General features: G+C 41.4%; 1 protein-coding gene across 1 annotated transcript; it reads left to right on the top strand.

The window, feature by feature from the left end:
- Window positions 1-1,621: 1,621 nt before the first annotated feature.
- On the top strand, window positions 1,622-147,079 carry sec24d (SEC24 homolog D, COPII coat complex component). Its single transcript, XM_080191398.1, has 22 exons — window positions 1,622-1,810; window positions 3,451-3,553; window positions 3,996-4,144; window positions 7,615-7,899; window positions 10,125-10,258; window positions 21,065-21,176; window positions 26,166-26,293; window positions 69,970-70,108; window positions 78,604-78,719; window positions 85,470-85,594; window positions 87,708-87,899; window positions 90,142-90,235; window positions 94,158-94,274; window positions 95,651-95,821; window positions 97,082-97,178; window positions 106,369-106,514; window positions 109,158-109,296; window positions 115,772-115,890; window positions 131,425-131,604; window positions 135,136-135,327; window positions 136,805-136,894; window positions 143,152-147,079. Exons 1-22 carry the CDS (start codon window positions 1,666-1,668, stop codon window positions 143,290-143,292), a joined length of 3,114 nt encoding a protein of 1,037 aa, XP_080047524.1. The 5' UTR covers window positions 1,622-1,665; the 3' UTR covers window positions 143,293-147,079.
- The last annotated feature ends 81,182 nt before the right edge of the window (window positions 147,080-228,261 follow it).

Genomic DNA, 228,261 nt, shown 5'->3' on the forward strand with positions numbered 1-228,261 from the left:
TTGCCTGTATCGTATCCTGCACCATCTGTCATCCATATCCCTGCAAGTTTATATGGGCTTTTGAGCATTCAGTTTCTTGATTACAATCTTTCTGACTGTCACTCTTCTGTATCTCTGTGACTTAACCACCACTGTCCCCATTTCCAACGCAAATCTCTACTGATTGACCTTTTTATTGAACAACCCCCTCCAAGATCTTGACTCTGTTCCTAATCTTTTTCATCTCACTACCTCTCTGTTTTTAGGGATTTCTTTGTTCGAGCATTTAGTCACGCCTCCTAATTCCTTGCAAGTAGAATGTTCTCATTCATTTCAAAGGGAATAGCACATAAAAGTAGTGATGTTTTGCTACAGTTGTACAGTTGGTGAGACCAAGATTGAAAGGTGATATTGTTGAAATGTAGAGGGGGACCTGACAGGGTGGATGCTGAAAGGATGCTTTCCCTATGTGAAAAAGACTAGAATGTGGGGGGACACAGTTTTGGGTCTTCCATTTAAGATAGAGCTAAAAAGAAATGTTTCCTGAAGGTCATGAATCTCTGGAAATCTTTTCCCCAAAAGGTGTTTGCAGCAAGGTCAATTAACATTTTTAAGGCAAAGGTAGATAAATCCTTGATTAACAAGGAAGTTGAAGGTGATTGGAGTGGTGGAATGTGGAGTTGAGGCCACAGTGAGACTAGCTACGATCTTATTGAATGGTGGAGCAAACTTGAAGAGCCAATTAGCTTGTTGCAGTGCACTTTGTAGATGGTATGTACTGAGGAGGCAAACACACAGTAGCATGGACCTTAACCCACAACATGGGAGTAATTAAATCTCTGCCTTAAGAATGCTAATTGACCTTGCTGCAAATGCCTTTTAAGGAAAAGAGCTCCAAAGATTCATGACCTTTAGAAAACATTTTTTTAGCCCCACCTTAAATGGAAGATACAAAATTGTGTCCCCCCACATCCTAGTTTTTTTCACATAGGGAAAGCATCTTTTCAGCATCCACCCTGTATCTAATACAAATGTTCTATGTTATGGTGTCCATTTATCTAATTATGCCATTGTGATGCACCATTGTGTATTTCACATGCTAAAAATTCTATATTGTTGTTACAGTTGCTAATCTAAGTTTGTTGCTGAGTATCATTAACTGCTTGTAAGCTGGTATCAATTCTGTCAAGCATGTAGAATACTTTGTGGAGCTGTACCTATGTCTTTTTACTTCTGGGCATTATTTTGGTTAGAAGAAAATCCATTACATTAGTTTAACATCTAGTTTAATGGGTTGACATTTTTGTCATCTAGATTTATAGAAGACATAGTGGAAATCTGTATTTTGTATCAATCATTTGGATTTGATTTTTTTTTGTATGTTGACGTGCATTTTACTAACCCAAACATGGCAAAGGAAGAATCAGGTTTAATTTTGTAGGCCACCACAATCCAGTTTGAAAACTGTCACCAAGCTGTTTATGTAAGGAAAGGTATTGAAGTGAATGGAGCCAGTTGTAATTTACATCATTCATAGGCCAAGGGCATTGTAATTCTGCATCTGTGAAAGCAAAAGTGATAGGACCTTTAATCTGTGAATATAATTTTGTACTTTTCTGCCTACCCTCCCAACTAAGTTTCTCAAGGATCTCGGTTATCTGAGGAATGAACATATTCTAATCAAAAATGAGTCAACAAGGATATGTTGCAAGCTATTCTCAAGCTAAACCTGGAATGGGAGGATATTCAGCTGGCTTTGGTTCAACAACTTCACAGCCTCATTATGCCCACTATGGTGGAGCAGGTCAACCGTATTCTGCAGCTCAAACAGGTAATGCATATGGAGAAATCTTGAAAATAAACTTTAAATGATTCCTTCCTCCACCACCACTCCTGACACCATAGCATCGAAGAGACAAGTTATAACAATGTAATTAATACACATGGTGTGAGGAAGATTTAAGTCTGAAAGGTTGGGTGGGGGAGGTGCAGGAGAGGGAAACCAGAATTTTGGAAGGGATCTAGATAAGCAGGAGTTCTGCACATGTTTTGTTGGTTTGAGAAAGTCGAATAGGAGGAATTCGGCAATCCTTCCACCTCCTCTGTTAGATAATTGAAAGAGGTAAGAAACTCCTACCAAAAATGCCACCAGTTTCATCTTTACCGTTTGCTTCAGCTTATCAAAAGGAAATTCAGAATCTGCAATTTTAGTTCATTAATATTAAAGGTTTTTGCTGTCTTTAGAACTTAGCTTTTGCCCTGACTATTTCCAGAATCTAATAAAGATCTCCATACATGTTATTGCCATTTAGTATTATGTCTCATGCGAAAGCTAAACTTGTTTTCCCCCGAGGAAGAAGACCTAAACAATGAGTCCTAGGGTAGTAGAATTAGCATTTTAGAATTTATTATTTATTTAGGGCTTTATCTAAAGTACATCATATTTGGCCATCTAGATTATGCACCAAGGCCTGGATTTTTGCATTGGGTTGACTCGGGAGCCAGGTAAAAATAGCAAGTAGGATCTGTTTCTAGGATTTCTGTCTTCGTTTCCTGCACCTTCAGTTTTAGCTAGTGTGGGAAAGTGATCTTGATCACTCCTTGCAGAGGTAGACATTGCACCTCAGCTCTCCACTTTTGTGTATTTGGGCCAGTTTTTTAGGTGACATGTAGTTCCTAGTTTCTCAGAGAAGTTATAAGCTGTAGTCTGGATTTGGGAATCTCCATTCCAATTTGGTGCCAAGTCATATCACATGCTCTTCAGACTGTCCCTTCCATGCCCAGCATGTATGGAACTGTTCAAGGAAATCACCCGTTCGTGAATCTTCTTTAGAACAAAATATGTTGTTTCCATAATTCTTTACAAGTATTATCCAAATAACATTAAAGAATCAATAACAGAAGCTTCAAACACTTCAAAATTCTTAGTCTTGTACAAATAAAGATTGAAACATTGACAAAAAAGATACAGCTTAAATATATCAGTCAAGCAAAGTCAACAGTTCTCTCCTGTTATTAAAACAGAAACTCCTGCTGAGATAATCTTTTTGAGTTTACATTCTCAAGCCAAATGTTCATATGAGAACACTTCATAAGAACTACTTCAGTAGAATGGGATGGGTCCCAATGCATTGAAATTATGTCAGAAAATCAATGTAATTTGACCAGAACTGTTAATTTTTTTTACGTCAAATGTTAGCACATACTCTGAAACTAAGTTACCTAATTCAACTTTTAGATCCTTCAATTCTTTGCAATTCAGTAATGAATTTGAAACGTCATGAGCAGATTGTACTGTAGAACTGGAAAAACATATGAACACAGAACCTTTCCAATTTTTCATATTTGTGGGGATATATTTTATATTGTAGACTTTTAACATGCATTTATTTCTGTACGTTGCAAGTGTTGTCAAAAGGGTTTAATTATCTAAATCTAAGCTTACGGTTAATATATTTATTTTCTTTTCAGGGCTTTTAAAACCACCTCATGGTCATCCACCACCTACCCCAAGCCAGTTTGGCCAAACTAACCTCCAGAATGGAGTATATAATCCTGGAAACCAGGTGCCAAGGTATTTGCCGCAAAACGCAATGCAATATATGCAAAATTCCATTTTACACTTGCAGACAGTTGTTGCTTTGGTTTTATAAAATGGAATAAATGCAGCATATGTTGTAAGAGGGTGACCTCAGCCTGCTGCATTACTTTTAAATTTGCACCACCGGCTTTCATGTGTACCAATGAACTGCATGTACACTTGGGTTTTCATCACTGATTAGACACATTTGTAGAAGCTTTATGACACAATCAATTACATTCAATTCCATCTCTCTGCCCCCACCTCCACCCACTCCCTCCTTGCCCTAAACTACATTATGTCTTGCAGAATACAGGACTTGTTGTTGCAGTGCATTCCAATTTATTGAAAATTGTACACATGTCAAAAAATAAAAGTTGGAGATGCCTTAGTAGTTATTATCTGATTATTTGTTTCTTTATTTGTTTACTTCCAGCTATGCAGCTCCTTCTCCATGCAGTGGTCAGGCATCTCCCCTTCAATCCCATGGTTCCAATTCACAGGCGAATTACCGGAATACTGCACCACCTTTATTTACACAGCAAGTCACCAGTCAGCTTGATGCGATGCAAATAGGTGACCATGGTAAGTGTTTTTAGTGAAGAAAGTTATTCCAGTTGAATAATTAGGCAAATAAGGGGAGGGGATGGGGGGGTGGTGGGTGCGGGGGGGAGAGAGAGAGGAAACTTCCTCATATGTTCCAAAAGGTTTCAGGTTCTAGTTGGTTTTTCTGTGGTTGTCCTTGTTGTGGCTCTCATCTTACAATTTCTTCATTCTTTTGAACCATGAGACCAAAAGGGCATTAGAGTGGAGCTTGAAGAAATTGACATTTTTAAACTGCATGTAACCTCACATCCATGTGAAATGTAAGATTTCCCGAGGGACATGAATGCTTTGATGAATTTAATTATGTCTTGCTGCTTTAAAAAAAATCAAAGGCAAACTCGTCTTAAGACTCCTGTGGTGATCCTGGGATGTTTGAGCTCTTAGTAAAACATGTTGAACATTTTGTTAACGCCATATCAACAGCTCAGAATCTATTTGATCACTCATCTTTGTTTTGGCTTTGAGCGTGAAACAGATAATTTACTCCTCTGGAATTCATGCAATTTAAACATATTTTACATTGAAATTCCCCTGCTAACATACAAATGAATAAAGTTGCTGAAAATAGAACTTCAGAGAAGCTGTGGGCAAAATGCTGCAGGTGCTGGAGATCTGAAATGAAAACAAACTTTCCTCCTTTGATAGAAGAATAATATTGGATTCAAGATTCCTCTTCCCACAGGTACTGGCAGAGCAGCTTATTTCAGAGAAATATGCAAGGAAATTCAACAAAATTGGTATTGAAACATGGGGCTGATGTTTTCTAATTTAAAACTTGCAAAATTATGGATTCATGGAAAATTGATTCAATATTTATTTCATTTATTTATTTTGTAAAAATGTTTGTGATTTTACCCAGAAAGATCTTGGTTATGAACATACGCTATGAGACATTAGTGTATGAGAGTTTAATGTATTGTTCTGAAATTACCTCCCCACAATTTGAAGTAGCAGGTTAACGCCACATTACATTGCTGGAGAAGAGAATTTCAGAGGAACATGTTAATTCTACAACATTTTAGGTCCCTCCAGTCTAATTACAAATAGTATTGTTGGACCCCTTTGAGTGATTGATCTCATTCCATCAGACAGGAAGTGGATCATCTATCTGCCTTGATAGAATTTGTGTAAAATCTGACCATCTTCCAGGGTTTGACTGCATTAGAATAATGTCGGTAAGCTGCCATCACTCATTGAATAGTGACAGGGAGGAAACTGGAAAAGGTTGATGTTGAGAGAGACTTGGATGTCCTTGCATGTGGACCACAATGTTGACATTCAGATACATCAAGCAATTAAAAATAGCAAAAGGTATACTAGCGTTTTGTTACAAAGGCTTGGAGTCTACGAGAGTAGTTCAGGTCGTAATGCAGTTGTATAGGAACTTTATGTGATCATACTTGGCGCACTGTGTACAGCTCAGATCTCTTTACGTGAAGGTGATTAGGCTTTAAAGACAAGTGGTCATTTACCTGTTCTCTTTTATTCAGGGAACTCCATTGCAAATTATTCAAATGACTTTAATGAATATCAGGAAGATTTTCCAGCATTCATCTACATTTAACTCCTATTTAATTATATTGAAGGATTAACTCTCATATAAAGTTAACCTCCATATCAGTCTGGCCTTCCACCTTGGTCTGCTCTCTCAAATCTTGAGAGTCCCATGGTGAAACAATGGAAAATCAAAGAACAGTACAGCACAGAAACAGGCTCTTTGGCCCTCCAAGCCTGTGCTGATCATGTTGTCCTTTCTAAACCAACCTCTTATATTCCTGTATTCCCTGTCTGCTCATGTGTCTATCCAGATAAGTCTTAAATGTTGCAAACATATCTACCTCAACCACCTCACTTGGCAGTACATCCCAGGCCCCCACCATCTTCCGTGTTAAAACAAAACTTCACCCACACATCTCTCCTGAACATTTTCCCCCTTATTTTAAACTTGTGCCTCCTTGTAATTGTCATTTCTGCCTTGGGAAAAAGCTTCAAATTGTTTACTCTATATCCTTCATAATTTTACAAACTTCTGTCAGATTGCCTCTCATTGTCTTTCCAGGGAGAACATCCCAGTTTATTCAATCTCCCCTCATTGCTAATACCCTCCATATCAGACAACATCCTGGTAAACCTTTTTCTGTAGTTACTCCAAAGCCTCCACATCCTTCTGGAAGTGTGGTAACCAGAATTGGAGGCAGTTTTCCAAATGTGGCCTAGCCAATGTTTTATATAACTGTAACATAATTTACCAACTTTTATACTCAATGCTGCATCCAATGAAGGCAAGCATACCTGTGCTTTCTTCATCACCTTTTCCACCTATGCTGCCACTTTTAAAGATCTATGGACCTGTACTCCCAGATCTCACTGTGTGTCTATGCTGCTGATAGTTCTGCCATTTATTTTATAGCTCCACCCGAATTGAATCTCCCAAAATGCATCAATTTGTCCAAATTAAATTCCACCTGCCATTTCTCTGCCCTATTTTCCAGCCTATCTATATCCTGAAATAGTCTCTGTCAGTCTTCATCACTATCCGCAACTCTGCGAATCTTAGTATCATCCGCAACTTGCTGATCAGACCAGCTACATTTTCTTCCAAGTTATTTATACATATTACAAACGGCAGAGGTCCCAGCACTGATTCCTGTGGAACATCACTAGTTACAGACCTCTATTCAGAAAAACGCCCTTCCACCGCTACCCTCTGTCTTCTATGGCCAAGCCAGTTCTGAATCCATGTAGCTAGTTGACCCCTGAGTGCATGAGATTTAATCTTTTGCACTTGTTTGCCATGGGGGACCTTGTCAAAGTCTTGTTAGGTCTACTGTCCTTGTAATTCTGACAGCTTGTTATGCTTCTCACTGGTCTTCCTGAACCAAGATTATTTTGAGGGATGACTGAATAAAAACTTTATTTTTACAATATTTGACAGATTTCATTTTCTTGAGGCTCTACTGTGTAATTGTTAATTGGCTTTTTAAGATCTGTAGATGTTGGCTGTGCCTCAATGCCTACTTTGCATGCTCATTATAAATGTGTTACACTTTTGTCACCTGAGCCTTGCAATATGCTGCACTTTTCCCTTAATTTGCTCTAGGTCTGATAGGAATGCCAGTACTACAGATGCCTTGGCAATTATCATTAAATATATATCACTTTCATTCATTTGCAAATTACTCATTTAAGACAGGTCATAGAGCAATCTCAATGATGATTTCGAAGATTATTATTTTGACTAATTAAATAAAAATGTTTTACTTTTATCAGTCTATGTTAAGGTCGGTGCAGTTTGTTAGCTGCTGTTTAGTTATGTCACTGAGCACATGCAGAATATTTATCATGTGGTGTTTAGCACACATCAGTTTTCTAATTTCATGTTTAGTCTTCTAGAAATGTTATACATTTTATAATGCTACAGGCTGCTTTCCTTTTTTTGTTGCAATTAGGTTCTTCTCAAGCACACCCACAAAACACTCCATCGCTATCTGGCCCACCACTCCGGCCTTCATTCCAAGGATCTCAACCACAACAACTTTTACCTCCTCTTTCATCTCCTACATGCCACAGTCTGCCTGTTGCACCTGCTGCCCCAGCAGCTGCAGTGCCCCCTGGAATGCCACCTCCTCCCCGTATGGGCATGCACGTTGGGCTTGCTGGACCTAATCAAGGCAACGTTGGCTATCAACAAGTTCAAAGCCAGCCTCCAACGACTGGGTATTTACCACAGCAGGGTAAGTATTTTCTTTTTGCATTACGTTAATTGTGGTCTGAAAGTTCTGCTGTCTTGAATTCAGCTGAAATGGTACAGCTGTCTTTTTAAGGATCATATGTAATGCAAATTAAAAGGCATTCAGATACTACTATAATCATGAGCAATCAAAATTAGACAAGATCAATTCTGAAAAGAATAAGTGCACATTTTAATCCAACAAATCTGGTGCTGTGGTTGGCTACTGTGACATGTGGAATGCAGACTGTATTATTAGAAAATTGCTAAATTATACTGAAAGAAAAACTTACATGTATGTCCCATTAAGTATCTCTCAGCGTTTCATGTCCAAATAATTACTTTTGAAAGCAGTCATTGCAGGCAAAAATGTACAGTTAGGTCCCACAAATAATTATTGAAATAATTGGGCAGTTATTCTGATTTTAATGGTGTTGGCCAATCTAGGAAAAAGGCTACTGCAGCAAGATTTGTTCTCACCTCGTGTAGGGCTAAACTATCCTGAGGATTTTAATATTTCTCACTGACAGTTGCTTGGTGGGTACAGAACTTTAATATTGCTGAAGAGAGAGACATTTTGCCAAAGCTTTTCATCTTGTACATACCTGGGCAAACACGCACATGCCAAATTTCAAACAACCCCATCAATCTGTACTATAGGAGAAAAGGGTGCTGATAAGTGGTTGATAAGTCAACTCTCTTATAGAAGTCAGCTTACTTTTAGGGCAAGAGCAGGGGTTGGAAAATTCAAGTCCTCACAAACCTTGGACTTTCCATGCAGCTGCAGATCAGGAGAGGGCTACTCAAATGCAATTCAGCACTGTAAGTTCTTTGGGCCAAGGACAAGCCCAGTACAGAGATGGAAAATGGCACAAAGGCCTAAGCCATGTGATCAGGTGGTGAGCTGACATTGCTGGTAATTGTTGGGAGCGGTCCCAAAGAAAAAGTCCCAGACAATGGACAAGAACCTGTCCTATTTTAGTTTAAAAAGCAGGTGAAAGGATGCGAATAGCTAGTGATTGAAGAGAGTTCAGGAGAAGCCCTGATGATTGCAGAGGGTTGGGAGAAGCCTTGGTGATTGCTTATGTGGTTCTGGAACTTGTTGGGTTCAAGGGAAAGTATTCTTACATAACATATATTTATAACATTTAGAGAGCTGATGTATTTCATTTTAAAACAAACACCCAGAGTTTCTACAGGGTTTTTTCCTGTCTGCTGCCATAACCCCTGTGGATAACCCAGAAACCATGGAGAAATCATGTCATATATTTTTATGTTGTTACTCTGAGGTTTCTGCAGATGCTCATCCAAAACTACAATAGCAGAAAAAAGCTCCCACAGGGATTCCAGGTAGTGTTTCCTAAAGTTCACTGCATTGATTCAGCTACTTAAGTTCAATTGCCAAATCAACTTGCACCTTTCCTTTTATGTATGTGAGGTTGAGATTAACATTAGGAAAAGCACTACAGAAATTCACCCCCATGGATTCACTAATGGAACTGGCCAATAGAGGAAGTTACAATTAGGTATACAAGTCAGTGATTTTAAATTTCTGTTGCATTGTTTTTTTTTAAAGGTTGATTATAACTGTGTGATATGTGTTTTGTAATTGACAAAGTGCAACCATTGATACTTGTGCCCAGGACGCCACAACAGTCAGTGTGTACAACTACTCTTTATTATCCAACTTGAAGGAACTTAAAAGTATTTGATGGACCAGGGAGGGATGGCTCCCCTTTTCTCAAGATATATCTATATGTGGACAACTTCCACACACACTAGAGACCCAAACTGGTTCTGCAGGCTATATTGCCAAACACAACTAGACTATTATGACTGTATTGAGAAAACACACTAATGGGTTCTTTCCTACCGGAGTGTCAGTTCCAGCTTATGTCGAGTCCAATCAGTAATCCTTTCACACCGATGTGCATTAGTATCAGTAATACCTAGAACACCAGTAGGCTAATTGCTGCTCTTAATTTAATTTCCAAGCAAGGTACATTCCATTATTAACCAAAATAAAACAATTGTGTACATATCTGTAGTTATTATAGAACAGAATATATTTAAACATTTTTTGAGTTAGAAGTGGAGTCTGTTTTTGCTAAACTGTCAACTATTATTGGATTGTTTAAAATAAATGCTACTGTTTTTCTGATCGATGCAAACAAAAATGATTTAATTCTATAAGCTGTTATTTCCAGTCTTTGTGATTCTTCTTTCCAGGAGGTATGTATGGAGGGCAGCAAAGAGGGCTTCAACCAAATTATCCTGGTGCTTATCCAGGGGCCCCTGCAACTGGTGCACAGCTTGCTGGACCTCAACAGAAGAAACTTGATCCTGACTCTATCCCTAGCCCAGTAAGTAAAGTACAGTGCACAATAGACTTGATAAATTATTGTTTTCTCTTTTTTAGTTGTTTGGACTGCATTTATAAGCCTGTATAATTTAATTCTTCTTTTTGTGCCATTCTTAACTAGTCCTGTGTTCTATTTGGACGTAGAGGAACATTCAAATAGGAAGAGTAACGTAGGGAAACATCTACTTTTATCACAGAAGAAAGTACTTATGTAGTTGTTTCTATTCCAATAATTCATTTCATTATGAAAAATATTAGGTATTCTCATTTCAAACTTCACATTTCCTCACTTTGGGGCTTTCCAGTTATTTAGCAGACATCAACTATCAATGTTTCAACAAATCATTTCATGCACAGTCCCACGATTTTATTTCATTCACAATCCTATGCCTTTGTTACCTTGAATACAAATTGGAAGTTACCAAATTGGGGAAGATTCATTGCTGGTTGTGTATTGAACTTTTTCAGCCTTGTTCACCTGCCTGTCTACATTCAGTGCCAGAAGGGTTAACATTTCAGGAATTTCCTATGGATTTGTATGATGATGTTTCCATAACTGTCGTCAGTCAGTGGCTCCCTGTAGAGGCTATGCTGAATATTTGCCATGTTTGGTAGGAATATATTGCTGGATCCCAACAAATTCACATCCAGTAGCAAAATCTCACATCTGTGATAACTGCCTCACTTTTAGATGTAATTCTTCCAAAGGATTTGCAGTCCAGTGCATAGAATAATTTTCTCTGCAGTGCATGTCTTATACTGTTCCTTAGAGAGTTAGCTAAGAAAGGGGAAAACCTGGCATTCAGATCAGACATGAATCACAGAATCTGAATTCTGTCCAACTTAAAAGCCTAAAACAAAACAGTAATGCTTTATTTTGTCAACTAATATTGATGGCCTTGGAACTGGATAGAGTTGAGAGTTACTTTTTATCAGTCCATTCTTTTCAGGCATATCGAGTGATTGATTGGGTCAGAGCCCTCAAGAGGAAGGACTCAAAATATAGGGTGTGTAAGGGGTGTGAATATGTGTATACCTTTTTATTGCAAGTGTGATATTCATAATTGAAGATAGTTGCCTTCATGTATCCATTGTCTCTTAATCCACTTATTAAATTGAATACCATGCAGATTTAATTTGTGGCAAGTTGTATGAGATGACACTATAGAACATAGAACATTACAGCGCAGTACAGGCCCTAAGGCCCTTGATGTTGCGCCGACCAGTGGAACCAATCTAATGACCCGTTAACCTAACCTATTCCCATGTTATCCATATGCCTATCCACTGACCATTTGAACGCCCTTAAAGTTGGTGAGTCCACAACTGCTGCAGGCAGGGCATTCCACGCCCTTACTACCCTCTGAGTAAAGAACCTACCTCTGACATCCGTCCTATAACTACCACCCCTTAATTTAAAGCTATGTCCCCTCGTGTTAGCCATCACCATCCGAGGAAAAAGGCTCTCACTGTCCACCCTATCTAACCCTCTGATCATCTGTATGCCTCAATTAGGTCACCTTGTAACCTTCTTCTCTCTAATGAAAATAACCTCTAGTCCCTCAGCCTTTCCTCATAAGACCTTCCCACCATACTAGGCAACATCCTGATAAACCTCCTCTGCACCCTTTCCAATGCCTCCACATTCTTCTTATAATGTGGCGACCAGAACTGTACGCAATACTCCAAGTGCGGCCACACCAGAGTTTTGTACAGTTGCAACGTGACCTCACGGCTCCGAAATTCAATCCCTCTACCAATAAAAGCTAACACACCGTACGCCTTCTTAACAACCTTATCAACCTGGGTGCCAACTTTCAGGGATCTATGCACACGTACACTGAGATCTCTCTGCTTGTCAACACTACTAAGAGTCCTTCCATTAGCCCTATATTCTGTACTCCTGTTACTCTTACCAAAGTGGATCACCTCACACTTTTCCGCATTAAACTCTATTTGCCACCTCTCGACCCAGCTCTGCAGCTTATCTATGTCCCTACGCAAACTGTAACATCCATCCTCACTGTCTACAACTCCACCGACTTTGGTGTCGTCAGCAAATTTACTAACCCATCCTTCTACACCCTCATCTAGGTCATTTATAAAAATGACAAACAGCAGTGGCCCCAAAACAGATCCCTGAGGTACACCGCTTGTAACTGAACTCCAGGTTGAATATTTCCCATCAATCACCACCCTCTGTCTTCTATCAGCTAGCCAATTCCTGATCCAAACTGCTAAATCACCTTCAATCCCATGCATCTGCGTTTTCTGCAGTAGCCTACCATGGGGAACCTTATCAAACGCTTTACTAAAATCCATATACACCATGTCAACTGTCTTACCCTTATCCGCCCCTTTGGTCACCTTTTCAAAAAAACTCGATAAGGTTTGTGAGGCACGACCTACCCTTCACAAAACCGTGTTCTTCTGAGGATCAAAGGAGTTTTGGAAGTAATTATTTTTATATCTTAATTATTGTACTATCAAATTTCTAGCATTTCCAAAAAGGCACTCTTGAATCTTCCTGTGCATCTGGCAAGATGAGGGACTGATATCAGAAACCGTCACATCAGGAGTAGCACAGCTTAGACTAAAACTCTGGGCAAGATCTTCCAGCTGTTCATGCTAGGAAGAGCTTCCAGTCCTGCTGACAGGATTTCCAGGCTGCATGGGGTGAATTCAATGGGAAATGCCAATAATAGCAGTGGGAACAGAAGATCCTGTCAATGGCCAATGTTGCGATGTCTCCCGCCACTGAGAAACACGCTGTGGGAAGGCCACAGAATCTGGCCCTCTTTCTACTTTGTATTAATTTCAAAATCAGGTACATCCCTAACCTGATTTTGACCTGGGGGGATGGAGAAGCCAGAGAATTTGGCAGGAGGGATTGTGAGATTTCTATCAGTGCATGCCATGCCAAGTTGGGAAACCCGCTGGAGGCCAGTGTGAAACGAACATGCTCCTGGGATGCAGGTGAAGGTCTGATCACCTGCACCTGATTCTTCACAGTGCCAGCAGGAAAACACGCCATTGTGAAACATATTTTGAACAATGTGGCATGCAGACATCAGGACTTGCCTGAACACTGCCCGAGGCTGCCTCTAGAGTTCAGAATGGAGATCAGTGGCAACTGTGGACTCTAACACGACAGCAGTGTGTGGCGGGGAGGGGTGGGAGTGCGGAAGGAAGGAGAGCATCTACTGGTGGATCTTTCAGATTCAGTATCCTGGAGGGGCTCCTTCTTCCAGCTTCGGAACATTTCAGAAAGTTCATCTTCTATCTTTAATATTGGATCAGTGATTTTAGGCACCTTTTCAATATGGCAGTGGATTGGATGGCATGCTATGCACCATGAGATCTTCCCTGCCATTGAATAAGGCACAAAACACCTGGTTGCCTAATTTGTGGGGTCAGGGTTGGAAAATTTGGCATGTTTTCCTGCCAACCTCCACAGCAGAGAAACATTCCAAATCTCACTCCGCTGTGAGATTTGTTGGAAAATTCTGTCCACTATTTTCACTGTGATCAGACTGAGGGAATAGTAATGAAACACTAAGTGCAAACCTGGCATTGCCTGTAGAGGGAGAAATAGGTCATCAACCTGAAAAGTAAACTCTTTCATCAGGACTACTCCCAACGTAGCCTTCTCTCCACTGGGAAGACCAAGGACCAATTGGATGGCTCCAAGCATGACTCCAAATTTCCTGGACTACTGAACAGGAAATCATATTGTAGAATCAGAGTCTGATATTCCTGGAGAGGGAAGAGAGAGAGCTGCAATGCTCACTATAGGGTGGATTTATGTGCAGGACCCAGTTCACCATTAAGGCAAAATACAGTTGATACACCCACCTTCTTCATGGACCAACCGAGTCAAGACTTATTGGAATTGCAGTTGAGTAACAAGATTTCACGAATTGCAAGCTGCTGAAATATCTGAGAAATCCTGCAATTTTCTGTTTTATTATGAATGAAAGGATGCTAAAGTTCTAAAACAATCATGTAAATGGACATTAAGATTATTTCTTTGGGGTTTCTGCTGATCTATCTAAGTCATGGGGTAGAATGGGAATACCACTCAAGGGTATCAGTGAAGGTATTAATGACCATGACTGAATGTTTGATCAAAGGGAAAGATTTTCACTGTATCTTACGAATGGTGCTGGGCACAGCATTCTGCATTATGAATGCATGCCATCCTGGATGTTGCCATAATTCTACTGTTATCCAACAATTAATTGAATGTAATGTAAGAAATAGGAACAGGAGTAGGCCATATGGCCCCTAGAGTCTGTTCTGCCATTAAATATAATCATGGCTATTCTTAACCTCTACTCTATTTATTTTTCCACTTGATCCCTGTGTCCTATAATTTACTTGGAGTCCAAAAACCTATCCATCATAGCTTTGAATATGTGCAGGGACTGAGCATTTTGAACCCTCTGAAAATTCACAACGATTTGAGTGAAGAAATTCCCCCTTACCTCAGTCTTAAATGATAAGGCCATTATCGTGAGGCAATGTCCCTCTGTTTAGAATATCTAGCCAGGGGAAACAACCTTGCAACATCTACCCTATTAAGCCCTCTCAGAATCTTAGGTTTCAATGTTTCAACTTGCATTCTTCCAAACTACACAAAGTGTAGACTTATTCCACTCGACCTCTCCTTATAGGACAATCTTGACAACTTGTCAAATGCCTTTTGGAAATACATATATGCTACGTATCAAAGCCATCCTGTAGTATAATCGCTACCCGATCAGATCACTGCTCGCTGTGTATCACGCAAACTCATGAATGGCCTAAGACTCTTTCAACCCTGAAAAATGCCCAATATGTCTCAGATTATACTGGAAGGGCAAGTAAGGTGATTCAAAAACTGGAGGTAACAGGTGAAACTAACTGTTTGCCTTTTGTGTTGTGTGATCCTCCATTAATAGGATGATGCAGTCAAACCAGAAAGAAACTCTCCCATCGGAATTGACTCCTGTTTGAACTGAATTTCACATTGGCCTCAGAACCCGTAACTTCCTTCGGACGTCTCAGTCCCACAAGTTGAATTGTATTGTTTGTTCTCCCCCACTTTGCCACCCAGGGTATTGTTCAGCCCACCCTGACAATGTTCACCTTCCCCTCTCCCCTGACAGTGTGCACCTCCCCACAACAATGGTCAGCCACCATCACGGCAATGTTCAACTCCTGTGCAGCACCCCCCTGAACCCTGGACTGTGCCTAACTCCTTCTCGCCTTCTGGATTCCCTGAGCGGGGATTTTCCAGTTCTTCCCTCTAATGTAATCTTCTGGCCCCACCAAAGGTGATCTCAAGGTGGGATGGGGGTGAGATTGAGCTTTGTGTCTTGTGAGAGGAAGTTGAACATTCTTGGGGATGCATGGGGTAAATGTAGTCAGGGTGCTGAGCATTGTCAGGGTTTGCGGATGTGAACGCTGTTGGGGACTGGAGGTTTAGCACTGTCAGTGAGGGAAGGTTTGCACTGGAGTTGATAGCTCTGTGTCAAACAATTCACACAATAGCATACCATCTCTGACACTGACCAGAAGATCTGGGCCAATATAAACAATTGTTTACAATCACTCTTGGAGTTTCTACTGATCTTCCATTAAAGTTACGTTGGGAGATTAGAGAAGCCTCAGTAGAAATTCCAGAGAAGAATGTTCTAGCACCAATTTGATGGGTGGTAATAGGTCACTTGAAAAGTATTTATCAATTGGTCCTGGTGTTTGCTCAGGAATATAATCATAAAATAGCCGAAAATTGTGGCAAGTTCAAAATTGAACTCTTTCACTGTATTTGTTACAAGCCGTATACTATTGGAAGTGCCTTGAATTACAATGAACACACTCAGTGACTGATCAGAAAGCTTAATTGGTGCAGACACAAAATTATTCACATGTTGCAAAATTTAGTCTACATATTTGATAACTGTCTTGAAATACTGTAAAATGTTAATCGGCTTTTTTTCCCCCTTTAAGTACAACCAATTCCCATTTGCATTCTTAACTAATAAAACATTTCAGAATGCAGTTTCTGTACTCTGTCAAGCAGCACCTCACAAGTTGAGCCTGCTGTAAGTCTTTTAACTCTTTGTGCTCCCCTGATATATCACAATATGATAAGATTCATTACTTTGGCCAGAGTACTTATATGGAATTTTCCCTCCATTATTAATGTACACTTGCATGATGGATAAAGCATAGCTGACTGTATATGGCAAAACTCAAGCAATTGCTTTAATATCATATATCATGAGTATGAAAGTTGAAGCTTTAATCCAAACTCTGCATTTGTTGCAGTTTTGAAAATGTTTTTAGAGATTGGCTTTAGGGCTGTAAACATACACAAATTTTATATTCTATCCTTCAGAACTTATTTCAGAAGTATCAATGTTTCAGAAACATTGGGACTTGTGTCTATAATAGGGTGAAATGGTTTGAGGGTAAAAACCTTGAGACTGCCCTCCCAGGTGCATTACTATTCAAAAAAAATCCTTGTTATTATCTGCCATATCTGACTGCCAGTTCTACCCAGTGAGCATCTATCAGGAGTGCGCTCTTACTGATTGTATCCATTAGAATACAGTTTAATTGATACTTGGGGCTGTGTTTATTTTTGGGATGATGCATGTGAAAATAGATTACATTTATGAATCAAAATAAATGCATGTCTCTCCTAATAAATGACAGCTCATTGCATGTTTGTCTGCTGGCCTTAACATAATTAATTTTCCAATCCACAGAGTATGTGTATCAAATGTTCAATGTGTTTATTTTAAGGGCGGGGTTGATATCTGTCTAAAATGGTACACAGGACTTGGTATTTTTTGGTGGACTTTGCTGATCACAAAATATCTCCTATTTCTGCCACAACTTTAGAGAGGTTGTTCCATGTTGCCCAGTGTCATGTAACTCCAAGAGGCCTTTGTAGGATATATTCAGATTGGCTGACAGAATAGAAAACATAACTCTGTTTCGTCACTGGGAATTTCATTGCGAATTTAATAGCAATTGGGCTGCTGTAAAGCTAATGGAAGATTGGCAGAAACCCTATTGACAAATCTCTTTGGGGCTCCTGTCAACCTTTCACTAATCAGGTGGGGAGAATGAGAGGGTGGAATGGAAGAATTTGATTCCCAATATATGGTTAACAGCTCAAATAATCAGAATACAATGCAATAAAAATGGTATTTGACTTATTCCCAATCCATGCTGGCCCTAGTTAAAAACAGATGGCAGCACAAAATTTACTTCCAAAACAGAGGTTAAAAATGCTGGAACGCCAGATAATGAAAACAAAATCTGACTTAACCAATTAGTGTAAATCAGTGTCATAAGAACATAAGAACATAAGAAATAGGAGCAGGAGTAGGCCATCTGGCCCTTCGAGCCTGCCCCGCCATTCAATAAGATCATGGCTGATCTGTCGTGGCTCAGTTCCACTTTCCCGCCCTCTCCCCATAACCCTTAATCCCCTCTCTTATCAAAAACCCATCAACCCGCTTCTTAAAAATATTTAGCGAGGCAGCCTCCACCACTTCAACGGGCAGAGAATTCCAGAGATTCACCACCCTTTGAGTGAAGAAGTTCCTCCTCAACTCCGTTCTGAACCGCCCCCCCTTTATCTTGAGGCTGTGCCCCCTAGTCCTACTATCTTTTTTGAGCGGGAAGAGTCTTTCCACCTCTATCCTATCCATCCCATTCATCATCTTATACGTCTTTATCATTTGATAGATACGAGTAGACCTCTTGTGAACCTGCTCACACTGAGTGTTCTGATACTTAGAATCAAAATGGTAAAATCGGGCCCAAAGTGCTGAAACTGGCAGTGTTTCAGATCCAACTTTTAGACCCATTCTCAGGCATCCCCATACGCACTCTGCCTGAAAAAATCAGCGCTGTAAAAGCCTGTGGGCTTATCATACCCGAAATACTGCAGCTTAAATCAGAGCCTCCAACTGTGCACATGCAGTAAAAAAAATAGAAAACGTTCCCCTGCCACATTGCTCCCGTTCTGGATAAAGCCTCCCCACCCCCCCTGACCCCGCCTCCACATACATTGCCCCACTCCCACTCTATGAAAACTGATTGCACGCAGAGTGGTGGCAGATTTCCCCCTCCTTCCCTTCCCTCTACCAGAGAGTCATCTGACCCACCTCCCTTCCCTCAACCAGAGAGCTATCTGACCTGCCTCTATTTCCACCACCACCACCACAATCATTCCGCGTCAGAGAGCCGCCGGACCAGGTCTGTTTCATGCTGAATCTGGACGGGCGAACAGGGTGGTAAAGGGAAAAATGCTGGTAAGTTTGGTTATGCAGCCCATTAATTAAATTTAAATGCACGTAAATGCATTTAAATTGACGTTGCACCCCTTTCAGGCACAGTCCAGACAGCGGCCGTTTTCAGCGATTTGTAAAGGGGCACTGAGTCGGGCGCAGATCGTGCTATTCACCTCATGCCTGACTTTACCAAATTTTCACGCCCGAGAATGGGCACAACTTGATGGTAAAATTGGGCCCTTAAGCTTTGTGTTTTTCTTCATTTGAGAGTGAATTTCCTTACAGCTTTTCATATCCTGTGACTGTGACTTCAGTTAAAGTATAGCAGAACCAACCAACCCCCCCCCCCCCCCCCCCCCGCCCCGCCCCGCCCCGGTCATGGGTATAAACCAGATTTTGCCATAGACCCTTCAAAGTTATGACAATAGGGTAACGAAAGCTCTAAGGAAATTCATCCACATTATGTCCTGAGATGTTGCTCATGTCTTTCTTCATTGATTACTCTTTCTCTTTCTGTCCCTTGATGTGCAGGTGAGAGAAACAAAGAGAGAGTATGGAAAGAGACTGGCATCTAACATAAAAGGGAATCCTATAAGCATTATAAGGAGTGAAAGTTTGGGTCATTGGCTAGATGGCTGGTTTGTGATGCAGAGTGACACCAACAGTTTGGGTTCAATTCCCGTACCAGCTGAGGTTATTCATGAAGGCTCATTTTCTCAACCTTGTTCCTAGCCTGAGGTATGGTGAACCTCAGGTTAAATCGCCACTAGTCAGCTGTCCCTTTTATGGTCATCTGGGACAATGGCGACTTTTAGTAAAAGGGTAGTAAAAGGAGACCAATTAGGGACCAAAAATGGAATTTACGCATGGAGGCTTGGGTCTTAGCTGAGATATTAAGTGAATAGTTCAATAGATATTAAATGAATAACCCTTACCAAGGATGAAGATTTTGCCCAGGTTATGGTGAAAGAGGCAGTAATTTTGACAAAATAAGGATTTAAAATTGATTAGGAGGTGGTTTTGGATAGGCTGTTTGTAGTTAAAGTTGATGAAGCATCAGGACTGGATGAGATACATCCAAGGATATGGAGAAAAATGAGAGTGGAAATTGTGCAGGAACTGGTCATAATTCTTGTGACTTTCCTACACTTAGGTGGTGCCAGACGACTGGAGAACTGCAAATGTTTCAAGTGTTCAAATAACAGTATAGAGATAAGCCGAACGACTACAGACCATCAGTTTAACTTTGGTGAAAGACTGATAGTGCATGGAATTCTCTTATGTCCTCACCAGTGGGATCATTGGGAGAGGGGTGGGTGGTGGATTTGATGAGAAGGCAAACCAAACCAAGCCAAAAATTGGTTTCACCCTGGCTTGAAATTGAAGTGGGATCGTCTCATGATGGATTGGGAATCCTGATTGAGGCTGGTGTTCAGCTAATTGGACGTAAATGAAGGGTGCACCAGAATCTTCCCTCCATATCTGATTTTCCACGATGCCAGCTGGAAACATACTGGTCTAGGAAGGATCTGGACCATGTGGCACACGCAATTTGGGTCTTAGCTGAAGAAGACCACGGGCTGCCTCCAGTGTTCAGCATGGAGACTGGAACATCACAGCACTGCCTGAGAGTGTGGTGAAGGCAGGTTTAATTGCAGCATTCAAAATTCAATTAGAATTTGCAGCACTATGAGAAGGCGAGAGAATGAACAATTCACTTTGTGTCATTCGGAGAGCAGGTGCAGACAAATTGGGTCAAATGGCTCCTTTCTACATTAACAATTCTGTTTTTCTGTTTCAAAACTTAAAATTTAGTTTCTTTTCTTCCTCTCCCTTTTTTTATGGAACTCTCTGCATCTCTTCGGTTGTATATGTCCTTTTTGGCTATTTTTTGAGGTCTGTCTTGCTTCACTGTCCCCTCTAATATTGCACTCTGTCCAATGATTTCTCATTTAGTTGTTGTCTTCTCAAAGTTTAGTCTTTCTTTCTCTTGCCATCTCTCTGTGATATCTCTTAGGCTTCTTTAACTGCCTGTTTTTTCCTTACATATCTCACTTCCTCTCTTCAGCTCTCCGTCTGTCCTTATCTATACTCTCTCTCTCTCTCTCTCTTCTACATAGCCTATTTTACTTCTCTCTCTCTGCATCTCCATTTCTTTTTGCCTTCAGTGCCTCCCCTGCTGTGCCCCTCTGTTGCCCAACTCTCTCTCTACCCTGATTTTTTTTCTGTGTGGCAGAGGAGTGATGTCTGTTTCAGTAATTTGAAGAGGAACATTTAAATTGTTACTTTAGAATATTGATAAAATCATGTTTTTTGCCAATTAATTGGAAAACACTGTATTGTCTTCCCCTCGATGTAAGATAATTCCCAGATAAGTTCATTGTAACTACATTATCAGGTTTTGAATTAGAAAAGGCGGCAAAACATTAGCATGCCTGATATGTGCTACATTAGGAGTATTGTTACTTTTATTTGAAAATGTACATTAGTGAGCATATTATTTCTTTTAGACCCAGGTCATAGAAGAAGATAAAATTCGAAGAGCAGGACAACTTTTTGTGACAAACACCAAAGGCCAAGTTCCTCCACTTGTTACCACCAACTGTGTGGTACAGGATCAAGGTAATGTAATTTGATTTATTATTGTTAAATTGGTGATAAAATATTGAATAAAAGAGGTATAACAAGTCATAACAGGGCATAACATAGTGGAGTGCTACAAAATCACCATTTTCCATTATTGGTACACTTTATAACTAACCCTTAACCACAGCTTGCTGTCATCTTACAGCCAAGTGCAACCTGATGAGAACAAATTTATCCTTATCTTAAGCTAAGTATTTGTGTTTCGATATAATGCAGAACAAGCTTTCTGGCTTGTAATCTTATTTTCTGGATTCATATTCTTGTAAATTTTGTAAATTTAGGAACTAGAATGTTTGAAACTCCCCTGAAAAGGACCTGTACTTTAAGGACCATCTGTTTGCCAAGAAGTCACATCATTCTAAGTGTGAATTCTAAGCTGAATCCTCATTAAATCCAAGAATACTGGAAAAAGTCTTTCAGACAGACAACAAAATTAAGATTTGAAGAAAGAAGTCATAGAACCCTACAGTGCAGAAAGAGGCCCTTCGGCCCATCGAGTCTGCACCAACCACAATCCTACCCAGGCCCTACCCCCCCCCCCCCCCCGTATCCCTACATATTTTACCCCCTAATCCCTCTAACCTAAGCATCTCAGACACTAAGGGGCAATTTTTAGCATGGCCAATCAACCTAACCCGCACATCTTTGGATTGTGGGAGGAAACCGGAGCACCCAGAGGAAACCCATGCAGACACGAGGAGAATGTGCAAACTCCATGCAGACAGTGACCCGAGCTGGGAACTGAACCCAGGTCCCTGGAGCTGTGAAGCAGTAGTGCTAACCACTGTGCTACTGTGCTGCCCTTGAACATTTTGATTTGAACATGGTTAAGATTTGAATAGTAAGAACATAAGAACATAAGAAATAGGAGCAGGAGTAGGCCATCTAGCCCTTTGAGCCTGCCCTGCTATTCAATAAAATCATGGCTGATCTGTCATGGCTCAGTTCCACATTCTCGCCCTCTCCCCATAACCCTTAATCCCCTAGCTTATCAAAAACCCATCAACCCGCATCTTAAAAATATTTAGCAAGGCAGCCTCCACCACTTCAACGGGCAGAGAATTCCAGAGATTCTCCACCCTTTGAGTGAAGAAGTTCCTCCTCAACTCCATTCTAAACCGCCCCCCCCTTTATCTTGAGGCTGCACCCCCTAGTCCTACTGTCCTTTCTGAGCGGGAAGAGTCTCTCCACCTCTGTCCTATCCATCCCATTCATCATCTTATACGTCTCAATGAGATCTCCCCTCATTCTTCTAAACTCTAACGAGTACAAGCCTAGTTTATTCAGCCTCTCCTCGTAGCTCAACTCCGGTATCAGCCTAGTAAACCGCCTCTGCACTCCCTCCAAGGCAAAATATCCTTGCGTAAGTGCGGCGACCAAAACTGCACACAGTATTCCAGCTGCGGCCTCACCAATGCCCTATACAGCTGCAGCAAGACCTCCCTACTTTTATATTCAATCCCCCTCGCTATGAAGGCCAGCATCCCATTAGCCTTCCTGACCACCTGCTGCACCTGCAGGCTGGGTTTTTGCGACTCATGCACAAGGACCCCAAGGTCCCTCTGCACCGTCGCCTGCTGCAGTTTTTCACCACGTAAGTAATAGTCCTTCCTACCATTATTCCTACCAAAGTGGACCACCTTGCACTTGCCAGTATTAAATTCCATTTGCCATTTCCTGGCCCATTCGCCCAGCCTATCTAGATCCTTCTGCAGACTCTCCACACCCTCTGCGCAATTTGCCGTTCCCCCAATTTTGGTGTCATCAGCAAATTTCGACACCATGCACTCGGTTCCCTCCTCCAGATCATCTATATAAATGGTAAATAGCTGAGGCCCCAGCACCGACCCCTGGGGCACTCCACTGGTCACCAACCGCCAATCCGAATAGCACCCATTAACCCCCACTCTCTGCCTCCTATTTGACAACCAATCCTCTATCCACGCTAACACCCTACCCCCAACTCCATGCCCCCTTACCTTCTGCAATAACCTCTTGTGAGGTACCTTGTCAAACGCCTTCTGAAAATCAAGAAAGACCACATCCACCGGCTCTCCTCTATCCACCGCCCTAGACACATCCTCATAGAACTCCAATAAATTTGTCAGACACGACTTCCCCTTAATGAAACCGTGCTGCGTCTGCTCTATCAAGCAATTCCCCTCAAGATGCCTCGCTATTTCCTCCTCGATGACGGATTCTAACATTTTACCTACAACAGACGCTAAACTAACCGGCCTATAATTCCCTGCCTTTTGCCTGCCACCCTTCTTAAACAACGGCGTAACATTAGCCGTTTTCCAATCTTCTGGCACTTCCCCAGAATCCAGCGACGTTTGGAAAATAACCACCAAGGCATCCACTATCACCTCCACCATTTCTTTCAGAACCCTCGGATGCATTCCATCCGGTCCTGGGGACTTGTCCACAATCAGTCCCTCCAGTCTGTCGAGCACCGCCTCTCTAGTAACAATAATGTCATTGAGACCCTCCAGTCCTACCACCTTTCCATCGCTAACACCCGGCAAATTATTCATGTCCTCCTCCGTGAAGACCGAAACAAAAAAGTTATTCAAGACATCAGCCATTTCCCCATCCCCTACCACTAAGTCCCCCCTCTCATCCTCTAAGGGTCCAACGTTCACCCTAGCCAGCCTCTTCCTTTTTAAATATTTATAAAAACTCTTGCTATCCTTTTTTATATTAAGCGCTAACCCAGCTTCATAGTTTCTCCTACCCTTCTTTAGCAACTTCTTTGTCAATCTTTGTTGACATTTAAACCTCTCCCAATCCTCTTCTCGCCCACTACACTTAGCTACTCTAAACGCCTCCGCTTTTAATTTAACACTTTCCTTCACCTCCTTCGTTATCCACGGCTTATTACCTCTCCTCCTACGGTCCTTTTTAACCATCGGAATAAATTTCTGCTGAGCACCAAGAAAGATCTCCTTAAAGATCCTCCACTGCTCCTCAGCAGACCTACTTTCCAACGCGCCCCCCCAGTCAACATACTGTTAAGCAGTGTTTGTACTAAAGTCAAAAGGATGCTCTAAAATGAAAATTCCATGGCTGGAATTTTCAGGAAAGTTGTATATGACTTAAAAAACCAGAAAACATTTTGCTATGCCATGTTATGAGTAATGTCAGTCAATAGTATACCACGATGTTGCAATATATGCCATTTTATTCATACGTTTTAGAAATATGGCCACACAATGCCCCTTTTCAGGTAGTAATCAGTCTACGGAGGCCCTAGCTTTGTGCGCTGGAAGTGCATGCACATTCCAGCCAGAAGTCCATTACCTGCCATTTTGGAACAAGTGGATTTACTGGCATTATGCATGCATATTGGAATTCTTCAAAGGGAAGAATTCTTCATTGAAAGAGAGCAGAAGCACCTACCAGAAGTGGATGAAGGAGAACAATAAAGGAGGCCATTTCCATCCAGTGTATTTAGGCAACACTCCTTGACCTTAAACTTCCTCAACAGTAAAGTTGCTAATGTTTCTTGCATCACAAAGCGGGCTGCCATCAGGATATGTTGCCAGCTGTAACCAGAACAGTCATCTCTCACCTGTCAGGGGCAGCACTGCTGATGGCTGTCAAGCTCATTATTTTCCTCAAATAGTTTTGACTCCTTTAAGCTGTACCAGGTGACATCAGCAACATCTCACAGCCCACAGTACAGCAAAGTATTAAGATAATAGTTGAATCCCTATGCACCAGAGGAGCAAGTATAGACTGAACAAAGCAGTATGAGAGAGCAGTGAGCTTTGCAGAAATGGGCAAATTCCCATAAGCCCAAGGTGTACACTGCATATATATTGAGTAACATGCATCCTATCACCAGCTTGGAATTTTTATCAATCAAATGGGATTCCACTCCCTCAACTTTCAGGTGCATTGCAATTCGTCATACAGGTCAGTGCCTGCAGCAACAAAATTGTTGATTTCATTTTGCACCAATCCTCTATGTTGCTTTAACACCATTCAGGTCCTGATATTACAGGCTGGCTGTTGACCCTGCAGAAATGTTTCTCTGTTGTCTGCAGCCAAAGTCAAATTCCTAGTATCTGCACCTCCACCGCCCATTTACAGGTGTGCTGTCAATGAGTAAGACAGTGGCAGTTGTTACATGCATGTGTGAATAAAGAAATGAAGTAGTACACCTACTGTGTGCTGCCTGAGTAAATTGAAACCAGCACATAGGTAGTGCGTACCCTCATTTAGTTGTCAGATTTTGGGCATTTTTAAGTCTAAAATTTTTAATTAAAAAAATTTGAACCAAAGAGCATGTACCATTTTGAAGTTATGCTCAATTACATTTCCATTGGTTTTGCTGCCCCGATATTAATAGTGATGTTGTCATATCACTATTAAAATGCAGGTCAGTAGAGTTTGTTTTTTTCTAAATTGGTGCACCTCAAGCAAGTAATCCCCACAGTTGTGTTCAGTCAGAGATACCCACACGAACACAATGTACCACATATCTTCCTGTTCATACAATAGTGGTTAAAAACAGCTGGATCAATTAAACACTGTCATGTCTTGTCCTTTTGACTGTATATTTGTTAGCTCATCTCTCTCGGGCGAAAAGATAATGTTTTTGATGACTATTCAACTTAATCACAACTATCTGCCACTTTGACTTGCTGAAGTGGACAGACATGATAAGACTTCTAATTAGCCCCTTTTGCGAACCTTGGGGGAAAAAAGGTAGCGTTTACCCTTTCACTGAGTTTGAATCGTGATGCCAGAAGTGCAACAGATCTGTCAAGTCCTGTCCAGCTACAGGATTGCATGTGACCCTGTATTGGTCCATAAAATTATCTACAATTTTGAACACTGTAGTAGCTTTTCAATGTTTTGGGAACAATCTACAACTGTCGATTTTGCTGAATAATGGTTTTTTAAGGTTTTGCCCAGGGATATAGTTAATGCTTAGCTTTTATTTATCTTTTCAAGGAAATGCAAGTCCTCGTTTTATACGTTGTACAACTTACTGCTTCCCAAGCACAGCAGACATGGCCAAACAGTCCCAGATCCCTTTAGCAGCTGTCATCAAGCCTTTTGCAACATTACCACCAAATGAGGTAAGATAAGAACTGGCTGAATGTCCTGAGAAGATGTCGTATTAAAGGGGACAAATCAGACTGTTTTGATGCAATGGTGCTGTTAAAGATTTCTCCAGTTAATTCATCTAGGTATTTAAATCAAAATTCATCATGGCTTGTTGGCTCTGGCATGTAAAATATTGGTTTGGCAATTATGAAGATTAGTAAATCTAGCCAACAAGATCATGAAAATGTAGCTAACTGGTTACTACAATCCCTATGGGAGAAGTCTAAATCAAAATAACCAAAGTTACCAAATAACCTCAAAATGAAGAAATTACCAATAGTACTTCTCTTTTTGTAGCTTTGATTTCACTATGAATCAGAATCAATGTAAAATTAGACATAAATTAACAAGCAAATGGTACTTCAAATAAAGTACATTTCATTTTAAATTATCAATACAACAAGGGTGTGCCGTACACAACCACAAGCACTCGCATCATTCCCCGCACATATGCAGCACTGTGTGCAGTTCCAAAGTTCTCTAACTCAGACTCAATTGGCAGTATCTCTCTCCTTTCCACTCTAACAATTCAGTCCTTGACTAACATTCACCAGCTGCTTTATTCCATCTGAGGTGCCTGGAGATGATTGTCATTCGAACAATACAGACCTGAAGAATATCCTTAAGCTAAGTTCACAACAGTCCCGAAAGCACAGGTTCCTGGCCAGAGACTCTTTTATTCACTCCTCTAATATACCCTGTTAGACAGTCTGCTTGGCTCTGGCAAAACTGTGGCTGTGGCAGTAAAAGCATTCAGTTCATAATCCCTGCTATGGCTCTGGCCCTGTCTTCAGCATTTTTGTAACTATTACATACACAGCTTCTTGTAAATGTGCCTTGTCTGTTCTTCCTCCTGCTGCAGCTCTACTTTGTCTGTATTTCCCCTTTGTGTCTGACCATACAACTTTCATATGTTGTCTTCCTTCCAGATATTGCTTCCAGGTGAAGGGTTATCTGATTGCATGGACCAGCGTTTTTTACTCGTGAAGAAATTTCCAATTAATGCAAACTCTTAAGTCATTTTCAAACATCCTTAAAACTTTCCAATGACATTTTAAAGAAATTACAAATGTTCTTTATTTTATAGCTTCTGGGTTAAATGTCAAACACGTGCTATGACTTCATGGTTCAAAGCAATTTTTGAAGGGCTCATAATCCACTTTGTTATTTATAAAGTTATTTATTTTTCACACAAAGCAATTTTCAACATATTACTTGTAAAAATGGAAAACTGGAGAAAAAGATTATCTGTACCAAACCTGTGATTCAAATCCCACTAACCTAATTTGAAGTAATAATCATGCCACAGTTTCTTGTCCTACTGCTGTGGACTGTATATTTAATTTCGAACTGGTATAAAATCTAGTCAAAGGACTAGTGTGAAACTATGTGCTGAGCTGCACAAAATACTAAGCAGATCACATCTGGATACTCTTATAAAATTAAACACAAAAGTAGAATCCAAGATTGTACTTGGATTTTTTTTGTGTAGAACTGGTTTACTGTGAATTTTAACACCCCAACATAAGTGAGTGAGGGTTGAAGCAGATGGTAAAACGTAATAAATCTAAAACTAAACCTCACCAACTCTTCCACTTAAAAGCTCAACAGAGGTTGCACAAAGGGCAAACAGCCAACCCATAATTTAAATATGATAACGAGTCCCTGATTTAAGTTGCTTTGCAGGTTTAACAGTGGCTGTCTAAGTTCTCCACGCTTTGGACAGTCTTACAGCTTTATGGAGAAGGCCTTAACAACATTGCATGTAGGTCAGGAGGTGCAGGAGTGCTCCCAGTCAGCCTTTTAAACACTCTACTTTTCAGACACTCTTCCCCAGAGTCGTGGATCCAGCAATCCAGCAACACCACCCACCCACCGCATCGCCACTGCACCCCCCGCCCACCCATACCTGCACCACCCGTCTCCCAAAAGTCCAGGATCGAACTTCCTGCTTCCTGCAGCCTGCTCCAGAGTCCTTCCTATCTGACTGCAAGCCAAGCCCATCAATCAGACTGACATGTTAGCAGGAAATATGTGGAGGACAGAAGACATACACTGTGGAATTAAAACACTCCGCAGCATTGCCAGGCAATGACTATCACCAGTAAGAGACACTCTAACCACCAACCCTTAACATTCAATGGTGTAACCATCACTTAATCCTTGGGGTTACCATTAACTGGAAACTCAACTGGATTCACCACATAAACACACTGGCTACAAGTGCAGGTCAGAGGTTAGGAATATTGCAGCGAGTAACTCACCTCCTGACTCCCCAGAGCCTATCCATCATCTACCAGGCAAAAGTCAGGAGTGTGATGGAATACTGCCAACTAGCCTGGATGGGTGCAGTTCCAACAACACTCGAGCAGCTTGACACTGTCCAGGACAAAGCAGCCCGCTTGATTGGCACCACATCGACAAACATTCAACCCCTCCACCACCGCCGCTCAGTAGCAGCAGTATGTACTCTCTACAAGATGCACTGCAGCAATTCACCAAAGATTCTTAGACAGTTCCTTCCAAACTCACGACCGTTTCTATCTAGGAGGACAAGGGCAGTAAATAAATGGGAACACTACCACCTGCAAGTTCCCCTCCAAATCACTCAGCATCCTGATTTGGAAATATATCGTTGTTCCTTTGCATTCACTGTGTCAAAATCCTGGACTTCTCTCCCTAACGGCATTATGGATAAACCCAGAGAACGTGGACTGCAGCAATTCAAGAAGGCAGTTCACCATCACCTTCTCAAGGGCAACTAGGGATGGGCATTAAGTGCTGGCCAGCCAGCAACACCCGTGTCCCACAAATGAATAAAAAAGTGGGAGAAACCAGGCTTTAGGACTATTCTTGAATGGATAAACCTGCATCAAATGATGGTTTGTTTCAGTTATGTGGCAGTAACTATGGACGTAACCTTGTGGAGACAATGGGGAAATCTTGCCTGCTGGCTAGAAAGCTGGCAAATGACCTTCGTTGGCTCCTCTGGAGAAGACCCACTAAATTATGAGCCAATCAAGCAGCTGAAAGACCACTGACCAGCCTTTCCCTGGGATCAAATCCTGGGGATATTGAGAACCGCTGAGTCTGAAACTCAGCAGGTTGTGCCTGCTGTAAGAGGAACAACCACTAGAGGATAACAGAGCAACTCAGGCTGCAGTTAAGTAATGACTGGAGGGCCTTTGCTGGGTGAAGGTTATGAGGTTGGATGTACAGAAGGGGTCAGTAGCAAAGGCATGGGTTGGCTCTCAGTGGGCTCCACCTTCCTAATGCCGCATCAATCAGGGACCGAGTGCACTTGAAGGAGGGATAACTACGCACCACCCACCCCCTCCCATTCTTACAACGGGCAGATACATTCACCCTGCTATTTAAGGGAGGCAGGTAGGAGAGTGGCAGGGAGGCAGTTTTAAATTCATGAAACCCAGTAGACTGGGTTTCCCCTTGGGTGCTATAAAAACTCACCCAGTAGCTCAAGGATATATTAGTGGAAGGGAGGGAGAAGAGGCAAGTTGGGAAGGAACTTCAGTGGGAGGGAGTACAGAGAGATTAGGGATTGGGGGAACATCGATTTGCGGGTTGGGGTTGTTACAGTCTGAGGTGATGAGGAAACAGCTGGACGTTGATGGGAGGGACTGGCGAAATTAGGAAGGAGAGAAGATTGCAGTGGAAATCCTGTGGTGGTAGATGAAATGGAGGATATTAGGAGAGGCTGGGAGGAGATTTAAGATCAGAAGAACTTAAGCATATCAGATTGTGGTGGGGTGGGGACTCTGAGCACTGCATAAGCTAACAAAGTTGCTTGGAGAGCTCAGGAGCACTTTACACAATCTTGTCATTTTTGAGGGATTAAAGTTACCCTTTTGGTACAATGAAAGTTATAGAAGCTGCAAAATGTTGAGGAGAAAACAGCAGCCTTTTCAGCATTGCTATTAGTTTCTTCTTTTGCTCCCTTCCCCCAGCATGGGGAAGTAATAACCCTCATAGATCACTGAGATTTGAAAATAGCCAGCTCGAAGAAGTATGAAGTGAGAGATGACCTACTTAAAGTTCATTCCCAACTCCAGTTATTTTTGTTGGAATCACCATTAACTGTAACTGCAAAAGCAAGCACAAAGGTATGTCCAAATAAACTTATCAAAACTCAGACTGTTAAAAAAAATTGTTGAACTATGATTTACTTCCAGGAAAGTATATTGTTAATCACTTCAGAGAAATCAATCATTAAATTTGTTGGACATGTTTATCATTCCCAATTCATTGTTCTAAACAAATTACCATTAAAAATTGAAGAATAGTGAGAGTTCATTTGAAAGGGTAAAATTTAACAACAAACTTGAAGTCTGTGGTGTATGTGCTTTAATGATACATATTTCAGTTAAGACGCTTTTCCTGTTGAAACATTTTGCTTTGATTTTAAATATTTTGTACAGAAATGTTTTAGAGATTTTTTTTCCAGTTTTTTCCTAAGAAATTTATTCAACGCATTGAGAAGTTATATGACCGTGCTTAGGTTCAGATTCAGAGTCAAAATATGTTTGCAACAAATATTCTAAGCTCCAAGAATCATAAACAATATTGTGTGTAGTACAGATAATGATTAATTAACTTGCATCTTTATCTATCTTTATCAACATCCTTCAACCTAAACATAAAAACATGACCAGAAATATGAAGGCAAAATTTAGTTCACCATAGGCACAAGTCCTGTTATGGTCGCTAAATCTTACGAGAGGGCCATAATGGGATTTACATCAGTGAGATTTCGGTTTGACATCTTCCCTGATTTCTATCAATTTAAATACATTTGAATATCATTAGAAGGTGTTACATCATTGCATCTGGCCCCATTAAATGCTGCCCTTTGCTGGCATGACATCAAATTGGTGGAAATGTAACTACACCAGGAGCACGGAGGTGAATATAGCCCCAGGTTGGCACTGCCGGGGCGGGTCCTCCAGATAGCCCCATTGGTGGGGTGAGGGGAAAGAGTAGGATGAGGTCACTCTGATGCTTATGTAGTGTGGGGGGGAGCTGCCCCGACCTTTGAGTGGCGAAGGGGAGGTTGCCCTCACCGTGTGAGGGTTGAGGCATTCACCAAGAGGCCACAGTATCAATTGGTGGGGGTTGGGGGTTGCTTTTTATCTTTACTTTGAGATTGGCTGCCCCGATTTCTGAATCACAGCTATGCTAGAATGTTTAACCCTGCCCCTTCAACTGGCTGTTTGATCTACCTCAGCACCAAAATTACAAAGTGGTGTTTGATCAGGTGAGAAAAGGTAACTTGAGGCCACTGAGTTTCACACAGCTTTTCTCACCTGATCCAACACTGCAACTTTGAGAAAATGCTGCCCAGAGTCTCTAAATATACTTAAATGCAGCAAAGCAACTAAGTTATTCAACTAAATAATTTGAGGAAATGCTTTTAAGGTTAATGATGAAAAATGTACCTTATTGTACCGGAATGTGCGCTGCAGTATTGCAGTACAGAGGCTAGCATTGCCACCTCGCAGCACCAGGGACTCTGGTTTGATTCCAGCCTTGGTGACTGTCCAGTAGAGTTGCACATTCTCCCTAGGTTTCCTCCCATGGACCAAAGATGTGCACATTGGGTTGATTGACCATACTAAATTGCCCCTTTAGTGTCCCAAGATGTGTAGCTTAGAGGGATTGGCAGGGTAAACGTGTGGTGTTACGTTAAATTACATATGTGCAATGTCAGAAATAGATATTAAAGTTAGAAAAAGAAGTTGCCATTTTGCAGATATCTAATGTACCAATCACTGATTCTTGATTCTATGATTTTTTGCAAGGTAAGGAGGAACTTCCTTTAACTTGCAGATGGTTTAATGTGCCTATGTGGGAGTTGCATAATAAATGATGCAGGGATTCTGATCGACATCTGGAGTTGTAGCAAATGCTAAAGTTCCTCATTTTCTTTAATATCAAAGGATTTTTCTTGTTTTCTCAAGAGACAGAGATTCACTCAGTTGTTTTGACGAGGAAATGTCGGTAAAATTACTACTCTGGCTCAGAAATGAGTTCCAATCATTCTCTTTGTATTAGATAACTCAGTAAGGTGATACTCTGTAAAGTCCTGCCTTTGATATTTCCTTTGGTGGTTTTCCATTACAATTTTCACCTCCCCCTCATGGAATACCAATAAGGCCACAGCTGTAATTGCTAAAACACTAGAGAGATGGTAAATTAACTGTAAATGCATGGATAACTAACTGAACCATAAGGTGTAATATTAAATCAGAAAGTCAACCACACAGTACCCATTCTTCAAATGTTAAATGGCCTCCTAAGTCTCCAAGGCAGCAATCGATCCTATCAAGTCAGTCACTGATTCAACTCTGCCTGGTGTTCTGGATAGCAGGTACTATTTATATGTAACTTGTTTTTCCTCAAATATTCAACGTTTTGTTGTTTTGACCATTCCTTTGAAGCCTTTTTTTTTAAACAAATGTAAGACGGTGATTTATTTGGGGACCAAAAATACAATTTTTGAAGGCATGTTGACAATATTCGATATTAAAATACAGGTGTTAAAATGGACTTTGCTGTAAAAAGTAGTTTCTCTATATCATTTTAACATTCTAAGTATGGGCCAATCGTTAAAAAAAAGTACAAAGTCAATTGTGCTGAAAAGTCCTTTAACTCTTGGAAAAACTGAATACTTTTTAGAGCTTATACTTGAAAGGTTTCACCTTATTGTCTTCAAGTTAACAGGGTTTTAAAAACAATTGTGTGATTACTGTTACTATCTGACCCAGATGACAGGAGGGTGTCTTTCTAGCTCCAGTGTGTTATGGTTAAACTGAATTTCCAAGGAGACAGAAACAGTGGATTTTATTTATATCTCCATAGCCTTTGTAGGTCTTCGTGGAGCCTTGTAATCCACTTGAAATGTTTCGACTGTCAACAAATTTCAAAACTTATGCGTTGCTTGAATCTTGCATACAATGTGTATTTTTACCCCTCATAAATGTCTTAAATATTCCTTATATGAAAGTGGTTATGTTTTTTAAAAAAAGCAGTTGCATTTTCTAGATGCAAAATATTTACTTAACCTTGGAAACCAAAGTAACTAATCATAAAATTTGTAATTCCTTTGCTTTCTTTTTTCCCATCTCTTCCAAAGTCACTGACAATTTCTGGAGTATGATACTCTGGTAACTTTCTATTTGACTTATAGTAGCTTTTTTTTCTCAGACCTAAACTAAGTGGTGGGCATTAGCAGGTGATTGGACTACAGCAGACTGATTCTGTTCTCCTTGGACATATATTTATGTAGCGTTCTTAGCAGTACCAGTTAGCGAACAGATGAGAGTACTTTTGCTGATTTTCTCCTTCCAAAGAAGTGCTCCATGTTGTAAGACACTACCTCATTGACCAGGTTAATATCCTATATGGTATGGTTGACTGGCCCTGAACAATGTATTGCCGATCATTTGTGGCTTGTGTTGGACATATGTTGTCTTCACTGTAGGTGAAGCACGTTAGCCACAAATGGAATCTCTGGATTCCCAATGGTTAACTGCTGTGTTCCTTTTCTTTCAGTAATGAGACTAATGATTTGTGATCATATCATTGACTACTTTCAGCCTCATAATATAGTCAGAGAATTTCACATGGTCAATAGAGCCTCCTTTTCTACAGCTGTAACCCTCATTTCTGTTTCAGATAAAGCTTGAGATACATAATAGATTGGTCGGCAACACACATTTTGCTGTTGATCTCTAGTCCTGTAGGTGAGGCATCAGTTGCAATTGTGCTCAGTAGTGAGTCAACATATCTGGTGAAAGCAGCATGTCTTTAATCTGTTGGAACATTTGCTCCTGGTGTACATCCCAACACCATACTTGGGCCTTCTTCAATAGGTGTCTCAAGTGCTATTTGCTAGGTTCAGCATACCGAGCAATCATTGAAGCTCAGAATGGATAAAGGGATCAGAAATTCCCTGACAGATCTTTTTTGTGGGTCTACCATTATGCTTTTTCTGTTCATGATGTGGCCTAAAAGTCAAATGGGTTTTTACATAATTCACACTTGCCGTTAAACGTCAGCCCTGCTTTCTGCAAGAGATTCAGAAGACTTAATTCTGCATCTCTTTCTAAAGTATCCAAACCTTTCACAATGAAAGCAGTGCTTGCAAGGAACTGTCCACACCTTTGAGGCATTTTGGCCACCACAGCACCAGCACCTTGAATGTTCATTGCATAAGTTTTTTTTTTTGGCCTGGAGTGCCTTTATTATGAATTTGTTTAATAAATGTACCAACATCGTGGTCTTCTGAACTATTGTTAGTTAGGCTGCATTCTGTCCAAAATCGTTTTTGGATTATGTCAGAAAGGATGTCATTGGTTACCCCAAGTACAATGCAGCCTTGTATTAACTTTGGCTTCAGATCACCATATTTACAACTTGCAGCCAGTCAATTCAGGTCATTGATGAAGCTAATGAGGGGTTCACTATGTTTATGGAGTCTTGGTTCTTTCTAATTGCTTGTTACTTAATTGGTTAAAATAAGTAGCAAACACTTCTATAAGACCTCATGAACATGCCTGATGTTTCATCAATGCCTTGTCTTTCTTTCATATTACCATTAATTGTTCTGGTAGAGTACAATAATACAAGCACACAGACATACAAATTAGGAGCATTCAGCCCCTTGACCCTACTTTGCCATTCAGTAAGACCATGACTGATTTCTTTATATTTCTGCCTACCTCCTATAACCTATCTACCTCTGCCTTAAAAATGTTAAAATACTCTGCCTCCAACTTCTTCCCACCCCAACGGCTTATTGTTTAATCCAGATACAATTCTGAATCTTAAGGATCTCTTCTCCAAAGTGCACAATTCAGTGTCTGATCTAGCTCTTCCAAGTGGCCAAATAAGTCTGGCAAGATGAATAAAGAATCCATAGCTGTTTAAAGCTTTTAGGAGGTTTGCATGAATTATTTAAACTCCTGTTGCAGTAATGGAGTTTTCAGGCATTTGCTGGTATCCGCTGCTGTCACTGACCCTCTTTGATTGTTGTTCCTAAACTTGGCTGCATTTTTAAATTAATCACTGGAACTAATTATTGAAGCTGTTTCACTGCTTTTCTTCTTTTGGGGAATCATTTTAAGCGGCTTATTTTCTTTTTTTCAATTACTGACATGTGGTCACTGTCACATGAGTTAATAATGACATAAAGACACCAATCATTCAAAGGGGATTGTGCAATCACATCAAGGGGTCATTTATTTAATCTGGGCATTTGGCCAACAAAATGTAGGAATAGTCAAATCCAGATGTGTCAAAAGCACGGATAATGGGTTCCAGCAGCAGATGACCAACAGCAAGGAGGTGATGTTATGGGCATTGAAGTAGGTTGCGTTGGTGATGATGTAGAAAAGTGATCAGAAAGCTCATTTTGGGATCAAATATGATGTCAAGGTTGTGAAAAGTCTAGTTCAGCCTCCGACAGATGCCAGGGAGAGGGGTGCAGTGGGGAATAGATTTTGAGGTGATGTCTGCAGATGAGGATTTCAGTCTTCCAGATATTTAGTTGGAGGTAGTTTCTCCTCATCCATCACTGAATATCAGACAAACTATGTGACAAATTAGGGAGAGTGGAGGATTTGAGAGTTAATAGTGAGGTTGAGCTGGGTGTTGTCAGTGTACTTAAGATACCTGATATTGTGTTTTCAAGTGATGCCACTGTGGGTCAGCATTTAGACGGGAAATAGGGGGTCTACAGCAGGAAACACACTTCGTCCTCACCACGGGACATAGTCCCAGATTGCATATTTCCACCTAGAGAGTGAAACCAACAATAATATTTGTTAAATATGCTCAGAGTTGATTTTTTTATTCTGTAATCAACAAGAGACACTCTGCATGTTTGTCTCTTGCAAAGCCTTCCAAATCCACATAAAGATCATTTAACTCTAACATTCAACATCAGTCATGTTTCCAGAACAAGAAAAATGTACCTCACAAAATCAGATTTGCAAATAAAAAATAATCTTCTTATATTTTTCATTTAAATTAGCAACTGTTTAATCAGCTAATAAGAAATACTTGCATTTGTATAGCATCTTTCATGATCACCAGACTTACAAAAGCACTTCACTGCCGATTAAATGCTCTTGAAGTGTTGTCACTGTTGTAACAGTGGAGAAGTGTCAGCCAGCTTGGGTACAGCAAACTCCTGCAAACAGCAATGTGATAATGAATGGATAATCTATTTTTCTGGTGTTGATTGAGAGTTAGATAATGGGCTGGACGCTGCTGATAACCTTCCTACTGGTTTTTTGGAATAGTGCCATGAGATCTTTTACATCCACCTGAGAGAGAGCAGTCAGGGCCTTGGTGTAACTTCTCATCCAATAGACAGCACATCCAACAGTGTAGCACTCCCTCCATACTGCATTTAATTTTGTGCTCAACTGATGAAAGTGGAGCCTGAATCAATAGTTCTCTGTTTAGAGGCAAATGAGCGACCAACTGAGCCACTATTGACACCAGTACATAATTGCCGTTGAATTGGTGCTGGCACGGTGGTGTTGAATTCATACATGGGTTCTCCCTATTGCCCACTGCACATCAGTCAAATTGTGGAAATACTGAGCGGAATATAATGTTGGGTTGTGAGACTTTGATGCTGGGATGAAATGAGGTCTGGAATTTTTACTTGAGATAGCAAGATCAGCTCAGCAATGTTCCCAGAGGACTGTGAAATCATTGTCCTTTTAAAGATGGTATGCGGGACTTAGATACTGTCAGTTCAATGAGGGGGCCAGCGGGGGGGGGGGGGGGGGGGGGAGGATTCGTATTGTTGTACAGTTGCCAGCACTGTTGCTTCACAGTTCCAGGGACCTAGGTTCAATTCCTGCTTTGGGTGACTGTGTGAAGTTTGCACATTCTCCCCATATCTGCATGGGTTCACTCTGGGTGCTCTGGTTTCCTCCCTCAGTCCAAAGCTGTGCAGGTTGAGTGGTTTGGCCATGCTACATTGCCGCTTAGTATCCAAGGATGTGCAGGCTATGTGGATTAGCTGTGGGGGTGCTTGGGTAAGATGCTCTTTGGAGAGATAGTGCAGACTTGATGGGCCAAATGACCTCCTTCTGCACAATGGGGATTCTGCTCTAATTCTTGAGTCTTGGCAGCCCCACCAGTAAATGTTGGTGCCCTCAGATCCACTAAATTATTAATAAATTAGTGGAACCAAGCTGGTAGTTTTTTTTAATTGCCCATCCCTAATTGTCCTGGAGAAGGCAGTGGTGAGTGGCTTGCTTGAAACATTGCAGTCTATATGGTGTACATGTACCCATAATGCTGTTAGGGAGGGTGTTCCAGCATTTGACCCAGTGACATTGAAGGAATGGACATATATTCCAAGTCAGAATGGTCAGTGTCTTGGAGGGGTACTTCCAGATGGTGGTATTCCCAAACACTTGCTGTCCTTGTCCTTTTAGGTAGTAGTGATCATGACTTTGGACAGTACTGTACAAGGGGCTTTGGTGAGTTCCAGCAGTGCATTTTGCAGGTCATCATTATCACTATTGGATGCCCAGCCCCAATTCATATGTTGACCTGCCTATGTGAAACTCTCCCAATGGTAGGAATGTGTTGGGGAGCCATCCCTATTCATCTGTTATTTTCCCGACTCCCTCCACTTCCCAACCTGCAACCCTGGGATTGGGAAAATTCAGCCCGTTTCTGTTTCTGTAGCTTTTCTGTCAAAATTATGGGAGGACCTCTGAGCAATTTCACTCCATTCAATTTCAAAGCTATGCTAATTTACTGTTGCATTTTCTTATGCTTTTTAAAATGCTAGTTCATAGAAATCATAGAAACCCTACAGTGCAGAAGGAAGCCATTCGGCCCATCGAGTCTACACTAACCACAATCCCACCCAGGCCCTATCCCCATATCCCTACCTATTTACCTGCTAATCCCTCTAACCTACGCATTTCAGAATTCTAAGGGGCAATTTTTTTCGCATGGCCAATCAACCTAATCGGCAAATCTTTACACTGTGGGAGGCAACAGGAGCACCTGGAGGAAACCCATGCAGACACAAGGAGAATGTGCAAACTCTACGCAGACAGTGACTCAAGCTGGGAATCGAACCCAGGTCCCTGGAGGTGTGAAGCAGCAGTGCTAACCACTGTGCTACCGTACCACCCATAGTTGTAGGCATATTTTCTCATAGTTTGGTTCCCTTATAGGGAAACTGTAAAATTTCTTGCATTCTATTTTTGTTTAAACAGCAATACATTTTTTTAATTGCTGGCTTTTTCAATTGTTAGCACAGTGCACTTTAAACTGAAAGGCAGCAATGGGGAAAATTTTGAAGTACAGATTGCTGCCAAAAGTATGACTTATGATCAATGACAAATGGAAAAAAAGGCTTAACTTTTAAGGACAGCTTTTTTATTATCCAGACTCCTTTAGGTAGGCAGTACTGACCTTTGCTGTAGCAAAGAACAAGTTGCCATGTGCTCATAAATTATTCGATGCTCTCACTCTGGGCTGGTGAGTGAAATTCTGCAGCATGTAAACAAGAGCCCAAAACTGGCACATTGCACATTTTTCCATGTTACTTGCCAAAAAAGCCCATACATATGCACACAGTACAAAAAGTTTCCTTGAGAGTTATCCCTTAGCGTGTAGTCAATTTTTATTTGTCTGTGGCAATTGGCAGGAAATGATAAATATCGAAAATGATTTTTCAATGATTTCATTTTGAATCTGTAGTGCTGTGGCCAAATGTTTTTTTAAAAATCAGCCGATGAAGTGTTAATGTCTTGGCATCTGTTTTCGAGAAGTTGAAACAGATGTCTTTCATTACTGTAAATTATCAAGCATCTCAGTAAAGGAGTAAGATGCAGTATTTTAACAGAAGAAGTAAACAGACAAATATAGCAGGAAGTCCGGAACTCCCACAGTTTCAGGCTGTTTATTGTATTTTTATTCAGTTCAAGGCTATAACTACTGCTTTATTAGGTACAAAAATGTTACAGCTGGCCTGACCATCTTTTTCAAACCACAACTATAAAAACATAAATGGAATATAATGAGTGGTGTGGGCTTATTTCAAATGTATATATACCTCCTTGTGAGTGGGGAGCAAGTATTCATCCATATAAGACCCAGTCAAGAAGGAGGATATATATCACAAAGATAAACACTCTGCAACTAGCAGAGTTGGAGGTTCAAAATATAATCCATTTATGGGAAAGTTAATGAATACAGGAAAATTGTAGAACTTATTTTGATATTAGAATGCCAGCAAATACACAGGATCTCAAATTTCTGGACCTGGGAAGGTTGTACCAAGGCTTATGTGGGATGAAGGCATGGGGAAGTAGAAAGGACTCCTCGCCACTTTCTCCTAGGAACTAAAATTGCAGTGATTAGAGGGATTGGCCACTTCTTGTGCATGTGGCTCCCTTCAAGCTGATGCCAGAGCTGATAGCGTTGGTCAGTTCTTTTATGGCAAGATGCCATTCGATTAATTCAGTCCATTGTAGGATGCATCCCCAGGGAGTGTGGCATATGGCATTCATGCCCACCTCCTTTATGAAAATAACCTAGTTTCTCAGATTTGGGGTAAAGTCAAAGCTGGGCCAGACTGGCAGCTGGGCTGATGGCAGTATGTGCTTTCTGTAATTTCATGGTCAAGATTGTATGCTCTTTTCACCCTCTTACAAAGAGTACCATATTGAATACCCTACATTAATTGGGTTGTTAAAAAATTCCTACATTTCTCACTATATTTGAGGTTACTTTAGTAAATCAAAAAATAAAATGTGCTGTGATAAATTGTCATATAATCCCAACTGTTCTCCTCCCATGTTCCTACGCTCTGAACCTTCAAGCACCAAGTTGGTAGAGGAAGCCAGAAAATGAGCAATTTTTGTGGAGTTTCCTCTTCAGGATCATGAATAGAAAACCTTTTTTGATTCTTGTTTATGATGTAACTCGAGGGAATTCTGCTTGAAGTTCTTGCTGCTGGCCAACAGTTTGTAAACTCAAAAGATGCATAAGACCAGGATTAAAAGATACTAGTAACAGTAAAGATGGTCATTTTTCCACTGTTATTTTGTCTTAGAAATGCTTATATTTCAGGCACAAAGCAAACATAAAATGATTGTAGACTCTTGCTGGTGGATTTTTAAAATTACCACCAGAGTGGTAATCTGGCAGATTGGATTACCCCATCATTTATGCAACCCAGTTCTTATTTTGGTTAGATCATGATTATAAAAGGGAGATGATTGGTTCCATCAGATCAGTGAAGGCAAAATTCTATACTTTGATGCTGGGGAGCTACTTAATTTGCAGGTTATTTCTTGGGAGCTACCTGAGGGATCTTGAGTGTTTGAATTTAGCACAAGTATGCACATTGAAATCCCATTCTAATGATGTGAGAATGATGGTCTGCCCTGTTTAATAACCCTGGATCTTTGCTGACTGGATGTCCAAAGTAAAGTGAAGCAACAGCAAGGCTTTGTGCATTGGGCGCAGCCCCACTGAGATCAATGCAGGGGCAAAAATTCGGCACCTGAAGATTGAAAGTGGGAAAGTAATCTTTTTAACTTTTGCACTCTGATGAAGACATTAAGACCATTGGCAATCAGTACTGCAACAGGCTTCTTAGCCTGTAGTTACATTCAACTTTCATCGTCTGATTCAAGAAGCAGAGTCCAACTCAATTTGGAGGTCATAACAGTTTACTAAAATCCCCTGAACCCAGCAATACAGCTAGTTAAAAGTAATTTGTAGTAGAGAATGTTTCGAGTTTGTTCTATCTAACTCATATCCAATTGGTCAGCAGGGGAACAGAATCGAGAATCCACGAATCAGCGTCTGACTTGTGTTTTGATGTTCGTCATTCTGTTACAATTTAGTAACTCTGAGAGAATCCGTCTCACGTTCTGTTCAAATGCATTAATTATCCACATTCAACAAATCTATAAATGCAATCAATTGTAGTGGGAAGTTTTCTTAAATGTGCTAATGCTTTAATCTTGCTATTGTTTCCATTTTGATGCTGTCCGAGGGAATACAAGTATTTTTCAGAGCACAGTCATACTTTAGACAAGCAATTCAAGTGATAACTTATCAAATGACAACATCTTACGTGCCAATAAATTTATCTACCATGTTGTTAGTGACTTGCATTGCAACTTCAAGTGATCTCAAGGCGTGTTTTTGTTGGCAGAAAGAATGCTTCAAGAAAATTGTGATTTGCAGAATTACAGAATTGTTATGGGGAAATGGAGGCCATTCAGCCCATCATGTCTGCACCAATTCTCCAAATGAGCATTATGACTTTGTACCATTCTCCTGCCTTTTCCCTGTGCCCCTTGCTTCAAGTAAAATAATCATCCAATGTCCTCTTGAATGCCTTGATTGAACCTGCTTCCACCACATTTCCAAGCAGTGCACTCCAGACCTGGACCGCCCACTGTGTGGAAATGTTTTTCTCATGTTGCACTTCTTTCTCCCTATCTGATCTGTCCAGCCCCCTCATGATTTTGAAAACCTCTGTTAAATTACCTGTTAGCTGTCTCCCCTCTAAGGAGAACAGGCCCAATTTAGAGTCATACACTGCAAAAAGAGGCTTTTTGGCCTATTGTGCCTGCCCCAGCCATCAAACATGCATCTATTCTAATGCCATTTTCCAGCACGTGGCCTATAGCCTTGTATGCTATGGTGTTTCAAGTGCTCATCTAAATGCTTTGTAAATGTGAGAGTTCCTACATTTGCCACCTTTTCAGGCAGTGAGTTCCAGATTTCCACCAACTTCTGGGTAAAAAAGATTTTTGAAGATTTTTGTCAGATCCGCTGTAAGTCTCCTGTCCATTACATAAGATCTATGTTCTCTGGTTATTGATCCTGAGAACCGTCCACACACCTGACGAAGGAACAGTGTTTCCGAAAGCTTGCTTGTTTACTATCAAATAAACTGGTTGGACTTTAACCTGGTATTGATCCCTCAACCATGAAGAAACATTTCTTCATATCAATGCCCTTCATAATTTTGTACACCTCAATCAGGTCCCCCCCCTCAGCTTTCTCTGCTCTGAGGAGAACAGCCCCAGCCTGTGCAGTCTCTCTTGATAGGTGAAACACTCCAGCTCAGGCAACATCCTGGTGAATCTGCTCTGCATGCTTTCTGGTGCAATCACATCCTTCCTGCAGTGTGGCAACCAGAACAGCACACAATATTCTAGCTGTGGCCTAACAGGCATTGTATACAGCACCACCATAATCTCCCTGCTCTTATGTTTTGTACTTCGGCTAATAACTGCAAGTATCCCATATGCATTTTTAACCACCTCATCTACCTATTCTGCTGCCTTCGGGGATCTTTGGTTATGCATCTCAAGGTTCCTTGGTCCTCTGTACTTCCTTGTGTCCTACTGTTCATTGTAAATTCCCTCACCTTGTTAGTCCTCCCAAAATGCATCATCACATGCTTTCCAGTGTTAAATTCGTTTTGCAAATGTTCTAACCATCTGACCAGCTCATCTGTATCATCCTGTAATCTAAGGCTTTCATCCTCGCTATTTACCAGACCGCCAATTTTCATGTTACCTGTCAATTTACTGATCATCCCCACATTCTCATCATTAGATCATTAATGTACACTACAAACAGCAAGGGATCCAGCACCAATCCCTCGAAAAATTCAATCAAATTTGTTAGACATAATTTCTCCTTGACAAAGTCATGCTGACTATCTTGATTAAATATCCTTTGCCTCTCTAAGTGGGGATTAATTCTGTCTCTTGGATTTATTTCCAATAATTCCCATGCCACTGATGTTAGACTCACTGGCCTGTTTCTTTCCCTACTTTCCTCCTTGAATAATGGGTGTTAGCTGTCCTCCACACCACTATCATCTTACCTATCTCCGGAGAGGATTTAAAAGTTAATGCTAGAGCCCCTGTAATCTCCTTCCTTGCCTCTTATAGCACCCTAGGATGCATCTCATCTGGATCTGGGGACCACAGGGGCACCTGGGTTAGCACTGCTACCTCACAGCACCATGGAGGCAGGTTCAATTCCAGCCTTGGGTGACTGTGTGGAGTTTGTACATTCTCCCTGTGTCTGCTCCAGTTTCCTCCCATACTCCAAAGATATGCGGGTTATGTTCATTGGCCATGCTAAATTGACTCTTAGTCAGATTATCAGGATAAGTATGTCAGGTTACAGGGACAGGACCTGGATGGGATTGGTGACATTGCAGGCTTGATGGGCTGAATGGCATCCTTCTATACGATAGGGATTCTATGATTTATCCACTTTAAGTCCATTAAACCCGCCAACACCTCCTCCTGCTCGATGCTAATCTGTTCAATTTAATTACATCTGTTCTCTATACCTACAACATCCTTCTTCACAGCGAACACAGATGCAAAATACTAATTTAATACCTCACCTATGTTTTTCCACTCCACACGCAAGGTGTTAAATTAATTTCTAATTGGCCCTACTCTTTTCCTGGTTACCATCTTGCCCATAATGTACTTACAAACCAGTTTGGGATTTTCTTTTGTTTTGCCTGACAGTATATTTTCATGTACCCTCTTTGCTCTCCTGATTTAGTTTTTAAGGACCCCCCTGCACTTTCTATACTCTTAAGGCATTCACTGTTTTCAGCCCACTGTGTTTGCGAGAAGCCTTTCTTTTTTGCCTTATCCACTCCTGTAAGTACCCTGACATCCGTGGTTCTCTGTATTTTTTGGTCCCATCTTTTACAGAAACATGATGTCTTTGTATTCTGTCTATTTCCTTTCTGAATGACTCTCACTGTTCTGATGTGGATTTTCCTGCAAGTATCTGCTCCTAGATGCTGTCTTATTCTATTAAATCAGCCTTCCCCTTTCAGAGTCTTTATTTCTGGTCCACCTTTGTCCTTTTCCAAAACTGCCTTAAATTTTACTAAATTATGCTCATTATCACCAAAATGCTCCCCCAGTAATACTTCTGCCTGCCTGTCTTCGTTTCCCAAAACTAGTTCAAGTAGTTCTTGTAGGACTTTCTATGTGCTGGTTCAAAAGCTTTCCTGGATGCATTTGAAGAATTCTGCCTCCTCTAAGTCTTTCACGCACTCCTGGATGAAGAACTGGTTGTTGAAAGTGAAGACATTGTGGTCCAGGATGAAGCGGATGAGTTGTAAAATTACATCTGGAAACTGGCAGTTGTTGGCATTGAGTACTGAGGCAGTTGCAGCAATGCCATTGTTGTGGGGGATGCTGGTGTAGAGTGCCGAGACATCCATTGTGACGAGGCGTGCTCCTGGTTCAACTGCTCCATGTGTGCTGAGTTTCTGTAGGAAGTCCGTAGTGTCGCAACAAAAGCTGGGGGTTCTTTGTACAATGGGTTTCAGGATGCCCTCGACGTAGCCGGAAAGGTTCTCGCACAGGGTGCTATTGCCCAATACAATGGGATGGCCGAGTGTGTTTTCCTCAATTATCTTCGGGAGGCAGTAGAGATCCTCAGCATGGGGAGTATGTGGGATGAGAGCATGGAGGATACTCTGAAGGTCCAGATCAAATGTCATGATCAGCCTGTTGAGTTGAGGGGTGTGTTCTTTGGTCGGAACTGCAGGTAACTGTCTGTAGTGTTCCTCGTTGTTCAGTTGTCAGTACATTTCTCTGCAGTAATCTGTTTTGTTCAGTATGACCCTCCTTTGCTGGTTTGATGACAATGTTGCGGTTGGTCTTGAGAGCGCAGATGGTATTGTGTTGTACTTGGGTGATGTTTGGGACTGTATTGTGAGTGTGGCTGATGAATCTGACATTGAAGCACCTCCTGATGGCTTGGGCATACATGTCAAGTCAAGGGCAGCGGCCTTCCAGAGGAGTCCAATTCGACTTCACCTTCAACAACCAGTTCTTTATCCAGACACAGAACAGCCATGGGGACCAAATTTGCACCTCAATATGCCAACATCTTCATGCACAAGTTCAAACAAGACCTCTTCACCTCACAGGACCTTCAACCGATGCTATACGCTAGATACATCGATGACATTTTCTTGCTTTGGACTCATGGTGAACAATCACTGAAACAGCTATATGATGACATAAACAAGTTCCATCTCACCATCAGACTCACCATGGACTACTCTCTGGAATCGGTTGCATTTTTGGACACACACATCTCCATCAAGGATGGTCAGCACTTCACGGTACCGCAAGCCCATGGATAACCTCACGATGCTCCATTTCTCCAGCTTCCACCCTAAACACATTAAAGGATCCATCCCCAACGGACAAGCCCTCCGTATACATAGGATCTGCTCAGATGAAGAAGATTGCCACAGACACCTACAGACGCTGAAAGATGCCCTCATAAAGTCTCACCGATCAACAGTTCTGATGCGCCTCAGTGAAAAACCGCACCGACCTCCTCAGAAAACAAACACGGGACATGGCAGACAGAGTATCCTTCGACATCCAGTACTTCCCTGAAACGGAGAAGCTGCAACATCTTCCGCAGAACTTTCAACATGTCATTGATGAAGACGAACATCTCGCCAAGGCCATCCCCACACCCCCACTTCTTGCCTTCAAACAACCACACAACCTCAAACAGACCATTGCCTGCAGCAAACTACCCAGCCTTCAGAAGAACAGTGGCCACGACACCACACAACCTGCCTCAGCAACCTCTAAGACATGCCAAATCATTGACATGGATGCAATCATCTCACTGAGAACACCATCCACCAGGTACATAGTACATACGCTTGCAACTTGGCCAACGTTGTCTACCTGATATGCTGCAGGAAAGGATGACCCGAGGCATGGTACATTGGGGAGATTGTGCAGATGCTACAACAACAGATGAATGAATGCCACTCGACAATCATCAGGCAAGAATGTTCTCTTCCTGTTGGAGAACACTTCAGCGGTCATGGGCATTCAGCCTCTGATCTTTGGGTAAGCATTCTCTAAGACAGCCTTCACGACATACGGCAGTGCCGAGTCGCTGAGCAGAAACTGGTAGCCAAGTTCCGCACACATGAGGACAGCCTCAACCGGGATCTTGGGTTCATGTCAAACTATCTGTAACCCCATGACTTGCCTGGGTTTGCAAAATCTCACTAACTGTCCTGGCTGGAGACAATACACATCTCTTTAACCTGTGTTTAATCTCTCTCCACTCATATTGTCTGTACCTCTTAAGACTTGATTACCTGTAAAGACTCGCATTCCAACCATTATTTTATAAATTGAGTTTGTGTCTTTAATGCCCTGTTTGTGAGCTGAAATCCCACTCACCTGATGAAGGAGCAGTGTTCCGAAAGCTAGTGGCTTGTGCTACCAAATAATGTTGGACTTTAACCTGGTGTTGTAAGACTTCTTACTGTGTTTACCCCAGTCCAATGCCAGCATCTCCTCATCGTGCTATCCTATTATTAACACAGGATACTATACACTTTATTGACTGCTCTCTCAACCTGTTGCCACTTTCAGTGCACATACGCACCCATGCCCCTCTGCTTCGGCATCCTCTTTAGAATTGTAACCCTTATTTTATATTGTCTTTCCATGCTCTTCCTACCAATATGCTTCACCTCACATTTCTTCACATTGAACTGTTTGCTCACTCCACCAACTTGTCCATATGGTTTTGAAGTCTCCTCAAGAATTTACAATGCTTCCACTGCAATTCTCCACTGCTGTGGCATCCCACCCGCCCCTTCCCCCTTCAAAACCCTGCAAGTAACCCTACAATTTCTATTCTTCCTTCAATATACTTGGATGCATCTCATCTGGTCCTGGTGCCTTGTTAACTTTTAAATACCAACAATTTAACCAATACTTCCTCCTTCTCAATTTTGAATCTTTCCAGTGACACTATGGTCTGAGTAGCATCTTGGTAAAGACAGATGCAACTTTACCTCAGCCATGCCCCTGTCTCCAAATGTAAACTCCTTTTTAGGTCCCTAATTATGCTACTTGTCATTTTACCACCCATTTATTATTTTTGTGCCTACAAAACACTTTGGATTTCTGTTTATGTTGGCTGCCAATCTTTTCTCATAATCCCTCATTACTTCTCTATTATGTTTTATTATCTTCCTTCTGACCCTTCAGTGTTCAGCTTAGTTCTCCATTGTATTTTCTATCTGACATAAGCACACTTTTTCTTCTTTAGTTTAATGTCTATCTCCTTGTTCATCCAGCAAGTCTGGATTTGTTTGCCCTACCATTTTTTTTGAGGGAATGTACCTTGACTGTGTCCAAACCTATTCTTTTTGGAAGGAAGTCTTCAGCTATAGTTTTTTCTGGACCAACTTTGTTCTTGCCCCATTGAGGTTGGTTTTCCCTATATAATTATTCTTGCTCTGGATTGCCTATCTTTTTTTTCGACAATTGTTTTAAACCTTATGATACAATGATCACGAGCTCCTAAATATTTCCTTAATGACAATTGATGTACTTGGCAAACCTCATTTTTAAGAATCAGGTCCAGCAATACACAGCTTCTTATAGGACTGGACACATATTGCTGTAGGAAATTTTCCTGAACACAGTCCAGCAATGTGTGCCTCTCTCCACCCTTTACACAACCGCTGTCTCTGTCTACACTCAGGTAATTGAAGTCCCTATTATGCCTACTCTATAATCATAGAATCCCTACGGTGCAGAAGGAGGACTGTCCAATGAAACATCCCATCCAAGCCAACCCCCTGCCCTATCCCCATAACTCCACATATTTCCCCACTTACTCCCCCCCCCTAACCTGCACACCTTGTCACTAAGGGAAAATTTAGCACGGTTAGTTCACCTATCTGCACTTCTTTAGACTGTTGGAGGAAACCGGAGCATCAGGAGTAAACCCATGCATACCCATGTCTGTGTGGAATTTGCACAGTCACCTAAGGCTGGAATCAAACCCGGGTCCCTGGTGTCGTGAGGCAGTGGTGCTAACCACACTGTGCCACCATGCTGTCCAAATGTTTACACCTCTCTGTAATTTCCCTGCAGATTTGATCCACGACATCTTTCTCACTAGTTGATGGCCTATAGACTACACTGAGCAATGTAATTGCACCCTTTTTGTTCCTTGGTTCCAACCAAATTGATTCTGTCCTTGAATCTTCTGGGACATCCTCTTTTTCTCTAGCACCGCAATGCTCTCACTAACCAATATCGCCATCCTTCCTCTTTTCCTTCTTTCCCTATCTTTTCTGAACATCTTTGTACCCAAGAATATTAAAGACTCTGTACTGCCCTTCCTTGGGAACCAAGGATGAATTTGAGATTTCTGTTATCACCAAAACATGATATTGCCACATGGCAATCTGCACCTGTAACTCCCCAATCTTATTTGATGTACTCTGTGCACTCACATACATGAAAGTAATCCTGACTTGGACTTCATTATATTTTCCCTTACTATGACTCTACTTGTTAACTTAGTATTCTTTATATGGGTGCTATCTGTCCCACTCAGCAATTTGTGCATCCTGATATTCCTCCCTCATATTCTTCCTTGGTTCCCAAATCCGTGTCAAGTTAGTTTAAAGCCACCTAACAGCACTAGCAAGAAACTTATGCCCAACTCTGTTTAGCTGCAACCCATTTGACTTGAACAGGTTGATGGCCTATAGACTACACTGAGCAATGTAATTGCACTTTTTCTGTTCCTTAGCTCCAACCAAATTGATTCTATCCTTGCTTCCTCTGGGCCTTCCCTCCAGAGTCAGTCCTGGTGTCCCAGGAATTTAAAGCTCTCCCGCCTGCATTATTTTTCCAGCCACGAGTTCCAGCCTTTTCCTCCTATTTCTGTATTTTGTGCATGTGGCACTGAGGGTAATCAGAGATTACTGCATTTGAGGCTGTGCTTGCTATTATTCTACCTAGCTTCCAAAATTCTGACTGCATGACCGCATCTCCCTTCTGAGTCATTGATAGTAATTTGGACCATGAGCTCTTGCTGCTTACAATCCACCAGAATCATGTCCTTGCAGCTGCTATGTGACATTCTTGACCCTGTCACTAGGAAGGCAACCTACCATTCTATAGCCATAGAAAGGTCAACTTAATTTTCCTTGGTCTGTTCTGACATCATTTATGCAAATGAATATTGAAATAAATGGGCAACTTGCATGCACCCCTCCAAGATCGACTATCCAAATTTTCTTTTACACAGTTTAGTTTCATGTAGAACAATCGCAACAATTAATGTTGTCATTTTTATTTAATTATAGTGTTTGTGTAGTGATTTTGTTATTGGACTAATAATCCAGAAATGTGGAGTAATAATAGAGCATGAGAACTCAAAACGCACTATGGCTCGTTGAGAATTTGATTCAGTTTAAAAGATATGTGGTCCCTTTAACACTGGTTAAAACTGGTTGACTCTGATGCTGAAGTGTCCCAGCAAACTACTCAATTGTATGAAACAATTGCACCGGAGTAATTTAAGTAGACAACTCACGTACCATCACCTCCCGAATGCTGCAATAAATGTCAGATGGGCAATAAATATCAGCCTTGGTTCTGCATTCGAGAATAAATAATTTTGCTCAGGCTATTTCTTGCTTTGCTGGGAAGTTCTTGGAGATGTTAACCTCAAGGAGTAGCATACTCCGTAAATTAAATGTGCCTATTCCAGTAGCCAAAGTGGAAAAAAAAACTATTGTAGGAATTAAGATTAAAACATGAGCAGTAACTAACATAACTGGTAATCAAATTGGCAAGTAAATAAAAAATGTTTTACGGGGTACGTAAATTGTAATGGCTCTGTTTAGTTAAGCAGTTTGCAGTTGATCAGTTAAAATATTGGATGTTTGTCAAATAATTACAAAGATGTTTTGAAGAATTTTAGTTTTAAATCAGTTAAATCCGATTAAAAATATTTGGGTTGATTTGATTTAAAAGCTTGTGAAATCCCTTGCAAAAATGAATCAATGTGATGAATTTAAAGTCATGCCTTCCAAAGATAATCCCAAACATAATTATTTTAACTAGCTGTATTGTCTTGGTGTCAGCTTGATAGTAAAGACTTAGTCTTTTTTAAGTAATTTGGGTTTGAACTGATGAAAGCATTTGTTTTCTGTCCAAGGGGTCAAAATACCACACAGCAATCAGGATGGTAATTTGATACCATCTGGGACTTGAGTCCCATGTGTGTCAGAGATGAAGGGTCACATTCAACTAGGATCAGTGAGACTTTAATTGAGTACAACGCCCCAAAGTAAGTAATGTTTCAGAAACAAATTGGCAGATTGGAGCAATTTTTTTGTGCTGTGGAACAGGAACTGGTGGACATTGGATTGAGGCTGACCAAGGTAATTTAATACCTGACCCCCTTATGAGATGAGATGAAGTTAATATTTCAATTTACCCTCTAGGTGGAGTGGATCACCTGCCTCATTTTTATTGCATTAAGTTTTTTCATGTCAGTAAGCAGTCAAAGTGAAGATTTTCCTTTCTATCCTTTTAAGAAATAATCACAATCGATACTTCACATTTCAAAGTGTGGATTTGCTCAAATAAATAAAGATAGTCATTTGATTTGTGGAATATGATTCCAATGTGCTGTTTCACGCAACTCATAAATAAAAACAATTTTATTTTTTTTAGCCCAGAGTTTGTTGATGTGCAATGAAATGTTTCTCAAACTCTCATATTCAGCACTTTCAAGCCAATGTCTGCTATCAGCCAAAATAAGTCCATGTATAAGGTGCAAATCATCAACTGAGGCTCTGTAATAGCACTCTTACTTTTCTGTCAGAAGGTTGTAGGTTCAGATCGCATTTCAGAGTCCTAAGCATATTTTCTAGGCCGGCATATCAAAGGACTGCTGCACTTTTGGAGATCTGAGATATTAAACTGAAGTCTCATCTACCTTCTTAGGTGAGCATTAAGAGCAAGGGTGTTCTTCATCTCCTTGACACTCACAGGGCTCAAAGTTTCAGATGGAATCAAGTTACCATTCTGATAGTGTGCTGCATTTTTTTTTAACCCTTCATATAGACATTTTCATCGCGTGGTGTTCTCAGTAGGCCAACATTTATCTTTCAACACAAGTCACATGTCTACCAGAATTTTACCACTTTGCCTGCTCGAGGCTCATAAGATCCCATCCAAGGCCAACAGAGAATGCCATTCTGCAAGCCTCGGGATGGGCATGCCGGTAAAATTCCAGCAGTGTAGTCAGTTAATGCATTGCGGTTTGTAGGACTTTACTATTTTCAAATTGGCTGCTATTGCACATTGCATATTCTCACATTGCAACAGTGGCTGTACTCCAAATGTCTGTGGCATATGTTTAGACAAAAGATGCTATATAATACAAGTCTGGGACTGAATTTTGGTTCCCAGGTTGGGACTCCAACATTGGGCACAAAATGGGTCTCAAGCCCTCATTGCGTCAGCCCATTAATTGGCCAGCCACCATGAAGTTATGTTCTGGGAGCAATCACAGTCAGAAGCGTGGCTTGTGCCCGCTCCAGGGCCACCAAGTACACGTGCCCGACAGATGAAAAATTCAGGCCTGTACATGAAAGTGATGCTTCAGTCTGGTGTTTTTGATGAAGAGGGATCCTCGCAGGGCGAATTAGTTGGGAAATCAGAGGGCCAAACCCTGGTTTTCTGTCCATTTAAATTGATAAGCAGAGACATAGAAGATGCCGGGTCCATAATTTTCTAACGAGCACACCCGACACAGAATGGCTGCTGCAGAAGGACTATTAACAGGTGAGGAAAGTACAAAATTGTTGTTCAATTGCATCTGGAATAGTATATGTAGTTTTGGACTCCTCGCTAGAGGAGAGATATAATAACCCTGGAGAATGTGTAAAGTAGCATAACCAGGCTAACTTCAAGTTTGAGATGCCTGAGCTAAAAGCTCTGGAGCAAATAGGAATGCATTATTTTAGCAGACCAACAGGCGTTTGTTTAAGATGTTGAGTGATAAAAAGAATAGACAAGATAAACATGGATTATTTCCAATGGTAGAAAAGTCAAAGACGCAAGAGGTCATGATCTCAGGATAAACTTTAGATATAACAAGAGGGGGATTAGTAGAACTTACACATACAAAGGTAACAGAACGTGGAATGCTTTTCCATGAGCGGAATGAATGTTAAAGCAATTATAGTTTTCAAATGGGTACGGAATGATACATGAGGATAAAGAGTTTGGGTATTTAGGGAAATTGGACAGTGTAAAATTACTTCACCAGTCAACATAGCTTCTTTGCCTCCTTTGTGATATTCAACATTAAAAATTTGCAGAAAATTACACAAATCTCTTTCAACTGAACTTCTGTGTGTGACCAGAAGGTCCCAAAATGCCATTTGTGTTGAATTTTACTCTTTTATAACTCTTTACACGAGTGTAATTGTGTCAACGTTTGCAGGAAGCAGACAATGTATCAGAATTTGAATGTGATTTCAATGCTTTTACAACATGAAAAAGTGAGGGGGTGGTAAAAGAATATCAATTTACTTCAGCAATTCTTGGTAAGAGATCAAAGTTCAAAAGCTACTCCAGCTTCAGTGAAGCTCTTTCCTCTTCCCTATAGTGATATGAGCTGGTTGACAGTTTTGCAAATTTATAATAGTGAAGATTGTGATTGTACTTTTATTGCAAGCATTCTTTTATTATCCCTTTGCTGATAAGATGACTATTCCAGGAAACTCTAATGAAATAGACAGGATTGCACAGGAGAGGACTCTGTAGCGCTTTGCACGGAGGGACATAATATTTGGATAACCAACTATTTAAATATATTTGCATGTGTTTCTTTAATATATCAAAGACATTTTCCTTAAATACCTCATAAATCTAAAATCTGGAATGTCAAATGGCACTCAGTCAAACGACTGAGCATCATGTTCCTAAAGTCCCTGTGTTTAACATTAATAAAGATTAAATTACGTAGAGAACGGCATGGACCTGCAGTAGTATTGAGATATTTCAAACTTAAAAGAAAAGTAACTGTTGCTTTAATGTTTTTTAACACCAGAGACATCTGCCGTCAGTCTAAATTTCAAATAATTTGTTTTTAAGATGCAGAGCTTCCTTTTGGCATTCATCCTCAAGTTGTTTTTAAAATTTATTCTTTTTCTGCAAGGTTTATTTCTACATTTCAGTGACATTTTTTAATGAAATCAAAGATTCAAGTCTGAAATTCAATTGCTGCATACTTAATATCCATACAAAATCAATTATCAATAAATTAAATGTTTTTTGTGATCAGCATGGAACAGTAAATATAAGGTTTTCTAACTATTTTTGGACTCAACAGTAACTAATAGAAAGAGGTTTGAAACTCACTTATGACTTGGCAGTGGTGCCATGGTGAGAATCTGGGATGCTGAGATGTTAGAATTAGTGTTTGGCTCAAAACTCTGAGAGGATTTATACACAGTTGGCTAGGTTTTGTTCCATTTGAATATGAATTAAGATGGATGTGGAGTTTCACTGATAGTTCATTATGGAATCTAAATAAGGATTCCATAATGAACTATCTGACAGAAGTTAACCTTGAAATATATAGGGAAAAGAAATATCAGAGAAACTAGAAATGGTTAATTTCCATTTAGATTGATTGTGTGAGTACCTGAAAATGTGCATTGTGTTAACCATAGCAAACAAGTTTCCTTTCAAATGAAAATAAATTGTCAGAAGCAATGCAGAGATGATTATTCAATACAGTTAGAAAAGTAAACATGCATGATTCACTCAGATAATGAATAATGGTACTGCATGTTTAGATCCACCAAAAAAAATGTATATCTCCTACAGAGCTTATTTCAAGACATTGTAGAATTGATGGACACCCTCACCTTTCAGGAGCATATACCTAAAATTTGTGTGTGTGTTCTTCACAGTTTGAAATTTATAAACTCTGACAAAGCAGAGACAGATACTGCAGAGCATAATGGAAGAACAAAGTTTGATATACCATAGCATAAAGTCCTTTTTAGGCTTGCATTTTGTCATTTTATGGGTGTTGTCGTATTCTTCATCAAATAGAATTTACTCCCTTTGACATGACTGCAGTCCTCCAATTAGATCTCGAGTATCCTTGATTTTAATTGGTCTACCATTTGATGGTTGAAATCTCGAATATCCTCTTTACACTTTCAAGAATTGCCTTAAAACCTGTGGCTTTGATGAAATATCTTCTGCTATGGTTTGTTGCCATTCCTTACTTCATAATGCTCCAATGAAATTCTTTAGTTATATTAAAGGCATTATAAATGAAACTTGCTGCAGTTGTTATGACAGAAGCAGAACACAGTGGGTGGAATTCTCCCATCTGGGACTAAGTCCTGTGACAGGAACAGAGGGTCAGGGTGTCGCTAGCTGGCCCTTGACATCAAGGCCACATTCAATCAAGTGTGGCGTCAAGGAGTCCAAGCAAAACTGGAATCAATAGCTATCGGGGGGCAAACTCTACACTGGTTGGAGTCATACCTGGTACATAGGAAGATGGTTGTAGTTGTGGATGGTCAGTCATCTCTGCTAGAGCAAATCTCTGCAGGAGTCCCTCAGGTTTGTGTCCTCGGCTCAACCATCTTCAGCCATCAATGACCTTCCCTCAGTTATAAGGTCAGAAGTGGGGATGTTCGCCAGTGTTCAGTGGTGATGAGCTGCAACCTTGCATTGCAGCAGTCCCAATGCTATGGGTTGACCCACAATGCCATTAGGAAGGGAATTCTAGAATTTTGATCCAGCGACTGTGAAGGAACGACAATGTATTTCCAAGTCAGGTTGGTGAATGGCTTGGAGGGTAACTTGCAGATGGTGGTTTTCCCATATATCTGCTGCCCTTATCCTTCTAGATGGGAGTGGTCTCGGGTTTGGAAGGTGCTGTCTAAGGACCTTTGGTGAATTTCTGCAGTGTATCTTGTAGATAGTACATGCTGCTGCTGCTGCTGAGCGTCAGTGGTGGAGGGAATGGATGTTCATGGTGTCAATTAAGCCAGGTTACTTTGGCCTGGATGGTGTCAAGCTTCTTGAGTTTTGTTGGAGCTGCACCCATCCAGGCAAGTGAGGAGTATTCCATCACACTGCTGACTTGTGCCTCCTGGATAGTGGATAGACTTTGGAGAGTCGGGAGGTGAGTCACTCGCCACAGTATTCCTAGCCTCTGACCTGCTCTTGTAGCCACCGTATTTGTGACGAGCCAGTTGAGTTTCTGTTTAATGGTAACCCCAAGGATGTTGACAGTGCAGGATTCAGTGATTGTCAAGGGGCATGGTTAGAGTGTCTCTGCCTGGCATTTGTGTGATGCGAATGTTACTTGCCACTTGTCAGCCCAAGCCTGGATATTGTCCAGATCTTGTTGCATTTGAACATGGACTGCTTCAGTATCTGAGGAGTTGTGAATGGTGCTGAACGTTGTGCAATCATTGGCGAACATCCTCACTTCTGACCTTATGACGGAGGGAGGGTCATTGATGGAGCAGCTGAAGATGGTCGAGCCTAGGACACAAATCTGAGGGACTCCTGCAGAGATTTCCTGGAGCAGAGATGACTGACCTCCACAACTACGACCATCTTCCTATGTACCAGGTATGACTCCAACCAGTGTAGAGTTTGCCCCCTGATACCTATTGATTCCAGTTTTGCTCGGGCTCCTTGATGCCACATTGGGCCACATGTGGCTTTGATGTCAAGGCTTATCACTCTCACCTCGCTTCTGGAATTTAGTCTTTCATCCATGTTTGAACCAAGACTGTAATGAGTGACCCCAGGGAAACCAACACTGGGCTTCACTGAGCAGGTTATTGCTGAGCTTGATAGCACTGTTGATTACCCCCTCCATCACTTTACTGATGATCAAAAGTAGACTGAGTGGTAATTGGCCGGGTTGGATTTGTTCTGCTTTTTGTGTACAGGTCATATCTGGGCATTTTTCCAACTTGTTGGGTAGACACCAGTGTTGTACCTACTGGAAGAGCTTGGCTAGAGGAGCAGCAAGTTTTGGACCACAAGTTTCAGTGCTATTGCCGAATATTATCAGGGCTCATTGCCTTTGCAGAATACAGTGCCTCCAACCATTTCTTGATCTCACTTGGAATGAATCAAACTAGCTGGATACTGACATCTGAAATGCTGGAGACCATTAAGATGGATCATCCACTCAACAATCTTCAGCCAGAAATGCTGCAAATGCTAGTGCCTTATCTTGTGCACTGATGTGCTGAGCTGCTCCTTGCTTGAGGATGGGAATATTTGTGGAACCTCCTTCTCCAGTGAGTTGTTTAATTGTCCACCACCATTCACAGGACTGCAGAGCTTAGATTTGATCTATTGATTATGGGATTGCTTAGCTATATCATTTGCTGTTTGGCATGCAAGTAGTCCTGTTTGGTGGCTTCACCAGATTGACATCTCAATTTTAGATATGCTTGGTGCTACACCTGGCATGCCCTCCTGCACTCTCCATTGAACCAGGGTTGATCCCCTGGCTTGATCGTGATGGTTGAGTGGGGGATATGCTGGGCCATGAAGCTGTGGATTCCGCTGGAGTACAGTTCCACTGCTGTTGATGGCCCAAGCACCTCATGGATGCTCAGTCTTGAGTTGCTAGATTTGTTCAAAGTCTGTCCCATTTAGCACAGTGATTGTGCTACACAACATGATAAAGGTTATTCTCAATGTGAAGGTGGGACTTAATCACCACAAGGACTGTGCAGTGGTCATTCTTACCAAGAATCTGCAGCCAGCAAATTGGTAAGGATGAAGTCAGGCATGTTTTCCCCTCTTGTTGGTTCCTTCACCACCTGCTGCAGACCCAGTTTAGCAGTTGTATCCTTCAGGACCTGACCAGCTTGATCAGTAGTGTGCTGCCGAGCTACTGTTGGTAGTGGACATTGAAATCACCTAGAGTACATTTTGCACCCTTGCCACCCGCAGTGCTTCCTCCAAGTGTTGTTCAACATGAAGGAGTACTGATTCATCAGTCAAAGGAGGATAGTATGTGATAACCAGTAAGAGGTTTCCTCACCCATGATTGACCTGAAGTTATGAGACTTTTTGGGGCCTGAAGTCGGTGTTAAGGACTCCCAGGGCAACTTCTGCCTGACTGTATGCAACTGCGCCATCTTTTCTGGGTCAGTTCTGTGGGTGGGACAGGACATATCCAGGAATGGTAATAGTGGTGTCTGGGGTGTTATCTGTAACGTATGATTCTGAAAGAACGACAATGTTCCTTGACTAGTCTGTGAGACAGTTCTCCCAATTCTGGCACTAGCTGTCAGATGTTAGTAAGGAGGACTTTGCAGCATCCACAGGGCTGCATGTCTTGCTGTTGTCTTTTCTGCTGCTTAGGTCAATGCCAGGTGGACTGTTTTGGTTTCATTTTTTTTAATGAGATTTTATAACAATTGATATAACTGAGTGGCTTGCTAGGCCATTTCAGAGGGCAGTTGAGAGTCAACCACATTGCTGTGGCTCTGGAGTCACATGCAGACCAGACCAGGTAAGGATGGCAGATTTCCTTCCCTAAAGGACAGCTTAGTCCCAACCTTTGAATGCCACATTGGTTCAGATGTGTCCTGGACCTACATTGTTTCCTGCTGGCATCACGGAGAACATGGGAAGAAAGTTCCGATCGTGCCTTCATTTGCATCTCTTTAGAGGGATGCGAATTGGTTTTATTCCTGCTTCCAGTGGAATTCCCAATCAACCACTGGAGGAGCACTGGATGATCATAGTGTAACTTTGCACTTGCGTGAACCCGATTTTTGGGTCTCCCTCTGAATTCTCCCCCGCTCCACTACTCATCCTGCTGGTGGGGGCTTTGGATGATTACACCATGTGATAAAGGCAATCTAAAACATAAACATGAAACGCTAAAAATACAAGCACGTCACAGGCAATATTTGTGGAGAAAAAACTGGCTGGATTTAATAGCGGCTGTAGGGATTTTTTCCCTGTGGCTGAAAGCAAGGAGTGATAGAAAGCCAGACACGGAAAAGTATACCCCGCACTGTCACTATTAAGGATGACCTCCTGCCTCGAGGAGCTGCACCACCACTAGTGGTGGCTTTTGTTTGGGCTGCCTCTGAAAGAGAATGGCAAATTGATGGCTATGCATCCTCAGAGCCAGACAAATGGGTTCTGGAGTGCTAGGACAGGTGAGGGCAGATGGCAGCATTGCTGTTGGAATGGCCATTACATAGTGGGCCTCTCTGAGTGCACAAAATAGAGAACATCTCTGAAGGTTGGGATTTCCTCGTGCATGGTCGTGGGAAGAAAACAGGCACACCAGCCCCTATCTTCTGCACCATCTTGCCTCTCCCCGGAGTTGCTGGTAAACTCCAGTTCAGTGCTTCAGGTTGATGAAATGACCTGAAGCATTGATTCTGTATCTCCACAGATGCTGCCTGATCTGTTGAGTTTTTCCAGCATTTTATATTTTGACTTTCTTTGGGGCCTGCATGCATTTAAGGAAGAGGCCGCAAATGGTACAAGATACCATTTTGTACCAAGTGGAGTGGAATAAAAATCAGCCAGAATCAAAAAACCCAGGGGTGGGATTTTCCAACCCCATTGTGGCAGGAGCCACTGTGGGACATTCAGTGGCCCTGCCAAAAGTCCATTGACTGTCAGTGGCAAAAGTTTTTATTTTACTAAATTAAAACAGCTTGACTTCACACTACTAATTACAAAGAACAACCCAGCATGGGAAACAGACCCTTCGGCCCAACGAGCCCGCGCCACCATTTCAACAAAGCATTTTCCTACACCTACCCTACCCCGTGTGTATTTGAATGGTACCCATAATGTAGCCAGATTCAGGGGAGAATAGTGTAGGGTCAATTTGGTACACCAATCAGCCTAAGAGCACATCTTTGGGGTGTGGGAGGAAACCGGAGCACCCGGAGGAAACCCACGCAACCACAGGGAGAATGCGCAAACTCCCACAGACACAGGCCCAAATCCATGTATCTGCACAGCTAGCAGTGATAGTCACTGAGCTGTTGTGGTGCCCGTCTGCTGGTCCAGGATTAAGCACACATAGCGACACGAAGTACTAGGCCACTCTCGAAACCTCCAAGAGCAGCCCACACACGACCCACCGTGTGCATGCCCCTCGTTTGACAACAAGGTGGACCAACACCTGTGGATTAAAAGAGACAAAAACTTTAACATGTAATACTACATTTCCAGTGTCATCCCAAGGCTCTGACCCTTTTTAATACCATCTACTATAACCCTCCATCCCTGTTTCGCTCATGTGTCTAAGTAAACCTTAAACAAGTCCAACGTGCCTGCCTCCACCACCTTACTTGGTAGCGCGTTCCATACCCTCACGACCCTCTGCGTGAAAAACCTTCCTCTAGTATCCAAATTATACTTCTCCCCCCTCACCCTTAGATCGTGACCTCTCGTAATAGTTGTCCCCGATCTAGGGAAAAACCTGCCACTGTTGACTCTATCTATTCCCTTCATTATTTTATACACCTCTATCAGATCCCCCCTTAATCTCCGTCTTTCTAAGGAGAAGAGCCCCAGTTTTTCCAACCTTTCCTCGTAACTCAGTCCTTCCATGCCAGGCAACATCCTGGTAATTATAAGCAGAGAGAGGGTTGTGGAATCACAATAATTATTAAAAGCTTGAATGATTGAAGATGGCTTTCAATTTGCTCATGCAACCCCTTGCTTCCTCCCCTCCGTTCACAATTATGCCTTCAACCATTTAATCCCGAGCTAGGCTTCAGAATTGCTTCCTCAAAGCTGTCCTACTTTGCCACTCCACTTTATGTCTACCTCTCTGGCCAAGCGGTTAGTCATCCATCCTAATATATTGGTCTTAGACCTGCAAGTTTATTCTTTCAAATCTGATGTTTCTTTGAAGTACCTTATGGCATTTTCTTATTTAAAGGCACCTGTTTTAATCTTTGCCCCTAGTTTTTGGTAATTGTAGGGATATGTGAGTTGCCCTGCCATTGCAAATGTTACAAATTGATCCAGTGTATACATATCATTTCCTTAGTGTGAGTGATAGTCTTATGACTGACAATGATCAATGTTAATGGAATTGATCTTACTCATGAATTCTGAGAGGATTTGAGTCCAAAATGTAACTTGCATGCATGATTAAATCCAATGCACAACTTAATCAAAGAATGACATAGACAATAAAAATGTACTTCTTTGCCCTCTTTTCTACTAGATCATGAGTTCTACTAGACATCTTTAATATCTCAAACCCTCTAACAGTTGGGCACTGTTGCCAGCACACAAACCATTCTGTGCCTGAAAATGGCCAAAACAAATGTCTAGGCTGTAGTATCTCAGCACAAGAGCTGTAAAAAGAAACAGAAATTTCTTGGCTGTAAAATGTATGTGCTTAAATATATTTCAAACATCTTTAATGTCTCCAAGGAATGTATTTTGAAGCTCTCTTTGCCCTTAAAAGGGCCCACTATTAATCGGTGTACTTGTTTGGTAGTAATGTGAAGAAAGGTGAATTTATGGATTGAATTAGAAAAAAAAGTTAATGATGGTAAGAATATAACCTGCTCAGTATTTCTAATCTCTGGTGTTCCTTTCAGAAGTAAACTTTTTTATTAATATACTTTAAAGATCAGATTTCTTTAGCCTGTTAATTGTAGGGGAAGTCTTACAAAAAATGGCAGTGTTGAGAGAAACATACCAGTTTTCTCTCCAGGTCTTATGGCACTTTGACAAAAAAAACCATGGGGGCTTGTTTCATGCAGGGGATGGGGGAGTTTGGCCTCAACACACCAGCAAACCCAGCTGCACAGAAATTGGGGTGCCACTTTTAAAGGGTACTCTGAGGAACAAACGCGCACACGTACACCACGGAGGTGTCAGTGACTCCCCTCCCCATCGCCGGCATCCCTTGCTCTTCCGTCCTCTCCAGCCATCAACATATTATAACTGAATGCCCCCATCTCCCAGAAGGAGACTGCCCCTTGGTTCAGGTTTGCCTGGCAGTGCCAAACCTGTGCCGATGGACAGTACCGGGGGGCATTACCAGGTCACTGTTTAGCCACGTTCCTCTCTCTCAGGGACTATGCTTACCTTTACATCCTCCGTGGAGACCGCCAGGATAGTTTCATGGCTAGGTGAATCTGTTGGAAACTGTTGCTTCAATATATGGCAGGGGGGTAAATATCTGATGAGGGAGTGGGTTAATGATATTAAAATGTCACTAGCGAGGGACAGGGAAGATCAGATCCTTAGCCTCCACCAACATTTGCACAGATAGTGAACGTTGGCTCAAGATCGCCCCCATTGGGTATAAGTAACAATATCTTGAAATTGCCTGAAAAATTTCAACTGTGATTTTTATTGAAGAAAAAAAAGTAAATTGACACATTGCTGAGATTAAGCAGAAAGGAACAAGTTGCAAGATCCTTTTATCGAGTTGTACTAGACATTAAAGCAGCGCTTGGAATGTTAGATCGATCATTTACCATAGCAATCCCATACTAGTTAAATAATGACCTTAATTTTAGGGTATCTATAGCAATAACCACAGCAACATAAAAAGGATAGCTTTTGAAATTTAGTTAGAGGGAATTTAAACCTTGTGAAACCATTATGTTTACCACCACTCAAATATGCATATTTGATTATCAGTTTATGGGTTCTGTGAAACATCCCATGTCTGGTTTCTCACAGCTCACAGACCTTTGGCAATTAATGCTGACCTTTCCAAACAAATCAGTTTTTTTTTATGTATTAGTAAATATGTTATTAAGTTATTTAGCATCCTGCAATAATTCAGCAAGCCCAAATGGAAAGGAACAGTATTTGTTGTTGAACATAAGAAATAGGAGCAGGAGTAGGCCATCTAGCCCTTCGAGCCTGCCGTACCATTCAATAAGATCATGGCTGATCTCAAGTGGATCAGTTCCACTTTCCCGCTTTCTCCCCATAACCCTTAATTCCCCTGTCTATCAGAAACCTATCTACCCGTGACTTAAATATATTTAGCGAGGTAGCCTCCACCACTTCAACAGGCAGAGAATTCTAGAGATTCGCCACCCTTTGAGTGAAGAAGTTCCTCTTCAACTCCGATCTAAACTGCCGCCCTCTTATCTTGAGGCGGTGTCCTCTAGTCCTGCTATCCTTTCTAAGCGGGAAGAATCTCTCTACCTCTACCCTGTCCATCCCCTTCATTACCTTATACGTCTCTATAAGATCCCCCTTCAGCCTTCTAAACTCCAACGAGTACTGACCCAGACTGTTTAGTCTCTCTTCATAGTCCAACCCCCTCATCTCCGGTATCGGCCGAGTGAACCTCCTCTGCACTCCCTCAAGGCCAGTATATCCTTCCGCAAGTGCGACAACCAAAACTGCACACAGTACTCTAGCTGTGGCCTCACCAGTACCCTGTACAGTTGCAGCAAGACCTCCTTGCTTTTATATTCTATCCCCCTCGCTATAAAGGCCAGCATTCCATTCGCCGCCTTGATCACCTGCTGCACCTGCAGATTGGGTTTTTGCGACTCGTGCACAAGGACCCCCAGGTCCCTCTGCACCGTAGCATGCTGCAGCTTTTTGCCTCTTAAATAATAATCCCTCCTACTATTATTTCTGCCAAAGTGGATAACCTCACACTTGCTAACATATTATACTCCATCTGCCAGGTCCTCGCCCACTTGCTCAGCCTATCCAGATTGCTTCCACACCCTCCACGCAATTTGCCTTTCCACTCATCTTCGTGTCATCAGCAAATTTCGTCACCCTACACTCAGCCCCCTCCTCCAGATTATCTATATAAATGGTAAATAGTTGAGGCCCCAGCACCTGTCCCTGTGGCACTCCACTGGTCATCAACCGCCAACCAGAATAACACCCATTGATACCAACTCTTTGCTTCCTATTAGACAGCCAATCCTCTATCCACGCTAACACCTTACCCCCAACTCTGTGCACCCTAACCTTCTGTAGCAACCTTTTGTGAGGCACCTTATCAAACGCCTTTTGGAAATCTAAAAACACCACATCCACCGGTTCCCCTCTGTCTACCGCACTAGTCACATCTTCATAGAAATCCAATAAATCTTCAAACATGACTTCCCCTTAACGAATCCGTGCTGCGTCTGCTCAATCAAACCATTCTTTCTAGATACGTCGCTATTTCTTCTTTGGTGACAGATCCTAACACAAAGTAAAGTCACTACTCCATGTATTAGTCCAAACGGCATAGTGATTCACAGGATCATAGAATACTACAGTGGAAAAGAGGCCCTTCGGCCCATCACATCTGCACTGATCCATGAAAGGCCCTGACCTACCCACCTAATCCCACTTGCCAGCACTTGGCCTGTACCCTTGAATGTTATGGCATGCCAAGTACTCTTCCAGGTACTTTTTAATGGATGTGAGACATCCTGCCTATGCCACCTCCCAGACAGTGCATTCTGGACCGTCATCACCCTCTGGGTAAAATTATTTTTCCTCAATTCCCCCCCAAACCTCCCACCCTTCACTTTTAACTTGTGTCCCCTCGAGTTCTGCAAGCCATTCCCAGTGTCCATTTTATAAACAGCTTAGGTAACGGGTTCCCCCTACAATGATGATGAGGGTGTTTTTGTTGTTTGGCCCGTGACCTTGTTTTTGTTGTTTGCATGGTCTGTTCGGGGCCATATACTGACTAGGCAAATATCTTTTCCTCATGGAACGTTGAAGGGCCACTGCAAGGCGTTCATCCTTAGTGGTGATCTCTGACTGCGACTCCATTTCTGTGGCTGAATCCTCGTAGACCTCTCTTAGACATTCTATGGGTGGAATTTCTTGTCGACAAGCCGGTGGGGGTGATCAACTTTTTTTTATAGTCTTATCCCCAGTCTTTACCATGTAGGACACTAGTCCTGTTTTTGAGAGTACAAGTCCTGGGATCCACAGGGAACCACCTCCGAAATTCCGTACATGGAGAGTGTCTGCCAGTTTGAAGGTCCTGTCTGGCTTGTGTCCATCGTGGCCCCATTTTTGGGCTTTTTGTTTTCCTTCAATTTTGCTGCTCAACCTCGGTAAAGTGAGGCTAAGCCTAGTCTGAAGGCATTTGCCCATCAGCTCTGCCAGGTCTACACTCATATCTCGTGTGGTGTTGTCCTATAAGTGAAGACAAAACGTACCAGCATCATTTCTAGGGAGCCATCGTTTGCTTTTTCATGTTGTTTTTGAATTCCTGGACTGCTCGCTCAGCTGGGTCATTTGATGACTGGTGATAGAATGCCATACAGATGTGCCTCACACCATTTGTGGTCACGAAAGCTTGAAACTCTCTCAGGTGAATAGGGTCCAGTTGTCCGTTACAAGATGTCAGGTATACCACGTGTGCAGAACAATTACCAAAGTTTTCTATGGTGCTGTAAGAGGTTATCAAGACCACCCGGTGCACGCGATTCATTTTGAATGGACATCAATCAGGATTAAGAATATAGAGCCCATAAATGGCCCTGTGAATTCTCCGTATACTTGCACCCAGGATCCCCAGCTATTCCCAGGGAACGCAACGAGGCTGCTGGTGGGACCTTCTGGTTTCCCTGGCAGGTTTTGCACCACTTAATCAGATTTTCAATGTCCTTGTCTATACCAAGCCACCAGATGTTGCTTTGTGGAAGCACTTTGATTTCAGAAATCCCTGGGTGACCATCATACAACTTGTAAGTATTGGTCACTGGCCTAGATGTGGGACAACCACCCGGACTCCCCTCAAGATGATACCATCCTCAGTGCTTAACTCTGGATATTGGGAAGTATAAGGTTTTATATCCTCTTTAGGTCGTCCTTGTGGTCCACTACTTGGAACAACATGATGTTTTGCTAATGTGGGGCATTTTTGGGTCCAAGTCTGAATTTGTTTGATGGATACTGGCAGAATGTCTATAAGGTTCAACATCATGATGTCTTCATTCATCTTTGTAGGTGAGGGTAGGCTGGTGGTTAGTGGTACAAAGCTCAAAGCATCTGTGCTGGCGATGTTCTAATAGGTGTACTCACAGGTGCCTAACAGCAGTGCCCAGCATTAGGCCTGAGCTGATACTGTTGGGTGGGGGAGGGAAGGGGCGCAGCGCTTTGCTTTCTGAAAAGAGGCCCAGCAGAGGTTTATGATTCATCATTATGGTGAAATGTCAACTGTAGACATATTGGTGGAATTTCAATGGCCAAACCTTCTTTCCCCATTAGGGCATACTTCCTTTTTGCATCTGCTAGGGTTGTTGAAGCATACACGATTGAGCACTGTTCCATCGCCACTGGAGAGAAACATATCAGTTTTCTCACCATTTTTTGGTAAGATTCCCCTCATAGAGTCATACAGTAAAGAAGAGACCCCTCGGCCCATTGAGTCTGCACTAACAAAACTACATTAAATCTACTTCTAATCCCACTTTCCAGCAGTTAGCCTATAGCCTTGAATGTTATAATATTACGAGTAGCCATCCATGTGTTTTTTAAGGTTGTGAGATTTCCCACCTTTACTACTCTCCCAGGTAGTGCATTCCAGATCCTCCCACGACCCTCTGGGTGAAAAAAGTTTTCATCAGATCCCCTCTAAATCTCCTGCCCCTCCCCTTAAAATTATAGCCCATTGTTATTGACCCTTCAACTATGGGGAACAGCCTTCCTATCCACCCTGTCCGTACCCTTCACTATCTATACACCTCAATCAGGTCTCTCCTCAGCGTTCTCTGCTCCAAGAAAAACAACCCTGAGCCTATCAGCAGTACCCAGCATTAGACATGAGCTGATGTTGTGTGTGGCATGGGGGTGGGGGTTTGGGCAGGGCCAGGGGGTGCTTTGCTTTCTGCGAAGAGGCCCAGTAGAGGTTTATGATCCATCATTATGGTGAAATGCCAACTATAGACATATTGGTGGAATTTCTTCATCACAAAGGCCAAACCTTCTTTCTCCATTTGGGCATACTTCCTTTTTGCTTTTCTTCATAGTTCAAATTCTTCATCCCAGGCCACATCCTATTAATCTCCTCTGTACCCTCTCCAGTGCAATCGCATACTTCCTGTAGTGACGCAACCAGTACTATACACAGGACTCCAGCTGTGACCTAACCAAAGTTTGTGTAGTTCTGTCATAATCTCCCTGCTTTTATAATCTGTGCCACAACTATTAAAGATAAGTGTCCCATAGGTCTTCCTCACTGTCCTATTAATCTGTCCTGCTGCCTTTAGGGATCTGTGGACAAGCACCCCATGTTCCTTCTGTTCTTCTGAGCTTCCTAGTCTGCCATTCATTGAGTACTTCTTTGTATTGTTTCTTCTTCTAAAATGCATCACTGCACTCTTCAAGGTTAAATTCCATCTGCTCCAGATCTGCCAACCTGTCTATATCTTCCTGCAATTTAACAAAAAACAAAGGACAAAATCAGCCCGGGAAACAGGCCCTTCGGCCCAACGAGCCCGCGCTGCCATCTCAACACCACCAGTCCCCCTCTCCACCCTAAGACCATCTTCCTTACTATTAACCACCCTACTAATCTTTGTGTCATCTGCAAACTTCCTTACCATTCCTCCCACATTCTCGTCCATATCATTCATATATACATATATATTTTGCGCATGGTGGTACAGTGGTTAGCACTGCTGCCTCAGTACCAGGGACCCAGGTTTGAGTCCAGCCTTGGGTGACTATCTGTGTGGAGTTTGCATGTTCTCACCATATCTCGGTGGGTTTCCTCGAGGTACTCTTGTTTCCTCCCACAATCCAAAGATATGCAGATTAGGTGGATTGGCTATGCTAAATTGCCCCTTCGTATTCAAAGCTGTGTAGGTTAGGGGGATTAGCATGTAATGTTGGGTCATAGAGATGGGGCGGGCCCAGGTATGATGTTGTGTATGAGAGTTGATGAAGGCTTGATGGGCCATATGCACTTTCTGCACTTTAGGGATTCTATTATTCTGTGAATAAGCACTGATCCCTGCGGTATGCCACTGGCCTCCAGTCATACAAGCAGCCTTCTACCTCCACCCTCCTACTACTAAGCCAGTTTGGATCCAACTTGCTACATTATCCTGAATTCCATGTACCTTTTACTTCTTTATTGGTCAGCCATGTGGGACCTTGTCAAAGGCTTTGTTGAAATCCATATAAACTACGTCAACTGCACTACCCTTATCTACACACTCAATCACTTCCTCGAAAACTTCAGTCAAACTTGTTAGGCATAAGGTCCCTCTGAGAAAGCCATGCAACTATCCCTGATCAAACATTGGCTCTCCAAGCGGAAATTAATTGTTGTCTTCAGAATTTTCTCCAAAAGTTTCCCTACTGCTGATGTGAAACTCACTGGTCTGTAATTCCCTGGTTTGTCTCTACCATTCTTCTTGAAAAGTGGAACCACATTAAGTGCCCTCCAATCCTCTGGCACCTCCCTTGTGGTCATAGAGGAATTTTTAAAAAATCAGTCAAAGCCCCTGTAACTTCCTCCCTTGTTGCCCACAGCAGCCTGAGATACAACCCATTCATACTTGGGGATTTGTCCACTTTTAAGCCTGCCAAAACCTCCATTATCTCCCCACTATGTCATATTGTTCAAGAACCTTACTGATCTGCTCCTCAAATTCTGTATCTGCATCATCCTCCTCCTGAGTGAAGACAGAAATGAAGCACTAGTTTAGCACCTTACCATATCCCCCAGCTCCACACACTAATTCCCCCCTTCCTCCCCTTTGCCTGGTTATTTCTGCACTGTGAATTCATGCACCATGCTTAATTGGAACAGCAAGCTTACCTTGGGGTAACTTGATTGTAAACTTGGAGAAGATGACAGATGAGTGATTTTCTCACACATTGCAGGGTTCTGACCCCTGTGTAAAGCCTGGATTCTGATGCCTGCAGGAAAAGTGCTGTCCATAGGAAATGGATTTTTTGATAGTCACTATCAGATTTTAGAAGAGATTTTGGGCCATCTCAAACGTAGACATAGCGAGGCCCACATTCCTCTGTGCAATGGAGGAAGGATAGAAACAGACCTGCGTAAGCAAGATTCTATTCCCCCACTGCCACCACCACATGTTTCTGATCACTTGAGTTCTGTGAGTCATCCAGTCCTCAGACTGACTATGACCCTGGTGGTCGATAACTATGCATGATATGTTCTTTTTGAAAAAACAGCAACAGAAGATCCACTGTCTGGATATCTTTGCCGTCTACATTCATTCTGTTTCAAATGCAGCCCCTTAATTGTAAAAAAAAAATGCATTTTAATGCACTCATTATAAACTATCTGTTGCAAACTAGAAATCAGCTAAGAAGATAAAATACTCTGTTGCGAAGGTGTTTTAGTTGTCAGTTTGGGACAATGTAATTATAACATTTTCAAGATTTTTGAAATCTGTTTTGACCTTGAAACATTTATCAGGACAGCTACATCTGCAGGCATTTCAGTCCACAGTGCTTGCAGTGGAGCCTTGCCAAGATTCAGCATAACTAACCCGTTTAGGAGAATCACTGGCAATTCTGTACATTGTCCCTCAGTTTAGTATTTCCTAAACCTGTATCTTCCAGTTAGACTGAAAGGTTAGTTGCAATGTGATGTCGTAATTGACAATCAGAAATCGACCATTTCCCATGGCACTAATATTCTCCAGTATATATTCACAAGATTGGTTTCTGGGATGAGAGGGTTGCCAAATGATGTGAGGCCAAGTAAATATACCATTTTGAGTTTGGAAGAACGTAAGGTTGATCTTATTGAAACATGCAAGATTCTGAAGGGTACAAGGTATACTTTGAGAAGTTGTTTCCCCTTACTGGGGAAGCCTAGAACATAAGGGCACAGTCTCAGGACAAAGGGTCAATTATTTGGGACTGAGATAAGGAGAAATTCCTTCTGAGGGTTGTGAATCCTTGGGATTTTCTACCCCAAAGGGTTGATGCATCATCATTGAGCCCATTTACACACATATGTATATGTGCTTTTGAGCAATCTGTAAAAGATGCTGACTTTGCTTGCTGTCCCTGTTTTATCCATGCCATTAAACAGACCAATCTCGGCAATGAGGACAGTGCAATTAGCCTGTGTCACCAAATGGAGGAGTAGAAATTCAGCTTGGAGTCCAGTGATGATTGTTATTCAGAAAGCTTTGCCACAGATACATATGTGCATACATTGTGTGAAGATAGGATTTGCTCAGCTATGGTGGCCCCTGCAGATGAATTGTCTAACATTTACTGCCTATCATTATGCATAAATGGCCAGATCTGGGTATTGGAGGGCCACCGAGGCTCCAAGAATGATACCTCAGCAAAGAGTTAATGGCATCAGAAAAAGAAAGCAAAAGATTGTTAAACAAATGAAATAAATAGCACAAATAGAGCAATAGTTTGTACATGCATTGAATTGTTTTATTATAAATCCCATCTGTTTTATATTGTAATACAAGTGAGTATTTTAAAGTGGGCATGCCTGTTTTTTAATGTGATGTGAGAACTGCTTATACTAATAGTTTGACAATAATTTGAAGAAAAGAAATCTGTTCATATAGGGGAATATTTCCTATGGACGCTGTTGTGAAATGGTAAAACATTTATAAAGAATAGTCTAATTATTACACCATAAAAAGATGTCAGAGGACATCTCTGTAATCATCTGTTTGATTTACACATTTCCAATTTATTAATGCTTTTTGTTTTAACAGGCACCACTTTGTGTTGTAAGCCATGGAGAGAGTGGACCTATTCGCTGCAACAGATGTAAAGCCTACATGTGTCCATTGATGCAGTTCATTGAAGGCGGGAGGCGGTACCAATGCGGATTCTGCAATTGTGTCAATGAAGGTTACTATTTCATTTTATTGTCTCTTGACATCAGAAACCTCAAGGTATTAATCAGTTCAGACAGCAGCACCTCAAATAAAACAAATATTTTGACTTCCTCTTAAATAAAAAGAAGGATAGTTTTGTGCAGCTCTCAAAAGGCTTTATCATGGAATGCATGGCCTAAACACTTGTTTAGGTCCATTTTTGGGTGCAGCGTATTTGGTGCACTGTGGATGATACCTGAAGTGCTTGGGCCTCACCAGAATATTTCTAGCAAGTCGCAAATGTCAATTCCGGCATCCCAGTTTGATCTGGACTCATTTGATTGGCTGCCTGATCAACAAAGATCCTCCGGTAAATTATAAAAAATGGGGATGAGAACAGGACTGGAGTAATTCAGAGTAGTGAGGGGACCTCAGAGTGTTTTGGAGCATGGAGGAGAACTTAAAATTTTGGTGTTAAATGCTGATTAACTTTACCCCGCCTTTAATTAACAGCACTTTGTCCTTAAATGGAACAGTTTTTTGGTTAGTAGTTAGTAATATATTGTAGTTATATGGTTTGACACTTCAAACTAAATTGAATATTGCTCTATTCAATTTTCCATGTGCAGAACCATAGGGGATCTGTTAATTTTCTAAAAGATTGAATTGGGTTTGTGTATCCCCCTGAGGGATAAAGCTAAAAGGTCTCCATGAAACTTATTTTCAGGTATATTTAGAAACTAGTTTTAAGTCATATTTTCTTGAAAATAAATTGTTTGTGTTAGTTTACACAAACCAATTGGGTACATGGAGCTGACTTTAAGTTGCCTTGTTTGATTTGATAGCTAAATTTCCCGTCATTTTCTCCACTAACGTTGCTGCATTCCCTCAAATGAAATCAAACCATATTTGTTCAAAGAAAGATCAGCAGCGTGCGCAAGCTGGGATTAAGTGGCTGGCTATTTTCCAAGTATGTTGCCAGAGCTGTTTAACTGGAACATTTTACTTAAGTTGGATTTTATTCAGTTGGATCATAATAACCTTTTCCCTTATAAAGTAAGCTTGTTAACACTGGCTCTTAAAATTTTTCTTCCTGCTGCCTCCCCACAAGTTCGAGGGCAAATACATTTGTTCCATCTGTGGTAATCAGTGAAACTACTGATGCTTTTAAAATCATTGGATATGAAGTACAAAGTCATTGGTGCCAAGATGCAGGAGATTATTATGGTTTATGCTGTGATATAACTTTAGTTGGTGACTGCTTTTTTTTTAACCAGATATGCAGTGATAGGATTAGTGTGACTACTTACCATAAAATCATAATCCATGTATGAGTGAGAATGTTTGGTTTGTGTTTAAGCTGCTGTTGTAAAAAACTCCTCTTGGTCAGTTATTTACAGCTGTTTGTGCAATTCTCAGGGGGATTCCTGGAATACCCCAGTGATATTTCAGGCCTAGTATATTTCCCAATTTCAGAGCTGGTAGAACTGGGGCACAACAAGCTTTGTATTTGCCAGTTTCCCAGGAACCCCCAACCTTGACAGAGCTGGTTGCTTTGTAAAAAGCTAATGGGAGCTTTGTGTAAGTGGATATTGGAAACTTGTGAGCAGCTGCAGCTCTTGAATGGTTGAAGCCATTTTTTTTAAAGAACTTTTGTGTCACTTAGACTCTGTCGACAGCACCTCTAAAACCCGTGACCTCTACCACCTAGAAGAAAAGGACAGCAGATGCGTGGGAACACTACCTGCAAATTCCCCTCCAAGCCACACACCATCCTGACTTGGAACTAGAGCGCCATTCCTTTACTGACACTAAGTCAAAATCCTGGAGCATCCCCCTAACAGCACCGTGGGTGTACTTTCACAATATGGACCGCAGTGGTTCAAGAAGGCAGCACACCACCACCTTCTCAAGAATAATTTGGAATTGGAAATAAATAAGCTGGGCTAGTCAGTATAGCCTACATCCCATATAAAAAAAAATCCCAGGTTGGAGAAGTTTTTGCTAATCTCTTGGAAAGATTATGATAAGACTATTAAACACCATGAAATTTCAACAGCACTGAATTTCAGGCTGACCGTAAGATTTTGATGGAGCAAGTCTAAATGGCTGAAGGATGTCACAGAATACTTTCCTATGATAATGCTTTTTTACAAGCCCAGGAAAGGAAGGCTGTGTCTTTTAGGTCTCAATGGCACGGTCCTGACAGGAGGATTTGGAACAAAGGATGAGCACAGTCTCCATCGTTTAGAGGACCTGGAAGTAAATATCTGGCAATTTAAGGCCAGCTGGCATCTCTCCCTATGTTAGGTAGATAAGCAGAGTGCAAAAGGTTTCTCTCAGCCAGTTACATTTGATAGGACTACACCCATGTAGCTCTACAGCTCTTCTATAGCTGCACATACGTACCATTCTGAGCAAGGAACATTTTCCGTATGCAGTTTAAAACTTGAATTATTGTCACTTGTGAAAGTGAGCCCACAGAGCAAATTTCCAACAGAACTAAGGTGCATAAGGGATATTAATTTAGTAACAGACAGATTGGACTGTAGACGTTTGAGTTTCATGGTGTGTATTCATTAAACTTGCAATTTAGTGCTATGGCCTCAATTTTATCACAGGGCAGGTTCAGTGTGTAGTGCAGCAAGGGGACCAGGCTAAGCTAAAACCTTCATGCTGAGACTTGGACAAATTTTAAATTGGACTCCCACCTGAATCTGGCAGGAATGCCTGTTCAGCTGCTAGGTTGCATCTTGTGGACTATGCAGAATAGGAAGCATAACTTATATTTTTACTTGGACAATGAAGCTTTACTGTAAACTTCCAAAAACTGCTGGTTAGTCAAAACCTTTGTGTGTGTGCAGCTCTGCCAAATTCAATCAGATCACTCCCCTACCAGATTACTTAGGCATCATTTTACATATAAATGTCCTCAAATCGTTCAGTAACATAATTTACGACCATAATATGTAGGAGCAGAAATTGGCCATTTGGCCCATCATGGTTAGCACTGCTGCCTCACAGCATCAGGGACCTGGGTTTAATTCCCAGTTTGGGTCACTGTCTGCATGGAGTTTGCATGTTCTCCCTGTTTCTGTGTGGGCTTCTTCTGAGTGCTCCGGTTTCCTCCCACAGTCCAAAGATGTGCAGGTTAGGTGGATTGGCCATGCTAAATTGCCCCTTAATGTGAGGGGGCTAACTAAGGTAAATACATGGGTTTATGTGGATAGGGCCTGGGTGGGATTGTGATTGGCGTAGACTCAATGGGCCAAATGGCCTCTTTCTGCACTATAGGATTCTATGATTCCAAGTCTGCTCCACTATTTAATTAGATCATTACTGATATGATAATCCTCAATTTCACTTACCTGCCTTATCCCCATAACCCTTGATTCCCTTACTTATTAAAAATCTGTTTATCTTAGCACTGAACATACTTAATGGCCTAGTCTTTACAGCCCTCTGCGGTAAAGAATTTCACAGATTTGCTACCCACTGAGAAAAGAAATTCCTCCTCATCTCTGTCTTAAATGGGTGATCCCTTATTCTGATATTATGCCACTTGTCCACAAAAGGAAACAACCTCTCTGCATCTATCCTCTCAAACCCTCTGAGAATCTTCCATGCCTCAATAAGATCACCTCTCATTCTTCTGAACTCCAGTGAATACAAGGCCAATCTATTCAATCTCTCCTCATAAGAAAATCCCTCCACACCTGAAATTAACCTAGTGAATCATCTCTGGACTGCCTTCAATGCTAGCCTATTTTTCCTTTAAGGGGACCAAAACTGTTCATCGTATTCCTTGTGTGGTCTAACTAGTGCCTTGTATAGTTTTAGCAAGATTTCCCTATTTTTATGTTCCATTCTCTTTGACATTCATTTTTGCCTTTCCTATTACCTTCCAAACTTGCATGCTAGCCTTTTGTGATTTATTCACAAGTTGCCCCAAATCTCTCTGTGCTGCAGCTTTCTGCAGACTTTCTCCATTTAAGTAATATTCAGCTCTTTTATTCTTTCCACCAAAGTGCATAACTCACATTTCCTACACCAAAGATATAATTTGGAATGAATTTTATGGCAGAAGCAGTCATTTGTCATTGGTAGTGCTCCATTGTTGTCCTTAACATCATTGTGAATTGTATTGATCGCTCAGGGTCATCAAAGTGCTCAAAAGCTTTAGTAAATTCGTGGAAGTGATCATTACAGGCCTGATTTTACCGTTTGGAGTCTAAGGGCCGGATTCGGGCGTAATACAGATCTGAGCCCGGAATCCTCTTTGCTTTGCGCCCATATGCTTTTTGCCGGCTTCAGTCCGATCCGCCCAGTGGGTGGGGCTTAGCGCTGCCAGAACTATTGGAGCTCTGAACTGTGCATGCATATTTTGAAAAAAAAGGCACCCAGTTCGGGAAAGAAGGAAAAAGCAGAAAGCGGAGAGAGTGGCTCTCTGACACAGATCATTCTCTGGGAGTGGTGGGGGGGAAAGAGTGGAGAGGCAAGTCAGATGTATCTCTTGGTGTGGGGGGGAGGGGGGCGCAAGAGGGCTGAACATTGTCTGGTGCTGGGAGGAGGCCCATTTGCTCACTGTTGGGGGGGTGGGGCGGTGGTGGTGGGTTGATGGATGTCTGGAGGGGGGGACGGGGGGTCCGCTGCCACTCTGTGGGCGATCCCTCCTCCCCACTGAAAGAATGAATCCCTCCTCCCAGAGTGGATGCGTGGCCATTCCGGGAGGAGGGGTCACCCACAGAGTGGCAACAGGACCCCCCCCCTCCGCCAAAACCAGAGATCCATCCGCCACCCCTTCGCCCCATCAGTGAGTGATCGGGCCTCCCCCTCCCCCCCACCCCCATCCCTACTACCAGACAACAATCAGCCCTCTTGCCATCTGCCCCCGCCCCCCCACAGAGACACATATGACCCACCTCCTCCTCCTGCCACCCCACAAGAGAATGCTCTGACCTGCCTCTCTCCACACACCCCCCCCCCCCCCCCCCCCCCCCCCGCGCCAAGGGGATGATCTGGGTCAGAGAACTGTAGTAAAAAGTCTGACAACATCAGGTTTCAGTCCAACCGATTTATTTGATAGTAAACTCACTATCAAATGAATCGGTTGGACTGAAACCTGGTGTTGTCAGACTTTTTACTGTGTTTACCCAGTCCAACACCGGCATATCCACATCAGAGAACTGTTGCAGGCTCTGAAGCCACTTCAGACGTTCCCCTGCAAAATAAAAATAGGCTTCAGATTTTTATTTTGTGGGTTGCTTACAGCGCGGATCTGGAACGGACCAGAAGAAGGTAAAGTGGGATTTGGTGAGAGAGCTGGGCGCGTGGTTCATTAAATCGTCGGGCCACCCAATTCGGGCACGGACCGGATCCGCGCCTGAATCGGGTGTCGGTAAAGTTGCGATTTGCTCGGATTCGGGTGCAGATCGTGTTAAAGGCCCGATGCCCAAATTTACTGCGATTTCACGCCGGAAAACGGGTGCAAATTGTTGGTAAAATCGGGCCCTACATTTCTGAAGTAATCATGGTGGAATTTGAATTCAATAAAAAAAACCTGGAATTAAGAATCTACTGATGCTCATGAAATCATTGTTGATTGTCAGGAAAATCCATCTGGCTCACTCATGTCCTTTAGTGAAGGAATCTGCCATCCTTACCCACTCTGGCCTCCATGTGACTCCAGAGCCACAGCAATGTAGTTGACTCTGAACTGCTGTCTTGGGGAGGGGTAGAGTGTTCCAGAACTTTTGGGGATATCAAACTGCTTCTAACAAAAAATTTAAAACATGGAACGTAACTATTTTATTTCTTTTCATTTTTCTAAATGAAATAGAATGGGGTGTCATAAGCTACATGTAGATGTATGCTCATTATATACAGGAATTGGAAAGTTGACTTTACATAACAAACTACAATTTTACCTCTTATCAGGCTAGATATCCAGCCCACCAAGATAATTTTAAAAAATAATGTTAAATCTGCATCCCCTCAATATGTATTATTTATGCCTATAAAGCTTAAATGCTTACATGTCTGTTAGACTCAGTGGAACCAGTGTCATTCTAAAAAAAGATGGATGTGAAATGTCTTTCCCATGTGAAATAGCCTTCCCATGTGAAGTAGCTTTCTGAAATGGCTTTCCCAGGTGTCCAATGGTGCTTTAGAGGTCTGATTGGTCAAGGTTTCTTAGCATTCTATTGGAAAGGAATTACATAAAATCACCAAATGCAGGGGAAAAAGGAGATACGTTTACATCTCCATTAATGGTTTGTGCTTTGACTCTGTGTTTAAACAATGCATGCATAACTTACTGCATCAGCTGGGAATTAGAACAATACATGGCACAATATTGTTGATGCCAACTGATGTTTGAAATTTAGAATTTACTGGCCTTGGCATGGAAGGTCGTGCCACAACAGAAGCAGCCAACCAGCTAAATGTCCATTGACTTCAGCGGGCTGGAAGATCCTGCTAGCAGGAGGGGCTGGAAAATCCCGCCCTTACTCAAGTTTTGTCGTCATTGCAAATTAGAATTTTTCCTCACAAATAAACTCTGTGATCACTTTTGATGTTAGTTGAATGTTTCTGAGCATTTTGAAGGCAGTTAAATAATGCTAAATGATATTGTTAAGCTTTGTATGATTTAATTTAATGTCAATTGATCACCAATGATATCAGTTAATTGCAATTTGATTACCTGGGATGCTAAATGATGACAAAATGATTTCTCTTGAATGTAAATGATTGGTATGGTGTGAACACCTTTGAATGCAATTGATGTTAAAACGTTCTGATAAGGATTGCTGTGACACTGTGGTGGGATGCACGGTTGCATCAATTATTTACATCATAAAAACACAAAATGCATCCAATAAGTTTTCATGTATCGTTGAAGTAGATTGAATATTTTGTTTTATTATTCCAACCATTCTTTTGCCATCTGGTAGCAACTATCTAGATTTCCCAACAGATTTCCTTCACGTGGCATTCAACTACCTCACTTTTCTGCAATTTCATCCTCATTGCATTTCTAATTCCTACTGATATCTGTCAGCTCCAATTATTTTCATATTTCTCTCGCAGCTTCAGCACTTTGTCTATATTTCTAATTGCTGCTGCATCTTTATTCATAGTTCTGCCTGTTTCTGATTCTCATTCGTGTTTTGCAACTTTTTTTAATCTTTGTGAACTGTAAAGATTCTCAACCCAGCCAGAAGCCATTCCACCCATTAAATCTTTTTTGTTCAGTCATGAAATGTGGGCATTTGTGGCTATGCCAATATTTATTGCCCAACCCTAGTTGCTCTTGAGAAGTGGTGGTGAGCTGCCTTCTTGAACTCTGCAGTCCCTGAGTTCTGGGTATGCCCACAGTGCTGTATTGGAGGGAATACCAGTGAAGGAATAGTAATATAGTCCCAAGTCAGGATGGTGAGTGACTTGGAGGGGAACATCCCTAGTGGTGGTGTTCCCAGGTATTTGCTACTCTTGTCATTCTAGTTGTTAGTGATTGTGAGTTTGGAAGGTTTTGCCTAAGGAACCTCAGTGAGTTCCTGCAGTGCAGCTTACAAATGATACAACCTGCTGCCATTGTTTGTCAGTGGTGGAGGGATTGAACATTTGGGGAAGGGATAGCAATCAAATGGGCTGCTTGAGTGTTGTTGGAACTGCACTCATCCAGGCAAATAGAGAACATTCCAGCAAATTGCTGACTCATGCCTTGTCAGTGGACAAACTTTGGGGAGTCAGGAGATGAGTTACTCACAGCAAGATTCCTAGCCTTTGACCTGCTCTGGTAGCCATAGTATTTAATTAAGTTTATTTATTAGTCACAAATAGGCATACATTAACATGCAAAGAAGTTATTGTGAAAAACCCTAGTTGCCTCACTTTGACACTGTTTGGGTTCACTGAGGGAGAATTTAGCATGGCCAATGTACCTGGCCAGCATGTCTTTCAGACTGTGGGAGGAAACCAGAGCACCCAGAGGAAACCCACACAGACATTGGGAGACCATGTAAACGCCACACAGACAATGACCCAAGCTGGGAATCAAACCTGGGTCCCTAGTACTGTGAGGTAACAGTGCTAACCACTGTGCCATCCACGGTCAGTCATACCATGCCTTTAGACTTCTTTTCTTCAGGAAACAATACACGCATTTGAAGAAGTAAAGTCTCAGTTGCTTCTGACTGGAGTAGTTTATCATTAAACCTGACCCATGATATATTTCCTGCAGTGCAAAGCAGGTGATGTGTCAGAAATAGAAGATCTGGATGGTTTGTGCCCACTCCTCCCACCCCCAGATGGAAAATTAGCCGATATGCCAGGAATATGCTAAGGAAATTTAGCATGTCCAGTACAACTCTCCCCAATTTTTACAAATGTACCATGGAAAGTATCCCTTCCAGATGTATCACAGTTATCACAGTGTGATCTGACAGCTAAGTGTTAACCTCTTACTCTTGATGTGTTTTTTTAAAGATATTTTTAATACTATTTCGGGTATCTTTTTTCTCTCTTTAGTGCCTCCGTTCTACTTTCAACATTTGGACCACATGGGTAGAAGGTTGGATCACTATGACAGGCCAGAGTTATCTCTTGGGTCCTATGAATTTATGGCTACTTTAGATTATTGCAAGGTAAGTATTTCTGGTATGTGAGCCGTCCTCCTACATTGATAATTCCTCTGCAGCATGACACTCACTTTCCCTCTATGTTCAAATAGTATTTTTCCCCCCTCCCTAGTAACTAATCAATAGCTTCCTCTGTGGTTTTCTTCCAGACAGAGGGCATTGTTTTTTTGCAATTAACATGAGTGAGTGCAGATCAACCATGATGTAACTGAATACGAGACAGGCCAAAGGATTCAATATCTTCTCTTTTCTGAATATCCCTGCGTATTTCTATTCCAGTGAATGTAGATTTTTCTGGTATGGTGCTTGAATATAAAATGTATTCAAATGTATTTTTTGAACCAGGATTAAAAGGTTTCTAGTAATTAATGAACAACTGTACATAATAATGTTATTAACCCAATGGTTGCAGTTTGATGTCCTCCTGCCACTTGTTAAACCTGATTACTTATTTTTAGTATCCTTCATTGGCCTGACTTGTTTGGTATTGCTTCTCTTACTAAATTGAGTATATACTGTTTTTAACCAGCAATCCCTCCCTGACTATCATATTGAGCAAAATGTTTTGGGGAGCACGCTAAGGTCTTAATTATGCATTTATTTTAGCTTGATGTTTTGCTTGCATGTTTTTGAAGAAACAATGGAAGCTCAATTTCCTTAGCTTCTCATCCCCCTACCCTGCCAAATCCAACAGCAATATCTGCCAGCTCATTCTGTGTTACAAGATATTTAATGGTAGAACAGTGATTTATTGAAGTAATGTAGGCAATAAAGACAAATTTATTGTAATTGCAAGCATGCTATTACTAAATTATCAATGACCTATTTTTTCTGTTAAATTCAATATTTTGGGGGGCTAAATTGGATAGTTCCTGGAAATGAATGCAGTGATCATGATGTGTAGTCACCCTGATGTAACACAGGCAACTCAGCATCTTAGTGCTGCCTGCTCATGGCCTTGATTTCTATGTGCAGTCAGCACTGGCCACGCTGTTGATTGGCTGCATGCATTAGCAGAGGGCTGAATATTGTTACTGTGCAGTACAATTTCAAGTTAACCTGCACAACTTAAAGCTAGCCTGCACATCCCAAAAGAGTGGAACATTGTGGCTGGAGTAGGTCTAGAAGTCCTTTGTGAGTTGAAGATGGCCTGCAAAAGTGGGAAGAATGGTTGAGCATGGGGAAGAGCAGGCACCCAGATTTTCTGATGCTACAATGGGGATCTTGGAGGCAATAGAGAGAGAAAGAGGTGTCCTGTATCCTCGGAGTAGGGAAAAGACCCCAAGATAGATCAGCTGAAATTTTACGATGCCCCAGTGAGAGGCAGTAATATGTATAAGGTTTCGCACCATGTCCACTGTCTTGCCGCAGCTGCCGGGCCCTGCAGTAATTTCACTGGCACGGGAAGTATCAGTTGGGCTCCCTGCCCTTTGATCAACTGAGACCAGTAAATGGCCAAAGTGCCACTCAAGTCAATGTTGGTATTTTAGCTGTGAAGGGAGACTGCCACTGCGAAGTGTCCAATCTACCAAATGAAACCTGACAGACTGGTGACTGGTGTGACCATAAGATGTAGTAGCAAAAGTAGGTCATTCAGCCCACCAGATCTGCTCTGCAATTCAGTCAGATCATGGATGATCTGATACAATAATGCTTAACTCCACTTTCCTGCCTTATTCCCATAACACTTAGTTCCCTTACCTTTTTGGGAACTCTGTGCCAAATGGAGGACCCCCCCCTCCTCCCCACCACAAGATGCTGGCCCCTTGCTGGAGCTTGGCTCTGGCAAGATTTACAACAGTTACTGAGGCAGTGCTGCACTGTCAGAGATGCCATTTTTTACGTACAATATTAAATCAAGGTCCCATCAGGCTGCTCAGATGGATGTAAAACATTCCATGGCACCACTTAGAAGAGCCCGAGAGGTATCCCTGGTGTCCTAGCCAATATTTATCCCTCAATTGACTCCATAAAAACAGATCATTATCATGTTGCTGTTGTGTGCAAGTTTGCTGCCATGCTTCCTACAATACAACAATGATCAGGCCAGCATTTGTTGCTCATTCCCCATTGTCTTTGAGAGAGTAATAGTAAGCCACCTTTGTGAATCACTGCTCTCCATTTAGTGAAGGTACGTATGTTAGGAAGGGAGTTCCAAAAAACGGTGATATAGTTCCAAGTCAGGATGGTGTGTGGCTTGAAGAGGAATTTGCAGCTGGTGGTGGTTCCACATATTGGCTTTCCTTATTTTCCTAGGTGGTATAGTTTGTGGTTTTGTAAAGCGCTGATGAAGGAGCTGAGGCAGTTTGCTGCAGAAAACCTTGTATATGGTACACACTGCTGCCACTGTGGATCTGTATGTGAAGAGAATGAATGTTTAAGCTGGTGGGTGGGGTGTCCATCAAGCTGGATGCTTCGTCCTGGATTCTGTTGGGATTCTTGTATGGTGTTGAAATTAAACATATTCAGGCAATCTTAACTGAGTTAGATCACATCTGACTGCCATAATGAGGCAGAGCCAGTTCCAAGGAACTATATGAGGTGACCGACATCCTCATTGCCAATATCTTTAGTGCTCTCCATCATAGTTAATTTGTCACATGTCATTTTCCATCCAATTAAACTCATGTTGAGATACGTATGTCTTTCATGGTGTTAGATGTGTTTTCATCTCATCTAGATGTTTTGAAACTCTTCACAAATAGGAAAACTCACTCAAACAAATGTAGATTTTTTTTCCAGGGAGTAAGCAGTTGATTTATAAAAGTTGTATCTTTTTCAGCACATTTTCTGGCTGCTTTTGACAGATGATGCCCCCCCCCCCCCCCACTCCCTTAAAAAAACCATCTCTTGGAGTATGGGAGGACCACAAAACAGTGATTGAGAATCTTTGTCATAAAAGACAGCACAGAGGTCAGATCAGCATGTGTTGGGACTCTGGGCACAAGTGTGCTGCATTCATGGCAGGGGGCAGGCTAATACAAGTGTCAGCTTGCTGAAGCGTGAAGTTGCACGTAAGTCTGCCAGGAAAATAGCATTCAATGTCATGGAGCATGGAAGGGTTTGGCACCAACTTGGCACAGAGCTTTGCACAGAACTTGGAACCTATCCTTGCCAACATAGAACTGGTGGCCAACTCAATCAGCCCACCATGATGGCACATGTATCAGCTTTCTTTGCAGCATTAGCAGTTTCCCCAAAGGTTTGATTGTCTTAATGGACTTCAGGCTGAATCTCCGCATACTGAACTAGCTGCTATGAAAGCTCAGACTGCTCTCAGGCAACCTGGCTGCACATGACTGCAAATTCTAGTGTTCAAAGGACTTATAGGATGTCGTGCAGTGCCGCAGTCTGTTCTCTGATAGATGAGTAAGATTGCTGAGCCACTGCCACTCTGGGAGAGTGGCAGTGGCTCCATTGAGAAAAAGCCTGCAATGGCATGTCAAGATGAATGCATTCATCTTCCCAACTCCACGCCACCTGTTCCCTTGCTATTGTCTGTCAGCCAGTCCAGGCTGCTGAGATAGCACAGCCTGCAGCACCCTGAAGCTGGATCTTCAGTACTGCCTCAATACTGCACTGGAGCGTTTGCCTTGATTTTTGTTTTCAAGCCCCGGAGGGGACTTAAACCAGAACTTTGTGCCTCAGAGGTGGGAGTGCTACAAACTGAACCACAGCTGAAATTATCTTTCTTTGATTAGAATGTGTTAATGGCTTCCATTATGTAACAATGGGTGGCAAAGTGTAATGTTCCAAATATCTCCAGATCTAGCCTGAAAGATGTCAGATGTATAAAAGCTCATTGCCAGAGTCACCTTCACCGCAGTGCAATTCTTCATCTGCTCTCATGTAAGAACATGTTAAGGAAGAACACTTAAATGCAATGTTAACAATTACTCTTTGACCATCAGGATAAAAAATGTTTCCAATTCTGCCAAGTGCATGTTTTCATATATGTATCATTTATTAATTAGAATATGTGATCTTTTTCAGATGTTATGTCAATTGATTTCCAAAATTAATTCTGTTACTGGTAAAGAATTTTGGCCTGGCTGCATTGTTATAATAACAAACTGGTAAAATCTTAGCTTTTTAATAAACATCCAGAACGAAACAAGTATCTCTAAACTTCAAACAAACTCTTCTGCCTAAATAAATTCAATATTTCTTCAAGCAGGTAAACATTAAGATATGACAATATTCAAAATAAAACAGTTAGCATTTAAAATGATTTGCAAACATTAATACTTTTTAAAATAATTGACAAGTATTTTAATTAAATAGACCCTGAAAATCTGCAGAGGTTCTCCTGGTCTCTCATCTTGGGAGCAATTCTCCCAACCCGAGGCGTTAATTTTTTAGCGCGTTGGGCCAGGAGAATTGCACGTGCACCGATTCACGCATACATTCCCCACACGCACACACCTCTGAGCGCCGATTACATGGCATGGTTGGGACCACGCTGGAAACCAGCAGGAGCAACAGGTGTTTATTTTAATCTTATTTTAATGCAATTTAAATTTAATTATCGGACCAGGACTGAATTCTCCAGGTCCTATAGCATCTCCCATCACACCAGTACAATTTCACTCTGGGGTTTAGAGTAGCCCCCCATTTTTGGGGAAGTTGTGGGAGACCCTGATGGAGTGAAAGGGGCAATCGGGGCCCCCCAGGGAATCAGGCATCGGGGGAATGGTATCCCCGGGCATGGGCTCCCTGGTAGTGCCAGCCTGTGCTCACTGGGCAGTGCCAAGGGGTGGGGTTGAGTGGGGCCTAAGGACAATCAGTGGGAATGGATGGTCCTGCTACCAGTCTGCCATCGGGATTGTTTGGGGCTGGAGGGAGGCTAGTGATCAGGGCAGTCTGCTGGGGTGGGAGGGGCTTGTCTCCCATGGAGGGGTCTGCCAGGGTCGGGGGGATGAGTGGAGGGTATTGTCACTGCTGTGGGGGAGTGGGGGTTGAAAATCGGGCAGTCTTGGTCAGAGGGGTATCAGGGTTGGTTCCGGAATGATCGTGTAGTTGCGATCAGGCCATGCAGGGGTTTGGGGGGACAGAACTGAGGTGGTCCCGGGCTGGCCAACAAAATGCAGGCTGATGGATTGGGGCCACTGCGCATATGCAGAGTTCTGGAACTGTCAGACTTTGGCATGAATAGGCCCTAGCCCCCTGAGCTTTTAATGATATTCATGATTGTGATCGCTGCATTGCACAGTGTGGGAGATTCAAGTGTGAACTCCCACTGAAAAACAATCGTGATTTACTCCAGTTTTCCCACAAATTCAGCACTTAAAACCTTTTTGGGAGAATTGTCCCCCATTAACTCCAACGAGAGGCTGACGGATTCCCCAGAAAAGTAGTACTAAAATCTCTCTTCAGCTATTTAATCTGTTTCCTTTGGGGTTCTGCAAATATCCTGGTTAAGTTATGGTAGAAAACTGGACAAACATTTGTGGAATTCCGGGATCATAAACTGTTTTAACGGTGCATGAAACATATTTAGTCATAAGACACCTAGATAATTTGGGATAAAATTTCACTTTAAGTACTCCCAGGGCAGAGATTTGTGCACCAGAGGTATCAAGACAATAATTTTGCCGCTTTATAGCCCATGAGTGGTACAGTGCAGTAAGTTTTGTTTAATATCAGTTTTACCAGACTGCCAACATAAAGCTATCTCTGAGATTAACTGAAGATCTACGTTTTTTTAGGTGTTTGATTAATTGATTATTATAGGACCTTCAGTCATCTGAGTATTTGGTTCTGTCTTTATCTCTTTGTTTTGGGATAGGTAATTTATTTATTTAAGTGACATTATAAACTACTTCCAAAATTACATCTTAAGTAAATTAGTACAGGTCAGCTAAAGTATATACCACTTATTACAGCAATTAAAGGCTGACCCATTGAAAGATCTAATTCAGGTGGAACTGGTGTGAAAGAGCCAGACATGTAAATAATAGAGTGCAACATGAGATTTATTACCGAAGAGGTTCGCATTTATAGGTCATAAGCTGGTAACTAACACAAGACCTTAAAGAAAGGAAGCCCTTGAACAAATAGTGTTTCATCACCTACCCTGGATGCGCCAACCTGTTTCAGATGAAATTTGAAGCTAAATCATTGTTGCTATGTAGATAAGCACAACAGCCAATTTGTACCCAGCAATGCAACATGAAAAATACAAGCAAGACAAATGACCAGTTGAACTGTTTTCTCAGCGTTTGATTGAAGAGAAGCAGTATTCCTTAATTGTCATTGATGGTAGGAATATTCAACATCCTTTTGCCATTAACTTCAGTGGAGATCTAGAGATCCCTCTGGAATTTGGAAGTCCGATGGGTGGGATTTTGTGGCAGGGAGGCAGCTTGTCATTGACCGCTAGCAGGATCTTCTGGTCCTGCAGATGTTTACGGCATTTTGTATGGCTCGCCAGCTCCCTTGCTGGGGATCACACCATGTGGGGGTTGCCTTTGGCAGGACTGGAAGGTCTTGCAGGCAAGAAGAGCCAGAAAACCCCACCCCAAGGGTGAGATTTTCCTGCTACGCTCGCCCCAAGACAGGAAAATCCTGCCCGAGGTCAACGGATCTTTGCATGGTCCTGTCCCACCAGCTATGATTCCAGTGGCAGGTGGGATGGAAAAACTCCATCTCAAATGTTTATCGGCAACCTGCACATTATCACCTAAGGATCAGCTAATTTAAAAAAAAACATGTTTCTTTTTTTCTCCTTGTTCACAAATCTATTCTCCTTTACAGAACAGCAAGCCTCCTAATCCACCAGCTTTCATCTTCATGATTGATGTGTCATATTGCAATATCAAAATTGGATGTGTCAAATTAATATGTGAGGAGCTTAAGACCCTGCTCGATAATTTACCAAGGTAAGAATGTAAACATATTGGAAAACCATGATACACTCAAAAGACAACATATGTTGATCAATTATTGTATTTAACTATGCCAGCTAGCTATGTGAATGTTAACTATCACTTTTATGATGAGTTTTCAATAACTACTGTTGTGTCAATGAAAGTTTTTCAGCTCATGTTAGAAAAAAGCTTAATACACAGAAACACACAGAAATCCCACAGTACAGAAAGAGGTCCTTCAGCCCATCGAGTCTGCACTGACCACAATCCCACCCAGGCCCTACCCCCAAACTGTACATATTTTACCCACTAATCCTCTCTGACCTATGCATCTACAGTCAATTTAGCATGGCCAATCAACCTAACCTGCACACCTTCAGACTGTGGGAGGAAGCTGGAGCACCCGGAGGAAACCTACGCAGACACAAGGAGAATGTGCAAACTCCAGTTTGCACAAATATAGCAGTTCAGCCAAAGCTGGGATGATAATTGCTATAATGGTATTCTGAATTAGCTATGCATTGTTATTACATAGAATTACAAAGTAATTACAGCATAGAAACAGACCATTCAACCCAGGTAGTCTCTGCTGGTGTTTATGCTCTAACTGAGTTCTTTTTGCATCTAACCCTGCCAGCAAAATCTTTTGTTGCTTTCTTCCTCACCCAACTTCCCCTTAAATTCATACGTCTCTTGCGGGGCATCTTATTAAAAGCCTTCTGAGAATCCCTAAACATAGCATCGACTGCAATCAATCATAGATGAAATATTTGTCCATTTATGATGCTATATTTGTTGTGGTGCCTGAACCCTATAACAGCTTGTCTTTAACAAATCCTTATTGGCTCTCTTTCATTAACCCATGCCTTTCTATATGCTGGCTCATTTTACCTTGAACTATAAGTATAAGAGTTTGCCCACAACTGACATTAGAATAATTGGTCCCTAATTAACAAGATTATCCACCTCTTCCTCCTTGAATAAAGCTGATGCATTGACCAGATTTCTCCAATCATGCATGTCCAGCTACTGCTGCCAGCAAGAGCGGGGAATTTGGTGCTCAGCCAAAACCCCCATTCACTGCAGTGGGACTGAAGAAGCCCAACTGCAGGCAAAGTCAGAGAATTTCACCCATTGGACCATGGGACTGGAAGTAGACAATGTGTATTTTTAAGGTTTAAAAATTATCGGAGGAGCTTCTTGTCTTTTGACTGCCTTCAGTAACCGTAGTGTGCATGTGAACAGATCTCAAGTACTTATCTGTCTTGAGGTCTGTTATTTTTAGAGCAAGTTCCTCATTTACAGTTAACTGTAACAGCTATATGGACTGAATTCTCCAACCTCACCTGCAGCTGGGATTCCCCAGTCCCACTACAGTGAATGGAGATTTGGCTGACTTCAAAGATTTACAGTATTGGTATGTTTTTCCAGTCTCAAATCTGCAATTATTCTCTTTCATATTTAAAATAAATTTTAAGTCAAATTGACATTAATTCTATTTCTCAGTAGAAGTTGAGAAATATGCCAGTACTATTCCCTGTTCCACTGTCGACAGCTAAGTGCCTCAGGACATATTAATGTAATAGAATCATAGAATCTCTATAGTGGAGGAGGAAGCCATTTAGCCTATCAAATCTGCAATGACTCTCTGAAACAGCATCTTACCCAGCCCCTCCCCTTCACACTATTTCCTTAACCCTGCATATTTACCACGGCTAATCTACCTAATCTGCACATCTTTGGACACTAAGGGGCAATTTTAGCATGGCCAATCCGGCACGTCTTTGGACTGTGGGAAAAAGCCAGAGTACCGGGAGGAAACCCACACAGCCAGTCACCCAAGGCAGGAATCGATCCTGGGTTCCTAACGCTGTGAAGCACCATGCTAACAAAGAAATAAAGCCATTATATAAATTCAAGTTGTTGTAGAAATCGCTCTTCATACTTCCCTCCTTATTCTAGACTGCTAATATTGTGGCAACACCAATGTTACTTTAATCTGCAATGTTGCTTCCCATTAAGCACAAGTGTGAAGCTTGTGTCAACCAACCATCCTGTTATTAGCTGACTTTTTAATTTGCTAACTATTACCAATCTTCCCTTTCACTTCCAAACCATTTTACAGGGAAGATCAAGCAGAGACCTCTGCCATTAGAGTTGGTTTTGTCACTTACAACAAGGTTCTCCATTTCTACAATCTGAAGAGCAGCCTTGCACAGCCTCAGATGTTGGTCGTGTCAGACGTTGGAGAGATGTTTGTTCCACTTCTAGATGGCTTCCTTGTCAATGTCCAAGAGTCGCGACCTGTTATTAACAAGTAAGAAAAATTGTAATAATCATTTGTACTTGTTGAATTTGTCATTTTTTTTTATACCCACATTATTATTTGTAGAAAATGAATGCTGATGGAAAATGCCATAAAATTATGTCCTACTTTGGATATGTGTTAAAACACTTCATCATAGCTCTGCAATTTGACAAATGAATCACATTATTCCAATGGCATAATGGTAAATGATTAATATTTGTTACTTAGCTCTGTTAGAAATTTGTATTTTGGGTGATAGGAATGGGTCTACATTTGCTTGAAGGGAAAACGAATGTTAAGGTGGGTTTTTGTTGTGACATGTTTTCTCAAAGTAATCTGCTACTGGAATGTTGCAGGGTCTGCTGCTGTTACTTTGGAGAACAGCAGAATTCTGTGGGAAAACAATATAAACAACCATTTTCGGTCATTGTGTTGTTTTTCTAAGAGTTCTGCTAGTTTTCCAGAAGTTATAACAGAAGATGGGGGAGAACCGTTTTGGCATTTTGGGTCTATTATCTAAATATTTTGTAACAGAAAGAAATGGAGATTAGGTAATCTCTTTAATTGGTCAAATGATTCCCATTTTCCTCTAAAGCCAAATAAGTATATGCTCGTATTTACTTTTACTGTTGTGATTAGATAACTCCAGTGTTTTCACATGTTCTTGAGTTTGTTATTTAAAAAAAAACTGATGGTTGCTTTACAGGAAATTGAGCCAATTCATATAGCCAAAATCATGAATAATAGACTGTTTGATGAGCAGTGGTGTGTTTTTTGTTTTGGTTTTGCTATGTTTAATGGCAAATAACGTCTGTAAATACTGTTCTGTGTCCTTCGAAATGACACAATTTGAGCCCTTCAACAATCCAAACAAATAGATGAACTTGATCAGAGAAAGACAAACTGGCAAATACATTAACTAAAAAGGTGAGATTGAGCATCTGCAAGTAAGGGACAATATTTGGCAAAGCCTCTTATTATCTACATCTGAATATGAATAGATAAAAAATGCATAGATCATGGTTGCCCAACTTACAGTAGGTCCAGAGTTTCTGGTCGGTGTGTGATTGGGAACCCAGCGAGGGGTGGATAGCAGTGGGAGATCTGGTTCTAGAGTCTTGAGGAAAACAAAAATGAGGGGTATCTTCATGTGCCGAAAAGGCAGAGGAGAGCCCCTGCTGCCTTTTACACCAAGTAAGGAAAGTAGCGGGCTGGCCACTCTCCTTCCACTTTCCCCGCTCATCGGATTATAGTAGTGGAGGTGGAATCAGACCCATAGTGGTCTTTAATTGGCCACTTGAAGGCCTCAATAGGCCGTGGAGCGCATGGAAGTTGACACCTTCTTCCCCCTTCTCTCCCCCTGCCCCCAACCATAATATGGGGAACAACTTGAAGTGGTCAGTAGCTTGGGGCTGGGCTGTCGAATCATATTATTTTACATACACTCGCCTTCAGATATGCCAGCGGGGCTGTAAAACAATTACCTTGAGGTCTTAGCTATTTTTGGCAAGTTTCCTGATTGCTTTGAGAAAGGACAGGTCAAGCATAGAGCCAGTGGTAGGGTTTCCCCACACTTAGAATGTTTTGAATTGGGATCTGCTATATTATAGGGGCAGGGGTGGGAGGGTGGGAGGTGCAAGACACTGAGTAAGGAGATACATTCTGATCTGCACAAAAGTAAATCTGGGTCCCACTGCCAAATAAGTCATAGCAGAGTTATACCAGAATAACCAACGTTTATTATGCAACCTGCTGCTGGTAGGGCAATACTGCAATAAAGAACAAAGAAAATTACAGTACAGGAACAGGCCCTTCAGCCCTCCAAGACTACTGAATTTTCAGAACAAGATGTACCTAATTCTTCCTGCAACTGAAATTGTCTGTAGGTTCCCCAATTAGATCATATCCATGTTATTGAAGTGGGGTGGAATGGAGAGTGTGGATTAAAGAGTTAACATCAGGGGCACCTTTTACTGATGCAGTTATGATGCAATGTCACACTATTAAGTAATTGAGATTGATGAAAAGTAGAACTGCACCCTGGAGTAGAGTACTGAAATACTAGGTGTGTAAATAAACAAAGAATGGTCTTCACAAATAACAGTCTGTGGTAGCATTCCTGGGTTACAAGAAAACTTTTAAAAAAACCCAATGAAGACTCACGCCCAAGAGGAAACATGGGAAGCAAAGTGCAGCGTGAATGTAAACCAAACCACTAAATATTAATTTTAACATTGTTTTATTTCTAAAGCCTATTGGACCAGATCCCTGAAATGTTTGCTGACACCAGTGAGAGTGAAACTGTCTTTGCCCCAGTTATCCAAGCTGGCCTAGAAGCTGTGAAGGTTTGATGTTTCTCTTTGTGATTCTGGCAGTATTTAATATGTATAGCTGATCTTGTACAAAAACAACTAAATTCAGGATCTATCTTGTTAATTTTACTTCTGTTTGATGATGTTTTAAGATCTTCTCAATGAGCAAAGTAATAAAGCAAAATCATGATTTAACATCAGTAGTTAATCCAAAAGTAACTTGGATGATTCCACTCTAGAACCAATTTATAGTGTGAGATTATCCCCTTCGATCCTGTTTTAAATTGATAGAAGATGCAAGTACAGAGTCATCACCCCATTTGCCAACTTCACTGCCTTGACCAGACTTAATCTCCACCACTCCCCACTGGGGACGCAGCTGCTGTTCCCTGGCCAAGTTTAACAAAACTCCCCCACCTGCCTAGCCCCTGGTTTCCTCCAAGTGAATGCAGTTAAATCCTACCAATTTGGAGATGAGAACTGCCAAAAAGCTTGGATGAAGATCCAGTTTGAGGATTGCCATATTACTGACTAGATTGGATGAATCGTTGTATCAAAATAAGTTATTCCTAGAATGCCTGCCACAGAATCATTTATTCTGCCTTTGGCTCCTGAAGTCTAATCTAATGTCTGATGTTGAGTTAAGATATCCACAGTGCAGGGAGGAATTATGTTGATTAATCTGGTAGAATATTAGAAATGTAAATTACCAACATAAATCACTTATGCTTTTGATTTCTTGGCCTTGCCACATCAATTACATATATGTCCTGAATTCTCCAGTCTCACTCACCCCTCCACCACTGCCAGTGAGAACAGAGAATTTGGTGCTCAACCAAATTTCTGTTCACTGCAGCAGGACTGGAGAATTCCTGTCGCAGGCAAGTTCTGAGAATTCCAGCCTTTATCTTTGAGAAAAAATATAATGAACAAAATTTACGAAACCATTTGCACACTGAATGAAATTCAAATTACAAACTTATATAGCAACACTGGTAAGAGGCAATTGTTCCCTTAAAATTATTTTCTACCGACTTATTTTCTACCAATTCAAAGCACAAATATTGTTCTGGCAAACTTATCAATCTGTAGAATTCAATTTTGCTTATTAAGCAAAGGCAGTCTACTCGAGGATTCAGTTGGTGTACAGCTAGCTGTTTTTGTACAGGAAGCAGTAATGTAAAGGCACACTAATCATGAATCCCATAATGTCTCCAGAGCTACTTCAGATTTGTAGGAACTTTCAAGTTTATTTTATGCTGGAGTTCATCACTGTAGAGTCCAGTGGGTTTCTGCATTACCAATCATTCAATACAAGAAGATTATGATAGCAAAGAAAAATGCTGCTAATTATAAATATGTTGCATTACTTCACTCTTCCTGTCAGCTTTGTAAATGCAAACAATATTAGCTTGACTCAAAACGCAGTATCACATTGGACAAAATACTTGTTTATTTTTAGTTTATCCCACTGGATTTATTCAACTTGAGCAACCCCATTTTATGGTTCTCTGTCCTTAACCTCAAAGCAAGACCTCTGTTGTCAGAATTGAAAGCAAATATACTGTGTCAATATTCCTTAATAATTACACACTTGGAATAATTATTCACAACTGCCTTATTAAAGTAGGCAGTACCAACTCTCTGAAGGCAAATATAAACGACATAACCTTTTAAGTAAGTGGATAGGTCTGATTGCTGTTTTCCTTGTTCTCAGTAGACTTATTTTCTTTTTCATCATTGATTCTAATGTTTTTTAGACCGCAGCAGCCAAGTGTTTTGACTGAGAACTCGAGATATGCACGGCAGGAATTTGGAATGAAAAAAAACGAGGACTTTCTTACTAGATTAAAATTAACCCCTTTTTTGGAATTTGCAGATCTGCACGCAGTCAATTGTTGACAGCGCGGTGAATTTTGCAGCAATTAATGCAGCCAGTTTCCGACTGCCACCTGCCTATAGTTAATGCTGCAAAACAGGATGTTCGACAGATAAGTTTAAAAAATATGGCTGCCCATTATGTTTTTCAGCTGAGGTTTCAAATAGGAGATCAATCAGAACCCCCCCCCCCACCTAAAATATATGACTTAAATATGCAGATTAGGGTCCTAAACCAGTAACACGACTCCATTTGCAATTTAAAATCTAAAGGACAGAGCCTGCCTCTTGGCATTGGGGCATGATAGCACGACCAGTGGTCATTAAAGGAGTCACTGCAGGCAATGCACAAAACAGTCACTGAATAGTTCTCCCTGTATTTTTACATGACGAGGCCCAAATCCAAAAATGATTCAAACCTGACACCACTGATATCAGGGCAATGGTGCAATTCGTCAGCCTACCATCTGCCTAATTTGGGCAGCTGTTGAAAACTGGCACGCTGGTGTGGCTCGTTGATGTCCATTGTGCAACACACTAATAGGATTTGTACTTACATTCAAAATACATATCTGGCATTTCACGTAACACATGCAGGTATCATTCATTGGCGTGCTATCAAAGGAAGTGACAAAAGGTGGCCAGATGCTAGTTTGTTAATTTGATCAAGGCCACTTTGATGAGACATTTTGGAACTGACATAAGATTAGCGATGATTCAAGGAAATCTAAAGGGAGAGAATAAGACTTGTGTATTGTGGAAGGAGATTTGTCTGGGGCATTATGATTGTATGAACCTGTCAGGGCAAATGAACTATTTCTGTATAATATAAATCATGAGGAAATATTAAGAACAAGAAATGTGATTTTGGGTTTCAAAATTACTTATTTCTTTAGTAGATTCAAATAGTTAGTTACAGTGGGTAGAAACACAAACAAAAATCTAATGGCAAATTTCACAATAAATGCTGGGAGATCCTTGTCAGATGTCACTGAAAATGAAATGCCACAACCCCAATGCGCCACAATGCCTCTCCCCTCCCCAACTTGCAGGTTCTTCTTAAAGAAGCATGTCTACCAAGAATTTATTCCAGAAATTGAATACTTCATGACATCTAACGTAGAAACCTTACAGTGCAGAAAGAGGCCATTCGGCCCATAACATACTGCTATGAAGATGATCTTCTCATGGATCATTTGATGCATTTTGCTGAAAGATAATTAAATTAATATTTCATAAATATGTACTTGAATCTTTTATTTAAAAAAATTGTTTTCTTGCCAATTTTCTCCCATTCCCAAATGACATTGGTCAGAATTAAATGTGAACAGCACGACCTCCATCATACACTGCAAAATCTGGCAGTGCCCTCACTAACCCGATCTCCGGGAGCCCCAGTGGAATAAAGTTCCTAACTGACAGCAGGAGCAAGTTAGCTTTTTAGTTCGAAGATCATTCATCCAATCTGCAAAAAGTTAGAAACAACCAGCTTTAAACAAAAAGAAGAAGAGCAGCAAGAAGGGTGTTCTGTGATGGAGAGATTAACTATCATCCCTTTTGTAACATGATCGCTCCTGCCTTCTACCCTATTACAGACCTTCCCTTCTGTTCTTTTGCCAGACTCCACCCCCACCCCCACCACTCCCCCTCCCCTCTCCTGCCTCTGTACTTGCCTAAAATCTATTACAGTTGTGACAGGAGGTCATCAGCCTGTAGCTTTAACTTTCTTTCTCAGTCCAAGAATGCAGCGTGACCAGCTAAGTGTTTCCAGTATTTTCTGGAAATACAAACAGGAGTGACAACCCAGACCAATTTTTCCCTATCTCTTTAAATAGTGGTGAGGTTAACTATAACATTCCTGTCAGCAAAGCATGGATTTAACATGGACTGTTTCTTCTCTGTGTGATTCAACTGCTAATTGTTTTAACGAGCGGACCGTTGGATAAATAGAATTACTTCTTGTAGAATATCTAATGAAAGTTACGGAGAACAAAGAAAATTGTGAGCAAGATACTGTAATACACACTTCAACAGACAGTTCAGTGCCAGGTGTAATGAGTACTTCTATTTACAACAGGCTGCAGAATGTTCTGGGAAGTTATTTATATTCCACTCATCCCTGCCAACAGCTGAAGCACCAGGTAAACTGAAAAACAGAGATGACAGAAAGCTGGTGAATACAGAGAAAGAAAAGGTACAGTAGCTGGGAAAGCATGTGTTGATAGAATACTTATGTGTTCTTGTTGACTTATTTTCATATTTTAAGTTTACTTATACACCAGATGTGTAATCATCAGGCAGTCTGTACTGAGAGCTACTTATTCACAAAAATATATTAAAAGTAGCAGAAAAAGCGAGAACGACTTGCTTTTCATGATTTCATGATATTTCCGAGCATCTTTCAGCCAATGAAGTATGTTTTGAAGTAGTTGGAATGCAGCAAACATGCCCAACAAGGCCCCACAATCAGCAATGTCATAACGTGAGCATATAAAATAGGAACAGAAGTAAACTTTTGGCCCCTTTAGCCTGCTCTGTCATTTAATAAGATAGTGATTGATATGTTTGTGTTTTAAGTTTCACATTCCCATCTATCCCTGATAACCTTTGATTCCCTTGACTAACAAGACTCTATCCATCTCTGTCTTAAAAATATTCAGTGATCCCACTTCCACCACATTCTGAGACAGAGAGTTCCAAAGTTGCACAAGCCTCTGAGAAAAAGATCAGCTTAAATTGTTTTACTGATGGCTGTTGACGGATAAAGATTGGCCAGAATATTGGGAGAATTCTCTTGGTCTTTGCACTCACTGGAGAGGGCAGGTGGAGCTTCTGTATGATACCTCATTCGAAAGATGACACCTCTGACAGTGCAGCACTCCCTCAGTACTGTTGATCCAGTTTTCTATCTCAGGTCACAGGGGGCACTGTTAAACCTTGATTAATGCTATTATACAGACTGAAGATAGTGTGGGTCAATACCTATTAAAGTAGACCATTTATGGAAGCATGTGATATCACTGAAACTGATCCAATTACAACAAATTCATTTTTTTTAAGACATCAAGCATTTTAAATAAGGTAGTGCTTTTAGAATTTTTTAAAAATTCATTCATGGGGCATGGGTGTTGCTGGCTGGCCAGCATTTATTGCCCATTCCTAGTTGCCCTTGAGAAGGTGGTGGTGAGCTGCCTTTTTGAAACACTGCAATCCATGTGCTGTGGGTGGACCCACAGTAAGACAGACTTTTAATGGAGTAATCTTTAAATGATATAAAGACATTAGACAGAATTTTATGGCCTCGCTCATCTTGAAACGGTAAACTCCCGTCTGAGGTCAATGGACTTTTCCGCCTCTCGCTCAATTCCTGTGGTGGGCAGGGTGGTAAAATTCTTTTTTTTTTATTTGTGAAAATGAAATTTTCTTTTGCTATTTTCTGTTTCAACATTACACTACATTATATTGGCTGAACAATTAATCGGCAGCTTCTAGTTGATGGACACTCAAAAGGTCTGTCTTAATAATGGAGAACATTGCTTGTGTTAAACAATGTGTTTTAAATTCCTACAGATACTTTTTCAACCACAGTCACATTTCTATGAGACTCTGGCAAAGGACTGTGTAGCCAATAGCTGCTGTGTGGATGTGTTCCTGTTTCCAAACCAGTATGTGGATGTAGCAACCATGGGAATTGTGCCTATGTCTACTGGTGGCAGTTTATACAAATACAATAATTTTCAGGTAATGGTTTGCTTTGTGTTCTTGATTTCTAACATGCTTGGCTGTTCTGTGTTTCCATTCACCTCGTTCATCAAGTCTTGTTTCACCTCTTAACAACATGTGTATTGTGGATGAGATAGACTGTTAGTTGGTAGATATAGAATCTAGAATGATACAAGTCTGAAAGAATACACAATAACAGTCTTGTGGTTTTGCAGGTGAAGTTCTTCAAGCTAGTTTACTTGAAAAAATCTTTCCATAAAATAAAGAAATACATGAATGTCTGTACACTTATTCAGGAGAAACATATAAATGCCTTCTGATTTTACAGTTCAGCAGAAATCTGGTCATTACTCTCTAATAGATTACATTTATGCATGGCTGTCAGTAATTGTTGGCAAGATCAACATATATTGCCATTCCCTAATTGAGTGATGAGCCACTTTCTTGAACTGCTGCAGACCGTGTTGTTTAGGTGCACACACTGAATTGCTGGATGAGAAGTCCAGGATTTCAACCCTATCAAAAATTAACAGTAATATAGTTCATAGTTAAGATGATGTGTGGCTCATAGGGGTTACTTACAGGTGTTGGTATTCCCATCCACCTGCTGCCCTTACACTTCTAGGCAGCAGAGGTAGGAATTAGAAACGTGCCATTGAAGAAACCTTGACAAGTTGTTGCATTGGAGCCTGTAAATTCTGCACAGTGCAGCCACAGTATGATGGTGGTGGATGAGGTGCCAAATTGGTTGCTTTGTCCTCGATAATGTTGAGATGTTTTTGTGTTATTAGAGTTGTATTCATCCACACTGTGCAGTGTATTCTGTTGCACTCCTGGCATATGCCATTAGATGTGGAAAGGCTTTGTGGAGTTAGTAGGTGAATTACTTGTCGCAGAATTCTCAGCCCTTGGATAGCTCTTGTAGCCACAACACGTACGTGTCAAATCCAATCAAGTTTATGGTCAATGGTGACCTCCAGAGTGTTGATGAGATAGATCCATCAATGGTAATCTAGCAATCAGCATAATATTTAATCAGAACACTCTTCTAATATATTATAGCATGATACATACTACAAAACTGTTGATTTAAAGGTGATATAATATTCTTATCTCCATGTAACAATAGTTCATTATATTTATAAATTGCTGTATTGACAAATATCTATTTAATTTTCTTAGCTGTAAGTCATGGTGTGCTGCAAATAGTAACTATAGTGCCATCCACTGGTGATAACTGGGCAGTTCAAGCTTTTTCTCATATTGTTCTTGGTGTAGATACAGACTGATGCTGAACATTTCTTGAACAACCTAAGAAAGGATGTACAGAAACCAATAGGATTTGATGCTATCATGAGAGTGAGGACAAACACAGGTGAGACTGCACTATACTAAATAGTAACATACGTTCAAGTAAGAATAAAGGGGGTGTTTCAAAACTGGAGCACATTGAGCTTTAGTCACTATGGCCTGAATTTTCAGTAAGAAGTCTCACAACACCAGGTTAAAGTCCAACAGGTTTATTTGGTAGTAAACATCACTAGCTAGTGGACTAAATAAACCTGTTGGACTTTAACCTGATGTTGTGAGACTTCTTACTGTGTTTATCCCAGTCCAACGCCGGCATCTCTACATCCTGAATTTTCAGTCCAGGCTGGAGGGAGTGCAGATTCGAGACAATTCCCAGCTATGCAAGCTTGACCTAGGAAATGTGCCAGGAAGGTTGGATTTTAATTCCAGGTGAAAATGTGAGTTATGGTAGGCAACCCCGGAAAGAAGTTAGAGGCTGCTGGATGTGGAGGCAAGATGGGTGAAAGGCCAGCCTAGGTGCACCAACACTGTTGAGACTAATAAAACAAAATACAGGCCTCACCTGTTTCACACACACACACACACACACACACACACACACTACGCTCACTACACACGCTACACACTCTCGCTCGCTCACTACACACGCTACACACTCTCGCTCGCTACACACTCTCGCTCGCTCGCTACACACTCTCGCTCGCTCGCTACACACTCTCGCTCGCTCGCTACACCCATGCCAACTTGTGCCCCCACTTCCCATGGCCCATTATAGCTCTTAGTACCAATTCATGTCAACTCGTGCCCATTATCTTTGCCCTCACTTCAACCATGCCAGCTCACTTAATATCTACCATGGCCAGACCTCAGGACCCATGCTGAGATTAAATGTAGCTCTTAAGTGTCTATTGATGAATTAATTTGAAAACCACACACTCATTGATTTTAAAAAGTAAGTACATTTAACTTCCCTTAACCTCCTTTTGCAAACGAGCATCTGTATTCCAGAGATTTAGCTGAGCGCCAAATTCTCCATCCTCGCTAACAGCAGCAGCAGGACGTGAGCGACATATCAATTGCTAAAATCAGATCTGACTGTGGCAGCTGCAGTTTAATATGTGCTGTAGTTTCTATGAAACATGCATATAGAACCTGACCCCACCCTTCACACCTTTGAACATGGTAGAGGCTGGGCTTGGGGACAGGACTTCTAGATCTGGGCCTCCACCACCATTTTTGTTAATATGGAGAGGCTCTCACCTGCACAAAAGTTTGGATCTATGACAGTGAAGTGAAGATGTCAGCCGTGGCTCAGTTGGTAGCACTTTCGCCTCTGAGTCACAAGGTTCCTTGTGCAAGTCCCATTCCCAGGACCTGAGCATACAATTCTAAACTGAAAGTCCAGTGCAGTCCTGAAGGAGTGCTGCAATGCCAGAGGAAGTATATTTGGATGAGGTTTTAAACCAAGGCCCAATCTTACTACTGAAGTGGATGTAAACAATCCCGTGACACTATTTCAATAATGCAGTGGGGGAGTTTTTCCATTATCCTGGCCAATATTTAACCTCCAGTCAATACCTCAGAAACAGATTAGCTGGACATTATCACATGTCTGTTGGTGGGACTTTGTGTAAATTGGTTGCTGCATATCCTATATTACAATCATAGCTACGCTTTCAAATTGCCTCATTGGCTGGAAGCACTTTGAGAGATCCAGTGGTTATGAAAAGTGCTAAATAAATGCAAGTCTTTCCTCTTTTTGTCAACATAAACAGGACATTAAATTGTAATGGGCGCAAAACAACTTTTTTTTTAAAACTTTTTCACAAAATAGTGCAATTGAAATCACAGTATGACATTATGAAAGAATCAGTCATAGAGTCATTATTTGCAGAGAAGGAGGACATTTGGTTCATTGAATCTCTGCTGACATTCTGTACAGCAATCCAATCACCCCAATTTTCCTGCAGTATTCCAGTAGTGCTGGAAGTTTATTTCCATCAAGTGCCGATCCAATTTCCTTTTGAAATCATCCATCATCTCTGCTGGTACCCCCAACCTTGTAAGCAACGGGTTTAAGGTCATCATGTGATTCAAATAGAAATGGGATTGGCCTGGATTCAGTCGCCAGCAGCAACCATTTGATATACATACATTTGTCCACAAACCTTTCATAGGCTTTTGCACTGGAACTTGCAATGATTACAAATCTATTTCAGTGCACCGGCCATCTCAGAGAATTGAGAACCCATATGAACATGACCAGCAACTGCGTATCTATACAGATTAAAGAACCCTTGCAGTGGCATGCAGAATCTGAACCAGGAAACTTAAGTTAAAATATTTAACGTTGAATCAAGTAGAGAAAGCAAAATATCAAGGGAAAGAAATGATGTGGATATGCTGGCGTTGGACTGGGGTAAACACAGTAAAAAGTCTGACAACACCAGGTTTAAGTCCAACCGATTAAATTTACTATCAAATAAATCGGTTGGACTTAAACCTGATGTTGTCAGACTTTTTACAAGGGAAAGAAACACAGGATTGAGAGAAAGAGAGGGATAAGGGAGCCAAGAAGAAAATGTTTTAAAAATTGATTAGTTAAAATCTGAAGGAACAAGATTTCACATTTAGAAAAGTAAAATTTAAATTCTGGAGAGACTTTTGGCAGCAGTTCAAACTTAACACACTATTTATATCGGACAAACACAGAACTTTTTCTGGTGAGTCTACCACAACTTCACATCCTAAATTAATGTGAACACTGAGATTCTGGTGTAGCAATGTTTCCAGAGGAATTGGTTAATTTGGGCAGCAGCCTCCTGATTTTTGTGTTTATGTGCGGTCATCAGAATTTGCAGTCCATTCACTCTTTAACCATAATTTTTACAGCAAAATCTGTGCCGTTGTGTTTAATAGCTTCAAGCATTTTTTTTTTTGTTTCCCTTCCTGATTGCAGCATCAGAAATAAAAACAGGAAATGGTGAAATCACATCCATTATCTGCAGTTTCCACTGGAGCTGAAGAGACTACTGTGATTTAGTAAAAGTTTATAAGATTTTGTGAGACTGGATGTAGAAAGACAGTTTTATCAAGAAAGGCTATTTATCAAGAGTCACTGAGTAGGGATCATTGTTGTCAAATTACACTGTATTTCCTGTCACTACACTGGAACAGGAAGTAAGTGCTACTGATGCTTCACTACCCTCTTGCTGCACAACTCACTGTTCACTCGCTGCCCAGCTCACTGCACACCTCACCGACGCTGCTACTTGCTGCCTCTTGTTGGCTCTCTCCCAGAGCTAAACAGCCAGCAAAAGTGGAAACAGTGCAGTAGGCATGTCTGTGAGGTTTGGGGAGAGGCAGCAAGTGAGGTGTCAAGGAGTTGGGCATTGATCAGGAGGAATCCCTAACTGTTCTTTAATACTGGTGTCACTGGCCGTGACGTCACGGGCACTGCAGCTATGGCCGGAATTCTCCGCTTTTGCAAGACCCACTACTACTGTCAGTGAGAACGGAATATATGGCACTCAGCCAAATTTCCTTTCACGGCAGCGAGATCGGAGAATCCCAGTCACGGGCAAAATTGGAGAATTCTGGCTTGAATGTGTGATGAGTGCATCCTCTGTTATTGCAGTGACAGCAAGTTCAACTGTTAAACTATCGCATAAGGAAGTTGGAGAGATGTTTAGGTGAAATTTCTTCTTAGGAAGTGTTGTTTAAGCATGGAATTCTTCACCACAGACATGATTGAAACTGAGAACTTTGAATATATCCAATAAGTATGTAAATAGAAGCAAATACAAGATATTGGGAAGGGAGGAAGGCTTGGGCATTCATTTTAGATTGCAAAGAGCCAGCACAGACACGGTAGGCCAAATGTCCTATCCTGTGAACTTTTATGTTTTGCTGGAACATTGAGTAGCAATCGGATTCATTTAAAATTTTTAAGTGACACCCCAGATTAGATAGATGTTCAGTTTAAGATGGCCACAGGGACACAGAAGACACAAGAGATTAGATAAACACAGACTTGAGGAAACATGAAATGCAGTAAATCTACAATAAACCATATATTCATGAATATTGGAAATATCAGAAATGAGATACTGCAAGTTGTTGTAGCAAATTGTAAGATGGAAAGGAATGTAACATTCAAATGTATAGAGCGTTTAAAAATGCCAGGATTGATGGAAAGGAAATGGAAATAAATTACCCTAGTTAGTTACATCTGATTCAAAAAAAAATCCGAACTATCATTAGGATACATTAAAGACAACAAGTCAACCAGAAAAGATCTAACAGAAAATAAGAATGTTGTATAACATTAGGAAACTAATTGGAACGGTAGCCCTCAGCCAAATAAATATAAAGCACTTTAAAGTCAAAATTGATAAGTGCAATTGGCCTCATAACCCAAGTGCATCAGGATCATTATGAGAGGTAATGCTCACCTAATATCCAAGAATGACTGAGATAATATCTAAGAAGTAGAAGCCACCGTACCCCGATGGTCAGCAGCCACAGGGTGATTATTTTTAGAATGATTCAGGTGTAACGAAGGCAGGAGCAAGGCATATTGCTTGAAAAGCATTCAGTTAAGGAATCTAAAGCAATTGGATTGAATGGGAATGTTAAACAACACTTAAGAATACTAAAGATACTGAGCAAATATACACCTGATAGTCTTAGATTAAGAAAATGTGAACCCAAAAATAATTACCAAATTAAAAGTGAGATTAAAAGAAAACATTCTTGTACTAATCATGAAAGGAGAGCAAAAGAGGCTTACTTGGAATCATTACGGGTAAGGTAGGAATTCAGCAAGATAGCTTCAGTATTTAATAGAGCGTTAGAAGAAGCATAACTGCAGAGACAAATTTTCCACATTGCCAGTGTTGTAGCTTTGCTGGACCAGCATGGCTAGGAGTGTGGCTAGTTCTGAGCAGTAACATTGTCCGAATGTTGTCTGGGCCAATAGCTTTTGCAGTATCTAGTGTCTTCAGCTGTTTTTTGATATCACATGGAATGAGTTAAATTGTCTGAAGGCTGCCATCTGTGATGCTGAGGACCTCAAGAGGGGGCCAGGATGGATCATCCATTTTGTGCTCCTAGCTGAAGATGGTTTCAAATGTTTCAGCTTTATCTTTCATGCTTGGGTGCTGAGCTTTCCGTCATTGAGGATGGTGATTTTTGTGGAGACATTTGCTCCCATCCATTGTTTGATTGTCCACCACCATTCATGACTGGATGTGGCAGGTCTGCAGAGCTCAGATCTGATGATCTGTTGGTTGTGGATCACCTAGCTATCCTGCTCCAATAAGTCATATGGGGTTCAAAATATTAACTGAGTTTCTCTCTCCAACGACGTTATCCTGACCATCTGAGTTTTTCTAACATATTTTGTTTTTATTTCTGATCTTCAACATCTGCAGTGTTTTGTTTAAATATCTACCACATGCTGCTTTTACTGTTTGGCATCCAAGTATTTCTGGATTGTAGCCTCAACAGGTTGGCACCTCATTTTTTTTGGTATGTCCGGTGCTTCAGTTAAAATCAAAGATGCTCAAGAAGGTAGAATTGGAGGAGCACAGCTATCTTAGGGGATTGTAGTTTTGGAGAAGATTACAGAGTCAGAGTGGAGCTCTGCCACTGCCCATCAGACCAGATTCCTACGAAGGTATCCCCTGGGCAGAACTCACATTGTTCTCTCATTTCTCTTCTATTTCCTGTCATGTTCTTCAAGCTCATCTTGTTTATGAGATCCATCTCCATTTCCATGGATCCAATTCCCACCAATCTGCTAACCACCCAGCTTTCATTCCTGGTCCCCGTGTATGTTGATATTGTTAATGGTTTTCTTTCCTCAGATCTTTTTGACGCTTCTTCAAATCTCCAGTCATTAACCATCCTCATAAAACCACCCTTGACCATCCTCACCGCTAGTGACTTTGCAAAATACCACCCCATTTCCAAACTTCTTCTCTCCAAAGTAATTGAATGGTTCAATTGATAGCACTCTTGTCTCTGAATCATTAAGTTGTTGGTTCAAGTCCCACTACTGGACTTGAGGTCAAAAATCACATAAGGTTACTCCAATGCAATATTAACAGCTTATAGCATTTTAATGGTGCCTCTGAGTGAAGGAATCATCAGCATTTTTTTTCTGACTTGGCACTCCTTACCTGTGGTATCCCCCAAGGATCTATCCTTGCCGCTCTTTTGTTTCTTATCTACTTCAACCCCCTTAACAAAATTACCCAAGCAATCTTTGTCAGTTTTTCCACACTTGTGGACAACACCCACTCTACTTCACCACCATCTTTCTTGACTCCCCCACTGTTTCTGAATTGGCACATTGCTTGTTTGACCAGCATCCAGAAACAAAATGTTTTTCAGCACTGTGGAACTGCAAGTTATTCTTGAATTATGTCAGCATGGGAAGAAGTGGAATAGAACATTTCAGGGCTTGATCTTGGGATCATGACTGTTTCTATTTGATATAAATTGCCTCGATTTCAAATCTCAGTACAGAACTGTTGGATTTGTAGATGATACAAAACTAGGAGAGCAATGAGGAGGGCTGAAAAAGAGAAACATCCATTGTTACCCAGATTTTGTGGATGAGGACTTCATGCACATGGTCATCAACTGGTGAGGGTTCTCACTCAGTTTGACCTTCATTTCGTACAAATGTTGCAATAAATATCCCTCGGCCTTCTGTCTCCAACGTTCTTTTTTATCCTTAGCTGAGTCAATTTAAATGTTGCTCAAGTGTCTAATTGGCCTCTATGCTCTATTTGCAAATCTGCTATAATATGCAGCATCCATGTGTTGGTGAAATAAAGAATTAAAAGGATTAATGAGACGCAGGCGTTTTCCCAGAAACATTCCGTAATCCACAATTAACTCCAAATGTGTGTCGAAAGTAATTTCTAGCTTGTGGTTTCAAAATCATCAGTGAAAATGTCCCACTGTTCATCAGTTTCTCGGCAAACACAAAGCATCCCCCATTCTTGCAAAACCCATGTATATCACATCAACCTGATTATATTTGCATGGCTTACAAATGGGTTTCATTACACTACTTAGTATTTGTCAAAGAATGTCATTAAGAAGCCAAAAATATTTTATTAAGTTTAGGCCATAACGAACAGCATTTAAAATCAAGAGTCTGTTAGCTCCACATTTTGCTGCACTAAAGGGGATGGAATAATTCTTTGACAAAGAAAAATTCAGAAGAATCTAAAATATTCATAAAATAGGCAGCTTGACAAAGAGCTAGAAGCAATGGGCATAATCCTTTTTCTGTGATGTCATTTATTATTTTAAATATTTAGCAAAATTTGCATTAAAAACTCTTGCAATTAAAAACAAGATAATCCAAAAAAGATAAATTATATTGAAAAATGCACAGTGGAGACTTCGTTGCAAAAAAGGCCTTAGCAGTGCAGAAGTTCACTGATTTGATTATATTGTACAGGGTTATATTGTACATTGATTAACCTAAATTTAAATAACTATTATTCCACAACAGTGGTTAAAATGGTTACGTGGTTTTCAGAAGTTTTATAGATAACACAACAATTTTGGATTAAAATTGATGTGTTTTAATTTATGTGAAGTAAACAATAACCAGGACAGAAAGTTTTCCCATGATGTTGAGCAGAACCTTCCATGGAGTGGCAGTCATGGTCGCATTGCCATTCCACTCATTTTTACTTAACCAAGCCTGAAGTTGCACAAAACTCTCTGGACGTCTGATCCGGGTCTACTGAGGAATGACCAGCATTGCTACTTCAGGAGTCCTTTCTGTGCAGTGCAGCAGAGTTAGAGAAGTGAAGCTATGCCCCTTTTTACAACAACAACTACCATAAACCAGTAAGTGGAGCTATCGAGTGTTTAATGCAAGTAGGATGTAGGCAGCGGGATGAAGAGGGTAGTCGGGTGGAAGTGGAGAGGGTGCTTGGGGGGGGATAGGGGATTTGCTGATATAAATCAGTAAACAGTGGTATTGTGTGGTTAGTGGGGGTGTAAGCTGGTTAGTTGGTGGGGGGAAGTGAAGGAAGTTTAGTCAGAGAATGAGGGTTTATTTAGGGTGGAGGGTGGTTGGGGCTGGGAGAGTTGGGTGGGTAATCTTGGGGATGGTGGAGGTTGGCTGCAGGTATGGGGGGCATCAGGAGAGATCACAGAGGATGTGGGTAGTTAGTGGCTGAGCTAATGGAGGTAGTCGGCATAAGGGATTGTGGGGTTTAGTCAAGAGTCTGTGAGGGTAGTTGAGGGTTGTAGGATTAGGGGCTTGGGATAATAGTCAGGAAGTCGGGGGGTGATTGAGTTTGGTGCTGAGAGGATTTGGTGGAAAGGATGTGGGGGTAGTTTGGAGGTGGAAGATGGGGTTAATCAGGGATGTAGGGGCATGAATGGTCAGAAAAGGATGAGGAAGAGTTGGGGTCGGAATGTTGGGTAGTCAGATTTTGGTATGTGGAGGCTAGTCAGGTTTGAGGTGTGAGGGGTAGTTGTGGTTTTGAAAAAGTTGGTAATATCAGGTGTATGGTGGGGGGATTGTATGGAAATGGGTGACCCAGAGGGGGCTCGGGGAGTGGGTGGGATGAGCAGTAGTATAGTTACCCGGGAATTGGAAGTGACTTTAATCTTTCTAACTTTTTCTGGGTTACTATTCTGATAAGAGTGTAGGAACCATCCAAAGTCTCCGATTTAAGTAGTACTTTTGAAATGTTCCAGATGCAGTGTAATTGCCCAACAGAAATTAAAACACTTCCTGGGCAATTTCCATGTAGTCTTTACATAGAGATTTCCAGAGGTCCCCCAGTGTATTTTATGGGGTACAACCTCCTGGAGAACTGGAGATATCAGCTATTATTTTAATGTATTATGAATGATCGATACAAGACAAAAATGGCAAAATTGTGCCTTTGTATGACTTTTTATAATGGTAAAGGATTATAATCTCTCATTAAATGCCCAGGGCAAGATTCTCTGATCTTATCCATGGCTGTCCCATTGCCAACGATAATGGAGAATTTGGTGCTCAGCCAAAATTCCATTCACTGCAATGGTACTGGCGAATCCCAGCCGTGGACAAGTTTGGAGGTTTCGGCACTAAGTTAACAAGTGTTGAACAGCTGCCCTTTACAGATGTGGAAACCAGTGATGCATGTAACTGTTTCTTAGCATCTTTTTCATGTTCTCTGCACATTCTGTATATTATTTTTAAAAATATTTTATCTGTCAAGGCTTCAGAGCAACTGACTTCTTGGGTTCCATGTATATGAACAACACAACAGATGTGGAAGTGGCTGCCATTGACTGTGATAAGGCGATCACTGTAGAATTCAAGCATGATGACAAACTCAGTGAAGAGAATGGAGCCTTAATCCAGGTATAATGCATCAATACAACTGAACTCCCCACAAAATACAAAAAGAGTTTCCAAAACATAACACTTGTCGGATTGTTTTACAAAATGGCAGTCAACTCTGCTAACTTGCATTTAGGTTAAAATTTGATAGCGGCCAGGAATGCAGTGGTAAAAGAGGCAGTGGCATGGAATGGTAGACACAATGAGCAAAAGAATACCACCGAGTTCTTCAACCAGCATCGCCAATGACAGTTTAATTAGTCATGCATCTTGCTGTCATATGCAGCACCTTAATGTATAAATTGATTGTTGCATAACAACTACACTTCAAAAATAATTATTTGATAAAGGTCAAGAGAGGCACTACACAGTAGCCAGTTTTCTGGCCGTTCCCGCCAGCGGACTCTTCTGGTCCTGCTGATGGCAACCTTCTACCATGGGCTCCCCAACATGAAGCAACGAAGCAATGGAAATACCGATTGACAGCAACAGGATCAGAAGATCCCATTGCTAGTCAGTGGCAGACTGCTAAGGCCACTGTAAAACACGCCTGGGGATGGAGAATGGGTACATGCTAGTTCTTTCTTCCCTCTTTCTTTCTATTTATCTTTCTTTCTGGCTTTTTTCTCCTTGGTTCAGGATGGTAGGCTTTCAATATTAACCATTCCATCATTGAGTGTGACCGAGATGCTGCTTAAATGAAGAATACAATAAGCTACAGAAAAATGCCATCTTCAACCCTCTAATATGTCAACTCTCCTCCTCTCTCACTAAAGCTGTTCACAACCACAAGTCAGGACTGTGATGGAATACTCTCCACTTGCTTAGATGTGGTCAGCTCCAACAACATTGAAAAAGCTCAATAGCTTCTAGGGCAAAGCAGTCTGCTTGCTTGGCACCCCATCCATTACCAGTGTAGATCAGCAGTCGTGTGTACCATCCATAAGATGCACTGCAACAAATTACCAAGGCTCCTTTGACAGCACTTTCCAAACTCATGGTCTGAGCCCTGTGGAGGGTCAAGAGCAGCAGACACATGGGAATGCGTCCATTTCTAAGTCATGCACCACCCTGACTTGGAAGTATATTCTTATTTTTTCAGTGTCACTGGGTCAAAATCTTGGCACTTCCTCATTAACACCAAGGTAGGTCTACCCACGTCAGATGAACTGCAGCGGTTCAAGACATGGCTTATAATCAGTACTCAAGGGTAATTAAGAATGAGCAATGGATATTAAAATAACATTAATGGTAGAAAGTTCAGCGCAAATAGTTTCCTCATAATCTTATTTGATTGGCTTTATGCCAAAGGAATAGAGGAGAAGAAAATAATGAGTTTTTTAAAAGGTATTTGCATTTATTTGGCATTTATCATGATTTCAGGACTTCATAAAGTACATAACAGCCAATTAAGTATCTTTTGAAGTGCAGTCACCATTGAACTGTCAGCCTAGATTATGCTTTGAACCTCTGGTGTGGGACTTGAACCCACAACGTTCTGACTCGCAGGTGACAGTGTTAACACTGAGGCAAGGCCGACACCTAAATAATAATAAATAATATTTTAAATGTTATGGCAAAATACTTAATCATATTCCACTGGACTATTACAGATAAAGTTACACAATACCAGAAGTGTGCAAACAAACTACCCAATGGTGCTGCAGTTTTTGTATAAGTGAACACATCACTTCTGTATAAACTGAAACATTTCAATCTTATAATATTACACTCAGATCCCACCTTAACCTTTAAACTAACAGAAGTGTGAAAAGTTTGAAGACTTCAGGACAAACAATGCAATGATAAACTGAAAGTAAAATTCTCTTTTGGGCTAAATATAGCATTTATTAAACAAAAGCAGAACAAGATTTAGACCATGTTTATATTACATTTTTCTTTCAGATTTATAGTTATTTATTTCTCAACATAAATGAAACCATCCAGTTTTCCTAAGAATCAATTAACCAGCTCATGATGAAACTGATAATTTTGTAAGCAACTCATAAACAAAACAAGTTGCAGTAAAGTAGTGTTAACAAGGAACAGCATCAAAAGAACATCACAGTGAATGATGCTGTATTACTTAGAGTTACAGGAATACTTTGACATAAGGTGACCATATATGGATTGTCATGTTGCTGGGATGGATTGTTTGATGCTGATAGGGAGTGCAATCCATAGTGTTGCAATGGAAAATTTTACCCCAGCTTTATTAGAAAGAAGGCAATTCAAGATGCAGGTGTGGCTTCTAAAGTCTAAGTGGTTCAAGTTTGTACTTCTCGTACTTGGCTGCATGTGGCAGGAATTGAAGGTGCCGTGGGAAGCTGGAATTTCTAACTGTATCCATAACGGATGAAAATTTTGCAGGGCAAAATTCTTTAAGTTCCCAATTTGCTTGGCCTGCACATGAAACTTAATATCAGACATGCAAGTTCATAATCTTTATCCTAAAGACGTCACCAGGTCACTCTATTCACAAGTATTACTGTGCTGAAATTTTCTATCATTGTTTGTCTTTCTTAATTGTTATTTGTTTCTTGCATTAATGCAGTATATTTTTCATATTTAACTAAGTAGGTGGTTAAAATGGATTAAAAGCTATAGCTTACGAATTAGAAGCACAAAGAATACATATCATGTGCTTTGTTTTTTTTTCCCCAGTGTGCCTTGCTGTATACTAATGTTGCTGGGCACAGACGTCTGCGCATCCACAATCTGGCTCTGAACTGCAGTTCCCAGCAAGCTGATTTGTACAAGAGCTGTGAGACAGATGCACTTATCAATTTCTTTGCCAAGTCAGGCAAGTAATTTGTCATTTAAAATGGTTTTAATTCCCCTTGTTTTTTTTCTCTCCCTCCATCCCATTTGCACTATCTTGCCTCAGTTGACCATCTAGGGATAGACTGCAAGAGTATGCAATGGAACCATCCAGACAAATGTTCCTCCTTCCACATAATTAATCTGCTTATGATAAGAGAACTTGGTTTTGGCTTCAACCTGACATGGAATATTATATATAGCAAATGCTTACTGAACTGCTGCCTGTTTTGGGCACTAGTTGAATTTACCCACCTTGTGCTCTAACATGCAGCCCACAGCAGCATTTATAATTTCTCTAACAGTCCAGTGTGTCCTATTCATTTGATACACATGACGTCCTCCCTCTACTGAGTTAGTGTTTGGATATACAAATATTAACACTGCTCTTGGCTTGCCACATATGACCAATGAATTTCTATCAGTGCCAATATTTTATCTGAAAAATCAACAACACTCTTTATCACAAATAAACTGGATGCCCCATTTGATAAAGTCAGCAATATAAAACTTTAAAATTGGATAATTAACAGTTCTTATTTTAATGTGTTTTGATTTATTAGATCAGCAAATTTTAAACTGCTTTACAGCAGTGAATTTATACAGTGTATCGAAGCTCTCCCAAACTTGGAGCAAGGTCTGCACTCATTCAATAGTGTTGGAATGTGCCTGCTTGACTGAGCTTTGTTCTGCTGCTATAAATACGCAAACTACATTATCAGCTTGGGAACACTTTTTTAAGTGCCACAGCTGACATTATGAAGGATTGTTACAATCTGAATGTTTGTGTTTATGAATATACAGAGAAGCCTTTGAACTGTAGGTGAACTGCAACTCAGTTAAGTTAGTCTTGTATTAGCTAGCCTGATTTTATCTACCTAAAACCTAAAAAGAAGCCCTTTTTTGTTCAGTGTAAAATGTGTGCCTTAATAAATATAAATGACTCACTTCCCAATGATTAATCCAAATAGAATTCTAGTCATATTGATATCACATGTCATCAGGCAGTCAAAGCAGTTGTTTTCTTTGCAAACGGCTGTAATTATGGCACTACATCACCACGATCTCAAAATGGTACATTACATCAACATGTTCCTTTGTGAATACTATATTTGTTCATTTAAGATTATATTTCCAACTTCGTTAGCAATAATAGAATCTCAATCCATGATTTTAGTATTAGTATAAAGATGAAACAAATTTGCTCCAGTGCTAACTTGGAGCATGCCAACAGTCAGCCCCTTCCCCCTCACCCCACACACACACACACACACACACACACACACACACACACACACACACACACACACACCCAAAACCCCCTTATTCTCTTTACTCTCTCACCTAGTTGCAATTGAACATTTTCCATCTCAAACCAGATGATTCTCTGTACATGAAGACATTGTTCCTGTGCATCACAACAGAGTCGAGCATTAATAGCCTCTGGCAGTGGCTATCCTATGGAGACGTGTAGGTATTTTGGCTAAGATTAACTCAGAGGGTTTGAAGGCCCTGTTTAGCGAGCCAGGATGATTTTCCCTGGGGCTGAAGGCTGCCCCCCCCCCCCCCCCCCATAAAAGATGTGGATATGCCGGTGTTGGACTGGGGTAAACACAGTAAAAAGTCTGACAACACCAGGTTTAAGTCCAACCAATATTTGATAGTAAACTCCACAAGCTTTCGGGGTTTGTCCCTTCGTCAGGGGAATGGCAAGTTCTGGCCTCAGACAGAGCATATAATGCACAGACAGTTTACAGATTACTGATTAGAATGCAAATCTTTACACCTAACCTGCTGTTCAAGTCCTAAAGTGGCTGACATTGTGAGTGGAAGGAGCACTGATCACAGGTTAAAGAGATGTGTATTGTCTCCAGACAGTACAGTAAGTGAGGTTTTGCAAACCCAGACAAGTCACGGGGGTTACAGATCGTGTGACATGAACCCAAGATCCCTGTTGAGACCGTCCTCGTGTGCGGAACTTGGCTATCAGTCTCTGCTCAGCGACTCTGCGCTGTCGTGTGTCGCGAAGGCCGCCTTGGAGAATGCTTACCTGAAGGTCAGAGGCTGAATGTCTGTTCCCTTCCTGTTGGCGAACACTTCAGTGGTCACGGGCATTCAGCCTCTGACCTTCAGGTAAGCATTCTCCAAGGCGGCCTTCACGACACACGACAGCGCAGAGTCGCTGAGCAGAGACTGATAGCCAAGTTCCGCACACATGAGGATGGTCTCAACAGGGATCTTGGGTTCATGTCACACTATCTGTAACCCCCGTGACTTGTCTGGGTTTGCAAAACCTCACTTACTGTACTGTCTGGAGACAATACACATCTCTTTAACCTGTGATCAGTGCTCCTTCCACTCACAATGTCGGCCACTTTAGGATTTGAACAGCAGGCTAGGTGTAAAGATCCGCATTCTAATCAGTAATCTGTAAACTGCCTGTGCTTTATATGCTCTGAGGCCAGAACTCTCCATTCACCTGACAAAGGGACAAACCCCGAAAGCTTGTGAGTTTACTATCAAATATCGGTTGGACTTAAACCTGGTGTTGTCAGACTTTTTACTGTGGTTCCCCAGTAAAAGCACAATGGAACAGTTGAAGTCACCAAACCAGTCAATGTAGTCAGAAAATTCCCTTGTACCTGGATCCATTTGAAGAAGTGTTTCACTGCTTTTAGGAGAAAGCTGAAGATGGGTACGAAATACTCTTTATTTTTCAATTTCTGATGAGACCTGTATGTGTGTGTGTGTGTGTGTGTGTGTGTGTGTTATGGTTCAGGTTAGGAACTCCAAAGTGTTTTAAAAGCCTGCCTGAATCATAAGTTTTGCATTTTGAATTTGGCTAGGATAAGCATGAAATGTTTCACTTCAGGAATGATTCAAAAGACCCACTAAGGAGCCTTTATCAAACAAAGTTTATTTAAGAATATAGTTAACATATATGGAAAGAAAATTAGCAAGAACTTTTATCAATACAAACGAGAAACAAAACAACCAATGTAATTTATAGCCCTTAATAAATATGCATAAACTGTCCCAATCAAAACCAAAACCTCCCATAGACAATAGACCCTTTTCACAGGTATAACACACATAGACTAATGCTCACATGACTAATGGAAATTTGAGTCATTTGGTTGAAGACTGCAGTTCTCTGGTTTCACTCAATGGTTTGAAGACAAGACAGCTTCCCAAAGCACCAGAGAGGCTCTGATCCAGCCCCAGCAACAATAGATTGTCACTTTCAGAAAACCAACAGAATTTTCAAAACAACAGGGACGGAGGGAGCTTGCTGTCTCTTCCAAAACTCAACTCCCACCTACAGCTCCAAACTGAAACTGAAAATGAAGCCCCTATCACCTGAGCAGCACAGTTTTTTTTCTCCTCCCAACAATGACATTACCTAACACTGTGAGCATGAGTTTTTAAAAACTCTTAAAGATACACTAACATCACAGATGGAATAAACTTCAGTTGGGAATTACTTCAGTATCTGGGAACTGCCATCTGCAGTATTGTGCATACATTCTTTGATCATTCTAAGCTTTATATGGCACAGTGGAAGATGAAACTGGGAGGTCAGGAACATTAGAACGATCTAAGGTGAAATTACCTATGCTGATGTGGGATTTTAAGTGGGTGCAGCAACTACCTTTGGGTGCTCATTCCTAGTAACATTTTCTAACAACAATCCAGTTATCATAGATGACATAATGACTACTTCATTCCACTATTTTTCATATTCTTAATATTGTTTATTGAAATCTGGCAAAACTAATTGCATTGGTCAGTGTAAATTTTGTTCTGATGGTACCTTTTTGTCTGAGTCAGAAGTTTATGGGTTACAAAATGTGTTCAATTGCCAAACAGTTTTTTTAGAAATTAACTTCTTTATTTCCTTGCATGAGTCAAAACATGCACTTATCAAGATGCAGGGACTGCTGGGGCTGGAAATAATTTTTCACTTCTGATATTCCACCTCATAAAAAATACAAAATGGAAGGACAGTGTGCACCAAATTGTTTTGACATTAAATTTTCTGTTAAAGTGGAGGAGTTCTGTACTTGGCATCAAGTATTCCTTAAGCATCACACTTCGTTTGCAATTATCCATAACCTTATGACAATAAGTACATTCCTTACTTGAGGATTGCAAACATTTTGATTAACAAGCGCTCGTGAGAGGATCCAAGCATTAAGAGCATAAGAACTAGGGGCAGGAGTAGGCCACCTGGCCCCTCGAGCCTGCTCCGCCATTCAATAAGATCATGGCTGATCTTTTCATGGACTCAGCGTCACTTACCTGCCAACTCGCTATAGCTCCTAATTCCTTTACTGATCAAAAATTTATCTTCCCTTGCCTTAAAGACATTCAATGAGGAAACCTCAACTGCTTCACTGAGCAGGGAATTCCACAGATTCACAACCCTTTGTGTGAAGAAGTTCCTCCTCAACTCAGTCCTAAATCTGCTTCCCTTAGTTCAAATTTTACCTGCCAGTGGAATCAACTTTCCTGCTTTTATCTTATCTATTCCCTTCATAATCTTATATATTTCCATCAGATCTCCTCTCATTCTTCTGAATTCCAATGAGTGTAGCCTCAGTACTCCACATAAGTCAACCCTCTCAGCTCTGGAATCAACCTAGTGAACCTCCTCTGCACCCCCTCCAGTGCCAGTATATCCTTTCTCAAGTAAGGAGACCAAAACAGTACACAATACTCCGCACCAGCACCTTATACGGATGCAACATAACCTCGCTGTTTTATAAATTCCATCCCTCTACCAATAACAGGCAAAATTCCATTTGCCGCCTTAATTACCTGCTGCACCTACAAACCATCTCCTTGTGATTCTTGCACAAGGACACCCAGGTTTCTCTGCACAGCAGCATGCTGCAATTTTTTATCATTTAAATAATGGTCCATTTTGCTGTTAGTCCTACCAAAATGAACGATCTCACATTTACTAACATTGTACTCCATCCGCCAGACCCTTGCTCACTCACTCAGACTACCTATATCCCTTTGAAGACTTCCAGTATCCTCTGCACACTTTGCTCTGCCACTCTTCTTAGCGTCATGTGTACACTTGACCCCAACTCCAAATCATGTATGTAAATCATAAACATTTGCTGTCCCAACACTGACATCACTAGTCACTGATTGCCCATCAGAAAATCACCCACTTACCCCACTCTTTGCTTTCTGTTGGTTAACAGATCCTCTATCCATGCTAAAACATTATCCATAACATTGTGTACCTTTATCTTATACAGCAGTCTTTGGTGCAGCATCTTGTCAAATGCCTTCTGGAAATCCAGATACACCACATCCACGGGTTCCCCATTGTCCACTGCACATGTAATGTTCTCAAAAATTCCACCAAATTAGTCAAACCTGACCTGCTCTTTGTGAACCCATGCTGCATCTTACCAAAGAGAAAATTTATATCCAGATGTCTCACTATGTCTTCCTTGATGATAGATTCAAGCATTTTTCCTACTACAGAAGCTAAACTAACAGCCTATAGTTATCTGCCTTTTGTCTACCTCCTTTTTTAAACAGTGGCATCACATTTGCTGTTTTCCAATCTGCAGGAACCACCCCAGAGCCCAGCAAATTTTGGTAAATTACCACTAGTGCGTTTGCTGTTTCCTCTGCCATCTTTTGTAGTACCCTGGGATACATTTCATCAGGACCAGGAGACTTGTTTACTTTTAGTCCCATTAGCTTGCCCAACATTACTTCTTCCATGATAATGATAGTTTCTAGGTTCTCACCTGTCATAGCCTTCCTGCCAACTTTTGGCATGTTATTTGTGTCTTCCACTGTGAAGACTGACACAAAATGACCGTTCAATGCTTCAGCCATTTTCTCATTTCTAGTTATTACATCCCCCTTCTCATCCTCTAAAGGACCAATGTTTACTTTAGCCACTCTTTTCTGTTTTATATTTGAAAAAACTTTTGCTATCTGTTTTATATTCTGAGTTAGTTTACTGTTATAATTCATCTTACTTTTCTTTATAGCTTTTCTCGTGGTTTTCTGGTGACCTTTAAAGTTTTCCCAATTTTCTAGTTTCCCACTAATCTTTGCCACTTTGTGTGCATTTTCTTTCAATTTGATACTCTTTATTTCCTTAGATATCCATGGTTATCCCTTTTTCTACAGTCCTTCCTTATCACTTGTGTATACTTTTGCTGAGCACTGTGAAAAATTACTATGAAAGTCCTTCACTGTCCCTCAGCTGCATCATTTCTTAGGCAGACTGAAAAATACAATTTTTCTGAACTTCCCTGCAGCAATCTTTTAAAATTTGCTTGAGTTATTCTCAATGTATTTAAATATAATTAATGTTTTCCATAATGATACTGGTTATTTTACTTGACCACATTAGGCCAGGATTTCCTTGCATGGGGAGTAGGTCTTAAATTTTTTATATTGCTTATTTTATACAGCATACAGAGCCATTCTAAACCAACCACTGAAGACTGTTAGAGAGATACTGGTTAACCAAACTGCTCACATATTGGCTTGTTACAGGAAGAATTGTGCCAGCCCCTCATCAGCTGGCCAGGTGAGTACATTAACCATTCTCAAACCAAATCAGAAATGATGCAATAGATTTATCTATTATCTAAGAAATGATGGATAGAGATTTTTTTTAATTTTTGCCAATTACAGTGGTACTTTCCTAAATTAAAATTAATTGTTACTTGTTTTGCAGGTTTACTTTGGTTGCAATGTAAATTATGATTGCAGTTTGCCACAAAAACATTCACAAACAGTGTGAATATAAATATTGCAACCCAATGTGGCCAACAGATTAGCTTTGTCTGAAACCTGAGTATTTTTTTCACAGGAAGATTTGATTTCATCGTAGAAACTCAAACCATGTTTTGTTCAGTTTAATTACTTGGAAAACCTAAATATCATGGACCTGAACCTCCATGGATAACCACTCCACTTCATCTCTTCCGGAATGGTTATAGAGAGTCTGGGACCTTCCTTTTGATAACCTTACATCTTGCAACGGTTAAAGCCAAAATGAACGCAACCTCCTTTTATTTAGGTTTCTGGAAGTCTGTTGGAAATGAGGCCCAAAAAGTGGGTGAGCAACCAATTTTTGACATGATCAGGGAGCAGAGAGGAAAGAAGCTAGTCTAATTTAAATCTAGTCTAAGAGTTAAATTCTACCAGTCGTGAAATCTAGAGTAACAAGTGTGACTTGCAATTTTGCTCGCTGGCTTTAAATCAACTCCACATGTCTCTTTGATTTTTGAGGAAGCACAAACTGCTGTCAGAATGAAGCTTACTTATCTCCATCTGATCTGAAATCTAAAATATTCCATTCTTACACAAGCATGTAACTTACACAAATAGATCAACGAGCTTCTGACTGATGTTGAATGCGAAATTTAATTTTTGTTGAAGCTTAGAGCCAGATCTTCCTCTTTGAGCTGGGAATTACACATTGGGAGGTTTTCCAATTTTGCAATCATAGCTCCTGTAGAGTTGTCAGGCCCACACTATTTTCAACACAGGATATTGGAGACAGTCTGGAGTTTGGGCTATCACCCTGATGTCAGGAGTTGAACAGATACTAAGGCAGGTTAAAAGATCCACCTCCATTTACTGGAGCCATGGCCCAGTGCCATACATAAATGTTAGAGACCCTATCCCTTCTCCCTTGCATACCACTGCCCCCCCCCTCCAAAAAAAATCCAGTCACCCCCATCAGCCTGTATGCCTCATCAAGACCCCCATGCTTTCCTCCATAATCTCCTTGGCCCTTCAAAGCCCCCTATTCATTCACTTGAACTTGAGTATACACCGTACAAAACTTATGAGCCCTATAGTAACATTAGAAAACCTATTAGATGCACATGAAACTGTCAAAATAAATCAACGACCATTCAACAATTACGTCAAAAAATCTTTATTTGTGAACAGTTTATGAAACACACAGCATTTCAAACTCCACTTAAAAAAGCATTTTTTGTAACGGTTATGAGACTATCAAAATAAATAAACGGGCACTCAAAAGCTCTTCAGAAAAATATAATTCTCTTACAAGCTCATAACTGTCAACCAAAGCAAAGCCCACAGTTCCCTTCTACAACTACTGCTGATCTCAGTCCATTATTTGTGTTTGGCGTTCAACAAGCATTCATAATGGGCACGATTATTCCACCCTGCTATGCTGATCATTTAGAGTAGCAGGGCAAGAAATTTAAACGGGAGGCCAAAAACACAAATTGCGCTCAGTGTCGGGCCATTTGCAATCCTCCCAGACAACATTTGACGACATCATCAGCCTTTTGCCTGGGAAGAATGCGAGGCTGACTTAAATATGCATTAGTTAATTTTAATATCATTAGTGAGCTCGGGACGTAATAGTCTGGCCTCACTTGCCTCTCTGACCTCGCTGGTGGAGGTGCTCACCAGTGAGAATCACAATTGGTCACCACCAACACAGAATTAATGGCCTTACCAGTAGGACCAAAGGCCATTGAAGCCTCCTTGTTGGTAATGATAACCTGGTACTGCCAGCCTTGCACACTGGCAGTGCTCAGCAGGCACCCTTGTACTGTCCACCAGGTAGGGGCCTGAGGGGGCAGGGCTTCACGATGGAGGGGTTTGATGGGGGCAGAGTCAGATGAAGGTGGAGCCAGACAGGAAAGAGGGGGAGGTCTGTAGTAGAGAAGGCTAGGAGAGAACCCTGCATTAGGGGTGAGGGCTGGTGGTGGGGCCATCGATCGGGGTTAAGGCTGCTGGTTGGGAGAAGGTTTTGTGGGGGACTTGGCGGCTGAGGGGGGTTTGTGGGGCAGGTGGCAATTCAGGAGGGGGAGTCCAGGGGATGGAGTTGGTGGGGGCAATGTCTGTGGGACAGGGATGGGATTGACAGATCTCCCATATACTTTGTACATGCTATATAGGAGACCAGGACACATGCCTAACAGTCTACAGCTGGCTTCCCCGGCAAGCTTAGGCTCAGCTCCCCACCCCTTTACTGGCATGAAACGCTTCACTGCCAAAAGATTTGACAGTGTGTGGGAAAATTGTCTGTGGTTGCTCACTGGAAAAACCAAAGTGAAACACTCCAGTTTTCGGACTTTTGTGACACTCAGAATTTTTGGGAGAAAATTCCACCAAATGTGTTTGCATTGCATAACCACATCAATAAAATCCCAGAGCTGAATACATATAAGCCTTTAAAAGAATGGAACAGACTGCCACCTTTTCCCCTTTTTCAAAAGCTGAAAACGTGGCTGACCTGTCAAAAAGACAAAAATCCAGGCTCAAGGTTGAATTGGTCCATAAAATTGAATCTCAATGCTATTCAATGCAGAAAAGCATCTTGTCCATGAGATAAATTACTCTAATGCATTTGAATACTTTCACAATGCTGATCAAGTTAATCATCACCTATCATTTAATATCAAAACCAGATCATCAATCTCTGCATTTCTGATTTATGTAATCTGTCGAAGTGCAAATGTCATACCTTAAGCAGAGTGTGCATAAGGATGCCCAATAACCAAAACCAAAATACTGCAGATGCTGAAAAATCATAGAATCCCTACAGTGAAGAAGGAGGCCGTTTGGCCAGTCAGGTTTGCACTGACTCTTACCCAGGTCCTATCCCCGTAACCGCACACATTTACCATGGCTAATCCCCCTAACATACACATATTGGGACACTAAGCGGCAATTTAGCGTGGCCAATCTACCTAACGTGCACATCTTTGGACTGTGGGAGGAAACCGGAGCACCTAGAAGAAACCAACACAGATGGGGAGTACATGCAATCACCACACAGACAGTGATTCAAGGCCAGAATTAACCTGGATCTCTGGCACTTTGAGGCAGTAATGCTAACCACTGTGCCAACCATAAAATCTGAAATAAAAGCTTAACTAGTCAAATAGCATGTAATTATCACATGAGAAATTGTCAACAACTTTTAAAACTTGCCCTGGATGATGTCCACCTTTTGGTTAGAATAGTAATTAGAACTTCCTCTAGTAGCTACTCCAACTGCTTAAAGCACTTAACTTTTGTGCTAAATGCAAGTGGTTTTCGTGCAACTTATTTGACGGGGGAAACAATATGAATGCAACTTCCTTACTAAGCATAAAAGCAGACAATACTGAAAATATTCAGCAGGTCTGGCAGTCACTGCAGACCTAAAATGTTGGGCTGGATTTTACATACCCCGTATAAGATATGTTTTTGGTGTTGGAGATGGGGAGCATTGTAGTAAAATAGATTGGGTTCCTAGACCATCAAATTCACATTCAACCAAATGTTCACCTCCGTATCGCGATATGTGGACAGGTGCCCAAATTAGCAGCCTGCCCACCATCTTTTCAAAAACTAATAAAGATCAATTGAGCTTGCCCATTGAGCCCAATAATAGGTTGCCCCATGCCATAATACTGTCTGCGTGGGTGGGAGTAAGCAGGTCTTTTTTTTTTCTAAGAGATTTTTAAAATGGCAGGAAGGAAATGGGGTACTACCTTTGGGAGGTGCTCTTTTTGCATCAATGGCAATGCCCAAAGATATACATTCCTTCCTTCCTTCCTGCTTGCTCTCCAAACGTAAACCCCCCCTCATCTCCATCACCTAAAATGCAGCCTGTTAACTCTGTTTCTCTCTCTCGATACTGCCCAACTTGCCCAATTCTCAATACTGCCCAACTTTAATATTTGCAACATCTTCAGTTTTTATTTCAGATTTTGAGCATCTGCAATATTTTGCTTTTGGTTATCCTTATGCACACAATGCTCATGGGACTTTGATAGCATACGTAGAATAGAAGAGTTGTCAATGACAGGCAGGTCTTTCCCTATGCAACTCAATCCTGTTCCGAAGAAGAATCGTATTGAACTCAAAACTTTAACTCTGTTCCTCCCTCCACAGATGCTGCCAGGCCTGCTGACGTTTTCTAACAGTTCCTACCTGTATTATTTTAACACTTAAAATAGACAGAAGTTACAGAATTTTTAATGAATGATCCACATACCAAATTTTTTTGTCTTGGATCTTGGAATAAGATTTCCTTTGGTTATACTCAACTTGCAAACAAATGCCGTTTATGCAAAACTATGGTATTGGCAAATATGAGGATGAAAAGCAGCTGAGAAACTGTAACTGCATCAAATGGATTTAATTATTTTTGTTTATAAAATAATCTTGTAGTCTACCAAAGTAAACTTAACTCGTTTGTCACATTCTTGCTTGTCATCTGCAAAAAAAAATGCTGTGATTATTTTAGGTGAACTCTCATAAAGCTCTATCCTTATAAGGGCACAGCATTGGTAACTTATGCAGGGTGTTGGAACTGCAGTTGTCCTGTTCCATATACAGAATGACTAGTTTAACAATGGAAGGAAGATGAATATGGACTGTAGAAATATGATCTTAAAACTAACATGCTTATGTCAGCTGAAATAATCAAAAGGGGCAATCTTGAGCATTCCACTAATGACGAGCTTTGATTGAAATGTTATAATACGTTGGATTAATCTTTACTGATTGCTTAAGGAATTTATAAGAACAAAGCTTTACAAAATAATATTTTAAATCCTATTCAACATGGCAGAATAAATGTCATCTTAGGAGTTGGCTTGCTTCCAACATATTTACTTGCTAAAGTAAGTGTAATATAACTGATTTTAATCAGCAGATAAGATAATCCATAGGATATTATAAATAAACCCAAGGCTATATTTTCATTCAGAACCCCGACATCTGGGTGAATTTCAGATCTTGACCCTGTGCTGCATCTTTAAATGCAAATGGCCTAATTGGCCAGGAAGCAAGCAGGAGGTGGGACTTGTCTGCCTGGTTCCAGTGGAAAAGGTAGATGGAAGACATTCTGGAGGCTTCCGCTACCTTTCTGATTTGACCAGGCATCTGCTCAGAGGTGAAGAATGGGGTGAACAGTCGGCCTGCATGACGATATAAGAGCCAGTGCTTTTCTGGCACTTGTAAGGTCCATGGATTCCTCTCAGAGCCATCTCCAAAGCTATTTGTTTTGATCCTGCAGTGATGTGAACAAGCCAGTTTGGGCTCACCAGGAAAAATTCTCAAAACTTCATTCCATTCTGGACAGATTCCTTAAACAGCTCCTCTTGGAGCTTAAAGGGTTGTTAATTGGAAGCAAGGGGATTCTGTGCACTTTCCTCACTTGTTGGCCTACTGAAAATTTAGAAGTGTCCTAAAGGCCAAGCAAGGCCTCAGGGAGCACAATTTTCAAAGCCTGCTTGCACCTTGACCATGTGGCCTTTGAAAATCCAAGCCCGGTTTTTAGCATTTATATACACCTAACAAATCAACTGATTCTATACAGGCTATCAAAAGCAATGGCTGGGATTTTGTCAAGGACAGCAGTGGTCCCAATGACAGACCAAAAAAACTGGGAGTAACCCTACTTCAGCCATTTAAGGCAGCCATGACCAGATGTTAAGTCCTTCAGGCAGCTAATGAGCTGCTTTGGGGCTCCCATCCCTGTAAGTGATATTGAGGTCCTCCTCCAAGAACTGCCAGTCAATCAGAGGACTGGCAACTCTTCAGTCCCAGCAACGTCACTGGGAGAGGGGGTGGTGGGGGCAGTGGGCACTGCTGGAATTGTATACACCCGAAAGAAACAGCATGGATGTTGCCCTCAAAGCAGGCTTAGGGGGTCATGTTGCTGGATCAGTCAGATAAGCAGCAATGGGGACAGAGTGATTGGTGAGGCAGGATGTTTGTTGTAGCTGGAGAACCCTCTGTGGCCTACAGAGAGCCCAATCAGGTGCAACCCCACTCCTCTCCACCAAGTCCAAGCCTGCAGAAAGACAGAAAGGCCCACAAGCCACTGTGGGAAGAGGCCTTTACTTAGCCAGTTAAGTGACTCAATTGACCTTTGGGCTGGAGTACCGATTATGGCCACCTTCACTGTTGGTAAAATGCCATGGCAGCAGGAAGGTGACAGACATGCCAACCTTGTCCTACTTCCCTATTTTTCAGACTCCCACCACCCCTCCGACACACCCCACTATCTTCGATCCCATTCTTGCTAACCACATAAGTCTGGCCAGTGTTTCACAATGACACTGAAGTACTCATTCAAATCTTGCAACAAGAAATTACATTTTCTACTTAAGACTCTTGTAACACACAAGCACTACTAACTGATAATTACTATATGCAATTTAATTGTTTTTTGTCAATTACCTGTAAACTTCCAAGTATATTATTGACCTGAGTTACTTCTCCAATTTTTCTAGAGAATTCAATTAATTTGGAATTTATAATAGTTTCAGTTAACTAATTTAAAGCTGAAATATGCTAATCACCATGTGAACACACCCTTGACATTTCAAAATGAATTTTTGTGATTACGCATAAAGTAAAATGATAGAGTAGCAGGCACTGCAAGCATTGCCAAGTTAATCTACTACAACTTTAATCTCAGGGCAAAAATACCAGAACCAGAAAAAGTTAAGCTTGGGCATCAAATAAGTTTCTTGGTATTACTCTGTAATGTGCTGTATGTAGACAAGGATATTTTGTAATTGATAGTGATGACTCAAATTGCAACACCAGTCACAACAATGTTCTTAAATGTGTAGCTCAAAAATGCAAATACACACACGCACATCTTTCAGTATGCTTAGTGAAAATCAACTTTTGAGGAACTTGCACGTACTGTATTCTGGAGCGTGTTTTTGTCAATTTAAAGTTCCACCTTAACTGAAAGATGCCTTTTAGAGCTAGCAGGTAGAAAGGACCAAATAACCAATTCCACTTAGCTTACTGTTTTTAAGAAGGTAATGATGCACTGTGTGTTTTGCCAGCTGTACTGTCACAAAAGTGTTTCAGGGAATCAGTCGCCATATTTTTAGGTGTGTAAGAGAGATAGTTGAAATCACAAACAAAAATAGCCACCAGGAATCCAAATTCATCTGAACTGCAGTCTTCAGCTTGAACTGGATCTGGGCCAATTAAATGTTCTGGGAATGGTTGAGTTCAGAATGTTCCAAGCTCGTGCCTGATTCAACAGAGCCAGCAGCCAAAATCCAAAGCTCATTTTTCACTTGAAACAGGGTATAATTGAATCCACATAATGAACCTGCTAATTTTTCTGTAGGTCAAGCAGAGCAGAATGAATTAGTAATTAGCATCTACCCATAGATGGCTTGTTAGCTTAAACAACAGGCTGATTAGCAAATATTAATGCACCTCAACAAGAGTAACAGAATTTTTTTGCCAATTGCAAACATGTTAATTAATACTCCATCTACTTTGCAGAGTGTCTCCAGCAACTCAGAACACCATTGCAGGTAGTTTTAATAAATTCGTTAAAATGAGACCAGCATTTCTTTTTGGGCAGCAGTGGCAATTGTTATAACTCTTCTTTATTATCAGCTGACTTTGCTGGTGAATTTGGCTTTGTTAACCTCCAGAAGTCACCTTCTAATACCAGAGAAAATCCTAGCCAAATAGGCAAAGTCATGAATGTCGCTGTACACTAACTGAATTCATCAATCTGATGTATGTGTAATTATCCATTGTTACTGAAATCAACATTGGAGTTTTAAGAACAGAAATATGGTATTCAGCACTTCAAACCAGCTCCATCATCCAGTTAGATCATGTCTGATCTGCTCAGTATCCCTTAATATCCTTATCTAACAAAGAACCTCTCTTTCACGGTCTTAAAAGCTGCAGTTGTCCTAACATCCAAACTTTATATGGTGGAGAGCATTCTACATACTGCTGTTTTTGTGAAGGAGTTCTCCCTGAGTTTACTTCAGTGAATAAGCTTCGATATCGCTCTTGATGTCCCCACCAAAGGGAATAGTTTCTCCGTCTACCACAGAAGGTTTAGAACAGCAAGGACAAGAAACAGTCACACACAAAAATACCTAAATAGAGGAGGGCTGACTCTAGTATATTGAAAAGGGATCTGGCCTAAAAACAGAAAATGCTGGATAAACTCAGCAGGTCTGGCAGCATCAGTGGAGAGAAACAGAATTAACTTTTGGATCTAAATGATCCTTGATTGAGGAAAGGCAGACATTCCAAAATTATGTATTTGAAAAGGGAACAGAGAAGGTGGGACAAAATATAAGACCAGAGTCCATTCATTCCTTAGAATAGATGAAGAGAGCACTAATATAGAATTTAAATGAATTTCTTTTGTTGAACAGAACTTAAAATGCAATAATTATGAAATCGAAAAGCTGGAGAGGGAGAGAGAGAGACCACTTTTGTTAGTCCTGTACTGATCAAAACAGAACTCACAAACAATGCTGAAGTGAAAATATAGAGCTGAAACTATAGTATATGTGATTTGTTATCTTGTTATCGAAATTGTTTGGCACATGCTGTCTCTGACTTGGAGAAACCAACCTCACAGATGTTGTTTATGAAAAACTTTGTTTGGCTTATGATAAGCCTATTTTGCTTGCATTGTACTTTTCAAAAATGCAGTCAATTTCTAGGCAGTACGTCTTCTGAGTTTTAAAATATAGTCAAGTAGAGTTGGCAATCCTCTATAATATAGCATTTAAATGTAATTGCATAGGCAGAAATATCTTGAATGAAGTCATTGCGCAAATGAAGCAAACCACACACAAGCTCAACAGATAGCTTGGGGAAAAAGGAGATATTGAAAGATTTGTCACAGACATAAGACAAAGGAGAATGTTAATGGTGCCATTGAGAGATGAAGCATGCTAATAGTGGTAAACAGTGCAATAGCAGAATATTTTAACGGGAGCACTGAACAGCTAGGGCAAGTGACCAAGTAAGAGGGAGGGGGTGGGACTCGTTTGGGGCAGGCCAGGTAGCTGAAAAACAACTGGCAGCGAGCAACAAAAAGAGTGATCAGGTTAAGATGGAAGGGAATACTTACTATCTAGAATTATTGAACTCTATGTTGAACAGGTATAATGGGCCGAGAGACAGCCTGTGTTGTATTATTCTCTAGTTCTGTGTGGCAGTGCAAGCCATGTTTACGAAATCTGTTCCCATAATTTAACCATCTAAACCCAGGGATCATCCCAGTGAATCTGCACTGCACCCCTTGGAAGGCTAATACATTTTTCCTGAAAGCACCCAAAACTGAATACAATGCCCCTCATGTGGTCTGACAAAGACTTATACAAATGAGACATTGCTTCATTCCCTTTGTATTTCAGCCCTAATAAGATAAAGACCAGCAGAACCTTTTTGCTTTGTTTTGCAGTGTAGAACGATCAGAACCAAAGTATAGATACAGGATTATTTATTCTATTAGAAGTGGTTCTGTAACTTAAACATTACAGCAGGCCAACATTGAGGCATTTGAAAATGAGTAACAAAATACAGTATCTAACAAGTGTATAGCCCCGCAGCACTCTTAAATCTAAAACTTCTCTATAGCCAACAATTCACTCCAACTGAATTATTGATGACCAGTGGGAGGGAAGGATCGTGTAGCAAAATGTTCTGCAGCTGGGAGGAGGAATCTATGAACTCAATATTCCCGTTACCAGCAGCAGTGCCAATTTTATCTAATACATAGAATGTGTGGCTCATGGACAAATTGGACGGTATCAAATGCCAGGGAAAGTTTCCTATATACTGAACTGGCTGTAAAATGTTAAAATTCACAAATCTCAGTTGTGATGAGGAAAATTTTTAATGAATGTTTACTGAATTATTAGCACATCAGTTACTAAAATTAGTGGTAATTTAAAAAAAAGTTTCATAGGCTCCTCCTGTGGGCTAGCCCACTAGGCCACAGGAGGAGCCTATGAAACATCTTTTAAATGGCCTAGTGGGCTAGGCCACTGAACGGATAAGCCACAAGCCTACAGTAATGCTTTGGGATCTCCAGCTCGAATCCCACCATGGTAGATGGTAAAACAACCATGAAGAGTTTTAAGACTATAATCCAGACAATTGGTTTCATTTAATGTCCTAAATTGTGAAAGAAACTCAAGTGACTTAGAAACATTTTTCAAACATCTCATTTGGATTCCAACTTTGCAAACTCAGCCAAGAAGCTCAAAGTTTGGAAATGGTTTTGGAACACCCAGCTTGGATTCAATTCCTTTTGACATACATTATTATTTGCAATAAAGTGTACACAGTTTATGATGGTTCATTGAGCCTATTTGAAGTGCACCATTTCAAATGGAGCAGAACTGCTGCCAGTTAATTACATTCCATTGAGTTGAGCACAGCCGATACATCTTAGTATCATATGACAAGTTAAAGTCTTCACAAGTGTTGACAAATTATGCTGCTGCTTAACTGATAGACCAGGTTGCATTTCACCAGATATTTTGTACTACCAAATGGCACAGTGGTTACACTGTCGCCTCACAGTGCCACGAACCTGGGTTCTGTTCTCAGTTTGGGCCACTGTCAATGTGGAGTTTGCACCTTCTCCCTGTGTCTGTGTGGTTTCCTTCCATAGTCCAAAGATGTGTGGGTTAGGTGGATTGTCCATGCCAAATTGCCCCTTAGTGTTAGAGCTACTAGCTAGGGTAATCGCATGGGGTTATGTGGGTAGGACCTGGGCAGGATTGTGGCTGGTGCAGACTTGAAGGGCCGAATGGCCTTTTCTGCACTATCAGATTCCATGATTCCATAAGAAGTGCATTTACAACTGTAATTCATTAGCATTAGTGTAGCGATTGACTTTATTTCATAATTTCCTTCATCTATTTCATAATGTCATTTCAATCATTCACAGACATTTATTGCCCCTTCCTAACTGCCCTTGAGAAGCTGGTAATGAACTGCCTTCCAGAGTCATTGTAGTCTGTGTGCTGTAGATGCTCTCACAACACTGTTAGTTAGGGAGCCAGTGACCAGTTGATGGTAATACTATTGAATGTCAAGACTAGGTGGTTAGATTGGTGGAGATGCTAATTACCTTGTACTTCAGTGGCACTAAGGTTACTTATCACCATCAGTCCTAGCCTAATAGTTGTCCAGACCTTACTACATAGAGGCATAGACTGCTTCATTATCTGAGGAGTTGTAAATGATACTGAATACTGTGCAATCATCAAACATCCCCACATCTTATGATGGAAGGAAAGTCAAAGTTTTAAAGTTAAACCTTATTTATTAGTGTCACAAGTAAGGCTTACATTAACACTGCAATGACGTTGCTGTGAAATTCCCCTGACAAGGCAAATGAAAATGTTTGGGCCTAGGGCATTTTTAAAGAATTCCAGCAGTGATGTCCTAGAGCTGAGATGATTGGCCTTCAACAACCACAACTTTCTCTTTTTGTACTAGACATGACTCCAACCAGTGATGAATTTTACTCCTGCTTACCACTGCCTTCAGTTGAACTATGGCTGCTTGATGTCACGCTCAGTTAACCTGTACCTTGCCAGTAAGGGCAGTCACTCTCACTTTACCCCTGAAATTCAGCTGCAATTCCTATCTTTGAACAGAAGCTGTTAGGAATTGTTCTAGCTGAAACAAAATTGGACATCAATGACCAAATCATTGATAAGCGCAGTTTGAAAGCACTACCAATGACTCCGTTCCATCAGTTTCCTGATGGGCGTATGACTGGGTGACTGGCTTGACTCGATTTGCTTTTTGTGATCGGAACATATCTGGATCATTTTCTATTTTTAGGCTATGTGCTAGTGTTATCACTGTATGTAAATGGCTTGGACAGAGCAACAGCTAGTTCTGGAGCACAAGTCTTCAGAGCTACATTCAGGATGTTGTCTGGGCCCATAGCCTTTGCTGTATTGCTCTGGAATTTCTTGATATGATATGGAGTGAATTGAGTCAGCTAGATTGGCATCTGTGATGGTGAGGACCTCAAAGAGATTTAGGTGGATCATCCACTTGGCACATCTAGTCGAAGATGATTGAAAACGCTTCAGCCTTGCATTTTGCATTCACATGCTGCACTCGGCTGTCATTGAGGATGGAAATGTTCATGGAGCTTCGTCCTCATCCTTTAAGTTATTAAATTGCCCACTATCATTCATGACAGGATGTGAAGAGACACCAGTGATTGATTGTGATATGTTTGTTGTGGGATTGCTTAGTTGTGCCGATTTAATTGCTGCTTTTGCTGTTCAGTGTGCATGTTTTAGTTTCTGCAGTCTGCCAGCTCATTTTTTTTTAGATCTGCCTCACACCCCTATTCCTACTATTATACTCTTAGGCACTCCTCATTGAGCCAGACTTTGTCTCTGTCTTGATGGTAATGGCAGAGTGAGTGAAATGCCAGACAGTGACATTACATAATGTGGTATAATACATTCTGCTGCTGCTTTGACCCAAAGTGCCACATGAATATCCAGTTTTGAGCTGCTAAATCTGTTCTGAATTTATTCCATTTAAGTGTTTACGTAGTATTCTGGCTGACCCGTGATAACTGAGAAAATAAACCTATACTTTGATGATTGCTGGCAATGGTGTCTGTCCAGCTTCATTGAAATAACTGATCTCCATTATTGGACAGGTAGATTGAAACCTGTCTCCTCAATTTGAAGATTGTCTCCAGCAGGACTGTCTCATAACAGCCATGGATATTTGCATTTGTGACAGGTAGATCGGTGAGGGCGAGTCGTCAAGTTTTCCTTCTTGTTAGTTCTCTCACTACCCACCCCAGTCTGGCAGATCCTTCAGGATTTAGCCAGATCTGTCCATAGTAGTGCTACTGAACCTCACCTAATAATGGACATCCAAAATAATTCTGTGTCCTTACTACCGTCAATGTTTCTCCCAAGTAGTATTTATCATGACAGTGTACCAAAACATCAATTGAGAGAAGGCCGTGGGTGATAAACAGCAGCAGGTTTCCTTGCCCGTGGTTGACCTGATACCATGAGCTTCATGGACTCTGAAGTCAGAGCTGTGGACTCTCAGGCCTTTCCCTTTGTTTATACCCCACTGTGCCGGCATCTTTAGAATATAAAAGTAGGGAGGTCTTGCTGCAACTGTACAGGGTACGGGTGAGGCCGCAGCTGGAGTACTGTGTGCAGTTTTGGTTGCTGCACTTGAGGAAGGATATATTGGCCTTGGAGGGAGTGCAGAGGAGGTTCACTAGGCTGATACCGGAGATGAGGGGGTTGGACTATGAAGAGCGACTAAATAGAATGGGTCTGTACTTGTTGGAGTTTAGAAGAATGAGGGGGGATCTTATAGAGACGTATAAGATAATGAAGAGGATGGATAGGGTAGAGGTAGAGAATTCTTCTCGCTTAGAAAGGATAGCAGAGCTAGAGGGCACAGCCTCAAGATAAGGGGGAGGGGGGCGGCAGTTTAGATCAGAGTTGAGGAGGAACTTCTTGACTCAAAGGGTGGTGAATCTCTGGAATTCTCTGCCTGTTGAAGTGGTGGAGGCTACCTCGCTAAATATATTTAAGTCACGGGTAGATAGGTTTTTGATAGACAAGGGAATTAAGGGTTATGGGGAGAGAGCGGGAAAGTGGAACTGATCCACTTCAGATCAGCCATCATCTTATTGAATGGTGGGGCAGGCTCGAAGGGCTAGATGGCCTACCCCTGCTCCTATTTCTGATGTTCTCTGGTAGCTTTGACCTACTGGTAGAACAGGACATTTCCAGAGTTGGTTGTGACAGAGTTTGGGACATTGGCTGTAACATGCAAGTGTGATTTAGTCAGGCTGTTGCTTGATTTGTCTGAGGGACGACTTCCTCAATTTTGGCACAAGTCCCCACATGTTAGTAAGGAGGACTTTGTAGATTTGACTACGAGTGTGCGTTCCTTGACATAGAATCAGACAATCCGTACAGTGCAGAAGGAGGCTATTTGGCCTATCAAGTCTGCACCAACCATAATCCCACCGAGCCCCTATTCCTGTGACCCTACAGATTTATCCTGCTAGTTCCCCTAACACTAAGGGGCAATTTACCATGGCCAATCAACATCTTTGGACTGTGGGAGGAAACTGAAGCACCTGGAGGAAACCCATGCAGACATGGGGAGAATGTGCAAACTCCACACAGTCAGTCACTTGAGGCTGGAACTGAATCCATGTCCCTGGCGATGTGAGGCAGCAGTGCTGACCACTGTGACACTGTGCCATGTCTGTGGTGTCTTATGTCCATTGGTTTTATTCTTCTTGTGGTTTGACACAACTTAGTGGTTTACTCGACAATTTCAGAGAGCAGCTAACCTACATTGTTGTGCCTCTGATGTCACCTATAGGGATAATATCAGCAAGTTTCCTTTTAAGAGGCACTAGTGTACAGGATGGGTTTTTTCAATTGGTGGGTAATTTCATAACCACTATGACCAATACCAGCTTTTATTCCAGATTGATTCCAGCTGCCCAGGTGAGATTTGAATTCATGGGCAAGATCTTAATTCTGTTGAAACTCACCCAGTTGCAGAGAGTTAAAATCAGACTGATGTCTCTGGCCTCCGGATCACTAGTTCAGTCACATAACCACGTGGCTACTGTAGCTAATTTTCTTAGGCCCAGTGTTATACAAATATAGTAGGCTTGTTTATGCCTATGTTTTATTGCATGCAGCACATGCAGAGTCTTAACTTTTGTGCATTTTATTGTTCAAAGAGCTGTTTGTCTAGTTATACAGCACAACAAAATGCTGAAATATATATTGAAAAACGGTATCTTTAAACAGTATGGTATTGTTGAGCGTTTATGTTGTATTCTGGCTGACCCCTATGTATTTGAGAAAATCTATCTATGCTTTAGTAGCCCAAAATGAACATTGGATTTTGTTCAGCTTCATTAAAACAATCTATCATCTCCCCTAATGGACAGATAGATTGAAACCTTAAATGGGGATAGCCAGACATGAAGGCGCTTTTCAGATTTCCTTCCCCTGATCCACAGATGTCAGCTGACTGCTTTGAAATCATGTACTGGATTGTGTTGGACCGACTTCAAAACGCTATTATTACTAATGCAGAACATTAAAAACACCAATTGGCAAGCAGAGATCATGTTATTTTTCATATAGAATGTACAGATACATTAATCTCAAATTGTGAGGCAATTTTCACTTCATTAAGGAGAAATAAAAACCTGTCCTGTTGTGTGTATAGGACGCTTGTTATCAGTGAAGCATGTTTTTGCTTTGTCCGCCAGCTCATCCTGCCAGAGGCCATGAAGTTGCTCCCCGTCTACATGAACTGCCTCTTGAAGAGTTACGTTTTACTGGGGAGCCCTGACCTTCCTACAGATGAGAGAGCTTTCCAACGGCTCCTGGTCACATTTATGGACGTGGTTGGCACACAATCCTTCTTCTACCCACGGCTTTTACCCATTGTAAGTGAAAGAAGTGCCTTTTGGTCTTCCATTAGGGGGTTTTCTGGGAAGTTTCTGAACAACATAGAGGCTATGTTAAATTTCTAGCTCTTTTTTCTCAGCCTTCCACTGAGAGCTGAGAGTTCCCTAGATGTAAATCTGTGGAACATTGCCCACCAAGAAAGCTCAAAATAGCAATTATGATATTGGTGTCCATGGAGACCAGAGAAATCTTCCATCGTTTTTGTAATGTTAGGCACTTTCAATTAGATCAATAGGGATAAAATAAGACTATTTCTTTATCATATCAAATGATTTCAGCTGCTAAAGAAATACTCTTTTTTATTAAATCATGTCTCAGTTTCCTCAGCTTTTATTTTCAGACTGCACACCTCTTAAGAAGATTGAAACTGTTTAAGCTGCAACAGTCATTTTTTAATTCTTGGAGGATTTGAAGTAAAGCAGAAGCCCTGTCAAAATACACAAGTTCTCACATTAAGTCATCCAAAAATAAAGCTAGGGGGATCTTACCAAAAAAAAATTGGCAGGGTGCTATTTCTGATTAGAAAAATGGTGTTTTGCTCCAGAGAAACATGGCGGTTTCCTGTCCAGATCTTGCAACACACTGCCTAGAAAAAAATCAAAGGGGCGCATTTCATGCTGTCATGAAGTATAGGCGCAGGGCCTCAAAACACTGCAAAACCCAGCTACACACCGGCACGCCCCCTCCCACACTCCAAACAGCCATTGCCAGCAGCCCCTGCTCCTCCATCCACTTCCAGCCCACAACCAAATCTGAATGAATGCCCTCCTCTCCCATAAGCCTCCTGCTGGGGCCTGCCCTTTGGCACAGGTTAGCACTGCCAGGTTGACATAGACAGGTTGCCAATCTGGAAGTGCCAACCTGTGCCAAGGGACAGTGCCAGGGAGCATTGCTAAACCACTGCCTGGCCATGTCCCTCTCCCCTGCGGGCTACATTAATCTTATTGCCTTCCCGGGGAGATCCCCATGACTGGTTCACGTCTAGGTGAATCTGTTATAATTGGCGCTGGCGAGACGTCACGCTGGTACTTGCTGAATATCCAATGAGTGGAGAAGTTCTGGAGAGAGTGCTTGCCAGTAAAATGTAATAACATTAGTTTTCTGTGTTCCTATGGTGTGTTTCACACCACTGTGCTGGGGAGGACTGGGAAGATCGGAACTCAGAAATTTGCCAGTGCAAATCTCGCTTTCTGGATTTTGACTGTGTGATGCCATTCCTGCAGACAGAGAGTGTGGGCTCAAAACCCTCCCCACTGTTTCTGTTTCAATTCTATTACATCCGAGTCCTCGCGTTATGGTTGATTCATTAATGTTCCAAAGATGAAATCTCTGTCTCCTGGAGGAATCACATGTTGGTGATGTTGTTAATCATCAGTTAATAATTGAATAAATATAAATAAATATAAATTGAATAAATTATAAATATATAGAAAGGAAGAGGCTGGCTAGGATGAACGTTGGTCCCTTAGAGGATGAGAAGGGGGACTTAGTGGTAGGGGATGGGGATATGGCTAAGGTATTGAATAACTTTTTTGTTTCTGTCTTCACGGAGGAGGACGTGAATAATTTGCCGAGTGTTAGAGATGGAAAGGTGGTAGGACTTGGAGGGTCTTAATGACATTACTGTTACTAGAGAGGCGGTGCTCGACAGACTGGAGGGGCTGATTGTGGACAAGTTGCCAGGACCGGATCGAATGCATCCGAGGGTTCTGAAAGAAATGGCGGAGGTGATAGTGGATGCCTTGGTGGTTATTTTCCAGACGTCGCTGGATTCTGGGGAAGTGCCGGAAGATTGGAAAACGGCTAATGTTACGCCATTGTTTAAGAAGGGTGCCAGGCAAAAGTCAGGGAATTAGTTAGTTTAACGTCTGTTGTAGGTAAAATGTTAGAATCCGTCATCAAGGAGGAAATAGCGAGGCATCTTGAGGGGAATTGCTTGATAGAGCAGACGCAGCACGGTTTCGTTAAAGGGAAGTCGTGTCTGACAAATTTACTGGAGTTCTATGAGGATGTGTCTGGGGCGGTGGATAGAGGAGAGCCGGTGGATGTGGTCTTTCTTGATTTTCAGAAGGCGTTTGACAAGGTATTTCACAAGAGGTTATTGCAGAAGGTCAGGGGACATGGAGTTGGGGGTAGGGTGTTAGCGTGGATAGAGGATTGGTTGTCAAATAGGAGGCAGAGAGTGGGGGTCAATGGGTGCTATTCGGATTGGCGGATGGTGACTAGTGGAGTGCCCCAGGGGTCGGTGCTGGGGCCTCAGCTATTTACCATTTATATAGATGATCTGGAGGAGGGAACCGAGTGTATGGTGTCGAAATTTGCTGATGACACCAAGATTGGTGGAACAGCAAATTGTGCAGAGGGTGTGGAGAGTCTGCAGAAGGATCTAGATAGGCTGGGCGAATGGGCCAGGAAATGGCAAATGGAATTTAATGTTGGCAAGTGTGAGGTGGTCCACTTTGGTAGGAATAATGGTAGGAAGGATTATTACTTACGTGGAGAAAAACTGCAGCAGGCGACGGTGCAGAGGGACCCCGGGGTCCTTGTGCATGAGTCGCAAAAACCCAGCTTGCAGGTGCAGCAGGTGGTCAGGAAGGCGAATGGGATGCTGGCCTTCATAGCGAGGGGGATTGAATATAAAAGTAGGGAGGTCTTGCTGCGGCTGTATGGGGCATTGGTGAGGCCGCAGCTGGAGTACTGTGTGCAGTTTTGGGCGCCGTACTTACGCAAGGATATTTTAGCCTTGGAGGGAGTGCAGAGGAGGTTTACTAGGCTGATGCCAGAGTTGAGGGGGTTGAGCTATGAAGAGAGGCTGAATAAACTAGGCTTGTACTCGTTAGAATTTAGAAGAATGAGGGGAGATCTCATTGAGACGTATAAGATGATGAATGGGATGGATAGGATAGAGGTGGAGAGGCTCTTCCCGCTCAGAAAGGACAGTAGGACTAGGGGGCACAGCCTCAAGATAAAGGGGGGGCGGTTTAGAACGGAGTTGAGGAGGAACTTCTTCACTCAAAGGGTGGTGAATCTCTGGAATTCTCTGCCCGTTGAAGTGGTGGAGGCTACCTCGCTAAATATTTTTAAGACACGGGTTGATGGGTTTTTGATAAGAAAGGGGATTAAGGGTTATGGGGAGAGGGCGGGAATGTGGAACTGAGCCATGACAGATCAGCCATGATCTTATTGAATGGCGGGGCAGGCTCGAAGGGCTAGATGGCCTACTCCTGCTCCTATTTCTTATGTTCTTATGTTATGTTCTTATGAATGTACGAATTTCATCAATATTGCTAGGTCAAGTAAAAATTTCAAAGATGAGATTGATGGATTTTGTTTGTTTGACAATAGCATTATGGAATATCGAAATAAGATGGGTGCAGGTACAGATCAACTATTATCTAATTGAACTGTGGAACAGCCTTGAGAGGATAAAAGACCTATTCCAACATTTCTTGGATAACACGTACGCTTCAACTACTGACACAGCTGAACACTTCTCTGTTTTACAACAGTACAAGATGGATGTAAACAGTGAGGAACTTCCTGCTGCTGTCCGTTGCTCAGAGGAACGTTTAGCTGACGGAGGAATATTTTTGTTGGAGAATGGAATAAATATGTTCCTGTGGCTTGGACTGAACTCTCAACCTGAGCTAATTCAAGGCATCTTTAATGTCCCCTCCTTTGCACATATCAACACAGACCTGGTAAGTCAAGTGTGAAAACTTTTTAATCATTCAAATTTGAAATTGTTATAATCTTGCTTCCGTCCCCCATAAACTAACTTAAATTATATTCTTGGGGCATGGGGCATTACATGAGTATTGGTATGCAAAGTGCAATAAATTATTTGTAGCAATTGACAAAAATGTTTGTATTTGCTACCTAATTTATAATTTTATTCACATCGAACAAGATAGCTCAGAATTTCCTCAAAGCTGTTTTTTCCCCAGTGCCAAATCCCCATCAAGAAATGTATAGAAACTCCATTTACCTGCTTAAACATGATTTTCTGACCCACTTCCAATAACCTTATGCTAAGAGAGTAGGAGCAGTTCTGAGAAAATTGCGTGCTAAAGAACAAGTTCCTTTGCTGATTTTATTGTTCAGCTGACCTGCAGTGTGATATTGTGTGGAAATCTCCAGAGATCATTGCTGGGAAGTAGAGCTCCTGCTAATCACAGTGTGTGAAACCTCTTCCCTCAACTATTCCTTCAGCGGAAAACAGCATTGCTGATGATTCACAACTTGATTATAGTGATTTTAACATGCAGAATGTTCCAAAAGTATTTGACAGAAGATGAACAATGAGGAATAGAAACACAGAGTTAGGGAAAGTGATTGAAAGCTTGGAAGGAAAGGTGAGTTTTAAGAATTTTCTTTGAAGGGGTAGGAGGAAGAGAGGTGGAGTGATGGAATTGCATTATGGATTATTGCTAAAATATTGAGAGATGAATGCATTCTGGATGGGTAGAGAAAGGCTTTAATTTCAAGTTGGTCAATTCTAATTGGCCTCTGACAATAGGCCTTTTTAGGCCTTTAACTGTCCTTAATTCAGTGGGTAGTCCTGCCACCCAACCCTCATATCTCTGGAAAAATGGCCTAGGCCAAGATGGTGCCAACAAACAAACAGGTCTGCAAGTAGTGTAACATTTCGCACCAGCCCATCTGCACACACATCCCCACTGGGGCCTAAAATTCTGGCCCAGCATTCAGATATTTAGCACTTAAGGCGATGACAGTGTGCTAGGAAATCTGAGCAAGTGGCAAATTTATACCACTTTTTTGTCACAGAGATACAGTGGGGAACCCATCCTAGTACTGAAGCTTGAGGACAGTTATTTGAAAAAATACAAATGTTCACAGTACTGTCGGTATCTGAAAACAGAAGTCCAGGTATTTGAGATTCTGAAGAGGTGTAAGAAGAAGCTTCTAGTTGCCCTTAATATTGCTTTTTATTCAAATTGGGAAATTGAAATCAGATTATGATTATTGCCAGTCCCCCCATTATTTATGTAAAACGTACATAAATTACATTAGCACTTTTGAGACGTGACAGGTGCACCTGATAAAATTATACACTGGACTTAAGCCTAATATGACAAACAAGTGGGAGGTAATCACTAGAGAATACAACTCAACACTTTGACCTTTGAACAAGGCCTAACTTTCAATCTGTTACAGACATCATTACCTGAACTGGACAACCCGTATTCAAAGAAGATTCGGTCCATCATTGCCAACATCAGAAACCAGAGCCCTTATTCCATGAAGGTAAGTAGAAGTGTTAACAATTATCAGGTTTCTTTTTGAGAGGTCTTGTCCTATTACATTCTTTATTTAATTGCGGGTTTAGTTGCCGCGTCGTAACAACAGATGTCATTTGAGATTTATTAGTTGGCTGTATTAAACATGAGCCTGCCTGATGATCTCTTAGTTTATGTCTGCACTATGTCCTAGAAACATAAGATAGTAAGATATAGGATCACAATTACAGTTTGCAATACTAGGTGGTGAAACTTCCCATCCAAAACCAGCGGAGCTCTACTTTAACCAAGGAACTTGGATCTGGCTGGACCCCAATTGTAATTTTAAACCATCCATGAGTAGGGAAGCTGCTGTGTCTTTCCCACCAAGTTAACATCTGTTATTAGAGGATTGGATGCAGGAGAGGCTGCTCAAGATATGTTTTTCGCATTTTTTTGGGGCCTTGAGTATCAGAAATATAGTTTAGATTGTCTCTTGTCCAGCCCACTTAACTGTCCACAGGTAACAAAGGGCTCCTGATTTTCCACAAGCCAGCAGCAACCTTCCCCTGCCCCCCAACAACCTCTGCAATTCAATCAATAGCATTCTAATAAGGTGGGTAAATTGCCGGGGTTGCAAGGGTGGGAAATTAACTGTTTTCCCTTGGTTTTTTGCTGGAAACCTGCTGAGAGTTAAAATCAGGCCCACAAAAGTTATGGGCAGGATTTTCCGCCACTCCCTCATGGCATGTTTTGTGGCAGTGGAGGCGGCTTGCCATTGGGAGATCCTGCTGCCATCAACGAGTTTTCTCAATAGCAACAGACTTTCAGCCTACTTTCCATGAGTGAAACATGCCCAGAAATGCAGAGCATTATTTACCCCCGTTGAATGGCTTTCTCTTTCTACAATGTCCCCATATTAACCTCTTTCTTTGAACAGTTATGTCCACGGGACAGCATCTTGTTTTAAATATGCAGACCAGATTCTATTCCTCTTAGGCCTTAACAGAGATCAGTGTTTGCTTCCCTGTCTGGTAAAATCTGAGAGGAGCTGATCCCTGGGCCAAAAGAGACCCAAAAGTTTTAAATCAACTTTTCAGATTGTCTTGTGATCTGGGAGGAGCAGGCCTGCTCTTCCTGACCATACAAGAAAGAGTTGTACCTCCCTTGCATGGGCTAATTGGTCAGACATCCCCCCCCACTCAATCACAGTCCTTATCTCACAACCTGTATGCCACTCACCTTCCATGTGTGGCATTGAGCCTTCCTTCCCATTAACAACCACAAGTCCCCTGCTGCATATTTGTATTCCCACCCACAAGCTAAGATGTCAGTCTGGCTGGTTATCGGGCAGAAAGACTATGGTAGGATATTTAATGCTTCCTCAATATCCCTAGCCTTCATAGATTTCCCCGCATTACACCATGCTCCCCAGATCCCTATTAATTTCTGGACTCGGATATTTCTTGCCCCCATTCAGCTTTATATTTATTCTCTAATGGTGAGTATGTGCCTTTGGTAATATACCCTTCTGCCCTTTTATTTTGCTATCTGGACTATTGGTGGGAAGTGACTTTATATAACTGTAGAATTTGAGGGGTAATTTCCACATAACTCTTCCTAACAGATAACATAAATCATGTTAGGAGCACCTCAGCCATATGTAAATATAAGGATCTCAGAAAGAGTGGCCTCCTCTGCACTGAAAACATGAAAGTCACTGGCAATGGCCTCCTGGTATTACCACTATTAATCCAGAAACTCAGCGAATGTTCTGAGGGCCCAGGTTCAAGTTCTGCCAAATGGTGGAATTTGATTTTAATTTAAAAAATCTGGAATTAAGAATCTACTGATAACCATGAAACCATTATCAATTGCCAGAAAAATCCATCTGGTTCACTAATGCCCTTAGGGAAGGAAATCTGCCGTCCTTTCCTGGTCTGGCCTACATGTGACTTCAGAGCCACAGCAATGTGGTTGACTCTCAACCAACTTCCAACTGCAATTAGGAATGAGCAATAAATGCTGGCCAGCCAGCACTGCCTATGTCCCATAAATGAATTTTTAAAAAGTTGCTTCAGTTAGTCAAGAGGCTCATATTCCACCTAATGTGAATTGTGATCATCACTGTTTCATTGATTAATTCAAAACCTGGTGCAAAGCTTGGTAAGTAAAGGACATCATGGAAATGTTGAAAGAAAACTTCAGTTACATTCACCCAGTTTATAAACTCATTTTACAATGTGCAGGAAATGTCCCCAAGGCTGGAAGATGGTATCACAGTATATGAACTGAGCAGAGAACAGCACATGTCCCATTGAATCATTTGTACGATAATAGAAGAGAAATGGCATGAGAAAGGAGTTCCAATAAAGTGGAGGATATTTTTGTACTCAAAGTAAAGCATGAATGCTGTAACTGAATATTTACAGCTGCTGGGTTGTGGACATTCTTTCTACTTGTGACCCCTATCCTCCCCCCTTCTCTGCCCCCCCCCACCCCCATGCCTTGCCTCCACTGCTGGGTTATTGATTTCAGCTGCACGCTGTTGGAGAGACGCTGAGACAACACTTGGCACTTTCCCATAGCAGAGGAGGAAAAATTGGCAGGAATGTTATATGGACTTTTTATACAGTTCCGAGTAGTCTGTAGCATCTTTGATGGGAGCCTGTGGTCACAATTAAGTTGAATTTGAATTCGTCAGCATTCAAAATTGTCCATATCTGGCTCAAATGTTGCATACTTTGAAACCATGCTAAAATGCTGACCTGAATTTTTACAGAGTCAGGATGATTTGCGAGCCCTTTAAAAATGGTGGGCAGGTCCTGATTTCGGAATCCCTAATCCCGTTACCAGGGTTTCTGATATTGAAGAATATCTTTTAAGGGTGAGGGCTGGTTTGGATCAAAAGACTGCACTCCCAATCGGTTCTATCATGGGGAAGACATGTCTTAGTCCTCCACAATTTTCATGCAGTTTAGCCAGCATTTCTAGGAATCATGTTTCATGGCACTTCAAAGATTCTGTGAACCATAGTCTGCATGAGGGACCTTTTTGAAAGATGTTTGGAAGGTAAGGTCCTCTTCATGTACTCAATGCCAAGGTATGCACCCTCAAACAAACCTAATGCCAAACCATGCCCCCAAAATAATTTGTCTGGTACCCCCTACCAAGCTGTTACTCTCCAAAACAACACCTAAGCCCCCCTCCCCCCATGCCAAGCTGTGGTACTTCCATCTCTACTCAGCCACTACGAACTGTATAGAACCAATGAAGAGTATAATTGCCATAGCGCAGTAAAAAAACTTTAAAGAAACAGGTCATTATTCTAAAATAACTTCTACTGCTGCCCCATAAAACAGACTAATAGATTTCTGGGCTCTCTATCATGTTTCATTATGTATTCTTAATTGAGTGCCCAGAAATCCATCAGCGTACTAAAACACCCGAGTCCAAGTGTCATAGAAATTTACATCACGTTTAAAAAAAAAGGCCCTTTGGCCCATGTCTGTGTCAGTTATCAAGCACCAATCTCTCTATTCTAATCCCATTTCCAGTACTTTCAAGTGCGCATCTAAATGCCCCTTAAATGTTGTGAGGGTTCCTGATTCTATCACACTTTCAAGCAATGAATTCTAGATTCCCACCATCCTGTGGGTGAAAAAGCTTTTCCTCAAATCCGCTCTAAATTTCCTGCCTCTTAAATCTATACTCCCTGGTTACTGATCGCTGCACTAAAAATAAATGTTCCTTCTTGTCTACCGTATCTATGTCACTCATAATTTTGTACCCTTTGATCAGGGCCCCCTTAGCTTTCTCTGTTCTAAACTAAACAACCCAAGCCTCACCTACCTATCTCCATTTTGATTTGATTTGACTTATTATTGTCACATGTAATAGCATACAGTGAAAAGTATTGTTTCTTGCACACTATACAGACAAAACACACCGTTCATAGAGAAGGAAACAAGAGAGTGCAGAACGTAGTGTTACAGTCAAAGCTAGGGTGTAGAGACAGTTCAACTTAATGCAAGGTAAGTCCATTCAAAAGCAGCAGGGAAGAAGCTGTTCTTGAATCAATTGGTATGTGACCTCAGACTTTTCTATCTTTTTCCCCGAAGGAAGAGAGAATGTCTGGGGTGCGTGGTGTCCTTAATTGTGCTGGCTGCTTTGCTCTGGCAGTGGGAAGTGTAGACAGAGTCAATGGATGGGAAGCTGATTTACATGATGGATTGGGCTACATTCATGACCATTTGTAGTTCCTTGTGGCCTTGGGCAGAGCAGGAGCCGTATCAAGCTTTGATAAAACCAGGAAGAATGCTTTCTATGATGTATCAGTAAGGTTGGTGAGAGTCATAGCTGACATGCCAAATTTCCTTAGTCTTCTGAGAAAGTAGAGATATTGGTGGGCTTTCTTAATTATAGTGTCAGCATGGGGGGGACCAGGACAGGTTGTTGGTGATCTGGACACCTAAAAACTTGAAGCTCCCGACCCTTTCTACTTCATCCCCATTGATGTAGACAGGGGCAAGTTCTCCTTTACACTTCCTGAAGTCGATGACAATCTCCTTTGTTTTGTTGCCTCACCAGTTCACCAGACTCTCTATCTCATTCCTATACTCTGTCTTGTCATAGTTTGAGATCCGACTATGGTGGTGTCGTCAGCAAACTTGAAAATCAAATTGGAGGGGAATTTGGCCACACAGTCATAAATGGAAAAGGAGTATAGTAGGGGGCTGAGAACACAGCCTTGTGGGGCACTGGTGTTGAGGATGATCGTGGAGGAGGTGTTGTTGTTGCCTATCCTTACTGATTGTGATTTGTGAGTTAGGAAGTTCAGGATCCAGTTGCAGAGGGAGGTGCTGAGGCCCAGGCTACGGAATTTGGAGATAAGTTTCATGAGGATACTAATGTTGAAGGTTGAACTGTAGTCTGACATAGGTGTCCTTGTTATCTAGGTATTCCATGGTTGAAAGCAGGGCCAGGGAAATGGCATCTGCTGTGGACTTTTTGCGGCGGTGGGCAAACTGTAGTGGATCCAGGTAGTCCAGGAGGCTGGAATGGATTCATGCCATGACTAACGTTTCAAAGCACCTCATAATGATGGATATCAGAGCCACCGGCCGATAATCATTAAGGCATGCTGCTTGTTTTTTCTTAAGTATTGGGGTGATGGTCATCTTCTTGAAGCAGACAGGGACCTCAGATTGTTGTAAAGAGAAGTTGACGATGTCTGTGAATACCTCTGCCAGCTGATCTATGCAGGATCTGAGTGTACATCCAGGTACCTCATCTGGGTCAGTTGCTTTCTCTGGGTTGACCTTCAAGAAAGCTGCTCTAACATCTGGAATGGTGATCCCAGATACAGGCTTTTCCAGGATAGAGGACGTGCTCTCGCTGACCTCTTGCCCAAACCAGGTGTAGAATGCATTGAACTCATCAGCGAGGTGTGCGTTGGAGCCAGTGATTTTACATGCCTTCATCTTTGTAGCCTCTTATGTCTTGTGGACCTTGCCATAGTCAGTGGGGTCAGTGTGGCTAACCTGGGACTCTAACTTGGTCCAGTATTGTCTTTTGGCATTTTTGATGGATCTCCTTAGATCGTATCTTAGATCGTAGCTGAAACGCTCCAGCCCAGGCAACAGAGAAACACTGATTGACATCTTTGTCTCTCTGATCTCTTTGTCAATTTTGTGTATTTATGTATACAAGATAAAGTGGACACAGCTTCAATGAAGGTCCATAGGGAGTTGATGGGGTTGCGGGGGGGTGGTGGCGCATGAGTGGATGAGGGCTGGAAGTCCTTTCCAGTTTTAGTTTAATTACGTGCACCTCCCACAGCACCAAGATGTGCTTTTTAAACAGCTTGCCTTGACTCCTGCAAACCCTAGGGCTGCCTTCAATTTTTTCCCTGTGTCAGCTGGTCCAACTGCAGCTCAGACTCATCCCCGTGTTCCCCACTGCAACATCTCGTGTTGAAGCTCACACACTTAACAGCATTTTCCTAACTCCTGCTGCCCACCTTGAGGATCAATATCTATTGAAATTTCTTTTCCATTTCTGGCAATTCTGAGTTATATGTCGAAAATCAAATTTCTTTTGCGTTTGTAAACCAAACACAATCCTTTATTGTAAGGGGAACAATGTGCTGTTTAAACTAGAAAAATTCTGTTAGAATAAAGTATTCGAAGATGATCACCAGGAATTCTTTCAAACTGAAGGAGTGTTTGCAACAAATTGAGTGACCTGGAGTTTAACCCTGACTATCTATCTTTCTATCTGCAGCTGATAATATTAAAGCAAAAAGATAAATCAGAGGGAATCTTCAGGCAGTTCCTGGTGGAAGACAAAGGCTTGCATGGAGGAGCTTCTTATGTGGATTTCCTCTGCCATGTACACAAAGAGATCCGCCAACTCCTCACCTAAAGCCCTCAGTCCATTGCAAGAATATCTTTTTATTCAACCTCGCAGGAAAAAGGGACAGTGGAAACTACATCATTTAAAATTTATACCATTGTATTTTCTTCATGACTTTTGTTGTCAGGTCTTAACTTTTCTTGAGGAAAAACCTGTTTTGAACATGCCAGCAACCTAGTATTTACTATTTTATAACAAATCAATTGTCAGAATCAAAATTCATTATAAAAACGTTGTTAATGTTAATACATATATATGATATAAATGCACACATGTACAATTGACGGTATCAGTACTCTCATCTATGTATGTAGTTATGCTTTGGTTGATTTAAAACTGACTTCTTCATTGCATTGTCAGAACATTGGCAGTAACAAACCACTAAGTTTGCCACATGGTGTTCAATCTGTCAGGTAATTTTTGTTTTAAACAATCCACCCTGTAGCTGAGTGTTTTGTTCTGATCAGCTGGATGTTCGGGGAAGAGAAAGAGGAGCAGTTTGGTAATTTGCACACCAAAGCAAAACTACAGTGAAATGGAACAGTGTCATCCAAAGTTTTTATATGATGCCAGTTGCCAGCAGTGGTTGCAGATGTTCTTCATGATGTATGAAATGTGCAATTGCAAGGTGGTGAAGTTAGGGGCAACTAAAGGAAACTAACCTAGAACTGAGCATTAACTGCAAGTCTTAATTTCAGGTGGGTTATTTTTGAAAATAATGGGTCAAATCCATGACCCCTCTAGTGATTCCTACAAGCGATTAAGAAATAATTAAGTTGTACTGTTCTAGTCATTGATCCTAATATCAAATTCCCTGAAGTTGTTACTACAATAGAACATTAATAGGATAGAGTACCGAAAAACCTTGTCAAGTCAGGGTATGCACACTTTTTCTATTATGTATCATCTGCTAAAATGATTTTCTGTATTTTTTTAATACTACGTTTTTCCAAGTAGAGTTAGAACAATGTGCAAAGCTATAGCCTATTCCTTTCTTTCATATTATTGAGTAATTCAACTAAAATGATCCTTTTTTTTGTGCAAAGGCCAAAACTCTTAGCCCTCTTCTCCTTGTGCATTTTTCTCTTTACAGGTTCCTTATGCTACATTTCTTAAGCATCGATAATGCAGAGTATGCTGAGTTTGCTTCACAGCATTGTGTGCTGTTGTTATTCTCAGTCACACTCGTTTTATACAATGTATTTCCATTCCTAATTGTCATTGCTGCTTTTCTTATGGGACAACACTATCTTGTCATGTTGCACAGTGTTTGACCTTTCCTAAGCACAGTATTAAGTGATAAGAAACAACATTCCAAACAACCTCTCATCAAAGTATAAAATTAGCATTTGTTATGACAACATCATCTGCTTGCAGGGATGATAGTACTGCAACTGTCAAAGTATAATCAAAGGGACATTGACCACCACCACCACAACCCCCCTGCCCCCCCCAGTGTTGATGGTGGGGTTTGTGGTGAAAAGCAATTAGCTTAGAACTAATCATTAGCAAGAAATGTGTCATGAGGGCTCAACTGAAAGAATTTGAAAGAAAGAGTGAAAGGAATGGTCATGATCCTACCACTAGCTTTCGGTTTGTGTCCTCTGGTACTGACTCAGTGGAATATGTGGGGTCAGCAGGAAGGAACCTAATCTATGTGGGACTAGCAGGTACCTAATAATTACTTAATAAAGGCATATCTCTATCCCAATGCAGAAAAAAGGTCTAGTACCTGCCTACTTGGCTGTTTGCTTAAAATCTGATTGCATGCCACATTTGTTTGGATGCATATTGTGGCCAGTCTTGATCTAATTTTGGGATGGTGCTTGAAACAGGTCTGATTGTTTAGGCAGTAGATTCGACGCCTATTTCAAGTTAACACCCTGAATCACTACATTGCACCTTAGCAAATGTGATATGCTGTGCATGGTAATATGAAATGGAAGCAAATGGCATGCACATATTGGATGCTTCAGCTCCCATTTGTCACCCAAAACCAATACTGTTTGATCCAATTTCAAGGCTTTTGTCTCAGTACATCCCACCCTCCCTCACCCCTTCTATAATTTGCTCTGTCCAAGGAGCAAATAGAAAAGACAGAGAATCGGCTCCAGCGGTCTCCACCATTTATGTGGGAATTCCACCTGTCTCTCATTGGAGTTACAACAGGAGATCAATGGAATCCCCAAGGAATTTCATTGCCAACTAACATAATACGTGAAAATAGCTATGCACAGATTTAAATAAATTGTTAAAAATGTTTCATAAAACAAGTAGGACAGAGAGGGACTTTGCAAGTGCAGAGTTTAGCATTGACACTCTTGTGCAGTCTTATTTCCTGCCCATGAGAACCTTCTAATTTTTGCTATAAGAATTTTGCACATTTAAACCTGTACATTTCTCACAATACATTGGGAAACATTAACTTAGTTAAATATACGTAACAAATGCAAACTACAATGAAAGGTTGAGACATGAAGGTCGCCAAAGTCCCGGAGGCTGCTCTCTCCCTGTTTTGCAAGAGAGAGAGTTGACTGGTGACAATTTAAAACGTGGATCACCACACCTCAGGTGCGGAACAAGGTCGAGAAGGCAGGGCCTTCAGCCAGTATGGGAATTGAACCCATGTTATTGGTGTCACTCTGTATCACAAGCCAACTGCCCAGCCTACAAAGCTAACCAAGCCCCAAAGCAGTGCCTGGACAGAAACGTTGAATAGCTAAATTAAAGATGCTCCTCTATTTTTCATGTTTAGTACTTAAAAAACAATGTAATAATTACATTTATTTTGGGGAGTATTGGATGAGGGCAAGCAAGTACAAAAATGGGTGCCAAACCTGCAACTTTGTAAACCAGGTTAAACAGTCTTTGATGGTGTGTAGTTGGCAGAGAGGAAAATGAAGGCAAATGGTTCATCTAATTCACTGACCAGTGCTTTTATTCATCTGAGTGATTGCTTCAATCAGGTTTATGCTGTTAAAGACAATTTGCCCTATGATGGTACATAGCACAGAAAACATGTGGATTAATGTGGACACTTAGTCATTTTTCATGTAATTTATGAAAAGGTTAGACACTCACATGAAATATCATGCTTCTAATTCTTAGTGACCAGCACATATTCATATCATAACCACCATTAAAGTGGCCAATGATTTAAAATAGTGTTATATAAAATGACAGTGGAAGCCTTTAATAATTTAATATATTCAACTTGTGTCATTTTGAGTTATATGCATATACATTCAGTTATGAAATCCTTAGATAGAGAGATGTCAGCTTTTATTTTGCTGCGTTAGTTGCAGTCATCTAGAATCATAAGGGTTACAGTTCCCATTTACACACAAGGCAAATTAAACAATCTAAATAAAATCAATTTTTAGCTTTGTTAATCTATTTAATGAATAGTGTTTACTCTTCAATGCCCTGCAAATGTCCATCATTAAAGAAGCCCTGAAGATAACGGTATTTTTACAACCAGGAGCAAGATGAGGTATGTGTGAAAAAATAAAGTACTTGTAATTCAAACAATAATGTGACTTTTCTGTCATGTTTTTTATTATGCAATTTTTTATCCTGTTCTTAATTGTTAATAGAAAAATTGCAAATAAAAGTGAGTGCCTTGTATTGAAACAGTGTTCACCTGGTTTTGTCATAAAAGCAATAACAAAATATCTTATATTAATGCAATGCCTTCCTCAAATGACCCAAAGCAGTTGATGGATAGTGGGTTGAATTTTACTGAGACAGAATTCTCGCTACTAGGCCATAAGTGGGAAACAACTCCAGTTCAACTGGCAGTGGGACTCTCTGGAGAATGACTTTTTAATTCATTCATGGGACATGGGCATCGCTGGCTGACCAGCATTTGTTGCCCATCCGTAGTTGCCCGAGGGTAGTTGAGAGTCAACCACATTGCTATGGCTCTGGAGTCACATGTAGACCAGACCAGTTAAGGACTTCAGATTTCCTCCACTAAAGAACATCAGTGAACCAGATGGATTTTTCCAACAATGAACAGTCATTTCCTGGTCAACGGTAGACTTAATTCCAGATATTTTCGCTGAATTCAAATGCCACTGTTTGCCATGGCAGGATTTGAACCAGGGTCCTCAGAGCGTTAACTGAATTTCTAGGTTAATAGTTTAGCAATAATACCACTAGGCCATTGTCTCCTTATCTGCCAGGTATTCCTGACAGACCTGGCAGAGGTTTATTAAGTGACCTGGGATACTGTCCAACAAAGGATGGCAATTCCCTCTCAGGAGCTGTTGACCCAATGTGAGGGCCGGCAGTCCCAGCAATGCTATGGAGTGCCCAAAAGGGATGGCTACTGCCCTACACAACTGCCCACCTTTGTCCCACCACTAATACCAGCACCAGAACACTTCGGGAATCTGCTAGTTTACACCAAGTGGTCTCCCCACATGGCACTGGGCTACCCTGACATGGACAGAATGCCCATAAAAGTGGATTGTGACCATGTTTCCATTAATTAGCCATTTAAATGGCTCAGTTGTGCTCCTAGCAGTGGCAAATCTGTCAACTTACCTGCCACTGGTGAAGTGGCTTGGTGACAGGAAGATGTCAGGTGGCCCTCCTATGACACTTTCCCACTTACCCAATGGGTTGTTAAAATTCCAACTAATGAATTACCTTGGCGTATGATCATAGTTGAAGTTTAGATAATCATAAGTCAATTTTCACAGAGCAAGATCCCAGAAGCAACAATGCAATGAATTAAAGGTTCATCTGTTAGGGGAGTGCTAAATATCAGGAAGAACAATAGGAGAATACCCCTGTTTCCTTGACTAGTAGCAGGGATCTTTTCTGTGTACCCATGGCCTTTAGTTTAACATCTCATCTGAAAAAAAAAGCACCTGCAACGCGTTAGCCTATGGGAAGGCAGAGGGCCCTACATTCTACATTAGGGATTGGCCAAGGTACAATTGGTCGGGGCAGGGGGCTATTGGATGGCAATTGGCTGGGGAGGCCAGCAATCAGGGGCATAATATCTGAGGAGGGATGATAGTCAGGGGGTGGGGAACTGCCAGATCTTCAGTGTTCTATGTGTTCTTTACACAGAACATTGAGAGATTGGCACATGAGCAGAGCAGCCAGCCTTTCAGCTTGATACACTCTGCCCAATCCCCTACTGGCGTGAATCACGCTTTGCTTCTCTTTTTGCGCTAAGTGGCATTGTATCTGAAAGCTCGCCAAAAAAATGGGCATAATTCCCTTCTGTTTTCAAGCTTGTTCACCACTTGGAATTTCTTCAGTAAGGTTGCTCCCAAAATCTCTCATGGCTTCAAGACTATCTGCACCCCTTCTGGCAAGTATATTAATGGTTGCCAACTGTATTTAAAATGAAATTTTAAGTATGTCAGAAAATGTTGCCAATTTGGAACTGAAACAGTAGTAAGTTAGCAATTATTGTTGTTTCCTTTCGTTTATTTTAATGATTGTTCAACTGTTAAGAGTTAAGTCATTTCATTTTGTTAGAGTTTAACTTAAAATGTGTTATGAAATAAAGTTTGGTTTACTATGAGTGATCCCTAATTTGTCAGCAGAATTACTCCTGGAGTGAACCATCATACCCTCACCTTTATGTCAAAATAGAAAAATTGTTAGCATCTATTATGGCTTCATAATGTCATTTGGGATTCTGGTCCAGGACCATAACAGTATTGCAGTTGACCACTTTTCCGGAAGGTTCTGCTTTGGCATACAATTCGTGTCACAGCAGGTCCTTTTCTGGTATTTCACACTTCAGAATGTCACTACTTCAGAAGGATTTACTGAAAAATGTTCTGGATTTACGTTTGTATTCTTGTAAGGCTACCTCTCTGGCAGATACAGAGGGCAGTATTTTATCATTTTTTTGTCTAAGTGCTGGGCGGACTTGAAACTGGGAGAGTTAATGAACGGTCTTTTAGAGAGTGTTTTGAGGCCCTCACCCATACACTCTCTGGCTGCAAAATTCTGAGTGAGCCCGTTGCTTACTGCAGAAGTCTGTGGGCAGTGTTAATATACCTGAAAGCCTGTAGAAAGAGGTAGTGCACATATGCAGGCCTCTGATGCTGCACATTTCTTTAACAGTAGCAAGAGCCTCTCAGACAAAGAGAGAGCTGTGCCAGGCCTTTGTTAGGGCAGGCAAACTGAAGCAGCTCCCTCCCACTGCAACCATGGGGGCCTGCAGCCATAGATGCAGCCATCACTGATCGATCGCAAATGCCCTCCATCCCCCATTGATCATGACCCTGCTGCCCTCCCTCCACTGATTACTGCAGAGTGGCAGCAGGCATCCTCTCCCTCCTTCCCCCCTCCAATTGCTGCAGAATGACAGCGGGCCCCCTCCCAATTAGCCCCATCCTCGCTGACCCTTTCCCCATTAGTCCCACTCCCGGTACTGTCTGGTGGGCATTGAATAGGGACCAGTCGACTTGGCCTTGCCAGTGGAACCGGAGGCCATTGAGGCCTTGGGCAAGGGGTGTGCAACAGATAAACAAACCTCTTCTGAAAACATAATGGGGGAAAGAGAGGTCACATAACCATTTTGGGATTGCTTGAAGACTGCAGGAAAGCTGTTAAGAAGTGAAGTTGTGTGAAAAGCTGCCAATGGAGCAGTAAAGAGCTCCGTTCTCTTTTCCTTCAAGACAGAGCTTTATAGCTAGTGGTTTATAAATCCAGTATAGAGGTAGTGAATTTCCATTCAAAAGAACTTGTACAAAAATAATTGACCTATTGGAAAAGATTGATTACATTTTCAAAATGAAATTATCTCTGGTAATTGTAGTTTTACTTGAACTTCAACACAACTCTGAAGTTCAAGCTCTAAGTTTTTTTTAATTGGTGTCACAAGTAGGCTTACGTTAACACTGCAATGAAGTTACTGTGAAAATCCCTGAGTCGCCACACTCCAACACCTGTTTGGGTACATGAGGGAGAATTTAGCTAGGCCAATGCACCTAACCAGCACCTCTTTCAGACTGTGGGAAGAAACTGGAGCACCCAGAGGAAGCCTACACAGACATATGGAGAACATGCAAACTCCACACAGACAGTTACCCAAGCTAGGAATCGAAGCCAGGTCTCTGCTGCTTGAGGCAGCAGTGCTAACCACTGTGCTAACCATATTGGAATCTAAAGAAGAACCTGGAAAACTTTCTGCTGCAGCCAGACTCATAAACAGTTTTTTTACCTTTCAGCATGAACTTGAATTTGGCTAATGTAGAAACTACTAGCAGAGTAAGTTGTAAATTTTGCATGCTTGTATGTATTAGTGTGATTACGAAAATTTGAGAAATGCAGGTTTACCCATTTAATTTTTAAAAATCTTTATCTGGGAGTTTTTTAACTCAATAAAAAGCAAACTCCTTTTTGCTCTAAAACTCAAGAAAGTTTGTCAGACTTATTTCTTTGCAACCTCTTTGCAATAAAAGGTCGAGCCCAGATTTTGAGCTAAATTTTTTCATCCGTCTGACTCCTTCAACAAAACCTGTTATAGTCAGACTTTTTTTTGAAAATGTGAACGCAGTCCCCCGCTACCAAAAATTCTGCAGTCCAGTATCCCTCATTTCGGGACATTGCCAGTGTCAGCACACCTGGAGTGCAATGGGATAGTAATCTACCTGACCATTGACTCTTCCCTACCAAGAGGCACAATAGGAGAATCAATGTTTCCCTTCTTCACATGACTGTAAAACAGCTTATTGCCTTTTTCTACAATAGCGCTCTCAGCAGTGGAACACTTGCAATGACACTTCATCTTGCAATATGCAAGACTGCTGAATCTCAGTGCCCATAAATAGCACAGGGATAATCTTGCCATAGAAATAATGAATATTTAAAGAGAAAAATGTATACAATTAAACACAGAAAAATTATTTCAAAATCCATTCAGTCCACATGAATTTTTTTTTGTTTTAAATGATTTGTTAGTAAATTTTTGTGCACATTATTAATTCCAATCATTCATTGTTACAAAATGTACTAGTTGTATTATTGCTGCAACCAGAAATGATGAACAATGATTTGCTCTGACTAGATTGAAGAGTAAAAGCTCTCTTCAGATCAGCCTATCTCTGTGAGTCAGGAGATTCATATCAAGCCACTACAGTTAGCTCATGTGGTTCCTTTTGCAAACTTTCAGCTGTAAATCACAAGTCTCTTAAATATAATTGACTTTCATCTGTTATGTGCATTCTCAAGGCACCCCTCAGTGCAAATTCTGTGGTGACTTCATTCAACTTAGGCCACATTGACCCACGTTGAATAGAAATTGGCTTAAGTTGTGATTTATCACAGGAACCATATCCAAAAATCACAAAGCAGTTGCTGATGATATCATTAAAGCCAAGGTTAAAAGGACAGCACTACACCAAGTGAAAGCTAAGTTATTATTTACTTAGCAAAAGAAAACAGAAAAGTTGCTTGAAACATTCGCTATATCCGAAGGAAAGGTATGCGCTGACTCTCAATAGTATTCACTACTGAAAGGATTCCTATTATAGAAAGGATGTTATTAAACTAGAAAGAGTGCAGAAGAAATTTACTAGGATGCCACCAGGACTTGATGCTTTGAGTTATAAGGAGAGGCTGGATAGACTGGTATTCTTTTCTCTGGAGGGTAGAAGGCTGAGGGGCGATCTTAAAGAGCTCTATAAAATAATGAGGGGCATAGATTAGCTGGATAGTCAATATATTTTCCTAAAGGTAAGGGAGTCTAAAACTAGAGGGCATGGGTTTAAGGTGAGGGGGAAGAGATACAAAAGTGTCCAGGGGGCAATCTTTCCACACAGAGAGTGGTGAGTGCCTGGAACAAGCTGTCAGAGATAGTAATAGAGGTGGGTACAATTTTGTCTTTTAAAAAGCCTTTAAACAATCACATGGGTATGATGGATATAAAGAGATATGGACCAAATGTGGGCAATTGGGACCAGCTTAGGGTTTTAAAAAAAGGCAGCATGGACAAGTTGGGCTGGATGGGCTGTTTCCATGCTGTAAACCTCTATGACTCTAAGTGCCACAGCTAGACAAGTGAGCACAAAAAGTGCCTTTCTCTCTCATTGCCACTTGTTGCTGCAGAATATAAAGGCCAGTTGACTGCATTGAAAGCATTCATGACTCTGAGGGTTTTGATACAGGAGCTATAGTGATGATATGGTTCAAAGTTGGATAAGGCTAGAATCAGCACATTCCTGGTTATGACATCTCCAGAAGAGAAAGTAAGTGGAAAGGAGGGTATATTGCATTGTCAATGAAGGATATGATGACAGCACTAGAATTTATGGATGTCCTTGGGAATGGAGTTAGACAGAGTCCTTATGGATTGTAGAATAGGAGTAGAAAGCAAAATTGTACAAATCTCAGTGCACATTGAGGATGGAGATGAGATGGAATTAGAAATTTGCAGACTGTTCAGAGACGTGTCTAAGTATAACAAGATGATAATATTGAATGAGTTCAATTATTCCTTTAAAAGCTGTAAAAAAGATAATGCACATAATCAAAGCATGGAACACTGGTTAGAATAAATCTAGGGTTACACTCTAACTCATTTTTTCAATTCCAGGGAAAGAAGAAATCTTTCATTTAATTCTGGAAAATGAAATGAGGCTAATAACTGACGAGAAAGTAAGAGTACAATTGAGAAATAGAGGGCATTGTAGTTAGGTTCAATGTAAAAGCAGAAAGGGATTATGTAGATTCAGGGATCAAGGGTACTGGATTAGAAAGAAACTAAATTCAGTGAGATAAGGAGGGATCTGTTCCACATTGATTGTGCCAAGACATCCACAAATGGGCCGATAGATTAGGAATGAAAAGTCTTCAAACAAAGGTTGAATGATATAGAGCATAAATCTAACCTTATAAAAGTTAACAGAGTTCCATAGATAAATAGATTAAATAGTAAAGGGAGAGATGTAATAAAATGAGTGTTAATTGTATCAGAGAGAATTATGATAAAAATAGAAAATCTAGTGAGGAAGTGAAAAGAAAGAGTGGGTGGCACGGTGGCACAGTGGTTAACATTGCTCTCTCGTTGCACCAGGGATCCACGTTCGATTCCCGGTTTGGGTCACTGTCTGTGTGGAGTTTGCACATTCTTCCCATGTCTGCATGCATTTCCTCCATGTGCTCTGGTTTCCTGTCACAGTCCAAAAATGTGTGCGTTGGATGGATTGGCTATGCTAAATTGCTCCTTAGTGCCAGGGGGACTAGCTAAGTAAATGCATGGATTGAGCCTTGGTGGGATTGTGGTCAGTGCAGACTCAATGGGCTGAGTGGCCTCCTTCTGTGCTGTAGGATTCTAAAATAGGAGGGCTAACCGTGAATTAAAAAATAGGCTATATCAGTTAAAAAGAGACTAAGACCACCCAAAGATGGAGGATGTTTAATTGTAGATAATGATGATATGACAAGTGTTAAATATGTTCCATCTGGCTTTACAAATCACATAATGAGAACATAGATTCACTGGAAAAGGATATGCAACAATTGCTGAAAGATAAACACAGGAAAGAATTGATTCTGATTCTAATTAGCAGAGCTCACAGTTAAATGGTCACAAAACCCTGTATCAGATTTTTAAGAATTTGAACTTGATACCAGTTGGTAACAAAAGATCCTCTATTGGTTACAGGAGAGATCATTGCAAAGTCGTACAACATGGCAAGAGTTTACAGTTCTGTAAACCCTGGACAGAAGAGCACATGTTCTCTTGTTTTCTTGTTCTTCAGCGAGGTGAGTCTTATTCTTCTTCAGCCAGTATTCACAGCCACTCTGCATGCAGGGCAGCACAGTGGCACAGTGGTTAGCACTGCTACCTCACAGCACCAGGGACCAAGGTTCAATTCCAGCTTTGGTGACTGTCTGTCTGGAGTTTGCACATTCTCCCTGTGTCTGAGTAGATTTCCTCTGAGCACTCCAGTTTCCTCCCACAGTCCAACCATGAGCAGATTAGGTGGATTATTGATGGTAAATGAGCAGGGGTATGGAGATAGGGCAAAGGCAGAGGGGACAGCCTGGGTAGTATCTTCTTTTGGAGAGTCAGTGTAGATGTGATGGTCCGAATGGCCTCTTTCTGCACAGTAGAAATTCCATGGTTGACTATGCAGGTTTTTAGCTCCTTCGGCTAGAAATCATGTCCACCTTATCAAGCCAGACGTTTTTGCTTTTGTATATCTGACTTTTCATAATCCTTTTAAGCTTCAAAATGCTGGTCATTTTGTTCAGTAGGTACAGTCAGTTATGTTCATGCCAGCAGCTTGAGCTCAGATTAACTGTGTGTCCAACAAGTTTACATCCTGAGTTCATGGACATTTTCAGCCCCGATCAACCATCTTGCAGAGATATTCCCTTTGGTCTGGATTGTTAGAGGCCCTTTGTTACATTTATGAGCAGAATGCATTGGTGCATATAAAACAGTGAGGGTAGAATGGGATGTAAACAACACAAAAGGAACCAGAGATTCAGCAGAGTAGGTAGAAAACAGCGTGGAGAGAGCGAGAGTTTCAGTAGTGCAGAGTAGGTACAAAACAGTGCGGAGAGAGCAAGAGTTCAGTAGAGCAGAGTGGGTACGAAACAGCGTGGAAAGACTGAGAATTCCAGTAGTGCAGAGTGGGGTATATAAGAGCACTCCCTGTACTCAGTCTGTAGGTTCATGGCCCACTTTGGAAAGAAAGGTTAAGGTGTGGCAGAACAGGGAAGCAAAGAGATGATTGACTGCTGAATATTTCCTATTTACCTTACCTGAACCAGAGAACTTCAATTGGGTGAGTAGGATAATAAAAATTATTGGGATAATAAAAATTTAAACACAAGCAAGACTAGAGGCATTAATTGGAATGTAATTAAATAATGCAATTAATTAATTAATTAAAACATAATAAAGATTGTCAGGCATGTTAAGCATTGCAGCTGCAATATTAGTGTAGATCATTAGAGGTACATAGGCAAACATTTAAGGTGTCATTTCAAAAGACTCAGCAAAGATACATTCCAGTGAGAAAGAGAGGCTGCACCATCTATGGCTAACTAAGCAAGTTAAATAAAGTACCAGATTGACCGAATAAGCATATCATTCATTGAAGGTTAGTTGTTGGTCAGGAACATCAAAACTAGAAGCAAGAGTAGGCCATTTAGCTCTTCGAGCCTGCACCACCATTCATTTTGATCATGGCTGATCAGAATTCAATATCCTGATTCCCCCCTTCCTCCCATATCCCTTGATGCCTTTAGCCCCAAGAGCTATATTTAATTTCTTCTTGAAATCACACAGCGTTTTAGCCTCATTCTGTGGTAGTGAATTCCACAGATTCACCACTCTCTGGATGAAGCATTTTCTCCTCACCTAAACGGTTTACCCCTTATCCTCAAACTATGACCCCAGCTCTGGACTCCTCCAGCAACATTCTTTCTGAATCTACCCTGTCTACTTCCGTTAGAATTTTATAACTTTCTATGAGCTCTTCTCTTACCCTTCTAAATGCTAATAAATAAATCCTAACCGATTTAGTCTCTCCTTATTTAACAGACTTGCCATTCCAGGAATCATCCTGGTAAACTTCCGCTGCACTCCCTCTATAGCAAGGACATCCTTCCTTGGATAAGGACAGCAAAACTGCACCCAATATTCCAGGTGTGGCCTCACCAACACCCTGTATAATTGCAGTAAAACATCCCTATCCCTCTACTCAAACCCTCTTACCCAATACAGGAAATTATAGGCCAGTAAGCCTGTTTTAGAGAAGATATTGAGGACGGGATGTATGCACATCTAGAAGAAAATAGACTAATTAGTGATAGGCAACATGGTTTTGTAGAGGGAAGGTCATGTCTCACCAACTTGATAGGGTTTTTTGAAGAGGTAACAAAGATGATTCATGAGGGAAGGGCTGTGGATGTAGTTTATAGGGCCTTAAATTAGGCACTTAACAAGATCCCATGGCAGACTGATGCAAAAGCTAAAATCACATGGTATTCAGACTGGGCTGGCAAGATGGATACAGAACTGGCTTAGTCATAGAAACGGAGGTGCTCACTAACCTCACGACTGGAGACAGAATCATAGAAACCCCAGAATCATAGAAACCCTACAGTGCAGAAGGAGGCCATTTGGCCCATTGAGTCTGCACCAACCACAATCCCACTCAGGCCCTACCATCATATCCCTACATATTTCACTCACTAATACCTCTAACCAATGCATCTCACAACTCTAAGGGGCAATTTTTAGTGTGGCCAATCAACCTAACCCACACATCTTTGGACTGTGTGAGGAAACCAGAGCACCTGCAGGAAACCCACACAGACACAGAGAGAATGTGCAAACTCCACACAGGCAGTGACCCAAGCCGGGAATCGAACCCAGGTCACTGGAGCTACGAAGCAATAGAGAGTGTAGTGGTGGAAAAGTGCTTTTCATAATGGAGATCTGTAGCTAGTGGTGTTCACAGTAAGAAGTCTCACAACATCAGATTAAAGTCCAACAGGTTTATTTGGTAGTAAACGCCACTAACTTTCAAAGCACTGTTCCTTCGTTAGATGAGTGGGGACTTCTGATCACAAACAGGGCATATAAAGGCACACACAGTTGATAGAACACTGATTAGAATGCGAGTCTTTACACCATCAGTTTCATAAAAGCATATTATCTGGTCACGATCACATTGCTGATTGTTAGAATTTGCTGTGTGTCTGTTGACTACTACGCTTCCTAAATTATAGCAGTGACCACACTTTGACAAGGACTTCATTGGCAGTAAAACACTTTGGGACATCCAGTTGTGGTGTAAAATATATAAATGCAATTCTTTCGCTTTCCTTTTTTTCAAATACGCAGCTTATGTTTTAGAATTACTCAAATTACTGCATTGTCAAAGGCAGACTCCTCTCCTAAGGTGGCACAGTGGCACACTGCTTAGCACTGCTGCCTCAAAATATCAGGGATCCAAGTTCAATTCTGGCCTTGGCTCACTGTCTGTGTGGAGTTTGCACATTCTCCCCATGTCTGTGAGGGTTTCCTGTAGGAACTCCGGTTTCCTCCCACAGTTCAAAGGTGTGCAGGTTAGGCTGATTGGCCATGCTAAATTGTCCTTTAGTGTCAGGGGAATTAGCTGGGTAAATATGAGGGGTTACACAATAGTTCCTGGGTGGGATTATGAACTGTGCAGACTCGATAGGCTGAATGGCTCCCTTCTGCACTGTAGGGATTCAATGATACTATGATCCTCACAACATTATATCAACAAACGATTTTGTCAGACAATTACCCGGTAAATTAATTGATGATATTCTAATATCTTGTAGCAGGGACCCTCGGCTATTGTGGGAAGGACAGCAATGAGAACACAATTCGTTACCCCTTTTTAATGCTAATTGTGCTTTGAACTGAAAGTTTGTAAATGCAACACTTTTGGTCAAGAAGGGAGAGGAGGATAAACCAAGAAATTTCGACCCACTGTAATTCCTTCATGGCCTGTGCATGTAAAGGCATAAAGCCCTGTCTGATGTTATTGTCAGCACTGCAGCCAGGTGTATGCTTGGATGCAAATCTGTAACCTATTTATCTTCTGGGGACAGCATACTCAATAGGTTTGTAATATATTGGCTACCCTAAGCTATCAAGTTCCATCCAATACTCCTTCCCTGCTTGATCACTGCAATGTCATAGTATCCTACAGTGCAGAAGGAGGCCATTCAACCCATCAAGTCTGCATTGATAACAATCCCTCCCACGCCCTATCCTCATAATCCCATATTTACCTTAGCTATTCCCTCTGACACTAAAAGACAATTTAACATGGCAATCCACCTAACCCGCGCATCTTTGGACTTTGGGAGGGAACTGGAGAATCTGGAGGAAACAGACAATGTGCAAACTCTACACAGACAGTGACTCAAGCCGGGAATCAAACCCGGGCACCTGGAGCTGTGAAGCAGCAGTGCTTACCACTGTGCCACCGTACCACAAGCTGCAGTTCATGATTGTCGTCCAGTCAAGGCTGCAGCTCATGGTTGAGACTTGCCTGTCGTTGGGAACCATTTTAGCTCAGCAAACTGCTGAGCCAAAGCAGCATACTCAGGGCTTGGACTAAAGGGGGAATGAGTGATGCTGTGAGAAGATATTAGAAGGGAAAATTCTGAGAACTGGGAGTTTTGACAGGGTTAAAGCATGTAGTCTGTCGCTATACAAATAAGTGAGCTGGGATTGAATGGGAGATCATGGGGTGAGTTGAACAGGCGGGAGAGGTTTTGTGTGGTGGTTAACCTTTTAAAAATGGGAAACACAACACCAATCTACTGCACTTGCTCTTTTGTCTGATTTAACAGGGGTAGATTGGGAGCTGGAGGAGTAACCTGGTCAAAAGATGATCAGGAATCATATTTACTTCAGTCAATTTTAGCAACTGTTTGAATTGAATGATCATTGGCCAGGACTCAATAATTGCATGGAAGTGACAACTGCTAGATTCAACAGGCTTTGAGGCTTTGCAGCAAGGCTTGTGGTCAGGTGAGAGACAGAGAGCTACCTCCAGCAACCCACCATCCATCCCAACCCTTATGCTAACCTGTCACAATCTACCTGCATCTGCACCTCTACAATCTATCTCCTTCCCCAATCTGAAATCTCCCTTTGCAATCTTTAGATCCTTTCCGAGATCCAACGTTTCAGCTCCTGAATCTTTCTCCCACTTTTTGCAATCCTCAAACCCCTTCACCTCCTCAATTTTCCTGCACTGAGATCACCCTTTGCCCGAGATCTTTCAATCCCTCGCTCCCCACAGTAACAATCCCTCCCTCCCTCCCACCTCTTCATTCTCTGGCTGTGGCCTTACACAACAGAATGTCCCACCTATTGACCTGCCTGTCATTCTAGCTGGCTGTCAGGCAGGAAGCAGAATAAAAACATTCAAATAAGGGCCAGCTATTAAATTCCACAGAACCTCCACCTTTCCCATAGTTCCGATTATCTCAGCTGCTGATTGCTTCTGCCCACCTCCCTGCTGAATAAGGAGAGCACTTTTGAACCGCAGTGAGATATAGGGGAAAGAGAGCCCCTGTGTGAAGAAAGACAAGAACGGGGAACCATCAGTAAGGTAGACAGCATCCGTGGAGAGAGAAGCAGAGTCAAACAGTCCGTCGATATGCACAAATGTCATTTAATGTTCTGAGGTCATTTTTAATCTTAAAATTAAATTTTGAATTAAAATTAGCCACAAGGTAAAAAACAAACCTTGGGATCACGCAACTTAGTCACCCTTAGATACATATGTACCAAAGGTACAGGGGAATGGGAGTGGGAACTTTATAAGGCGCATACTGTTCTCAATTTGGTGCCTGCATACCTCCCTTGTTATAGATTCAGTTACTTTCAGTCTTCCTTCAATTCTTCATCTGTGAAAACTATGCTAAATTACTTTTTCACACCTGACATTGCCTGATTCTCTAACACTTTGCTCTGTCTAACTCCTCTTTAGCATGCTGCTACTTTGATAATTTTTTAAAAAGTCTTTGTTGTTATCTACAATCCACTTTTCCATTTCTCTTTAATCTCCCATCACTCCTTTTACTCATCCTGAACAAATTTGGTTCGGTTAGTGTGACCATCTTTCTCAAATACAGGGGTTTCCTGCCAGCTCCTTTTTCATAACCTGACTTGGTGAAGGAGCATACGGATGAAACTCTCGAAAGATAAGAGTACTTCAAAGGGTGAATGCAAACTTGAATAACCACAAACAAAATATCCCAATGCTCACAAGGGAATTCAGGGCCAATCTCAACCAGGAATCTTTCACCTCAAATAGTATTCTGCTCACACACAAACACAAAGTCCAGAAAGACTTATAAAAATTTTTGTGGGGGCCAGCAGCAGAAGGCTGATTTTTTCTGGCAACGCAGATGTATATTGTGGCCCACTGCTGGCCTGTGCTGGCACCTCTCAGCTCTTGGTCCTTCTCCACATGTCCAATCTGCTGACCAGATGGGCTGTTGAACTGAGTGATTTCCCACCCACCCCTCAAACAACAAGTTGCAAACTAATGTCTATTCATGGCACCTGCATCTCCCCACAGAAATGCTTCAGGCCAAAATAATGGCTGCAGCTAGGAGAAGGTGCAATCCTGATGACAATGTGCCTGATGTTGAAATATCATTGATGATCTACACTGAAAGGAACACCAACAGAGTTTGAAGACCAACAGATGATTTAAATTGGGTTTTATGGATATATTCCACATCCTGCCATTGTTCTAGATCACTGGATTGTGATATGGAGCCCCAGTTCTGAAGGACTTGCAGTCAGTCTCTTACCCCTAATCTGTTAAGGGGCCCAGTACCAAATGTTTGTACTGGTGACCTGCACATCAGATAATTTGGGGACCTAATGTACCTTCTCTTCTCTGCAGGGATGTGCCTATCACATCTCTTACAATTCACCATAATTGATATAGAAATGTTATTGTGGCAACTTAGCGAAGACCTGACATGGATACTATGTACTGCAGAGATCTTCACACATACTGTTAGATTTCCAATAAGCGTGGATGGAGATTTTCCTCGCTCGCAGCCAGGACTTAAGGCCATACCAACCATCTCTACACCAGACCACCCACCCCTCACCACCCCCCTACCCCCCCACCCCCACTGTGAAGTTACTTATTTTATCTAAAAAATAAGATAGTGAAGGGTACTAGAAGTTGAACTCCCTCAGTGTAAGTTCAAGGACAATAGCATATAAAAAAAACCAAACCAGGTAAATACTGCACAACCCTCATATCATACAACCAACTCAAGCTACTCCTCAGTGGAAAGAAGGAGACACAAAAACAATCAAACAACAGCCTCCCTCATTCCATCACCTCAGTACATTGGTGGACGAATACCGTCAAAAAAACAAAATAGACAATCTTGATTTTCACATTTTAACAGCGCAACAGGTAACAAATGCCTCTGTGTTCACACCTCATATACCCTTGGCAGGACAAAAGACAGAATCATATAATCAGATTTATAATCTCAAGGGACCAAAGTTCAGGATTATTGATGAACTGCAGGATAATATGATCATTCTTGGAGTGTGGAAAGGCTAAAGCCATGACAGCATCAACGAGCAACATCCAGGATCCATCTAAAGCTTCACAATGCCTCTGCACCTCCGCCATGTTGTCATCCTAAAGCCTAGGCCCCGGCAGGTGACAAGGACCCAACATGTCGAGCCATGTCCAAACCTTTTCGATGAACACTGAGGACAAGACAACGTAACATCAGTAATTAGAGTCTTCGGCTGAACCTAAGCATTGGAAGACCAACACAATGTTCTTCACCAAACTCACGACACCCAGCTTTCAAATTGAGATTGTGAAGGCATGACAGTCAACTTGGCCATGAATTTATCCCCAGCACCCCGCGGGAGACTGGGCAAATGGATATCCCTTCTCCAGCCTATCTCCCCGAGTCAGCCAGAATGTACGACACTGCGCAACAGGATTTCCAAGAGTTGAAGGTGAGCCCCCACTGAGGAAACTACCCTCTCCATTGACAGGCTTCTCTTCCTCACTTCAACCATTCTCTTTAAGATATCTCGCAGTTCATCAAAATGAGAACTAATAATCTGTGCTGGGGAACTGAGATCATCATCCACACCTTTGCTCATAATGCTGGCCATTATCTTGATGCCAACAGCATCATCAAAGCAGAACTCTGCTCACCAGCGAAATCACCACTGTGAACTGAACCCCACCCTAGCCGTCTCCGACTGTCACAATTAAACAAGGATTTTGAGGACTTATCTCAACTCCCTTTCACCATATTTTATCCAGGATCTTCCAGGATCATAGTACAGGTTATATACATCAGCATCAGATAATTATGGACAGTGCATCAGGATAAAAAATTGATTAAACAATCAGTAGCATCAGAACTCGCAAGAATGTAGCCGCTCCTGTGCCTACATTATGTGACTCTACCCTGATTCCCTTTTTAACGATTATGCTCCATGAAATTTTTAACAAAGGGAAAAGTGATTTGAAAGATCTTTGTTTGCACATCTGAGGCAGAAATCTAATTCCGATGAACTTTCAACATAGTTTTCTTTGAATTACTATACTGGATGGAGCTCCTACTTTTGCTGCATCTGCAACTTTTACATCATATATAGTATGGCATTTAGCCAATGTCTACATCTCTATTAAAGGTTGGTGCTAATAAGAGAATGATTCAGTATCAGCCCATTTCCATGTGTCATTTCTCTGATCAAACTGTTTCCAAATGTCCAAACCCTTGCTCAATAAGGTTCAGCCAAATGTCAGCGGACTAGAGATTTGTAACAATATGCTAAAAAAAAACTTTCCTGTTTAAGAAAGTTGGAAATAGTTGGAGAGAGTTGTTGGCTGTTCAAATGATCCTTGCTTTTTCCTGTGGCCTTCCTGGGCCTTCCAAACACATTTTCAAATTTCATGACAGAATGTTTAAACAAACATCTGTAAACCCATCAGGGTGCTTTGTGCCAGACCTAAAATGCCCCACCAGAATATAAAAAAGGCTATATTTAGATAAAGTGTCCTGTAGGTCAACCTATTATTTACCTTTTAATATATAGTCACTTCTTAACTATGTAATTGTTTCTTTTTTTATATATTAATGAATGTAGACAAGCTGTGGTGTAATTCTTTGTGTAATAACATGGAATATCAAGGTAAAAAAAATCCTGTTCAAAGGTATGTAAAGAAATTTAGTCACATGAAAGCTTAGCTAGAATGAGTGGTTTCTGCTAAAAGACTTGAACTGTGGAAGGGTTGGTACCAGGGAAGGTAAGCAGACTGAGCTTTATTAAGGGTCAATAAATGTGCCATCTTCTCCAGCTCAGGAGACTGTTAACAGTCTTGGAGATAACAAAGTCAAGCTGGCTACAGTACCTCAATGTGACCTCCAGGAAACATCTGGAGAAAGCATGGAGATATATGGTGATGTAATTAAAAATCAATTAAATGGGTAGCACAGTGGTTAGCACCGCTGCCTCACAGTGGCAGGGATCCAAATTCAATTCCAGCCTCAGATAACGGTGTGAAGTTTACATGTTCTCTCTGTGTCTGTGTGCATTTCCTTCAGGTGCTCTGATTTCCTCCCACAGTCCAAAGATGTGCAGGTTAGGTTGACTGGCCATGCTAAATTGTCACTTAGTGTCGGGGGGATTGGCAGGGTAAATACGTGGGGTTGCATGAATGGGGCCTGGGCGGTTGTTGTCGGTGCAGGCTCAATGGGCCGAATGACTTCTTTCTGCACTGTAGGCATTCTATGATTCTACGAAATGGAGCAAAAGCAGGCTTTGTCTTATATGGCACATGACCATGACAAAGAGAGATACAAAATAAGAATCCATAGAATCATTTTGACTACAGTGGTTTACAGTTATTTAGTCAATCCTTCAGAAGGACATTCGTCACTGGATTGACCACTGAGATGGAATCCAACTCAGGGAAAAGCTATGCAACTGGTATTACTGTGAGTATATAATAAAGGGTAAAGGTTAATTCACCATAATCCTAGATTTTGCAGGCTTCTCTCCCATTTGAGGGGGATATTTGAGTGTTTGGGATTTAACCTGGGGATCATCACACCTCAGGTGCGAGGCAAGGTTGAGAAGGTAGGGCCTTCATGAGTAACTATTGGTTGAATAACTAATATGCTAGTGATTAGTGGTTTGATAAAAATGTATTAACTTTGGTGAAACTTTTTGATATCAAGGTTAAAGACAAAAGAACCTTTAGATAAGGTGAACAGTCTTACTGCCCCTATCCCTAGCTCAGCCCACTGACAAACTTTGACTTATTAGAAATGGGCAGATGTTTTACCCCTCACAAGGTGTGTCAGAACCTCACAAAAATGCCAGAGTTAAGAGACTAACAGGATCTCTGGAAATTCTTCAGGCTCTTTACCCATCCCAAGTACTGCTTTTGCTTCACATGAAACCTTTTATTCAAATGTCAGGAGATTACAATTTTCCTAACATCAGCAGCCATATACTAACCAACAAATGCACATCCTCAATTTAAAATAAACTGTTCTTCAACACATCCCATCTGATCAACACTAGAATCCTAATGTGGATAAGGATAAGGGCATGTACCAAACAAGGAAATTAAGTAAATGTGTAAAATGCACTTCATGTTAAGTTTAAAATGCTTGCATGATATCATCATTTCTAACTCCAATGATGCACTGCTTTCTCTTGCCCTTATAATATTTCCTTTGACACTTGTAATGTCAACTCCATGTGCTATTTTTCCATTGTGCATTTACAATGAACAGAGCCCTTTTTGCATCTATCGTATTCACGCTTCCATAATGAGGAGTGAGATAGTTCGATCCCTCACAACATTAGGAAAATAACTCAAGCAGTCAGTAGATAGATGAATACTGAATGTTCTTCATTGTTTGACAATTCTGTTTACCCACTGATTTGCACCCTTCTGGGGATATAACGTTTATCAATTGGGTTTTGTCTGTCGTTCTCATTTTAGACAGCACTTCCTTCTAATCAAAAAACATGTTTTGTTGTTCACAACTCCAATATTTAGATAATAATTCTGTCTCCAATATAAACAGGTAAATCAAAGAAAACTAGAACCATAGTTAGCATTGCTGCCTCACAACACCAAGCACCCAGGTTGGATTCCTGAACTGGGTGACTGTGTGGAGTCTGCACGTTCTCCCCGTGTCTGTGTGGGTTTTCTCTGGATGCTTCAGTTTCCTCCCACAATCTAAAAGACGTGCTGGTTAGGTGCAATGGCCATGCTAAAATCTCCCTCAGTGTAGCCGAATAGGTGCCAGAGTGTGGCAACTAGGGGACTTTCACAGTATTTCATTGCAGTGTTAATGTAAGTCTGCTTGTGACATTAATAAATAAACTAGAGTAGGGATAGTTCAGAATACTTACCATTTTTTTTGGCCCAAGGAATATTACTTTGTTAAAAGCAAATTACTGCGGATGTTGGAATCTGAACAGGAAACAGAAAATGTTGAAAAATCTCATCAGGGCTAACAGCATCTGTGGGGAGAGAACAAAGCCAACGTTTTGAGTCTGGGAGACTCTTCATCAGAGCTATTGCTATGTTTCTATTCAGCCAGAAAATATTATTTCATCCCAATGTTTCATGTTGTTATAAACATTACAGCCCCCCTCTCCATAGACCCTCTGCATAGTCTGAATTGTGCCAATGATCTTCACTTACTTAATATTTTCCACATGATGTTTTCTTTCTTTTCCTTTTATTATAGCCTTCAATCTTTTGGCTGTGTCTCACATTCTTAGAAAATATTTTTCACTTTGAAGTAGTTCCTTCTGCAATTACCTGGCAGAAGCAGAAATGTCCTAACATACACTTAGTCCAACACGTTTGCTCCAAACAGCTCTCAGACACTTCCAGTCAGCTAATCATTTATTTGTTTAATTGCTTCTTATCTAGTTCCATGTTCTGCTTTAGTTTCTGTGATGTTTTAATTTAATGAAGACTTTTAAGTAAAACCTTGTCCAAAGCTTAATTATCCATTAATCTGCATCATCCTCAAAGAATTAGCGAGCTCAACTCCCTCTTGTAATTTGTACTAGTGGTTTCTTATTAGTTTATCACCATACAACCTTTCGGAATAGATTCCTTTACTTTATTTCTTATTAATGTTAGGTTAAAGGGTCTGTAGATGCTTAGATCTTTAGTTATCATAGACGCATAATAAAAACCCTACAGTGTAGAATGAGGCCATTTGGCCCATCATGTCTGCACCAGCAAAAATCTCACTTAGGCCCTTTCCCCGAAACCCCACATATTTAGCTCACTGCTCCCTCTAATTTACACATCCCGGGGCACTTAAGTTTTCTAAGCCTCTCTTTAACTATTAACTTTGGTTCTAATTCAGCACTACTGACTCTGAAGTAGAAAACTGTGGATTCAATCCCCAATGCAGAGACTTGAAAATATAATAGAGTTCTGCGTAGTTAGAAAAACCATGTTTGAGATGAGATATTAAACTGTGAATCTGCCTGTCTTTTACAAGTAAGATGTAAAATAGTCCATATTAACAAGTGTTTTGGGATGTTCTAAGATTGTGAAGGGTGCTATAAATGACCTTTATAATATCTCTTTTAACCTGTTTTGTAAAGTCCTGTACAATTCTCACTTCATTTTCTCGGTAAGTTTACTTTAATTGTAATTGTTTTACATTGCCATTTTGATAGGTCAACGTTTATTTATTAGAGTCACAAGTAGGCTTATATTAACATTGCAATGAAGTTACCGTGGAAAATCCCCTGGAAAGGGTGGAAAACTATGGTCAGCAGTGACACCAGAAGTGAAGATATTTTAGTGAAGTGGGAAATGGATTCAGCCACAAATAAAATAAGACTTAGAAAAGGAAATCAGTTGGCAAAGATTGAAGCAGACTGTTACTGTTGTGGGGGTAAACACTCCCCTGAATCCTGCAGAATTAAAGAGACTGAGGGTGGGATTATCCAGCCGCACTCACCCCAAGGACGGAAATTCCCCCCGAGGTCAATGTTCATGGTCTATGTCCCATCTGCTATGATTCCTGTGAAATTCTGCCCTGAATGATTTTTTTTGTCTCAGGAAAGACCTGTTTAAGGCATCAGTGCAAAAGCAAGCCAAACCTACCCAGTGGCCTACTGTTTTGAATTAGCCAATTAACAAGTTGTAGAGTTTGTTAAAGAGGCACTTGTATGCAAATTTTTGTTGCCCACTGGATTCTTTGGTTGCCGGATAGGAAAAAATCTGGGAGCACTTTATGGGGCAGCACAATGATGAAAGAAGAATTCTGCTACCTGGCCTGCGGCTTTATAGATTCTGCTGATAGAAATAGCAATATGTGAATCTTTTTGGACTTCACTTATTTGAACATGCCATAAGAAAGAAAGAGAGTTTGAGAGAGAAGGGGCCTTTGAATTTGTAGTGGTAACTGATTTTCTGTTCACAGGTATAATCTTCTTGAACATGATGTCTAAGTTTAGACTCTCACTTCATTCCACTAATTGGCCAGCTTCCTGTCAGGCAGACACTAATTGACCATCCAACACTTCGTAGAACCCTACAGTGCAGAAAGAGACCCTTCGGCCCATCGAGTCTGCTCTGAACACAATCGCACCCAGGCCCTACCCCAATATCCCTACATATTTTACCCACTAATCTACACATCACTCGACATGAAGGGGCAATTTCTTAGCATGACCAATCAACCTAACCCACACATCTTTGGACTGTGGGAGGAAACTGGAGCACCCAGTGGGGACCCACGCAGACACGAGGAGAATGTGCAAACTCCATACAGACAGTGACCTGAGCCGGGAATCGAACCCAGGACCCTGGAGCTGTGAAACAGCAGTGCTAACCACTGTGCTATCGTGCCGCCCACTTGACTTGCTGAGCTGAGATATGGGTGGAAGAATGAAATATTCACTTTCTGTTCCACTTCCTTCACCTCACGGGAAGCAGGAAGATCCAGCCCCGCCTCCCATCCTTCAGTCACAATGAATGCTGATGCTGTTTTCTAATCTGCATTTGGTCTTTGGGATTTGACTCCAGAGGTTTCAGCTGTTGCAACTTTTCCTTCTTGGAAATGGTGGGCAGTTCAGGTGGACCACGGGGGAATTGCGTTTCAGCCCCAGCTTGGGAGTTTAGCTCACAGACAGCTCATCAGCAAAAATCAACTGACTGGGATTCCTGTGGAGTGATGAGTCTCCAATGTATACATTGGAATTTCTGACCTCAGAAGTCATGCGCACATTCCAGCCCTGCAATCACTCTGATCAGGGAACTTAATCTGCATTCAAGCACCAGAGTTACTGCTGACATTGTTTTATGTCTACAAGCGCATAACCGCCTTTCTCAGTTGAATGTCTAGGTTGGAGGAGTGTCCCTGCTTCGGGAGTTGTGTATCCACCCAAAATTCATGAGTCTCTGTGCAAGATCTGTGCCCATTCCTTCACTTGATGTGTTGCACTAATCCAGTGAGAAGCTCTGATTGATCAGACTCTTTGTATTTTCTTCAATGGTCTTAACAGCAACCTCAGCTTTGCTACTGAACTGTGGTAAGTGAGACAACGGCATCACATCTCTGATTCCCCTCTCTTGGCAAACACCATAAATTCCATTGATACAAACTATGGACCATTATCCATTGTTAGGAATGTCAAGTATCCCAAATCTTATGGAGTGCTCTTGAAACAGTAATTACAGAGATGAGGCTAGCTCCTTTAGTAGTTACTTTAATAGTCCTACACAAACTACCACAGAGATCAGCCCGAACCTTTGACCAAGGTGTAATTGCCATCTTATGTCAGAATTCTTTTGCTTGGAGCATCCCAACAAACCAAAAAGATATTACATTTTGCAATGTATTGTTGAAGAACTGTTGCCATCCTGTGCCAGTAGAAGTTGCTGTGAATTCTATAAATACAACCTGTGTTGAATTAACTACTGGCATCACTTCCATTACGTAATGAAGCTGATAGCTCCAAGACAACACTTGAATATCAAATCATCAAGGATAGTTAAGTTCATCTCAAAAGTCAGAATGTCGAGGCACTCACATGGCTCTGACTTGATTCCAAATTGGTATTGCCAAATAATAACCCAGTTTCTTCCAAACTGAACCATATAATATAATACTTTAAAAAGTCCCAGAATGAGTACTTGGCACAACATAACATTCAAGGCTATGGGCCAAATGCTGGCAGGTCAGAGCATTTCATGCGTCGGTGCGGACTTGATGGGCCGTAGGGTCTCTTCTGCACTGTAATAATCTGTGATTCTATGAATTATCTGCCATAGCCAGTGTGAGTCTCCAGTTGGAAGTGATTCATGATGATCAATTTCTTCCAGTTCACATGTAAAATTACAAGCGTTACCATCTGGAAAATATGTCCTGCTGTGTGCAGCTGCTAGGAACATCTTTCCTTCTTTTAGATGAACTATTTCCAGAGACGATATTTGGAATCTTATTTACTCTTTGACATTTTTCAGGTGCATTGCTTATCTGTATAAGAAAGATCCCTTTCAATGTTCACCACATGTGGCTGTAAATGTAAATGTAAATTTTATCACAGATAAACATGAACTTCTTTCTCACTTTGTGCATTTCTCATTGCTCCTGCTGTTCATGTTACATGAGATATTTGACACAGAAACAGGCCATTCAGCCCAACCAGTCCATGATGGAATTCATGCTCTATTCAAGCCTTTTCCCATCTTACCTTGCATCACAATCCTCTAGTTCCTTCGCTATCAAATGCTTGTTTAGATTTTTCTGGAGTGGGGGAGGCAGTGGCGTAGTAATATTGTCATTGGAGGAGTAACCCAGAGACCAGGGTAATAATGTTCTGGGAACTCAGGTTCGAATCCCACCATGGCAGATGGTGAAATTTGAATTCAATAAAAACCTGGAATTAAAAATTTAATGGTGACCAGAAAACAATTGTCGATTGTCATAAAAACTCATCTGGTTCACTAATGTTCTTCAGGGAAGAAAATCTGAGATCCTTACCCGATCTGGTCTACATGTGACTCCAGACCCACAGCAATGTGGTTGACTTTCAAATAAGAACATAAGAAATAGGATCAGGAGTAGGCCATCTAGCCCTTCGAGCCTGCCCCGCCATTCAATAAGATCATGGCTGATCTGAAGTGGCTCAGTTCCACTTTCCCGCTTTCTCCCCATAACCCTTAATTCCCTTGCCTACCAAAAACCTATCTACCCGTGTCTTAAATATATTTAGCGAGGTAGCGTCCACCACTTCAACGGGCAGAGAATTCCAGAGATTCACCACCCTTTGAGTAAAAAAGTTCCTCCTCAACTCCGTTCTAAACTGCCCCCCCCTCCTTATCTTGAGGCTGTGCCCTCTAGTCCTGCTGTCCTTTCTGAGCGGGAAGAATCTCTCTACCTCTACCCTATCCATCCCCTTCATTATCTTCATTATCTTCATTATCCCTCTGAAATGGAGGGCAGTTAGGGATGGGCAATAAATGTTGTTCCAGTCAGCTATGCTCACTTCCTATAAAATAAATTAAAAAGAAATTGCCTGTCACCAGAGGCTATAGTTTAAGGGATGCCATGCCACATCAAGTATGACTGATTATACAATCGTAGAATCCCTACAGTGTAGAAAGAGGCCATTTGGTCCATTGAGTCTGCACTAACTCTCCAATAGAGCATCTTACCTAGGCTCTATCCCTGTAACCCTATATATTTACCCCACTAATTCCCTAATGGCTTGGGACTCACACGTACACAGGGAGAATGTGCAAACTCCATATATCCAGTCACCTGAGACTGGATTGAACTTGGGTCCTTGGTGGTGTGAAGCAGCAGGGATACTATTGTGCCACTGTGCCAATCAGGAAACTATCCTGCTCTTATGACCTGTCAGGGGAATATTGGAATGATATGCAGATGGACAATCAATCTGGTCAGTCAAGTTATGAATACGTCTTCTATGGCCACCATATACCATCATATGTGGGCAGCACAATGATTAGCATTGCTGCTCACAGCACCAGGGACCTGGGTTCAATTCCCGGCTTGGGTCACTGCCTGTGTGGAGTTTGCACATTCTTCCTGTGTCTGTGTGGGTTTCCTCCGGGCACTCCGGTTCCCTTCACAGAATGAAAGATTTGCTGGTGCATTGACCTGAACAGGCGTCGGTGTGTGGCGACTAAGGGAATTTCACAGTAACTCCATTGCAGTGTTAATGTAAGCCTTACTTGTGACTAATAAATAAACTTTTAACTTTATCAAGTCCTGGAGTGAAACTCAAACCCTGAGCTTCCAGCTCAGAGGGAGGGATGCTATCCATATAAGCACCTCCCAAATGTTTGTGTAATTTCCTCTTAAATGATCCAGGCGATTGGCTTCAACCACCCCCTATGGTTCCCTGTGTGTCCGAGTTCCATATTCTCACCATTCTGCATGAAGATGTTTCTTCTGAAGTCTCTGTTAAATTTCTTGGTGACTATTTTATATTAATGGCCTGTAGTTATGCTGTTGCCACAAAAGGAAGCATTCTCTCTGTATCCACCCTAGAAAATCCTCCCAAAACTCAGAAGATCTCGGTTGGATCACCCTTAGCTTTTTTCAGAGAAAGACCAGGCTATCAAACCTTTCCTGATATGTATATCTACACATTTCATAGAATCATAAAACCCCTACAGTGCAGAAGGAGGCCATTTGGCCCATCAAGTCTGCACCAACAACAACCTCACCCAGGTCTTATTCTTCTAACCCCAGACTTGTTCCCCGTAACTCCAAGTATTTACCCTGCTAATCCCCCTAACCTACACATTTTGGGATATTAAGGGGTAATTTAACATGACCAATCCACTTAAGCTGCACATCTTTGGACTGTGGGAGGAAAGTGGAGCACCTGGAGGAAACCCACACAGGCAGAGAGAACGTGCAAACTCTACACAAACAGTCACCCAAGGCTGGAATTGAACCCATGTCCCTGGCACTGTGAGGCAGCCGTGCTAACAACAGTGCCATCATGCTGCCTGATATCTTGTATCTTCCTTGTAAATCTTCACAACACCTTCTCCAATGCCTCTTTATCCTACACCATGTCAAGTCCCTTCAGAACCTTGTGTGTTTGATAGCAATCACCTCTCATTTTTTTCAACATCAGATAATCTAGTACCAGGTTATTAGTCCTCTCATGATAGGACAGCCCTCTTATCCTAGGGACAAGTCGCATGAACCTCTATCGTACCATTTCCAATTCATGCATATCCTTTTTCAAGTATGGAGCCTAAAACCTAATGTTGGGCAGAATTTTCCAAACTCTCCAAATGTACAGCCACTTTTCTCTCCAGATCAAGCAGCATTCTGTGCAGAACATATCTGGAGGTTCGACCCATGTGTCATGCTGGTAGGGCAGAGCCGGATAAAGCCAGTGGCCAGGCAACCTGAGACCGGGATGCAAATTTTTAAAGGGCATGCTTTGCGATAGGCAGTGCAGGAACCCCTCCCAAATGGAGATTCCTTCACCCAGGACATGGGGGACCCCCCCCCCCCTTTCATAGACATGGGGACACCCCCCCCCCCCACACACACACACACACACACACACACACACACACACACACACACACACACACACACACACACACATAAGGGGAAATCCACCCCTAACCGATAAGGAGAACCTCCTTCAATACAGCTCATCAGAACTGTCTCTGGTATGGCTCCCCACCTCTGCACAGCCTCCTGGCAGGGGGCAGTACTATGGGGCATTGCCAGAAGAAGTGCCGAGGTGTCGGGGAATGCCGTGGGAAGTGCCAGGATGCTGAGGACAATGCCAGGGTGTCAGGGAAGAGGCAGGGCACAGTGCCAAAGCACTGCCCAGGAATGTCTATCTATCCCCTCTCCCCAGCCCCTGTTTGGCCGAGTACTATACTTACCTGTGCGCCCATGGGTGGGGGTTCCTTACGTCTGTGTCACATTTTTGAAAAGCAGAGTCCTGGACTCGGTCATTTTTTGGGAGAGTGGTGAGTTGTGTGCACTGGAAGACCCCCTCCCTCTTTCACGGACATCAGGACCACCCCCCACCCCTTTGATGATTTCCCACCCCCTCCCTGACACGGATTGCTGGTGTCAAGGTATTGGGGCACTCCCAGTGGGTCCCCCATTATAGCTGCGAAATGCCCCCGCTTATGCTCCACTCCTGCATGAACCCCCCTCAGTATGACTCCCCCTGCATGACACCCCAACACAGCCCCTTGCATAGCCCCCTGTCATAGCCCCCCATCTTCATAGCCTCCACTTAGGCTCCACTCTCACTCAGGCCCCACTTCTTTTGCACTGCCCCTGGCACACTGCTAATGTCCACCTGGCACAATGCCATGTGGGCACTGTCAGGTGAGCACTGCCTGTGTGCCAGATGGGCTTTGTCCAGCTATGTTGCCAGCCATCCAGGGGCTTCAATGGCCTCCAAGCCCTCTCCACTTCCCTCGTGGCCATCATGGCAAGATGGCAGCAATGATCCTCTCTGGAAGATTCTGGGAGTTGAGAGTATCCAGTTTCGAACAGGCTGCGAGTATTAAATGCTACTCTAAATATTGCTAATTGGCCTCGTGCCCTTTCTGGTTACAACCCAGTTTGCACCATTAGAAAGGTACCCGGACAATTGCAAATCATTTGGTGCTGAGTGCAACACCGAATTTTAGGGCCCAGCCTATTTTCCGGGATTGACACAATCTGTGCCAGACATGGTGAGGAAGGGAAAATCGCCTCCCAAACATTGGTTTACAGTTGCAAGTTGTTGGCATTTTTCTCTCACAGATCCAGGAGTGATATAATGTAAAGCACCAAACAAATGTTCAGCATCATTCATGCAGGGGAATGAAAAGTGACAGGTAACTTTATACTACTTAAATTCATGACTATTTTGAAGAGATAGTCTCTTCAAGAAGCTCTCTCCAGAAGAGCTGCGCCAACCATCATCTTTTTCCTTTTTCTTAGCTTTAACCCTTGCAAAGCACACCATGCAATTTCAAAACTCACCTCAGATAGGTAATCAATAATATCTCCTGAAATCCCCAGAAAATAAACTTTCCTTATTAATGTTTCAAGTTTTGTGATTTGTATTTTATGCATATACTTCAATGAGATTAAAATCCCCCATTACCTTTATTGACACTGTCATTGACAAGTCGCCATCATCAACATCATGGTAGCCAATACTGATCAGCAGCTCAACTAAATCAGCTTCATCCACACTGTGCCTACAAAATCAGGATAGAGCCTAGCTGTCCCAACTCATCTTCTGGCATCTGAAAGCCTCCCCATCATTTGCAAGGTCCAATTAAGAGTGCAACAAATAATTACCATGCCTGGATGGCTGCCTCCACAACAATACTTAAGAAGGTCCACACCATCCAGGACAGCACAATCCATTTAATTAGTGCTCCTGCCCCTGAGCTCAACATTTACCCCATCCATCACCTGTATTTTGTGGCTCTTGGGTGCCCTCTAGCAAATCCCTCAAGTTACCTTAACAGAATCTTTCACATGGGCAATTCCTCCCACTGAGAAGGACAAGAACAGAAATGTCACTGCCAAATGAACCTCTAATTCACACAACATCCCGATGTAAACATCTATTGCAATCCCTACTTGTTAAAGCTGTGAAATTCAGCTTTTTTAGGGACAAATAAATGGGGCTAATCTCAGGGGTCCAACATCTCAATATTGCATTCAATGGCATTACCCATTACTGAGTCCCCCACCAAACTGGACAAGCCATGTAAATATCATGGTGACAAGAGCAGATCAAAGGCTGGGAATTCTGTAGAGAGGAACTCACCTCTTGACTCCCCAGAGTCTGTCCATAATCTACAAGGCACATGTCAGGAGTGTGATGGGATACTCTCTATTTGCCTGGGTGAATGCAGTTCCAACAACTCTCAGGAAGCTCTAAAAAGCAGTCCACTTCATTGGCACTCCATCCATCACCTTCAACATCCACCCCTTTTACCACCTTGTAAAATGGCAGCAGTGTCTACCATCTAGCAGATGCATTGAAGGAATTCACCAAGGTTCCTTTGACAACGCCTTCCAAACCCTTCAGCTCTATCACCCAGAAGGACAGACGCAGCAGATGTGTGGGAATACCACCACATGCAAGTTCCCTGACAAGACACACAGTATCCTGACTTAGAAATAGATTGCCGCTCATTTAGAATCACTTGGTCAAAATCCTGGAACTCCCCCTCTAACAGCATTGTGGATGCACCTACATCACATAGACTGCAGCAGTTGAAAAAGGCAACTTACCACCAACTTGGCAAGGGCAATTAGGACTATGTAATAAATGGTAGCCTAACAAATGATATCCACACATCTTATGAAAGAATTATAAACCTAAGTTGGAGTCTGCTTGGCAGTTTTACTAAAGAGGAGTCATACTATATCTACGCATGACAATGTCAGCAACTTCTGTCTCTACTTCTAAGATGGAAAGAATTTGGGATCCTAGATAACTGATGAGTATCTCCACTTAGATAAGTACTGACGTGTATTCCATTGTCATGAGGAAGGGGATAGTAGAATTCAATCTGAGATCAAGTTACAGGCTCATGAACCCAGGAATATCAAAAACAGACAGAAGTTGCAGTTTTGTCTTATGTAGTTTATAGCCATTTGAGAGGCAGAAAGAAAAAGGTAGCAGCATAGAGAAAATGCTGACTCTATTCACCATACAAAACATGGATGGGAGCTTGCACTGACATTGAAAACAATGTTCAGTTAAGGAGACTGGAGGATTTGCCGAGCTTAGATCTAGAAAGAGAAATCTACAGAGTAACTCTCAGAGTGAGAGAAAGTTTCAGGGTTAGAGTTACCTGCTATGAAAACAAAAAGGAAACAACCCATTCGAAGCTGGGAACGCCTGTCAACTTTTTGCACTAAGAACTGTAGTTTAGTGAAGAGTATACCATGTGATAATTAAAAAGAAACCATTTTATGTTTATAGTTTAAAGTATGAATTGCCTACAAAAGAAAATTGTGTTTAGTCAACAGTGTTTTAGTCATTTGATGCAGTTAAAGCTTTAAGTTGTGAAATCTTGATGTGAATCTTAGTCGTGAACTGGAAGTTCAAATTTCACTTTAAGAGATGTCAATCACTACTGAGATCGTAACACTACATCATTGCAGAGTTATAATCCTAGAATTAGAATGAGATACATACAAAACTCAATTTTAATCCATGAACAAAACACTTGACATTTATTTCTTTGTCACTCAGCTAAGCTAGTCAAGCCAGAGTTTGCAGTCAGTCTATCATCTCCAGGAATGTCTATCATCCAGAAACTGTTTGTATTGAGTTAGCTTCTGCACGGCATGATGTCTGTAGGCACATTCCGAATTCTAGCATGCCTTCCTCTGCCTTAAGATATCTTATGTCTTCTAGCTTATCCAAGGCTCAGCTGTCTATTTGTTTCAGCTTTCAGGGTATTCTACATTTAGCTGACTGGTAACTTTACTCCAGATCTTCACTCTAGTGGCGAGAGCTCCCATTTGCTTAAAATTTGTTTTGGAATGGTCAGAATTCAGCCTTGAAGAGAATGTGTTCCCAACAGAACACTGGGGCTATTCTGAACTGCAATAACCTCATCATTCATAGGAAAGGGGATCATCTTTCTTTATTTAGTTTTTGTTGTGGGTGAAGCTGACAAGATCAATCTGATTGCGCATTCATCGGTACCCTAAGAATGTGATCGTGGGCTTGTTCTGTGCCAAGATGGTGCTCCAACAACAGTGCTAGTTAGGGAAATCTTAAAACTTACTATTCTGTACAACTTAAAACATCCACCCCTCAAATCCATCAATGTTAAGTAATGCATATGGAATTGTTTCTTTTTGCCACCAATAGGAAAAACAGGGACAATAAAATGAATGTTTTACTGGCTTCATTTTAATTCCAGATGTTGCCTTTCAAAGAGTTACCCTACACTTCAGTATGCAAACCTTCAGAGTCATATAGGTCTGCAGGAAGTCATGAGATGTTCCCAAATATGGCAGGCCTTGATTCATCCAAGTCTCCCAAACCACAAACACTATCACTAGTCAGCTTCTCAATTGGAGGCTGGTTTCTGACCTTTCTGCAAAATCCTGAATTGCCTGCTGCACCATCTACTCCCAGGAAAGAGCTGATAGCAACAGTAATCATACTGGTGGAGGCAAGCAATGGATTTCCCTACCCCCATTCAGCTTTTCCTCATGTTACTGCAATTAGGAAAATCCAGAAAAGGCTTTAGCAAGACTAGGCCCACAAGGATATTTGCAATACTCAACTAATAAACATAACATCCAGGACACTAGTCACAGGAAACTAGTAAGTTGATAGGCCACTAAGTGCTCTGTGTAAGGGGCAGTACGTGAAAAACCAACTTCTGGAGTAAGGGAAGGTTAGAACCAATATAATAAGGCGATACAAGTGATCCAAAGTAGAATAAAGTTAATGTAAGGGAAGTAAAGTTAAGCTCAGCCAAGTGGAATGCATGTTCTGTAATCTGTGCAAAGTCGTGGACACTACCCATGTTCTGGATGACCATACGTGTTGCCAGCTGCAGAAACTTGAACTCTGGAATCATTGTAGCGCATCTGTGGGGGCTGAGAGCTACATAGATAGTCTGTTCAGAGAAGTGGTCACACTGCAACGTAAGGGCTTATAGGCAGAGATGGAATGGGTGACCACAAACTGTCCAAGAGAGATAGACAGGTACTGCTGAAATTCCCTGGAATCCTACTCAGAAATTGGTTTTCCATTTTTGGAAGCTAGTGAGGGCATTGGTTCCTCAGAGGAGTGCAGTCAGAGCCAGGTTTGTGGCAGTATAAGCGACTTGGTCGTACAGGATGGGAGGAAGAACAAAGGAAGAGCAATAGTGATAAGGGATTCATTAGTTGAGGCATTTCTGAAACTGTAGAGGTGGTTCCAGGATGGTTTGTTGCCTCTCTGGTGCCAGAGTAAAGGATGTCACAGAACAGCTGCAGGACATTCTTCTGGAGGAAGGTGAACAGCCAGAGTTTGTTCTCCACATTGGTAGCAATGTCTTAGGTAGGAAGGAGGATGGGTCCTGCAATTAGAATTTAGGGAGATAAGTAAATATTGGCAAGCAAGATCTCAAATGTAATAACCGTTGGATTACATCCAGTGTCACATGTAAGTGAATGTAGAAAATAGAGTAAAAGGCAGATGATCGCATGGCTGGAAAGATGGTACAGGAGGGAAGGCTATAGATTCCTGGGACACTGGGACAGGGGGTTTAGGCACCTGTAAAAGCTGGATGAATTGTACCTGAACGCATCTGGGGCTGAGTTTCTTGCAGGGCATTTTGCTAGCACTGTTGGAAGTGCTTTAAACTAACTCAGCAGGTGTGTGGAAAACAAAAGGAAATATTAAAGAGCTATATCAGGATGCATGCAGTACTAGAGGGACAGAAAACACAAGGATAGAGAATAATAAGTTAATAGTGAAGTCGGAGTAAGGGAAAAAGTAATGCCATCAAAATCAGTGTTACTGTGCATGTATATGACTGCACAGTATAATAAATAAGATTCGGGAGTTCGAGGCACAGATTGCCTTGTGGAAATATGATGTTGTGGCAAAAGCTGAGACTTGGATCAAGGAAGAGCAAGACTGGGTGTTAAATATTCCTGAATACAAGGTGTTCAGAAGAGATAAAAAAGGAAGGAAAAGCGGAAGGATGGTGGTATTGTTCAAGGAGACCATCACAGTGCTGGAGAAAGAGAATGTCCCAGAGGGATTAAGGATGGAATCAGTTTGGCTGGAGCTAAGGAACAGAAAGAGTGCAATTACTGCTCGGCTTTGGCTATAGACCACCAGCTAGTGAGAAGGATGTAGTGGATCAAATCTGCAGGGAATTTACAGAGAGGTGCAAACATTGCAGAGAAGTTACAATGGGGACTTTAATTACCTGAATATAGGCTGGGACAGTGGCCATGTAAAGGGTGGAGTAGGGCAAATGTTCTCAGATAGTGTGCAGGAAATTTTTCGACAGCAATATGTGTCAACTCCAACAAGAAGGGGTGCATAGTTGGACCTGGTTTTTGGAAATGAGATGCCCTAAGATCAAGTGTCAGTGGGAGAACATGTAGGCGATAGCAATCATTGTACTGTAAGGCTTAGGATGATGATAGAAAAGGATAATAGGCAACCCAGGGTAAGAATAGTTAACTGGAGGAGAGCTGATTTCAATGGGGCAAGAACAGAGCTGGGCCAATTAGACTGGAATGAAAGTTTGTCAAGGAAAACTGTAGCTGAACAATGCGTTACCTTCAAAAAAGAAATGGTCCAGACATGGCTAAGGCATGAAAAAAAAGAAAGTTCAGGCAAACAAATCCAGGGTTCACTGGATGAAAAAGGTGGTAGAAATTAAGATAAGGAAGAAAAAGCTTATGACAGGTGTCTAGTAGAAAACACAGTTTAGAACCAAGAAGAATACAGAAGATTCAGAGCAGAAGTAAAAAAGCACATTAGAGGAGCAACAAGGGATCAAGAGAAAAGACTGGCAGTCAACATAATGGAAAATCCTAAAGTCTCCCGTCAGCATATAAACAGTAAAAGGATGGCAAAAGGAGGAGGAGGACGGATTAGAGACCTAAAAGGAATTTACACATGGAGGCTGGGGACATGCTGAGGTATTAAATGAATATTTTGTATTCTTCTTCTTTGGGTAGATGCCACCCAATCACTGCAACAGATGTAGAAACTATTCCTAGATGGATTCAAAATTGATAAGGAGGAATTATTGAATAAATTGTCGGTTGACAAGAAACCGGGACCAAATGAGATGCATCCAAAGATATTGAAGCAAGAGTAGCTAGACAACTGGCCATAATCTTTCAGTCTTCTCCAGGGGAAGGTGCCAGAGGACTGGAGAATTGCAAATGTTACACCCTTGTTCACAAAAGGTTGTAAGGTTAGCCTCAGCAATTACAGACCAATCAGTTTAATGTCAGTGTTGGGCATTATCCGGCATAGAATTAGCAGTTACATGCAAAAATCTGGGTTGATTAGGAAGAGCCAGCATGGGAAATTATGTTTAACTGGAGTTTTTTGAAGACAGAATAGAAAGATTCTGTACTCGCTCCTTTCCTTCTCTATGAATGGTCTGCTTTGTCTGTATAACGTGTAAGAAACAATACTTTTTACTGAATACAAATACATGTGACAATAATAAATCAAATCAAATCAAATACAATTCTCCTCCTTTTGGTGCACTTTGTTAACCGGCATTAATGCTTTTAATATTTTATCAATCTACACTCGTATAACTGTTGGGAATAAGAGAGTTTTTTTTTGCTTTGCTATTCCTTAGTATAGAGGTAGCTATACTTTGTTCTCACCTTTCTGTGGGCCTTTAGAGAAGACTTCATGCACGCCTATACTATCATTTGGTCTCATTAACTGCCAAGAAGTTGTGACTTAAAGAGCTGAGGTCAGCTGTGTTGGACACAGACTCACAGCAATCCCAGTGGGCTGATAGTAAAGTAATTCTCCTCACTGCCATTTATTTTCATAAAACATTGTTCAATACATCTCACTGTAAGTCTGAAAGTATCAAAAATCCACCCACTTATGTTGCCAAGTCCTCCCCAAGATGAAAATGAGATGGCATTAAATCCTTAAAAATTGAATTAAAATAAATTCCCATGAGGAAATTATATTACATCGATCCAATTTCCTTGTTACTGCTAACTAATTACTGCATACTCCCAGGTGGCATGGTGGCACAGTGGTTAGCACTGCTGCCTCACAGCACCAGGGACCTGAATTCGATTCCCAGCTCAAGTCACTGTCTGCGTGGAGTTTGCACGTTCTCCCTGTGTCTGCATGTGTTCCCTCCGACTGCTCCAGTTTCCTCCCACAGTCCAAAAGATGAGCTGGTTGGATGCATTGACCATGCTAAATTCTGCCTCAATGTCCCCAAACAGATGTTGGAGTGTGGTGACTAGAGGATTTTCACAGTAACTTCATTGCTTTACTGTTCAAATTAACCCTACTTGTGACATTAATAACATAAAAATAAATTTAAAAACAATTGATGTTCTTGAACTGTAAGAGAAACAGAATTCATGAGAACTGCTCAGGTCACCTAATACTTATTCTCCTGTTCCTCAAAAATATAAATGTTTAGTCATCTAATCCATATACAAATCTTAAATAAACGTGTTTTAATAACATTCTTTTAATTGTTTTCATCCATGGCTTCATCTTGTTAAAATAAAATCTACACTTTATGCAAGGTTGAAATTTGATGCTGTACATTTCCTTTGTGCCACCAGGAGGGGTTGTTACTCCATAAATCTAAATCTGGCAGCATCTGTGAAGAGAGAATCAGAGTTAATCTTTTACTGGAACTGGAAAATGTTACAGATGTAGCAGCTCTTAAGCAAGTACAGAGACAGCAAAAGCAAAGAAAGGAAAATGGAAAGATCCGTGATAGCGCAAAGGGCAGGAGAGATGAAATGACAAAAGGGATGATATAAGAACCTAAGAAATAGAAGCAGGAATAGGCCATGTGGCCCCTTGAGCCTGCTCCACCATTCAATAAAATCTTGGCTGATCTTTCATGGACTCAGCTCCACTTACTTGCCTGCCCACCATAATCCTTAATTCTTTTACTGTTCAAAAATTTATCTATCCTTAACTTAAAAACATTCAGTGAGGTAGCCTCAACTGCTTCACTAGGCAGGGAATTCCACAGATTCACAACCCTTTGTATGAAGAAGTTCCTCCTCAACTCAGTCCTAAATCTGATCCCCCTTATTTTGAGGCTATATACCCTAGTTCTAGTTTCACCCGCCAGTGGAAACAACCTCCCAGCTTCTATCTTACCTATTCCCTTCATAATCTTATATGTTTCTATAAGATTGCCCTTCATTCTTCTGAATTCCAAAGCGTGTAGTCTTGGTCTACTCAGTCTCTCCACATAAACTAACCCTCTCAACTCTGGAATCCAGAATGATGGTACAAAACAAAAAGAGATCTGAAAAAGAAAAATCAAGCAGTAGTCTTGATCTAAAATTGTTGACCTAAATGTTTAGGGATAAATTCAATCATATATAGCACTGCTGCTGCATAGACTTGTTTAATTGGGGCCACACTGCAATGGGCTGCTACCTGCTAGATTCAGTCATAACAATGTTAGACACAATCCTCCTTGAATGAGTTTCTCCCTTCTTGAGTCCAAAAGTGCTTTGTGTAAATGTGAGGTTCTGTTCCTTGAGCTTCTATTGAGTTTCATGCAATCAATGTGGGAAACCATAGCCAGAGGCAAGAATGGCAATGGGATTAATCTGTGAACTGCAGAGGTATAAAACTGCAAACTCCATAAGAAAACTCTCAGGATAAAATGAAATATATGAAACAATCAAACAAAGTTATTGATAAACTCCAGGAAACATCTACAAAAGATTTCACACATGCAAATCTGAACATTTATTTTTTAGAAAGCAAATTACGATAAAAGTGACTGAACAGATTGCACCTACATACAAATCTTTCACTAAGTGATGGGAAATTTGTCAGAACAGTGATTTTTGTATCAGTAAAATTAACTTGAAGCCAAATATATTCACGAAAATACTGCTGTATGCACTCATACTCACATTTCTGCATATTGTGCACTAGTAACCAAAATGGGAAACAGACTCTAATAAGGTCACAATGTCGCTTCCCTTCCCACACCTAATGGTGCACCAAGGCAGGAAAAGTAGCTCTGGTATTATCTGGTCTGTCACCAGAGGCTTATAACTTGAGGGGCATCTCTCCACATGGCCAGAATTGGAGGAGAACGGAGATTTTGAAAGGAGGTAGGCCTGGAGGTGATTATAGAGATAGGGATGGCTTGAAAACAAGCATGAGGATTTTCATGAGAATTCTGGCTGTTAAGTGTTTTGGTGCATCCCATGGTTGTAAAAAGCATTATATAAATGAAAGTCTATTTTCCTTTGCCAAGGTCAATTTTCATATTCCATTCCTGCTTCAAAATATTTGCCAAATACAGAAAATTGGATATTTATTTAAATACATGGCACAGTACTGTACTTGTTTAATGTTCCAGTTTAACAGACATAAGTGATCCTCCACACAACTTCAAATTTTAGATTCACCTTTTGGAGAAAGTACTGAGGTGACATTTCTGACCTGCCTATAGAATTTGAAGGAAATCTGATGACAAATGACCCTAAAGATACTCTTGCATGGTAGACAGTTCAGTTGTAGTTTCTAAATTTCATTTACGGGATGTGGCTAGGTCAGCATTTATTGCCCATTCCTAGTTGCCGTTGAGAAGGTAGTGGTGAACTGCCTTCTTGAACCACTGCAGTCCATGTGGGGTAATGCATCTTGTACATGGTGCACACGACTGCCACTGTGTATCGTGTTGGTGATGGAGGGAATAAATGTTTGTGGACAGGATGCCCGGATGGTGTTAAGTTTCTTGAGTGTTACTGGAACTGCACCTATCCAGGCAAGTGGAGAGTATCCCATTATAGTCCAGACTCATGCCTTGTAGATGGTGAACAGACTTTGTGGAGTGAAGAGATGAGATACTTGTTACAAGATTCCCAGCATCTGACTTGTTCTGGTAGCCACAGTATTTATATGCTAACCCAGTTCAATTTCTGGTCAATAGTAATCCTCAGGATGTCGATAGTGGGTGATTCGGTGATGGTATTGCCACTGAATATAAATGAGTGATTCTCTCTTGTTGGAGATGGTCATTGCCTGGCCCTTGTGTGGTGCAAATGTTACTAGGCCACTTGTCAGCCCAAGCATACCAGAAATTGAAGGATGGATGGGTTTGCAGGAGAAATGGGTATGAGGAATGGAGTTGATTTTAGAAAGCAGAGTGAGGAGCTGTGGTGGATTGGACAGAAGGTTGGTGGTGAATGTATAACTTTACTCCTTTTCCCCAGCTTTCTTCACTGGATCATGTGTATGACAATATCTTGCTGCTGAACTCTTCATCCAGCCATGCTTCCTTGGAATCAGTAGCAGATTTCTGTCTCTCACTGCTGGGGATCATTACGTCTCTCTGACTCTTCACTGCCCCAAGCATCCCATCAAGGTGAAAGCAGGGCCCAGTCTTTATGTGTCTTTATACCATACTGAAGTTTTTTTCCCTCTTATTGCTTCTAATTCCAAGTTCCTCCCAATGTCATCTTTGTATTGTCTCTTTAAAGGCGAGGGTTGGGATCGTGGTGTCTGAGTCCACATAATGTGATACTGCTGGTGGTCAAGAAACACACAAGTGAAATGATAATGAAGTGGCCTGAGGTCAGGTGAGCCGTGACCTCCAGCACTGTTACAGAAATACTGACATTTTTCATGAGTATCAATAAAAGCTGAAAATGTGGAATCCAAATTTAAATCGAGCCGGACTCTGCACTTTGCAAATTGTAAAGCTGGAACAGGCAGTATTCATGCAGCCAGGCCTCGGACAATCAACTTCCCATCGAAAGCAGAGATGCCTGGAACTGCCTGGTCAGGTGCTAACTACATAGCTACATACTGTTTCAGAATTAACCATTGTTTACACCTCCAACGAACTCGCTTTGTTCGAAGAATGCTACACAGACTTGGTGGCACCCAGCTCAGTAGGAGATCAGATGTATAGCATGACAGGAACAGCACTTGACAATTGAAGGTTCAAAACCATGTCCGTGACCTCCAAATATGGAGGTCATTAGACACCATTGGATCTTCCTGCCCCACCCGATGCTAGTATTGGACACAGAATCTTTTACAAGGGGCAACCTGGAGTTCCAGCTCTCTCTGCTTTTTGCATCTTCTTCAATGGTATCTCCAGAGCGCACCTTTGACTGGCAGCTGAGCATCTCCACACCATCTCCAGCTCCTTGTACCTCATGGCAAGCATCATCAGACTGACCAGACCTAGAAACCCTCTCAGTGATGACCTGAAGACCAGAATCAGCCCTAGATGAGAGAGGAAGTCCAAATTGATGAGTGCAGATCCTGAAATATCAATCAACACTCAAAGACTGAGGAACAGCATGCCCCAGCCTTGTTGAACAGATATAACCAACCTTTCCAGACAAACAGTTCACATACAGTGATGGGGACCTGTGATTAGGGTGTAGCAAATCCCCGGAAGCATGTGTCAGAAGTAGATAGCTAGTGTTGATTTGAGACTATTTACTTATAGATTTAAGACTGTTTACTGAAGAATCATGTTGAAGAGATTAATAGAGTTTAATTAAAGGACAAATAGTAGATTCTGATAAACATTGCTTTTCCTTGATAAAGTATTCAATAAAGTTGTGTTGAGCCTTCACCTGATTCTCGTCTATCTCACTGTGTAACACTTCTGAGTTTAAAAGGGTTGCTGCAAACTGGTCAAGGTGAGTCAAGGTACATTTACCCACCTTTCATTTTACAACAGACTCCATTAGAAAGCCACTGACAGATGTGCTGAACTTACTCCATCACTGCTCAACTCCCAGTGTGACTCCCAATTCATATCAGGGCCAGTTTTCAAATTGAGTATAATGTGAAAGATATAATGTATAATATGAAATCTTTTATAGTGGATGGTTACATATATTCTTGATCCCACCCAGATGTGGTGGCCAATAACCCTCTACATTTCCTTTATTATGCTCATTCTTTCTTTCAATGTATGCTACCTTTATACTTGACTTGTGCAGCTGCACTACGCAATATCTCAAAAGGGAACCGCTTGTGAATGGCTTGTGCATTACCTTCACAATTGCTGCCTGTCCATGTATGGAGCTTAGAGGAAACATTGGCACTTTCTGCTGTGGCATTTAACACCGGAGTGCATATGACTTTGCCAATCATCCCCAGCCCTTAGGCAGTCCATCTATTACCAGCTGATTGAAGTTGTAAGCCAAATTCAATCAAGTGGAGATGATGAACTGAATTGGATGTAATTGAATCTGAAGCAAAGAGCCTAAGCATTATTTTTATCACTTGTGTAATGCAATGGCAACACACTCAAATGATCTAAAGACTCTGTTATGACATTATAATAGTCTGGATTGAAAAGCCTGACATGATTGCACATTTGCAAACAGTATAACTTCAATTTCTAATGGCTATGAAACCCCTTTAAGAGAATTTAAGTAATTATATACATATACTATGTTTTAAAACAGTTGAATTTCAGTGTGACTTGTCACAGTTCCTCCTGTAATTAATTTGTGCTTATTCCTTAAAATCCACCATTGTGGATTGTAGATTAAGTCTCAGAAAACTTGTCACATGAATGGAAAGGTCAGTCTGCTGAGAAACGGTTACATTCTACCATTGAACTGATTTGTTTGCAGGTCTAAGGTTATCAAGAGCAAACCAGACACATCAATTAGGATTGTGCAGTTTTGCTACAGGCATGACCTCTGACCTTTCAGCGCTAAATATTGTGATTGACTTCAGAATTACTGTAGACATCAGCTTCAAGTAGAGGGCTGCAGTACTCAACAAGATCCATTTGTTAAAACTGGCTACATTTAGAATGATTCTGTCACGTACCACCAGTCAGATTAAATTGAATCCTTTTATCAGATGTGTTGTACAAATCTTAGACATGATCTTGATTTATATTCTTATTTCATTAACTATTAGAAACTGCAAGTTACTTCACGGGCCTAAATCTTCTAGTCCCATCAGCTGCGGAAATTGTCATGGCGGGACAGATAATTTGACAGACCAGCAAATGGTCCGTTAATCTCTGGTGAGAATTTTCAGTCCTGCCTGCCCCTGGATTGGAAAATCTCACTTTTATCACCAAACCAATGTTTCTACATGTGAGGAACTTCTTCAGTCAAAGGGTGGTGAATCTCTGGAATTCTCTGCCTGTTGAAGTGGTGGAGGCTGCCTCGCTAAATATTTTTAAGACGCGGGTTGATGGGTTTTTGATAAGAGAGGGGATTAAGGGTTGTGGGGAGAGGGCGGGAAAGTGGAACTGAGCAGCGACAGATCAGCCATGATCTTATTGAATGGCGGGGCAGGCTCGAAGGGCTAGATGGCCTACTCCTGCTCCTATTTCTTATGTTCTTATGTTATGGAAAGTGTATATTGAATTATCAGTGTTCACAGTTTAAGTAATATATAGCAATCCCGCATAATTAATGCCTCATTCTGGGCATTCCCCATCTTGCAAATACACCCCCCTTGCTTCTTTTAAGTGCAGCAGCCCCAATTCCCAGTCCACACATCTCACTTGATCATATGTCCAACTATACAAAAATTATCGACCTATTTATTTCTCAACAAAAAGTATGTTCATTCACAAGCAAGGATATACATTATCAGGAATTTTACCACCATGCCCAGCCAGGAATCGGGGTGGGCACGACTGCCAGAACGGAATTGTCCGTTGGCCTCGGGTGGGATTTTATGAATCCCGCCCTAGTGGGTTTGTAAAATACCGGCCATTATCTTTTTTAGAATCATAGAATCCTACAGTGCAGAGAGAGGCCACTTGGCCTGCTGAGTCTGCACCAACTCTCTGATACAGCATCTTACTCGGGGCCTATCCCCATAACTCCATATATTTGCCTCATGAATCCCCCTAAGCTACACGTTGTGGGACACTAAGGGGCAATTTAGCATGGCCAATCAACCTAACCTGAGCAAAGGAGAGTTCACATTTTGGGCAGTGCAAAATCTAAATATGTTTATCGTTAGTGTTCTTCTGCCTTGCTTGCCTCATTTACAATTATCTCAAACTTAACTATGTTTATTTTGATATTTCAATAAACTCATAGATTAATAGAGATTTACAGCATGGAAACAAGCCCTTTGGCCCAACTTGTCCATGCCACCCTTTCTTTTTAAACCCCTAAGCTAATCCCAATTGCCCGCATTTGGCCCATATCCCTCTATATACATCTTATGCATTTAACTGTCTAAATGCTTTTTAAAAGACAAAATTGTACCTGCCTCTACTACTACCTCTGGCAGCTTGTTCCAGACATTCACCACCTTCTGTGAGCCTCTAGGCACGTTTGTATCTCTCCCTTCTCACCTTAAACCTATGCCCTCTAATTTTAGACTCCCCTACTTTTGGGAAAAAATATTGATTATCTAGCTGATCTGTGCTCCTCATTATTTTATAGAGCTCCATAAGATCACCCCTTCAGCCTTCTATGCTCCAGAGAACAATGTCCCGGTCTATCCAACCTTTCTTTATAACTCAAACCATCAAGTCCTGGTAGCATCCTAGTAAATCATTTCTGCACTCTTTCTAGTTTAATAATATCCTTTCTATAATAGGGTGACCAGAACTGTATGCAGTATTCCAAGTGTGGCCTTACCAATATCTTGTACAACTTCAACAAGACGTCCCAACTCCTGTATTCAATGTTCTGACCAATGAAACCAAGCACGCTGAATACCTTCTTCACCATTTCATCTAACTGTGACTCCACTTTCAATGAGCTATGAACATGTACCCCTAGATCTCTTTATTCTGTAACTCTCCCCAGCATCCTACCATTAATTGAGTAAGTCCTGCCCTGGTTCAATCTACCAAAATGCATCGCCTCGCATTTATTTAAATTAAACTCCATCTGCCATTTGTCAGCCCACTAGTTCAATTGATCAAAATTCTGTTGCGATCAAAGATAACTGTCTTCACTGTCCAGTATGCCACCAATTTTGGTGTCATCTCTATTCTCATCTAAATCATTAATATAAATGACAAATAACAGTGAACCAAGCACTGATCCCTGAGGTACACCACTGGTCATAGGCCTCCAGTTTGAAAAACAACCCTCTACAACCATGCTCTGGCTTCTGTCAAGAAGCCAGTTTTGTCTCCATTTAGGTACCTCATCCTGGATCCAGTGAGTTTTAACCTTATGCAACAACCTACCATGCAGTATCTTGTCAAAGTCCTTGCTAAAGTCCACGTAGACAATATCAATTGCACTGCCCTCATCTACCTTCTTGGTTACCCCTCAAAAAACTCAATCAAATCAAAAGCATTAATAGAATTTTGTAAAATTTAATGAAAAGCCTTTATTAACAAAAATAATGCTATAAATACAAATCTTTGACACCTTGTTAACATTTAATTAAACATTTTACTTTAACCAGCTGCACTATAACACTTTGTTTAATTGCCTCATCTTTCTGAATTTCTTACAAAATATGTATTTTCTCTTTAACACAATAATTAAAGTATATTTATATATTAACACAATAGTTCTGCTGTCTATACAAGGAGGTATGGGAGGGAGGAATATGATGTAGGTGGGGAAAGGGAGGGAGTGGGAGGGAGGAGGGAGAGTATAGGGGATGGAAGGAGGCAGTGGAAGAGGAAGGGGAGAGGGAGGGAGGAAAGGAGGGGTAGGGAAGGGTTCAGACATAAAAATTATACATTTTACATTGTAGCCTGATTCTTCTGTGCCTACATTGAAACCTCAAAAGAACTTCAGTTAAGAAGGCAAGCTAAAAGTGTGATGTACCAGTGGTTGTGGAACGTGACTCCAGATATTCAATCTTCAGTGGATTCTGCAATACCTATCAGACAGTGAGTTCACATCAGCTTACTGGAGACATGTATATTTAGGAATGCTTTCTTAAAGCATTTGAACCAGCCAAGTTACAAACTTCCCACTGTAAATGTAGAACTCATTTCACCAGAGAAGCTCCTAAGGATCAACATTGCATCAGGGAGACTCTTAAAATTGGGATAAACACAGTTTAAAATACATAGCAAAATCCAAATGGACCTTAGCTGAAACTTATTCCAGATACTAGCATCCACCTTGTCATATATAAATGTACTTTTTACTGCAATTATTGTCATGACAAACTTGTAATCGTTTTAAAATATTTTCCTTCACTTTTCTGTGTATTATATATATCAAAAGTCTTTTTAACCCATTTAGAAAAAAATTAATCCACCCAAAGAATGTTTGCTGCCTCTAATCACTGCAGCTGGACCAAACAAAAAGTGTGCAAATAAGTAAGTGTAAATATTCACCTATCATCAGTGAAAGTGACAGAGGTCAGTGAGAGGCTGCAGCACCTTTACAAAACCAAATCAGAGATTTCAACTTGACGTGCTTCCTGTGCATATGTCCATGCATTACAGCTTCTGCGTTGTTCCGACGTGCATGCGTGATGCACAATCAACTTAACTCATGATTCGGGCCAGAAGTTGCGAGCCATCATGACTTTAAAATTTTTAGACACATTGCCAGTCACGGTGAAGCAGGTCAGGAACTGGACTAGTCGAGATTCCCCTCTGTCTATAGTGAGAGACAAAATGATTAAATAAACCAGTTTCTGAGGAAATGAAACCTTTCTTCACCCGCAAGAGTAAGGCATCATACTCTGGGGAGCAAGAGCAGTCATTCCTGTACCAGGCAGAGAACTGTTCCTAACTCATCCTGGTATCTCTGTGATGTGGAGATGCCGGCATTGGACTGGGGTGAGCACAGTAAGAAGTCTCATAACACCAGGTTAAAGGCCAACAGGTTTATTTGGAATCTCAAGCTTTCGGAGCGCTGCCCTTTCATCAGATGAGCAGAGAGTTGGGTTCACAAGCAGGGCATATATAGACAAAGAATCAACTGTAAGATAATGGTTGAAATAGGAGTCTTTACAAGTAATCAAGTCTTTATAGGTGCAGACAATGTGAGCGGAAAGAGGGATAAATGCAGGTTAAAGAGGTGTGAATTGTCTCAATTCTCTGCTCACCTGATCAAGGAGCAGTGCCCCGAAAGCTCATGATTCCAAATAAACCTGTTGGACTTTAACCTGGTGTAGTGAGACTCCTTACTATGGATCTCTATGATGAAGGTGTTTGCCAGGAGTTATGTGTGGTGGTTTGATATTGATGCTGATATTGAGAAAATAGTCAAGCTATCAACCGTGCCAACTGCAACAAGGTTTGCCTGCTACAGCCGCACTGCACGCTTGGGACTAATCTGGCCAGCCATGATATTGATTATGTTGATTTATTCCTGGGCACAATGTTTTTATTCGTGATTGATGCACACTCTAAATTTGGACATGGTTGAGGTGAAGTCACCTACATCACATGCTACCATTGAAAGATTACGCCAAAGCTTTTCAACTCACAGATTACCTGAAAACATGATACCAGACAATGGAACCATGTTCACAAGAGATGAGTTTCAGAACTTCACCACTCTTAATGGTATTAAACACATTAGAACTGTGCTTTACCACAATGCATCAAATCGACCTGCCAAGGGAATCATGTAAACTTTCATGTCTGGCCTAAATAAACTGTCAGCGAGAACCTTGGAGACCAAAATCTCATGATTCCTCTTTAACTATTGTACAACTTCACATGCAACAATGTGAACTCCACCAGCACAACTGTTAATGAAGCATTGTCTCAGAACGAGACTGAGTCCCGGGATCCAAATTTGCCAGGAAGGGTAGAAACCAGAAAAGTAATCAGAAAGCAAGCCATGATTCAGATAGTACAGCATGATCACTTATAGTAAATTAAGCCATATACATGAGAAACTTCAGTAGTGGGCGAAGTTCCAGCCACAGAATTATTGTCTCTAAGACCCCTTTATTCGGAGCAGAAGTAGGCAAATTCAGCCCTTTGACCTTACTCTGCCATTCAATCAGATCAGGGCTGATCTCTCCCTGGTCTCAAATCCACCTCCCCACCTGTTGCCCATATCCCTCTTTTCTTTTTTTTTAATTAGAAATATATCTATCACCCTCTTGAAACCATTCAACGATTCAGACTCCACCGCGCAATAAGAACATAAGAACATAAGAAATAGGAGCAGGAGTAGGCCATCTAGCCCTTCGAGCCTGCCCCGCCATTCAATAAGATCATGGCTGATCTGTTGTGGCTCAGTTCCACATTCCCGCCCTCTCCCCATAACCCTTAATCCCCTCTCTTATCAAAAACCCATCAACCCGCTTCTTAAAAATATTTAGCGAGGCAGCCTCCACCACTTCAACGGGCAGAGAATTCCAGAGATTCACCACCCTTTGAGTGAAGAAGTTCCTCCTCAACTCCGTTCTGAACCGCCCCCCCTTTATCTTGAGGCTGTGCCCCCTAGTCCTACTGTCTTTTTTGAGCGGGAAGAGTCTTTCCACCTCTATCCTATCCATCCCATTCATCATCTTATACGTCTCAATGAGATCTCCTCTCATTCTTCTAAACTCTAACGAGTACAAGCCTAGTTTATTCAGCCTCTCCTCATAGCTCAACCCCCTCAACTCCGGTATCAGCCTAGTAAACCTCCTCTGCACTCCCTCCAAGGCCAAAATATCCTTGCGCAGGTGCGGCGCCCAAAACTGCACACAGTACTCCAGCTGCGGCCTCACCAATGCCCTATACAGCTGCAGCAAGACCTCCCTACTTTTATATTCAATCCCCCTCGCTATGAAGGCCAGCATCCCATTCGCCTTCCTGACCACCTGCTGCACCTGCAGGCTGGGTTTTTGCGACTCATGCACAAGGACCCCGAGGTCCCTCTGCACCGTCGCCTGCTGCAGTTTTTCGCCACGTAAGTAATAGTCCTTCCTACCATTCTTCCTACCAAAGTGGACCACCTCACACTTGCCAACATTAAATTCCATTTGCCATTTCCTGGCCCATTCGCCCAGCCTATCTAGATCCTTCTGCAGACTCTCCACACCCTCCGCACAATTTGCCTTTCCCCCAATCTTGGTGTCATCAGCAATGGGGCAGTGAGTTCCACAAATTTACCACCCTCTGCAAGAAGTAGTTCCTCCTCATCTCAGTTTTAAGTTAAGTTCATACCATGTGGAAATAGGGGGACAGATTGTTCATAAACACGTGAACCACTTGAGGAGTAAAGAGACATTCCAGGTGTCAGTGTTGCCATCAAGAAATGTTTTGAACCCGTAAGCACTGAAGTCCTGCTCAACTGTTATCAACATAGAAATAGTGATGAATCATCTGTGCCAGAAGAGGTACCAGTTATTGTAGTTCCTGTTAATGTTGATCCTGTGGAAATATCACAGCAACAGAATTACACTGCTTTACAAGAAACAGAAAAATCCCTCAAAGAATAGACCTATAATTGTCCAACTTATACACCTAATGTTTAGTTAGTATTTAGGATGAAGTTAGTTATTGAAGATTTATAAAAGGATTAAAGAGGGAGAGATGTGATTGTCATTTTAAGAGAAACACAGCAGAGTAAGAGTAACTTGGCCTGGGTCACTAATCAGACACAGGGTTTGGAATCAACCCATGGTGAGGAAGGCTTCTGGGCAGAGAACTAGATACAGCCAGTTCATAATGCATTTGTGTAAATATATCTTTACAATCCATGGCTGGACTTTTACCATCCCACTGACCTAGGGAATCAGACTGGGTGAGGGGCAGACTATGGGAAGGCCCATTGACCTCGGGAGGGATTTTCCAGTTTTGAGACGATTGAGGCCATAAAGTCCTGCCTCATGAGATTATGTCATTGAGTTCCTGTGTGAGTGACTAGCATGGTATCATTAGTGTAGTGGGCTTCTCTGATCAAAAAGTACTATATTTTCCTGTTTGCTATCAGTCTGGACAGATTTTAGATCTTGTTGTATGACCTGATGTACCAGTAAACTCCTTCCATATCTGCAGGGAAGGCAAAGATCAAGCATATGGAGAAGAATATACCAGACAAAGTGTGGTTGGGACACAGATCTGTTCCATTCATGCCATCACCCTGAAACTCTCAGATGTGGTGCTGTTAAACGCTACAGTATAATGCATGCTGTCACGAGAGGAGTGGTTGCAACTAAGAAACTGTTGTGGATAGTCAATTTTCTTCAAAATCGTGCAGACTCCTGAGCTGTTGAATCATAAAATCATAGAATCCCTACAGTACAGAAGGCCATTCAGCCCATCAAACCTGCACCGACAACAATTCCACACTATCCCCGTAAACCTACATGTTTATCCTGCTAATACTTCTGAAATGCTGAATGCTTTAGTGAGATCTATGAAAATAAGGCTAAAATGCTATATCTCATTTCCTACGCTGCTCTTACAGCTAATGTACAGAGAAGATCACCTCACAATCTCCTCTGGTGCCTCTGCTTTATATAATGCAAAGATCTTTGCATCATTGGGAACGGTTTTGACTGCCCAACAGAAAGAGCTCATGGAGATGTGGCAGTAGATGGGACTAATCTAAGTGATGAGAGTTCTGTGTCCAAACAAACCATGACAGAAAGCAATGGGAAGTGCAAGTGCAGGCTGGGAGATGTCTGTCCCAAGGGAGTGCAGTTCATAGTAGTGTTCAACCCAGCAGGGCATCTGTTTACTTCTGTTGCTGGATTCTTCACTATCTGCCAATTTTAGAGGAGCAACAATGGTAATAGTAAGGCTAAATGCTCTCTTGATCCTTACATACATCCATTGGCCCTAAATTCCAAGAGAGAGTTCTACCACTCTCCCACTGTAACTCTGGCAGGTGACAGCCAGAACCTTCGTAGTAAAAGTGTGAATCTTACTCTTCCTGATTTTTTTTACAAATTTATTCATTTATGGGACATGGGCATCGCTGGCTGGCTAGCATTTGTTGCCCATTGAGAATCAACCATATTGCTGTGGCTCTGGAATCACGTGTACAACACAGCACACACGGGAAACAGGCCCTTCGGCCCTATGTAGGCCAGACCAGATAAGGACGGCAGATTTCCTTCCCAAAAGGCCATTAGTGAATCAGATGGGTTTTTCCAACAATTGACAATATTTTCATAGTCATCAGTAGATTCTTAATTCCACATTTTTTTATTGAATTTGATTTCCATCATCTGTTGTGGCAGGATTCTAACATGGGTCCCCAGAACCTTAACTGCATTTCTGGATTAATAATCTAGCGATAATACAATTAGGCCATGGCCTTGCAATATAGGGGTTGTGTTGGTCACCCATTAAAGCTATGGCAGAAGAGTGCTGGAACACACACAGAATTTTGGAGCCATTGTGTGAAGAATTGAAAAGGAAAAGCTGCAATATAAGACATGGCTTATCAGGGTACATCCACATTGTTTTGGTTCTAGGTTTTTGATATAAGTATTCATGTTTTAAGTAACAAGTTAGTGAGATTAGAAAATAAATGAGAAAATGCTAATGAAGTTTATAATATTTATAGAGTTCAAGCAACATGAACTTGTCATCTTTGGTCAACCTTACTACAGATGAGTTAAAGGCATACAGTTAATTGGAATTGAAAACCTCCTTAAGCATTTACACTGTATTAATTCTTCACTGTTTACAGCATCAACAATGAGCCTCTATCTTTTTGTTGTTTGATACACTGTTACTACATTCTTCTGCCATCAAAAAACTCAGTGTGAAAACAGAAATAGTAATGACTCAGCAGATTAAAGAAATCAGAAAAAGAAACCAGATTTTTTGGCTTCAAAGCAACTAGGATCAAAATGCTAAACCATTAAAGCAAAGCTTTGGTCTGCACATCGTGAATTTTATGATTTATGTGTAAGTTGGTGACAGAAGTCTTTGTAGAACACTTTGCAGAAATAAAGGTACCAATTAGTTATCCATCAACTACAATAAGATACACAAGGGCAGTAGATACTAGTAGAGTAGAATAAGGTAGGGGCAATTTGTCAGGAAAATGAACAATAAAGCTTAGTTATGTTGAAGATGGTACTAATAATATGATAGTACTCATTATATGTGATTGGCGTATCTAAAAAACACATTAAGAGTACCAGAGGAATAGCAGCTACACAATAGGGAGTTATGGAAACAATGTATTAAAGTGACAAATAAGCAAGTCATAATGAATGGGAAAAGAATTCTATATTATATCCTCACTGAGTACACTAGCAAGGAACAGCTATGTTGAAAAATGTGTTTGATTGAAAGCATATTTTATCCAGATACAATAATGGAAATTAGAAGGATAAAGGGTGTTAACATTTCTCTGCAGATCATGTGATCTCTGCCATACATTATGGGCAGGACTTTCTGCACAACCTGCCAATGTTTCGCAGTGGCGGAGACAACCTGCCATTGGCTGTTGAAAGGAACTTGTGGTCCCAACAGGATTTCCTGTTGAATAGGCCCCTCGCCATCATTCACGGCAGGGTTGTGTCGTCGGCAGTACCGGAAGATCCCACCAGCGTGCGTGGCTGTAACATTAAGGCCTATGTGTTTGAATTCTCTTCAAAACTAGAAAACCTGGAAAAAGACATGAACCAGGGATGGAATCTGCAATTAATAGAAATGTCCTGGTCTGATATCAAATATGGCATAATAGTGAATCTTGGAGTTAAAGAGGACTTATCTCAATAAAACATTTAAAATTTCAAACATCATCTTGACTCCACGACTCATTCTATTTTAGGCTATGACACTCTTGTGAACTTTAATTTTTCATCCACCTGGAAAGATCTTTCAAAATAATGCTATTCAATATCTTGCTTGACTATTGTAAAATCTTCATAATATCTTGTGTTGTGGGGATGTTTCACGTGCATTAGTTTACAGTATATGGAGTAAATAAATGGAATAAAAATTGGGTGGCATGTTGGCACAGCAGTTAGCACTGCTGCCTCACAGCACTAAGGTTTCCTCCGAGTCTCCGCTTTCCTCCCACAGTCCAAAGATGCGTGGATTAGGTTGATTGACCATGTTAAATTGCCTCTTAATGTCAGGGGGTCTACTAGGGTTAATACATGGGTCTACAGGGATAGGGCCTGGGTGAGATAATGTCTCACATTTCAAACACAAGAACAAATATCATTTATGTAGTGCATTCATTGAGAAAGATTTCCAAGGTGTTACTCAGAGGTGTAATCAGACAAAACCGGATTCTGAGCCAAAGGAATGGCTTCGTAGCAGGATTAAGAAGTGGGCTTTAAGGAGGATCCTAAAGGGGAAGAGGGAGCTAGATCAGTGGAGATGTGAGGGAGGAAATTCTAAAATATAGGCTCTAGATAATTGAAGGCACAGCTGCCAAGGTTGGGAGCAAAAGGATGAGGTAAAGATTAAACCTCATTATTAGGCATAATTAAAAAGAGAAGGAGAAAGGAAGTTTGAAAACATAAGTGGGTGTAGGCAGAATTCTCCCCCCAAAAAGTCTAAGAGTTATAAAAGTTTAAAAACCAAAGTATTTCACTTTGCTTTTTCATCTCTCAACCATTACCATCAAATCAGATTGACTGGTTAACTATTCTTTACTGTTGGTGGAAATTAACTGCTGTGTTTGCATTCACAGCAATCTTCTGTTTGGTAAAGCAATTAAATTAAATTAAACAAACTAAGGGACAATGCAAGAAGGGCATCCCCCAAAAAGGAGGGAACCATCTGAAACAGAAAACAAAGTAGAAAGGAAATTTAAACATTAATCCAAAAAGTGATTCAATAACTACCCCAGCCCTGCAGTGCCCAATGAGCACGGAAGGCCTTGAAGATGCCCTCAGACAGCACATGCTCCCTCTCCAGGGACACCTAACTACAAATATAGCATTCACAGCAATAGTGACTACAATTCAAAGACAAATTTAGTGTGATTGCTTGATGACGCTGGTAATAATTGCAAGCCTTCCTTGACTGATTGTTGAAGTTCCTGAGATCTGTTAGCTGAAGATGAATAAGATGCACCTTTTCGTATTGCTGGTGCTTGGTGGTTGAAAGGAATGTGACAGGCAATACAAAGCGTTGTTTATTCACAGCAAAATCCAGAAACTGCCCAGCTACCCTCTCAATTTGAAATGTTAAAAGGGTGCAGTGCTAGTTCCTAGTATCGCATTCTCTATATTATAGCAGGAACTATTCTTCAAAAGCACTCTTTCTTTCACAACTTTGTCAGGGGTTCAACAAGCAGACAGCTCCAGTAAATTAAGCACATTTGCATCTGGTTGTTAATCTTAATGAGAGTTTTGATATGATTATGAAATGATCAGTTGTATATTTGCATTAAATTTTTTCACACAAATGAGCAATCAAAAGAAAATAGGACAAGACCTTCTGTTTCCTAGGCAACATAGCCAATCAGTGAAAGTGTTAATTGGCCAGGATCATAATGGAAGAAATGAATGTTTGTTGTGAATTACAAAAATGCACATCTTTCAGATTTAACTCAATCGATATAAATTCATTGGCTCATAAGAATTTGTTTCATAACTCATTAATAGGTAAAATTAAAAGCAATATGCCAAATCTTGTCACTCCAAGTGCTGGAGTTTTGCATTTTTGGACCACACTTGTGAACTGGATCTCTTCAGAATTGTCTTTTCTCAGAGTCCTTCTTCCTAGGGCAGGATGGTATGGGGAAGTCAAATCACTTCCCAGTTTTTTATGGCATTAACTGCTGTATTTTGGTAAATCTTTATTCGCTAACTCAATTGCCTGAGTTTTGTGTATAGCAGGCAGGACTGGAAGCTGATGCAATATCCTCCTCTACCCTCGATTGCAGCCTGACCCCGATTTCACACTGGCTGGACAATTAAAGGCCTGTATCATGAATCACACCTAGGCAAGACAAGCTGCCAATGTTGGTGGGCACACAGCCCCAGGCTTTATTGATGCCAGCTTGTGGGCACTGGTACAGGTTGTCAGCTCCCAGCATGAAGTACTGATACCATGGGACAGCAGGAGGTAGTCACCCCACCACACCACAAGGACATGGACAGAGGTGACGGCGCTGGAGAACGGGTGCGGCATGGTGCACTGCACCCTGAAACAATGCTGGAAGAATTTAAGTGATCATCTGCGCTCCACAAGGATGAGTTTCAACCTGGCATGGATCTTGATATGGAAGGTATGGAGGGTGCCCAGATGTTATAAGTGCATTTTGCCAAAGGATACATTTCACTGTGAATGCCATGGGTGGGAATAGGGCCATGCACCTTCTGAGTATGGATTGGAGAAGAATCACAGTCCATGCATGCTTAAGGCTGGGCATTCGGTTGGGAGGCTCACCAGGCGAGAATGTTGTTGCTGGAAAATGCTTCACAAAATGGATCACTTATTCATGTTCAAGGGAAAAGAAACCATAATGCACAGAAATTCACGTGTATGGGCGGTGGAGTGCCTAACCTCACCATACTCTTTCCAATTTGACCTCAAAGGCAGAGAGCAAAACAGTCTTTAGGAGTCGGTGAGGCAGGGATGTGGGAGGTTAATAAGAATTCAGTAGGCAGAGGAATGCGAAATGTCCATCACCACTGAGAAGGCCACACCCAGAGATCCCACAGATTGGCCTCTCTGAAAGCCTAATTGAGACAAGTGGCTGCTGAGGAAAGATACTAACATGCTTGCATAGACTGAGGATATCCATAATGGCACTATTTTTTTGTATCACACAGAAGCACCATCCTCTAGATGCACCATTGAACAAGACACCACCACTACTATCCCCCTGCCTCCCTCGCGACACATCTGAGCACAGGAAATGTTGGAGTGCGCACCAATGCCATCATTGCTCTCAGCACCAACCGCCAGTGCAGATAGCAACTGTTCAGTGAGTCACAGCATGTCGTCTCGGTTGGAATTGCACTGTGGCTAGGGCACATCACACACAATAAAAAAGGACACATATAAACAAACAGGACTATAAGGATCTAAGATGGTTGTGTATAAAAAACTACAAAACAGCCCTACACAGTTTAAGTAGGAATTACCCTTTTGATCCAAAGTACATTTACAAGATCTGAACCCTTTCAGGATTTCCCTCCTCCCAAACACCATCCAATTCAATAGATCTATAAGTAAAGGCTATCTTATAGTTACAACACTGTACACAATTAAATAGTTACTCTAGGGAAAATCTTTTCTCTTCTTCTCAGTGAAGATATGGATTTTAACTGCTCCCACAAAGATTTTCTGCACTCTTGCTTTTGGTCTGTTAGCTAGAACCAGCTTACAGGCTGCAAGATGGAATCTACCCAGTGTATCCATGTAAAGGTTGCCCATTATGCCATTGTTCCCCTTTGAAAATTCTCTCTGTATATTTGGCATCTGTTCCCTCAGTTTCTGTTAGCTCTAAAGATTAACAGATGTATGTTTTCCCTGAATGGTGAATTCGCCTGCTCAAAGTGTTTCCAATTAGCAGGATGGTGTATTTATTTTGGAATGTCTATAACTGCTTATTTCATTATTACCTTTTGAAATGCTGGTGGCTTTGAACCTACTGGCATCTTAATGACAAGTGCCATAGCTTGGCATGGGGGGAATGAGGTGCTATCCAGGTTTCATATTGCTGGCTGCTTTAAATGCGGTGATACCAGCTTTCCTAAAGCATGAGCTTGCTGAATTCAGTTTGGTTGCAGGATCGCTGACTTCCCTGAGTTTTACCAGGTACTGACGTGAATCGTGATAAGTGACCACACACATTTTCTAATCCAGTGGCAACACTATACAACAATGATGCTAAGCTGACCAACTGCTGTAAACCTTCATCCCAGCAACAACAAAACTGTCTCTGGTATATTCCACATCCACAGTACCAAAGAGGTACTCAACATCTCCTTGATTTGCAAGAGGCTGAATCGTAAACAATGTCCCACTTATTTTGGAGTTAATCTTGACCGAGCACTGACATACAAAAACGTCTAAGCAAGACGGCAAAGATTAAAATGCAAAATGACATTCTCAGCAAACTTGCTGGCTTTTCATGGGATGCAGATGCTCAAATCTTAAGGGCCTCCGCCCTTGCTATTATCTACCCAACTGCGGAATACTGTGAACCAAGATGGCACAATTCACCCAATACCAGTCCTGTAGATGCCCAGCTCAACACAAAACTGTGTATCATCTCAGATACCCTTTGATCAACTCAACTCCCCTGGCTCCCAGTCCTCAACATCATCCTGCTACCTCACATAAGGAGGGGGATTGCAACAAGAATGATCCTGGAGAAGGTTTACATCAACCCAAGGCTGTCACCACACAATCCACCTATTGCTTGCCTCCCATCATGCCAGCCTGTATGGCTCAGACAACAGTGCAGTAGCTCAATGGCAGCTGGAATGGAACCAACACATCACTATTAAGAATCACTTTCTCATTACAGTTCCCACAACCCACCCAGCTTCAAACTGATTTTGACAAGGTACTGCATGATAGGTTGTTGCATAAAGTTAAATCTCATGTGATCCAGGGTGAGGTTTTTAAATGGATACAAAATTGGCTTCTTAACAGAAGCCAGAGGATGGTTGTTGAGGGTTGTTTTTCAAACTGGAGGCCTGTGACCAGCGATGTGCCTCAGGGGTCAGTGCTGGGTCCACTGTTATTTGTCATTTATATTAATGATTTGGATGAAAACAAAGGGGGCTTGGTTAATAAGTTTGCAGATGACTCCAAGATTGGTGACAAGGTGGACAGTGAGGAAGGTTATCTCCAATTGCAGCAGTATCTTGATCAAATTGGCCAATGGGCTGACGAATGGCAGATGGAGTTTAATTTAGACAAATGCGAGGTGATGCATTTTGGTTGATTGAACCAGGGCAGGACTTACTCAGTTAATGGTAGGGTGATGGAGAGAGTTACAGAAGAAAGAGGTCGAGGGATACATGTTCATACAAAGTGGAGTCACAGGTGGACAGAGCAGTGAAGAAGGCATTCAGCAAGCTTGGTTTCATTGGTCAGAACATTGAATACAGGAGTTGGGACGTCTTGTTAAGGTTGTACAAGACATTGGTAAGGCCACACTTGGAATACTATGTGCAATTTTGGTCACTCTATTATGGAAAGGATATTATTAAACTAGAAAGAGTGGAGAACAGATTTATTAGGGTGCTACGGGGACTTGATGGATTGAGTTATAAGGAGAGGCTGAATATACTGGGACTTTTCTCTCTGGAACGTACGAGGCTGAGCGGTGACCTTATAGAAGTTTATAAAGTAATGAGAGGCATAGACAAGGTAGATAGTCAACATCTTTTCCCAAAGGTAGGGTAGTCTAAAACTAGAAGGCATAGGTTTAAGATGAGAGGGGAGAGATACAAAAGTGTCCAGAGGGGCAATTTTTCCACACAGAGGGTGGTGAGTGTCTGGAACAAGCTGCCAAAGGTAGTAGTAGAGGTGGGTACAATTTTATCTTTTAAAAAGCATTTAGATAATTACATGGGTACAATGGGTATGGAGAGATATGGGCCAAATGCGGGCAATTGAGATTAGTTTAGGGGTTTTAAAAAAAATAGGGTGGCATAGACAAGTTGGGCCGAAGGACCTGTTCCAATGCTGTAAACCTCGATGACTCTACTACACCAACACTGGGCACTCCTCAACCATTTACACACTGGCCAAGGCCTTTGTGCATCCAATTGACACAAGTCGGGCCTTGCAAGGAACCTGGATGTAGCTGTGGCATTCTCCACATCACTGAAAACTGCCCCCCGACAAAATTCAATGGACAGCCCCAGTTACTCACTGCTGAATCTATTGCCTGATTACTGAAAATGTTAAACAAAGGGTTGATTGGGGGCATAGCTTGGCATAAGGCACTGAAAGAGTCATAGAGGTTATCTGGGGGGGCATGCCTTAAAATGGGAGGAATAATGCATAGTATTTATTAATTCAATGCATGACTAACCTGTGTCTCTAATCCCTTGAGTTTCTGGAAGCAATTTGCTTGAATAATGCTGTGTAAAGTTATGTAAGTTGCAATTATGGTTTATTTTGATCATAACTTTCTCAGGCATTGCGAATTGTGTGACAATTCCCCCTCGAATACGATTCTTTCATCAAAAGATAAAATTACATGTACAAAATGAAAAATAAACTGCAAGTGCTGGTATCTTAAACACTATTGATTGCATCTCTTCTAGCATTTGGTTTCCATTTGTATTTGTTAGCTATTTTGAAATAAAATAAATGATCTAAGATTCAGAATTTTCAACTCAATTTTAACAGGTTGAGAAAACAAAATAAAGAGCCCAGAGTTAATTAACTCGCTTAGAGAAATGCATTCTGTGACAGCAAGACAAGAGGCAATCAAAAGTTTAAGCTGATTCTGGGAAATGAGGTCTCGCAAGTGTACAACATTTTGAGCTATATGTGCCAGGGTCAAATCCTGTTACAATTCATTACTTTTTAAAGTATTCTAACCTACAACTCCTTCATCTGCATAGGGACCAATAGCTAACATTAGACTATTGATTGACACTGGTGAGATGACTTTATCTCATAATGTTACTTCTCTTGGCTTATCTTCCATATTCAAGGTTACTTGACGCACTATGTTAAGTCTCATGTGGAACATGTGTGGGTTCTTTTCATATTGGACAAGATAAGCATGCAGCTTGTTATCTTTCCTTGAAGCTGAGAATTTGCATTCCAGTAAGGAAAATAAAAGTGCAAAATCCTGTGTTCAACTTCTGCAAATGCATTTTAATCCTTTTTCTGCCCATGTCTACAAGAAAATTCATAATGTAGACCATCAGCAAAACTGCAAAGTGTAGGAGAGAAACAAAAAGAATGAGGAAGTGTGAAGTGATCTGGCACTTCTAGCAAAATGAATAGATAGAAAATTGCTGCTGCCGGTCAGTGATTTCATGAGATGTGTCTCCTGTGAGTGCTGCTTCTTGCTGAATTATTTTTATTTGTTTAAGAGATTCCTGGCAAGGCCATTATTTATTGTTCACCCCTTATCCTTCTTGAGAAGGTTGTAGCAATCTGCCTTCTTGAACGACTGGAGTCCATGTAGGTACACACTCACTGCTGTTAAGAAGGGAGTTTCAGATTTTTGACTAAGTGACAGTAAAGGAATGATATATTTCCAAGGGGTGGGGAGGTAATGACCCAGTGGTATTATTAATGCAGAAACTCAGCTAATGTTTTGGGAACCATGGTTCAAATCCCATCATGTCAGATGGTGAAATTTAAATTCAAATAAAAAAATTTGGAATTAAGAATCTCCTGTTGACCATGAAATCATTGTCAATTGTTTGAAAAATCAATCTGGCTCACTAATGTTCTTGAGGGAAAGAAATCTGCCATCCTTATCTGATCTGGCCTACATATGACTCCAGAGCCACAGCAATGTGGTTGACTCTTAACTGCTCTTTGAAATGGCCTAGCAAGCCATTCAGTTTCAAGGGCAACTGGGGATGGGCAATAAATGATGGACAGCCAGCGATACCCATGTCCATGAATAAATAAAAAAGTCAGGATGGTGTGTGGCTTGGAGTAGAATGTGCAAGTGGTGGTGTTCCCATGCATCTGATGTCCTTGCCCTCCTAGGAGGTAAAGGTCACAAATTTCTAAGGTACTGTCAAAGGAACCTTGATGAATTGATGCAGTGCATCCTTTAAATGGTACACAATTTAGTGGTGGAGAGAATGTGTATCACATGTTCTGAACATTGTTGAGTTTCTCAAATGCTGTTGCAGTTGCATTCATCTAGGCAAGTGGAAAGTATTCCATCATACCCCTGACTTGTGCCCTGTAGATGGTGACTGGCTTTGGGGAGCCAAGGGATGAGTTACTAACCGCATAATATCCAGCCCCTGACCTGCTCTATAATATTTACATGGCTGGTCCAGTTAAGTTTATCATCAATTGTAGCCCCAGGGTGTTGATGGTGGAGGAGTCGGTGATGGTAATATAGATAAATGTGCTCATAGAAATACCCCAAGTAACTATCATTAATAAACTTGGGAATAAAACTGTAAAAGAACAGTAATCACTTGTTAGAAAGGCCACACATTTGGGTAATATGGGCATCAAAAAGGTCACAGTGGTGCATTAGGGATTTTTTTAAATCATGTTCTCTACAGCTCTTGTTGTTGCCAAGTTATCTGTAGAAGTCCTCTTATTGCTACTTCAATGGGGTTGTTTATTTTGACTCTGGTATTTTTTGACCCTGCATTGTTAGGAGGAAGACTGGTTGGCAGGTCATGCTTTTGGACAGTTTTTTTTTCCTTCCTAGTGAATTTAAGATTTCATTTTCTGTTTTGGCTGGCTGCAGTTTTAGAGTAGAAGGGACATCAAGCTGAAAAGAAGTGTTTCTCTTTCTCTCTGGTTTTGGAAATTCTGCTGGCTAGCTGAAAGCAAGGCTTCTTGTGTACCTGGAGTGAAAAATCAGCTTAGCTTACCTACAGTCTCTCTCCCTGGTGTTCTGGGAAGCTGTTCTGGCTTCAAACTGTTCTGTGTGTATCCAGAGGACTGATAGAAGTTACTAAGCTGAGAAGTCAGAATTCAACTTCTCCAGCCAAAAGACTCAGTTCCGGTATCATGTGAGCATTCGGCTTTGCTGTGTTAAATCTATGGAAAGGGTTTTTGTCTGTGGGAAGTCCTGTTTGATTGGAACATTTTTGATATATTTGTTAAGGGTTATACATTAACGTGGTTGTTTTGTTTTTGTTTGTAATTGATAAGTTTTTGCTAACTTGCTTTCAATACATATTAACTACATTCTTAAATAAACTTTGTTTGATAAAAGCTCCCTAGTGGGCCATTTGAGTCATACCTGAGAGGAAACATGTCATGCTTATCCTAACCAAATTCAAAGTGTAAAACTTATGATGCAGGTGAGCTTCATAAAACACTTTGGAATTTCTGACTTGAATTTTAACAGTGTTCTTTTAAAATTAAACCTAATTGTTGTGGCTGAATAAAAGGAGCTTCACTTTAACTGTGCCACACCTCACAGAATCATATTGGATCTGTTACTTTTTCTCCAATAGGCTAGCATTCTGCTGAAGAGCTGACCATTGAAAATAATTAACTTGTTTCACTTCAAACTTAGTTAAAAATTCCAATTGGTCAAATTATCTCAGCTTTTGGGGAGATAAACTTCCAGTTTCCACTACCCTTGGTGTTAAAAGTACTTCCTGATTTCATTCCAAATGATTTGGTTCTAATTTTAAGATTATCCTGCCACCTGGCACCGAGCACAGATCATGTCAGAGTGGAGGGGGAGAATCGCGGTGAGGGATTTAGCATGCTCAGCATTGGCATTGAGCCCCATTGCAATCTTCCTAGCCACCACTCCCGGACGTAATCTGTTTCCCACACACACACACACACATCCACCACATCTCTCCCCCCCCCCACCACCACTATCCTCAAGTTTTCGGTGCTGTCTGCAAAAACAGGGAATAAAAAAATCAAAACAGAAAATGTTGCAAAGATTCAGTGGGCTAAGTAGATTCTATGGAAAGGGAATCAAAATTAATGTTTCAGCTCAAAGACCTGTTGTAAGAACACTTTTGCTTCTGAAACAAAATAATTTAGGTGTGTTTACAGGAATTTGATGATATGTGCAGGTAAATTTGTAAGCAAGTCAGTTAATTGGTGTTTATTACAGCATAATTTAATACAGGAAAGAACTTTTAATTTGGATAGCTTCAAGTAAGGAGCCATTTCATTCTCTTCACAAATGTATGTTCTGAATACTCGCATTTCTCCGTCTCCTTTGTTTTACCCTTTTGAGGAAACTAAGGGTATAATTTTGACATTAAATATGAAAATAAAATTGGGAGAAATGAAAATAAAATCGGGAGAGATGTGTAACAGGTAACTGCTCCATTTGTGCCTCCTTCAGTTTTGCCCAAAGGCCGAATAACCACCACCCCCCCCCAACACTCCAGCTGGGTATGGCTCCTTGGAGACAGAGATACACTCCCACAGGCAAACCCACTTCCACAAGATGACTACAATAACATTTGCAAAATGTGTCAGTTGTCACTTGATTAATTATCGCATGATTAGACTGCTAACAAAGCGTCCAACTACACTTGGAATCCTATTCAGAATCCACCAATAGTGAGTGCTTCTGGGAGTTTTCCAAAGCACCAGTCTGAAAACAGGATTGATGGACTCCTTGGAACTTTCAGCGAGACACTGCCTTCTGTTCCAGCTGTGGCTTCGATACTACAATAGGGTGTCTTTGGACCTCAATCAGCTTTCTCTACGGTGTGTATGAAGGATGTGCTATGTAAATGGATCTTAACTATTAAAACTAAACTTGTCTTAGTGCTGTCAGCAATAGCAAAGAAAAAAATCATCAACAGCCAGCATATGACAAGTCTGTGGAGGCATGATAATCTCCTCATGGCATATAAGGCAATCACATTAAAATGTAATTTATATTATTGCATTGTTGTTTGTGGTATAATGCTGTGTGTAAATGATTTGGTTCTAATTTTAAGATTATCTGTGTGTAAACTGGCACATATTTCCTCCATTATAATAATAATTCCACTACATTTGCATTTGTTGCAATGCATTCTGGGATGTCCTGAAACTGTAAAGGCGCTTTCGAAATGCAAGTATGTTTGTCTGTCCTTTGCTCATAATGATCTAGAAACATATATGGCAGCAATTAGTAAAATTAGAGAATGATTAGACTTTAGCATTGGAGTTATGTAATATTATAATTTGGTACATACATTTAGTGCAAAATTGTACATGAAAATTATTTTGAATATCAGATATAAACATCTGAGAATGAGGTAGTTTGATGTGAAAGTGACATTTTTCGAATAAGGGAACCCTCTGTGGGCCCTAATTATTCGATTGAATTAGATATGTGGGGAATGGTGGCATAGTGGTAGCGTTACTGGGCTATTAATCTTGAAGCAAAGGTTAATTCTTTTAGATTCAAATCCTAACATGGCAAATGCTAGAATTTTGTTTCAGTTAGGAATGTCTGAAATTGAAAGTTACTCTTACTAATGGTTACCATAAAACTATCATCAGTTGTGTGAAAACCTGATTTACCAATGTGCTTTTCGGAAAGAAATGCTCTCTTTATCTGATCTGACCTGTATGTGAAGCCAGACCAACAGCAATGTTGTTGACCCTTAACTGGGGTGACAAGCCACTCAGTTCAAGGGCAATTAAGGATGGGCAGCAAATGCTAGTCTTGCCAGTTGATGCCTTACATCCCATGAATGAATAAAAATACAGCTGTTAGCACAGTGCAGTGCTACTAGTTGCAACAGTTGTTAACAGGATATTAGGAATACTGCACATAACATCAATCTATGTTATCACTGCTTTGAAATATAGACGTAGATCTAATTCAATTGCCTCACACTTGTATCCTAAGATTATTTTAACAGGAAAGGGCAGTATTATGTTACCACATTGAACTCTTAATACATTGGGTTCTCAAACATGAGAGTGTTGAAGACAGAAACAAAAATAAAGTCTTATCTAGAATTAACATTTGCATGTTTTCGACTGCAGTATGCGTAGAATATTGTTATCTATGTTATTAAATAGGAACTATGTAAAAATAATCAAAATCCTACTCTTATTCATTAATGTGTGCTCTATAGGACCTTGGCTCATGGCCTACTGATGTCTTACCGTGAGTTGTTTCCTTGGCAGTGTTGTTAGTGGTGGCTAGCCATTGCGTTGCACTTTCAGGGACAGATCCTAAGTCTATCTCAACTAGAATGGGAATCGAGACCATGCTGTTGGTATTATCTTGAACCACAAGTTAGTCACTTAAGTTAGAACATAGAACATAGAAAAGCTACAACACAAACAGGCCCTTCAGCCCACAAGTTGTGTTGATCATATCACTACCTACTAGGCTTACCTATAACCCTCAATCCAATTAAGTCCCATGTACTGACCCAGAAGTCTCTTAAAAGACCTTATCGAATTTGCCTCCACCACTACCGACGGCAGCCGATTCCACTCACTCACCATCCTCTGAGTGAAAAACTTACCCCGAGATCTCCTCTGTACCTACTCCCCATCACCTTAAACCTGTGTCCTCTCGTAGCAACCATTCCAGCCCTTGGAAAAAGCCTTTGAGAATCTACCCGATCTATACCTCTCAACACCTTATGCACTTCTATCAGGTCATCTCTCATCCTTCGTCTCTCTAAGGAGAAAAGACCGAGCTCCTTCAACTTATCCTCATAAAGAATGCCACCCAATCCAGGCAACATACTTGTAAATCCTCTGCACTCTTTCAATAGCTTCCATATCATTCCTGTAATGAGGCAACCAGAACTGAGCACAGTATTCCAGGAGAGGTCTGATGAGGGTTTTATAAAGCTGCAACATTATCTCCCAACTCCTACATAACATAAGAACATAAGAAATAGGAGCAGGAGTAGGCCATCTAGCCCTTCGAGCCTGCCCCGCCATTCAATAAGATCATGGCTGATCTGAAGTGGATCAGTTCCACTTTCCCGCTTTCTCCCCATAACCCTTAATTCCCTTGTCTGTCAAAAACCTATCTACCTGTGACTTAAATATATTTAGCGAGGTAGCCTTCACCACTTCAACGGGCAGAAAATTCCAGAAAATTCACCACCCTTTGAGTGAAGAAGTTCCTCCTCAACTCCGATCTAAACTGTCCTCCCCTTATCTTGAGGCTGTCCTGCTATCCTTTCTAAGCGGGAAGAATCTCTCTACCTCTACCCTATCCATCCCTTTCATTATCTTATACGTCTCTATAAGATCCCCCCTCATCCTTTTAAACTCCAACGAGTACAGACCCAGTCTATTTCGTCTCTCTTCATAGTCCAACCCCCTCATCTCCGGTATCAGCCTAGTGAACCTCCTCTGCACTCCCTCCAAGGCCAAAATATCCTTGCGCAAGTGCGGCGACCAAAACTGCACACAGTACTCCAGCTGCGGCCCCACCAGTACCCTGTACAGTTGCAGCAAGATCTCCCTGCTTTTATATTCTATCCCCCTCGCTATAAAGGCCAACATTCCATTCGCCTTCTTGATCACCTGCTGCACCTGCAGACTGGGTTTTTGTGACTCATGCACAAGGACCCCCTTGAGATCTTAAACTCAATCCCTCGATTGATGAAGGTGCCTCACAAAACGTTGCTGCATAAGATCAAGGTACATGAAGTTGGGGGTAAAATGTTAGTGTGGATTGAGGATTGGTTCTCTAACAGGAAGCAGAGAGTTGGAATAAATGGGTGCACCCGTTGGCAGTTGGTGACTAGTGGCGTGCCGCAGGGATCGGTGCTGGGGCCTCTACTGTTTACCATATACGTAGACGATCTGGAGGAGGGGATCGAGTTTGCAGATGACACAAAGATGAGTGGGAAAGTAAATTGCGTGGATGATGCGGAAAGTCTGCAGAGAGATTAGGATAGGCTAAGAGAGTGGGCAAGGATCTGGCAGATGGAGTATAATGTTGGCAAGTGTGAGGTTATCCACTTTGGAAGGAATAATAGTAAAATGGACTATTATTTAAATGGTGAAAAATTACAACATGCTACTGTGCAGAGGGACCTGGGGGTCCTTGTGCATGAGTCGCAAAAACTCAGTTTGCAGGTGCAGCAGGTGATCAAGAAGGCAAATGGAATGTTGCGAGAGGGAAGGAGTATAAAAGCAGGGAGGTCTTGCTGCAATTGTACAAGGTACTGGTGAGGCCACAACTAGAATACTGTGTGAGGTTTTGGTCCCCCTATTTGTGGAAGGATATATTGGCTTTGGAGGGAGTGCAGAAAAGGTTCACCTGGCTGATATCGGAGATGAGGAGGTTAGCTTATGAGGAGAGATTCAGTAGATTGGGCCTGTACTCGTTGGAGTTTAAAAGACTGAGGGAGAATTTTATAGAGACATATAAGATAATGAAGGGGCTAGACAGGGTAGAAGCAAAGAGATTCTTTCCACTTAGAAAGGAAACAAGAACTAGAGGGCACAGCCTCAAAATAAGGGAGAGTCAATTTAGAACAGTGTTGAGGAGGAACTTCTCCCAGAGGGTAGTGAATCTTTCGAATTCTCTGCCCATTGAAGCAGTGGAGGCTACCTCGTTAAATGTGTTAAAGTCACAGGTAGATAGACTTCTGATCAATAAAGGAATTAAGGCTTATGGGGAGCAGGCGGGTGAATGGAACTGAACCACTATCAGATCAGCCATGATTTTGTTGAATGGCAGGGCAGGCTCGAAGGGCTAGATGGCCGACTCCTGCTCCTATTTCTTATGTACTTACGAATGAAACAAACAATGTGAGATGTCATTACAACCCTTGTTATTAATGGTGGCAACTCTCTAGTTGCACTTAAGAGGTTTATTTAAGGGTTTATACGAAAGCATTTTTGTACCAAATATACTTCTTTCTTTTGAATAAGTAGCATTTAATTTATGTACTTTATGTCTTCCCCCTCTGAGATATCCACTTCTTTTTTGATGACTGCCAAATAAGTGGCCAACCTGTACCATGGAGTTGCCTTTGTTCCAATAAAGGCCAGCAGTCTGAGCTTCTGGGATTTAACCTGGTGATATCCCTGGTAGTTATACATACCAGGGATATGAAACACAGATTCTGCTACTAATAACCAATCCTACAAAGATAATCAGTAATGAAAATGGGAGTCAATTTTTATTTTATTTTTATGTGACATAATTTGATTTTTTCATTGTATGATTCTAAAATAAAAATATTTTCCATCATTTTTATAATCAGCCCCTTTTCTTTGTTACTGAAAGACAGGTTATATTTTTGACTATTTTAAATGGCAGAGTTATAAGATGGTCCTTTCAATTTTAGAGCGACTTTGGCCTTTTTTTATGCACGATCATCTTTGGATTCTTATTGCACATATACAGAACTTGGTGTCACATGTGGCTGGTAATTCTTAAAAGCAGTTAAAACTTTTAATATATCACTAATTTATTACTAACCTTTTTAAGAACAGAAGAAGACTTAGGGACAGCAGTATGCCATTGGCTCCAAATGAGCCTCTGTGTTTCTTCACACCAAGGGGCGTGGGGCCCTTAACACCGTGGGGCAGCACGGTGGCACAGTGGCTAGCACTACTGCTTCTCAGTGCTAGGGACCCAGCTTCAATTCTGGCCTTCGGTCACTGTCTGTGTGGAGTTTGCACTTTGTCCCCATGTCTGCATGGGTTTCCTCTGGGTGCTCCGGTTTCCTCCCACAGTCCGAAGATGTGAGGGTTTGGTTGATTAGCCATGCTAACTTAACCCTAGTATCAGGGGAGTGGCAGGGTAAATATGAGGGGTTATGGGAATAGGGCCTGGATGGGATTGTGGTCAGTGCAGACTCGATAAGCCAAATGGCCTCCTTCTGCACTGTAGATTCTATGATTCTTAACTCACTCTCCTTTTTACGCTAATATTCTTCTTGCTGAAAGACAGTTCATTTGGTACCTGCTACCCTCTGGCTTTTCACTCAAGTGTGCATTCTTCACAGTTTAGATTGTGAGTTTAGTAGGACATGTGTCTAATTTTTGTTTTCATCAATGTCCATGCATCCCAGGAGGTTTTTCCTTTCATAGCCCATAGCATTACAACCAGTTCTCTCCATTATCTAGGTTGAGATTAGTTAACTCGACTGTTATGATCCGTGGCACAGTGGTTAGCATTGCTGCCTCACAGCGTCAGGGACTCAGGTTCAATTCTGGCCTCTGGTCACTGTCTGTGTGGAGTTTGCACATTCTCTCTGTGTCTGTGTGCGTTTCCTCTGGGTGCTCTGGATTCCTCCCATCGTTCACAAATGTCTGGGTTAGTTTGAATGGCCATGCTAAATTGACCCTTATCGTTGGGGGAATTAGCAGGGTAATTACGTGGGGTCATGGTGATAGAGCCAGAGTGGGATTGTTGTTGGTGCAGGTTCGATGGGCCAAATGGCCTCCTTCTGCTCTGTAGGGATTCTATGATTCTAATTTTTCAATAATTCCACGATAGGCTGATCAAGGGCCTGTAAAGTAAAAATGGAGAACTAAAAACTAAAAGAGTCAAGGTCTCTTCGTAAGTGGAGGGAAATAGAAACAAAAGGAGATGTGAAAGGAAAGCTACCCGGGAGAAGTTAATGTCCTGTAATCAGTAGAAAAACAAGAAAAGGTTAAATGATACGAAAACCACTTCACCAGATGGTGAAAACAAGAAAAAGCTCTGCAATTCAGGTAGAAATTATTGGAAACAATACGTGGGCCCATTATTCTCAAATAAGCATGGGAAGAGAAACCTTGTCCAAAGCTCTTTGTTATGAAGTAGAGAGCATTGGAGGGGGGTGGGGGTGGGTGGGCAATGACTATAATTAAAGATAATAATGCCAATTTTGAAATCAGGGAGTTACAAGGCACCCAGAAGAAAGATAAGCATCGAGTTTGACAGGGGCGGTGCAGCAAGGAGGCTGACGATAGAGCTGCCAAAGGAAGAAAGGGAGAAGGAGTTTAGGTGATCAATCAAAGTGAGATCAGGGTCATACTTGCAGGCACAGCAGAACCATTCAGCAAAGTAATAATTTGTGTCTGATTTGTGTTTGATCTCTCTCATTATAAAGGAGGTACCAGCAAGGGCAGTAGAAATAGCTAACTAGAATGGATAAAGTACAAGTAAAAGCTGTGTCACTTGAAAGGTATGTTTAGGACTCTGGACCGTTGGAAAACATGCTGAGACAAGTATTACACCTGGTGGTACTGCATGGGAATGTGCAGCAGTTGGAAGCTGGGCTGACAGATGTATGAATAAGGCTATCCTGGAGGTGATAGCTGGGCCTAAAGGGGTGGTGGTAGTGGGGTAGGTTGTGGAGGGGGGCAGGGGGTGGTGCTGCTGCTGCTGAGAGGCGTAAGCTGGTATTGGGCCATAGTTGATCCATCCAATCAATTTGATAATCAGCACCATATGAAACAAATATTTTGCATCCAAAAATCTTTAGTGTTGAAGTCTCACCCTAATAAAAGCTCAAGATAGCCCAATGATCAGTAGCCAATGATAACTGGTTCTTTCTCAACATGTTTCAGTTCTAAAATATTAATGGTTTGTTATATAGAGAAAAAAAGGTCAGGATCTTTTTTTTTATAAATTGCTACCCTTCAGCTCAGAGGCTCAAATAATAAACATCAAGCTGCAGCTCTAATAGCTTATTCCAGTCAAACACCCCACAGAGCTGAAAGTGCAGATTGAAAGCAGCTGTAGCTTTCAGTGTAAGGACTGAAATATTCACATTCAAACCATGCACATTTCTATGTATAATTTAACATAACACAACAGTCTGTTTAAAGCAAATGTGAAAGAGGATTATCCTGTACTTTATCAGGACTAACAAATGGTTTCTTGTCCCATCGAGTTGGATAAGATGACAATAGTTCCTCTCAGTGTGCTTCAGTTACTCAGCTACTTGTGTCTGCCTTGATAATGCAGCTGTGCCAAACACATGCAAACAATCATCTTTCAAAATGTTTATTCTAAGCTATATTTAACTCTTTAAGTGCAACTTCTATCCCTACAAGTCTTCCCCCCACTACCCTACAGTGAATTTTGTTCAAATATGTTGCCAAATTCATCGTGCTGCACTTTCTTATAATCAAATGCTAATTCTCAGAACAAATCTTTGGGCATTTTTCACTGGTGGACTACCAGTCAGTGAACAAAGACTGCTTTGTGTTATTCAGATATTTCGAACAAAAATATGCCTGAATGTCATAGGTACAAAAAATCCAAGGATAGACTGGAGAAGGCACATGTTGTAATCAGACATCTTACCAAAGACATAGAAACATAGGAACTAGAAGCAGGAGTAGTCTATTTGGCCTTTCAAATCTGCTCCATCATTCATTTGATCATGGCTGATCACCAAATTTGATGATCCCATCTTTTCCCCCCATGTCCTGTGGAAAAATCGAAACTAGAAATGTAAATGGTTAAAAATATTTCATAAAATTAGCTAAGCTAAAAGAATTGCCAATACATTTTCCTTATATATACATATTGTAGATATATATTTGATTTGATTTGTTTTATTATTGTCACATGTGTTAGTATACAGTGAAAAGTATTGCTTCTTGCGTGCTAGACAGACAAAGCACACCATTCATAGGGAAGGAAATGAGTGCAGAATGTAGTGTTACAAACATAGCTAGGGTGTAGAGAAAGATCAACTTAGTGTGAAGTAGGTCCATTCAAAAGTCTGATGGCAGCAGGGAAGAAGCTGTTCTTGAGTCTGTTGGTATGTGACCTCAGACATTTATATCTTTTTCCCGACAAAAGGAGGTGGAAAAGAGCATGTCCAGGTTGCATGGGGTTCTTAATTATGCTCGCTGCTTTTCTGAGGCAGCAGGAAATGTAGACAAAGTCAGTAGATGGGAGGTTGGTTTATGTGAAGGACTGGGCTTCATTCACGGCCCTTTGTCGTTTCTTGCAGTCTTGGTCAGAGCAGGAGCCATATCAAGCTGTGATACAACTAGAAAGAATGCTTTCTATGGTTCATTTGTAAAAGTTGGTGAGAGTCATAGCGGACATGCCAAATTTCCTTAGCGTTCTGAGAAAGTAGAGGTATTGGTGGGCTTTTTTAACTATAGTGTTAGCATGGAGGGACCAAGACAGGTTGTTGGTGATCCGGGCACCTAAAAACATGAAGCTTTTGAACATTTCTACTTAATTCCCCATTGATGCAGTCAGGAGCATGTCCTCCACTACACTTCCTGAACTCAATGACTATCTCCTTTGTTTTGTTGATATATGTTTGTGATGTAAGCAGAATGCAAAATTAAATGAAATTAAGTTGAGGGCCAATTCCCTAATCTAGGAGAAAATAGGCCCAAAGTCATGCTGTTCAACATCATGTACTTCCAATCTACTTTCGAGCTTTAGTTTCAGCTTGATGAGCAATAAAGTGCAGGTTTCAATTGCTGGTGCATGTATTGTCACTGGGTCCATTGCAGGATCTACGGCCATTCCTTCACAAAGTGGATTTGTAGGCAGACATTCAGGGCAAGATATGAATAACTGTTTTTAAAGATTTTGTTCACGACATGAGAGAACTTCCTGAGGAAGTTGTGAGGTTTTATATTGGTAGATGGTATTACAGGAATGTCTCAGCCTCGTGAGCACCTCCCTCCTTTTTCCCCACCTTTGACCACTGTACTATTGGGTATCTGGGCCTCACGCTTTGAAGTTCCTTCCCTATGATTGTCTGCATCCTTCCACTTCTCTCCTTTTCAGGGTCTAAAGATCACCTTTGAACAAAACTTTAGATCTCCCCCTTGAGTATCTCCTTTTTTGAGCTCATTTGTGTTTTATTGCTCTTGTGAAGTGCAATGGGGCTTTTTCCTACATCAAAGGTGCTATATGCCTAAAGCTGCTTTTGTCATTTTAGAGGTTGGAAAACAAGAGACTCAGTCCTGGGGCTTTGATAATCGCTTTGTATAAAATTCACAAGCATAATATGAGATTAACATATGTTCCCAGCACGACCTCCAATAAACAACAACATTTTATGTTGAGGGATTTTGAGCGGAGCCCAAATTCCAGCCTCCCTGCCTGATTTGGTAGTGAGTGCGTACACACCCAGGACTATTCCCTCAGTACACCATCGAACAATTGGTCCTGAGTCCAAGAATAATTGGGATTTTATGTGCTTACTTTGGGTGGCTGATTCCAGAAGTGAAAAGTTCAAACCACACTTCAAGGCTGCTTTACTGAGTGGAAGCTACTAAATACTGGGTTGACATCCAGTGAGATGCTTATCCAGAGAGAGTGACCACTCAGTTGGGAGTCCCATCTTTATGTCAGATTGGTGTGGTTTTAGTCCTGCTTCAGCGAGTGATGCCCTTTAACTTTGGTTACAGCCCGCCTAGAAGGCACTCCAACTGTAAGGAAGGTAAAATGGTGTCTTAAGAATTTTAACTCTGGGGGGACTTGGATTCAGACTTGCTATGGGGCAGGACACAAGGAACACATAAAATATTCAATTCAACTATGATATTTTGATAAATTGATGCAGTCATTGAGAATCTGATAAAATGCTTATGCAATTTAAGCTAAGATAATCTACATTGAACTGTTCAGGTATTTATTTGGAATTAGTTTTTGCATTCGTAACTTCCCTAAAATTATGGAACTTAGAGTATATGGTTTTCAGCGCAAAGCTGGTGATAATGAAAAGAAATTTTGGTGAGGGCAAAATCAGCTGATGATTTTTGCACCCTTGCTGAAGGCAAATTTCACTCTGAGAATTTTCCAAACACTCTAATTTTCACATGTAACACCCAGTCTCTAACAATGCTTTAATAAATATTTTAACTTGGACTGTGCTAACTTGAAGGAAACTCGGTCTTTCTAGACTGACTGATGTTTATTTGGTGTTCACTGTTGGAACCGTGATACTGCAATGTTACAATAATAAAGATACTCATATATCTAGGATAATTTATGGAGAGTAACATAAAACTGCTAACTTAAATATATAAAACACTATTTTATTTCAATAAAAATTTCAATAAAATTGTTTTTATTTCCATTCTCTATTCAACAATTTTCTTTCCCTTTTTTCTTTCCCTGTTACTAATTTTCTAAAAGTCTAAAAATATTTCCCCTTATTCTTCTGCTTCCCTGGTCCCATTACATTTTAGAGGAGAAAACAATTTTTCTGAAGCTGATGGATTTTAATTAACTAAAAGCTGATTTAAATTGCACTTTCTGGGCATTATCATGACCAGTCTTCATGTGGTTGCAAACTAGTTTACTGTAATAGTCAGAAACAATTTATTTTAACTGCACAAAATGGTCTTATGCAACTTTTATGATCTCTCTGAGGTACTTAATGCGCTTAACTTGAAACAGACAAAATCTGTAACCTGCTTTCCTTTTGTTTTTCTCATCATAGTTGAATGTTTTGGATATTAATGGCCCCAAAGGGAAACTATCATTCCAGTTTCTTCAAAGCATGGAAATGTTCTTTGTTGAACGTAATCAGACAGGTAAATCAATATAAATGATAGCCTGGAGCTTTTTCTTGACTAATTTTAGGATGCAGAGAGAAATTTTTAGAGCTTGTTCCCTTCTTTAACATTTAGCTGACATTTTAGTTCCTTCACAAGGACGCACTTGTCAAGGTAAATCCATATTACAAATTGTGGATGGTTCAGTGGAAGATGAGTGCTCTATGGCCGAATAGCTTATACTCATGTACCTTATAGAGGTGATTTGATGAGTCTGTCCAGCCCGATGGAAAACAGATACATGATGTTACCTCTTGTGTTCAAAATCCCCTAACAGATTTCAGAGGACATAATTCATGGTTTCTGTGAAGACACCGGAGAAATTCAGAAGGAGCGTTCACGGAGCATAATGCTAGCTGTAAGCTGCATTTCTCTAAACACGTCATGGCACAAAGTAAAAAAGACAGCTGCCAAGAACCTCAAACTCTACCATCTAGAAGGTCAAGGGCAGCCGATGCACGGGAACACCATCACTTGCAAGTTCCCCTGCAACCACTCACAACCCTCACTTGGAAATATATTGCTGGTCCTTCATTGTCACTGGATCAAAATCCGAGAACTCCATTCTTAACAGCACCATGGGTGGGCCTACATCACACGGACTGCAGTGGGCAGTGGTTCAAGAAGGCAGGACACCTTTCAAGGGCAATTAGGGATGAGCAATACACATGCTGACCCAGCCAGTGATACCCACATCAATCATGTAATCCCCACAGTGCAAAAGGAGGCTATCTGACCCTTCAAGCCTGCACTGACAACAATCCCACCCACATCCTATCCTCAAAACCCCACATTTACCCTCCTAATTAGCCCCCCTGACAGTAGGGGGCAATTTAGCATGAACAAGCAACCAAACCCGCACATCTTTGTAGTGCGGGAGGAAACCAGAGCACCCAGAGGAAACCCATGCAGGCATGGGGAGAATGTGTAAACTCCACACAGACAATGACCTGAGGCTGGAATCAAACCTAGGTCCCTGGCACTGTGAGACAGCAGTGCTAAGCACTGTGCCACCGTGCCACCTATAAAGAATTTAAAAAGTTCCCTCAAGAAATTTTGAAGTCCTTTATTACATGTAGTGACTGCAGTAATTTTGTAGTACTCATATTCATATTCTTTTGTAAAATTAGTTTCTTGTTTTTAAACACTATTTTAATTATAACAATAAATAATTTTGCAGCAGGCAAAATTTCAATAGAACTATTGAATGGAGTAGAGATTATAAACCTTTGATGCACCGTGTAAATGCATTTCCAGATGGACAACAGCTTTCATTTGTGGGGGTAAGGATTGAGGGATGGTGGGGGGAGGGTGTTTTTATTCTCCAGATTCTTTTAATCTCAAAGCTATAATCATCAAACGCCACAAAATTAATCAATTAATATAAAGGCAAAAGTTCAGTTGCTGTCTTTCCGCAAAACAGATTTGTTTAAATTTATTTCTGCCCTGTTATATAAGCTGCCTTTTCAGACATACACAATGCTTTCTTTTCATTGAAGGTCACATCTGCTTTACATCTCCTCAACAATACAATCTGGCTGCCAGAATCATCATGACCGAATTGTTATGTTATTTTACTTTAACACCTATAAAAACTTCATAAAAATCTAAAACGTAAGGCTTAGTTTCATGTTGAAAGACCATGGCTATCTCATCATGGCTGAATGAAATGTTAGTCTAATATTTCCATATGCGTTTTCTTCTTACCTCTTTATCTATGTTAAGTATTAGATAAACATGCTTTTGGGACCAGCATAAGCTTATGTAATACACAGTAAACAATGATTGCTGTGTTGTTCTGGTGGGGAAGGAGAGGGGATATTTGATTACAGTACAAGTGAGAGAATGGATGAATATTCTACGCTTTTCTTCTTAAAAAGCCCAAGCCCATTTACAACTTAAATCTCTCTCAACTCCGGCTCCAATCTCTTGATCATAAGCTTTATTTTAACAATATTGACACAAGTTATTGCTTCTTTAAACCTCCTCCTTGTCCTTTCCAAGCATCAAATCTAACAGCTCTGACAAAAGGTCATCTAGACGTGAAAGGTTGGCTCTATTCTCTCCCCACAGATGCTGTCAGACCTGCTGAGATTTTCCAGCATTTTGTGTTTTTGTTTCAGATTCCGGCATCCGCAGTATTTTGCTTTTAACCAAATATAACATGCTGTACACCTTCACTGTATGGAGTTCTTCTTTTTCCAAGTCTTTTTTCATTAACTTCCTTTTTCTTTTTAATGTAGAAAAGATGGGGAAAGGATCTTCCTTTGACAAACCATTCAAAATTCCATTGATCAGGCAAAAGTAACCTTGGTATCTATCAGTATCTGTGTAAGTTGTTTTTATTCATTAATGGGATGTGGGTGTTAGTGGCTAGGTCACCACCTATGGATCTTGTCCTAGAGAAGGTGGGTGAGCTATCTTTTTGAACTGCTGCAGTCCACGTGGTGTAGGTTCTCCCACAGTGCTGTTAGGATGAAGGGAATTCCAGGATTTTGATCCAGCGACAGATAGGGAATGGCAATATAGTTCCAAGTCAGGATGGTCAGTGGTTTGGAGGGGAACTTCCACGTAGTGGTAATGTTCTCATGAATTTGCTGGCCTTGTTCTTCTAGACCGTAAATATCATGGGTTTGGAAGGTGCTGTCGTAGGTGCTGTAGTGCATCTTGTAGATGGGATACGCTGCTGTTACTGTGCATCAGTGGCAGAGGGACTAAATGTTGAAGATGGTGGGTGGGGTGTCAATCAAGTAGGCTGCTATGTCCTGGATGGTGTCAAATTTTCTGAGTGATGTTGGTATTGCATTATCCAGGCAATGGAGAGTATTTCACCAAATTCCTAATTTGTGTCTTGTAGATGGTCAAGAGGTGACTTAGTCTCCATGGAATTCCTAGCCTCTGACCTTCTTTCTTATGTATATGGCTAGCCCAATTCAGTTTCTGGTCAGTGGTAACCCTCCAGGATGTTGATACTTAGGGATTCAGTGATGACTATGCCACTGACTATCAAGGTGACATGGTTAGATTCTCTTTTGTTAAAAATGGTGATACCTGGTAGGTATGTAATACAAATATCAGTTGTCACTGTAGTGTAAGATTAATGTAGGGCTGGGAAACAGAGTCCCCCACAGTGCGATGTAAAGAGACACGTGACCTGAGACTAGGGTCAGTTATGGACTGGAAAGAGAGCCCTTCTCTTATTCATTTACAGGATGTGAGCATCACTGGCTAGGACAGCAGTTATTGTCTATCACTCATTGTCCTTGGGAAAGTGATGGTAAACTGCCTTATTGAACTGCTGCACTCCATGTGATATATAGGTACATCCACACAGTTATTAGAGAGGGAGTTTCAGGATTTTGACCCAGCGACAGTGAAAGAACGACGATGTATTTCCAAGTCAGGATGATGAGTGATTTGGATGGGGAGCTTCAGGTTATGGTGTTCCCATGTATCTTCTGCCCTTGTCCTTCTAGATGGTGGCAGTCATGGATTTGGAAGCTGCTGCCTAAGGTTTCTTGGTGAGTTCCTTGTAGATAGTATGCACTGTTATCACAATTCATCACTGAAAGGAATTGAATGTTTCTGAAAGGGGGTACCAATCAAGTGGGCTGCTTTGTCCTGAATGGGGTTGTGCTTCATCGATGTTGTTGGAATCACACTCATCTAGGCAAGTGGAAAGTATTCCATTACACTCCTGACTTGTGCCTTGTAGATGGTGGACTGGCTTTGGAGAGTCAGGTGGTGAATCACTCACCACAGGATTCCTCGCCCCCAACTGCTCCTACAGCCATAGTATTTATATGGCTTGCCCAGTTCAGCTTCTGATCAATGGTAACCCCAGGATGTTGACAGTGGGGGATTCAGCAATGATAGTGCCATTGAATTTCAAGTGGTGATGATTAGATTTTTTACTTGTTGAAGATGGAGATCTGCGCAGAAATAAGCATGAATTTAGCCTCATAGCTTGGACTATACCCTGTATATAAATACATCATTATGTGTTGGTAATAAACAAATAATATTCAACAATACAAGACTGGAACCTCTTTGAGATACCTTCTAAATATACAACATACAATATCGAATGGAAAAACCCAGGACCTTAGAAAAGCTGGAGCAGAAATTCAACACTGGAAATTTAAGGAGTAACATTCTGATCTAATTGAAAGCAGTAGAGGTGAAGACACAGAAACAGATCACCTGAAAGAAGTTTCATTGCAAAACTGGAAGCAGTAAGGCAGAAGAATAAAAACTCCACTGTGCAGCTGAGGACTCCACAAGATCTCCTGGAGGTCCATTGTGAATGTCCACAGAGTGCAGAGTCAGAGGACCTAGCAGGGGCGAACGAACCAATTCACATCTAAGCCAAGACTAGTTGAAAAAGTTTCAGTGCTGAAAAAGAAGAGTCAGGGCAGCTCATTTCTGGAAACATAGCCAGCCTGGGTTACAAACTGGTGACGTACCACCAGTTCCGAACTGGTACCATACCATGTGATAGTCAAACTCATTGTAAATAAAATGATGTGAAGATGCCAGCATTGGACTAGGGTGGGAGCAGTAAGAAGTCTCACAACAGCAGGTTAAGGTCAAACAGACTTGGAATCATAAGTTTTTGAAGCACTTCTCCTTCATTAGGTGAGTAAATAAAATGAAGCAAACCTCAGGAATTGATTGTAAAATGGCAGAAATCCTTCAATGTCACAGGCAGTGCCAAACCTCATTGATTTAGTAAATTGCTGCAAAATACTAAATCCCAAGGAAGTCAGGACTGCCATCATTGCAGGAGTTCACCAAAATGCGACATGCAGGAAAACTCCGAAAAAGCAGTTACTGCAGCACCATTTTTAAAACCTGCGCATCACTTAACACAGTACTCACTTTCAATCATGGACACCAAATCAACATTATCAGACCAATTTGGACTGATCCAAGGGCCAGACCAAAGACAAAAATGGAAGATTTGGCAGAAAAGATTCTTATGATTCGTGATAGATTCAGCAGATAAAAGGACAGAAGCTGAACAAGTGAATATGCTACTTTGTTCAGTAAGTCTAAAATCCAGTGACATTACTGCAAGACAAGGAATAAACAAATGCTCAGATAAATTTGATGTTCTAAAATCACTCGATATATATTTTAATCTAAGAAACAACAATATTTTAGAGAGAGTGAAATGTGTCCAACAGCCCAGGGAACGAGGTAATTATTTTAATAAACAAATTATACAGATTGGCTGAAGGGTGTAACTACAGTGGCCTTGCGTTAGAACTCATAAGGACCAGTGCTTCTGTCAGACTGCCCTTTCAAACATACTAGAAGCCAAAATAATAGCTGATTCAAGATAAGGCCATTCAAATGGTCAGATAGTCTGAAATCTGCCAACAACATCTATCCATTTTAGGTGGTGAAAGCAAGCCATGGTAGAGAGCAACCCCAACTGTCCAGCTTGTGAAACAGCCAAGGGGCACTGAGACTCTCAGCTAAGGAAGGCAATACCCCAACAGACCACTAGAGGGTGGATGACCAAGTCAGCAGAATGGAGCACAGCGACCTCTCAGGTGAGAGCAATCTCCAACAATCTCCGTGCAGTTTTTCCAACAGGAACCACCTGCAACATTTTGGAAAGTTTTGCAAAGTTAAGACACCTAGACAGGCGGGAGGATCCCAAAACAATTTGTGAGATTGAGGTACTGCAGCAGGAAGAGATCCAACAGTGCTTCTTAGGTGAGGTCAAGGACCCTGGATTTTCTTTTCAGAATGCAGGTATCTCTGTGAACCTTACCAACTTCAAATTGGGCATGGGAGTCAATGATGCACTACTCTTGGATAAGGAACCCACGGTTGTGAGACGTCTGGCTACAAACGACAGGCACACCGCTGTAAGGGCCTGGAGCAATCTGACTTCCAGTCAGTCATGGCCTTAGAACCACCAAGCAGATATTCAAAATCATGTACATCATCCGAAACCAAACTTACTGTCCTCTTGAACAAATGTGTCTGTGTTGCCCTTAATCCTCTTAAAATGGCAGATGTCAAGTCAAGCTCTGTTATCAACTGCATGGAACTGCAAGTTCTTGAAGGGCCCACCAGTCAAGAAATTCTTGATTGGGGCTCCAGCTCTGAATTGTCCTCCGTCTTTGCAAAATCAGTTTGTCTAATTTCTTTGTAGGCAGCAGCCTTTCTACGTCAGACCAACCAAACTGTCAAACAATCACCACTGCACCTCAAGTGGAGGTCACACAGGAAAATGACCGGCATCAGGAGAATGAGCCCCAACCCAAGGCTCCAACGTTGCTGTCACACAACCTGTAACCACTACAGCACAGATACTGCAAACTTCAAACGATGCAGAAAGCTGCAAGGGAATAGAACATAGAATCCTACAGTGCAGATAGAGGCCATCTGGCCCATCGAGCCTGAAATGACAACAGTCCCACCCTATCCCCATAACCCTACCTATTTTACTCTGCTAATCCTCTTGACAATAAGGGGCATGGCCAATCCACCTAACCCACACTTCTTTGGACTGTGGGAGGAATTCACAGATGCAAAGAGAACAAGCAAACTCCATACAAACAGTGGCCTGAGGCCAGAATTGAACCCGGGTCCCTGACGCTGAGAGGCACCCCCCCCACCCCTTTCAATCTATCAGGGTCGCCCACTACTTCCTCGAAAGTGGAGAGCCAGTCTGAACCTCACTGGAGTGAAATACTCCTGATGGGATGGGAGATGGTGACTTCAATCCCAGGCCTAAAAGTGACATTTAGATAACATTAAAATAAAACTAAAATGACTTACCTGCTGGTCCTGCCAGTTTCCAGCATGGCCCCAACTGTGCCAGATATCCAGTGCTTGGAGATGTGCATGTGTCAGGAACGCATGTGCGAATCCCATGCATCAGCCCACACACGATTCTCCCGGGTCGCACTAAAAAATTAGTGCATCGGGATGGGGGAATTGCCTTCTTAATGTCCAACTGTACAAGACTCAGAACCTCTTTTGTGAGACCTAAAACATACCATTTATCATTCCAAGCTGCCAGAGTGCCAGGATGAAGGCAATGTCTGACACTGAGGGTGAATTGTATGCAGGTTTCACCTCAGTAAATAAAATCTTATTCCTGCTCTGGAAATAACTATGTCACTTGAACAAGAGGCCCGAAGAAATGATGCATGAAAGAAATGGATCCAGCTCTGCCCAGGTACATAAGCCTGGCTGGCCCCTTGCAAAGTGGCTCCAGAATGGCCCATGTATGACTATTACCTTGAAATCAGTTGGTGTTAACTGCTTAGGCATTATGCTTGTTCCTGTGGAGCAACTACAGGTCTTCTTCTGAGCTCTCACAAGAGAAGAATGCCCAAAACATAGAGAAAAGGGTCCAAAATGGTACATCACACAAAGTGTTTGCAAGCTTGGTATTCTATTCAACTCTGAGCTACACTTTCATTCCCATACCTTTTCCCAATTCACTATCCATTTATCAACAACCTAAACCCATCTTCTCCTGAAACCCTCATCCATGCCTAGTGACTGCCAAATTCCAGGGCCCAATGATTTCATGGATAGAATTCTATAAACACCAGTTGGCTAAATCCTATCCAAAAACAAATCCTGTTCAGCTGTTGCCTCTATACATGGTACCTACGATCACCTCAGTCTCACGCTGACAAATTTCTTCCCTAAAACCTTCAATATTTAACCCCTTCACTCTGTTGGAGAACTTAAGAACTACATTTTTGACCGAACATTCCCTTATTCATCTCAATCCCCCCGCAAGACCTTTGAATGGATATGTTCTACACTTTTGTACCTTCTAACTATCCCCACTTGATCATGGCATAAACTTCCCATTGCAGTCTGTTCTTTTAAAATCAAACTTAACTCTCCTCAGAAGACTTGGCCTCTGTCTATTCTTAATGTCTGTGAGCTGATAGCACAATGGACATGAAGTGTTTATCTTTTAGGGCATAAAACTTTGAAGGTGACTTAATTAGCATTTCAATCACTTTACATCTCAGTGACACTGGCCTGGATTTTAGTCTGGGTACAAGGTCCATGAAAGGAAGGAGTTTATTTATGAGATCAGGAAATTCAGAATACATTTCACGAGTGTCCTTTTTTAAACGCAGGAGTGAATTTTCTGTTGTTCTCCTTCACTCAGGCAGTCTGTCTGCCAGACCCTGGAGGACCAGGAGATTGTGTCAGTCTAATGCTGGTTTTCAATTGAGATATGGGGTGGGTCAGCTTGTAGTCTTCCCAATCATTCGTGAAAGGGGATGGACTTAGATGGTGGTCTTGGAGGGGATAGAGGTTTCATTGGGGGTGGTGGGCAGCACCATGATTGCCAGGGCAGAGTCTGAAGGGGGTTACTGGGTAGTTTGCTAGGCCTGAGCTAATGCTGTTGCTCCTCATGGTTTACAAGAGGTTTTTTTAAAGACACTCACTTCATGGATTTGAGTTCTCACCTCCTTTCATCTTCCAGACTGCCCACGACTGGGGGATATGAGAACTTTCTGACTGGTAAAAGTGGGGAAAATCCCAAGATTTTCTGTTTGAATGAATACTTCACATCCATCTTCGGCCAAGAGAATGAAGAGGAAGGTATGAAATTCAAGGAGAATGCAAGGTTCTTGAGCAAATTGACAGAGGGAAAGACAAGGCATTGAAGGTCTAGGCATGCCTAAAAGTGGATAAATCTCCAGGTCTGAGTGAATTGTGTCGCAGGAACCTATGGAAGGCAAGGGAGGAAATTGCAGTGGCTCTGACCAATTTTTAAATTCCTCTCCGGCCAAAGGTGCTAGAGGACTGGAGAACAGCAAATGTCATTGCATTATTTCAGAGAGGTTGTAGAAATAAACCAGGGAACTACAGACCAGTGAGTCTCACATCAGCGATAGGTAAATTATTAGAGAAACATCTGAAGGAGAGCATCTATCTCCACTTGGAGAGGTAAAGCCTGATCAGGGATAGTCGGCATGGCTTCGTCAGAGGGAGGTCATGCCTAAAAAATTTTGTTGACTTTTTTGAGGAGGTGATTATGTGTGTTGATGAGGGTAGTGCAGTTGGTGTGATTTGTATAGAATTCAGCAAAGCCTTTGACAAAGTCCCATGTGGGAGACTTGTTAAGAAGGTAGGATACAGGGAATTGCAGTGTTAATGTAAACCCACTTGTGACTAATAAATAAACCTTAACTTTAAAGTGTTGCTGTTGTATAGAACTTTGGTGAGGCCATGGCTGGAGGACAGTGTGCAGTTCTGGTCGCCACATTATGGGAAGGATCTGACTGAACTGGAGGGGATACAGAGGAGATTCACCAGGATGCTGCCTGGGATGGAACATTTAAGTTATGAAGTGAGATTGGATAGGCTTGGGTTGTTTTCATTGGAGCAAAGTAGGCTAAGGGGTGACCAAATCGAGGTGTACAAGATTGTGAGGGGCATGGACAGAGTGGATAGGGAGCCACTGCTCCCCTTAGTTGAAGGGTCAGTCATGAGGGGACATAGGTTAAAGATGAGGGGCAGGAAGTTTATTTGGTTTAATTTATTATTGTCACATGTATTAGCATACAGTGAAAAGTATTGCTTCTTGTGCACTATACAGACAAAGCATGCCATTCATAGAGAAGGAAAGAGTGCAGGACGTAGTGTTACAGTCATAGCTAGGATGTAGAGAAAGATCAACTTAATACGAGGTATATCTATTCAAAAGTCTGATGGCAGCAGGGAAGAAGCAGTTCTTGAGTTGGTTGGTAGACGTCCTCAGACTTTTGTATCTTTTTCCTAACGGAAGAGACAATGCCGGGGGTGCATGGAGTCTTTAATTATGCTTGTTGCTTTGCCGAGGCAGTGGGAAGTGTAGACAGAGTCAGTGGATGGGAGGCTGGTTTGCGTGATGGACTGGGCTTCGTTCACGACCCTTTGCAGCTTTTTGCAGGCTTGGATAGAGCAGGAGCCATACCAAGCTGTGATACAACCAGAAAAAAATGCTTTCTCTGCTGCATCTGAAAAAGTTGGCAGGACTTATAGCAGGCATGCCAAATTTCTTTAGCTTCCTGAGAAAGTAGATGCGTTGGTGGGCTTTTCTAACTATAGCGTTAGCATGGAGACTAGGACATGCTGTTGGTGACCGCGACACCTAAAAACTTGAAACTCTAGACTCTTTTCACTTCATCTCTGTTGATGTAGATGGGGACATGCCCTCCACTATACTTCCTGAAGTTGATGACTATCCCCTTCGTTTTACTGGCATTGAAGGAGAGGTTATTGTTGTCGCACCAGTTCACCAAGTTCTCTATCTCTTTCCTGTACTCTGTCTCATCATTGTCTGACTCACTACAGTGGTGTCATCAGCAAACTTGAACATTGGGTTGAAGGGGAATTTGACCACATAGTCATAGGTGTATCAGTATTGGAAGAGGTTGAGGACACAGCTTTGTTGGCATCATCGTTGAGGATAATCACTGGGGGGATTAGAGGGGATGTGAGGAAAACTTCTTGTACCCTAAAGGTGGTGATGGTCTGGAATGCACTGCCTGGGAGAATGGTAGATGCAGGTTGCCTCGCATCCTTTAAATGCATCTGGATGAGCACTTTGCACATATCATTTGAGGTAAATGGGATTAGGCAGGATGTCAGGTGTTTCTCATGTGTCAGTGAAGCTTCCATGGGCCTCTTCTGCTCTCTGTGATTCTATGAGTCAATCCAGCTGACATGAGTTAAAAATACAAAGTGGCTCTGTGCCTTCAGTTTCATATCTAAATGACCACCCTGCTTT

Source organism: Carcharhinus amblyrhynchos, chromosome 1, assembly GCF_965287045.1.
Source record: "Carcharhinus amblyrhynchos chromosome 1, sCarAmb.v2.hapA, whole genome shotgun sequence".
NCBI lineage: Eukaryota > Metazoa > Chordata > Chondrichthyes > Carcharhiniformes > Carcharhinidae > Carcharhinus > Carcharhinus amblyrhynchos.

What these genes read in the sequence shown, in the direction of transcription:
- sec24d (XM_080191398.1), top strand. Translation starts at nt 1,666, where the DNA reads ATGAGTCAACAAGGATATGTTGCAAGCTATTCTCAAGCTAAACCTGGA. An exon ending in CAATTTCTTTGCCAAGTCAG is followed by an intron (nt 109,297 to 115,771) that starts GCAAGTAATTTG and finishes TATTTTATACAG; the next exon opens with CATACAGAGCCATTCTAAAC. An exon ending in CACATATCAACACAGACCTG is followed by an intron (nt 135,328 to 136,804) that starts GTAAGTCAAGTG and finishes AATCTGTTACAG; the next exon opens with ACATCATTACCTGAACTGGA.